This window comes from Corapipo altera, unplaced genomic scaffold (genome assembly GCF_003945725.1).
Source record: "Corapipo altera isolate COAL_440 unplaced genomic scaffold, ASM394572v1 51, whole genome shotgun sequence".
Classification (NCBI taxonomy): Eukaryota; Metazoa; Chordata; class Aves; order Passeriformes; family Pipridae; genus Corapipo; species Corapipo altera.
Window position 1 is genome coordinate 5,472,359 of NW_020884892.1, and position 269,650 is coordinate 5,742,008.

General features: G+C 40.2%; 2 protein-coding genes and 2 long non-coding RNA genes across 11 annotated transcripts in view; 2 read left to right on the plus strand and 2 right to left on the minus strand.

The window, feature by feature from the left end:
* Positions 1–94,812: 94,812 nt before the first annotated feature.
* LOC113948179 lies at positions 94,813–97,942 on the minus strand. The gene is made up of 2 exons (XR_003528031.1): positions 97,868–97,942; positions 94,813–95,249 (listed from the first exon to the last, which is right to left on the minus strand). It is a non-coding gene; the product is annotated as an uncharacterized LOC113948179 (long non-coding RNA).
* Positions 94,862–243,436, plus strand: ASAP1 (ArfGAP with SH3 domain, ankyrin repeat and PH domain 1). Of its 6 annotated transcripts, XM_027645560.1 has the most exons (31): positions 94,862–95,149; positions 113,708–113,794; positions 124,417–124,546; positions 170,701–170,773; positions 179,271–179,416; positions 183,540–183,614; positions 183,951–184,000; positions 186,223–186,352; positions 187,120–187,205; positions 187,973–188,048; positions 188,869–188,955; positions 194,526–194,534; positions 195,109–195,209; positions 195,625–195,694; positions 196,853–196,940; positions 198,029–198,077; positions 203,328–203,491; positions 205,063–205,196; positions 206,289–206,380; positions 206,935–207,121; positions 209,541–209,626; positions 211,165–211,280; positions 213,539–213,606; positions 215,721–215,828; positions 217,168–217,390; positions 227,055–227,216; positions 230,097–230,163; positions 232,409–232,467; positions 234,505–235,007; positions 238,748–238,870; positions 240,758–243,436. In XM_027645560.1, the coding sequence occupies exons 2-31, from the start codon at positions 113,736–113,738 to the stop codon at positions 240,830–240,832; spliced, it is 3,396 nt and encodes a 1,131-aa protein (XP_027501361.1). In that variant the 5' UTR covers positions 94,862–95,149; positions 113,708–113,735; the 3' UTR covers positions 240,833–243,436. The 6 variants fall into 6 exon arrangements, with proteins under 6 accessions (XP_027501361.1, XP_027501365.1, XP_027501363.1 ...); XM_027645564.1 differs by lacking the exon at positions 227,055–227,216; XM_027645562.1 differs by lacking the exon at positions 194,526–194,534.
* LOC113948178 lies at positions 106,113–123,498 on the minus strand. Of its 3 annotated transcripts, none has more exons than XR_003528030.1 (7): positions 123,402–123,498; positions 122,486–122,601; positions 113,651–113,783; positions 113,043–113,104; positions 112,177–112,315; positions 110,051–110,155; positions 106,113–106,228 (listed from the first exon to the last, which is right to left on the minus strand). It is a non-coding gene; the product is annotated as an uncharacterized LOC113948178 (long non-coding RNA). The 3 variants fall into 3 exon arrangements; XR_003528029.1 differs by having other exon boundaries at positions 112,177–112,239; positions 122,486–122,604; positions 123,402–123,487; XR_003528028.1 differs by having other exon boundaries at positions 122,486–122,604; positions 123,402–123,487.
* Positions 243,437–248,880: 5,444 nt separating the features above from the next.
* Positions 248,881–269,650, plus strand: part of FAM49B (family with sequence similarity 49 member B) — a 97,344-nt gene continuing 76,574 nt past the window's right edge. Inside the window, exon 1 of the mRNA XM_027645555.1 lies at positions 248,881–248,967. The gene's annotated coding sequence lies outside the window, so the exon portion shown is untranslated. The remainder of the gene's footprint in view (positions 248,968–269,650) is intronic.

The following is a 269,650-nucleotide window of genomic DNA, read 5'->3' on the forward strand; positions in this document are numbered from 1 at the left end:
TTGCTGAGACTGAGGTTTTTCAGCAGTTACTAACATGGATTTCCTTCCCAAAAAAACTTCCCTTAGGCTGAGACTTAGCCACAGCAGCAATGATTCAACTGCTACAAATTCCTAATTGGAAATAGGCCAATCATTAACCTGGTTTGGAGTCTTTGCAGAAAATGATGGGTAGAAACTGACTCTGCACTTGACTGTGGGACCCCCACAGGCTCCAGCCTTTCCTGTGTTAATGTTGGTCCAGACACCGTTGCAGGGAGCTACTGCGAGATTTCAGCTGCAAGAGTGATATGTTTTTCTACAAAAAGTTCTTGCAGTGAAGAATGATGTTGCAGCTCAGTCTTGTAAAGAAGTTAGTGCTAATAGTGTTAACTTGGATCCCTTTCCCATCTCCATAAGCTGCTGCTTCTGTTGGCTCACTTGGTATGTTAAATGCTGCCTTGGCTGCTGTCAGGGCTTCAGAGTAGATGTCTGCAGCTGAACTGTTTAGCCTGTCTCTATAGTCAGTGGAAAGAAACTGGAATTTCCAGAGGGCAGTTGATTCCATCTGGGAACAGGTGTCAAATCTGAAAAGTAAATCTGTCAGGACACAAGGACTAACCCAATGTTGATCTCTGTGTGGTGTAAGGTAGGTGTTACATTCATACTCAGATAACATGAACCCCAACCTTGCCTTCTCTTCAGTGACCTTTTGCAAAGCTTTTTACCTTCTCATGACCTTTCCTTGGTATGGAAGAGCACAAGGTTCTTCTCAGCCTCACAGCTCTACATACTCCTCTGGACTCACTTTATTGGCCCAAATTTAAACAAAGTGATAAAGTGTTGAAAAAAAAAATCTTTTAAAATCTCCATCCTACCAACACCTCCAAAACCTGTTGGTTTCTGTGGTAATGTTCCAAAATAGGAGTTGAGTTGTACAGTATTTATCCTATTTGAGCAGAAAAAGCCTATAGGGCCTACAGGTATCTGCAAGACCTTAACTTCTGCGTTTTGGGATGCCCCTGAAAACTTCTGAGAGAACAAGAAACTAATCTACCATAAGGTCCACCAGTGTGAGGGCTTTCTCAATGGCCAGGCCACGTCTCTGCATCCTGTGCTATCTGAGGTGGGCCAGATACCTGCTGTTTGCCAGGACCAGTATAAATGTCCTCACAGTATTCTCCTCAATGAGCAACAGCTCATTAAGATAATAACAGTAACTTAAGACTATAATTATCGCGCCAACAGGGAAAGAGAGAAGAAACTGTGGAAAAGCCATTGATTTGTTTCTTGCTCAGTGGAGTGTCCTAACACTACAGACTATGAAGAGTCCCATTTCCAGTGAATAGGAACCCATGTCACAAGAAGTCACGTTCAGGCCGTAGCAGAGAGGTCAATGAATTTGCATTGATTCAGGGCACCAGCTGGAAATGGCAGGGGGTCTTTCCACAGCACCATGTCTTGCTGTGACATTGCTTATCTTCCATATGCTATAGGAATAAATAAAATACTTTAGGCTCTAACAGCCCTGCAGCCACTAAATGACACACAGAATTATTTTTTTAATAACCATTTACACTTAATTTGCATCTGTTGAAATGGAAGAGAAGAGGAAGCAAATTAACCTGCATTTATAAATCTCATGATTTCCTGATGATTTTGTCAGATCTGTCCTCAGTTAGTCATGTGTTTTGCTGTCAAAGATGATGTTTTTCTCTGAAGAATTTCACCGGGTTAAGTACGTGTTTTGATTGAAATTCTTTGCTGTAGTTGTGCACTGAGGGGATAAAAAATCTGCAGTCAAGGAGAGTGAAACTCCTAAGGACTCAAGTCTCTGCTATCTTGTACTAAATTTGGCCATTCACAGTTGTTCTAAGCAGATGTAAAACTCACAACAGGAATAAGTACCCACTTTACAGTCACATAAGTGACCCTACAGGGTGCCAGGCTCAAAGAGTCGAGCCTTTGTAGTGAAGAATCTACCAATTATGGAATAAAATGGACTTTCAACATTTATGTATTTTAAGTAGCTCTGTGTGTATATGTGTGCATAAACAGAGAGAAAATAAGCATTTCAGACTAGCCATGCTCCATCCCTTCGAAGCTATGCCATCTGAGTCATCAAGATACTTGTTAAGAACATCATGGCACAAATGTTAACATGTTGTTTTCTGCTTCCAACACGTGGAAGAGGATTCATCTGTAATGGGTAGATGAGACATAATCGACAGAATCAATGTTGCCTGGGGTGCCTTTCATCCTATCCCATAGCAGACATCTCAGGTAACTGAGATGAATCGTGACTTTAGTTATGTAAAGACATTAGATACATAAAATTAGGATGAATCTTACCATTGAGGTTTCCATCTGAGTGAAAAATCTTCATAATCTCTGTAGAAAAGAAAATATCCTCAGGGATTTGCTATTTCTGTCCTACTAAGAGCAAAAATAATTTGTTTTGTCTCTTTCCGATAGACTAGAACACTTCAGAGACCAGAACTCCTGCAATCAGTAAAAGAGATTTCTGTGAGCATTGCTGAGTTTTTAATCAAGACTGCAAGAAGAGGCTGAGTCAGATCTTTACACCAAATACTTGCTTGAGTGAGGTTAGAGCAATGTCACACTTTTTTGCTTTGTTCTTCTGCCCCACAGGCTTACTGGTTGCCTCCAGCCACAAGGGCCCCATAAGTCTGCTTTGTCCCTTTTCCCACCTGCATTTGATCCCGACCTGTTGCTAGACTTCCTCAGCTTTATGAGAAGAACTGTCTGTGAAGATACAGTGGACCAAGCCCACTTTCATAGAAACAGGTTGGGCTATTATTCTAAAACCAGTTTAAGTTCCCCAGTGCAGTTCATCCCAAGAGGATGTGCAGACACATGTCAAGGGTAATGGAGCAGTGAGAGCAGAATGGAACAGATACACCTTGGGATGGCATTGTTGCTAGTGTTTCATCTTGAGCAACCAAAGCCTGAGGGTTTTGATCATGCAATAGGAGTCTCACATGTTTAATGGCCTGATCACCCCTGAGCTCTCACCCTGCTCTGAGTGCTCTTTGGTAGAGTAAAAGAGAGCTTTTGTTCCAAGTATCATATAATGAGAAACATCTATGGTGCTCCATGGTAATGTGAATCACTTCATCCAATGTTTAGCAACTTAAGCAGGTGCTAAGCAGTAGAGTTATTTGGGCATTTTTCAGAAACATAGTTTATCATTGGAAAATGCCAGTTTATTGAAATGAAGAATTCTTCTGGAAATACACCAGTTTTGATGAAATTTTCATAAGAAAGGTTTCCACGGTATGATAGGATTTCTGGTCAAAATGCCAAAGGGAAAGAGAGATGTTTTCCCTCCTCTAGGAAAACCAAGACACTATTGTTAGGGCACCTGCTGAGATCAGGACATCCAGTCCCAAATCCATACACAGAGCATATCTTTGGACCTGGCTTCCCAGTTATCTGGTTGACTACCTTAGCAGTCCAATTGCTATTCTCAGCTGACTGTCTTTCAGCAACCTCTATAAGAGTTATTCTGCATTCTCTGTATAATTATTGGTGTAGGAATATGAACCCTAGTCCAAACAACACGGCTTGAGACTCAGCCAAGCTCCTTCTCCTTTCCTGGACAAATATTATTTATTCATTAGGAATGTAGTCATTGGAACGAGTAGCTATTCCTCACTTGGCCTTGCTGTGTGCCCCCAAGTCTCATTAGTTGTGGCAACACTAAAGGTGATGCATATGTATCCATGTTTATACCCATGTCTAGGTTGCCTTCAACACACAGAGCAACACTGTGCTTACCCTGCAGCTTGTGTGTTGATTAAAACATCTAAGCATCAACATGTGAGCCAAAAAGTTACCTCCACAGTTCCACAATACTCTGGTGTCATATCCCAGCTCCACCTAAATCCAACAGAGCACCCTAGTGACGGTCCAGTGGTGAGTGTGGTCTGAGATGCAGACTAAGGGCCATCTCAATAAAAAAAGCAAATGCAGACGTTGATGTCAACAGGAGTTAAAGACATGGAACACAGTGGAAGACACCTGTGAGGGTTGTTTGGTTCCGCATACTTAAATAGATTAGTTGAAATTAGGAGAATTCTTATTTATTTTGATTCAGTGAGGGGTGCTAGATATCAGGTTTTGAGTTTGGCGCATCTCTAATATCTCCAGCTGAGTGAACTTCTGGCTTTTTTGCTGGTAAATTTCCACAGTTTTACATTCTTAAGGTAATCAGAGCAGACAAAGATGACAGATTTTTTTTTTTAACCAAGGACTATTTAATTATACCCAGAGCTACTGAAGTCACCACATTGTGGGCAGCAATCAGTGACAATTTTTTTAAGTTTTGTCCATGGAGCAAACATTGTTTGCAAGTACACGATCCATCGGGATTCTCTGAGGTATCATAGCAAAGAGCAGCATAAAGAGAATATTTTTTACCATGATCCCAGCAGGCTCTTTTCTTATCTACAGACTCAGTGCTTTGGATTTTGTAGGAAAGGGGGCATAGGAAGCTTACAGCATCTGAAACTTTTTTATTCTGTTTCCCACTGCTTCATGTGTTGAATCGAGGCAGAAAAAATATATTTATATACTCAGTTATGGGGACGGTTTTCACTGTTGCTGAGTCAGAAAGAGTAGGTTTAGCGGGGGAGGAAGGGGAAGTGTAAAGACTGGAACAGTTGTTTTGCCAGTCTAATTTCCAGTTACACCACTTGACATCCCCCCAGTCAGGAGATGACAGTACCAGACAGGAGCTGCACAGCGGCTGCTTCTGCCCCATCATAGCAGGTGTTTGCAAAGAGCTGAGCAGTGGGCAGAGCACTGGGGTTTGCTTAGACAAAGTGAAAGTTCTGGTAGCAAAGGGTACTGGTAAAAGTGGAGAAAGGGACAGAAAACAACCAACAGGAAAGTCTTTGTGGCAACACTACCAAACTACGCTTCCTTTACTAACAGCTGCCAGAGGTGCCCACAATGACCCTGCAGGTAAAGACAAATGAAGACACTGGTTATTGCCACTACCATTTCTCACTTTCACAGTGCCACTGCTATTTTGGTTTTTCCTTAAAGAGTGAATTCTATGTTCAATACATGGCACAACATACACTACGATGGAACTTGGCAGTTTTGAAATCTCAGATTCATACTCCCCTCACCATAAATACCCAGGCAAATATTCTTTTCCTCTTAATGCAACAACAGGGTTTTAAGGAGAGTAATAGATTATTGATTTTTTTTTTCCCATTGGTAAATTTAATAGAGGACAGACAGATAGAGCATTGAAGTAATGTTGTCAAAACAAAGAGATGGTAAAGATTTATCTAGCAAACACCTCTCTTTAAAGCACTAGTTTGGGGCAATCTGTGGAGTATAAGGTGAACATCTATCCTCTACATGCCATCAGTTTCTAGTCGACCTGTACTGAAATAAAAATTGACTGCAATTTCAACACCATGATGAATGTCTTCTATGGTATGAGCATATTAAATATTTATGGGTTTGATCATTATGGTACAGTCCCATGCTTTATTACATTTACATACACTTGCAAATAACTAATAAAATATACCCATAAAATAAATGAAAAGAATGATTAAAATCCCAGTCCTAGAGAAGTCTGGACGTTTGTTGTTTCCTTTAATCATTTTGAAGGAATTGTGACAAGAGTTACAAAGGACAGGGCTTCTGTTGCAGAGCTTAGAGACAATGTCTTATCAACAACAACCAAAAGATCTTAGACCCTGGTTTAGCAAAACATGTGATGAAATCCAGTCTTGATTAACAGAACATGTAAGGACATGCCTAAGTTGCACTTTTAACAGCAAAGAGTTAAACACGTCCTCAAGTCCCTTGTTGGTCGAGTAGCTGAGGCAGGTGAAGGGGCTCCAAGGCACTGCTGGCTGTCACATCCAGCCTGACCCACTGTCACTCTGCCATCTGGCTTGGTTGTAAAATGCAAGCAAAAGCATTTTCACCTCTTCCTAGCAGACTGCAGCCACACCTGGAGTCCCAGGATCCCAAGTGGGAATATGACAACTCAGTGGAAGGGCAACAGCCTAGATTATTGTCACTAAGCAGTACCAAATTCTACATGATGCTCTTCTTCAGAAAACTGAGTCTTTCTCCTTCTCTTTCTCTGAGAAGTCATAAAAAAAAGGAAAAAGTGTTTGTTTAGACAAATTGTGGACCTGTGTGGTCCAAGTGTTTGGAATTAAGGCAACATAGAATTTAAATTGTGGTTAATCACTTTGCACACTGTAGTAGAGCTCAAAGTTCATTGCAGATATTTCCAATATAATGAAAATGCAGACTCTAACTTAGGTCTAAATCAACTATTTCCTTTAAATCAGAAAAGGATCTTCAATATGCATATGAAGGGCCAGCAGTAAATTTTTATTTATTTATGAGCCTCTATCTTTACTAACTGCTGCGTTTGCAAGTATAATAGAAAATTAAATGCACTGTTTCTTTCCCTGCCTTCCTTCTTGATCACAGTAAGATCTGATGAAACAGTTAATTTCTGCGAAGATTGTATAACTAAATGCCTGGCTATTATTTCACAGGTATGCAAATAAATGAGGATTAATTTAATTGATTTCAAACATGGCTATAGAATTTACATGGGTGATATCAGTGCCAGACTTTATGTACACTACATTCAATTTCTATATAAGTTTAAGCTTTGGGAAATTTAGAGATTCAAAGCAGTATATTTGCCAGAATGTACAAATTCCACCAGAGATTCCAGCAGCAATTACAAACTCCACAAGTACTGAGCTATGAAAAAGTTTGTAAATACCACTAAGTCTTTAAGAAGTTCTCAGAGGTTCAAGTCTTTGCTGCAAATTGCATCAAAATTAATCAGTCAACCTACTGGGTAAATAAGCAAAGTTTTTAGGCAGGAATGAATTAAATATATATACGTATGTGTATATATATATTTAAATATATATATGTCTGTGTGTGTATGCACATGTGTACATAAAATATATAGTATATTTTGGCTGGTTTATGCCAATCCCGAGATCCACATTTTTAATTTTTTATTTTTCCCCTCCCTCTCCCAAAATCAAAAGAAGAATGAAAACCTCCAATTTCTCATAGTCCTGCCTCAAAACTGACTACTCTTATTTAGCTAAAACTTCCTGGAGAACAGACATTCTTCTTCCAAGAGGCCACGCACCAGAGAGCAGAGCAGGAACAGCTTGGAGGGCAGAGTGAACTTTAGCCAGAGATGATCGAAGAGGTCTGCTACTTTGTTTGTTTGTTTTGGTTTGTTTTTAATTGTTGAAAAAATATCATTTCATCAAAATATAAACTTAACAAGGAAGTCTACTGATTTTTTTCTGGAAAGACTTTGCCAGTTATATGGGCAAAAGTGGAACAAAAGTAGTTACTGCATTGCTCTGAGGCCTTAAATCTGGGACAATGGTTTGAAATAAGTGTGATAACCAATAAGTTCAGTCCTTCCTAATTTATGGAATAAAACCAAACCTTATTTCCCCTGCCTTGTTTATTTCATTAGTGAATTCTATAAAATAAAAACATTATCTATCTTTGCATATGGAGCAAACTAGGAGCGAGGTTTGGATTGCAGCGTCTGATCTGTGTTATTTTATAAACAATCATGTCCTTGTGCATTTATTTCTGACTGTTGCCAGTCTCTCTGGACACTGACCATGTTTTGCATGATGAGTTCAATGAAGAGACCCTGAGTGTCTCTGCTGCTGTGGGACCCACACAGGCAACAGGTAGAGTAGGGCTGGAAACATCATCCAACCAGATAAGGCTGCAGGGGCCATTTCATCACAAAGACTCACTGCAAGGAAAGACTAAGGATGTTACTTCACTGTTTGAAAGATAGAAATGAGGATTGGAGTTTACCCTAAGGAATCTACTCTTCTTAAGACACTGAGCACATAACATTAAAACTGGGTGTTGGCTGTGCTAGGATTACCATGGTAGTCCCTAGGTATTTAAATACCTAAAGCCCAGCCTGTTCCTAATTTTCTCTGTCTAGACACAGACTCTAGGACCTTTTATTGCAGAAAAATCTTATGCAGTGTTTTCTATCAACCTTCAAGCAGTGCATGCCAGGCCGAAAATCTTTCATTGAAAATACTTTGTCCGATAACTAACTTTACCCTTGCGTACAGCGGGGCAAACATAGGCAGAGGGGATCTGAGGACAGGTGCTGTTATCCTTGGATTCACAACTCACTTCTGCTACAGCTTTTAAAACTTGCCTTGCTTCCACTCCCCATCCTTCAGCTACTTTAGTACCAACCCAAAGTCACACAGTGACTTCAGCTCCCAGCTCCAAATTTAACTAGTTTCTATAACCAAACCAAGGGGTTTTGGCTCAACACGAACTTGCAGAATATGACACATACAGTAACCTAGCCAAGGAGGATTTGCATTTGTTTTCTCTCCTAAAAGGAAGCTGTAATCCATTCAAAGAATTACTAAGGTATTTTGGAATCAAGATAGATAATTTCTGAAGTTCACACTGAGGTAATGTGTTATTAACCTCAATTGTTCTGTTTTAATCCTCTCTGTCCTTATGAACAAAGTTTGGGTTTGGCTCTGACTTAATTAAGAAAATAATCATCTACCATCCTGACAAAACTCAGAAGTGAATGGAGCTGTGTGAAGGAGAGGATAACAAAGGGCACAGGGGTGCTATATTCTTCTGAGGCAAAAAAGAGAAGAATAGACACTATTTTTTCCAGACCATTTAATGCCATGACCTCATATATCATGGGCTTACTCGAGCGAGTGGAGGTTGCATCTCTCACAAAGAGTGCCTGATCACTTCCACCCTTGGTGCTGTGTGGTTAACCTTCCCTGGGGTGCTCCCAGTTTGGGAAGCAGAGTGGCAGTCCAGAGGGAGGGGAGGCTGCTCCGCTCAACACTTTTTCAGGGATTAACATAACAGGATGCCCTTGAGTTCTTCACAGATGCCACCCTCTAATCTCCTGCTTTATTCAAAGCACCAGGGAGCATGACAAACTAATAGTGACTGTGGCTAAAGAAGTTCTCCAGAAGCCACCAGTTGGCCCTTTTCAGCAGTATCTATAATCCAGGTTTACTGGCCAATTCCTTCTGAGCTGATTTTTTAGCCATGTAAAATGATTCTGCCTGTTCTGCTGTACTGATAGGCAGAAGCAAACAGGAGACAGAAAAAAAATGGGAAATTCCAGTTGGCACTGAGAGACGTGTTGTGCTTAGTGAAGAAATTATGGTGTTTCATGGCCTGCAGCATGGTCCAGGTCAGGCTACAGGATCTTAAAGGCCTTCCCATTTAGAAAATGCAGATGACTATTTTGCAATTCCTTTAAAAAACCCCAAACAAATTTTTAAAAAAATTATTTGTTTCTTTGTCCCAAATACATCAAAGCAAGTGTCACAATTCGGAAGTACTTTTACCAGTTCACCGTTCCTCCTTGCAGCAGGAAGGGTGGGTAGGGCAGATAGCTATAGGAAAACATCTGGCCCAACACCTGACAGAGCTACAAGGTGAGGATGTGGGTGGATCCATCTTCCTGAAGGGGGCCTCAGCTCTCAAAAGCCTGGAAAATAATTCTTGAGACTGTGCAAGAGTAGTTTGAAAATAACAGTGCATGTATTCTGTGTAGAGTCTCCACATAATTGCCCATATCTCTTCTCTCTTGGCAAAGAGATCCAGATGCTGATTTCACTGAAGTCAGCAGATTTCACACTCATATTTTGGTTTCCTGTGAAGTGGTTTCTGTCCTTGTCTTTCTCTCTCCTTAATTAATTCCGCGTCATCCAATGCCCCTTTTGGCATTCTTGATTTTTAATGTTCTTAGATTTATATGGTTTTCAATGATAATCCTTAAAACCAAAATGTATAGATATGTTTCTAATCCAGTTTTCTGCCTTCCTTCCTTTTCATCTGTGTAATATGATTCTCTCCCTCTTTTTTATCTGCAGGCTGACAATGCCAAAACAAAGCTAGTCCTATTACTCTGGTCATACATTTTTAATGAATTTTTGTTTCATGCTCACTATTCCATTTTGGTGAATAGATTTCTATCTTTCTTTCATGTATCATTTTTTATAACGCTTTCTCACAGGTCTCCCTGCTGAGATTCTCTGACAGTAAATCTCAGAGAAGCAGAAAGACTCACAGTAGCCAGCCAGAGACAAGCTGGATCCAGCACACAAATTAGCTGGTTCCATTGGGACTGTTGGGAGCCCAAGTGCTCAGTACTGCATCTTCACTCTGACTCAGCACAGCATGAAATAGAGCTCCACAGCTTCTTGCTGGAGGTAGCTCAGATGCAGCTGTCTCAGAAGAGAGTCAGAATGAGTGTCTGTGCCCACCACACAACTACATCCCATGGCATTCTTCTCAGACTCCTCTAGGAAGTGGCTGTCCTTGCAGCCATCTCCTTCAGGATTCCTGCTCCTAATCCTGAGGCTCTGTGTTGTCAGCAAAGATGGAAATCCCCACTGTCCTCTTACCCTTCACAGCTGTACAACCTCTGGAGCTGCTTTCAGGCTTCACTTTTTTCAAACAGCATTGCATAGACCATAACCATGTCCACTTTTCTGCCTCTTTAAAGTGTGGTTATTCCAAGAACAGGGTTTTTATGTTGCCCTTATACCTTCCATTCATGCCTAGTTTATGCTCATTTAGTATTTTATGTTTGAGCTTCTGGCTCCTTGGTTTACCCTTTCCCAAGTGCATTTGTCTTCAAAGTCCTCGGGAGGAGTCATTTCTCCATTATGATTCTGTGACCTTTCATTTCCACACTTGACTGTAATCAAGAAGTGCAAAGGCTTTGGATTCTGCTGTTCCTTCATTTCAGACAAAATGAGAAGCAGTCATTTCGGGTGAACAGAAGACTTCACTTTTCCCTACCGGAGAAGAACCTGATAAAAGTTTTTTTTTTTTAATTCTCTCTCTACCCCTTATGCACTGAAATATTCCATTGCACAGAGCTCAAATAACTTGGTCAGAAAACTTCAAATGTGTTGCCTTCTTCAAGACCTTTCTTTAGCAGCTAAGGCCAAAACCACTGGTATGTCACTCCTTTTCATTACTCCAACCCAGTGCTATCAAATCTAATTTTGAGGACCCTCCAAGAACCATGGTTAGCTTATATTACATATCTCTGTCTCCAAGGCCATTCTGTCTTTAGGTTCTATTCAGATGGAAGGACTTATTCAAGAATTCACACTGAATGGGCTGGCAAACCGGTCTATGGCTTCATGTTTCATCTCTATTGGACATGTTATTCAAAATATTATCGTTGTGAGCAACTGCTTTGCCTCAGAAGCAAATTTGAAATAACTGGATGCTGTCTAACAAGGAAAAAAAAAAAGAAAAGAGGTCCAGGGGTGTTCTGAAATGCTACACATGGAAAGCAAGATTCTTCAAATATACAAATGTACGTTATTTCACAGAAAATATTTAACTTATGATTTCTTAACTTCAAGTTTAATCTACCCAGGCTATCTTCTTGAGGTGCAATTATACAAAATCAGTAAATACATTTTATGTATGCAACCTGTTTCCTGGAAGCCAGGCAAAAATGTTAGAAGAAAAGAACATTCTCACAGCATTTTTAATATTTTTTAAAGAACACTAGAGCTTCTGGAAAATTCCACAAGTACATTGTAAATCTGGCTGTTTTGTTGGCTTCCTCTTCTACATTCCACAGTGATAGGGAGGACTTTGTACACAATAGCAGCTGATATTTGAATAGCTTGCAAGAGGTTTTGCTGTTAGCATCTCAGCCTCAAACACCCAGCAATATTTCCATTACCCCCCCCCAAAAAAAAAATGTTTAGAAGGAAAATAATTCAAAATTGAGTTGTCTGGCATTATTTTTGGCCTGAACTTGAATCACCTTTGGCATTAAACATGCCTTTCATTTTGGCACTTGAACTTTGCTCAAGGAGATGGGGAAGAGCACAGGCACATTGCCATGTTTCAGAACAAAATACCCATTTTACATTACATTCCCACTGCCTGTATCTAATTGCATGTGAATATCTTACAGGAAATGGAACAGGATACTCAGCATTCAATGCTTTTAGGAAACAGATAATCGGTAAATTGCTCTTTGCTATAGTTAAAGGAACAATTGTTTTAGTGGACTTACCAAAACCAAATTGCACCCGGGATGCTAAAGAATACTGACAGTCTGTACTCTACTGGGTGAAAATGGGATATTCTTTCTCCTTTTTTTCTTTTCAGTTTTTGCTGCATTTCTTTTCCTAGTCTGATAATCTCTTCTTGTACTTGTGTGACTGGTAAGAAAAAATAGTTTAACTTCAAATGCTATTAAGATAATTAGCTATCACATACAGATTTTGCTTATTATTGCCATAATAATGTCATTTTTAACAAATTATCATGGCAGTCCCTACATTACATAAATGAGATGTGTTCCTAATGATCATTCTCTGGCCTTTGAGACAGAAAATGGCTTTGCGCTTTTTGAGATCTTGAGACAGTGATCTATTTGAATAATGATAATCAAGAGGTTCAAAGACATGGGAAACCTTTTCTCTTCCCCCTCCTCCCCCATACTTCCCAGATAAAGAAATGAGGGGAAAGAATCCTTTTGAAAAAGATTTCCAAGCAGACACAATACTCGTAACCCTCACCTAATGGTAACTGTTAATGCTTTTCCTATGAAACTCTCTCCTAGTAATGTTTCTTCTAGACCATTCCAGTATGGTTGGTGATCCCATATGTGAGAACAAGGTTCCTTCTCATATAAGCACTTTCAACCATTGCTCAACTTGATGGGACCTAAAAGGTTGTGGTTTGTTGTTGGGTCCTCATAGGTCCATGATTGACCTGAATGATCTTTCCTTTATAATTTCACTAGAGATAATATTCCCACCTAGTTCAATAAATCACAGAAACAACTTAAGTGATTTTTTTTCTTGTCTTTGCTGGGGATCAAGAAGAAGAAGCACATCAACTATGTGGCAACTTTTCCTCTCTTTGTTACACAACATGATCTGCCAGTGACACAGATGTCATTGGAATGGACATGGTTTGTGTACCCACCATGTTCCCAGCCTAGGAAATGTAGTGCTATGTTCTCAGAGAGTCATCAAATTGTCATTTTGCCCAGTGTGGTTTTGTTAGCCTTCATGAAACTAAAATATAAAACACCTATTAAGAAGCAGAACTCTAATTGAATGATACAATGAGGTAGGTAAATTCAGAGATGAGCCCAGGGGGTAATTAGAGTAGTTTTTGCAATTCTAAACCATTTGCCTTATAATAAGAAAAGGAAACAGGGAAAGAGCATGAATATCTAACAAATATATATGACTATAAAAAAGGCTTGTGGGCAGCAATGTTATATTTTACTTTGTACATTCCTGAATAAGAGAAATAAAATATTTATATTAGAAAGCAAAGGTGCAATTTAGATTAAACCATTTGAAGACTGATGTGCCAGATGACAATGAATTTAATGACGCTTTATAGTTTTCGGCGTCTGTAACAGTAGGATAGTGAAGCGCTTCATTAAATTTTACAATGCCCCTGCCAGGTATTGCAATTAGAGACCGTTAAAAGGAAGGTGACTTGCCCAAGGTAGTACTACATTGAACTCATAACTCATAAACTTCAGAAGTCTGAGGTTGATTCTCTGACCTAACTATAAAACCTGAATTGTGTCAGCCTTACCCTTACTCTGGGGTCTGGCAGTGCTGGCAGACCTGCATATTACAGTGTCTGTGGGAGTGACTCCTGCAATCACACCTTGTCTCTGTTTCTGTCTTCAGCCAGCTTGGTGTGTCTGTTTGCTTCCTAAACACCATCTCAGCTGAAGATGAGCTCATTTTTGTGGATTTTGTATGGACAACATCAAGTTCAGCAATCCCCACCTGATACATGACTATATGGCAGCTGAGCGACAGTGTTGCTGCACAGAGTGAGAACATTGGGTTTTTCTAGCAGGAGCAGAAAACACAAGCAGCTCTGAAAAATGACACAGCTGTCAGCTTGCTTTTTAAAGACACATTAATCTTTCAGAAAAATGTTTCTGAAGTTGTATTTGGACTTGGCTTTCGTTAACGTCCCATATTGCTAATTGATTTTTGTGACCTTCCCAGCCCCTATGAAAACAGGGCGGCTGGGGCTGCTGAGGGGAAGCACTGTTTGCTACCACAAGAGCTGCATGGCTGGCAGCCAGCAGCACAATTACACCACGTGCCTGGAATGATAATTGAGCCATTGCTCCCCTCTTTACTTTTAACCTTATTATTAGCATTGATGCAGCTTCTGCTTGACAGATTGACAGACAAGATGGGCCACAAAGGCTTATTATGAAGACACCATATAGAAGGTCCTCAGAAGGCACCACAGTGAGTCCATTTGGGTTCACCCAAGCAGAAAATAAGATAAATCATTCTTATTTTTTATTATTAATGTTGTTACTACTGCTGTTACTGCTGCTGTTACTATTCTTGTCATTACCTGCCTTATCCAAGAAGGATCTGGGAGGTGTTAGAGATGGTATTTTCTACTATGCAGGGAGGATGGACAAGAACATCCCATCCCAGGAGGAAGATCTGCCATTTTCCACTTCTCCTATCCCCTTTGTACAGCTTTTACAGCCTCTCCCATGGCTCTGTTCCAGGTTTTTCCCTTCTTTCATTCCCATTTGCCTGTAGCCTGACCTCCACCCCTCATCAGTGGGGCTGCAAAACTCCCAGGAAGCCTGAGTATCGTTTTAGAAGTTGGATTTGCAACAAGGAATGAAGTCCCAAGCTGAAAACTGACATCAGAAGTGAGCCACCAGCAAAGAATTTGGCAAGAACTTTCCCTGGGAATGAGACCCTTTGGAGATCTGTGGTGCTCAAGTCTGTATAGCACATAATGAGACAGTCTCTTTCCTCAAAAAACATTACAGGCAATGTTCCAGAGGGGAGACCAAAGAATGGGAGATACATGCTTGGAAATAATGAAGAAGGACACAAAGTGAGATTCTCTGAGAGAGAGAAAACTTTGCTTTAAGATCAGAAATTAGGCAGAGGGGGTAAACAGTGGTAGGAGTGCAAAACATTTCATATAGATCCAGACTGAAATAGGACTTCACACTTTAGTATTACTAACATGTTTTTAGAACATGTTTTTCCTTGAGTTTTTGGGTTTAATTTGGTTTGTTGTTTTGGTTTATTTTCAGGGGCGGTTATTTGTTGGGGCTTTTTGGTTTTGGTTTTGTGTGTGTGCTCATTGGGTTTTGGGGTTTTTTTCTTTAGAAACCACAAATATGTTTCTTTTTAATTTTTATTTTCTTGGGCCAGGATATCTTGTCTTTTAGGTAATTATATTTTTTCCCCAGTAAATTCCCAAGGCTTTCTCTATCTTTAGGTTTAACATGTGTAAAAATTACTTCTACGTTACTTTAACATTTATATTTTCATTACTGGATCTTTTTTTATCAATATTTTGTATGTTTTAACGCACATCTCATGGGTACCAAGCCAGTAATTTTTAAGCCCAAATTTACCATAAGGAGTCAGTCCAAATTTAATAATAAAATAACTTAATAATGATAGACACAGTACCAGCTGAAAACAAAACCTCTGAGGCAACATGACTCATAACAATATAACAATCCATTACTTACTGTCCTTTGCTTTTTTTCCTCTTCTGCCTTCCACAATTAAATCCTAATGGTCATGAAGAGATTCTCTAAAGCTATTTCACAATGCAATTTTTCTCAAAAGCATCTCCAATTTCTTGTGTGCTATTGTTCAAAACATACAAATAAGCTGTACCATCCAATTTTTAAAAGTAGAATTTTACTGCCAGTTGGAGCAGGTTTAAATTGCTCTTTACCAATTACAGCTTGAGAGAGGCCAGGGAAGAGACGTTTAAAGAGAAATACTCCACTTTAGGGGTGAATGCAGACACAAACTTCATGGGGGTTGTGCAGCATCACTGCCTCTCCTGCCTGACTGAGCACTGCACTGACCACTGCTAGAGATTAAATCCCACTAAACTACTGTTTTACTGTATACTGTTTTCTTTTGTTTATTCTCCTTCCAACCGGAATTTAGCCTGCAGCAGGATAGGAATAAAGGTGAGCAGATCACATGTGAGAACAGCTATGGTTTGGCACTGGGAATCAGAACAGTTCCTGCTAGGACATGATCTCTTAGTGACATCCCAACTCCTTCTCTCATTTTCTCAGCCCTGCTCAGATTCAGAAGCTGTTAATTTCCACCCACAAGTGACACAGGAGCTGAGTGAGGATAGGTGATTTGGCCACTCTTGTTGGAAATAAAAGGAAAAGGTAAAAGGATATTAAAACCACATCTAATACATACGATGCAAATTTCAATTAATAAGGGGAAAGGAATAGCTTTCAGTTGTCCACATAAGGCAGCACTGGTTTAGTGACCACTTTTTCTTCTTTAAATAATCAAAAACTGTGTTGAGATTTCTGGATGGGATGTAAAAGAAAAATCATGAGCTTAAATACACAGAAAAAGAGAAAATTCAACATTCTTATGTACTCAGTCTGGCATAAGACATATAGCTCATCCTAGTATAATCACAAGAGTTCAAGTTCAGACCAACACTCTATGCTTTGTTCATCATTGTTGCTTTCACAGGACCACAGCCTGACATCTCTCCTGCAAGACTGCCAACCTCAAAGTTTTTTATTACATCTCACATTACTGCATTTTTTTCTTAAAGATCCTGCTCCTGAAAACATGCATTGCACAAGAATCTCAGCTTTCTCTTGGAGAAAATGAAGTTTCCAGACCTCAGTGTTGCAGGACAAAGCTTGGAAAGCATGAACCTTAGTCAAACCTAAAAGCCTCAGAAACTATAAGGAAATTCAGGAGCATACAACCATCTCTCTTTTCCTTTTTTTTTTTTTTTAACACCTCATTGCTTTTAAAGCTATTAAAGAGAAGGCAGAGATCTCTTCAGGATGTAAATCCAAGGACTTTCTGGAGATACTTCCATCATCTGTAGAGGAAGCCTTCTAATCTAGGCATATTAATAAAGTGCCTAAACTCAGGTTGGATGAATCCAGGCTGAATCCTCATGTCTTCAACAGCTGCCTCTTCCAAAAACAAGGGCTGCAGAGATCTTTACTGCAATCGTAGAGTGATCCTACAACTAAGAGACAGCTCTAAGGAGTGGACATCTGAGCTGACTCTCAGGAGAATGTAGATAATCCACTTCCCTTCATACATATCTTGTTTTTCAAAGTATTCCATATGGATTAAAGTATCTGCCACATTCATGCCTTGTGCCTGCATGAGATTTTGGTGTTATGCAAAAAAAAAATTCAGTAGAGTTCTTCAGATGTGCATTAACAGACACATGGTAAAATTTGGATACACAGCTTCATGCAGATGTGCCTTTAAAAAAAAAATCCCTTTAATGGGGTATTTCAAACCACAAGCTGTGGTGTTGGCTTAAGGGATATGCAGCACCTCTCACAGCAAGAAGCAGGGTCTTTGGCTCAGGGTTCACTAAGACAGGAAGAATATGCTTTCTACTGCTCTCCATGAAAATCTCTAAGACATCTCCTTTTGCACATGCTCCTCTCAGAGTTGCTGAATCAGCTGGATTCAGCAGTGGTTCCTTCCACACAGGCCATGCCCTGGGCAGCAGCACATGCAGGGGTCAACCAAACTATTCTCTCCAGTTCCACCCCATATATTTATGGCTCCAAAGACTGGAAACAAGAACCACAGATTTCTCCACATCCAAATATCTGGAAGGAGAAGATGTGGGAGTTGAGAGGAAAAGAGGTTGCAGAAGACATGGGGATGTGTAGGAGGAGGAGGGTGGTGTGATTACAGACAGAGGGAAGCACATAGATGCAAACAAACAAAACCCAAGAGGCTGAACAGAAGCAAAAGACTTCCCAAAGCCTGAAGTTTGGAAATAGCAGAACTAAAGTTGCCAGGGCAACTATAACTGGCCCCACTGCGTATAAGCTTTAATTAGATAACCACATACTAATTTTTCCATGTGGCCCAGAGATCATTTTCAGTGCATGGTAGGTGCAGTGCTGGGCACAAAGGCTGATGCCCCAGCAGTCCCACTCACATGTCAGGGAACAGCTGCAGGGACAGCGGGACAGAGCTGGGCAAGCAGCAGCTAAGATGCTTTCACAGTTGTGGAACACAGAACCACAAATCCAGCAAATCAGGGCTGGTCCCTCATGCTCTGACGCTATATAGGAAATCACTGATTCCTTTATTTTCACTGTGAGTCATTAGTTGGTGATTCATTTGGATATGTGGCTTAATAGAAGTGTTCAAGGCCAGGTTGGATGGGGTCTTGAACTATGGAGGGGCATTCCTGGCTGTGGCAGAAGGGCTGAAACTGGATGATTTTTAGGGTCTCTTCCAACACAAACCATTCTGCAATTTTATGATTAACACTCCCAGGTCTAGAGAGGAACATGTGCACTTGAAGCCAGTGGGTGCTACACCCTGGACTAACCTGACACATGAGTTAATCCTCCTCAAGTACCTGCTCTGTGTTACAGCAGGTTTGGACAATTATGTCCTTCTAGTAAACTCGTCTAAAAGCACCAGAGGAAAGTAGTATTTTTAAGTCACATGGAGGCTGGATGTGCACTGTACTGGGGTCACAAACTGCTCAGAGCAGAAAAAACAGCTGCTGGAGCTTGGCATAGAATCAGCACACACACAGAAGAAGCTACACAGCCATCTTTAACATCAACATCACCTCTCCTTGTGTGAGCACCACCCAGCAGTGGCCGTGTTCCTGTAATATTGCAGTCATGAATATTACATTAGCACTAAATACATACCAGTAGTGGGCCCCTGGCTACGTTGCAGTGCTCCTAGTGCTGCTGCTGCTGGGCTTAAAGGTGCCAAGAGTCACTGGGTGACCTTATGGAGGTCATTACCCTGAGCCTCTGCACCTTTTCACCTCATATTTTGTCTCTCATTTTTCTAGACTGGTGGCTTTTAAATCAGAACCTGTCCTCACTGCCTTTTCACACAATGAGATGTGATTTTAGTCTGGGTTTTTAAGCACTTTTCATAATCCAAAGAAAACTGTCTAAAGCACTCCCAGGTCTTCAGTATGTCACTGCTGTTACAATGGTATCAGTATCATCATTTCAATATTTCTTTCAAGCTCCCACACTGCAGGAGCATTCTGGGTGCACACACAAGCATTTGTGAAGCTGTTTTTGCTGACCCAAAGAGGAGCATGTTATTTTGGACCTTCCTTTTAAACATTAACACAAAGAAAAATGAAGGAGAACCAGAAAGGAAGCAAGTGGCTCACACAGTAAAATCGCTTTCGAGAAGAAATGACTCAGCCATTTTAGGCTTAAACACAAACACATACACAAAAATATCCCTGCCACATTATGCAGAAATCACCCTTATTTCAGCTGGAAAAATAAAGAACTGCTGAAGCATGATGAAAGCTGCTGGAGCCAGCCAGCTCCTGTGCCCAACGCCCCACACCACCTCCCCCTCCGCTCTGCTCTTCTGCGCCTCAAATCTGACCAAAAGAAAAGGGTTTTGAAAATCACAAGGGGAGGGGGATCATTCCTGGCCTGAAATCAGACTTTTGCTGCCAAGTTTCAGCCAGAAGCAATTTCTTACAGCTGAGTTATAAAACTCTGGGCAGAAAAAGGCTGGGAAACAGAGAAGGAAAGGAGACAGAGGGATTTTTAATGGAAAGGCAGGCATGACCGCTTCAGCAATGCTAGTGGGTGATGCTGGAGTCTTCCAGGGGCAGGGAGGTCTTGCATTAAACCAAAAAGATGAGACAACTTCCATCAGCAATAAGAAAATTTGAGATATTTTCTGTCTTCTTTCTTTTATTTTTTTTATTGTTTATTTATTTCATTTTCAGGCTGGTTTTGGTTATTTGAGTTGAACCATTAAGTCATATAATCAGATATTGTCATTTTAATGGTGACAGTGCTTCCTGAACTGTCTGGTTTTTGGTCTATGTTTTACCTTTGCAATTATTGAAGACACATCCAAAAGTTAAAAAAAGCCCAAGGCCACTAGGTATCAATTATAGTTTATCTGCATAAAAACTACTTCTTAAAAATCACTTTACATGTTTGCAAAGGTTCTCTGACTTCAGACCAGTGGCTCAAATACCAAGCATTAATCCTTTTGTCACTATTTAAACATGAGACTGTGCTTGTGAATCATTACTCCTCTGGTGCCCCAAGTATATGTACAAACACTGAAGAAAAATGACCACAGATATAGGGGAGTTGTGAAGTGACTTGTCAAATATCACACATAGGCTTTTGGCAGATGGAGAACCTGTGTGTCATTGCAGAATCCAGAGCTGTGCACTCTTTATCGCTACTCTGACCTCAGGACAGTGTTTCCCATCCTTGTTAATTAAAGAGTGTACTGTTCATCTGGAAACAAAATACAAAATTTACAAAGAAAAATATTCACAGAAAGTTTGTTGCAATGTTGTAGCATTATTTTTTTCTATTTTCAACTGAATAAAAAAATAGATGAAGCGTTAAACATTCATTTGTTACTTTTAATTTGCCCCTGTTTTGCTTGCTTGCATGTTTGAGGGTTTCTGTGTAGGAGGATTTTGGATGGGTGGGAATAGAGTTTTCAATATTTGTGGAAATGCCTCCAGAAACTCTGCACCAGTCAACCTTCTACATGAGTTTTTCCTCCAGCACCAACTGCCTCTTAGTGAGCTTGAGGTTGACCTATGGTGTCCATGCTGATACACCCTCACCCTGACCTACAGAAAACACCACAGCACAAGAAAATAGCAATTCTGTCTTCAAGCCATTTATGTCTTTGGTTTTGTGGCTTACACCACTGAGCATAACTGCATCTGTGATTTAGACAGAGCTTTACCAGAGATCAGCTACCATTGGTGATATCTGTGAGGCAGGATTGGATCTAGCTCAGAATGGAGATTTCCAGTGACTGATGATCTTGAAATGTTGATCAGTTGCATTGTATGAGCGTAGGACAGGGCCTTGTAGTTTGCATCTTATACACAGCTGCACTGGGGCTCTAGGCATCAAGAGTACCAATATTAAAGATAAATGGTGTCTGGGTTGGTTGAGCAGTTCATTCCTATTCTGTTTTGACAATGCTGTAAGGGGCTTTTTGTGACCCTGGGTCAGTTTGGGGAACTGCTTGCAAAAGGGAACTATTTATTCTTGGACTTTAAGGAAGCAGTGACTGTGCCACAGCCTACAGAGAGAGATCAGTTCAGCTGATGTTCAGGAGTCATCCTATTCATCCTCTGGTAGTTGTCCATGTTTGTGGTCATGTGAGAGTCACTGATTTAGGCCCTGAATAAAAAATGTGGAGGAAATGCTGAGATTACAAGTCATGAAAACATGTCTCCCTCCTCCAGACCTGACATATTTTTGTAAAAGACCTTTCAGTGCACTCTACTGTGCAGCAGCCATTGGTGTAGCTGATTTCTTTTATACTCTCTAAAAATGTTCATGGGTTTGTATCTTCTGGTCTTTATCAGAATCAGGAATGGGTCCAAACCATACCCAATTATCGAAGTTACCATTGATGCTAGAAAGTATGAAAAAATAAAATCCAAATTTATCCTTGGATTTCATTTTACGACAAAGTTTTACCAAGCCACATTTACATGGTTCACAATTTGAAAAAGAAATAGATTTTAAAAATTTGAAGAAGTTTCAGAACTGAAGTCCCATTTTTATATATTGCTTCAGCCAGACCTTTAAATGAAGAGATGTAACTCCCACTGAAGTCATTTGAAGGTAGTTCGGTTCTGGATGTCTTAGATATTTAAAAACTTTGAACTTCAGAGGTGCTAGATCTTACATCTTATGGAAAGTCAAAAACTGGGCTTGCAAGTGACTTGTCCTGCCTGAAACCATTTAATTAACATCATCCTGCTGGGAACCAGACTGGAGACTTATGTATCTCACACTTTTTCCATTGGAAAACTGAAAATAAAGCCCTTCTGATTGTTCTTATATCACAGCTGACGTAAGCTTGGTCTCAGTTCTGGACAGAGGTTCGAGGCTGGACACTTCAGTGAGTTCTAGAGACTTGTATGGTCACTGTTTGCAACTCCAAATCTCTGGGTTTCCTTCTTTTTGAGATTTGGTGCCAGTTTCACACACAAAATATCCAAACCAGGTGCTGTCAGCTCTGCAGAAAGTCAGCAATTGCAGGCTAAACCAAAACCAAAATGTAGTTAAAAGTGAAATGCAATGCAGAAGGCTAACGGAAATGCTTCTGTCTGCTCCTAGATTCTTCAGTCAAAAATCATTTTTAGGTTATCTGGCCACTTACCAGCCTTTCCTAAATGGAAAACTCGGTCTGCTTTAGTTCCACTACTTTTAGATGTTTGTCACTGAGTTGAAATGGACTGGAAAGATGCAGGACAAGGGACTGTCTGCCAGGAGGTAGGGTTTTCATCCCACTCCTACACATAAAGCTATAAATCATGTTCTGCCATCAGATCATTATTTTTCTTCTGTTTCTTATAAACACAGCAGCAGCATCAAATGAAATATGAACTATCCAAGGCTGTTGGATTTCCTTGTATGTACTGTAGAAGGCAACATTTGCAGACATATGGCATGCAGGCTACTCTTAGAGAAGCGTTTTGAAAACTGAACTTGGACATTTTTCAGTCCAATAATTGTAGGTGGTCTGGGTTACTGACCCTAAAACACTTCAGTGGTAACTATTTTTCTGAGTCCTACACATCAGTTTATATGACATTATAGGTTTTGAGAGGGTTTTATTATATTGAAATCTCAAATATAATCCCCTGAAATGAACTGAAAAATATTATCTTCTGAACGCATGGCCCTTTTTTTTATTACAGTTGCTTATTCAGTTACAACACCCAGGAGTATATGGGTCAATTATACACCACTCACAGTGCTTTGGTGTACAAGCTTTGGGCAAGCTGGATCTACCCCCATTCCTTCATCAATCTGTATTTCTTCCTGACTGTTGCCTCCCCTTTTGTCACAGAAGTATTGCTGGGATAATGACACAAAATTTTCAGGACTTCAGTTGTTATGGGAGAGGAAGGCCATGGAAGCACATCAACTATTTTGTTAGTTTTGCTCTTTTGACTTAAATTTACCTCCCTATCTACATACGCAGAGAGAGAGAAGTGGAGGTACATACACACATATATTCATATCCATAGATATATACACAGACTGTATAATTTGTAATTAATTATTTTTATGTGATTGACTACTGAGTTACACTCTTCTATATGGGAACTGGGCTGCATAGGCCTTTTTGGGAAGGGTGTATTTCAGGTACAGTTATGGAAAAGAGCAAAGGAACATCACCTATAATTTTCTTTGGTACAGGGATTGTATGGGTACAAGCCCAGAGAATAGAAAGGGTGATGTGGATGGTTGTGGCAGGCAAGCAAGTGTGAAAAGCTCTGTGAAAAGGCAAAGAGGAAGAACTATCCACATGAGACCTTGCATGCGAGGGCAGCAACATCACCCTGACAGCAAGCACATCCAAAAATCCTCCTATGAACTCTCATAAGCTTTGCTCCTCGCACGCTCTGCTCCTGGATGCTCCAGGACTGCTGTGAGCAGTCCAAGGTCTGGATCCAAGCCCAGAGGACCCTGCTTGCAGGTTTGGGGATTATGCACCGTAAACCACACCTATATCAGCATGTCACATGTTCCCAGAGTCGTTTCTTAGCTTTTGGAGACCAACACCGGTCTGCCCTGTAGAGCAGGGTGGCCACATTCAGGCTTCCTGTGAAGAAGGATGCTTGTCCCATGCTGTTCCCCAAACCATGTCCAGGAGAGGTTTAAGAGATAGTCGATTTCAGCCAAACCATAAGCGTGATGGGGCAGGGTATTTTCACAGCACAAATGATCAAGTTCCGGTTCCTAGAACAGTTCCCTGACACCATTTAAATTACTGGTGTGAATGCAGCCCTTCACCTTGCCCGCAGTCAGGAGCAGCTCACCCCAGCCAGGGACCCTCTCTATAATTCCCTGCCACAGTGTATGGCAGATGTGACCCATCTACTGTGAGACTGGTCCGAGGACATCTTTTGTGCTGAGCGTGCAGCGAATTTAATCACGCTGTGCAACCTTTAACATGATTGCATTCATATTTATTGCTGCACTGACACAGACAGTTTAGCTACACTGCTGATGGATACCCTGGAAAATCTCATACATTAGCTCAGTTAGAAAACCTGATTTCCTGCCTCTAAGTGAACTGGGAGATGCTTTAGACACTGATACAAATGTCTTGTAATCCAGCTATAACATACCATTAAGATAATTGTCCTGAGACCAGGTAGTGCCAGATTGATAGTCCCTGTTCCATTTGCCAGCAGCGCAGGTGCAGATGCTATTAACAAATGCATCCCGGCCTTTTTAAAACACTACTGAGTGCTTTGCTCCAAGGCTAACCTTCAGCAAGGAGTTCCTTGAGTTAATTATTCACTATGTCAGTACAGATAAAATCCCCAAATTAGAATTAATAAAACACTGAAATTTTAACCCTGAAGGGAATATCTCAGAGACGGATGCTACACTGACAAGGAGATTGAGTAGATGACCTAATAAGAAAAATTTAGTCCCTTTTCTAATTTCTGACTTTACCAGATGTGCTCAAATCCCAAGCATATTACATGCTTTGGAGAACTCATCCAGCCCAGGGTACCTCTTGGACTAATTTTTTCTCTGGATATAATAGTCCTCACTGTTGTCTCTTTGGCCTTGCTGCTGCTAACAAGACTGATATGTGCATTCCCACTGAATTCAACTAAATTAACACTTAACTGCTTGTGTGTGAGTGTTCATAGTGAAAGCTTTAAAGAACACTTTGGATAAAGCATGAAATCTGATTATTTGTTTGCATTTTTTTGTTCTCAGCCCACCTTTGCTTTTAGTTGTGTCTTCAGAATTATAAGTATTTAGAACTAATGAAGTAAAGAGCATAAACAGAAGAGGATAATCAAATAGGTCTTCTTCATGCTGAACTCTGAGATTTTAAATAGTGTTTAAAATTCAGACAGAGCTGCAACTGCATTTTCTTCTGCTCATTCAGTCCTTGATGGTGAATTGGAAGTATTCATTATTTATCCACATCTGTCATTCATAAACCTGTTTATTATGAAAGGGATTAGACACTTCCCCCTTACAAATCCCATTATTCCATAGGATTTATAGTCATACCATCCTTCTCTTTTGAAAATGATGTTCTCTGTCCTTTAGTAACATTGAGCAGTTGCTGTCATTTAGATAAACAGGATAAATTCCATATTGCAATGGTCCTTCTCAAAGTAGCTCCACTCAGTCACACTGCCGTGCATCTTTACTTGCACTGAGTAAAGCAGTAGTAAGACCATAAGAGTGCATAAGGAGCACCTGAGGGTCCTTCCTTCCTCCCCTACACGTGCTGTGGAAAATCAGACCCAGAGACCAGGAGAGTGGAGTTGTCCTGGACAACAGATATCCCACATTGACACAACTGGTGTCCCTCCCCTGACACCCACTGGGGCAAGTGGCACAAGACACAGTCCAGACTGTGTGGGAATCAAATACTGGCAGGAGAATGCTGTCTGTAGCAAGAGTGAGAAGATGACAAAGAAACAGCTGATCAAAACCATGGGAGACTTAGGAGTTGTTCTTAGAGAATGAACTAACAAACAGCTCTTTAAGGCAGTAAAAGCAGACAAACAACCCATGCCAGGTTTTTTCACCTAATAGGAGTCTTACGGTACATACCATTGCAAAGATAGATCTTTGAAAGGTAAGAATTAGAGCAAATATCCTTTTGAAATGTGAATTGTCTATGCAAATGTTCTCAGCCAGAGCATAGATCTGAGATATTATTATTATTATTATTATTATTATTGTTATTATTATTATTATTATTATTGTTATTGTTATTATTATTATTATTGTCATGTTACTCCTGGACTGAGTGGAATGGCAGCACATTGAGCAATAAGGAAAGACCTTTTAGTAGAAGTGCGAGGAAATGTGACCCTTCTGGAAACAGTCTTGTTTTCCTTCATTCCCTTGCCCCAGGATACTGCAGAAAACTATTGATTTATAGCCTGGGTTCAACCACTTCTAGGCACTACTGCAGGCACTCAAAAGCAGATCTGGTGGTGCTACTCCCTGTATTTCCAAGCACACTTCTGGCTCCGTGTCTGAGCTGGGCTCTGCTTCTCTGAGCAGCCAGCTCTGTGCAGCCAACACAGCTTTCCCCAGCAAGGAACCGGATGGCTCCTGGGACCAGAGTCATCTCTGGCAGGAGTCATTTGCTTTCACTGAGGTAGGACTGCAGCTACACTCATCCCAGGGGTCTGGACCTTGACTGCTCATCTGCATTGCCATATGCTCCACTATAATTGTAAGCTGTAAAGTAAAAAACAAATACTCAGCTTAAACAAGGCTGCTCTGTGTGGTGTTATTTCACTTAAGGATTAGGTGAATCAGCTTCACTGAAGAAGGCAATCTCTTGCCATATGCCCATACAGACCCCCGGCGGGACTCCTGCAGGGCAGGAGGGAGGTGCGTCCTGTAAACTGTGTGACAGCTCCGTGTCTTTCTGCTGTTAATGCCAGGCTATAACAAATGGTACTCAGAGAAACAGATCTCTATTTAAGCAAGGCCTCATTGGGTAAATACCTGAAATCTAGCAAGGACTATTCTGAGCTCTCAGAGAAGGAGTCTTGAACCTTTTTAACACTGACGTAAAAATTCCCGCTGTCATCAGTGAGCCTAGAGCATCACTTTCAGACTCCTCTGCTTCAACGCACCGATTCACAGCAATGAAATTTTAAAAATAGAATGATCTCAGCTCTTAATGTTTGCATCTCTGAGGCAGCACTTAGTTAACTAAAGCTCTCCTTTCAGCCAGAGGAGAAGCAATTAGCTTAAGGACTATCACCTACAGACAGAGTCAGGCATATATATATCACTGGGCACCAAGCTGTGACAACCAAAGTAATGGGGCACCAGAAGACAAATAGGCAAACACTGCATTTGCTCCTGAGACAGAAACATAGCAAAAAACTTTCAACCAACTTCAAACTAAAAAAAAACAAACCTTGTAATCAATGAGGAATAGTAGAAAATACCAAGGAAAAAATTATCATTAAGTCAGGTCTTAAAATTGTAATATATCTTGAGGAAGAAAAGGTAAACCTTGTATCTACCATCTTCAAGTACCACTTGAAGACAAGTGATACTCAAAGTTTCATGGGCAGAAGCTACATCCTTTATGAAAACAATCAATATCATGGGTAACAAGGAGGCAGACTGGTGGGAACACAACCTCCTTTCAGGTCTGTGAACTTCTGCAGTTGCCTTTCATGGACTCTACAAGCATACCTCAGACCTACAGATGAGTGTAGCTCTTACCCACCTCCTTTTGAGCTAACAGAGAGCATGGCCAGGCTTTGAGCTGTGTAAACTTCAAAATATTATCTGAAATACAACTGTAATTCCACCACTTTTATAGCTATGCAGAGTGAAGTCTTGGTGGGAAACTAGTCAGATAGTCCCTCCATGAGGCAAAAGGAAGAGCAGAATTCTGATTCTCTCTCCCTAAAATATTGTTCTGCAGAGTTACCAGGAAAAAACCAGTATTTATGTCACTAGCAGTGGCATATTTTATTCTGAATTCTTGAAGGAAACAGACCTCTAGAGTAATAAAAGGACAATAACAATAATAATTTGTTAGGAGGAGAGAGATGCCTTAAAATTCAAAAAAAGTACTGGGCATATTGCTCTTATAGGAACCATTTATCTTGCATCTGCTCCCTCAACTTTCTCTCGAGCTTCAATTAGGTACCAACACACCTGTGTGCAGGAAGGGTAAATATTCACATGAGTCCAATAGCCCAAGAATTAACTCAAGTTTTTCTTCCCTTCAATTTTGTATTTCACCCCTTCATTCAGCTCTACTTTCCTTATGGCCCTGACTTAAAAAACCCAGCTGGTGAAGGGATAGAAAGTCTTTCTGTAACTAGCACAATAATTCTTATTGTCTCAAAACATACCCCAAACACATCCAAAAACTTTCAGACAGAGAAGAGTTGTCTTAGCATTAAAGGAATTTAGTTCATTAAATCTAGAAAATAGAAAAATTTTTTCCCATCAGGTTCTACTTTGTTGATTTTATGATATTAATTGAATTATTTCACATAACAGTATCAGAAAGCCACAGTAAGTAAACAAATGGCACTGATTTTTGTCTCATTTACTTTAGTTTCATACCACTTCGGTTTCACTTTAGCAGTTTTTTAACTAAAATAAATCAGTAGGTTTCTACTACAACCAATAGCTCCAGAGAGATTTCATCAATTAAGATTTAGATATACTGAGTTCAGTGAACTGCTATTTGTGCCATGTAAATAAGTAAACAATCAGGTTCCATATTTTATATTTTATTTTACCTCTCCTTATGATAAATATTACTAAGTATATATGAGAAACTGTTTCACAGAGGTGGGAATAGATGAATGCAGCACATACACAGGATTTCCTAAGCCGGATGACAAATAAACCTCATTATGTACATTAATTATTATTAAAAACATTCTCAGCACTTCCATGGTACTGCTCACATGGCAGCTTGGTTACAGCTATTTTTTGTGTCTTGCTTTTTCCAATGTCCCAGACAGTTTGGGTTTGTTGTATAAAGATGAAAAAATTAATTTAGATTAAATGTGTCAACAGAGAGTAGTTCCATCAGTGAAGTGCAGTTGTCTCATCTTAGCCTCTACAAGATTTCCAGCAGAGATGTGCCCATTTACTCCCTTCCCTACTCACTCCATGGAGCTCTGTAGGGTAGAGATAATTTTCTCGTACCTCAGTATGGCTTTGATTCTGAAAGGGAGAGGCATGGATTAAGGAAACACCCCAGCTGAGCAGCTGTTATTTGTGAATCTATCCCTCAGGCTAATCATGTAGCTCAAGCTCTAATAAAGCAATGAAACAGGAGCCTCAGTGCTGGCAGGGCATTTTTTGGCATGAATTGCAACTTGTCTTAACCACAAAGGTAAAACAGTAAAAAAACTAAGAGGGTTACATTTAAAGCTGTAAGACATCGTTCTTAACAAACCAGATTGTGAACCTCTTACTCCCACTTTGATCAAAAAATAGAGGCAGGAGAACCCCTAACAGGCTGAAATTTCAGGTACTTTGGTGAACAGCCAGGAGAGATATTTTTATGTTAAGGTTTGAAGTAAATCCAGCAAGTCATTTCTAAAACAGCAGCAATAGCCTGAAAAGCATGTGTTCAGAAACAGTCCTTTTTTGAAAGGTCTCCTCCCCCTGTTCACGGACCAAACAACTTTCATGTGGAATTTCTGAACCTACCAGTAAATGTAAAAAAACTCCTCATGAAAAAAAACCCCACCCTATTAATTTATAAAGGGACTATATTTGATCTTATATAATCAGGAGTTCAAAATTGCCAACATCATCTTTCCAAACAGTGTTTTTTCATCTTCACATTAGGAAGCTGCAAATTTGTCTTGCCTTCCCCTGATACTTTCCCACCAATTAAAGCCAGGAGGCATATAAAGTATGAAATTTTTGAATTTGGGAACAAAACCTGGCAAGGCCCAATGAACTAATATGAAGCATGTACAGGTTTTCATTATTAAAAGAATAAATAAAATTATAGATTTCTATTTTGGCCTCTTTCCTAGGGGAAAAAAAAAAAAAAAATGGATACAATATGCTTTTAAAATGCCCCAAACAGGCACTACCACCTCTTTATTCAACAGTTGCAGAGTTCAGCCAGGAGGTAGAAGGTTGGGATTCAGTTCCCATGTCCGTTGCAGAGATCAGAACCTAGAGGAGGAGGTAACAGATGCACAGGGGAATATTCTGCTGGGAAATAATTTTTGTTTTGCTTTTTTTTTTCCCCCTGTTGATGTTGTTCCACTCTATATAGAATATTGAAATATTCATTAAGCTGGAGAGAACAGCTCTATATCATGGTGTTTAGGCTCTGCAGTGGAGAGGCAGGACATCACTCTCATGAATATTTCAATATTGTAAACAAAGTAGAACATACTCTCTCAGAGGTATTGAAAAAACAGCTCTCTCCCCATCCTTTATTGGGAGATACCGAACAGCCTGGTGATTAGGGACTGTTCCTGGGAGATGAGTGGGCTCAGATCTTCTCTGGCAGGTGAGGAAACTAAAGCCTTCTTTTTTGCATTTTGAATGAGTCCCTTGCCAGATGAACTATTGAAAGAAAGGAGACAGGTGGCTTTTTAAAATCAAGTAATCTATCTTTATGTATCTCTTTGTCTTTTCTCCCTCTCACCTTCAAATATGACAAGCTTATCTTGACTTCTGGAACAGTTCTAAGCCCACTGAAATGCCACTTTTGGGCAAAATACTTAACATCCAAAGCTTACTCAAGTCTTAACATATTTGATGATATTTATGTTTTTCACAGCTTTAGTTCAGCTCTAGCATTACACAAACCGTGTTTTGGCTTCTTTCTACACCTCCTCATGCTTGGACAATTTCTTACCCCGTATCTGGCTGTGCACTGCAAATGGGGTTAAAAAACTAATGGAATAAATGGTCCAGAAGGGGCCTCTGGTAGGTGGTAATTTCCATTTGGAGGTGGAAATCTCTGATTTGGTGAAGAAACAGATGGATGGGTTGGAAGGAATGAAAGAGGTGGAAGGAACCCAATTATGTCTCACTGTATTTAGACAGATCTATTAGAATTGACAGTTATGAAAATATATTGATCTGATTTCTATGATACAGGTGTACAGCTTAAAATTGAAACTCCACCAGAGACTGGAAGCTGTCGATGATGTATTAAAGTCTTAGGATTGGTAGCTAAAGTAAAATTCTAGTGAAGTACCTGGAAAAAGTCCTAATTACTATTACATTTCTGTCCTCAAAAAAAACCAAAACCAAACCAAACCAAACCAAAAAAAAACACCAAAAACAAAAGAAACAAAAAAACCCCAAACCAAAACACAAACAACAAAAAAACAAACAAAAAATCCCCAAAAAATAAAAAACCAACCAACCAAACAAACAAAAAAGACAGGGGGAAAAAAGCCCAAAACAATAAATAAAAAAAACCCCAACACTAAAACACAGAGAGCAGAACACAGAAAACAAAACCAAGATGCTCAGTTGAGCAAGCATTCCTGATTTATGTTTGTGTCCACTGGAGGCACAGCCTGGTATTTCTTCACAAGCTGTATGGAATGCAGCGCTCCTTTCCTACCTAAAAGTAGCAAGCCTGAGAGAAAAGAATTTAGGCCAACCATTTAATTTGATTGTGAAATTTGCTCTTATGCCTACACAGTATCACAGTATACATGGAGGCATGGATAAAGGCAGGGAAAAACTGGAACAGATGAGCCTTTGGATGTTCAAAGCTTTAACTTCCCAGGCTCTGAATGATAGGCATGCTTACATCAGAACAAAATTTCTTCCACTGTCTTCAGAGCTGAGAATATCCCTTTAGCTGGCTAAGAAAAATAATGTTTGGAAAATCTCTGTGTGATATTATATTATTTACACTATTTATTTTGCCTGAATTTGCTCTGTAGCAAGCATTCTGGAAGTAATGGAAGCAAAAAAACTCTTCAAGGAATGACATAAACGCAGTGAACTGTCATTGCGTATAGCTTCAAGAAACACTTTCCACATATATCCACCTACTTTTCTTCAGTGCAATTGTCACAGGAGAGTTTGCTAAGGATCCTAGGTGATAGAAATTCCAAACACATCTTCCTACTTCAATTTATTCACCAAAGAATCCCCAGGCTCCTGAGTACCAAGGGAATCACTGATGTTCTGGAAGACAGGCTGTCACATAGAGGTAATGTGGTTGCATGTGTGTATATGGTCCTTACAGACACAGATTCAGGCTGTACCTGCATTCACAATTGAAGTGGTGCAACAGAAGCACCAGATTATCCTACTGCAAGTTGCAACCACAAAAACCATTTGTGCCAAGCACTCAACAGCTACACCACAGGCCTCGTGTGGTTTTACTTCAGGACAGCTCTAATCTGGTCCTTCAGGACAGAGCTCCTGTCGACTGCTAGAGCACATTAGGTTCTTGGTTACCTGGAGCAAAACAGTTGGCTGAATCCAGCTCAGGTACTCTGAGACAAATGTGCAAATCAAAATTGGAGAGTGGGGGCAACCAGGAGAGTCAAAAGCACAAAGCTTGAAGCTAAAAGCTTGCATACTCCTGACTGCAAACACATCATTTCTACACTCTGTGCTTCATAGAAACCTTCAAGCCTCTTTCTCACAATGGCAAATAAAAGCAGAGACTTTTCCAAGCCACCAAAGGTAGGACCACAGAAGACATTACAGTCTGGGTGCAGCTCCCATGGTAGCTGTGAGCCATCCTGGATGCCTCTGTCATGTCAGTGTTATAAGTTCTACCAAAATAACACCAACTCTGCAGTCACTTTGTCACCCCAAAGAAGCAATTTGGATAATCTGCTAGGACTACACAGGTACATGGAGCTGGGGGCTCAACTGCCTCAGCTGGCCAGAGATTAACTTTCCTCATCAATTAGTGTCAGGATGAACCTCAAATCAAACCTATGTGTATTGAAAGAGAAGATACTAAAATTTAAGCTAAGCATATTGATCTGAGAGATGTCTTATGGCAGATAGGTAGTGCTAGAAGAAGTAATACTCTGATCTTTGATTATTTGGTGGTTGTGTGGAAGGACCCGGTTCCTACACTGGCAAACATCACACACCTTGCACCCTAAACTGAGGGACATGGAACAGTCACAGGCTTAGGACAATATCCATTTATGTGGCTAGCAAATCCTTAGGAAAATTTACATGGTTCTGGTAAAGCAAAATATCTCACCAACTTCACAGGAGGTTCAAAAGCATGTTCTTATACCCATATACAAAGATAAAACTCCATGATGCCCAAGTTTTCCATGCCAAAACAAAAATACATACACTTCTGTCTCTGCAGCTCTACTCCAGCCATGGGAAATGCCCTCAGTAACATCCTGAAAAGGTGTTATCAGAACCAGATTCTGTAATTGTCTGATTAGACATTTAAACTCATCTTTTAATGCCATGTCAAAAAGCTACAAAGGAAGACCTTTGCCTGAAATTCTCAGTTATAAAAGCAAATTGTCCTAAAAATGCACCTAAGTTTTGGAGATGGGGCCTACATCTTGACAGGCTCCATGGGGTTGTAGCACATTACAATAGTTCCTCAACATAAATAAAAATAATCTAGATAATTTTTGGTATCTGCACATGTCACACAGCAGGAATCAGACCCGGCCAGCCTCCTGATGACAGTGTCATATAAATATTAAATATTAATAGTACTGTTACTGTTAATTTGGCAAAATGTGATACTGTGTAAAGGGAACTTTGTCTCTTTTGGCTGTGCTGCAACAAGGAAAACACATGTTCTCAACATTTCTAGTTTGACAGCTTTCTTTTACAAATGTTTGCTTTTCTTAAATTAACATACATGAGTGGGCTGGGAAGGAGGGAGGAGGCTGTTGCCTTTACCTGAAGTCCTTCAACCCCCTCTTTTGTGAGCCACATTTACACCTACTGGAAATCTGGACTTTGATGATATTTGTCTCTAATTCAGAAACAGTCTCTTATTCATCAGATAAAAACTAGAAAAAGCTGTCTAAAACCATTCCTGTCTTTTACTTTTGTATGTTTTAATGCAGTGCCTGTCACAAATGTAGGTCAGAGACTGAAGGTGGTGGCTGGAGAAATTAAGTGCTCTACTTGACACAATTGAAAATCAAATAAAATACTCGAGAGTTTAACCATTATACATGCACATTTATACTTATGTTTTCTACATGCTAAAAAGAAGAAATATTTATTTTCATGCAATCTGGAGCCACAGTATCAACAGTGAGAAATGATCCTCATGAATATGGCTATCAGGATATTTGCGAGCATTCTCTTTTCTCTAGCATTACAAAAATCTTTCTACATCACCTCTTCATAAATGAACTTGAATCTTGGAAGATGAAGTACAGACAGGAGGAAGAAGTCTGGAGGACGTATCCCTAACACTCTCTAGGTACATGTTGCAGAGTATGAATTGAACTCTTAGATAGTTCTGCTACCAAGAGCTTGCAAACAAATCTCAGCAGGGGAAGCCTAAAAGTTGTTAGTTGCAATACAAAACAGAAAGATAAGGATTTTTGGCCATTTCATTTTGAACAGGGAGAAAATGAGAAATAAAGAGGAGAATACAGAGAAAACTGTGACCTCTAGGGAAAAATACAAAGGCATAATGAAGAAGCACAAGCATGAAAAGAGCAGAAGCTTGTAATGACTCTGTGTTCAGAGCTGACTGTCGAGTATTGGTGAGAAAAGTGTGGAAAACTTCATTATCTCATTGGGGAAAAGGTTAGAAACAACACAACACAGAAAAAAGTGTTTGTGAGATAGGTGCAGATTAATCAGATGAGAGAATGTTCTGGCACTTTGTAAACATGAATGAGACAGAAGTAATTACCCAAACTGGGTGCCCTATGAGACAGCCAAGAACAGCAGCTGGAGGCCAAGCAGATCATCCAGGGGTATCTCAGGTGGCCCCAGACACTTTTCTGATACTAAGAACCAATCTTATGTGCCTACATGTGGGGTAGGTGTATAAAGTCCTGTTTGTGGAGGTTGATGTGTCCAGTGTTATTTCAGGTTCTGTGGAGTGTGTGCCTTTTATTATCTTAGAGGTTTTTCCACCATAAATTATTATGATTCTTTGGCTCACTGGACTCTGTCATACTGTGACATGATATGGTTTAGTGGGCATGGTGGTATTCAAGCAAAGGTTGGACTTCGTGATCTTGAAAGTCTTTTCCAGCCTTAATGATTTTATTATTCTATACTGGCCTATCCACTGCAGAGGTCTCAGATATCCTAGGGGGTCTCAAACAGCACTAGTCTTGTTTTAAACAATGTTCCCTCCTTTGTCACAACAGGTAAGGTAAATTGAAAGGAGAGCTACTCAGCCATTCTGTCTCAAAGTAGGCACCCAAAATTGGCCAGATGAGATTTTTTAGCTCTCTGGACTGGACCTTAATTGATTATAATGCTACATTTGATATCTCATGCATATGTAAACTCCTCCAGGTAATGTACATTTAAGTATTTTACTCTTGAGATGAAGTCATCCTAAGAAAACAAAAGTTTGGAGAAATAAATCTAAATCTGGGGCAATTCTTGAAATACTGTGAGAGCTGCTGATCAGTTAAAGGGAGAGGACCAGACAGTAGAAGTCACGAGGTCAGCAAAGATAGGTTACAGTTAAAGCTGTTCGAGAAACACAGCACAACCTGGGTCAGTTCAATTGTCTGATGTGGCCTCATGCTGCCTGGAAAAGCAGGCTGCCAGCCACGCACCCAGTCCGCCCACCACAAGGCTGCAGGATCAACAACTGATTAATTTCCATGCAAACAGAAGAGGCAGCTGCAGAGCTCATCCCAGCGACAATAAACATCAGTGTAAGGCTGTGAAAATGTGGCTGTATGTCGGTGAGACGCAAAAAGCCACGAAGGCATGCTAAAACCATCAGGTGAATACAGACAGTAAGAAACTCTTGCAAAAAGCATTGCATGGGGCTTATAGGACCCAGCATCCTCTGATCTGGTAAAGCAGAGCCAGAGAATGTCCTCAGGGTGAGACAGCAGCCACTGCAGGTCAGAACTCTAATGGACAGGGGCACCAGAGGAGGAACTGAAGCTATAAATAATCTTCTCTGCAGCCAGTGAGACATGAGAAATGCACCATGTAGTCACTGAGGAAGGAAGTCACAAGCCTGCAAAGAAAATGGATTGTTACATCTTGGGAAACTAGCACAGACTGCCTCTAATAACACTGAAAGCCTGGCAGATACTTGGGTATCTGCACCGACCCAAAACCACTGAACAGTCACAACAAAAAAAAGTGTCACTGCTGATTACCAGTGAGTGAAACCAGAGCACTTGTGTCATTCAAGGCAAAACTGTCTGCTGGTGATTGCATCAAGATGAGCCTTTTGGGGAAGTGCTGTGGGTAATGAATTTCTCTGCGCTTGCACTTAGCATCAGCAAGCCACAGGAAGGGTTGAGTGAATGTTGAATCGCTAGTGGAAGCCTAACCAGCAGCATTTATATATTTTTTTCAGTGTGCAATCAAGCAGTTGCTGAATTAGAGGAACCTCTCTGAGCACCTTGTAACCTGGCAGTAATCTGATGGGGCAAACGTACAAACAACTGGCATTTGGGAACTACGTGGCTGATCGAATCACAGGAAGTAAACCCCCCTTGAATGCTCAGAAATATACAGAAAGAGTGAAGCATGCAAAAACAAAAGTATGCCAGCTTTCAAATCTCAGACAAGTTCTTGGAAATGATCAAAACAAATTTAAGAGGGGAATTGCATCATGAGAGAGAACTTTCCCAGCTTCTAGTAGGTGGATAATTTGGAAGCCATTCAGGCAAAACTCCAGTGGGGAAACAGAAAACACATTTTGCAAGATATGACATAATCAGGTCCCGCACTCAGACAATCGAGCACATGACACAGTAGCAGAGTTCAAGTGACTCAGCACTCCAGGAGAATTTTAATACAAAACCTCTTCCCCTGGGTACACACAAAGCAATAGAAAAACCAGATCAGCACTAAATAGCCTGAGCTAAACATCCATCTGGACAAAAGAACAATCATGCAGGCAAATCTGGCAGGCTTATATGAAATAGCAACAGGCTTGGGACAGCAGATGAAATGAAACCAGTAGCAATAGGAGAATAATGGCAGGGAGCTGGAGCCCCTGTAGAACTGAGGCCAAGGCCAGGAAAATCTGCAAGATGCCCAGCAATCAGGTGAGTCAGAGGAGATGGGAGCTATGAGAGGAGAAAACCCTAAGGAGAGATGCACAGAGTGGGAAACACATGCTGGTAGTGGCAGATTTCTTCTTCAGAGACCTGCACATGAGAAGGGCTACACAACTTAGTAGGTCACAGCAAATTGGCTGTGAAAGGAGTAACCATATACATGGAACTTCAAAAAGCAAATGCTTTAAAAAAGGAAATCATAAAAACAGAGTAGTTAGTGCAACAACTGTCATAAAACCAAAAGCAGAAGCACAGGTTGCAAGAGCATGGGTTTTAAAAGGGTCACTAGGGGAGACAGTCTGGGTGCATGAGAGTAGGGTACTGAGCCAGAGAGAGGAAGACAAAACCCTTTTAGGACCTCTGAGAAGGTCAAAAGGAAACACAAACCTGAAGCTCAGATCCCTATCTTTTCTTTCCTTTCCATATTTCCTCCTAGCTCTTGCAATATGTGCTGCCCCTCTGTGAGCACCCACAAACTCTGTGGGTCAGTATACCAAGGAGACATAACGTATTAAGCTGGGAATGCTGCAGTCTCTCTTCTGCTACTTAAAGCCTCAGCAATACATTCCTTTTTGCAGTTCTTCTGCTTCACACTGTGCAGGGACACATCAGCACAGTTCCTTTTAATCCCCTCTTGCTCAAACATCCCCTCTTGCTCAGGCACATTTAACTGCTTATTAGGCCACTGCTACCTTAAGGTCAATCATGACTATGTCGTTCAAAATTTCCGAGTGTTTCTTTCCTATTGACTAACCACATCATACAACAGACTAATTAACCCACCACGTTCTCATTAAGCAGTATTCCTTCACTCTCCTCCAGGACCACCAGCTGTGCTGCAGATTTCCTCTGAGTTTAGGAAAATAACAAGATTCATTATCAGAAATGGAATTTTTTTTCCTTTGGCATGTCACAAGGCCCATGGTCAGGTTTAAAATAGCAGCCCCCAGAGCCTGGGACTTGGGTCAGGTTTTAGATAGGCTCCTGCAGGAGACGGGGATGATGTCTCAACAATGCTGTGGGGAATGAAGGAAGGATCCCATCATGAGGAGAGCTGGATTCCTACCCATGTGCCCAGGATGGAGGAAAAATGTATCTTTTACTCTTTTACAGATCCTGATGAATTTAGGGCCACAACAGGTCTCCAGCCAATGTGTTCTCCTGCTCTTGGGAAACTCTTTGACCACTCCAGACTTATGTTCCCCAATTCCCTTGTTTTCCAGAGGAAAAACTGTAATATTGATTCCAAAACAGAGAATGGCATTGAGCCCAAAAGTGCCTCAATTGACCTACTCTTTTAGGTGTATAACAGCTTCAGACACTACCCAGGATGGAGCAATTCCTACATCTGGTTTGGGCACCCATCCTTCACATGGCAGCTGCCCTGTATCCTGGTGAGGGAGCATCTTTGACCTCTGTGGGAGCCCTGCCCAACCTGTGATTTCACACCCAGACTTCAGGCCTTGCAGCTCAAACCATCAGGACACCAAAGTCCTTTGTTCAGGCAGGCCAAAATGTTTGATCTTCATACTTATGTTTGTGGTGAACAAATTAGACACCAGCAAGAGGGCAGATGCCTCAGCAGTGAACAGCCTTTAAAATCTTAGAAAACCCAACCCTTAAAAATTGGCTTATTCAATGAATAATGGCCCATTTTATTGCCTCTCAACAACTTCCAAGTCAGTGTGGACAGTATTTCTGATATTCCTTGTAACCCGTTGAAGAGAGAAGGTTTCTCCATTTCTCAATCAATGGCTTTGATTTGGGAGATGCTAAGATTGTAAAGGGATACTCATTCACCATTTAAAATATAACTGATGTGTTTACGCAATTAAAATTTATGTTAATTTATATTAAGTGGAATAAGATGTCTATTACAAATAAAAATTTCTTTTGTCCTGCTGTAAGTAAAAGAAAGAACTTTTAAACTAAATTGGACATAGAAATGGGTACCCCATTTCATGACATTCAGCAGCAAGTTCCTATTTTGAAATGAGAGAAAAAAACAAGACTTCAAAAATTTTCACTAAAATACAGGTAAAAAATTGTTTTGTTTTGATGTTTCCCCTAATCCCAGTCACTTTGAAGTATTTGTTTAAAATTTAATATTGCTCAGCTTTTTATGAAAATCTATTATTTAAAAAATAAGTTGTTTTAACTAAAATAATTCATTTTCAGCATGTTTTCATTCAAGCTTTTTTCAGTGTGATTTTTTTTGAATGTGACACCTGTAAATTAATTATTATCTTTTTTTATTAAAACAGGAGGGGTTCTTTTTTTTTCCAGTTTGACCACTAGAAAATAAAGGTATACTGGAAGATTACAAGCCCACTTTTATTTCCAATAAAAGATTTTCCTTCCAGAGCAAATTTTAATTTTTAAAGTTTCTAATTTCTTAATGAAACTGTGCAAAAAGGAAATACAAGGGATAAAACATTCATAAGAAAGAAAATCAATATATAGCTAAAGGGCTATATATTGCATGAAGTACATTAGAGTATATTGATTTTATGAAGTTGTCTTTCAACTGCTAATTACAGATTCGTTACAAGATTATAAATCTTAATGAAGCAATTGAGTCAATATATTAGAAATAAGAAGCCCTTTCAAGTCTATGATTTGCAAGACTGTGGGTTTCCAGCATCATACCCAGGCAGGTCTGTCATGACAACAGGACTTGAAGCTGTGGAAGATCTTTGTATGAAGCCATGAACAGCCTGAAGGGGCTTCTCCCTGCCTATTCCTCATGGGTGGGATTTCTCCCCCTGCAGCCACAGAGATGGAGCTGGGAGTGTTTGAAGAAGGGTCAGGCTGCAGAGTGATACAGCTCACCAGGAACCTACAGACCTGAAGTAATGTGTGTAAGAGGAAACAGCTTCCCGAACACTGAAACTGTGACTAAAAAAGCTATTTTAACAGATACTTCAGGTTGCTTTGGAATATTTCCTGTTTTTCCAGAAGCCATAGACAATTAAAGCTCAGTCTTCTGTAAACCATATTGTGCAGTGTAAACTGTCAATTTTGAGACAGACTAATGCACAAATCCTAAGACTACATCCATATCCAAATTCCGCTTTTAAACTGGGTTTCCCCAAAATTATGGCATCATGTCCTATTTAGTGATAAACAGTCAAAATGAGAGCATTTGATCCTGCAAAAAATACCACTGGGAGCCATGGAAGTGCTGAGCACAAAGGACAAGATGGTTCCAGAAGTTTTAGCTGAGAATCTTCTTGCTCAGGTGACTCTGACCTGGGATCACTGTGCACAGGCAATGCAAGAAAATGTGGATTACATATAAATCATCCTGAAAGAGTAAGGACTACTTCAGTGAAGAACAAGCTATTCCTCTTAGATACCAGACCACTCATCCAGGGAAAGCTTAAAGCAATAGTTTCCTTATGTGTAAAGGACAGATTCACTTGTGTACCCGAAAAAGCCACATTTAACCCAACTGGTGAACCCTGCCCAGCCCTGATTTACAGCGTGTTCTGTTTTACAAAACCTACTTAGCCAACATATGGGAACAAGAAGGGAGGAGGAGACGCGAACATCTGCTTTCCTTGTCCTGGGCTTGCACTATTGCTGTGTACAGCTTTTTGCTCTGGAAGACTTTCAAGTCTGTAACAGTCACCCACCACTTGGATGCAACAGCGTACTCTGATGTTGCTGCTGTCTGTCTTCCTGCTATGACTAACTCGGGATTTTTCTGGTTTTGACAGAGTGATGACGTGCCTGGCAGTTTGCTTGCAATCCTTGTTGGCAGGGCCAGAGGCCAGGCTCTCCAGACTCCACGTCCACCATCCACCTCATGCTCATGGTCATCAATGTTACCAGAGAAAGAGCTGCTTCTTTTCAAAGATTTCCAGTAAGGTGATTCGGAAAATGACTCAGTTTGTCACAATCTATACAGCTGCCATCACTTGCTATGTGCCTTTCTGGGACGAGGCCAATATTTTCAAGAAAGACCAGCATTTCCATTTCAGAGGCTGCAGAGAGGGAGAGGAGACAGCCAGATGTGGCATTTGGCTTTGGAGCGCGCCAGGGCTCAGGTCCAGCAGACAGAGCAGAGGTATGAATCTGGTATGGTTGTGCTGTGCAGACTGGCTGGCTTCTGACAAAAATAAGATGTCTCCCCAAGAGGAAATTGGCACAAATCTTATGAAAGCCTGCCCCTCAAGCCTCTACTGCCCTGGGATAAAAGGGCTTGAAATGCTCTTTCTAGTCCTTGTGGTTACATCTATGACCTCTTATGCTCAACACCATAATTTGTTGTAAATGTGGCAGGAACTTCACCCTTCCCTTGGTAAAACTCTTCCCCCTAGCACATGCGAGTGGAGAAATTTCTGCTTGTCTGAAAAGCCTGACTACTCCTGCTCAGAATAATGTGTGATCAGCAATTGCACAGAAGCAATCCCTGTGCCCTTATTTCAGGAAGAGAGCTTTCCTCAGCCTCTCTGCACATACCACAGCTCTCCCACAAATATTCTTGCTCCCTGCTGAACTCCCAGCAGCACATAAAGCCTCGGAGCAGGGAGCAAGGGGACTGCTCCCTTTGCTTTATTACCACAATGATCAATTATGAAACCAGTGTCTCCCAAGGCACCATGGTAAGCACGCCATGATGTGTTAAATCACCATAAAGGTGGCCACGAGAGATGGGTTCAAAGATGCCAAGAGCACAGTTGACTTAAGGGAAAGAAAACAGAGACATCCTACTGTTCTCACAGGGCCAGATCCCACCACTCACACCTCTGGTTCTTTGAAGTCATAGCAGCTTTAAAGATTCAGTGTCTGATTTGGCTGGCTGGTAGGCGGCAAAGCTAGTCAGGGACAAAGAGGAACCTTGAGCAAGGGAGGTAATGCAGCACACGGCCAGAGGTTCACTCAGAAGCCATTTGCAGGCTGCACAACTGGGATGCTCCAAGAGACTCCCCAGCAAGGAGAACCAGCATGTGAACTGGAAAGGATTAGCCTGCTGTCCCATGCAAGCAAATCCCTTTCCAGTCCCATGTCCTCCAGGCAGCAAACCTGCTCCCCAAAGTAATGACCTGGGCCTCTGAGCACCACGGGAAAACAGGAGAATCATGAACTGGAAGATGGTCTAAGAGCATCTATGTGTGCCTCCCAAGGCACCCTCTGCTCCCAACCGGGTGAGCTCAGTCCCGTCTGCAGCTCAAAACTATCCAAAGTCACCACTAATGAGTATCTTCAAAATCACTGCTGTTTTTTTGTCTCCATTGTGTTTCTCTCTCTATTTTCAATCTTTCTGGGTCACACAATGCCAAAGGATGTAATTCTGTTTGTCATGCATGTTTTCTCTTAGTTCACCAGCTGAAAGGTTAACCCAGACATTGCCCTGCCTGTGGCTTTGTCATTTTTCTGGCAAGTTATTTTACAGGTGTATTCCTGTACTCTTCAAACCATTGAGCCAAAGGAGCACTTTGTCACCATTTTTCCAGTAAGTAGCAACTATGATTGCAGCTGTAGAGAAATTAATATTTCCCAGGCTTCCTCATCCCTCTCCCAACTTCAAATGGAAGTGTTTTTCAAAGTGCAAAGTACAGACCAGGTAGTGTCATTTTTGCATGATTCACATTTTTGTCACACCAACAGTGAAGCAAATGACAAGGCAGTTTGATGCAGGAGACCGCGTCGGGTCACACAGCTCTGTACTCCTGCCTCCCTCATTAAACACTGCCCTCCCTCCTGGTACCTTCTCTTTGCTCCCAAGTGTGGGCTCATACCCTTCTTTCACATTGTTGATATGCCATCAGCTTCTCCTCCCCCTGTTTGTTGGCTTTTGGAGCCCTCTGGACCTCAAGGAGAGAGCATTTTTAAAGTGGTAAAAGAGAGGATCTGGACCTGAACATCCAAATTGCACACACACAAAATTAACACAGACTGGTTTTGAAAAGTCAGTTAGTATCCAGCCTGCTTGTCTTCACATTGAGGCTGGTAATTCTGAGCAGCACTATGAACATCAGCTCTTTTCAAAGAATATTCTCAAATAATTGTTGAAAAAGCATGAAAGAAAGAAAAAAAATAAAGAAAAAGCAAAGCACTGATCCAATCTGCTCTACCCTGTGTGAGTGACAGAGGAAACTTGGTAGCTTCAAGGATTTGTCTGATGCAGAACACAACATGAAGATGTGTCCTGAGGAACATCTGCCAGTCTCAAAAATGTGTGCATGTGTCATTACAGTCGCTTTCTCTCACCTTCCCAGTACGATCTCAAGTTTCTGTGGATACTCTTACCTTGATTTTCTGTGATATCCTTCCTTCTGTGCTTCTTGTTGCCTGCACAGCCAGTAAGGAGACATCACAGTGGATGTCTTCTGGAGGTACAATGTGGATTTACAAAGTGGCTTACACATCTCTCCAGGGGAACACATTGTTCTGGACCATTGTCTGTGCCTCTACATCAGTGGGGGCCCACCACTGGCCTTCATAACTCAACGGCCATCCCTCGTGATGCTCTTTGGAAGCAAGGAGCCCCAAAGATTAATCCAGATTGTTAATGATGTGGTCTTTCTCAGCCTTGATGTTACCATGGTATCATCTGCTGAAATACCACAGTATTTTAGCCCCTTCAGGGAAACACAGAAGGTATGTGGGTTTCTGTTCACCTTCTCCTAGAGAATTTTCTTGTGAAAATGGAAAGGAAACACTGGTTTGAAGAAGAAAGGTTAAAAAAAATACAAAAAAAATATTCATCTGCTTTGTATAGATGCACAGAATGTCTAATAAAATATTGATATCTTCATTCTTTGATTCAATCCCATGCACATTAGGTAGAGAAGTCATCAGTGACTGGAGCGTACAACATAGACTTTGTCTTTTGGCATAAATATCTAAAGCTATTCTTGAAGGAGGAAAAGGCTGCAGTTTTTGTGACAGCACTAGTCAAAGGACAGACCATAGAAATTCGGAAACCCACGCAACCAAGAGAGACACGGAACAAAATCAAACCAGAGGAAAAGGCAAATGTTGTGATAAACGCACCAACTGTATTTAAGAAAAATTAGAAGCAATATTTTGCTTGTCTTTTTAAGTGACTTAATGACAGAAACATAGCAGAGGTAACCTTGCAATTGAAAACCTTCCATCTCACTATAGAAATTATCATCGTGGGCATAGATCCTCTTAACACAGCTTCTACCAAACATAATCCTGAACTAATCAGTTTGCCATGTCATTTCCCAAGCCACGTGAAGCTACTACAGGAAGAGCTACCAAGCTGCAATTGATTGTCTTTTACTTGGACCAGAGGTTTGCTCTGGCTTTCAGAGAAATCCAGAATTTCTGAACAAGGAAAAACTACAAATGACACTGAAATGACTGAAAGCCAGGCTTGACCATGCCATAAGTCCAGCCTTAGGACACCCAGTGTCAAATAAAGACCACTACAGCTTCATAATATAAAACACTTATCTGATAAAACCTTGTTCTGCCATCTCAAATTTGTTCAAGACCTGTGGGCAGGTTGACTTCACCCTGGTAGGCTTCAGGCTGGAAAAAGTTATCACTGGGTTCAGACCTCTGTCATTTCAAAGTCAAGCTTAAACCCAACAGGAAAACACAGAGCCAGCCTGAACTTCATGAGGAGTGCTCAGCTAATTCCATGGAAAAGTGGTTCTCAGACTTGTTTTCCTACACTTGGTCTTAACCAAAATGAGTGCTGCTGGGCAAAACGTTAATTCACAGTGCCTGGAGTGCCACTGCAGTCTCTGTGCTTTCCTGCCTCTATCTGTGGTTTGAAGGAGGTGAAATTATTGTTTTTCCAGTAAACGCTTTAGAAAGATAAAGTGCCAAAATAGCGGGCAATTGTCCCCAAAACATTAGCTCACTTTGCCTGGGATCTGTATTGCAGCAGGACGCCAGGTTGCTGTTGTCCCTCAGCAATTTGGATTTCTTGTCCTGAAAACTCAGGTATGAAACCCGGGTTGGTATCAGTTGGCAGTGTACCACCTCTCTGACACTGCATGGAGTGAAATCCCTGTCCCTGGCATCCAACTCACTGTGCCCCTGCAGCTGGGCAATGGGAACAACACAGCCAGAAGATCTGGAAGATCTCTCTTCACTCAAACAAACTTTTTAAATGGTTTGGCCTGCAATTTTCCTCCTTCTTGCCTCCCTGTGGTAAAGTAGCCCATTCTGTGAAACAAGATAATCTGAGACTCCACAGGCAATTACCCACCTCTCTGCTGAAGCCCATGGCTTTATTTGCAACCAATCTCTCTGCCCACAGCATCCAGCCAAACCCACCCCAATGTGTGAGGGAAACAGGAGTCCCTCACTGCCTTTAAAAATATTTTTCTTTTCCAGCCCTCTACATTCAACCTCTTAATGCTGGAAGTTGTTGATTTTTGTCTTGCTTTCCTTCTCAGAGAGCAGATCTGTTTCTGAGATAAAGCCCATGTGCTTGTGTGAGGCCATGCTGCATTTCAGCCCCACCTGCAAACAACATTTCACAGGTGAGTAAAGAGAATCATCAATTTAAAGATCACAATACCTATTTAATAGAGACCACCCTAGGGAGACACACACATGCATTTTTGTTAGCAAATGACACTGAAATGAGCTATTGAGCTCAGTGAGTTTTTCACATGATTTAACAGGCATTGTGAAAAGTGCCTGTGTACAACCACTGTGTAGCCATCCACAAATAAAGAAACCAGATATCTTCCACACTTCCCTTGGCTATTTCTTTTTACCCATCCTATAACATTTTTTTTTTATTCTTCAGCCATTGCTGGGAGCAACAATATATTTCTCTTCTTAAGTTGAGCTCTGTGTGTGCTGGCAAATCACAAAAAAAACACAATGGAAAAAGACAGTGATTATCTCCATGTTATGAATGGAGAAGGAGGAGGATTTTGGAGGAATATATCTTATTTGCAGTATATTCCATTGCACAGTTGTTCCATTTGTAATAACTGTTACAACTGATAAGAGAAAACTTTCACTCAAATATTTTCAGGAGCTCATGAAAATATACTGAACCAAGAAGAAGAGTGAAAATAATGAAAATACTTTTTGTTTGGGTTTGATCATATTTTAAATATTTGGAAATTTTCCATTTAATCTTTACCTTATTTTCCCTGATTTTTCTTTTTATATATTAGTGCTTATTCAAAAATAATCCATTAGTTCATATATTAATGTATCCATAAATTCCAGTAGCAAACCTCTCAGAAGTAGCTGTTACATATAAGGTTGTTTCTTTAGGTTTATGTAGGTTAATGTAGAAACAACAAAACAAAAAATTAATTCAGAGATTCAGGATCAGCAGAATGTATTGCTGCCATCATTAGCTAAACAGTTAGCCTTTTTCTGTTTCTCAACACCATGAATTTCCCTCAAACAATCCAACACACCTGGACACAGTTAAGAAGAAAAATAGAAAACACCTCCCAAGTATTGCAATTAGGTTTGTTCTGGCAAGTTCTGCATCTGTATTCTGGTGGCAATTGGCTTCTGGCATAAAGCATTGTGCCAAAAGTAATGTTTTCTTTTGCATAAAACATATGGAGCATTTTTGCTGAATTCCACAGTGCAGTGTGCTTCTGGTAATGTTGTTGTCCAATCTGGGAGTGGGACAGCCCAGCACCAACAGCTAGTTCATGATGAGTACTGAGATGTTAACAGGGCTACCAAAAGGAGGAAGTGGTATGCAAGTTGATGTGATGGTTTTTAGTTAGTCAAAGGTTAACCAGCAGTAAAAGGTTTCTAGCAGGAGGAATTTCTGATCTACCTGTGATGGTCATGAGCACCCTCAAACCCAGAAGACACAGACAGGGAGGTCATTCAGTGGAAATGTGAAATGAGGAAAACACTGAATTTGCAAAACTTTCCAGCCTGAGCCTGTACCTGCAAAGGGGAAACTTGTGCATGATGCTGAGTGTACCTGTATCTCTAGTTACAAAGTGTTGTTTTGTGTGACAAGTCTTTGGCCTCGAACACAAAACAGATTCTCTATGAAGAGCACTTACAGAGAACTTGATGGTATTATTTACAAAATATTTGCACTGTTTCATTTTCCTCTTAAAGTAGGATTAAAACTTTTCGGAGAATGGTTTCAGGCATCATCCATGTAGCCATATTACCAAGTTCAGCAACATGTATTTTGTTGGTGAAACTCTTTAGAAACTGAAAATAAATTGTACACTGAAACTAAAAAACCCAACCTCAGAGCCTCATTCTTTCCTAAACTTTCCAAAAACTGAGGGTAGTAAATGAGTGTGTCACTGCATCAACTCATCCTTGTTAGTGGTAGCATTGTCAAGCCCACTGAGCCCCCTCACCCTTTTTCTAGCTGCTGAGATTGGGCTCAGGCCAGAGGTGAGGTATCACATAACAGCAGGATCAAATATTGCAAGAGAAGCTTTGTTGTCCTTTCTCCTATGCCCACAAAACATCTGCTTTCTGGTTAGCATAATAGAAGTGTACTTCTGAGAGAGAACCTAATGCAGATCAGCACAGCCCTGGAGTAGCATCCTGAAAGTATGGGGAAAGTACTTGTGCAGAGAGACTTTGTCTTGGACCTGGATGGAGCTGGGAGGGAGGGTGTACCTGCTGAGGTCTAGTGAGAACTATCTACAGCTCAGGGTGTAGAAAGGCCTGAAGAAGAAATTAGGACTCTGGAAATTGTCTGGAGAAGAAACTGGATAATTAAAACTGCAGACTAAAACAGCTCTTTCATCTGCAGAAGCTGGACCAGCCACTCCCAATGACATGCTGTGAGCCAGGGAGGGGCTGCAAGGCAGTTTGAGGTGTTTGAGGGTTTTCAGGGAGTTTAGGGCCAGCAACAGCATATGCGAGCTAGATGTGGATGTAGGAGCATGGTAGAAACACCAGCAGAAAAACCTGTTCACCTTGGCTGGAGAGTGAGAAGGGTTCGCTTTTGCTACAGCATTTGCTACAGCTCTTAGGGAGAACTTGGGCAGAAGCTAACATGGGCTGAGGAGATGCTAAGCCACAATGTGACCTTCCTGTGTGTATGAAAGGCCCAGAAGCTGGCTTAAAATAAGGAATAAGAACAGGAAGGAGGACTTTGCCAGCTTTTACAAATAATTTCAGTGACTCCCCAACACTCCTAAAGCAGTGTCCTGTGTACGGCTTTTTTGCACATGGAGTTTTTCAGTGTGTGCAAGGCATTGATCACTGGAGAAACAGGGAGCTGTACTATTTCTGATCAATCTTGTCCTTTTCAGATCAACCAATCTGGCTTCCATGGGGCCTTGGTTCATGCTTCACCGTCTTTGGGCATATATGGTATCTTGAGCAATTTCCAAGGGCTAGATACCTGGGCAAAGTGAATACAGGTTGTGTCATGTGTCCCCAGCCTCACTCCTGGGAAGAGCAGAACTACCTTAGAAAATATTGATTTTTAAAGACTTTCAGCAAAAACTACTGTATTTTAAAAACAGAGACCTACAGTGGAAATGTTTGGTAACCTGAGCTACAGCATGGTCAGCGACAGCTGCACTGTGGGGATGGGAGAAGACTGTCTGTTTCATTCCTGACTCCTGTGAGTCCTGTGACTCCTATTCACAAACCAGGGATGGGATTCAGTGTCCCCAAACTTATCTTGGGCAAATCTGTGTCTTAAAATGACATTTTGGTTGTCATTGAGAACAAAGACACCAGAATATTAATGAATCTATCCTCAGAAAGAGATTGCTGAGATGTGAATGTTTGGCCTTCTTTTTTTTTTTTTTTTTTTTAATGCCTGAACTTTTCCTTAAACTCTTGGATTGGAAAAATAAGCCATAATGTTCACTTTTAAAAAAATAAGAAAATTGGCAGAGACAGAGGACAGGTTGAGAGTCTTAAAGTAGTACTTGGCCTCAACTCAGTTCCAGACCCAATATTCTCATCATTGATTGAGGCCCATTCTTCATGAGCTCTTAAAAAAAATAAATTAATTAAATTGTGTAGTTCAATCAATGTACAATCTTTAATTCAATATTCATCTCAATTGATTTTCACTTCCAAGTTTCACTTCAGTTTGAAGCACAGCATTGTGTTAAGGAAGTTGTGGGGGAGCTTGTAGGTTTTGGCAGCTGAGTGAGGGGAAACTGTGGTTTTTAGATTAGAGGAAGGTGTGGGAATCAATTCTTTAGCGAGCTGTTGGAGGAGCAGGGCTTGAGCACGTTGTTTGTATGCATTTTTGTTGTTGGCCTTCAGAACTTGTCACCAGGCAAAGGTGAGAAGGATAAGGAGGCACCAATGCACTCACACTCCAGCCTGGACCTTGCGCTGCCGCTGGCTCACTTCACAGCAGCAATGGCACTGTGCCATGCCCACATCCCTGACTTGCTCCCCAGATCTCCTCTGTCCCCCTAACAGACACATCATCCAATCCCCATGCCCACATTAGCTGCCTGGGGAAAAGAAATTCCCTTTCCCAGCTGGGGCATCTCCACTTACAGGGCTGCCAAACTCCTGAGGACTGCAGCTCTCCAGCAAACATATTTCCAGATATTTTCTGCGGCTGCACTATATATTCTGTGGTTCAGTCTCAGGAGATATGCAGGGCTTTCCATGGCAACCACAGAGATAGCTTTCTTCTTAAAGAAACAGCTAGTAAAAGAAAACGAGAAGTTTACAGGGATAAAAATCAACCTGCATAAGGACATCAGAAGTCAAAACAAACCCTGCTCCTAGGAATGCAGCTCTGTCCCCATAGGGAGCAGGGGTATGGAACCAGCATGTGACAGACAGTCACACTCTTGGATGCACTATGGAAAAAGGCAAAGAGAACAAGAGGAGCAAAGCAAAAACCTGTCCTGTTTATACCTCACTTGTCTCTGCACCTTCTCACCTCACTCAGCTGAGCCTGTCCTAGTTCCCTCACCAACACCCTGGGGCCAGATTTTTTCCCTCACACTGATTTCCACCAAACAAATAAACAAACAACACCAAAAACCAAAACAAAAAACCAAACATCCAAACAAACAGAGTAATTGGCCTGTGCTTCACCATGTCTGCCCAAACATCTATCCAGATTGGCATCTTGACCACAACCCCAGCTGGTCTCCATATTCCTTTTCCTCCTTTGGTCACTGATTTTCATTTCTCAGTATCTCCTTCAGAGGTTACTTTTTTCATGCAGCTCAGTGACCTCCTCTCATCCACATCAATAACTGTTAGTTAAGCTGCTGGACCATTCATAATGGTCTGTGCAGCACTTTGTGCTTTGCTACCTCCTGTTTTTGCTGGGAAACCCTTTGGGAAGGCATCTTTCCACTTTAGGTTTAGTGATAAAAGGAGGAAGCAACCAGTTCTGAATTATTCTGCTGGTTGATATATGGGCTAAGTATCATTAAAGCTGTAACAGAGAAAAGAAATATTGATAAATCAGAGGTAAGTTGCAGCAACACCTAGGGATCTAAAGGAGCTAACTTAGGATCACTAAAATCTCTAAATATCGTCCCAAAGTAAAGGTGTAGAAAAGGCCTCACTAAGTCCATAAGGCTGAAATGAGTACACATAGAGGAAAATACATGTTCAGGGTGAAGCCTGATGCAGAGGATGATATTAAGAATAAAAATCCTAAGAGAAACCTTATGCCTGGGCATGGTTCTCCATACCTGACCACGTGACACAAAAAGCTGGAGTACCTAAACCAAAGGCTGACACAGCTACCCTCCCTTGTGACCACAACTCTAAATGCATAATAACAGCCACCCATGACCCATGGATGCTGAGGATTTGGATCTAAAACAGTCTGGATTTTGCCCCTGATAATTAAACCTCAGACTCTTGAGGAAGCATCATTACCGGGATGAGAAACCAACATTTCCATAGGAGGCCAAATAATTACCCTCCCTGTATGTTTTGCCTTCGAAACGTGGATGTATTCATTTGGAGAAGTTTATATAAACACAGTGAAAATCATTTGTTTGATACCAGTCAGAGTATGCAGTCATGGAATGCTGTGACATGGTTCACCAAGTACTACAGAGCACTTTGGAAAGCAAGTTACATGATTTGCTTGGAGTCGCATGGAAACAGGACAGGACTGGCAACAGAGCTCCAAATCTGAGCTGTAACCACAAAACTCTCCTTCCCTCCTCCCACAGCTGCTCTTATGCAGCTTCACTTGAGGGATGGGGGGGTAGGTGTGGGGAGGAGGGAAAGCCATCAGTGCTCACTAACTGGAAAACTAACTCAGTAGCAAAAGCAGTCCTGTTTCCCAAATTTTAAGCTAGGAAGAATCAAGGGAGGGAAGGGGTAAATCTATAAAAACAGATAATCTACAGTGTTCTGCTAACTGGGATATATTGTAATATTTATAAGTGAACTATTTTCCAGCTAGAATATGTATCATCCTCACAAAATGTCTGGAGCAAGAACCACAATAAATTGTTGCAGCTCCTTTGAAGTCCGCCAAGCTTCTGCAAGCTGGGCAGGCTGAGGACCAGCTCTGGAAAACTTTCTCTTCATTTGAATATTAAGAGGACTAATAAAACAAAGAGGACATGGTAAGTTCTGGAGGTTTTTCTTTAGTTGCCAGGGGACAATTTGGATGTCAGTATGGTTTTTAATAGCCCTCTTCACTCTAGTCCTTTAGTTGTGCTTACAGAACCAGTTGCAAAGAGCATCTCCTGCTGCTTTGCAGATTAATTACCCAGTGCTGGGTGAAGTGCTGTGTCAGTGCTAAGTGTTATTGTTTCCAGCAGCACCACTCTGCAGTGAATGGAAACAGTCACTTTGCTTCTGCAATACCTCCATATTTCTCAGAACAGTGTCCTGTCCTCTGCTTCACCAAGTGACATTTCTCCAGAGTTGTAAACACTGGCTCCCTCCAGCAAGCACGAACATGAGCAGCAAACACCACGTGATGGGACAGCATTTCATGCACACTGACAGACCAAACAGGAGCCCTCAAAGGACAAATAATGGCTCAGTGCTAGCATACATCAAATCCTGCCTCACTACTCTTGTTACCCAGCTTAGCTGCCTAAAGTGCTTTTGTTCTTCCTCCTTCAATTTCCTGTGCAACTGGACCCTATATAATGATCCCCATGGAATTTCTACAGCCACAGTGCCTAGTGACACTAAAATGTTATGGTGATGGCTGTCCTATATTCATAGAAGAATGCATGGATTCTGCCATGGTGGTGGCTCCCTGCAGAGTGCTGGGCCATAGAAAGCAAGACTTCAGGGTCAACAGTACCTGCTTCACACTCGACCCAACAGTGGCTAATGAGACCCATAACACAGATCAATTGGTTTATTTTCCCACAGTCCTTGGGACAATGCTGTCTTGTATCCAGAAGTCCACATGTGTGCTTTTACAGTAGAAAGTAATAAAAAGCCTCTTCCTCTCCTTGCCTGCTTTACTCAAAAGCCAGCCATCATCACAGAATCACAGAACATGCTCACAAGGATTATCAGGTCCAACCCTTAGCCCTGCACAGGACCATCCCTGAGAGTCACACCATGTGCCTGAGAGTATCATCCAAATGCTTCCTGAACCCTATCAGGCTTGATGCTGTGACAACTTCCCTGAGGAGCCTGTTCCAGTGCCCAACTACTCTCTGGGGGAAGAACCTTTTTCTAATATTCAACTTGAACCTCCCCTGGCACAGCTTCAGGCCATTCCCTCGGGTTCTGTCACTGAGCACCACAAAGAAGAGATCAGTGCCTGCCACTCCTGTCCTACACTCAAGAGACATGATCTGTGTTTAGCTGGCATGTTCTCCTTACTCCAGCTACCTCAAACTCCTTTTTGCACTCATATCCTGGCAAGACCCTGGGAAGCTGTAGCTCCACTCCTCCCTTGTCAGGGCATTATTTAAAAGAACAGCCTTGGCAGTATTCCCTCCTACATATGCTATGAACCAGCCAATGCACATTCATCACTGTTTCCAGGACAAAGAGGAAGAAAGTACAGAGCAAATCAGAATCAGGCTTTGTTTTCTCACCACCTTTTTAGCAGAAGTCTGGGAGAAAAGAGGAAGCAGTTCTGAGAACTGAGGTTCCTCTTTATGTTACTATAGGAATTGCCTGTAAAATGGTGTATGCATTTTCCAAGGAAATGAGTTATTCACTCAACACTTGTGCTGAGAGAGTCCTGTGGGGAAGAGAGATGGGAAGGGAACACTCACAGAAAATATATCTATCCACAGGACACTTGTATTAATACAAGGTTATGGCTCATTGTGGAAGTACACATGGAAAAAGTTTCACATCACTTTTATACTGCTCACTGAATTATTATATTCCTAAAAGGAGCATTACAGAGAAGATGGAGCCAGACTTCTCAGGGATGTACTGCAAAGGGACAACAGGCAACCTGATCTAATTTTGAAGCTGATCCTGCTTTGAGAGACCTTCAGAGGTTTCTGACAATCCAAGTTACTCTATAGTTCTACAATAAAAAAAACCAAAATGTATGCTATGTAGAATGCCTATTAGGAGATAATCAATTTTTTAAAGATGCCTGATTTTTTCAGCACTAAGCTTTTATTTGAAATCATCGATATCTCCCTGAAATTCTCCCTGAAATTGTCTCCATTTAGCTGAAAATCTCCCTGGTTTTCTTCAGAAGTCAAAATGAATCAACTGTCTCTGCATAAGAACATAAGCTCACCAGAAATGCTCTGCTGTGTTAGATCCATCATCCATCTATTCCACCAGTGACAGACAGAGATGCTATGTAGAGAGAACACGCAAGCCCAGACACTATTTGTGGTTTATTTCCCACACGCTCCCCCAGCATCGACACTCATTGGAACGGGGATGTTCAAGTTCCCTCTGGAGGCTTCTCATGGCCAGTTTCACAGTATTCTGGAGCAGCAATGCCAGGAGTTCAGTACACCCCATGAAACCAATTCTTTCTTTTATGTGCTTGTAGTTCCAGCATTGTGGGAAGTGGTCAGTGACTGGTCTCCAGTCACACTGCCCAGCACCTCCTTGAGGCTGTCAATCCTGATCATATCCCCCCTTCAGTTTTCTTTTCAGCCAGAAGAGATCCAGCCTTTCCTAAGCAGCTTCTCCAATCCCTAAGTTATTTTGGTTGCTTTTCTCACCATTTCCCCTAACTCTCATGTCCTTGAGATGCAGAAACTCGGATCACACACCATTTTTGGGTGCACCAAAAATATAGCAGGAAAAGGACTCTTTGTCATGACTGCAACATCCTTCCTGATGAGCTCCAGCATTTTATTGATGTTCTTTGTTTCCACTTAAGTCAACAATTTCAGAGAGCTGTCAGTGAGGGCTCCAAGATCTCTTGCATGAGTTCTAACAGCATCTATTTTTTTTCTTTTTGCTATAAAAAGTCCATACAGATTGGTAATAGCAAGAAAGATCTGTGAGTAGGTGGTGTAAAATCAGAACCTAGAAACACTTAACTCATTTATAAATAGTGAGCTAATAATCTAGATAATTAAAAATAACTACCTTAGGACTGTAAGAAAAGTAAAACTTAGCTGCACATCCTTAACTCTGTCCAATGCCCGTAAGAGAGATGGCCTGGCCTTTAACTATAGTATTACATGCTGCCTCTCAAGCAATACATTTCTTCAAGTACTGGAGTTTGGTTTGTGGTTCTTTGCAGAGCTGCATTTCATTCTATGTACATTTTCCTTAGAAATGTTTTCAGGTTTTGCTTTCTTACACTCTTTAGAAGAAATTATGCATTTATGTACTTGCTGTAAAGATTTCTGAAATATTGACATTAGTGTGGCTTCTTACAGCAACATGCATGTTTTATTTGAAAAACAGTGAAATTCTTGCCATACTTTTCCATTTTGTGTGTACAGCACATAAGCATGATGGATCCATTTCTCCTACAGAATTTCCATAGGTTAAATATTTGTCAAGAATTATATCCAAAGATACAACATATTCTTGAAGTGTACAGATCCACTCCAAGACTGAACCAAAGATGGGTGGTTTTCTGGGTGAAAAATTCATAGAATCATAGAATACTTTGGGTTGGAAGGGACCTTAAAGATCATCTAGTTTCAACCCCTCTACCATAGGTAGGGACACCTTCCGCTCGACCAGATTGCACAAAGACCCATCCAACCTAGCTTTGAACACTTCTAGGAATGGGGCATCCACTACCTCTCTGGGCAACCTGTCTCAGTGCATCAACACCCTCACAGTAAAGAATTTCTTCCTAACATCTAATCTAAACCCGCTCTCCTTCAGTTTCAAGCTATTACCTGTTATCCTCTCACTACATGACCCTATAAAAAGTTTCTCTCCCTCTTTCTTGTAACCTCCCTTCAGGTATTGGAAGGCCATAGTTAGGTCAGTCCAAAGCCTTCTCTTTTCCAGGACAAAGAATCCTGGTTCTCTCAGCCTTTCCTCATAGGAGAGGTGCTCTATCCCTCTGATCATCTTCGTGGCCTTTTCTTAACTCACTCCAACAGATCAGTGCCTTCCTATGCTGGAGATCCCAGAGATGGATGCAGTACTCGAGGAGGGATCTCACCAGAGCAGAGCAGAGGGGCAGAATCCCCTCCCGTGACCTGCTGCCCACATTGCTTTTGATGCAGCCCAGAATATGTTTGGTTTTCTGGGCTGCAAGTGTACCTTGCTGGCTCATGCCCAGCCTCTCATCCACCAGCATCTGCAAGTCCTTCTCAGCAGGACTGCTCTCAATCTGATCATCCCCCAGCCTGCATTGATACCAGGAGTGCAGCACCTTGCACCTGGTTCTATTACACCTCATGAGATTCCCATGGGCTCACAAATTGATGAACAATAATCATAGACTCTGAAAACAATATCAGAAATGTATTGTGCCTTGAAGAGTAGTACATTTGTAAGAAAAATGTAGGTAAATAATCAGGTAATTAAGAATTATGACAGTGAAGATAGTGGAAAAAAAAACCACAAGGAAAAACTTTACCGAACAGTATCTGCAGCCAAACTAAATAGGTTTATGTTATCATTCAGTCCCAGCAGCCTGCTGCCAGTGTAGGAGACGTTTATTCCCAGTGTTTGGCAGCTGCTGAGTTCTGGGCTATGGTTTGTGCATTCTGAATTTTTTAGTGACTTTTATTTTGTCATGGCCTACAATTATGAAACATTTGCTCTGAAGAGCTCTTAAGAGCTTTTCACACTGCTGCCTCTTTTATTGCCATAAAATGGGAACATACACAACCTAAGGCTAAATGCTGCTCCTAGCTGGACAATGGGTAAGTTACCATGGAGAAAGCCATGTATGCAACTCATTTCAAAATCTTCCTCCAGGCCCTGAACACAATTTAAAATCTTCTTATACTGACTTCTCAGCTTGCAGAATAAAACTGAAGATAGGTAAAGAGCAGCATCCTGGAATTCAAGTACACCTCAAGGGAGTCCTGGTACAGCAAACCTGATGTTTGGACAGCCACACAATGACAAAGACACAGGCAACAATATGAAAATGGAAAACTCCATGGACTTCAGCACCAGAGAGAACAGTCAAATCTTTTATAAGCCAACCTTGTTCTGCCTTTGAGAAAGTCCCAGGTCACTCCTGCACTGACAATGTACTGGTATGGCAACATCATTTCCCTGGTGGTGTTACCTCTGATAACACAGCAGCATTTAAACCCCAGATGAGGAATCACTTGGTTCTAGCAGAGTCTGAACTCCCAATTTGAGGCCCCCCTGTGCCTCACCTGAACCAAATAGAACTGATGCTCTTGCCCAGAGGAGGGAAATCTCCCTTCAAAACTGCCATTTCTAAAGACCTTCTCTTCACTAAAAAAAAAAAATTCTCTTTTTTTATCCACTGAATGGCTTTCACAGACATATGCAGAATGCAAAGGTTGATCCTAGAAATTGAACTATGGAGAAGGCATGGAGAGGGAGAGGATCTAGGACCATGCTGGCTGCAATGAGGCCACCTGCAAGTAATTAGCTCCAGCCTGAACTAGGATGTCCTTTCCTCTGCCTTTAAAATTGCTATGTCCAGGCCTGCTTTTACTGTCCTCATGGTAACTAGCTTTAAAAAAGATTATAATAACCAGATTAGCATATTAGATCATAAACCCAGCTACATGTGAACTAAGTGTATCCATTCTCAAGCTGCGAAGTTATTTAATCGAAAGCACTGTGCCAGCAAGGAGAGGAAACATTTGGGGGTTTTATGACGTCAGGATCAAGACCTGCAGTGGCTGTGGTGAGTGCTGCTGCTGCCATAGCAGTCAGTGATTAAAAGAAGATTATGTTTATCCACAGCTAGCACTGAAACAAGCTGTTTAAAAGGGAAGTTTGTTTACAGCACAGTAGAACCTACACTTCCCCTAAACATATTCCCTCTTCCAGGACTCATCTGCTTTGTGATGTGCAGAACTGCTTTAAAGCAGCTCAACATGGGGGTCATATTGCTTGGGGGGGAGGAGCAGCCTGCTTGACCCTAACATCCTTCCTTTCCACTCCATTTAGCAAAATCCCAACATCAAACAGGAAAGAGAATGACTGTAGCTACATTTTCAGAGGTGATGTGTTACAAGAATATTTTTTTTTCTCTCCCAGCAAATGCCAGATGTCAGATGTTGCCAATGGATGGAGATGTCAAACAGCAGTAGGAAAAGTCACACAAAAGGAGTCGCACATCCACCCTTGGTGCTGGGAGAAAAATTTCACAAAATTGCACAGGAGATGCAACCTGTGCTTCAGGATGACTCACAGATGTCACACCCAGAGTCAAGGTAACCTTTGAAGTCTCCTACAGCTCAAGCAGAAAAAGCTTTAGAAACACTGTGGTACTTCAAGATCAAGGGACAGTCAGTGACACTACTAGAGTATGGTATTAACTGTTGTAGACATATCAGTGGTGTTTCCTGGCTCTTCTCTTGGTTTGAGGAAAGTTCTGATCAGCTCAGCTTCACACACCTTTCTGAGCCTCTGTACCTCCCTGGTTTGCATTGTACTCTATGTGTTGCTTAGTTTGAGGTGTTCTTACCTTTGCAAGGAGAACAGGACAGCAAACCTCTCCAGAACCACTACTGGATTGTCCACATTCAGCTTGTCTCTGTATCATCTGTCAGTATGATATGACAATAGTCATTATAAGAGAGACAGACCATCAGCCTTGTTTGCGTTTGCTGGGAGAAACACCTCTTGATCCATGGGCTGGCTACTGCTGTAGTAGAGTTAACAGAATAGCAAATAGCCTGTGCTCCATTCCCTTTCAGTTCATTCTGTCTCATGAGGAAAGCCCTTTGTGTCTTCTGTTTAACACCAGTCTGTGCCTTGCCATTCATGGGCATGCAAAAACAAGTGATGTTATTGCACAAGACCATATCATATTCAGCTGTGGACAGTGTTTTAGTTCATTTGGAAAAACATACACCACATCTGGCAACACTGGTATTCCTTTGATTAAAAACAATGAGCTGCATTTTGGTCTGACTCCTGTTTTGCTAAAGTTGTACAGCTGTCAAATATAATGCATGTGACTATTAAATAGTGCTTTCTCTGTGCTCATATGAGCACACGCATGTGGGAAATTGGCAAGTCTTCCTGCCTTAAAGGACAAAAGAAAGTATTTGAGCTTGGGACAACACAAGAAGAACTTGGACAACTGGATGACTTTGTGAGTGAGAAGGAAGTTCTCTCTGTTGTGCTGTGAAGAGTGGCCAGCTAGCCTTCAGCAGACTTGTCACACACTCAGAGGAAAAAACAATCCATCACTCTTTGCCTCAGTCATAATTTTCATCTGAAAAAATACCTTTCACCAAATAAAATAACTGTTGATGCTACTCTGTAACCAGGCGACAGAAACGAAGCCCTCAGAATCCATGTCTGACACCAGGTGCTGCATCAGATAAGCAAAACGCTGGTAGAAGATACCTCACATCTGCCTAAGAAACCTTGCAGCCCCACTGCAGCTCTTCCTGGCAGCAGTGAACTCCAAAATAAACCACACTGAACATGAGGAAAAATTCTCCAAAGTTGAGCAATACTCTGTGTCCATTGCAGTCACATTCAACATCTGTCAGTGTCCTCAGCAGGCTACTACAGTGCATCTTGCTGCAAGAGAAGCAGAGCTTGGGTTACCTCTACCCCAGGCCTGCTTTGCTGGTCAGGTCCTCTTAGACTGGCATCTCTACCAGCAAAGTGACTTTATGTTGATATAATAAAAGCAATCCCCTGGGGAAAACAATCTTTACCCTTAAAAAGACCAGAATTTTCCAGCAAGACCATTTATAACAGGGACCAGGAGAGCAGCATTTTTTCAGCTAAACCTCTGCTCCTAGCCCCAGTGTGACTAGGCAGCATCATGGATGTGCTTCAGGTGGGGTAAAACCACAGGGAAAATATTAGGGCTATATCATATCACTCTCAGGCCAGTGCGACTGAAAGGGTAACCAGATCAGTGCTGGGCTATTGAAATACAAATATGAGTTCCTATCCTCCCTGCAAGTAGAGGTCAGGCTGCCTCCACTGCTCTCCTCTTTGCAGGCAGCTACTTAATTTCTTTGCTTGAAATAAAGTCCAGGACAACAGGGTGGCAAAGTACTCCATTAAGATAGACCCTGCTGTCTTCATTGCTCTGCAGTTCCCAGGCTTAAGACATCATCAGAAAATACCAAATTGTGGACCTGAACTTCAGTAGCAAAGTATGACATTTTTAAAGAAACCAAGTTCCCAAGCCAAGCAGCTGAAAAAAAGAAAAAAAAATCACATTACACATATGAACTTTTTTCATTCAATAGTGCCCTGTATTCAGAAGGGATATTTTCTCCTCCTCTAATCTCACTGCAATCAATCCTTATATTACACTGGGTACCTTAATCACAACAGCTAACCTGAATGTCAATTCCGTTAATCTTTACTGTGTGGTCCAACTTCACAGACACCTCACAGTGGTTATTATTATCATGGGCATATTCCACACTACCCAATCGCTTCTCATTACATTCACACATCCAGAAATCTGTCTCCCCCGGATCTCTGCAATGTTGCCATGAGCCTGCGGTAAAAAAAAAATACTGAACCCAACAGAAGAGGAAAGCAAAATATTTAGGTCAGCTCAGAATAAATCAAATTGAAATAAGACTCTGTTTGGCAGCCACATTAAAAAAAATAATAATAATTCTAGGGAGGAAAAAAGAAAAACCCCTAATGTTTTAAATTCTGCTGAGTCTGTGATGTGCTGATTAGGTAAGTTGGTAACGCAGGTGTTTTGATGGAGAAACTAGGTCAAGTTTCTCTGAGATGTGGGCAAGGCAGCATAGGAGTCTGTGGCACTTCCAGACTCTGATGTGAGGAGAAGACACAAAGGTAAAGCTGTTTTCATGTGGGTACAATGGCAGACAGTGCTAGAGGCTGGGGAAAAGGTCTATAGACCTTTAATTTGCATGTCTCCCCTTCTCGTCCCTGGGAAATCAGCTGTTGAGAACTGAGGTGAAGTGTCCTCCTGAAAGAACTAATTTGCATCTAGTAGAGACCAATAGAAAAATGAAGGAGGCTTTCACCAGTTCTTTGTTTGGGTTTCATGTTTCACCTATTTAAGCCAAAAAGTAAGTGCAGCACGTAAAGCATCACAGAGCCCACAGTGAGATGAAATACAGCTTCTTCTACATGAATCCAGATATGTCAGACAGGGTACAGACCAGACAGGGTTACTTCCCCCATCAAAGGTATCTGCCTCTCCCCGAAGGCTAGCAGACCATCATGAGACCATCTGGGAACTGGGCCTGTCCTGCAAGGCCACAGGGCAGCACTGAGAATACATCTCTGCCATCTTTGGTCCACTCAGAAATCACCCCACAGCACCTTGAATGGGAGGGTGTGTCATGCTGAGAGTGGAAGAGGTCCTGGTGGTGTTTCCATCAGAATGCACACCCTGGCATGGCCAGAAAGAAAACACATTGGTTTCACACAAACACCTTCTTCTGCTTTTCTCAGCTGTAAGTGACAACAACCTACAGCATCCCAACCATCAGACCAGACCATGAAGAAGTGATGTGTCACATCATGGTATGGATGTTAAATGTGTCCACAACACGAGCTCACATTCTCAAGGGAATGTGAGCTAGAGGACCCCAAGTGTTGGGCTGTGACAATTAAAAGATGGAGAAGCAAACTGGCTGCCAGTCAAGCCAAAGACCCTTCATATTGTGTCACTGCTATGACCCCAGTGGTCTGCTGTTTCTAATCCATTTCAGGTGGCAATTGAAGGATCTGCTCTTGTTTTAGCAGCCTCTCCATTCACAACTCAGTGATACAGCTCTGCTGGTGACAAAACATTTCCAGACAAAAGCTTCTTCTTGACTCAACCCTCCTGACAGGAAAACAGAAGCAAGACCCTTCCCCGCATGCATGGCACATGACTCACCTTCACAGCTCTCTTTCCCAGAATAAGGAGAAGAAAAAAAAAAAAGAAAAAAGGAAGTACAGCAAGAAGAAAACAACAGAAACACAGAAACATATGAGAAAAACAAGCAAGCACTGAAGTCATAAAAAAAACCCTGTTACAGACAGATCTACAAATCTATAATATCATCACATGAGGTTATGATGAAGAAGCCTTGGAAATACAGACAGCAATTTGGTTTGGTGTGAGTTAGTGTTTGCAAGAGGACAGCAAATCCAGGACAGCTTCCAGGAAACTGCTGTTAGTGCAATATCTGCCAGGCCACATTCACACAGCCAACATCTTAGTGACCTGCAAAAAGCATTTGAGAGAGTGGGTAAATGAGTTTCCGAGCTTTGTGTCCCTGCAGCTTGTATCCTGCTAGTCACTAAGTCAAGCTCAGCTGAAGACCTCTGCCAAGCACCAGCTGCCTGTCTGCAGACCTCACGTGAGCAGCAGTCACGAAGAGTCACATCTCCCCAGCACTTTTTCTGGCAGTAAATTAAAATTTTGCCCCTGGTTTAGCCAGGCATTCATCTGGAAAGGAAGGGTGGGATTCATCCGAACAGACAAAGGTAAATAAAATACAGAAAAGTGCATCTCAGGCCATTGCTGAGTCTCCTCTAGCAATGAAATGAGAGGAGCTAGCACTTGGAGGCAATAATTCACCCACCCTAAAACAGGCAGCAGATCTAGGGAAGCTTGGAGGGCTGATATCTCCCTATTGGGGATGTAGGGAGGCCACCCGACAAGCTCAGGGGCAGATGTTAAAAAGGAGAAGATGATTTCCATTCCCACATGCTGGCATATGCTGCAATATAGCTGGTCCAGGAGACCGTTGACACCTAGGTCCAGGTTTGGTGATTCCCTGAATGAAGGCAACCACCAGATTTACGTTTAAAACCATTTAAATCAAAGGCACTAAAGAATTGGAGGAATTGAAACATGTTGCCCAACTGATCAGATTTGTTCTGTTTTCATGATTTCCTAATTCTTCTGACATATTATGCTTTTGTATTATTTTATGTCTTGAAGCAAGGGAGTTTCTCCCCTTTACCAGAGCTGGCATTCAAAATCTGACATGAAAACAACCTGGATGAAAAAAAAACAAACCATGGTTGAAAGAAAAACCTTTAAGAAAAACAGCCAAACAAAACCGCTTTGGCAGCCACGAACTTTTCACACTTGTGTTTGCAAAGATAAATTCCCTAGTCAGTTCTGGAATGCTCAGTACATGGGAAGGGTCCTATTTATCCCATACCAGAATTAAGTCCAAATAAATGCCAGCTGTCCCTTATGTGAGGTCCTCCCTCCTTACTCCTTCTCTGAGGAGTCCATACTAAACAAACTTGCCCCAGCTGTTCTCCCACTGTGATCCTTTGGGAACCCTAGTAAGGTGGAGAGAGAAGACTTCTGGTAGCATTAGAAAGTAGAATATGTTGCATTTATGTCCATGAGGAGAACTACTCACTAGGCACAGTCCCACTCCCCAAAAGAGGCAACTGTTTTTTTTCTTTTGCCACTCCCATCCGGTTTGTGCTGAAATCCCAAAGCCTCCTCCCCCAGCAGCTAAGCAGACAAACCACAGCCCAGCCACTTTCTGTCTCTGTGTTTCAGTTTTCCTCTTAGCAGAGGGGATAATAAAATTACCCAGCACTCAGGAATGCTGTGGTTTTAATTCATTAATATCTATAAGTAGCTTAGAGATCCTCAGCCCTAAAGCCCTCTGAAAACGCCAGCGGAAATGTTTTGCATCTTATTGCTGTGCTTCAACTTTCCAAATTTCCCAATTGCATCCACCGATTCCAACAATTTGAGTTCTGAATTTTCTGACTTGGCAAATTGGAATCAGCTTTTCTCAACAACTCAGTGAGTAAAAATGTGCTCTTTGTCAGAGAGTGGAAACGGGGAGCAGCACTAGGCTATCTGTATGCTGCGTGAGTCAGCCACAGTTTGTGCACCTGCTGTGACTTACAGTCTGAATGCACTGACTGCACTCCAAGATGCTGGTGTTGCAAACAGATGGATTTTGTAAATCCTGTTAATGTTTCTGTGTGTAAGAGCTACCCAGCAGAAAAGGATCATGTCCACGTGAGTACTGGATCCACTTACCCTTATAGATTTTAGAACAGTAGCTTCATTTTACTCAGGCTGGAGATATAAATAGATTCATCATAGAGTGAGCACCTGACGGTGTTTGTGAGAATGGCAACTTTCAGGAAATTAAATTTTAAATTAGCTGATTTTAGCTGTACAAAGAGAAGAAATGTGTGCCTTTGGACACAGACTGGCTCCGGAGGGCTCAGTTCTAACATTCTCCAGCAAAATACCCAACCTGGAGATAACACAGGGGGCTGCGTGCTCAAATGGCTTGTTCGGCTCTCTCTCAATCACAGGGTTGTATGCCAAAAAAGTTACTGGAATGTTTTGTTCTCATAAGGTTTAAGCAGCTTAGAGAGGGAAAAATGCATAACCCATTTTCTGTGTAAGCTTCAGACTTTGACATATACTCAACTCTTTTTCACTCCGTGCAAGGGCAGCCACCTTTTGCATGGGGTGGGACCAGAGAAGTAAACAAGGAAACCAAGCCTGATGAGAAGGGAAAAAGGGTCCTGGGAGTTGCTTCTGTGAATATAGCTGAAAGGGAAGGGGGGGCAGCAGGAGCACAACCTGTGTATCAGCAGTTTATACATGAAATGGCTGAAATCTTTTTACCCACCTAGGCAAGGAGGCTGCCACAGGGCATGGCACATGATGCCACACACGTGGCCATGCACACTGTCACCTTCCAAGTGCACTGGCTATTCTGGATTGACCAAAACTAGCAAAACAAGGCAAAAAAACCCCAAACAAAACAAAACAAAAAAAATTGTGGTGAAGGTTAGCATGCTTCAACAATCACAGCGGGATGCTCTTTGTCACCCCTGGAAGTGGCCTTTCTTGGCTGCCTTAGTGGTGGGTTTAAACATGGCTGTGTTTTGAGAAGAGGAGGTGGGAACTGCTAAAAATCTCGCCCTTCGTTTCTGAAGGTACCCTGGAAGTACTGAGGTGCAGGGAGGTTGCAGTATGACCACGACCCCACTGCCCGAGCTCAGAGGTGATTAGCAGAAGCTGCACTTAAAACCTGGTGTCCAAGAGGCTGAACCCTGGGTCTCAGGCCTGCCTCTGTTTAGGGAGATGTCGCGACACTGTACTTCCCTGCATTGCTGGCATCATCAGTTGTGGAATGCTAAAAACCCACTGCACACTGTAAAACCCTAGCTGCTGCTATCGGAATTTAATATGTGGGCAATTAACAAAGGCAACCCCATTGCCGCTGGTGGGATTTATCTGAGTAAATCTCACGTGTTATTCTTCTACAAAAACAAGTGATCAACTTTTTGGCTTGACCAAAGTTTCCAAAGATAAATGTCTCCCCTCATTTATTACTAATAATACACAGCTTGTGGCCATGTGGCGTGAGTATAAACAAGCTGAACAAATGTCTAGGATGGAAAGGAATAAAATGTTAAAGCAAAAAATTGATTCGGTGATCTCTTTGCAGGCAGTGAGATGGATATTGCATTGCCAGGCCTGACTATGTAATATAGTAACTCTGTGATTAGCACTTAACAACAGGAGTTTGTTTCTTTTCCTTCCTGGTCATTAAAGCCATGTTGATCTGATAACTTCTGAATATATAGGCAAGTAAATCAGAAACCACAACAGCCTGCTTAGGCTCTGTTTCTTTCTCTGCACTGACATGCAGCAGATCTTAGCAGACAGAGGTGTCTCCAACAGGGCAGGGCAGAGGACAAGGACAAGGGGATGGGGCAGCACCTGAGCTGTCAGCTCTCAGAAACACTGAGTCACAAGACCACAAGACCAGAGGAAGATGACTGGGGCAATGCTGCTGTTAAAGCTGGGGTTCAGCATCCCACACAGCTGCTGAGCACTTGTTGTGCAGCACACACAGCTCACACCCCTGAGCACAAATATTAGCTGCATGAGCCTGCCACAGCAAAACCCCACCTGAGCAAGATCCAAAACATTTCTCTGTCCATTCTTGGCCACAAAAGTCTTGTTTTCCGAGGTGCTTCCCTCCCCCATTACTTTCTGCAGCATTTCAGAGATTGCAACGCAAGGCTGCCCTTCATGCAGAGAGCCCGGTGTCTCTCTGCACCACGTGTTCATATGCCTTTTAACACAGTCAATGCTATTATTTTGCTTTTGATGGCGTCTGTAGCATTTCCCAGTCCTGAGAGTTCTGACCCTTCATCACCACTCAGGCTGCTACAAGTGGTGCTCAAAGCGGGGTTGTTGAGTACCATGGCTGGGATTTTCAAAGGTGTTTAAGGGGGTTCGGTGCCTACTTCCTGAACTTTTATGGGAAGAAAGAATAGCTAATTCCTTTAGCTATGACTACTTGTAAGAAAAGAGGCTCTCTGCCCACAGTGTTCAGCAAGTATGCTCTCATGCATGCTGTGAACTGACCTGTGTGAACATGTTTATGTCCCTGTCGCTTGGCCCAGGGTAAGATGTACATAGGCTTAGTGTCAAAATTACTGTAAAGATGCTTGTTTATGTTCTGTGGGAGGAAAATCCCCAAACAGAACAAGCTACACTTATGAATAAATATTCATCTGGCATTCAAGAGAAATGCATAGATGCATCTCGAGTTGGTTTCCATCTGTTAGTGATGATCCTGAGCTCCATTACTGGAAGCAGAACCCAACCAACTAATTTGGTCCTATTGCCTTACACCTTCAATATCAGAACAGAAAGCCCGTTCCCTATCCAGGTCTGTGTTACCAGGCAAACTGTCTGCCTGACTGATGGACTTTATTATGAGCAGGAACAGTGCTAGGGGTTTGACTCTGCAGGCACATGATGACCACAGCAAGTAGGAAGGTGTCATGGTCAAAGAGAACAGCAGCCCATCGCCCCGGGTGTCTCCTTGCTAAGGGTTGTTCCTGCTAATGTGCATGGATGGACAAGCCAGACTCTAGTGTATCAATTAGAAGCAGTGTTGTCACATAGTTTAGATGTAAAAAATCATGCTTGGGTCAAAGGAGAAGCCTGTATTGATAAATAAAACAAGTCAAGACACTTTTCCTCTTCTTCAGGGCAGTTTAAGGACAGCTTGCACTCATTGAACTCTGCACCCCCAGACAAGAACAGTTTCATCCACAGTGCCTGCTGGCCCCTGCTGTCCTCACCTCCAAACCAGAACTGCTTCATCCTCACTACCTGCTGGACCCTACTGTCCTCAAAGCTGTGCCACAGCATCTGTGGCAACAGTGGCTGGGACAGGCCAAAAGCCTTGAGGGATTAATAGTTAGCAAGGGGGGTCTCCAGCATGTTCCCTGGCCCTGTTTAGCTCACTAGCCTACGTGTAGCCAAAGGGTCTGACTCTGGAGTCAAGCCCTTTGGACTAGGGAATCCAAGGCTGACTTTTCTCAGTGCTGTGGGTTGTGCTGAGCCTTTGAGTCTAAACTCGGAGTTCCCAAAGGGACCTGAATTCCCCTGTAATTAATAAGGGAGCCTGGAGACCGCATACTGTCCCACTTACAGCCCATTTCCACTGGACAGGCAGTGGGCCCAGATGGTTGATTTTGATATAAAACATGTTTTCCCTACTTTTGTTGCTCCCTCCCTGCTGCTCACGCGTTTGCTTCACCCGTCTGTGGCTCCATCCTTGTTGCAGCCCAACTGTGGCTATGACTCCCGATGACTCACAGAACAGCCCTAAATGTGGGGCTTAATACCTGAGTGTAAGCCAACACACCCCCACAGAGCAGTACCACTCAGTAACAAAAAACTGGGTACACGGCAAAGGAAATGGATAGAAATCTCCCCAAATCCAACTTCAAAAAACTGAAAAATAACCTACTGAAGTAACTTTATTTCTGGGTTTCTATTTCCGATTGATACTACTGTAGGTGGACATGTAAAAAATTGTAGGTGTCCTGATAAATTAAATTTGGAGGCAACTGATGATGTCATGTTACATTATAAATAGTGTTCGCCTAAAGCAGTCGAATTCATTCTTACAATCCTTTTTTCCCCCCCCTTGAAATCCTGGTGCCAAGCCCAATAAATTGGTAGAAAAACTCCCACTCACTTCAGTAAATTTTGGATCAGATCCTGGAGGATCAGCCCACAGGAGCTTTACAGAACAAGGACTTGCAGGCAGCAGTAACAGATTGATGAGGCCATTTCTGCAACCAAGCATTTGCAGACAGGGGTTAAGTTTCCATGGCCAAGCACTAACAGACTTAAACCATCATCTTAATGGCCTGTGCATCCATTATATTGAAAGTGAAATGAACACATCTGGGTGCCTGGACATGAGAGTCATTAACAAAGGGGGAACAAAAAAGGCAGACAACTGAGTGGGTAAAGTGAAGAGTATGGGAGACTGTCGTTCAAAGAACCATGCTCAAATGTGGGAATCTGATGAGTGGCATGTGCTCTTTCACAAACATGCCATACTGACAAATGAGCCCAGTGCTTGATTTCCACCTGAGCTCTGCTGTCAGAGCTGTACTGCTGACACAGAAGTGCAGTTCCTGCTCGCTTTGGTAGGAGCTGCCCGTATGTGATGGAGAGCACAGCGTGAGCAGCAGGGCCCAAGTCAAAACTCTTAACATGAGGAAATTGGGAGTTAAGTCTAACAACTGACTGCATGCTCAAAGAGAGGGTTTAAATAAACATGCTTCAGTGAGGGGACAGGCGATGTGTTTGGAAATCTAGGCAGGCTCTTTCTGCCGTCTGTGTTTTGTTTCTGAATCCAATGCTATGATAATGAATAAGCTGTTTGCTCTTTCGACTGCACACCACATGACAGCTAGTTTCCATCCAAAAGCTTTGGCCCCTGCTTGTAAATTGATCCTGTAAAGTTAACTCCTTTGTTCAAGAGGTTAAGTATGTGATGTATCAATCGGGCTTTTTGTGTAAAAGCCACAGAGCAATACACTTACTGAGCCATATGTGTATTGCAGAATAATTTGAAGTAAAGGTATGTGGAGGAGCAAAGATGGATCATACAAAAAAAATGTAGGCTCCAGTTCAAGAAAGTATCCACTTAGAACAGAGCAGAATTGAAGCATATGCTTAACTCCCACTGAAATATGGTTTCTAATCACATGTTTCAGGTTAAGCATGTGGTTAATGCTCGACCCAATAGGGAAAGGTTTAGACATATGTTTAAAAGCTCTGAACTGGGGCAGGGGTTAGAAAAAGGCCTCTGGAGTCTGGACTGACCAGACTAGGAATCCAAACTTGTACCCAGTCTCTACCAAACGACCCAGAAGGGAAGAAAATGTCTGAAGAAAACAGCAAGATCACCTGGAGAGACTTTAGAAGGCTAGAAATACAAGCTTGGTTTGATCCCAGCCACAAAATAAGGCACTGACACCTCCCTGGGATGCAGCAGCACAGCCAGGAGCTGATGAAACATTGGGCTTCACCACTCTTACATGGAGACTCTGCTTAGAGGCAAGTGGATGCTAAGGACACCAGCCCTGGACTCACATGATTCTTTCACTGGTTTGATTCATTCTTTGGCACTACTATGGGCTACATTCCCACTGGAACACAGTGACTCTAGTATCTGTCCCAACCTCCCACGTGACAGTAGAGAACCAGGAAATGCTCTCAGACATGGGAGGCCACAGAAGACCCTTTTGTAGATGGAAAAGTACCTACATCTTATATCCTGGTTGTTGTCACTATAAAAACATTCCAGGGAGCAATAAGGGCTCCTGTAAAAGTAACTTTGCCAACATGGAGAATTCAGAGCAAACCACATGGGATAAAGGGTTCTTCCTTGCAGGAAACAGGGCCATCTTTGCATTATCTTCTTCAGTGAAATCAACACTGCCTAGGTAGAAGGACGTCTCCTCTGACATCTTAATCCCTGCTGCCTACCCTCCTGGTAGTGGAATCATATGCATCTTCAGCAATTGGCATTTTCAAAACATGTTAAATTCTTCCCTTCTGCTGCAGTGCATCTGGACATGGAACATACTGGTATCCTTGCTCAATGTTATCATTTTATTAGAAACCCTTGAAGGAGCGTATTTGTCTTATCCCTACAGCTTTTTGTTATTTCTCTCTGGTAGCAAGAACCAACAGCCAGTAAGGTACTTTCCAAAGAAAACAGAGGCATAGCCTCTGCCTTGCAGAGCCATCAATCCCTTTAAGATCCTCTGCCGTGTTGTGAAATAAGAGAATCAGAAACCTAACCCCACCGTTGTGAAAATGTAAAGGTACTTTTAATATTTCTCTTTTCTGTGTGCTTGTGTGTGTGTGAGTGTGTTTAACCTTCCTCTCTTTAATAAGGAGGTTTATTTTTCCATTGTAAATGGGTAGACTGGGAAAAGAAATGTTCTCCTTGATTTCCCTGCCTTAATCCAGTTTCTGCTCCAAGGTTAAGCATCCCATCAGCCGTGCTGTTAAGCGCCTAACATGCTCTTCCTCCTTGGGGACCCTGGAACAATCAATTCCTAAGGATGCCTCAGCAAATCCTGGAACAGCACTGGCTTCAAAAGGCTTGCAGGGATTTCAGGAGCACAGTCAGTCTCTTGTTTGATCTAAAGCAATGGAGCTCTGCTGCCTTCCTCAGAGCTCTGCCAGCTCATACCAGGTGGGGATCTGGCCCTCAGCCTTTATTAATTATCACATGCACTCAGAGATGAAAAATGCATTTATCACGAATCAGGGAGAAAGCCGTCAGCTGCATGAGCTGCCAAAAGGGAAGGTGTTTGCTCAGCTTGGCTCAAAGGGGCATTGCCTCAGTGGCACTGGGCACAGATCTGCCAGGAGCAGGGAAGCTCTCACTGATGGTAACCAGCAGCGACAGAGAGAGACCAGACAGTGCTTTGGTGTTCCTCCCTGCCCTATTTTTCTGATGTCTGTTATTTAACAATGAATCTGGTCTTCCCTGTCAGTAGAAACTATGCCAGGCAAGGCCAGGCAATGTCTTGCAGGAGCAGAGGGCTCAGTGGGCTGCGTGGCTCAGTTCAGACAGGATTTTGAGGACAAATTTGGGCTTCTGGGAATTGGAGCCACAGATGGGGATGACTGGGAGCTCCCGGTGGAGTAGGGCTACATGCAGTGATGGTAATGGGTGAGTTCAGAGCAGCTGACTTTCTCTGGACATTTATCTGCCTGGTTTGAGAGTTTCACAGGGATTAGGGAAGGATTTGTCAGGCTGCAGTGCCAAACCAGTGTTTATCCACAGAAGCCTTTTGATATTTTAATTGTGTGAGAGATGTCTAGCTGGCATCTCTATCCAAAACCTGGCCAGTTGGTGGAAATGGAAGATTTATGCCCAACCTTTGGTTTAGGGCTGAGGGTGAGCAAGGGGAGGGCTGAGGTTTCTTTTGTCTGACTTTAAAGAGATACTCCCTCCTCTTCAACTGCTTCCAGCTCATCCTCCTGGCTGGCAGACACTGAGACTCTCCTGCCAGGACTGGGGAGGGGTGGGAGAACCAACAATGGTTCCCTTGGTGTGAGAGAATCAGTAACAACACAACACCCCCTCATATGCACACGTGCCTTTTTGTTGACTGCTGTGGGAGTTGCCTGCATATTTTAGGAGACAATTAGGCTGATGCTGTGTACACTGCCTATTCACTCTTCATCTCCAACCCCAGAGAACAGGAGGAATGATTTATTAGGGAGACAGACTTAACATCTTCTGGCTTTGGTCAGCTGTGATGTGAAAATAGCCTCACTGAAGGCAATTAGTATCAAACCTAATTAAAAACAAAATCTCTCATTGGTTTGCTCACAGACAGCTACTGCACTGGAGCACAGTCTCACAGGGGGAGGACGAGGACAGTGGGAGAGGAGATGGAGAGTGGTGGGGAAAGAGCAGGAACACAGCACAGAGCACCCAGCGGTGTCTCATTTTCCCAAACTCCCACTCACACTGAGGGCAAGTGCAAGAACAACTTGGGAGCGTTCAGCCTCTCATAGAAGATTGCCCAGCAAGAGAAAAGTCTCTGTCTTGCTCTGCTGGGGCTGTGCAATGACCTGAAAGGCTCAAGAGAGATAGCTTGTGTTGGCTGGTGCATATCCAGACAGTTCAGGAGAGACTAGTGCCGCTCTCCATGACAAATCCTCACTAATCCTCCAAAAGCAGAAACAAAAACTAAACAAGTGATGCTGCCTGAGCTCGTAAACAGGCTCATGTGACATTGTTCAACCTTTGGTTCCTGCTCAAATGGGGCTGGATAAGCCCCAGCACTCCCATAGGGTTTGCACCAGCAGAAAGCCCTTCTTTCCATATCTGCCAGGGTGACCTGCTCACCCCTTTGCAGTGGCTTTTCCTGCCAGATTTTACGTCCTTGCTGCTGCCCTGCAGCACAGTGTGGAGCCCCACGTTAGCTCTCTCACTGAAAATGTGCTCATTCTGCTCTTGCACCTGGGCCTCTGTCAGGTTTGTTTAGTGACACTGATGGAAACCATTGCAGAGAGGGTGTTCTGTGCCTTTACACTGAAATGTGCCCTCTTTTGGTGTCCCACCCCAAGCCAACGGCTCCCGAGTGGGAGATCATGTGTGAGTGATGGCAAAGCCCTTGTGAGGCTGGATTATGTCCCCAGTCCCCGTTAGCCCTGTGGTGAGGGTGTTCCCCAGGCCCACCTGCAAGCAGTGCCTTGCCAGGGCTCCTCACTATGTATGGTTCAGGGGATACAGCAGCTGCATCTCTGATAGCAAATTAAATATGATTAGGACTCTTTCTCTGGCACTGTGGCCAAACAGTTTAGAATAGCCTTGGTTCTGGTAAGATTTTCATACAAAAAGGAGGTTTCCTCTCCTACTTTCATCTGGGATAGAGTTCACCTGAACTTCTAGGATTTTTTGCTCTCCAGAACAGTGTAACTTCTTCTAAGTTGCCTACTGGGAGAGATGTCTAAACCATGCTAGTTCCTGAACTGTGATGGGGACTTTTCTAACAATATAACAGTGCAGACAAGTTCCAGTGCTTTGGAAACCCCCTTAGCAATATTTAATTTATCAGTCAAAATAGAGATTAGATATCTTCAGTATATTCAAGTTCATGGAGGATTTCTGTGATTGAAGGAGCTATTCCAAAATGCCAGCGGTGTGGGAGAGCTTTGTAGGACTGCTGTTCTGGGAAAAGCAATCACTGCTTGACCTGAAGCCATTACTAATCCGAGCATGAGTCTATTCAGCAAGTTCACATCCGCCGCATCTGCTGCAGCCAGCGGCTGTGAGGCTCTCGCTGCATGCCCGCCCATCTGCTGAGCATCCCCTGCACCGCCCACCGCCCACCTCCCCGCCCCAGCCCGCTTCCTACACGCGAGGAAGGAGACAGAGGTGGGGACCGCAGGTGTTTCCAGCGCAGCCCTCTGGGATGTAGCGGTGCCTCGGACGCCCGCCAGTGATGTCAGAGAGGGGATGTGCCGACGGTCGTGCCGTCTCCTTCCTCACGTCCCGCTTGCTCTGCCTGCGCCACTGCCTTCACACTCGCCACACACAGGACCTGAGAACAGCCTCAACAGAAAGCCAAAGAAAAGCTGGTCCTCAAACATTACACATTGCATCTTATACTAGAAAACAGACTATTCCAAACACTAGGAAAAAATGGATCTGGAGTCTGCTCCTTGGGCTTATTTAGAGCTTTATTAGAATTAAATATATTTCAATTAAGTATCCATATGCCTCATCACAGCTTAATTAATTAGATGACACATTGCAGTCAGTTAAATCAGCCATGTTTCAGTAAGCAGCACTGTACAGAGTGTGGTTCTGTATGCAACAATGTGTACAGAGGTAAGAGAAACTCGCTGATGGGTCTGTACTAAACCATATGATCCTACTCTGTTCTGGTAAGATTTTCATAAAAAGAAGAAGTTTCCTCTCCCGGTTTCATCTGGGATAGAGTGCATTTTCTTCTCCATAGCTGGTGCAGTGCTGTGTTTCCGAGTCAGTATGAGAATAACTGACAATGCACTGGTGTTTTGATCTGTGCAAAGCTGTGCTTACCCTGAGTCAAGGACTTCTCAGTGTCCCATGTTCTGCCAGTGGGCAGGTGCACAGGAAGCCAGGAGGGAGCACAGCCAGGACAGCTGACCTGAACTGGCCAAAGGGATATTCCACACCATAGAATGTCATGTTCAGTGTAAAACTGGGAGGAGCTGGCTAGGAGGGGCCGATCACTGGCTCAGGGACAGGCTGGGCATTGACCTGTGGGTGGTCCGCAACTGTATTGTGTAACCCTTGTATTTCTTGGGGTTTATTCCTCTCTTTGTTGTCTCTCTTTTCATTACTATTATAATTTTAATTTTTTTACTTTATTTTGATATTAAACTGTATTTATCTTAACTGATGGGTTTTACCTTTCTCTAATTCTCCTCACAATCCCACTAGGGGTTGGGGGAGTGACTGAGTGGCTGTATGGCACTTAGTTGCAGTCTGGGGTTAAACCACGACACTTCCTTATCTGAGGTTTCAATGAAACTTGGGTTCCTGTTCCTAAAAGGAACTGATGTATGCCATAATCTGTCCAATTTATTCTGAGATGTTTTTCACCCCAGGTCCCCCTGCATCGCGATGAATCATTTCCCCAGAATTATGTGTAGATATTTAAAATGTATGCCCGATGTATTTTAAAAACAGAGCTAATTGTCAGTTTTATTCTCATTTTGCGCGGTCTACCAAGAAGATTTTAAAGATTAACTGTTTAATTAGATAGCCAGTATTAGATCTTCAGCTGCATAAACTGGGGCAGTCTCACAGCAAATCCCCATATATGATCCTTATCTCACTTGTGCACATGTCTTCACCCTTAAGCTACACTCGCTTCTTCTGTGTCCTGCAAGAAATCCAATGGGTGGAATAACATGTTATATATCCTACTGGGGGGGAGATGCTGTCATAGCACCTGCCTTGCAGCCCTTTGAAGGCAGTGAAAAGCTTCACTTTGATTTTAGGATCAGGCCTAAGCCTGGCACAGCAAGGCACTGCTTAAGCAAGTAATTTACTTCCACCACGTGCCTCATTTTCAGTAACTTCAACAGGACTCAGAAGTGAGATTTTCCAGAGACTGATTTGAGGCCATGAAGAACAGGTTGCTGAATCAGAGCCTGGCTGAGGTTGTTCCATTCGCAGAAGCTGGAACAGCGGTTGCACTGAGAGATGCTGCTACAGACCTTCCAGGGAGGATGCTCTCACTGCCACTCAGTCCATCACATGGCAGAGCCAAAGCATTCAGATGTTGCAGTTAACTTGCCACAGTCCCTACAGAAAAGTCCTTCGCAACTTAGTAGGAAATTCCAGACTTGCTAATGCCTATTTTCGGGCTTTTTAATAGTTTTAATTTTAACAGGAAATTACATATAAAATGTTGTAGAATAGACAGGAAATCTGCTCAATTTCAGGGGGTAGTTCTGATTTTTTCTACAGTTCCCCATACTTGAAGATCCTTATGATTCTGCAGGACTTTTCCACAGAGGAAATCTGTCATTTATTTTCTTTACAGTTCTGACTGAGCAAATACAGACAAAATAAAGTTTACTGTGGCACAAGGGAGACTTGAATTTGAAGTCACTTTTCAATTGCTTAACGTTACAGATACCTGGAGCTGAGACTGATATCTCATGCCCAACAGCTGAGTGTGTTGTTTTAAAAATCCTGTTGCATGAACAAATGAGAAGGGGGAAATATATTACTCAAAGACTTACACTTTTGCAGGGCTTTTTTTTTTAAGTTCTTCCTCTATCTGCCTTGATTTTAAGAGGGTGATTCACAAAAAGTGTGCTTTTAGTCAAGAGAGAGCTGTATTCCTAAAATTATCACATCTAATCCGAACTGGATCTTGATCCATGTGTTTCCTCCAAGCCCCAGACTGTTTGAGATTCAGGGCTGTGATTCAGGTACATCTTCCTAGTGAAGATTAATTACATCTGGGTTTTCCTGCAGAGACCTAAAAGGCTGCAGAGAGACCAGCAGAGCCAAATTTTTCAATGAAGGAAGACCCACTGGTGCACATACATCTTCATATACCCAGTTCATATATGCAAGAACGGGATGATTGAGTATTTGTGTATGTCTTTGTCTAATTGGGACACTAATTACCCAGGTACAGATTCATAAAAAGAATGGAGCAAGAGGGCTGAAAAGAGGTAGAATAGTGGATTATCAATTTCATCTTACTCAGTCTGTGCTCCCAAACACCTACACTGTCTCCTTCCCAGTGTTGGGCTCCATCCACTCCTGCTATTCAGGCACATTTTCATACATACACAGATGTTGCTTTAGAATCATAGAATCATTAAGGCTGGAAAAGGCCTTTAAGATCATCAAGTCCAATCATTAAGCTAGTACCACTACCATGTTCATAATTAAATTGTATCCTTAAGTGCCATATTCACATGTTTTTAAACACTTCCAGGGATGGTGACTCCACCACTTCCCTGTTCCATTGCTTTACAACTCTTCCTGTGAAAAGTTTTTTGCTAATATCTAGTCTAAACCTCCTTTGGTGTAATTTGAGGCCATTTCCTCTCATTCTTACATATCTGTGTTATACAAATCCAAACACCCGTGTGCTACCTGGATGCGTCCAGCATTGAAATTTGAGCCCTACTATCAAAGCTGATTGATAATGATAAATAACATAAAAATCAGAGTCAAGGGGAGATTTTATGTCTTGAGTTATCATGGCAGTGCAGGGAAACATCCACAGTTTTTGAGTGCTGTTGAAAAACACATGTTTTGACTCAGTGCTCTGGAAGTCTCAAGTCTGCAGCTAATATTTCTTTTCCAATTATTGTTCTGAATGGATACAATATATTTTAATATCTTTGTGCTAAGAGTCCTATCTAGAGAGAGAGAGGTATTTCCACTGCACTGCAAGACCATTACATTTATTTGCACAATTCACTTAACTCTGGTCCATGATATTGCCAGAAGCCCTTGATGGAATTATGGTTCCATAATTATAGCTTTATAAATTACAGTCCTTAATAGCTTTAGGACTGGATTCTCACTTGCAGTAAATCATCAGGGCTTCATTGATTTTACTGAAGTATATGGAGGTATGTCAACTTACACCAGCTGAAATCTGAGGTGAGATCTTCACCCTTTGAAGTCATTGGGAGTTCTGCCATTAGCTTAAAGGCAGACAGAAATTAACCCTTGCTCCTCATTTTTCATAGCCACTTTCCTACCACGAACTGCATTGAGATGATAAATTTTTGAAGCTAATGTTATCACAAACCAAGATGCTGCTGATAATTAAAATCTATTATTATCTCTCATACTCTAAAAGGTTGGGCACTAAGAGGTTTGATTCCCTACCACTCTGCACCTTGGATTCCCTTTGTATAGACCAAACACAGCAACCCACCCTCAACTCCTGCAATACTCTAATATATTTTTATGGATGTTCTTAAATATGCACACATAAATTTAAGGTTTCAGAGTATGTCACTGTGCACTCTCAGCTAATTTACTGTTCTTATATGAGCCTCAGTGAGAGGAACAGATAAATAACTAGAAGGCATACAGCATTTCAGATGGTCAGTAAACGGATGGACAAGTTCATTCAGGTTCCTCTAGTAACCCTGACAGCCTTCTGCCAAGAAGCCAGACAGTGGGAGAGGAGGTTAAAATACTGAGTGTGGGGAAAAGCATTGCACTGGGGGAAACAAATATAGTACTCGTATGTAAGTAAAGTCACTCACTGCCATGGGTCAGATTTGACCTAGTATTGATCACTTGGGAGGGATGCAACTATCAGTCACTTAAAGAATAAATATAATATGCTGTCAAGTCTTTCCCACTAAAATAACATTAAAATAACACTTATATAACATCAATGGATTTTAATGGCCATGATACTTTTGTAAGTAAATTTGGATATTTATGTTTTCAATAATAGAAACAGAGCTACTGAAAGTTTCAGTCCAAAACAGCCATTGATTTTTTTCGGCAACTAAAATGTGCATGTCTGTGCCTTCCCCAAAGTCAATTTTGGCAGGCACATCAGAGATCAGCAGTTCCTAAGTCTGAGCAGTGAACTTTTGATTACAGCTTATTGCCCTCCAAATGTAATTCCTTTAAAAATCAAAACAGGTCCTCCAGAGGAGGATTATTAGGGGTCTGTTAAGGATAGAACAGCACAGGCCCAAATTTACCAACAGATGAGGCGGCTGTGGCGTAGGCAAAAGAAGGCATAAAATGTTTATCCCTTTAAGCCACAGTGACTGATGAAGGGTAAGCTGGAGGGAATGCTCTCCAGAGACCTCTCCTGCACTGCACTGCTCCAGTTTTCCTTTCCTCTCTGCTTGTGGTTACAACTGTATTATTTGTCCCCCAACTAAGATAAACACAACTTTCCCACACTTGAGTCAGTTATGACAAATTTACTGGGTTCATTCAGGAAAACGCTATCTGTTGCTTCTTGATAGCTCCACCACAGAAAGATAAGGGCAGGCTGATGAAACATCGAGCTTCTCATAATGAGGGAATCCATGGCTAAGGGACAGGCAGGCAGTGAGGAAGCTCCTGCTCCAGGGTAGGCCGGGCTCTCCTCAGGAGCCCGTGACAGCTGGAGCACCCTTCCAGCTCTGACACATCAAAGGTGTCATTTGGGAAGAAGGCCAACTTTGACTTGTGTCAGGATCATGACAAACAAAAAGCAAAGCCAGAAAGTCAGGAAAATGGCAGAATGCTGGAGCCAAACCATTCCCAAGGAGTGGATAACTGAGAAGTTAAAAACACTTGGATACTTGCAAGTGGATGACTCAAATTAGAGGACGATGCACTGATGTCATGAGCTGCCCTGCAAGGGTAGAGTGGCTTCCTCACAACGGGCAGCTGGAGTCCCTTCAGGTCCACTGCAGCATGAAATGCAATGGCAGGGAGGAGCCCACTCCAGCACACACTCCTGAACCAACATGCTTTCATGTCGGCTAAGCCCTAAAAATAACATACTGTATCAAAAGTGATTTGATAAAGTCTATCCAGGGGCTTTTTTTTCCCTCTGCTGTTGCTTGAAGAATGTTGTGAGCAGTTTCATCTCGATATTTCAACACTAACAGATGCCTCTGCTCCTTGCATTGATGGAGGAGAGCAAAGTTTTCACATAGGGAACACAGTTACTCCAACCTACCTGCAAGGCAGTGATGAATACAGCCCCAGGGACCACATTTTTCTGGGTACAGCACATTGACAGAGCATTAACTGGGAGAACGTTAATTACACATTGTCGCTGCTGTTCACCGAAAAGGAATTCAGCCTGGCAAAACATTATCGTAAGAAAGAAGGCATTTGGAACAAATCAAAGTGTGTGTGATATATATAAATGCCATTTGCATCCTGCCTAGGAAGACTCCACAAGACTCATGGTTTGCATCTGGCTGCCAAGGTCTCCACAGCACCATCAAGCACACCCTGAGATGATGGTCCAGTGACTCCGCACTTCACTTAATGAGCACTGACAGGGAGATTAGAACAAAAACCAAAATACCCTCTGGTAACATTTCTAGATATAAAACCTCCTTTTCTAGTGAGTTTTGAGCTCTATTTTTCTCTTAATAATTCTGTTTTAAGACAGACTTCAACATTCCAGTGACCATGGGCCAAGACATCTGGGTCTCTGAGGTTAGAATGTGCTGTGAGGACATAGCTCCCTGATTCTCTGCCCAGTTTCATCCCCAGAGTCTCCCAATCTGCTCAAATCCTCACTGTCCCCAGAGCCCATGAGCCAGATGGGGACAAGCCAGCACAGCACACCCCAGGCACTCAGCTTGCACCCATCTACCGCTCAGGGAAGGAGACCAGAAGGTCCATTTTGCTATGTCTAGGTCTGCTGGACATGTCACAGTGTAGGGAAGACAGTCCCAAAGAGTCAAATCAGGTCCTGTCAGTTACAGAGAATTACATTTGGTTTCCATTCAGACCAGTTATTTAATGGAGTAGTGATCATCCATCTTCAGGGCACTCTGAATGAAAGTATACCTGTCACCACCACCATTACCAAGTCACTGTTCAGAAGAGCAAAGTGATCTGTATTTTAAAATCTATGCAAGAGCTACGTTCAACAGCTGGTTCTGTTACCAAATCGCTCTGCTGTTAATGTATGCACACACACGGGGCACAGCCTGGTGCGAGCGTGCGGCTGTGGGTGAAAGCCCCACTGCTTCATAAATTGTGAACAATCATCCATAATCCCTTCAAAATACAAAATACAGTTTGCTCTCTGTTGCCTGTTCTGCACAGCCCTTTCATTACAGAAACATCTGTTCGAAGTGCTTTAGCTAACGGCTCGTCAGAGTTTCCATTCTAAACCCCCATATTCAAGGGGTTACTGCAACTGAGCCATAAAAAGTTGCTCCAGGCTTAAACTTGGCATAAAAGGTCTCCAGTGGGAGAATTACTTTTTTTCTAAACCTAAAATGTTAAAATACATGCGGTTAAACAAAAGAAATTCACTTTCCCTTAGAGACTGCCTCTCCCGATTCTATATGTGTCAGACCTACTTACGCGTACTAACGTTGTGCATGAGCCTTTAAGAGAAAGCTATTGATTAATTCATTCATTAAGCTATTTGTTAAAATAAAGTCATTAACTTCACTGCCTTACTGACTCATTTAAAATATAAGTGACCAGGTGATTTCAGATAGAAAAGCAGCAACCACATAGAAAATAAATTATCCATCTATATAAAAAGCAAGGGAGAGGACAGCACTTTTAGGTCATATTTTCATTCCCAGCTTTTAACTTTCCTCTTGCAGACAATGGGTTTACCCTTGGGCTGGCAGTATGATCCAATGTCCAAAATGACTGAGGGCAAGTAGAGAGGATATTTCTTTTCAGAGGCAGCCTGCACCAGCAGGATGGTAGAGATTAGCAGAAGATGTTAAGTAGGAGGAAATATGCTTGTTTAGAGAAGATAAGCAGGGGCGGGTGTGTGTGTGTGTGTGTTTCACTGTACTGTACTGATCAAGGCAGTTAAGGTGATCTACTGATCCACAAGCAGTGGTAGACACAAAAATCCTCCATACAGTCTGGGGACAATGAAGAAGAGGCAGAAACCATGGGACAGTTCAATTTAGGAAAGTCTGGTTTGCAAGTAGAAGAAGATGAAGCAAAACTAAAACCCAGGAGACCTTTGAATTGAAAGAGGGCTCATTTTTCAGGCTTGAGGGTATGAGCAGTGTTGATGTTCAGCAAGGCAGCCCTTGGGTACAGAATGAGCAAAACTCTTGTTACACCATTAATTGTGCTGCCCCTGGCAGCTGCAGCAACAGACTTCACTGCTGATCCTGCAGGAATTTAAGCCCATGAGTAATCCCATTTAAATTAATGGGATTATGCTTCTGAAGTGTAGAGTTAAGCATATGTGTATTAGGTTGCTGGAGCTGGCCTGAGGTGACAAGCAGGCTTGAAGAGCACCCTGCCTGTGGTGCTGATGCTCTTTGTGCTGCCATCTTAGTGTCTCCTGTTCTTCCATCCATCCATTGGGGAGGAAGGCTGCTGAACGAGCAGTAAGGTCTCTAAGGAAAACCCCTAAACTGGGGGAAGTCACGCAGTCATTCACCATTGAATGAGTGCCACCATTGAGTGGCATCGTTTCCTCTGAGTCAGTCCTGAACAAAAGTCCCAGCACAGCTTTAGATGGGAAACTACTGCTGGATGTGCGCTTCCCTTGGAGGAGATGGAAAACAAACATCCTGCTGGTGACCACCACATAAGGTCTCAGAAGCTCTCTAGGAGAGTTCATTTTTTCACCCTGGTGTTTCTGGCCAAGATCCAACTGCCGTAATTCCAGTTTTCTGGTTCACCCCCCAGCATGGACTCCTGCTCTCTTGTGGCCTTGGTTGCATTTCTGAACACCAACAAGCAGCTGCTGAAGCTCTGATGGGTGAGGGACAATGTCTCTGTACAAACAGCAGATGACCCAGACATCCCCAGAGAATGAGCATGATGTGAAGAAACAACACTGCCTCCTTCACTTGCACTGAGTGCTTTGGTTTGTATTAAAATTAGGCATTGCTCAGCATGCTTGACTACAGCAAAGTGACTCCCCAGCCTTCACTGACAGTGGAACAACTAGAGATTTCACTACGTGCAAATGTTCCCTTTAATCCCCTCAAAAGCTTCAGCTCTAACAGTGAGCTCAGGGAAAAGCTGTATGGTATCTTATATGAGTAATGCACATGTTACGTCCTGCCTATGGATGTAAGAGAGGAAAATTTCTCCACTTCATCTTGCTATCAGCATGCAGCATGCTTGAGAGGCTCCTGATTCCTGGGTGTTGGCCAATCTCCTCCAGAGATCTGGAGTCAACACTGGCATCACCTGATGCCTTGTAGCACACCCTCTCTTGTGCGTTGGATGCTCCTAGAAAAAAAAAGATCAGATGAGGAATGTGTCACTTAAGTCATAGGTTATCTGAAGTGAAGGGTACCCATGGCTTCCTTCCTTTTTCCTGTTTTCTGCAACTTTCTCCTTAGGCAGTTGTCACCATATTTCTTAGATAAAGAACACTGTTACGACCCCTTCTCATATTATTAATTACTACTATTATAAAAAGGCAAAAATCCTCTCAATTAGAAAGAATATCACAAATATAAGACCTTTGACTGAATTGCTTCTCAGCAATTCAGTTTTCCACTTTTGTTTTATGTGAACCATGTGGATACATGCTTTGACTTGTTCAAAAACTCTTCTTGAAAACATAAAAAAATATTAAAAATCTGACAACAAAAGCTGACATTAAATAGCTGGAAAGCTGAGATTGACATCAGCTAATAGGAACTTCCTGCTACTACTATGAGTATTTCTACCATTAATGACTGTCATATTATTTGCTTATCCCTGATTGTTGTCCATGGCATGATATGAGCAGATATCAGACAGGTCCTTCTGGAATAGACCAGTCTTTAAGACAGTCTTTGCTATAAGGATCATAGAATCAGCCGGGATGGGAAAGACCTCCTAGATCTTCAAGTCCAACCCTTGATCCAACACCACCGTGGTTACTAGACCATGGCACTAAGCGCCACATCCAGTCTTATCTTAAAAACCCCCAGGGATGGAGAATTCACCACTTCCCTGGGCTGCCCATTCCAATGCCTGATTACCCTCTCTGTAAAGAATTTCTTCCTAATATCTAACCCAAACCTCCCCTGGCACAGCTTAAGACCATGCCCTCTTGTCTTACTGATAGCTGCCTGGGAAAAGAGACCAACCCCCACCTGGCTACAGCCTCCTTTCAGAGAGTTGTGGAGAGTGAGGAGGTCTCCCTTGAGCCTCCTCTTCTCCAGGCTAAACAACCCTGCTCCCTCAGCCTCTCCTTATAGGACTTGTGCTCAAGTCCCTTCACCAGCCTAGTTGCTCTCCTCTGGACTTGCTCCAGTACCTCAATATCCTTCCTGAACTGAGGGGCCCAGAACTGGACACAGTACTCCAGGTGTGGCCTCACCAGTGCTGAGTACAGGGGAAGAATCACTTCTCTGGTCCTGTTGGCCACACTGTTCCTGATCCAGGCCAGGATGCCATTGGCCTTCTTGGCCACCTGGGCACACTGCTGGCTCCTGTTCAGCTTCCTGTCAATCTAGATTCCCAGGTCCCTTTCTGCCTGGCTGCTCTCCAGCCACTCTGTGCCCAGCCTGTAGCGCTGCAGGGGGTTGTTGTGGCCAAAGTGCAGGACTCAGCACTTGGCCTTGTTGAACCTAATCCTGTTGGAATCAGCCCAACTCTCCAGCCTGTCCAGGTCCCTCTGCAGAGCCCTCCTGTCTTCTGGCTGATTGACACTCCCCCTCAGCTTGGTGTCATCTGCAAATTTGCTGATGATGGACTCAATCCCCTCATCTAAGTCATCAATAAAGATATTAAACAGGACTGGGCCCAACACTGATCCTTGGGGGACACCACTAGTGACCGGCCGCCAACTGGATGCAGCTCCGTTCACCACCACTCTCTGGGCCCGGCCCTCCAGCCAGTTCCTAACCCAGCACAGAGTGTATCCCCAGACGGCCTCCAACCACTGCATCTCCCACCAGCCCCTCTCTGTGAACAGAAGGTCTAGTGGGGCCCCACCACTGGTAGGCTCATTTACCAGCTGGAACAGGAAATTATCCTCTATATGCTCTAGGAATCTCCTAGACTGCCTCTTCTCTGCTGTGTGGGGTTCCCAGCAGACATCTGGCAGGTTAAAGTCACCCACAAGAACAAGGGCTGACGATTTTGAGACATCTGCCAGCTGCTTGTAGAATAATTCATCACCCTCATCACCCTCACCCTGTAACAGACTCCCACCAGGATATCAGCCTTGTTGGCCTTCCCCTTGATTCTGATCCACAGGCACTCAATGTTCACAAGAGTTATATATTCTATATATATATTCTAGGCATTAAAATACTTTTCCTGAGCAGTGACAGCTAATGTCCACTCGGTGTATCATTCCATTTTGAAATTTCAAACATGCTCATCTCTGCAAGCCCGAGAAAAAAAAAGTCCTTTTCTTTGGACATTCCTTACATGAAAGTGCTGAAAATCATGTATTTAAAATGAAGGGGGATTGATGTGAATATGTTACTTTAACAAGAAAAAAATCTAGTATTTCCATAAGCAATTAGACTATGTTAATAGTCTACAATCTATCATGCCATGAAATGACAGAAGCAAATTCTTAACTATATAAAGTGTCAGGCATTTTGCTAATGTTTCTACTTTAGAGAAAAGATAACTCACGTTTCCATCTGGACCCAACTCAGCTGTTGCGAAATAGCAGCATCAGCATCCAGAACAGCAGAAACAGCAGAGAGTCAGAGTTCAGGTCCCAGTGCCATCCTGTTTTTTCTGCAAGAACAAGGCAAATGACCCTGGAAAAATACAGCAAAATGCTTCAGGGAGTGGTGCTACCCTTGGCTGTAAAGCTCTCTCTGAAGTAATCGCTGGGGGTGTTGATTTGCCTTTCTTTTATTTTGCTTATTAAATATGATCTGTGATCCTGTGAGCACTTCGTATGTTACACTGAAACTTCACATTAGGACTGGGATGGAGATTCCTTAGCTGTGGTCCACGAAACACTGGTGAGCTCACTGTGCCTGCATTATGTTGGCTTTCATCCTGGTCTTCATCTGAGAGGAAAAGAGCCAAGGGAAGGAGAAGAGATGAGATAAACAGCAAAAGCAGAACCCATGGTCAACTTTTACAGGAAGGTCAATACCCATATTCCTCTAAAGACCTCTTAAAAAGAGGCACAAATACTTTTTCAGTATGGTTTTCTATGTAATGTAAATTGCCACAGGGATGTTACACAATGACTAGGAGGATAAGTGCCATGAGGCAATTTCTTTATTGGGATGTGGAGCTCATCACAGAAAAACTGGAAAACACCTGTAGATGTGGGAATAAGTTTCTACTCTTACTGGAATAAAATACACCCTGGTCGTTGTGCTGGCCTTTCAAGATACCCCAGCGTACAACATCTATTTCTGTCTGTCCTCCAAAGGATTACTTTTTTTTTCCTTCCCACAGATGAGATGATTTACCTTGCATTAGCAGAAGAAAAGCCATTAAACCATACAGTTAAGGTGGCCCATGATGAGCAGAAGCCAAGTGACATTGGCAAAAGGAGGAAATGAAGTGTGTGAAATGCAAGATTACGCCAATGCAGTGCTAGAATTGGCTTTCAATAGACCATATATGTTGTATTCCCAATGAATAGGTACAGCACTGAAGTCTGACCTGAAGACCACAGGAACTGAAGAAAAGTCTCCTGTTGACTCCAAGACCTTTGGATGACAAGTATTTACAGGAAGCACCGTCGATTATTGAAACTGCCCCAACTATATGAAACCCCTGAAAAATTAAGTTCACTAAGCTGTACCTCTTTCTGCCACTATTTCTACCTCAGCTGTCTGTCTCAGGCTGATCTATTTTAAATAATTATTTCTTTCTGGAAGTTTAAAAGCTTGAATCATCCGAGATGATGAAGTTGCATGGAAAGCTCCTTTTCCACCTCCTCTTCCCGCCCCCATGTCACAGAACTGTGGAGGCCTTGTTCATGAAACTCATTATAAGAACTTGAAATCTCACAGTGAAATGGTTTTTCAGACAGAGATGTGCCTTTCACATCTTTGAAAGTCACCATATATGCAGAAAAATCTAGGTTTCCATGACCAAAATTGCCCAAGACACCCTTGCTATGTAGGATATGCCAGCCCAGAGCTGACCAGGACTGATTGTACCACTCTGCTCTGCACTGGTGCAGCCTCACCTTGAATATTGTGTGCAGTTTTGATCACTGTAATATAAGAAAGAGATCAAACTATTAGAGAGCATCCAAGGGAGGGCAACAAAGATGGTGAAGGGCCTCGAGGGGAAGCCATATGAGGAGCAGCTGAGGTTACTTGATCTGTTCAGCCTGGAGAAGAGGAGACTGAGGGGAGACCTCATTGCAGTTACAACTTCCTCACGAGAGGAAGAGGAGGGGCAGGCACTGATCTCTTCTCTGTGGTGACTAGTGACAGGACCTGAGGGAATGGCCTGGAGTTGTGTCAGGGGAAGTTTAGGCTGGGTATTAGAAAGAAATTCTTCACCCAAACTGTGGTTGGGCACTGGAACAGGCTCCCCAGGGAAGTGGTCACAGCAGCAAGCCTGACGGAGTTCAAGAGGCATTTGGACAATACTCTCAGACACATGGTGTGACTCTTGAGGATGGTCCTGTGCAGGGTCAGAAGTTGGACTCAATGATCCATCCTTGTGGGTCTCTTCTAACTCGGCACATTCTGTGATTCTGTGATTCTGTGATTCTGTGATCTAGACTGCAAATGGATCAGTGCAGAGACATCTGAGAACTGCAAAACTTGCCCCTGCTAAGAAGAGAAGGAGGAAAAATCAGAGATGAATCAAGGAGTGAGAAACACATATTCATATATCCAGCAGGGATGGGAAGAAACAGTGGCCGGAGATGAGGAAGACGCAGCTTTGCTGCAGCTCTACCCACACAGCTTTACGTGACTGATCTACACTCCCTTACAGCACGGTTATGGTATATTTTACAGTATACATTGACTTTTAATTTTTCTGTGCAGGTTTTCACAGTCTTTCCTTCCTCCTGTGGCTTTTACTACCCAAGAAGGGAGAGAGGCAGAACGAAAAGCTGCAAACTGAAGGGAGTGTGGGTGTGAGGGGGTTTATGTGTGCTTTAGTTTTGAAGCTTTGGCCTGAAAAGAGATATTTTTGTTAACAGACTACAAAAGATGGATGATTTGCTGTGCTGAAAGAGTTAGAAACTCCTGCAACGTCAACACAGTTCATTGAAAGTTAAGAGGGGGCGTGTTATTTTTAGGTGCTAAGTAATTCACAACATTTTGTGTTTAAAATAAAATATTCATCCGTATCATTATGAGTCATCTTTGTTCAAATAGTTTACTAAAATATTCTCCTTATGTAATACTATCATCCAACATGCCTGAGTTGTCTATTTTATTTTAAAGTTGATGTACAACAGAAAGTCTACAGATACATTTGTGTTTTTAAGGTTAATGGCAAAGTGAAACAATATTTCATGTATAGTCACTATTAACAAGTTGTAAAATGTTGACTTCTCTTGCTGTATTTTTAAATATTCTGTGTCTTTTCTATTATTATTTTTCTTCTGCAGTTTATGTGCTGTACGCCTGCAGCCAGGAACATGTGTTTCCAATTATCCGAGCTTTCCATACCAGCTTTGCGTTCAATAGCGACTTTTTTTTTAAGGTACAGCTTCTCCTCCCACAGAAGTTAATATTCCTCTCCTTTTTCACACAGCTAACAGCAGTGGCTCTTGATTTCAGTCTTATTTTAGAAATCATTTGATTTGGAGCTCCCCCAGACAAAAACATTATTTTCTTCTAAACTTCTTGTACTTTTCATGAGAGAAAACCAAGCTTTCATACTGAATGCATATGAACTGCTGAAGCAAGAGAGGGAAAACTGATGTCATCCAGTCTGTCTTGAAGGACATATTCTCTAGTTTCTTATACAGTGAAGAATCCAATTTGACCACTAGAGCCATAATGGTAGAAATATTAGACTTTATCCCATCCTTAGAATTCATGCCTTACAAATGCTATCCCTGTAGCATCTGAGCAACCTGCATCCAAGTATTGTGTTGTAAGGTCATAAACTGTGATTATGACAATTTTTACATGGAGAATTGAAGCAGATAGATGTTTGTGCTGGCTTAGGACTAAAGCTTGCATTTGACTTTTCTGTGTGCAGTTCTGGAACCCACCATTTAAGAAGGATCTGACATGAAAATGGACCCCAATCTGAGGCATACTTTATCAAGGTAAGAGGTGTAACCAGAGAGAGCCAGGCTGTGTTTTTCCTAAGAAGGAGTGGGGCGGTGTATGACTTGGAGTAGGGTTGGTGCACATCCTTGCATCCTGCTTTAGGTTGGGATTAAACCAAAATAAAACTAGAGAGCAGTTTGAAAGTGCCCTGGGATTTGTCAGTTTAAATGAAGTTTGGGTGAGTTGACCAAGGCCAGCATAAAAGCTTGAACTCAGAATTATCCATGAATCTGCTTAATGAATCTTCATTAACAACTCAATTTTATTTGTAGGACTGGAGAGGGACCAGAAGGGGCAAGCCACTGGGGCAGAGGGTGGTTTGGGCCCCAGGCAGCAGAAAGGCTGGTCAGAAGGTGTTAAGGTGTTTGGAATAGGTTATAAACCCCTGTTCTTTAGTCACTGAGTAACCAAAGATTGAGCAGGAGGTCACTCATCTGACCTCCATGTGAGAAAAAGTCACGATCCCTCATTTGTGTGAGAAGGACCACATGAACACTGCTAAGCATCAGGACATGTGGGTACCTCCTTCTGAAGTACAAACCTAGTGAGGCAGTCTGTGCAGCAATTAAAAGGTAGGAAAGCAAGATGTTTAACCTAAGAAAAGTCACTCAGAAAGGGGATTAATTCATATTTGCTGTTGCATGATCTTCCTCCATGGACGTACTGTGTAGCCCTGAAACAGATGTGTGATCAGCGTAATGCTCTGTTTGAAACCTCTGATGATAATGTGGCAAAGCACAAATGAGGGATCCTGGCTGAGCCAGGATGAGTGCTTCCACTGGTGAACACTCACAGAGGGACTCACAGCAAGTGAGAGTGGGATGAAGGCAGACACCACCTCCCACAGAAGAACTGAAGGAACCTCTCCCAAGGAGCAGCCTAAAGCCAGAGTGTAAGCAGCCAGAACAGTGATGTGATGAAGAGAAATATGGAAATGAGACATCTGCAGAGCACGTTCCTCTTTCAGGGAAGTGCTACAGTCTCTCTGTGACAACGAGTCTCCTGTAATCACTGCTTCTCCCCAAGAACCTTTCTGATGATGGTCCCAGGCATACTGAGGGACAGTAGTGGAGGACAGGCACTGCAGGCCTTCTGAGCACAGGATACAGCACTTTCTGGCTCACTGGATCTAGCAGAGGCAACCCCACTACCCATGCTGTCCTAGTTTCACCCTGCAAAAGTCACATCTTTCTGCAGCAGTCCCAACCTTCTGCTGGACAATCTCCTGTTCATCTGAATACTTCAGGGCCACAACAGAGCAGGCTTATATTTTACCATTCTGCTTTGTTTCTCAGTCCTGTTTCCTCATCAGCATTTGAGGGTTTGGATTTTGACAACACACACATATGCATTTGCATAAAAATCAAATGGCCTAGTGAATTACAGTTGGGGGGAAAAAATTTGATTTGAGTTTATCTTCCTCTTTATAGACGTGTTGCCATGATGGCCATCACCTATTTCCAAAAGCTGTCAACAGAATTAGAAATAACATCTTTTTCCAAGTGGCCTTTTGCGGAGGTCGACGCTGGAATAAAGACCTCCACAACTTTTCTGGGTGCAGCTGGTAAGGTGATTTTATTATAAAAGTAGCAGGGCAACTGAACAGCTTCAAGGGAGGAACAAAAGGGCACAAAAGAGCCTCTACATAAAATGGCTTCAGCCTTAAATAACATGGGTAAGGAAGGCACTAGAACAAAAGGTGGGGTTTAGGTGGAGCATGCAAATCACAACCAATCATAAAAGATAGGGGCTGAACATAACCATATATGGTACCGTGTAAAATATCAAACAATGAACAGACAGAACATACATACAATATAATACAATACAAAAACTTATATGCAAAATCTACAATTCCCTTATCAATTCCACATTTTTATACTGCCACAGCCTTTCATTTTATGGACCCCTCTAAAGCTCCCTAGCCTAATAACGCTTGTACACAGCCTCTGCTGTATACAGATATACAGATATAAGCATATGAAGTTTGCAGTATTTATAACAGTGTTGACTCTCACATGTATATGACAAGTCTCATGGCACCCATCCATACTTTTAAATGCTCAGCTCCTTGTGATAAGGGATTGACAAGAAATGTAGCACTAATTTTTATGTATACATTTAGTGTTCATTTATAAAAAATGCTTAAAATAATTGGTCACATGACTTCCAAAGACTCAGATCATGAGAAGCTTTTCTTTTCTAAAAAATCCCATAGTAGCTAAACTGATCTGGTGATCAACTGATGTTTGTCATAGTGTTTATAAATCTCTGGAATTCATGAGTTCTGTTTGTCATTCAATTTTTCTGCAACAAACCAATGATAACAAATTGAGGAGGCATCTTTTTCAACTATTTTTATAAAGGAAACTGGGGAAAACTTTAGTGACAAAGGAAGAATGAGCCTGGTGAGATGTTCACAACATGTGCAAGGTGTCCTTCCAACTCAGCCCTTTCAGCACAACTAATGGCCTAGGAACCTATAGAGAATGATGCAGAGAGACTCAGAAATTCAGATTTCCCTACACAACAGCATTTTGTTGCTACCTGGGTCCATGGTGCATAACTCAACTCATAGTAGTCTCTCAATGTTGTCTGGAGTCTCCATATATCTCTGGCAAAGGATGAAGCCAGCAGCTATGCTCACACCATAGAGACATCTTTAGGTAGCATTTGTCTTCTTTAGTACCCTTAACTGTATATTTCTATACAGCATTTTTTGAGCAGAGCTCATTAAAAAATAATTGTTTGGACATGTCTTCAGTTTCCTCTTTTTACATGCCACATTGGTGAAAAAGAATAGAGGAGAAAAGGAGGTCTATGAAAATATTCCCCTTTTTTGCAATTGCAGCAAGGAACAGTGAATGAAAAGGAGAGGTAAAAAAAGGAAATGCTTTAATGTTTTGGTTTTTTTCCTATTTTAAAAAAGAAAACTTTAAAAACAGTTAGAAATGAAACATGCACAGCCTCCTGCGCATTGATGCAGCCTGTAGCTACCACCAAGGGTCAAGTGCTTCTTGTCAAGGCAATTTCTAATGCCCAGACCTTTTCGTAACGTCAAGAGGTGCTATTTGCTTAATAAATGTACAAACATGTCGTTAAACCTGTTAGAACACAGCTTCTGCTGTATCTCAGTGAATGAACAGTGGGGAAAGCGGCAATGTTTCTTGGGTAATGTAAGAGCACGGGGTTTGTTGCTGGAGGGAGGGGGCTTGGTGCTTTTCCTAGTGCAACATTGCCAGCAGGGATGCTGATCTCAAAAGTAAACCTTCTTGCCTGCTCATTTAGGAAGGAGCGGACTAGTAATAAAAATGGCAGGAATTTTCAAGCAAATGTTAAAATTGAAAGCCAGTGCACAAAGAGATATGTTTTGTAGCGCAGTAAGAATTCTCTAAACCAGTTAATTACAGAAGTTTTGCAAGAAAAATAGTGTTTATAGCTTATGGTAAGTTGTGTCAGTGTTTATGAAATCCTTTTGGATAGTGTTTTCTACTCATTTTCTCTAATGTTTGCTAAGTCTTAGCATATGTTGTTGTAAATCCAGATAGAGTCACAGTGTGATTGGGGAACTTTGTTTAGCGTGCCACAGTGTTTCTCTGGCATTCAGTTTCTGGTAGCTACTGAGAGAGAGGTCTGGAATGGCTGAGTGCACAGGGCTGGCCATGCTCTAAATGGAAAGTAAATTAGTTTCATGTGAATATATTAAGTCATTTTTTTTAAGAATGTAAAGCCTCCGGGTGACTGAAGGGTGCAGAATGACAAAACTGGGATCTGCGATTTCTGTCTCCAAATATTTTTATTATTCTGTTGAAGTCTTCTCAAATCCAGTAAGTAGGGCAGTGAAAATTAAAGAAGTGATCTTTATTTCAAATCTATACTGGAAAATAAAATCCTGACTATTATAATGATAAGGTTTGTCATTGAAACATGAAAAATAACAGAGCTTGGGGCCTCGTAGGTTAATGATAACTTTCTCAAGAGTTTTGTTCACAATCTCAATAATGATTTCATGTGCTTTATCTTTCACATACATAGATAAAGCCTTTTAATCTTTAATTAACTGATTTGTCTTAATTTCATAGCTGTAGAGTTCTTCGTGGAAGAAGTGAGAATTTCATTATCAGCTATAAGAATACACAAAGCTACATCCTGGGGTTATATAGTAAGTGATCAGAAAGCTCAGATGCTGCGGGTACATGAAGGGTGGATGCGGTAGAGGGATTTTTTTAAATTTAAAAGCAAGTATCTTGACATCGTACTGAGTAAGGCCACTGGCTTTTTTTTTTTCCTCAGGTGATGGGGGATTTTTTGCAGCTGCTGTGCCCTTTCAAGACTCTTTATCCACTTTTTAGCTTCCATAACTCTGCTGGCCTGAGTTTGAAGTCTTCTCTCTGCTTTGTTTCTGCTGAAATGTTTCTGTATGGTTTATTATTGTCAGCTTCATTATTTTGCCCACCATGCTGTTCCTGTTCTCCCTTTTAGCAAGACTGACAATAACAACTTTCTGTAGAGTTTTTCAGCAGAAATTTCTCATCAAATGAAACTTCTCTCAATAAGCACAACCTTTTTTCAACTTATTTTTTAACTAGAAACATGGAAAAAATATAATACTTTTTGTGGTTCTGCATGGAAGCTGTTGGAGACATTTTATAAACCGATAGTTTTCCATTGAATATACCAGTTAATATTTTTACCCCCTTTGAAATTTTTCTAGACAAACAAAACAGTTTTACAGCAAGCACTTGCTCTTCTGCTTACAACCTATTGAAGGTGCCTGGGGGACGCTGGTCTTTTTAATTATTGCTTTATCCTCTCTCACCTTGACCTAACTGTGCCCTGGTAGGGAATGTTTGCCTACCTCTAACTGATTTACAGCAGATGTTAGTGGTAATAAATTATATCCCACTTCCCCCAGCTCCCTTTTTTTTTCTGGAGCTGCTTGAATGTTTTCAAATGAAAAGTCTCTCAACCTTAAAAGGCTTTTGTTTTTTTCCAAAATGCATATTTTGAAGGTTTATGTTTATTTTCTCTTCCCCCTCACCCCCACCCCCAGTTACACTGAAAAGCAAAGGCTGCATTTTATCCCCTTTCTTTATTTTTGCTTTCCTTTTGCTACTGGAAAGAATGGCACTAAGGGGAAAATACAAGAAAAGGAAAGGTAAAAAATACCGTGACAACAGAAGAACTTCTTTGGAAAAAAGTGAATAACTGAAATAGCTCACTGGCAGAGCACATGGAACAAGAAAAAAAAGTTCAACCCTGACATGTTTTAATTTTTCCCTGTTTTTCCACCAGTTCCTTCTTGACATTACCAAGCAACCATTTGGTCCTTGTTTCATGAAGCACATGCTCGGCCAGGCAGATGACTTCATGCCTCTTAAGTCAAACATTTGTTCTACCAGCTCTCTGCACAGATGCAGCTGCCAGATCTCCAACCACAGGAACCAACCTCCATCACCAGCCTCATGCTTCCTAAGAAGTAGCAGGAGAATGACTGGGAACATGAGGGCCCAACTTGAAAGATATTTCCTGAGTCAGAATGAGGCTGGAGACCAGAGGAGAGTTCCTGAGGCAGGGATGCCCCCAAATCCAAATTTTCCACCCCAGTTCTGCTACCAGGCTCCCTGCAGTGTTGCCTGGCCATCACAACCTAACTCCACAGACTAGGTATAAGGTCCAAGCCTGGCCCCTTCCAGGGAATGCTGTAACCAGTGTTGGTTTGCCAGAGCTTCTGTCTGTGACATTATAAACAGAAACACCCTGTAGGTAGGTGTTTCAGCAGAAGGTGCTGAAGGAAGCCTTTTCCTATAGTGCTCCTATTTTGTTCCTAGCAGGGACCTTAATATAATGATACAGGTTAATATTGCATGTGGGACTTACACTAAGACTATTTCAGATGAGCTGATTGCCAATGTCTTAAGTGAGGGCACCAGTTGGTGGATATTATCTCTGTGTCTAATTATGTCCACTGCCAAATTGCAAAGTGAAATTCATGGTACTAATTTTATTTATTTATTTATTTCTATGAAATCCTAGAAGAACCAGAAAATCTGAAGACATGATGTTTTCTTTTTAACTTGCTTTAGGCAGAACTGTCCCAAAAAGTTAATTTTCAGGGAGAAGAAACATTTTTTGAAGTGCACCCTTTCCTTAGGAGTCTGTCACCGCTAAAAAGCAGAGAAGCCTGCAACTGTCTTCCTACAGAAAGGACAGTGAAGTCCCTCCCCATCCTGCAAACATGCAGGTCTTAATTGTGTGTGTGTGTGCGTGCTCATAATCCTATGAATTTAAATTTGGCAACTCTCATGTAAACTTCACTTTATTAATTACATCTGTGGGAGCAAAGGGTCAGCTCTGTGAAATATTATTGCTTCTGCTTACTTTTGTAACTAGCTAAGAGCTTTGCATTAATATTGTAACCAAGTTACACTATATAAAAGAAATAAATTAAGACGCAAGGCACAAAGAGCAAAGTCTATATTCTGAAAACAACCAACCAAACAGGCTTCATCTTAATTTTACCAGGAACTGAAGAGTTTGTTCCTCAGTTCATAGAATCATACAATGGTTTGGGTTGGAAGAGGCCTTAAAGATCTCTTTAGTTCCAGCCCCTCTGCCACGGGACCAAATTCCTTGACAAAATGGCATAAAGAGAGTTTCCAAACTCCCCCTGTTACTTTAAGTAGTCTCTCCCTATAATTTCTAAGGAGGGTATGCGTGTGTGCGTGTCCCCACTGCATCATCCCTGGAGTAAACCATTGCAGCCAGCCATACAAATCTTGTGTTACAGCAAAAGAGAGGTGGAAAAAAACCCAGGTAAAACTAATTCAAGACTACCAGGTAGCCACAGTCACTGGCACACAAGAATTCAGGCAGGTTGCCCTGCTGTTTCAGGGCCCAGGGTGCATCTCCTTCTCAGACGAGGAAAATCATTCACTTTTTAACTAACACATCACTGTGTAGAAATCAAGGGAGGAAAAAATCCTCGCCAGAGCGCTGAGAGAAGGAGAGGGCAGGGTTGATCGTAGGGCTGCTGCTCAGACTTCTGAGCACTCAGGCTTTGGAGCCCCCCGGGCAGCTTGTGTTTCCAGGCGTCTCACATCGCAGATCTGATTTCAGGCTCAGCCACGGGCAGGCAATGGGTTAACGGGGGACGCAGCACGTTAACTGTATCTGTGGAGATTATGGCATGTTTATCCAGTGTTCAGATTTCCTGTCTGAGTGTTTGGATTTCCTGAAATCCCTGCTATCAGCCCAAGTGCTGTCCACTGAGCAGATCGTTTTTTCTCTCTCTCTTTTTTTTTTCTCCCCCCCCCCCCTTTTTTTTTTAACTTTGCTCACATGGTAGGTTTTCCTTCCTGCTCTCTTTCCAGTTGTAGTGCCTGTGTCTCCTCACCGGTCAGGACATTTATGGATGCAGATCAACACTCTTAGACTCCAGAACTCTGAGGATTGCCGTACATTGGATTTCCTTTCTATTATTATTATTTTATTTCAGTTTATTTTATCATTTTGTGGCAAGAAAAGCTGAAGAAACATGCTCTTTTTCAGCTGCCCATGGGAAGATACGTTTTAATCTGAGATGGAATAATGGCCTTAGGCTTGAGGAGCAAATCTGGAATGGGAATTCAGACTGCACACGTCCTGGTGAGTTACAGAGCGTCGGGGCTGAGAGTGGCTGGTAAAGAGCAGCACAGAGACAGGGACAAAGGCTGAGCCCGTCCATTCAATGTGGCTGCGGAGCAAACTGCAAAAAGCAGATGGGTGAAAGCTGAAGACAAAACTTTTTCCAAAAGAAACAACTGAAGTCCATTTCTAGTTCCTAAAAATACACACTGCTCTACATCCCAGATAATGCCTAGGTAGCAAAATGCGTAAGGCCAGACTCTGGGAGTCCTTACTCATGTGAGTAACTTTTACTCTCATAAACAACCTCAGTGGTTCTAAAATGAGGTTGTGTAAGAAAGGAATTGCAGAATAGGGCCCACTTTGTAAATTGCAATGTCTCGCTCTCAGCAAAAATTAATCTGTAAAGTAAAATGAGCATTTTCTGAGTGCCTTTGCATGTTTCCTTGGCCTTTTATGTTTTATTGTTGATCTAGATTTACGTTTTAAGAAGAAACTATGTGCCAACTATTTGTCCTATTGTCTCTTAAATAAGTTTGCAGTGGGAGTGACAACTGTATTCTCATGCAGCAATTTTCCGGGAGGCCAGGAAGGGGCTTTCTGTTGTTGGAGGGGAAATGCTGAGTGCTATGCTGCTCTGAATGAACTGGAAAGCTGCATTCAGACATGGGGCTTGGCTTAGCTAAGGTTTTAGCTTCATTTTTGGATGTGAGAGTTCATGATGGCATTAGGTGGTTTCAGTTAACCACAGTCACAAATGCAATGAGTTGATCAGTCTCTAAATCACTGACTCAGAATTTGAAAAGAAAAAAAATCTTCTTTTCAGGCCTCTTTCAAGCAGATTTCATTGTTGGCACCCATGGAAGTGTTGCTGGAGTAAAATGTGGAAGATAAAGCATCATCACTGTTGCAACTTTTGTTCTGTCCCATAGCTAGAGGCTGTGGTTGTGCTGAACATTCCTGAGCTGCTCATTGGAGCCAGTCCAGGGATTTGATTCTCTAATTGTAAGGGAAAAGTTTGATTCAGACCTTGCTTAGATGTGTGAGGAAACATCTACAGGAAAACCAGCTTTCTACAGTAATTTTACTTTATCTCTGATTTTCCTTAGACTATTTCTTAAGTCCTGAATTCTAGTGTATAATACTGTAAATCGAACAAGAGACTTTAATATTTAAATTTTGGGAGTTTAGTAGGACAGAATACTTTCCTTTTTTTATATACCAATAATGGGAAAGAGCCATTTTCCAAATTCTTTGCAAAGTTTCCAGATCTGAAGTTTTAAACTAATTGCCTGATGTGCCATCTTTCCATACAACCCTTTGTGATCCTGCTGCTCATTTTCAAGGCTTACTTTGATATCAGAGGAAAGTTTACTAGAACGGCCAGACCAAACTCATGTCTTGTCTGCCTGGGAGCCTTCAGGAATTCATTTTAATCATTAACATGGGGCAACACTGAAACTGATGGCATTTTATGCATTGAAAGGTCAGTTCTTCCCATATGTGTGGGTTGTACTCTCACTGTAGTGGATCGACTGCCAGAAATGAAAGGAGGGCCAAGGAATGCCTCACTGAGTGGGACTGGTTTGGTTGCAATTTGGTGGTCTGTGATGCGACCAAACTGGCCGTAGCAGAAATGTGCCCCTCTCAAAGCTGGAAGAAGAGTCAAATGTCACCAATGATCCATGAAATGCAGAAAATACAGAGTACAGACAAGGAGTCAGGGGAGATATAAAGACTTATCTAGGTCTACCCAAATTTCCCATCTTTGAAAATTTTGTTGGCTTTCTGATGAGCAAGATGCTTGGGACTGGTTTGATTGTGAGGTTTTACCCCTTTTCTGCAGGGCTGTCAGAACTTTTCTGGTTTCAGCCAGGTTGGAAATGCTGTGGGAATAGTTTTTCTGGTGGTATTTTGGTATTTCCTCTTCTGCTCACACCCAGAGCAGGAAGTGCAGAAGCACAACCTTCAGCTCATTGTGTACGTGTTTCTTTTTATAAACCTGAATTCTCTGCCCGCCCCCCCCATTTTTTTCTTTTCCCCTGATAGCCCTCACATAGGATTAAGTTTCTGTTCGATTTAGACTGAGACTTTTTTGTCTTTTCACAAAACTATACCAAGCACTAAGTAGTTCCTTAATAATTCCTTAATAAGTGATTATCATATTAGTTTTTAATTATCTAAGTGCTATATTACCAATCAGCTACCCACAGCCAATAATGTTAATGTAACAATATCCCCCAGTAGGTGCTTCTGCTGAACCTTCAGCAGCATGAGGACTAACTGGTCATCAAGACCTACCTACTCAGTTGCCCATGAAAAAATTCTGCAAAAGGTCTTTTTTTTTTTTTTTGTAACCTACCACAAACCATTAAACTCTGTAAGATTAGACTCTTCATGCTTTAATGTTCCTTCCCTCACTCGTTTTCTTTTTCTGCATCAGTGAGGAGGTTCAGCTCATACGCCCTCACTCCATGTGTCCAACTCACTCACCATCACATCTGCCAGTGTTCCTGACTTTCTTGCTGTTGTTGGCAAGTATGGATAAACAATTTTGACAGGTACAGAGTCCTGCAGAGCTAACTTCATACACACAGTGATGTTTCACTGCTGAGATGATAAATGGACCAGAGGAACTAAACCACTTTCCCCAAAAATGTTCCCCACATCCAAAGCTTTTAACCCCTCCTTTTTATGCAGTTTTCCACAAACAGCAAAGGATTTAATTTTGTTTCATACCTGAGAAAGCAGATCACATTTAGATTGCAGCTTTTGCCTGAAGAATCTCTTAGCCACCTTGTATTGTCTTTAATCCGCCATTTTATAAACAAAAATAAAATTAAGATGGATCTTAAAGTTGGCTCGTGGCAAAATATTTATCTCTATTTCCACTTGGGTCCACTCTCAGGACCGCTACATGAACAGCTCTGCCCGTCGTGTTTGGCAACTGTCCCCATGTTGGATTCCGCTTGTAAGACAATTTGCTCTTCAGCATCATAGTCCTCAAAAATGCAAGGAAATGCAAGCAAAAAGAAGTTAATTTACTTCACTAAAACTCTCTGTAATTTAAGAAGATTTAAGTAGAGGCAATGGAATTACTGAGGGGATTTGAGTTCTGTGTTTGTTTTGGGGTGTTTCTTTTTTCATTGCTGTTGGCTCCAAGTCTCTCTCTTGGGCTTTGGGGAGTTGCAGTGCTCCAGGGAGAGGGCACAAGGAGAGGGAGGGAAACAACTATGTGGGCCATTATTTCAGAGACTGATTAGCAGCAGGGCTTCGCCTAGACCACACATTGCTCCTCCCATGTGGCACCCATGAGCCAAGCTCCATCCATGCTGAAGAGAGCAAGATGTGAAACTCCTTGCTCAGTCCCCCTGAACCCCAACGCTGTGTTCAGCCCCGTCACGTGATGCTTTTAGTGTATCCTCCTCTATCTTGACTGGAGTTAACATAATCCATCTGTCTTTGTGAGTCAGCAGAAAAGTATTCGTTTTTTATAAGAGTTAAGGGACATGGGATAGGGCAATGTCAAAGTGCAGAAGTCTTCCCCCAGCTAGGCTCTTGCACATCACACAGAGAGAGAAGGTTGCATTTTCAGTTCCTATTCACCAGACAAGCTGATTTACACTAGCACAGGACGTGGCCCATTGGGGTACGTGGCTACGGCTGCCGAACAAGACTCCTTTCATCAGCAAACAAAAGTGCAAATGGGCATCAACCAGCACACACCGTGATGCAGCAGCTGCTGGCAGTTTGGGAAAACCAAAAGAAAACTCTATTCTCATCAAAAGCAAAATGAGGAAGCCTCCCCTCTCCCCTTCCTCCCCCGACACTACCACCCTGGCTCAAGCGAGTTGATACGTAGGTATTTGTGTGGGGGTTTGTTCTCAGTGGTTAACCACATAACAATTTGAAGCATGTGGCTAAATCAAAAGAAACTGCCTTTAAACATTTGCAGACTGTAATTGTGTTGGAGAGAGTGGAACCCCGGCTGGGGGCTGCTGGCCACCCTGGGGGCTGCGGCAGGAAGCCTTGAACATCCCACAGCAAGGTCCCACGAAGAGGGGGAAAAAGCTGATTTTAAGTCTAAGAACTTCTTGACAATGCTCTGCAGCCAGGGCCAGATGTTCCCAACTCCTGTTTCACGTCTTTACTTTGTGTGCCAGGGCGAAATGCCTGACAGGAAACAAAACAGAGGGAAGAGAGGTGGCAAAAAGAGGGAGAGTGTTCTGTCACACCACTTTCATAAATAAAGCCAGAGGAAAAATAACAAACAAATTGGAGAAGTTTTGCTGTGAAGCCGAGCGTGCCTGAGACTTCTGTGTGATCCCTGGGGGAAGGAGTGAGAGGTGGGTGGTGTGTGTTGGAAAGCCAGGCTCTGGGGGGGAGGGCAAGGAACAACCATGTTTGGGGGTGGTAAAATGCCTCATTAGAGCTCCTCCATCCCTCAAACCTGAATTTGTTGAACAGGGAGGAAAGACTAGAGAGAGATGTGGGATCAAGATGAGCAGTTGTGCTTGTGTAGGCAAAGATTCCAGCACCTGCATGATGCCACATTCTCCCAGAACTGTGGAGCTAATGCTAACATCCAGTTTTAAAGCATTTTGGGCTTAAAGAAGACATAAAACTGAAGATTGCAACATTTCCCCATGGGAGAAGCTGTCCATGAGACATTCTGTAAGTGGTTTGTGACTCTCTAAGGTCATGGGCTTTTAACTGCCATTTGATCCAGTGCATCCTCGGTCCATGATTAGGAAAGCCTTAGTTACACATGGACACAATCCAAAGTGATCATTGCACAAACAAAAGAGGGAAATCAATCTTCTTCACCCAGCTGCAAACCTCACTTATAATTTAGTAGGTAAAAATACCACATCTGTACAATCACCAGAATGGTCCCTGATCTAGGAAAGTAAATGACTTTTGGAGTATGGCCTTAAGGTTGAAAACTCAACCTTATTTGGAGAAAAAGCAAATAAGGCCTTGCCAAATCCTCTATCCTGGTTACAGTGACTGAAGCTGTAGCCTTGTGAGACAGGGATTAGATGGGCTGGGATTGCAGTTAGAAATTTAGCTGTGCCCCAGGGTCCTAGAAGGACCTGCAACTCCAAGCATCCCTCATATCTGTTCTCCAGTCTGGAGAGAAAAGAAATCAACTTTTAGTTAGTGGCTGAACGACATCCCTGGGATTGCCACCTTCTAGCATGGAATTATGATGTAACCACAGGTAAATCACCGCAGGCACTACCTAGACCAGCAGCAGGAGCAGCGTGGCTGGCTCCCACTTACTTTTTGTTCATCTCTGCAGGAGCCAAAAGGGAGCAGGTACATGGGAAATGCAGGGTACATGGTTGATGTCCTCCTGAAAACTACGGTGGAAAGGAGAGGAGGGAGATGTGTCCTGCCACGGCTGGCACAGCTGCATGGCCTTTTTATAGCAGTTGGCCAAATGCCTAGAAAGCAATTTTGTCCTGGCTAGAACTGCCAGACAGAGAGACAGCAGGACATTTCAGGTGCTAGGACAAACCGTATGGTATCTAAATTCAGCATAACACCAAGCCCTTAGCATAATGCTATGATTCTATATAGGAACATAAAACCACCTGAGCCAACGCTTCAGGATCCTGTCTCCAGTAGTGGCTGACACATGTAGGATACAACAATTGAACAGGAAGAACATGTAGAGATATATCCCCAGATTATGGCCCTGGCTTTCCCGGATCTCATCTAGAGGATTTTCTGAGCCAGAGCTCATACTTAGGATGTGCTTGTCCTGCAGATACTGGCAACACGGAGTTGTAAGCTTTTTCCTACTCAAGATAATAGACATTTTAAGTATCAATTTAAAAGAAGGCTTTTATGGGTACACAAGATTGGTAGACAAAGATGGTTAAGCAAATTAATGGAAGGAATTTTGTCCTGAATTTACAGGTATTAAATCATTACTGACAGTGAGGGTACAATCCTAGTTTCCTAGCTGATTTATAGTAGTGTTACAAACAGAATTTTGTGGAAATATTTCAGTTTTATTTGTCAGTAAATAATATTATGCCAGCACTATGGAAATCTAACACTTACTGTATCTAATTTAGCATGGAACTATATTGCTACTTTCCTTATGCATTAAAATTCAAGCAGTTCAGTACTCACACAAATTAATATGCTTACTGATGTAATCATTTACATAATGGCATATTTGTCATAAAATGTGTAAGATTGCATTCTCTGCTCATGTAGGATAGTTGCTCCATCCATCTGATAAGAGGCAGGCTGTAGTTGCACATCCTTTAATAATTATTTCAGCAGGTGTCCTTTTATTCATGTTCGTAATTAGTAGCCAAATACTTAGCAAAGCTTGTCAGGATCAGAAATTCCTACAATTGAGTAGTTGTCTACATTCATGAACAAAGAGGACCTCTACCTTGGTAGAATAATTTCTGAAGATATTTTAAAATAATTAAGGTATTTAACACTAACAAGTACCATAATTCTACATTAAGTGTAGAGCTTTTGAATTATTATCAACCAGTGGGGTATAATTCCAATGTTACATTTGTCCTAAATTAATGTCACAATCTGATTCCAGATTTAATCAATGGTAAGATAGGTCTTAGCCAGAATCCTAGATCTCACAGGTCATTTAAACCTCATAATTTTTATTTCCTGTGTTTATGAATTTGGGGTTGAGAAGGAGCTATCATATTGCACCATTGACCAGGATGAGGTTAAAATCGACTGTCCAAGATGATCTATAACTGGTATTTGTTCTCACTACCTAGACAAATGGGATTTGGTTCAGTGGAAACATATTTCCTTACTTTTGAGAATATTAGACTTAAAGGGCCTCAGTAGCACAGGAACAAGGATAAAAAGGTGACTGTAAGTCATGTGCTGGAGCCATACAACTGCCTACCTGACACCTGGTCTGAATTACAGAAATCTCTAGATGGTTGAGATTTATGTTTTTCTTCACAGAGTTCCTTGGAAGCTCAGAACAGTAATTATGGTGTTTCCCCCATAGGGTGGTATATACATGTCTGCACAGGCTATATCACAAACTCCTACGCTTCATCCCTTCCATTGCCTTTGAGCACAGAGAACTGCCTGGCTGTAAGGCTCCTCTTCAGCCAGAAACATCCTTCCCCCAAGGATCATTTCTAACACTAATTCTGCCCTTTTTAAGGTTTCCCAAACAGACTAACCTCTAAGCATCTCCTTCTCAAGTTTGGGGTGTGCAATAGGCTCATGTCCTGTGAGTCACATCAACAGTGTCCTAAGCAAAGCCCTCCAATAGCTACAACTTGAGCAAGAGAGTTAGACTTAGAAGTAAATTCCTGACATAGATTTACACCATTAGATTAGGAACAAGAGGGAACATGACCCCAACCAGTAAGATCAGGTTTAGGCTGACCCTAAGGAAAAAAAGGAGCCTTAGACAACACTTTTCCATGATGTTGGTGCTGAAAAACACCTTTTAATTTGAGGGAACCTTATCTGCGTTGTGATTTACATCCTGGGAGAAAAAAGGTAGCTTATATCATGGAAATTCATACTATTTAAATGGAATTTAAATAATGTGTTATTGAGAACTCTGCAATATCTACATCCTGTCTCTCTGAGTGAGATTGAAGTAATTGCGCTCTGCGTGTGCATGTGTCCCCCTGAGACTTTGACACCCCCCCCAACCAAGACAGGTGGAGGAACAGAGGACTCAAGAGCTCCTACACACTTTGTAAAAACAGGTAGACTGCTAGAAGGAAAAAATAATGCTTGAAACCTCTAACTAACTCTTCCCCAAGGAAAAGCCACAACTACTGAGAGACAAAAAGAGAATTTCCACAGGAGTGCAGTGCTATGTTCACCACAACCCAGGAGAAAAACTTCCACAAGCATTTGCCCCTCCAGGCTGTCTACATGGGGCTTCAGAGTTCCCAAACCTTCTTGGTGTTCATGCAAACCTGGGTATGCCAGTGTGGCTTTAGGAGCAACAACATTTAGGTGAAATACACCTGTTGTTATTTATCTGAGTGCTTAAATTCTCTCTCCTTAGGAGAAACACCTTCTTACCATTAAACAGGCCATTAAACCACCATGTTAATGCAAAAAAGCATTTCCTGGGAATAATAATATCCTGACAGTAGTATTGCTTGCACACTAGTGCTGGTTGCTAGTACAGTGGCAACATTTTGCTTAAACAAGTGATACGAGGAAAGAATCCTTTTTGCTAAAGCTGGACATTGTAGGTAAAAGCTTAAATCAGTAACTTTCAAAAGCTGGTTGCCTAAAATTCAGAATGTTAGCTCATAACAAAGTCCTGGGTAGACTATTTCAATGTCTTTTTGAGAGTGAGGTCAGTTATTTCAGTTCACTAATTAGGGTTTTGGTAGACAAGAGTTTAGTGCTTCCTCTGGAGTTTCCCAGTGCAGGACAATGTAAATCCATCCTGAGCTGCAGAACATTTGTTTTTATAATTCAAGGCCTGTTCTAAATAGACATCATCAGCCGGGCCAGGCTGTTGAAGACAAGTCAATTTGCATCTTGCAGAAAAAGACTGGGCTCCCTTCAGAAAGTGAACATAGATGAGAAAGAAACTGATATACCCAGAAAAGACAGGTCAGTGCTTTCGCTCCTTAGCACCTCCAGTCACCTGCAACATAAATGAGTTTACCAGGTTAAGCAGGAGATGAGTGGTGGTCACAAACACTAGAACAGAGCAGTATCACCCAGCTCCTACTCCAGAGGCAAACTGCAGAGGGTTTTGCTCTGTTTCCTACAGATATAATGCAAGGAAGGAGGAAGGATTACAGTGACCAGGCAGCATCTGTGTGAACACTGACAACACCCTCCAGTCTCGACAGTAGTTATCATGAGAAAATATGTTTCTGCTTTTTCCTTTCTTGTGCATGATAGAAGCAAACAAAATATTTGTTTCCTGAAAAGGAAATAGGTTTATTCTGGAATGTGCTGGGCAGTTCAGGTTCTTCTAAGTACTGAAGGATATATATGTGGGATTTCAACATTTTTAACTCCTCCCAGGATATTTGTGCAATATTAGTTTTGACAGTTACTGCACGGTTTTTGCAGCAAACGGTAGACCTGATGTAAGGAAAGCTGGCCTCATTTGTGCTGTTAATGTAGTCTTTCTTAGAAGCAGAAGCTATTTGCAAGATCATAACTTCCCTCACAGACACTATTTTTAAGTGGATAAGAGTTCTCTCAGAGGAATAATAGTCTTACTTCTGTTCACATCTGCGCAGTATTCTCTTGATCAGGAGATCAAGAGAAAGAGGATCTGAACAACTGCTTCTCTAACTAATAATGAACAGAGAGCTGTGCAGTAAATCATAACGTGCAATGAAATAAAAAACAAAATTTGGCTGGAGATTAATGGCTGGAATGGGACTTATTGAATTAAATTGGATCAGATGTTCCCTGGAAAAAACTCTGAGATAGATTCACAATGCTCTATGGTATTGGTTTTGTTTTTCACAAAGGAAGATTTAACTCGAATGTTTTGTAACTACTAACAATTTCTAGGCTCTGCTGAGTGGTCTTAGGGGCTTGTGGGAGAGGACAGGCACTGGCTGGTTGGGAACTGTGGTCCCAACAGGCAGTGAAGGCGACTGAACACAGAGCCTCCCCAATACAGAGTGCCACAAACTTCTCAAGTGTTACAGGGGGCATTGCATTTTTACAGTATACGGAGGGCTGACTTCAGGTCCCACGTTCAGGGGCAGATTCATGATTACAGGTCTGCTACAGAGACAGACAACCCCAAGGCTGTGCTCACAGTCCAACTGCACCTCTTGTGTGTCCTGTTAGGTGGTTTAGGTGCCTCCTTCCTACTGTGTCTTCTCCCTTTAACCCACTTTTAAGTGTCCAGCCTTCCAGATGTTGTCTAATGAGACATATGGGCAGCTGACTCGGGCTTTTGAATTTTCCCAGGGATAAGGCACTCCAAACCTACCCTTGGCTTGGTATTTCAGTGCCAGATTTGCTTGTGACTCCAACTTAAGCAGCAAAACATTTGAACTTCAATCACTGCTCACTGAAGAAACCAACCTAAAACTGTAAACCAGTGATGGGGACTGACACCTCCCGTTGGTGCTGGTGGTTTTTCTAATCAGAGATGTCTCTTATCTTGTCAAGATCCAGGCTCAGGTCATTAATATAACAGAGGAAGGAAACCAAGGCTGCATAAATTGTCACTGATTGTGCTAGAGACACCAAAAGTCTTTCCTCTTTAATTAATTTGCTGAACTGCAAGTGAAACAGACCCACAATCCAACAGACCAAAAGGCCCACCTTGGTAGGTGTGATACTGAAGGGAATGCATGCACCTGCCCCTCACCTGCTCTCAGGCATCTGGCAGATCTGCAGTGCTGGGTTTTGTGACTTTGCCCTATTAACTCAGGTTCCTTATGCTTTTGTGAAAAACGGACTTAACAACAGTTGCCTAAAGCCAGAAAAAGAGGAGCAAGACTACGTTATTAAAACCCAGAATGCAATACCATTTTAAAATTCATCAAAGTGCTTAGAGGAAATTCTCTAGAGACTGGGGACTTAGTCATCCAGGTTTTTCCAGCTCATTTCGATAATTGCCCCTTGAAATAGTTGTCTTTCTTTTTTTTTTTTTTTCTCTTTTTCTAACACTACCACTTGGTAAGTATTCACTGAGCAGGCAGCTCAGCTCCACAGCTGCAGAAGGTCAAAAGAAACCTCAAGATTTGCACCATGCACATCTCTACTTTCTATAACATGAGCCAACCACATCCAAGTACATACAAAATATTCATCTCACTGTCACTTGTAGAGATATTAGCAACACTTTAGCTAGTTTAACTAATTAATGTACTGGTAAAATTAATTTATTTATTAAGTGATTTATTAAAAGAAAAGGTGGTGTTTAGAGACACTAATGTGTGAGTTATTCAGTATTTTTAACTACCTTCAGGCCTGAAGACACAGTCTCAATACTTTCTTACCTTCTTGAAAACTATATGATCTGATTGCTTCTGTCTCTGTATAAATTCATACTGTCACCAAGACAGGCAGCCTAAGTACTGTCACATGAACTTGAGTGGGAACCTGATACAACTGAAACTGAAAAAAGAAGTTATTTTTCAGCTGTGTCATTCCATTGGTAAAAACATAAAGCTTACATTACAACATATAGTTTTATTGTGGGGTTTCTGTGCAACTTCTACCCAAGAAAATCTAAAGATTAGCACAACTTCCCATTATATTGCCACTGGAAAATATGTCAGCATTCATAGTAGTGCACCAATAGGGACTTTTTCCTGGGCTTTTCCCTTAAAAGTTTTGGGATTTTTTTTTTTAAATTTGTTTTCTTCCTCCTAATATCTCTTACTGACTGTAGAATTAGAGGTACAGTCTAGTATCTGCCCATACAGCCTTATATCTGAACCTTCTGGTGGGGTTCAGGCAGAAATAAGAAGGCCCTGCTGCAATGAACTTAGATGCAGCATCTTTGGGGTAGGTGTCTGTCTCTGGGCTCAGCACTCTCTCTCTTTTAGTCAGCAAAATGAAAGAAGCAGTTTAGGCTGTGATTCATCTGACATTGTAGACATCTACTTTAGTACCTCTGTTTTAAACAGCTACTTCTGCAGGATGAGGTGAGCTGCACCCTATTTTCACTTGTCTGTATTTACTGTATCAACAGTAACAGTAAAAGGAGCCTGGAGTGAGCAGCCCAGGCAAAGATACTTTGTCAGATATACCCCACTTTTTACAGACTAAAAGTTGAGTGAGAACTCACTAGAGGTAAAGAATCCCATTTACAGGGACTGAGTTTGGATCAAGTTGTTAAAGCTCTGTTCTGTCACTTACTTTCAAGTTAATCTCATTTTTCCATGTAGACAGAAATCACAGAATCACAGAATAACCCATGTAGGAAGGGACACACGAGGATCATTGAGTCCAGCCCTTAGCCCTTCCTGGGACAATCTCAAGAGTCACACCATGTGCCCGAGAGTATCATCCCAACACTTCTTGAACTCTGCCAGGCTTGGTGCTGTGACCACTTCCCTGGGGAACCTGTTCCAGTGCCCAACCACCTTCTGGGTGAAGAACCTTTTTTTCTAGCATCCAGCCTAACCCCCCTTACACAACTTAAGGCCATTGATTTCAAAGAGAAAATGATCCATGTTCATGGATCTGGGCATGAGTCACTATATGGGTAGATAAAGACACAAAGCACAAAAGAAGAGAATACTTAGGAACATCTTTCTATGCCTGTATTGGGGTTGCTATGTGCCTTGTATTTGAGGAAATTCTGTACAGATGCTTTGATAGTTCTGCACTCAGCTGAAGGACAGGATGGTTAGAAGTATTATTGAGCCAAAATAAATGACATTTTCAGAGGGCTGCTGCTAAGTAGAAGACTGGTACTGCTTGGCAGAAGGGGAAGTCATGAAAAATACAACACTTTGAAGGGCAAAGCAGTACCAAGACAAGAGGGGTTGGCAGAAGGCACCGTGGTGCCATCCTTGTGATCAAAGGCTGGCCCTCTACTTGAGACATCAGACTGGACACAAGCAGAAGTCACAAACTGGAGCTTAACGGTCTTGTCTTCAGTCTGATGTAACCATCTTACAAATATATATGAAATATATTAATTTCTGTGAGGTCTTCAAACACAAGGACAGTGCATGACCTCATTAGTACCTGACTAATCAATGAAGGCTGGAAGCAGGAGGAATGCTCTTTACTTTGCTCGGGAGCTGCCGATGTAGCAGGAAGGAAGCACATGGAAAGTTCAGATGCATCTGACTTTTTGTGCAGACAGAAGTTGATCTTTAAACCTGGCTATACCAGGTTTAGTTTCTAATTTTAATACTTACTCTCTCCTAAAGTCACAGCCAGCAAATGGCTGATCTTGAATTCAGCCCAAAATCAGTGGCTATTGAGAATGAGTGGGGGCAGTGACAAGAGGGGTTGATGTTGCATTCAGATTATATTATTAATCTGTAATCTATATACCATGCACAGGGCAGTTTGCTATATACTATGTACTGAGTAAATAATTAAGCAGCAACTAACTGTACAGAGAAGGTGGGAAGTGCTCTTGTTTGTTATTAGCCCCTCACAGTCTTCAGAAATGGATTATAAGTTACTCAGAATCTTGGGCTATGGATGGCAACCTTGTCATCAAATATAAAAAAATACCCTTGATGAGATCAGTGAAAGCTCTCCAGAGGTCTGAAGCTGGGCAGCAGACACTCTGATTACCTGCTGCCTCCACAAAATACAAATTCTTCCCTGAGCCCAAGAAACAGCTGATGGATATAGTCGGAAGTGATAAAAAGGTCACTTAAGTGGATACAAGGAGATTTAACTCATAACACCATCATCCTGAAGCCCTTACACAAATAACAAAAGACAGGCTTCAAAAACTAGAGGGTCCTTCAGCCTAAAGACTTACACAAATCTTTGTCATATATCTGAGTCCTAAAGAAAATTCACCTCTGAATGAGACTGCAGAAATCTCCCAAACAAGCACCCTTAGGCCCTCTGGCCCTCTATAGCAACGTGCTGTCACATCGTGTGGTGGTGATATAGTACAAAACTGTGGAATTATTTTAGAATTATCATGTTTTGCAGCATGAATTCCTAAACCACACTGTCCAGTGCAACTATTCCATAGCTCTTGCACTGCCCATCCATGATTATTTCATAATCATGTGGCAATCATATCAGATGAGGATGGAGAATTAATTTCCATTCTAACAGTCCGTTTCCTAAAACTAGGTTCTTTTCTATGCAGTTGCTATTTCTAAAAACGCCATCCAAGCAAAGTTCTGAATTTTTCAGTTGATTTTCCATACATATTCTAACGTGGATATTTCAAGATGAATAGAAGAAATCTCCTACTTTGCCAATATATTTAAAAGTTCGGTGGAATGACCTCAGGATTAATAACCTGACATCAATCCAGTGTAAAACACTGGAATGGCTAATTCCAGGCACTATTAATAAAGAATCAGAGAAAAGTAATGCAATTCATGCCAATCAGGATGGAATTAAGTAAAATATATTTTATTTCAAGAAAGCTATCTTGATATTTTTTGAGGTTTTAAATTTTTCAGGGAAAAAATCTATACTACTGATGTAATACTTATAAACTTTTGTAGCACTCTTGGAACTAAACAAAAATTTGATTAAGAAACTAGAATTATCTAAAATCATCAATGTAATGATTGAATGGATTAAAATCTGAGCAATTTACATTCTTAAAAACCCTTATAAATAGGGACTCATCACCAAGAGGATGTCAGTCAGCTCTTCAGGGTCAATTCTGGGCTCTGTGCTGGGTTTGTACAAGTCAGTAATAAGTTTTCCATTATTGTTTTCTTTCAGGATTTAGCCCATGTTTATAAGCATGCTAATATTTTGATAGTGTATTTTTATGGAAGCACTGAAAACCCATACAGCTAATGTATGAGGTCAGGACAGAGCTTCTGTTGCTTGAGACGTACTAAAATCAAGACCACAGACAAACATCCTCAGATTTGCTTCACTGAAGTTTGTTAGACCACATTGTAATAGTGTTATCCAAATCATGGATTAGGACAAAGCCAAAGAACATATGTTTGTCACATCCTGTTTGGATGATACCAGCATAGACACAAACAGAACAAGCAGATTCTGGCACAAAATCAAAGACATTTTTTTTTAAACTCACAGTTGTTAAAGAACATGTCAATTATCACATGGACTGAGTAATTAAATTCTATATTTTGCCCATGAAAATATCTTTAATAGCCTTTGCAAAATGTCATTTTCAAAGACAATCTTTAAATTTGTAAGACCTGCTTTTCAGCAGAACATAGAGCAAAGATTTGATTCACAGCAGTTCAAATAACAGCTTATTTTTTTCATTTGTAGGAACTAAGTTTTTTCTACCTGCTTTATTTTAAAGCTTCTTGGGATATAAAAGCTTTCTGCTCAGTCATTGGCTGTAAATTGCAGAATGAAGCACTAACCTACAGCATTTCCAAATGAAGTAGTCTGTTTATACAGAAAGCACAAGAGCTATAATTACTACATGATCACATTTGTATATCAAGGTCAGATTTATGTGATTCACGCTATTGTTTGGACATAAAGGGAGTTGATTTTTAGCATGGTGGTGCACAACTACTATTATTGTTATATCACTGACAGTAGAAACAATATTAACTTTTGCTCATTTGAGTTTTTCTAGTTAGGTTAACTACAGCTCAGGCATGTTAGAAAACTGGTTGGTTAGTATTTGCTCTAAAATATTCACTATATTTGCAAAATATGTATTTATATTACTACTGTCCAGGTTGTATATTCTATTATGAAAGAAAAAAAAATAAACAAAACCTCCAAAATAAAAAACAAATTAAGTCATTAAATGATTTATGCATGAAATCACAGAGAGTTTAAGCAATATCTAATGCAGGTAATTAAATAGTGTACAAAATATTTCCTGATATTTTCTTCTCTGCAAAATCCCTGAATAAGATTTTCTTCTTGACTACTACCAAATATATTGGTAAATTTTATATTCTGTTACTGAGAATCCATTGTCTCTCCATACTACTTAACCAGTTCTAAAAGTTTAAAAATATAGGGATTCAATTCATTATACTTATTAGTTAAGCATTAGAATTAGTCAAGCACTTAGATTGTACCAATTAATTCAATATAATTGTATATATTTATAATCAGGCACAAGAAAAAATGCTTTCCTAATGGAATCAGCTATTGTATTATTGTACTGAATTAAATTGCCACCCAGCTGCCATTAGTGTCAACCTGTTCTTAGTTAGACCCCCTTCTTACTGAAACCCCAACTAGTCTTTCTCTTTTTAGGTGTAGGTGTCCCTGGGTAAAAGGCAATCATATTTCTCTGGTTTTCATTGTTCTCTGTCTCTTCTGGGCTTTTATATTTCATATTCACTCCTTGCTCCCACTTTCTCCCACTCACATACTGTCATAGGTAAGGATTTTACATAAACCTGATAGTATTATCTTCACATTGCAAAGTAGAGTTGGGAAGCATTGGTTTTCTTTTTTTGGAGGGTGAGAAATAGAGTCAAAATGCCATCTTGACGCAGCCTAAATTCTACTACTGTCTTTAGGTCAAGAGTTTCATAAAAGCTGTACTTAGCCTCAAAAGACAAATCACTCACTTGGGCATAAGGTTTGAGGAATTTGCCATTTGAATGGTGCCCTAATAAATTGTCCAAAGGTCACAGATTCAGTGTTGAACCCACATGAGCACATTCACCACCTTTTCTCTCTCTAGGAGAGCCGCATATGTTTCCTTCTCAGTGCTGTTTCTCACCAATCAATGATGATAAATTTATAAATATTTTTCTAGATTTCTTTGATATTTCATTTATTTGCTGGTTGCTGTTGTACCAAGAGGCCCAAAAATGAATAGGAGACGTAGAAAGGGAATACAGTCATCCTAAACCACTGAGATCTAACCAAAAATGTTGATAACTCTGCTTATAGCAAATGAAAAATTAAATAATATTCAGTAGATTCTTATAGCAGATGTAAGAGATTCTGTGACTTTTTAGACTTACGAAAAATAAATTGCCATCAATTCAAAATGTAAATCATAGTTACTCGTCAACTTAGGTCAGCGTCCAATTTAGAAAGCAGTGAGCCATTATATATATTTTATTTCTTGCTTTGATTTGAATAGTATAAACCTATGATGATGAAGGTGATTTTTTTGCCTAAGGAGATGGATAATATAATTAAAAGAAAGATGTGTGCTGTAAAATTAAACAATTTTAAGCGGACATGTCATCATGGGTTGAATCAGATCCAGGGTTGCCAGTGGCTATGGGTTTGCTGTAAGATGGTGGTACTCAGCTGTCTGTCAGGGGAGGCCCTTCCCAGTTCACAAAAAAAAACAGTGCCATGCCCAGGCCTTCTTCTAACAACTTTTCTCATGCATGTAACACAACATTCAGGCATAATGTTCTTGGTTTAAGGTAGATACTTCTCCTCTTGCATACTTGACTTCAAATCAAAGGACTCACCTCTTCCTTAGGAGCAGAGCCCATAACCATTTCTTCTCCTGTGCTGCCAAGCTGGTGGCATACCTGGTAGAATCTCAGATCCTTTCCAGCCAGTATGTAAAAATCTGAAATCTGCTGGTTAAAGAGCTGCCTAGCCTTCCTAATAACAAAAAAGCTCTTGACAACATCACTTGAAAGTATCATAAAGGCTCAGAAACGGAAAGGAAAAATGAGATAGTAACATCCCATCCAAAAGTCTTATGTTGCAATTTTTAATTGAATCTCATGTGTCTTAGAGACAGGGATTATTCTGTTATTCTTAATGTTGAGGATTGGCAAATCTCCAGACCCACATGACATATCTGGAAACACCAAACAAACAGGACAAAACCCATAAACAAACTACAGCAGTCTCTGGGGAAATAGGTCAACAGGCCTAACCAGCCTTCTCTTAGACAGAAGGTTAAAAAAAAAAAAGACTTACAGAGGAGGAAATGTGCTTTTCCTCATGGAATCAAGTAATCAAGTGATGTGCTCAAGTGAAAATGGGCAGACTGGTTAAGCAAAGGGTGTGATCTGGGAATGGCCTCCCACTCCCCCATGGCCTTAGCTCCTCTGTTTGATCCCAATCTCATCCTTATGGGTCCTTGTCACATCTCCCATTCTGCCGGCTTACCCAGTCCACATCTCTCTGTCTCATGTGGTTTGTCCCAGACTCCTTGCTTTATCAACTCATGGCAATGTCTTCTGTGTAGCATTCTCCTTCCCAGCACCAATATATGGCCCCCAAACCCTGTCAATGTTTCTTCTGCCTTGTCCTTTTGGACCAAACATGGAGATCAGCCCAGAAGGGCTCAAAGTGAAAGGTATGTGCCAGTTCTACCTACCTGTCTGAGGCTCCGCAGTATCTCTAACACCTTCCTTCCCCTAGAGCAACACAATGCTTAACCTGGAAAGAGTACACAATATAATAGCAGAGAAGTCTGATGAAAAACTGCAAAACCATTTTTCCATGGTGTGCTATGACTGTCCCCCCACACCCTCCTTCCCTCTCTTACACGCAGGATTGCTCCCCGTCAGAACACTTCTTGCTCCCAGTCTCTTTATCCTTCAAATCTTATCTCCATCTTCCAAAAAAGATCAGTCTGGTGCATACACCTGACATGGAAATTTTCAGCCTGAATGGTTAGACTGAAGTTATATCTGAAAACAGGGTCTTCTGAAGTGTCAGACAACTTGGGCAGATGATGTTACCAGCGCTGTACTCAGTGCAGCTGAGTGAGTAGTTGCCACATTGAGTTAGACAGAGAGTTTTCCCAGCCAGCTAAATGAAACTCTCCTGTAGCAATTTTTAATAAGGTGTTATTTTTCAGGGGATTTCTATTGGATCTCATTACCACAATGAAATTCAAAATATCAAATTCAGTGATCAAAAAATTGCCATCACTGAAGGATTAACAGACATTGTTTCATACTGACTGTTTGAGTAAGTGACCTTGTCAGTCCCGTAGTTTGGTCAGTTTTACTTCCTTGATCTTTTCTCCTCATCTAGGTAGGTTTCTGGTTGTGACAGATGAGACATGAGATCTTCAGCATCCAGGCTTTCAAGCTTTTCTTCAAGAGATTCACTATGGAATCGGTAAGAAAGACAAAAGACATAAACATAAATGACCAGATTAAAGAGTAAAAAGCAGACCACAGAATCTATGAAAAATAAGCCCAGAAGACACTGATTTTATCAATTGTAATACCTGCAAGTGGGATTTTTCTCTGCTTAATGCCACTTTGGACATTACTACAGTGCGTGTTTTTTAGAAAATGTCTAAATTACTGATCCTTCCAAGGATCAAAAATTCCAATAAAGCAGTAAATACTTACAAAACATTGATTACCTGAGCACGTACTGAAACAAACACATTTATTACATATTTTGCTTTGCTGTAATAGATTTCAAAGCTGGATAATGGGCACAGGAAATAAAAAGGACACTCCTTTCAGCTCATCTAGATCTAGTAACTGATGTTGTTTTAACATTGAAAACAAGAAATTTCTGAGATCAGCCTGAAAAATCTATGGCAAGATTTGTGCGGGGGCTTGAAAAGAGGAGGGACTCTCTTTGCATGATATAAAGTCCTGAATAGCACACAGTTGTCTAAATATGCTTTTGTTTATTCAGTCTCTGGATGGTGAGTGCTCTTGTTTTAAAGTTTCCACTGTGTTTCACTGAACCACTAAAAGCTACATTTGGATTGCCTAACTTGAACCACAGCACTGATGGTTAAGGCTGCAGTGTTCTTTGTACCTGGTGCACTGGCTGGAGCTGCCCTGGCACAGGTCACTGCTCCCCGTGTGACCATCACAACGCTGTGGGACTTTCATCTTTTCTTCCTCCCTGGGGGAATTAGTTGACCATATTGCACTCCAGACCAGCCAAGAGGGTGAATCACTGCTGCTGATCTTTCTAAAAACTGAATAAATCCTCCTTTGGTGCATTTGCTTTGTCACATGGCTACACATATTTTTCCTTTTTAAGTCCATGATGTCTTAAATAAGCAAAAGTTCAGAAGGCAAACAATCATCTTTGAAAAAGCATGAAGTTCTTAAGCTGGACATTCTTATTTGATTTTGAAATAGCACTTACATTTTTACGCTCCTAGATTTTCTTGGAGAAATAAAACACAACCACCACCAAGAAAATAAGTAGTGTTAAGTTCCCTGAAATCAATTAAACTCAGTTTCATTTCATACTTTTTGTCTTGACTGCCGCTCCTGAGGAGGTGCAAACCATCACTGAAACTTTTCCCATGGCTGGGACACTTAGAGGATCTTTCTCCCACACTGATCATCTTGATAAAGAACAAGATGATGGTGAGCCTTTCCTATCCTCAGAGGCAAGAAACAACTTCTTCGTCTGCTCATTTCTATTTCCCACAACACTTTTAGGAACCAAAGGATTCTGACATTTTTTCTACCCTCCTTTTAAATCTTATGGGATGAGCATTGCTTTAAAAAAAATCCTTAGAGGAAGGATAGATGAGCAGATGGTCACTCTCAACAAGAGAGCCAGTTAACTTAGGAAGATGGAAGCTCAAATTCAGTGGTTAAAAGTAGAAGCAAATGAGTAACCAGAGAAAGGGGCTGCTGTGGCGAACTTCTCGACTGAAATTCTGTACTTCTTTATTTCATTTAGCACCACGTAAACACTGACCCAACAGAGATTTGGTTCACACAGTAAGACTAGTTTCCAAAAGCTTCCATATGGTTATCTGACATCCTGAGTTTTAACAGAACCCCACAACTTCAACATTCAAACATCTACATTTAAAAAGCATGCAGACCATAATTTTAAATATTTAAAAATAAATATTTAAAAACTTTTCCTTGAGCATTAAAGCAGATATGCCTCTAATTATTTCAGGTCTTATGTATTGTTAAACATATCGATCCACCTAATAAAATGAACAAATAAACAAAAAAACCCAAACAAAATAAAATCTCACTAAAAAACAAAAGACATCGCTCCTGAATTGAAAATTTCCTGCGCTACATTCAAGTCCAGAGTACGGCTAAGTGATGCATCTTTGACAATAGTAGCTTATATGAGGGAAACATAGATGTGCCAGTAAGTTCAGGGGTTGCAAGGACCATTTTTATAACATCCAACATCTGCAGATTTATTTCAAGCATTTCTCTAACAAGATGCTATTTAGGAAATTAACAAATGAAGTATGCTCAGTCAACACTATAAGCCAGCATTTGAACTTCAACTCAGTATGTCCATATACATTCATGTCTGCAAACCGTGTCTTAGCAAAGCTGGTGCAAAGGCAGAAATTAATTCTGTGCCTCTGTTTAGGGTCTTAGTCCTTCTTCTTCAACAAAGTACTGCTTTTATGCTAATAAAATCATAATACAGAGGGGGAACTCCATCACAAAACCTGCATTATATTCTCACATCATGACCAACCAGTAGAAATAAACTTTTTCATTTACCTACCAAACATTTTGTCTATCCAATAAAATGCTGACAAAATTGTTTGGCCTGGGAGCCCTTCCCATCTTTCAGCTATTTTTTGAAACTCTTACAATAAAATGTATAGTAAAAATACTTAGTTCTGATATAGCAGTACTAAGCTGTAAAAGCCCAGTGTGCTTTCACCTAGAAAAATAAATGTAGTTGTCTGTATTCCACAGATAGAGAAACAATGTACACAGAGATCAAATGCCATGTCAGAGCCATGAGTGGCACCCCAAAGACATGATCCCAGGTGTACAGAGCCTTTATTTCATTTTCAAACTACTTCCCAGGTTCCTTTTGGTCTGAACCTCCATTTTCACTGTAGGCAAAACGCACGCTGCCATCAGCATGCATTTAGCTGCTTAGGTAGAATCAGAGATGTGCCTGGTAGTGACACAGCCAAATCATTTCCAGAGGGAAAGAGAAAATATTGAAATGTTTGCAATGTGGGTTGAGGCTTTATTTCATTCCCTTTTTATTTTGGAGAGCCTGTTATGCCAGCTGCCCTGCAACATGTTCATTTCTGCAGTATCGTTCTCCGATTTTAGTCATTGCTATTTCTCATATTAAAAAAAAAGGCATTCAGCTACTATGATTCCTGCTTTGGAAGGACTCTTATTTCTCATTTCAGTCAGAGTACCCTTTCACGATATATTGGCTTCATCTTGTCCTTTGCAATCTCATGGACATGGCCTGCTCTCATGCCAATTCCAACAGTGCCCTTCCAACAATCCTCCAAGGATTCGCTCAGGGGCAGGAATGCAAGGATAACCACTGACAGGTTTTCCTGTGCTGGTCCTCAACCTCACCAAAGCAGTGATGGTGGGAACTGCTGGGAGAGCAGCTCCCAGGGGTCAGCAGTTCTTACATGACTGTCTCTGTCAGTAAAGAGTAGGCTCCCATTCACACTGTGGGCAAGGGTTAAACTTTCCAGTGGCTCCACTGACAGTTTTCTTATCCATCAGCACTCATTAGAGTTTGATATCTTTGGGCTGTCCAAACTGCAGTCCTTATAGAAGAGTATGCTGCTGCTGCTTTTATATTCTGAAGATGTTGTAAGGGCTGTATTTTGAATCTGTTCTCTCCTGACACACAGAATCATAGAATATCCTGAGCTGGAAGAGATCCACAAGGATTATTGAAATCCAGCTCCTGGCCCTGCATAGGACAGTCCCAAGAATCACACCATGTGTCTGAGATCATTGTCCAAATGCCTCTTGAACTCTGGTAGGCTTGGTGCTGTGACCACTGCCCTGGCCCAGTGCCCGACCACCCTCTGGGGGAAGACCCTTTTCCTAATATCTAGTCTAAAACTCTCCTAACACAGCTTCATATCATTCCCTAGGGTCCTGTCACTGGTCACCAAACAGAAAAGATCACTGTCTGTCCTTCCTCTTCCCCTCGTGAGGATGTTGAAGACCACAATAAGGTCTCCCCTCAGTCTCCCGTTCTCCTGGCTGAACGAACCAAGTGACCTCAGCCACTCCTTGCATGGCTTCCCCTCAGGCCCCTCATATGCAGTATTACACTTCCTATGAACCGACATAAGGTTTCTCAAATGAGCAACTCTAACAAAACATTTCTGTAAAATAGAAATACCAAATTCAGTACACCTGTAATAAGCAAAGGAACACTCCTTCCCTGTCCTGAGGCTACTGCCTCTTGCCACAGGTGAGCATTTTCCTGTTTTCTCTTTGGAGGATGCAGAGGGTGCAGGAGAAAAGCCGATTACTTGTTGATGGTGTTATTATTGTTAGCCTGGAATGCCATTACGCATTTGTCTGCATGACTCTTGATCTTGCATGACAAAACCAAAAAACAAAGGCAAAACTGAATCAGCAGATTAGTCAGCTTAATCTTGTGTAACTCAATGCTGCACTTCATTTTCAGTGCTGTTATTTTCAGCTGCCCTTTGAGATCGGTCTTTGAGCTTACTTATCACTCAGCCAAGCTGCTCACTCAGGACATTCAAGTAAATAAGATGGAAAACATATCACTCAGCAGAATATTTATGATGTTTTGATTTAATCTTTTTCATTTGGTACACACAGTGTTAAAACTGCAAGATCTTAATGTTATCAGAATGTCATTTATAACAAGAACACAATGAGTTCTCTTTTTGCTATCATATTAATATTGAAAGAATGCAAAAAGAACCTCCTGTTTAGGCCACTATTGTTAGTGCTAAAAGGCTTTTAAACTAATACTGTAATTTCTGAGACAGTTGCTTATGTTTTCATATCTTATTTTAAATACCAAATGAAGACAACTGCTCGGAGATGCCAGTATTAAAATTGAAATCAGCTGATCCTTGTATTGAAAACAGTCACAGCAGCAACACAAATTGTTGATGCAGCTCATGTAGTCCATAAACCACATTGGTACATACTGTCACCTAAAACCACAGAATTGCAATCAGCATGTTTCCTGAACCTGGATTTTGGCTTTCTGCATGTACAGCAATATGATATAGACAAGAACAGTTTCCTTTGGCTGGAAAATTACCTGACTGTTCTATCCCAACAACACAATCATTTCAAAGATTTGTTTGCAAATGTCAAAGCCAACACCCTTCTTTCTCAAGCAGAAACACTCTGCAGTTACCATATAAGTTTCCTTCAAGCAAATTAGCACCCATCATGTGTGACGTAGGTTTCAATGTTTAAAACAGGCTTTGCCTTTTCTGGTGAGTACATCACCCACTTATGTGATATTAAATGTGTAAACACACTACAGGTTAAAATATGTAGTTGTTACATTTTCTACAAGGCTCAGTCAGCTGTTGGGACCATCCTCTGAGAGGACACAGTTCCTGGAGGTGAAATGCCTCCTGACTAAACATTTCCCACTGAAGTACAAAGTGATGCTGCTGTATGTCCTTACATAAATGGTGTGGTTTTGTTTTTCAAAACAAAACTATGAGAGTTCCATTAACAAAAAAAGTTTACTGAGTTTTAGCACATGAGACACTCCAAAACCAAAAGCAAAACTCAGCCTGCTGAGATTCTTGTTGATTTGAAGCTTCTTTTATCCTCTAAGCCCAACATTCAACTCAAACAGCGGATGTTCAGAAATATTTGTGGATATTCTAGTACTTATGGCCATAAATTTATATAAGCCTTTCCCATTAATTTTGTCAGAAGTTATCTGAAAATAATATTATAAAAATGTAGCAACAGCAATTTACCATAGAGACATTTTCTCGGGGAATCTCAAACCAGTTTTATTGAGTAACAAATACCACCACTGTCTTATGTCGTACAGTGATCTCATACAATGAGTTAGGATCAGGAGGAGGATGGGAAGTAATGCTGACTGTTGTGTTTAGCTGAAATGGATAAATCTAACACCAAACCACAAATGTATTCAGGACAGCAGTATAGTAGAGAGACATAGCCTAAGGATATTTTCCTGATGAGTTTTAACACACCACTAGCTCTGCTGCTATTTGCTGCTGAGCTGGTGACACTCTCCATGTTGGTGAAGATGTTAAGGAGCGTAAAAAGAACAACTACGTAGTTTACTAACAAAAGCACGTGAATTTCAATGATTTTATGTTTTAATTAAACACTAATGTCTAATCTACACCATTTTTATCAGCAGTAATAGCCAAGATAGGAACCTTGCAAGCAAAGAAATGAGTGTTGTTGTAAACCCGTATTTGCAAAGTGGAATTATCTTGTTCATACTTGACAATCAAAAAACCCCAAATTTGACATGTGAGATCCTGGCATGACTATGCCTGTACTAATCAAAAGGAGTCATCTGCACAGTAGCCCTGTGCACAGTGATTTCCTTCTCCAGCTAACAACTCACTTCAGCGCCACACTGACAGGCTGCAAATGGCCCCAGAGGCAGCTCATCTGAGCATGCTTGACGGCAGTGTTTGGTGTACAGCCAGGGACTTGGGTCAAGCTTGTTTACAAAACCAAGCAGCAACCACACCTTTGTGGTTTGTATCTGTGATCTTGCTTCCTATGCAGCAGGGAAATGTGACCTCAGGGTGGTCCTGGGGCTGCTCTCTGTGGGCAGCATAAGCATATCACACAGGAGATCCACCACCAGCTTCAGCCCAGATGAGGTGTTGATATCCTGAAGAGCTGACTTTGCATGACTAAAGCTAGAGAGCCACAGGCTTCTCTATCTGGCTCCTTATCTATAGTGGAAAGATAATCTTGTTCTCTACCTCACCACTGTGTGGTTTCAACAGTTAATTGCATTGATGATTTGAAGAGCTGTGCAAGTGCCATGTAGCTCTTCACCTCTAGCACATATTGGTCATGCTGCAAAGTTTGCAATGATGACAATAGTCATCATCACCTGATGACTCCTGCTCTCAGCTCTTGTGAATGAACTGATGATATCAATCTAAATATAAGCTGTCTAGAGGTCTATAAAATGAAAATACTACAGTTGCTATTCAGTTTATTGCACAACACCAGTGCTAGTAGTTTGTACTGTCATTGCTATGTTCCTTAGCCTCTCCCTAAACATGGTAACTATCACCAATATTGCAGAATTATTATCAATTTGCTGTAATTAACTCTCCTGTTGGCAATCACGGTACAAAAAGCCAGGGAATTAAATGGATTTGTAGACTGAAACACTGGGTGGGATGGCAAGACAGCACAGGTTCCTTGACTGCAAGGCATCAGCAGTAAGGTGTGTGCTTTCCCATGCTGTTTGCATGATCCTCACCAGCACTAGCTTGTCCCAGGATGGACACAGAGATGCATTTCACTTCAGAATACCAAGAGGAGTGAGATAAGCATAACTTCACTGGCAAGCCTTCTATGAGAAAAAGGCTGCAGCACAGCCTCCCCCAGGATCTAGCACAGACTAAGATAGCGTTAGAGCAGACACTGTGAAATATAACTTTCACACTCTGATGATTATTCTTTGACATTTGTGAAATGAAACAGTGACTTCAGTTAGTGACAATTTATAGAGAGGTGCATCCTACAAATTTAGAATTGAATCTCAGATACTGATCGCAATTCAAAACAGGAGACATGGTAAAATCTGAAATCCACTAAACGTTATATGACATACTTACATAATTTGACTAGTTTAAACCTAAGCACATTTTTAGAGGCAGCTTGTATAATTTACTTTTATTAACATCATATTAATTAACTAATCTTGCTTCCAGTGAGTTTAAGTGAAGATAATCCAAGCCTAAAGAGGTCATGCCCATAGGGCTATTTTCTTTACCAACATTTGTATAGGGGCAGGGAAATGCTGCTTCCATGCAGCAAAACAGAGCACCATGTTCCTTTAAAGAGAGTTAAAAATTTCAGAACTGTTTAAAAAAAAAAAAAAAGTCAATTATGATTGGTAATTACTGATCTTCCTTTTTCTTTAGGCCTTGTGCTGTTCTCTTTATTTACCAGTATTCTTCTGTATTCATTCTACTTTTTATATATTTAATATTTTATTTCAAAAGATAATTTGTTTTCTGATGAGGTAACACAGAAGCTCAGCTGCTGTTACTCTCTACTCATCTTTCACTTCTGTCACTCTTCACTGCTCCAGTTTCCCTGGCCTGCCTACTCCCCTTCTTAGTTGAACATGCTCTTCAGTTCTGCACTTTAAATTTTCTCAAAATAATATTGCAGAAATGACATCTTTAGCAGTATGTCCAGCTTCTGTCTGTACTCCCTCGGGTAGGATTTGTTTGGGATAGCACATAAGGTTATTTTACAGTCCAGAGACTAGTGCTCAAGCTCAATAACTTCAGCCTGAAGAGGAACAGTTCAACCTTAACAGCGAGAGTACCCAATTAATTAAACCAGTTAGCCCATCAGTGCAATGGATTTATCCTCACTTGATATCTGCTAGAGAGGGATCAGGACTTTTCCTAATGTGAACACCATGTCTGTCATGCAGACCACAGGCCTGGCCCAGGAACAGCTGTGTGACAGCCCATGATTGATGTTCTGCAGGAAATTACAAGGGATGACCACAGAGACCCTGTTTGGCCCTCAGGCCATATCCCAGTCCCTCACCCATCTAGTCTCCATGCAGGCTGGGCATGCTGAAGCAGCTCTTTTGGATGCTACCAACTGCTCTTCCCCGGCCCCAGCCAGTTCTTCACTCTCCATAATGCTTTTGATGCCACCAGACATTTTTATCTTCTTAATCTCTCTTCCTCCTCCACTGCTCTTGCGAACACGATCCTCAACTGATTTTCTTCCTATCCCTCCAGTCCCTTATTCAGTGCTTCAGTTTTGTTTTTTTCCCAAATCCATTTTTCAGTGCAACTCCCACACAGTTCTTTTCTTGGCTTCCTCCTCCTCTTGCCTACTCTACCTTGCAGAGTCTCATGATGTTTAACAATCATCTGTACGAGCTCCGAGCCTTTGTGCCAGAAAGCTGGATCACGTGAAGCAGCAGCAGCAGCAATCACATGGCCATATGGAGGGCTTCTGCTAAGGCAATGAAATCAAAGAAACATGTTCAGGCAGGACCATTTCTCAGCAGTATTGGTCATATTTTTTCTGGCAGAACATACAAATCATTTTTTATGGGTATACACAAATCCTTTTTATGCTTACTCAGGCATTGCAGCCTTTAGTTGATACTGTCAACTATTTTTGAGTTGTACAGTCATTTTATTAGAATTACATACAAAACTATGTAAAAGCCTAAATGCCTTGTAATGCAGTAGGTCCTTATACAGAGAATATAAAAACTTTTGAAATGGATATAGCCGTATAATATTGCTCACTTTCAGTTGTTCAGTCTTGAGTATATTTCCCATTCCTGAACGGCTGAGCTTATGTGAAGAGAATCACAAACACAAAGAATAGGTAATCACATAGTATGGCTAAATAAATCACACAGATACAGCAGATGACCATAATTACTTGAGCCTCCTGAGACTTAGCCTTCTTTAGAAAGGAACATATGGGTCCCAAAACCTAAGCTTAAAAAAATATCATTAGCGCTGTCTGTCAGTTCCCTGAGTTACGCGACGCAATAATGGAAAAAAGGATATGTTAACTTATTCAGAAATAGTGCTTTGGAGGGGACTCAGGGCTGCAACCCCCGCGGTTCAGTTTGGGGCAGCGCTGCTGCTGCTGCTGCTGCTGCGACCCGGCCATCGCAGCAGAGACAGAGCCCTCGCTCTGGGAAGGCTCAGGTAATACATAATCGGCGACAGCAGCTTCTCTGAGACATAGGACTTCTTAAAAATTAACGAAGTATGAGGAGGGTAAAAACCTACACAGCCAGGCTGCGGAATGGGATGGCTCTGTCAGCGGGGGCTGCTCAACATCCCCGGCTTTACATCACCGGCGGATGGGGCTCCGACCGGCTGTGACTGACCTAAGAAAGGGGAAAAAGAAACAGCCCCTCTGGCTCGCCCCAGGGGTTCCGTGGACTGCGGGGCGGGCACACCGTCCCTCCCTGCTGCCACACGGCACGGGAAGCCCATTCCCCGGCTGGTGACAGCGCTAGGCCCCAGCATTCGGCGACCTTGCCTGCTTTCACCTAAAAGCCCTTTTTTTAATCGTAAGAAAACGGAAAAAGGCACATCTCGCGGCCCCCCCCGCCCTCACCGCGGGGCCGGGGGAGGGGAACGACGGCCGCGCCTGCGCGGAGCCGCTTCCTCGTTGTCCCCCGGCCGCCGCGGCGGCGCGCGGCGCGTGCCCGCGAGCGTTGCCCGTCGGCGGAGCCGCGCCCGCCCCGGAGCCGCCCAGCCCGGCCCGGCCCCGCCTCTCCCCGGCCGGGGGGCGCAGCCCGAGCCCGCACAAGTCAGTGCTCCACTCGGGCGGGAGCTGCGGCCGAGGCCGGGGGGGGGCGTGGGGGAACTCGACGCGGGTGGGGAAAGGGGCTGAGCTCGGCGCGGTCGCCGCTCCCCTCTCCCGCCGCCCTCCCCGCAGCGCCGCGGCGGGGCCGGGCCGGGCTGGGCGCTGAGGGGCGGCGGGAGCGCTCCCCACCGGCGGGGCCGAGCGAGGGGCGCCGTGCGGGGGCGTCTCCCCCTTCACCTCCTGCCCGGAGGAGGAGGGGGCGGCCGGGGAGCGGCTGGATGCAGCGGGCGAAGCCTCAGCCTCCCTCTGCGGCTCCGCTGCTTTGATGCTGCGGGTCTCTGCTGGCTGTTAACATCTTCTTCCCTCTGCTTTTTTTTTTTTTTCGTTTTCTTCCCGCCCCCCACCCTCACCCCCCACCCCCCGAAACTTGGCTTCTCCTCGCTCCGGATCTGTGTGCTCGGCTCCTCCTGGGCTTTACCGGTGGGGCAGGATCATGCCGGACCAGATCACCGTGTCGGAGTTCATCGCCGAGACCACAGAGGATTACAACTCCCCGACCACCTCCAGCTTCACCACCCGGCTGCAGAACTGCAGGAACACGGTCACGCTGCTGGAAGAGGTAAATCAAACACACCTACACCCCACATCCCCTTTTTATTTTCCTTTTTCCTTTCTTTTTTTCTTCCCCCCCCTCTGTCTTTGAGAGAGCATCAGGGACGGGGCAGCACCACCCGCCCAAATCCACGGGAGCCAGAGGCGTTGGTATGCATGTAATCTGGTCTTTTAATTGTGGGACTTTGCTCTTGTGTTGAGCTAGTTACAGAAAGCTTTCCTGCCCTGGCGTCTCAAAGATTAGTGCGTAAAGCAGTTGTCTGAACTTAAATATTACTGTGGTACTACTTGGTGTTTTCAGTGTTGTCAGTTGTTGCAGTAGTAAAAAATGCATGAATGTTGGTATTTTTAGAGGGAAGATAAGGGATGAGTTTTGTTTGGGAGCGTTTTTAGAGGTTTTCCCCGGTCACTCGTTACATCAACTCAGCGCAGAACTCTGACTGCAGAAGTCTGCCAAGGGAGACTTGGTTTAAGAAATGAGGTAAGGATGAAGGGATGAATGTGGAGTGAGGGAAACAATATGAAAACAAAATTGGTGGAAGGAGAGGAGCAAAATAATGCAGAAGAAGTGATTACATAGTCTCAGCCTCTCAACCTTGAAGCCTCAGTGTTGGGGTTTTTTCATGCTTGTTATGAGCATTATTTAAACGTTCACTCTGCTTTGCTGTCAAGAAATAGGAGTGTGAAAATGGATAAACTTCCAGAGCTGGTTTCTAAGGGATATCAGTCTCCTGCTTCCTATTTGAGTCTTCAGTGTGATTTCCTATGGACTAGGTCAGCAGTTATGAGGAAATGTCTTCCCAATGACTTTAAAGAAGACAGTGCTCTTGCCCTGTGCTTGCTTGAAGGTACAAGCATAATGACACTGGAAGAAGTGTTTTTTGCTGTTATTGCATAGGTTGCAGTTAATTGTTTCTTTGAATTATACACTTAGTTCATCAAGTATTTGTCAATTCTTCAGAAGCCAGCATGTATCTAGGAGATGGATTTAACAAGTCTTAGTTTTGCTGAATGTGCTGGCATGAGCAAAACATTTGGTATGCAAGGAAAGAGTATTAATTATTTAATTATGGTGGTCCCCTGATAATCTTGGGTATAGAAAATATAGTTCCATAGGATTAAGATCAGTTAAAGTTGCCTTAGTAGAAAAAAATGTCTATGTTCAAAATTGTAACAGTGCTATTGTTTACATCAACTGACTAGAGTGATTGTAAATTCACATTTAAAATAATATATTTTATTTTTATTATGTAACCTAGATTAACTTCTGCAGCTTTTCCATAACTGTAGCTGTTTCGTTCTTCTTTTCCTCTTGTAACTAAGTCATGGTTGCTTATAGATTTGTCAGAAATCAACCTGTTAGGTTTGTGTTTGAAAGTATTGCTGCCCCCTGGTCTTAACTATGTGGAATAGGTATAGCCATTGATACGCTTATTAGTACAGTTGACAGAATGTGCAGAGTTAAGTAAAAATATATATTTTGTCATTACTGGTGACTCCCAGGGTAAGAATACAGCGTAATGCTTTCATGATTTCAGAGATACTTCGGAACAGGCTGAATGTGGTAATGCCTGTCCAAAGAAAACCAAAATACAGAAGATAAATACACAATGTTCTGCACTACTTGTGTGGATTGTGCGTATTTTCAAAGTTTTTATGTCTGATTTGACAGCAATAAATCAGAAGAATAAAGAATAGCGAGTGCTTCTGGTGCTTCCATGGCTATTTCTTTAATTTCTTTTGTTTGTATAACTGTTTTATATGCTCCGTTTAAGTTGTTTGCAGTTTAGACTGATTCTGGGCTTGTCTTCTGTAATTGTTTTTATTATCTGTAAATATAAAAAAGCTTTATTTGATGGGAAACAAGATATAAATAAGCTCTACTGTTATATGTGCAAAAAATCTGCAACTCTCTCTAAATTTGTGCTTATTAATTTGCATGGAGAAATACAGATGGTCAGGATGTGGCAGGCAAAGTGCTCCTTTAGAGCTTTTGTGTATGCAAGCTACAATTACAATGAAGACACAGTTTTACTGCTGCTGCTTTCAGGCTGGGCTGGTTTCTATACACCTGCTTACCTAAGGCAGTGCCTCCTGTGAAACAGGGGCTGGAAAATGAGTGGTTGAAGTGGGTGTTCTGTAGCTCCTGCTGCTGCTGCTGTTGTCCATGCATCATGGATGACTGACGAGCTCTTCAGCCAGCTCCTGAACTTCAATTCTGAGCGTTCTGTGCTAAGGCAAAGGGGATGATTCCACCCTTGCAGCTGTTTGATTTTTAACTGAGTGTTGCATCTGGGTTGGAGCTCTCACTGGGCTTTTGCAGGCAGTGTCAGGCTCTGTGCTGTTGTGGCGCTGCTGCCTGAAGTATCTTTGGTCATTATTTTAGAGCTAATTTAATTCAACACAACCTGCACCTACATCAGTGACTATAAGCTAGTTTGTGGATAAACTAATTAGTTTCTTTATTCTAAACAAGATTGCAAATGGGAACTAGTTTCTGAACAGAAATGGCAGGGGAATTAAACAGATTTAACAGAAATTAGATATGTTTTCCAACCTCTCAGTTTGGTGTGATTACTACCATAGCTCAGATCAATGGTTAGATCAGAACAACCTTTTCATGAACTACTTTGACATAAAAGAAATAGGTGGTTTTGTGTATGTATGTGCCTCTATCTAGTTCCCTGAAGTTATTACAAAATTGTGGACTTACTCTTCCTTAATCACAATTAACAAGTTTTCTGAAATAATAAAATAGGCGATGGACTCATTCACTGATTCTTCTCGCTTGCCCATCAGTAGAAGGGCAGTCTGTTTAGCTGCCTGAATTCCTGTATATTATCTCCTAGTTAGGATTTTTTTTTTCCTGTTATAATTAAAATTCTTTTCAGAGGAGATTTTGGATCCTGTTAGATGCAATTCTGGGACAAGTTTCAGCTGACAGGCTTACATGTTTTCAGCAGACATGTTTACTGATTCTGATGACTTTGTATTTGATCAGTTTTCAGTGGAAAGCACAACAAAATACAAAGGCTAACTTTATTTAAATCTATTGTAATAGTATCAAAGGTAGTAAGAACATGCTACTATGTAGCAGTTTATTGAATAGGAAGGTTTCATGCTACATTGTTTAAAATACTGAAACTTCCAAAAATTTGCAAGTTTTTTTCCTTTTAAGAGGCAAAGCTAAAGTTTTTGTGATCCAGTCACAGCAGATCAAAAAAAAAAAAAATACCCTACCATCTTTGTAGCCAGGCTTAGGCATCTTATATAGTAGTTACCTCAAACTGCAAGATTTTTTTTTTCATTATGATATTTTTATTTTTAAAGCAGGAGTGTTATGTGATTGCCTCAAGTAAACACAAATTTTAAGGTTCATTCTGTTGCTAAAATAATGAGACTGTTTTTCAAAGTCGTAGAGGAAGAAACAAACCATTACAATGTAGTCAAAGTCTGATTTGAGAGAATTGCAATCTCTATTTCTTTCTGTTGATTCCTTCCTCATAATGTTAAGTTCTTGCAAAAAAAAAAAAAAAAGACATTTTTAATATATTTCTACAAGCAATTGGGAAAAGTTTTATATGATGGAATACTTTTTCTCTTTAGAGAGGCTGAGAGAGTTGGAGTTGTTCAGGCTGGAGAAGAGAAGGCTCCAGGGAAACCTTAGAGCAGCCTCCCGGTGCCTTAAGGGGGTTACAAGAGAGCTGGAGAGGGACATTTTACAAGGGCATGGAGTGATAGGACAAGGGGGATTGACTTAAAACTGAATTAGATACAGGGAAGAAATTCTTTACTCTGAGAGGGATGATACAATGGAAAAGGTTGCCCAGAGAGGTTGTGGATGCCCATCCCTGGAAGTGTTCAAGGCCAAGTTGGATGGGGCCTTGAACAACCTGGTCTAGAGGAAGGTATCCCTACCCATGGCAGGGGGCCTGGAATAAGATGAACTTTAGGGTCTCTTCCAACCCAAACCATAATATGATTCTATAATATTGATATGAAGAGGGAATTATTGCATATGTAGATGAGTGGTTAATTACTTTTTTAAAGAAAAAGGTTGAAATTTTAAATATAGACAGATTAATGATACAGTCTTTTAAAATACAGCCTCTGCTTTGTTCATACCTGACATGCTTTTATATCCACATGCTTTTATATCCATGATTTTTCTTACTCAAGTAGGTTTTGAAGAGTTGATTTTAATTGTTGAGTTAATATTACTTTGTGAGCTAGTTGGAATTTTTAGGAAATGATGACATCTGTTCTGAGAATAAGTAGTGCACATGTGGGATCACCACAAGACTGTCTTGATTCTGTGTCCCAGCTCCAGCTGAAAGGACATCTTTGCACTCAAGGGATAACTCACTTATCGTGACCAGGCAGTTAGTAGCAGATGTTGCTCAGGGCTGTCTTGAGATACAGAGGTTAAGCTTAAATATTTAAATTCCCTTTAGGCAGGCTGGTAGATAAGAAGGGACAGTTAGAAGCTGATGACAAAGAATAGCTGCAGTTGTTTCTGATGCCGGTTTTACTGTTTGATGCCTGTTTTACTGTTGTACTTCTGTAATACTTGAATGGAGCACTTCCATTCTAAATCAATTTTTTGTTGGTATTATGCACAGACTTTGTTCATCAGCCTGGACTGTGAAAAGTGGTTGGATCTATTATTTATGTGTGTCTGAAGGGAAAGGAATTTTTCTATTATTTCCGTCACTTCATTTCTCTTGAATTTTCTCGCGAAGCATCACCTCTGTATAATTGCAACAAGTAAATTGTTACATGCTATTCTTTGTATTTCCTCATTTTTTAAATTAAAATATATTTTTATTTTTAGGGAGTGAATCCAGGCAACTCCAGCAGCACTAGACTTAAAATTAGCTTTTCCTAACCTTTTAGCCTGTTGCTTATGGCAGTAAGAAACAGCCTTGCATCATAGAGAGCTTTGTACTTAAGAGCTGGTTCTTATATAACAGACCACAAGCAATCTTCAGTTTTTGAAGAAATATGCTTTAGGTAGCAGATATCCTAAAAGTATCAGATAAGAAAATTATTTTGTTTAGTAAATAAAATTCAGGGTAATTGTTACTGTTTTTACACTGAATGGCAAATTGCACCAAAGATGTAAAAATGGGCATGTGAGTGTTCTGAAATGACAGCCCACGGGTGACTCCTGATCACAATACTGAAAACGTGATGCAGAAGGAGTTGACAGCAGTGTCCTGTATTTACAAAAGCTATCTTGCAAAAATGCAGCTGATGGTGCTTTTATGTTTACGTGCTACAGTATTTATTCATTTAGTGTGTAATCAGTTTTACCCTTCATTTGATAGTAGTCAAAGCATTCGGCTGTAATAAGCAGGCAATCTCCTTTTACTTAAATGTGACTGATGGAAGGGAAACCAAGAAACACTCACTGGCAGCTCAAAGTTTCAGTCATGGCAGAGGAATTAGCTTTGCCCTTTGAGAATTTGTGTTCATTTTAGGCACATTTTTGAATGTACTTACTGCTTTCAGTCGCTCGTATGTTTTTTTGAGAAGTACTGCTTCTTGTTTTGAATTCCCAGCAGGCTTCTTCATGTTTACTCATCAGTTAGGAAGCTGTGAAAGTGTTCTTTGGTGCTCTCTGCTCAGTATGCCACGCAGGTAAATCCTGATGGAGTGTGTACTGTGTAGTCATGGGAACTCGGCCCTGATGGAGGAGAGACGTTTAAAGTGACATGACTTAAAGTTGGGTTTAATGTTTAGGTTGGAGTCCTGTGGAGACACCTTGTGTAGTTAAAAAACAATGAAAAAGTACTTTGAACAAAACAGAAAGCAGGGGAAACAGCCCACAAACCTGAGTTTGTATTTCAGCACGGCGTCACTGAAAAACTGCACATGAATGATTCAGAACAGAATGAGATTATTTAATTTCCAATGAGTAAAACTCAATTTTCCTAACTATTGTTGTGATTTTTGACAATGTGACTGAAGATGGTTGTTAATAATTTTAAAAAGCAGATGTGAAACAAATTTACAGAGGATAATTGTAAGAGAGATCACATCTTATTTGAATAGAATAGTGCCTTGCAATAAAATCATTAGAGAGAATCAAGCCCAGAATGTTAATTATAAGTATTGTTTCAGGTGTAGAGGTAGGCCATATAAGCATGTTTTAAAAAAAGTGCCACGGTACTTCTCTTAGACACTGTTCCATCAGGTTTGACTGATACTGATCAAGAGGCCTAAAGTTTATTGGTGAGTGCAAAGGAAGGCTCCTGAGATAACAGCATGAGTTTCCTTTCCTGAAGGAGTGCAGCTGAAAGTGCACTCCCTGCTGAGAAATGCAACAAAGTTATTTTACATTCCTAAAGAGACTGTGTTATTTATCTATATATGTATGTATTGGGTTGTACATATCACTGGGCTAATGCTGAGGTTTTGTATAAGCATTGTGGCAAGTAAGATTTATGAGGATAGTGGGCTTGATTGTGGCAATTATAGAAAATATTTCCTTTAATGCTCCTGTGAAAAAACAACAAAATGCTGTAAGGATCCCATTTCCCCCTCTGTACACCTAGATGTGCGTGTGGGTGCACATGTGGCCTACTTGTCTCTTTTACTCACTGGTGAAAGGAAAGGCCTGAAGTTGTGTTGTTACTATGAATAAACCAGAGAGTATATGCTTTTTCTTTCTTTTTTAATAGCCATCTCTATCTTAACCTTACTTGTTTTATCCTTTTTGTTATGTTTCTTAACAGGAGAAATGTAGACTTCTTTCTGGTGCAGAAATAGAAACTTAGGATACCAATAGTCTTTTCACTTGCTGGTTTTCCCTTGGTTAAGAACTAAAAATCCTGTATAGTACTGGAGGTAACTTTCTGGAAAACAAAAGTCTAGGACTGTAAGACTTTGGACATGGTGTGCTCTGGCAGTCTTCTGTCCAGGCTAGTGAGAGATGGACCAGGTGGGACACTGACTGGGTTGCCAAGCCCAGAGGGTGGGGGTCAGTGGAGCAGAGTCCATCTGTGGAAGCAGGTTGCAAGCGGCATCCTTCCAGGATCAGTTTTGGGACCAGAACAATGTCTGGATGGTGGGCTTTAGTGTGATCTCAACAAGTGTATTTGGACAATACCAAGTTGTTCAATATGCTGGCAGGCAGAGCAGCTGTTCAGCAGGACCTGGAGAAGTGGCCTGACAGGAGGAGCCTTGTGTGGCCAGCTGAAGAGAAATGTGAAATCCTGCACCAGGGATGGAGTAGCCACGTGCAGCAGCACAGGCTGGCTAGACAACAGGTTTCTAAAGAAGGGCCTTGGACTCAGGTGGATGACAAGTGGAGTGTAGGTTGGCAGTGACAAAGGCCAGCCATGCACTGGGCTGTGTTACTATGAGTGCAGCCAGCAGCCAGAAAATAGTGGTTCTTCGCATCTATTCAGCAACTATGAGACCACATCTAAAGTACATGAAAGAAATTGTATACTACCACAGGTTCAGGTGAGAATCACCAAGATGATTAGGGGCCTAGAGCAGATCCCTTAAAGAGGGCAAACTGGACTTCTTCAGCCTTAGACAAGACATTAAGGGAAGGTCATATTGCTTTCTCCAATATGTAATGGGAGAAAACTGAGAAAACCAAAATTCTGATCAGATTTGAGGGGCTTTTGAGGGGGTGTGTTTGTGGTTATTTATTATTATTATTATTTTGGGATTTGGTTCGTTTGTTTTAAATCATGAGTCTGATGAACAAGTGCCCATAGAGGATGTGGAACCTCTTGTCCTCAGAGACATTCAAAACTCCACTTGACTGTAGAAGTAGGGCTTCTTAAAATTGTTTGGACTGCATGATTTAATCTTTAAAAAGATAAGCAGAGTAAAGTGGCTGTTTAGTTTCGTGAATGTGTTTTTGTGCTTTCAGGTAAAAGTTTATGCTTATTCTTGGAAAAACAGCACGTTTAAACCTAATAAAACTGATATAAGCAAAGTTGATGATTTTTTTCCTTCAAGGAAAGACTTCTTTAATAGGGGAAATGGGATACTACTCCTGCAAATATGTAGTTCAAAAAGTTTATCAAATTTGGGGGGTTTATGATTTTTAAGAATAATTTGAATAGTTACTGACTGTTTGACAATGATATAATTCTTTATAAATGATCAGCCTGCACTTCTGGAAAGTCAGCTATTTATTCTGTGAAGTTATGATTATATTACAGCTTAACTGTGTATCTGCTGGATTAACTTTCCTTTTATTATTAACTTTTCTTTTTAGGAAGATTATTTGAATTTTGAATTCTAGAGCTTCCCAATTTGAATTTAGTGCACTAATTTCCTTTCCTCTTATGTTATATTTTACTTTTCAGGTAAATTATTTCTTGAATTTTTTTGATTCTCAAATCAAGAATATGGGACTGAAGAGGGAAATATACCTGGAGAAGTGTTCTTAATACGAAACTTAGTCTTTTCCATAGCACTTCAGAAAAACTTCTTAAGGATGGAGGAGGCAAGAAAGAATAAAATATAGGAGATTTTTTTGTTGGAAGAGTTGTGACTTGTTGTAAAACCGCACTAGGATTTAGATATCCAACTTGGTTAGATTTTTAACACTTAATTTCATAAAATTGTGGAATAACTCAAGTCAGAAAGGACTCATAAGGATCATTGAGTCCAATTCCCTGCTCCTCGCAGGACTGCCTACAACTAAACCGTATGAGACAGTCCTTGAACTCTGGCAGGGTTGGTGCCATGACCACTTCCCTGGGAAGCCTGTTCCAGTGAACAGCCACCTCCTCAGTGAAGAACGTTTTCCCAGTGTCTAATCTGAGCCTCCCTGATGAGGCTTCCTTCCATTTCCTCGTGTCCTATCGCTGGTCACCAGAGAGAGGGGATCAGCACCTCCCCTTTGGCTGCCCTCCTGGAGGAAGGTGTAGACTGTGATGAGGGCACCCCCCAGCCTTCTCTCCTCCAAGCTGAACAAGCCAAGTCATCTCAGCTGCTCCTCGTGAGTCTCCCCTTTGAGGCTTTTCACCCCCTTGGTCGTCCTCCTGTGGACACACTCTGATAATTTGGTGTCCTCCTTACACTGAGACATCCACAGTACTCGAGGTGGGACCACTGTCCAGTGGGACAGTCACCTCCCTTGGCTGGCAATCCTGTGCTTGATGAACCACAGGGCATGGTTGGCCCTTTTGGCTGCCAGGGTACACTGCTGACTCACACTCAACTTGCCACTGTCCACCAGAATCCTCCAGGCTTTCTTGACAGTGCTGCTCTCAATCCATTCATTCCCAATATCTTGACACAGGGGTTTGTCCTGACTCTGGTGCAGGACTTTGCACTTGGCCTTGTTAAACTTCATGAGGTTCACATGGTCCCACTCCTCAAGCCTGTCCAGGTACCTCTGGATGGCATCTCTTCCCTCCAGTGTATCAACTGCACTACTCATTTTGGTGTCATTGGCAAACTTGCTGAGGGTGCTCTGAATCCCACTGTCCATGTCATTTATAAGGATATTGAACAGTACTGGTCCCAGTAGGGGCCCTTAAGGGACACAATTTATTACTGCTCTCTGTTTGAATCATTGATGTGGTCATGGAGCCAATTCCTTATCCATTGAATAGTTCATCCATCAAACACATATCTCTCCAGTGAGTGACAAAGATGTTATGTGTGACCATGTCAGAGGCCTTACAAAAGTTGAGGTTGATGACATAAAAGTACATGACAATGAAAGTTCATGAATACAATGCTCATGCAAAACAAACAAAACCATTTTAATTAATACTTCTCCTGTCAGTGTCATAATCTTGGAAGTACCACAGACATTGAGAGTAGTTGAACTGTTCTGTGCAGTGTGTAGCAAGGAAGACAACTGTTAGAAAAATCTAACAGTGATGTTAAAACAAACTTAGACCCTTTTGTTCAGTGATGACAGAGTGCCTGTTCACAACCCCCAAACACTATTTGTTGATTGGCAGTTTGTGAAGGTGTTGAATTTTAATATAGTTGAATGATGCTGGGATGGGCCTGAGAAATTCAAGTCCACTGACTTACTGAACAAACTCTTCTGTGATGAGGATGTAGTCAGGGAACCCAGGACAAGTGGTCTGTAAAGTACAACAGAATGCGCAAATTCGACCAGCCTGTGCCATATTGTGAGTGGGACAGTGATGGTCTGTTCCTGTGTTCTTAATAATGTAATATTCAGTGGTGATGGTGTTTCTGAAATCAGCAGCAATGGGTGACTTTTAACTAAGAATTTTTAAGGAGGTAGCTTAAATGGCATACTGACATTCTTCTTGGTTGTGTTTTGGTTTCATATTTTTCTTCCCTCAGTAAGTGTCAAAATTATCGGGAAAATTGTAAAATGAAGAGTGATGATGGTGTGACAGTGTAAGTGGCATATCCTGGCTATGTCTATTGTCTAATACAATCTCTTATCTTAGAAGAGTATTTATGCTATCTCTATTAGTCTTTAAGTTGAAACTAATTATAACACAGAATGAGTTGTAACTAAAGAGAAAGTTGAATGAAGCTGCCTTGGATGTTTTGATAAAGTTGTTGTTTTTTACTATAAGACAGGTCTTGCACATTGCATTTTCCTAACCTTATATATGACACTTTGATTTCTTTTGCAAATTATTCTTTGTATCAGGCCTTGCCAAAATTAGGCTTTTATGTTTTGATTTGAAAAAAGCTACTTGGGCAAAACAATTTTGATTCTTTCACAAGACAGAGGAATACATGCTATAGTTTTCTTGTATATTGTCATGGTTGCAGCACCTGCAATGATGTCATCTTTTGGGGGATGTTTTGTGGTGGAATTTTTCTTGTTTGTTTGTTGGTTGTGGGCTTTCTCCCCCACACCTTTACTGTCTTCTGGGATGAAAGAAGCCTGCAGAGGCTCTTTGATGTGAAGACCTACTTAAATTATTTTCAGTGTTAGGACACCAGAGCTGTCTGTGCACCATTTGGAAAAAAATGGTTGTGTTCTAAGCATAGACAGAAGTAAAATCTTTTGGGGTGAGTTCGATGGGCAGAAGCCTGAATGCCCAAAATATTATCTCCTCAATTGTACAGTTACAAGGAAAGAGATGCTAGTTCTCTCTAAAACCTCCCTTTTAAAAATGTTTATAGTCCTCTGGTGGCAGTTTTGTTGCCAAGTTAGTGTTGCTTTCACAGGAAATGCTTGGAAGGAAACCTTGTTTAAACTGGCAAAGAAAACATGAGAAGAAATGCAATTTTTTCTTTGCTGACACTTTGCAGGTTAGTAAAACTCTTTGGCATAGGTGCTCCTGACTTAAACCCTCATATTCACTGCCTGTGCTTCCTTGTCTCCCCATTTCATTTGAAATGCTCTGAATGCGTCTTTGCTTGCTTTTTTCCACTGTATCTAGAATAGGTCCTTCAAAAATGTTTTTGTCTGTGGTTAAAATAGCTGTAACAGTGTTGCTTTACTTCAGCAGAGCCTGGTCTGTCTGCTGAACTCATGTGTAGTTTAGTGTAGCTTCCTGTTTTTCTCATCCTTTTAATTGGGCAACAAGTTGCAGCAAAGCAGCTTCCTTTAAAATGAATCAGTGAATATTATGCGTATTGAAAATATGAAAGCAACTTATGTCTCTTTGAATCTTGCAAAATCTTAGATACTTTTCTATAGCTTTAATGTTTGTGTGGAAGGCCAAACCTGGTTGAAAACAAAGCAATTATCTGCCTTTCTGTGTATTCCTTTTCAATTTGTTTTGATTTGCATTTTTTTCTCTATCACTGTCTTTTGATGGTAACAATAAAGAACTGTCCTGCTTTATTTTTTTTCTGTCATAATCTCTATTGCTTTGTTCATATGACTTGTTCCTACAAGTAATGGTGCTACTTCATTGGGTCCAGATGTGTGTAGCTATCCTAACATAATTATACAATAAAATTGACAAGTACTTATTAAAACTATCTCATTTGTCTTGCGGTGAGCATTATATAGTATGATTATTTTTATAGCAATACAACTGTTTTTTTGAAACCCTGAAAAAAAGCAAATGTAGCTGGTGCAGAGCATAGTTCATATTATAAACTTGGGAAACAATGACTGACCTGGGAATTAGTCTGAAATCATTGATTGGTTCATCAGTCATATGATAATGGTAAACTACTGGATGAAGTGATGACATTTTGCTGTAGTTGTAGTGTGCTGAAAGCACATGTACAGTGTGCACAAAGATACTTGGGTGGATACCTCTTCTCTGATAGAGTGATTTTTGCCTGTTGTAAACATGCACCTGGACCTTTGTCCGTTTGCCAAAAGTTAAACCAGAAGGCTGTGGTTTAGACTTACTCAGCGGGGCATTCTGGAGTGTCTTTCTCATCAAGTTGCTCTATGAGTCTCTAATTCTGAAACAAACCTGTAATCTGTGGTAGAGGAAGAAAACCTGAACTCTGTTCCTCATAAAGCAGTGTGAAGTAGAGCTGGAGCTTGGCCTGAGGCTCTAAAAATAAGTAGAGAACTTGTGGAGAACCTGTTAGGTGCAAGAAACACACTGTGTGTTTGTGATTCCTGAGCATCAGCGACTGAAATGCAGTACTTGAAGGGCTTCCCAGCCATTATGGGCTGGGCTACGAATCTGCTGAATAATTCCACCACATGGAGAGTTTCTGGTGCTTCTGCTGGAAGAAATTACAGGGGAAGTTAAAGCTTGACCATGATTGACAATTTTTAAATGAAGGTTAGATCACTCTTAAAGCAACTCCAGATGAACTAAATGTAAAAAACCACTAGGGTTTGATAATGTGAATGCTTCACTATTGCTTATACAAGCTATAAGTATTTTTAGTGTATTTTAATATTTTAATTCATGTCTGTGAAGTGAGCATTTGCAGGAAAAAGAAAACAATATCTCTTGGTCAGTTGAATGTTAGAGAAGTGGATTTTGTCCCTGTCCAGTTAATGAATTTTTCTGAGGTATTAAAAAAATCATGTAGCATGTTTTCCAGGTGACCAGTGATTGGGATTTCTTAATTTTTGAGATTTGCCTTGAAGTCAAGTAGCCTAGTTGAAAGATCTCGACCTGAAGGCAATTGAATGTATTAATTGACCATAGAAAACTTTATAAATTGCTTGTGTACTGGACATTTAACGTTAATGGGAAATTTTAACCCTAATCTGTCATCTTAATGATGACTGGCTGTGGTTTCTGGCCCACTAAGCAAGACACATGTAGCGAAACAGTGATCTTTCTCCAGCAACACAGGCATTTAATTTGAATTAAACTGATACATAAAGAATAAGCATTGACCCCAGCATCTCACTTCTCTTCTGAAACTTAAAGATGGTCAACCAGTTTAGGGTGGTGTAGAATCCTAGAATGATTTAGGAAGGAACATCTTCAGCTAGTTCAGATTTATGAGCTTTGGTTTTAGTATCAAGCGGTAATCAGTGGTAATCAGTGATTTTATTTGTGTTGGGCTTTGATTTTGTGAATTAATCTTGACTGATTTTGAGCAAACTTAGGAAGTTTTCAACTGAGTCTGAAGAAGCCTTACTTAATACTTTGTTGCTAAAAGCAAACGTGGTCAAATGGGAGTCTTGTATGTAGTAGATGGCCTCTCTGCCCCATCAAGTGTTCAACCTTTGAAGCATTTTTTCTTTCTTTTTCTTTTAATAATAAAGTTGACAAAATGAAGTAGAATATGTTGGTTGAAAAGATAGTTTGTCTAGAAAAACAAAAATGCAGACAGAAGGATCACAGATCAAAGGCAGATGGCACGTGGATGGCACTAATTTATAGCCCATAGTAAACAATTTACTTACAGATACAAGATTTACTTGCAACATTTACTTGAGATTTAAGTTATTTGCTGCCAAATATAAAACTTAAATTCTTCCAAGGAGAAAAATTGTTTCTTTTGCTGACTCAGTTCTATATGTGTGTTCATACTTTCCACCCAGCTTTCCATCCTTCTGTTGTACCTTGTGTCCTTCTTCCTGAAGGGCCTGATGTTGACTGATACCAAGTCTGTGTGAAAGGTTCTTAAATGCAACTGTGCTTGAAGCAAGATCTCCAGAAGACTTAGCTAACAACCCTTTCTATAAAAACTGCTTTTATGTTGCAGAAATACAGTTTTTATTCACAGCTTGGTAGATTCTGTTTTGGTAGGTAGTTTGTTCTGAAAGACAACAAATGTGCCTCTATAAACTGTACTAGTTGTAACTTCTGTTATCATTTTTGTAGCTGCATTAACTTAAAGCTTCTCAGGCTCCCTGGCTTTTGTGAATATGGCCACGCCTACTAAGAAATGAGAAAAGTGAATTGATAGGAATTGAAACACACTGTGTGGGCTGAGAAGTGTAGTTGAATTGTGTGCTATGGTTGAAAGAGTAAAAAGTTTATTTGCTCAAGAGATTCTCAAAAGTTTTCTAGGTTGTCAAATTTTTCACCAGAAACTACCACCACCTTGACTCAAAACCACAGTTTCACCTAAGCCTGTGTCCTGCCCTTCAACAATCATTGATGAATAGCAGCTGTCTTAGGGAGAACATTTACAGGAAAATTTGCCATGATATGATTTCAACAATTTGCACCTCAGAAATTTCCTGAGCTGAAGGTGATAAACTATTAAACACAGAGATGTCTTGGATGTCGCTGTCATTAATTAGAATTTGTTAACGTTTATGGAAGACTAAATTTTGTGGCTTACCTATGTGGTGTTTAGGGTAAAAAGCAGACTTTTAAATGAAACTTGCATCCTGCTGATTTAATTTGATATTTTAGTAGTATGAGAAAATAATTAATCACTACCTGTTTATTTTCTTTGTTCCTTGTAGATTGTAGACCTCTCATGCTCTACATCAGTCATTTCTTTTGAAGTTGAAGAATATTAACCTACATATCTTTAATCCCACCCCCTCAGGAAATGTCTCCCTCGTTGAGGTCAACTTAGTTGCTTTCTTATAACCTCTTTTACCTTTCTGAGATATAAAGAACAAAATGCAGATGTACTATGAACTTCCATCTTAGTATGATGATGCTTTTTGAGCTACTCTTACTCCATCCTCAGTGGTTTGATATTCTGGTAGCTCCTGAATATTCAAGGGATAGTTCAAGAAAACATCTCTTAAAATTGCAGCATTTTTTTTGTCTACCCTGGTAATGGGGGATTCAGAGACTCACATAATATATGTAAATTTACAAAAGTGTTTATCCTATATACATTGCTTTATGCTTTTATATAAATGGGTTTTTTTTTCATCTCCTGTCTTAATGGGCAGTTAGTATTTGTGAAGTTACCCGACTTCTCCACATCTAGTTTTCATTTTTCTTACTTGAACAACTTCTATCATCAGTGACCTTTGTCACTTTGCCATTCATATCCTTTCTAGGTATGTATGAATGCACTGAACTGCACAATGACAGAACTGCTTCCTGATGCCCTTTCTTGAATGATAAAAGTGACAGTTTCTCCCTATTTCCTTTTTTCTAAACAATTGCTGCTCCAGAACAACGACTTCCCCTCAGCCCCGTTGTTTTTTTTTTTTTTTTTATCAAGAACCTTAATGTTGAACATGGGTAGATATTTTTTGGAAATTCGCGTAGACTGTGTCAAATAGGTTGCCAACAAATCTGTTTGCCCAGCTAAAAGTAGGCAAATTACTTGGATTTGAGGTATCTCTTTAAAAAAATCATGGTTTGGGTTATTTTTGTTCTCTCTCTCCCCGTGGTTTGAGAGTTTCTTTCTCGTTTTGAGGTCTGTGAATGAGAGAGGAGGTTCACAGCAGAATTAAGACCAGCTTTTTGCTTTGAATGTCTTTGAAAACTGTACTAGTTTGTATGCATTTTTCTAAATTGTTACTACAAATCTCCTGGTTTGCATTCTTTGCATTTAGTTTTCAGAGCGCTTCTGTGATTTCCTGATTTGCTCATGACTTCAGCTTGTTGGAGGATGTCTTCTTTTAGTAATCTCCCTTACTGTCTCTTTTGTCATTTTGGTTATTTTGAAGAGATCTGTTTCTGAAAAGACAGCTGTTTGCTTACTTAGGTACAGTCACTTAAAATATTATAATCAAAGATTTGAAGTTGTCTATCAGGGAGAATGGAAGAAGATTTCCTTCAATATATCTTGTTGAAACACTGTAATATTGAAAATTATATGTGAGTAATAATTTGGTGCAAATAAATATTTATAGTGTTTCAGCAGGAGACTATCTCATATTAAACTTAATTTTAATGTACTTTCAAAAAAATTTTGTTTTTTCGAATAAACTTGGGTCAGTAATGCCCATGTTTGTACATTTTCAAGAAAAAAGACCTTTTAACCAGCTGGCCTCTGCTAAAAACATGTGCCAGACTGGAAGGTTTATGGAAGAATTTTAACTTAGGACTATGCTGAAGACATCAACATCTAAATTCCTTTTACTATTTATTTGAAGATGTTCTGACACCCACTAGTAAATGGGATTGGTGAACATGCTTTCCATGCATTGTTACTGCCCATTGGGCTGATATTCAAAACATCAGTAAACTTCCTTCTTTCCCTGTGGAAAATTAGACAGCACTTCTGTGGGGAAACAAATATTTGAATATCCTGGTCTTAAGTTGTCATCTAAGAACTGGGCAGATGCTTACTTCAAAAAGAAATTAAGAGTACTCAAAACCAGGCTATAATTAATTTAGTACAATGACAGGTAAGGTTCACAGTGTTACAGTTTTTTCTCTTGCTTACTCGGATGAGTTAAATTAAAAATGAAACAAACCCCTTTATTCTTTACAATATCATCCATACGTCTTAACCAAGAAGATTTTGACCACTTTTTTTTTCTCATCTCCTCACCTCAGTGCATTACTGTGGGATGGAGCCTGTGCTCTGGTGCTGCTGGAGCTGCAGTAACCACATGAGTGCCTGCACAGGAAATGGAAACTTTCTTGCATGCTCTGCAAGAGAAGTGGTGTCATGGTTTTGCAGGTGGCATTGTAAAGTTCTGCCTCTCCTGAGGAAGAATGTACCTTCTCTGCCCCCCTCCGGAATGGGGTTGATCAGGGAGAAAGGTCGGATTACTAATCTTCATATGGATATGATCAATTAGAATGTGTAGCCAACTGTTATTAGTTACATTGTTGGGCACAGAAAAGGGTAACTTTGGTTTTTCATGTTGCCTTTGGGCTTGGTTTTCTCATGGCTTTCTCTTTATCACTTGTGTAGCAGACATGGAAACAGTAAAGGGTGTGAGTCCTCCGAGCTTAACTTGTTAACCAAGAAGTTTCTTTGTTCTTTATTTCAATACCCAGTCCTTATATCAAAGGGCAGGTGAGCCACCAGTGTTACACAATTCCCCTTTACCCCCATACTTGCCTGGGCAGCAGGAGTGGCTTTTGCTGCCACCCTTCTTCCCCAGCCTGCTTTTCTCGACAGGCTTGTGTTCCTGGAACAGGGAGCAGGCCAGCACTGGACTGTGCCATAGCAAGGGCTAGTTCTTGGCTCTTGCTGCTGAAGAATGAGATCGTCTGCCTCTTCTTGCTTTTATTCCTGTCAGTTGGGCATTTGTAGTTCTTTTTTAGGAGAATATGTTTCCTGAGCTGGATGTTTTGGCTGCCAGCTTTTAAGCGTGAAGAAAATACCAAAAAGGCATCAGCCCCACAAGAGGCATTGAGCTGGGAAGGCAAAATGATGCAGTTCTGGGAAAAGAAAAAGGGTTGAAAAGGGAGATGAAGTTCTTTAGGCATGGTGGGGGAATATTCTTCCATACTATCTTGAGAATATGGCTTTCTTCATCCTGTTTCTTTTCTTTACAGAGATATCAAAATGTATCATTAGATTTAACTAGGAATTTGTTGGAGGCCTGAAGGTATTCAGAGTATAGGGTTTTTTGGGACCTTTGATGTTCATTAGGGAGTAGTTCTGTTTCTGTGCCAGGCAATGTTTACTTTGCCTTTTTTGTTTCCTTTGCAAACTGCAGTCTTATGGTTTCATACTTTCTTCTGTAACTCTTAACATTTCTTTTTAGGTTTTCTTTCCCAGACAATCTCTTAGGCTTTCGAAAATTTGGTTATCTTACTTCTGTGGGATTAAATTTAATACAAGGGGAAACGGAGAAGTTGGGGTGGTTTTTTTGCAATAGTTTTTTTGTTGTTGGAGTTTTTTCTACAAATGACTACTTTTTTTAAGAGCATGTTAGTGTTGAAGTTGCATATGAATGGATAGGTTATCCACATGTGATCATTAAAGTCAGTGCTTAAAATATTACAGTGTTGATGTCATGCTCTGTGCTTGCTTTTATATTTTTCTTCTGATATACAGTAAACTGTACGCTAGTTTTATATCCTGTTTATGTTCTGAGTATTTTGGTGTTTGTCTTTCACATAATTTAAAATAAATGTTTGGGTTTTAAGTCTAATGGAAACACTTCACAGTTTTATGAGATGACTTCATAAAATTAGCAGAACTTTACATTTGGTGTCATATTTAAATTAAAATACTGTTTAGGAAGAAGGAGTAGTTATTCCCTGCAAGTCACCACTTACAGCAAATGGAAACTATTACTTTATTTTTAGCTTGCATAGATTTGTGTGGTACTTCCTTTTTGCTTTGTGTCCCCGGTCTCAATACGTTTAAACCTCTCCAGTCCTGACATTGTAAACTTCCGTCTCAGATCATGTGGGTGAGCTGGTGCTGCAGCCAGGTGTCACGCGTGCTTGTAATCAGATTAAAAGAAACTGAAATAGAGAAAGGAACTTGCACGGAAGGTCAGAGTATTGCAACAATATTAATGAAACATCTACGTGGTTTGTGTAGGAAATTACCTGGCTTCAGCTTAAGGGCAGAGGGGACACCTGCAGCAAGGTTACTCTGTGTGATTGATTGTGGAGGATTGCTGTTTGAAGGCTGATGAATAAGCTGGATTCCTATTTCTGTAATCATGTTATGACCCAGGCTGGCCTTTAACAGGTCACAGGGCACCACTGCAGCATCTGAACACTGTTGTTGCTTTTAACCAGTGATACCACTGAGATGTTGCAGGTTGTCTAAGAGAAGTCTGAGTAAATTCATTTATAAAAAAAAAATTACTCTTAAGATCAAAGACAAATCCCAGAGTCACTTATAACTAAAAAAAAGAAAAATGTTGCCAAGTATATTGGGTCCTCTGTGGAATTGGAGTTGGCTCTGTCCAACATGGAGGCAGCTTCTGGTGTCTTCTCACAGAAGGCACCTCTGCAGCCCCTCTCTATCCCCCTGCTCCCAACTGCCAAAACCTCACCACATGAACCGAATGCACCAAATAGGACAACTACCTAGCAGAAAAGTTATTTTAATGTTGAATTTGAAAATGTCCTTAGTCTTATTGTGGTAACAAAACTGTCAAATGTGGCTGTGGATTAGACAATAAAGTGGTGAAAGACTGACCAGAACATGCCTGACATGAGCAAACAGTGCTGATAGTGCAATACTTTGCATAAGACTCTAATGTGAAATTGCCTGAAAGTGTTTGTCAAGAACCAGTTTATCTGATGAGTGTACTTAAAGGACATTTAAATCAGCTTTCCAGAATCATTGCTTGTGTAGCAAGTTTGACAATTTTGGGGGAACTAGGTTTTCAGTAGAGTTGCTCTCGAAGTGTATAGCAAATGCAGTCCTTTTAGCAATTACTGCACGTGACTTGTAGGTTTTGCAGGATGGATATAACGATGCTGATGTCCAGATTCCTGAGCATATAGAGGAGTTTCTGATGCCCATGATGTGAGCTGGTACTAGTGCTGGGTCACAAAACCTCTGGGAATCCAGACAGCTGCAAAAAATCCTGAATTTGTATGGGCACAATTTCTGAGTTTCTTAGCCTGTCATACCACTTTACTTCTTGGACCACCGGGCTGAAATGGGAATTTGTCCTTCTGATAACCCCTTGAATAAAATTAAGGATGTAATAGGCAGCTGAGATTTTTGGTAGCACACCCCTCCTTGGTAATTTCTTTACCTTAAAATCACAGTCAACTCCAAACAGAGTAAAATAGAGGGCAAATTTAAGACATTCATCATGACTTTGTGAATGGTAACACAACTACAAATATTTCTAAATTATGTAGAAAAAAAAATGGGAGAATGTTACTTAATCAAGCTGCAACTTTGACTTCACTTTGGGCTTTTCTCCCCCCATCCCTGTCTTTTTCTGTCTCTCTCAAGTTAGCACACTGAGTCAGCTGGAGAACTGCCTGTCCTGGATTCTTTCTTTCATGGTACCTCCTGCTGCACCTGGTAGAAAGCACAGCAAGCCTTGATGCAGAGTGCTTGTGTGTATGACTAATCTATCTGATCCTTGAAGCCATGGGTGGAAAAGAGGGAGGGGTCTAGACTTAAAATCTTTATCCAATTTTTCTTTCCTTCCTGAAGATACAAATATGGGTCAAGGTGTCTTGCAAACTACCATATTGTGTTTGACAGGTTGATTAACAAGTGTATTTGCCCTGAGTGTAGTAAAATTTTCTGACCCTTTTTGTGACTGCTGCAAAGTATTTCTGATTTAGTTTGTTTGGGGGTTTTTTGCATGATACAGACTGTCACTTTGAACACCAATATCATGTTTTATGCATGATCATAAATGGGATAAATAAGTATTTATAATATTGCAGTCATTGAATTGTGTCTAGCCAAAACGAGGTCTAGAGTTTTTGTGGTAACTGACCAACTTTTTTCCTAAGCTTATGATAACAGTAGACAGCAACCCCATATGAACAGGGCTGTGGAATGAGTACATAAGCAAAACAATATAAAAAACCCCATTACTTTCATCCATAATTGTTTTTCTTTTGTCAAAATCAGGTGCATTCAATTTTTTTTAACACAACTGTAATAAAAGCATCATATTGGAAAAGAATAGCTCACTCAAGAATACTCTCTTATATTTTAAGGGTATTGTAATGTATCCTAAGTTATACAACTTAGAAGAAATAGTTATATATTTTATATAAATATATATATTATATATATAAATATTTTATTGCAAATATTTCCTCTTTGCTCTGATTTAGGTTGAATGAGTTTCAGCAAAACCTGTTAAAAAATTACTCCTTTGTGTTTACTGATGCCAGTGCTAAGTGAAAAATTTTTGCTCTTAGTTCAGTAGTACAGTAACTGCACCAGTGATGACTTACCTGGTGATAAGACCACACAGATGTGTTATTCTTCTTGAAAGCACTTGAGATGGCTCAGAGGATGGTATTTACAGGCAAAGCAAAATAGTGGACAGCTTGTTTTTCATTCCCTTCTACCAGCAGTTTAGATCGATTGGGCTGCAAGCTGACAATTATATTTCATCTTTGGAGGCCCTAAAAGATACCTTTAAGGTACATACATTTTAGTGTCTCTCGGTACTTTTTGAAAATAATGCTTCTCCTGACAAATGAGTTGTTTGGAAGCTGCTGGATGATTTGGAAAGTGTACTTCGTGGTCATAATGCCCCTTGGTAACGTGGAGATGCAGTGAAGGCCTGTAAATTAAGGACTTGCAATGATTGCATAGTGCTCTTAATGGAAGGTAACCTGTGAAAATGTGATCTAGGCTACTCTGTGTTTGTTCCAGGCTAGGAGCATGCACAGGGGCATCTGTTAATGGTTCTGTTTAATTTTACCTGTTAAGATGCTCTATGTCAGCTATATATCTTAAGAATTGAGGGGGAGGAGGAAAAAGAACCCAACTTACATTGTATGATCTGTGGACATCCGTACATTGGTAATAAGTTACTGATTTTCAAGACTTGCCTCTATTTTTATAAACTTGGGTAGAAAATAATTTCTGCAGGAGTTGTTTTGTTTCTTTATGTCACAAAAAAATCATTTAAAAACTGCTGCTTGTGCTAATAAACAGCAAAAAGCTTTATACTGACTCAAGGCATAAACAAAATAGAGGTTTCAACTGAGCATGCGACTGTTCAGGCATAACAAAATCAAAGCAGCTGGTTGAATAGCTTGGAGGTTTTTTTAGTGCCAACCTTGCCAAGACATCTGTGTTCTATAAGACATTAAGGAGAGAAGTTGATTTCAAATAGTTGTATGTTTTTGACAGACTGGCTTTTGAATAAGGGATTTGAATAAGTTTCCACAGTCAAAAAGGCAGGATAATATGTACTGTCCCTTCCACTGCAATCCTTCTAAAATTCAAAATGCTTTAATAAGACTGTGTTTTAATTTGAAGTGTCAATTTTATATCAGCTGTTCTCTTACCAAGCAGGGAGGTACTTTGGATTCATTGCAATAATCAAACCAGCACTGAGTTTTGCCTTGTAAAAACTGGGGGGAGAATCTTTGCTTTTGGGGTTTTAGATTAGCTGCTTTACCACACAACTGGGAAACTAAGAGGTGCACAATGCATTTGAGTTTTAGCTGTAAATTTATCACAGAATCACAGAATATGCTGGGTTGGGAGGGACCCACAACGGTCCCACATTGAGTCCCACCCTTAGCCCGGCACAGGACCATCCACAACATCACACCATGTGCCTGAGAGTATTGTCCAAATACCTCTTTATCAGTCTTGGTGCTGTGATCACTTCCCTGGGGAGCCTGTTCCAGTGACCAACCACCCTCTGGGTGAAGAACTTTTTTTCTAATATCCAACTTAAACATCCCTTGACACAACTCCAGGCCATTTTCTTGGGTCCTGTCACTGGTCACCACAGAGAAGAAGTCAGTGCCCTGTTCCGCCTCTTCTCCTCACGAGGAAGTGGTAGCTTCATGACTGCATCTTTGGAATATCCTTTTTATACTAGAAAACTGCTTTCACCTAGTTGGCTTGGAATGCTTCTTCTTGGTTTCATAAAGCTTAGAATGTAACTGACATTTTATTTTTCCCCCAAGATTCCCAAGACATCCAATGCACACTTTATAATCCCACACTCAACCTATCTCCAGGACTCTGTGATACCATACTTCATTTTAAATTACACTTGTAGGGATTGAAAAATGCTGCTGCATCATGAAAAGTGCTTGCTTGCTTATAAGACTGAGGATTCTCTGAATTGAGCTCAGTTAAGTCAGTGACATTTTGTTATAATAAAACACTTTATAAAGGAATAACACTTTGTTTTGACTAGGATATTTAATTTATAAAGTTATATACTACTACAAATGCAAGTCCAGGAAGCTTTAGTTCTTAAAGTTAGAAAACAATCAAGAAGAAGAGCAAAATTACTACTAATTGCTGTGGAATAGTGATGTTGCAGAGAAGGCTTCTTTTTAATTTTACAGTTCTTATATGTGAGAGCATGCACACAGTAGTTAGAGCAGGTAAACATGTGTTGTTACCCAAGTGACCATGTAGTTTTACCTTGTTGACATGTGAAGGCAGCTAAAGGTAGCTTAATGTAGCAAACAATCAGAAAGAATCTTTGGAATTTAAAGTTCTTACTTATTAAAACAAGTCTTCCTTAAGTACTAGCAGTATGAAACGTGTAAGTGCAAACTATTTGTTTGTGAAACTTGTAATTACAGGCCAAAACCCAAGTCATCACTTTTCAGAGTGACACAAAGTTTCTGTAGCATCTGTTCCTGCAGGGCCAGGCTCGGAGAGCAGCTGAAGGTGCTCTCTCTGCCTGAACCTGAGCCGTGCTGTCCTGCCTGTCCTCCAGCCCCAGGGAGCACATCCTGCTGTGCCAGGAGGGCACGTGGAAGGCACAGCAGCAGAGTAGATTTATGTTGTCTACTGGGAAACCATTCCTGGAATAAAATTTGAAAAATCAAAGAAGTCCTGCATTTTCCCCTTTAATTAGTAGTGCCTATAATAGCACCTTGGGGCCAATTGCCTTTTTTTTTTTTCAAACTGCATAGTTTTTGGGCATGTATTTTTTTATATTAATTTGTTCAAAAATTGTGGTCAGTTAATTTATGAATTCACTCAACAGTTTGGTTAGACTGTGAGAACGTGACATGTTCTTTGGCTGTTTTGCAGTTATCTTGAGAGTATGTTAAAATGTGTTAGTTGTCTGTTAGCTGTTTGGGTAGGTAGTGGAATTCGTGGGGTTTTTTGGAAAGATGTGAATTTTTCTTGAGCTCTCAGCCAGAACAGTTGCAGTCAAATGCATTTTGCAAGCTGTCTGCAAGGCACTGATAGATTGAGATAGAGAAAGAGAGAATGGGAATAATGGAGACTTGAGGAAAAAAGCCATCAAAGTCTCCAAGTGAAAGTGGGAGGAGGAAAAGACTAGATGGAAGAAAGGCATGGAGTGGGTGAGCTTAGACAAACACCATAAGGATTCAGAAAAAAGAGGAGCCCAGAGAACTTTAACAGCAGGCAGAAAGGACACAGTGTTACATGAGTTGGCTGTAGATTTTTCAGGTCAGTAAGTTAAAACAAATATAACCCAAAGGTGTTATATTTTTAACGGCAAGCAGCAAGGCAGACTGGGAAACCAGGGCACTTTCAGAGGTGCATGAAATGCAGCATCTTGAAGGCTTGTGGATCTTTCCTGAATTTGGTGAAAGTGAGAGTCTCTACTTTTGCAGGTTTTTTTATTTAGGGGTTTGGGTCTTTTTTTATTTATTTAATCCAGTCCTTGACAAATTCATTTGTCTCTGGGATAAATATGAAGAACATGTGTTATCTTGAACTGTTCTTATAAGAAAGGAGTGACTTGATTTCTTCTAAAATAACTATGTGGCTTGTTTATACACCTTCAGCTGTTTGTTTTTACTTTGAGGGGAGGAGTAACCTTATGGCTTTCCCCTTTTAACCTGTTGTCTCTTACTGTCTTCCACTTGCTGTACTTGGCGCTGGCCTTCTGTGCTCCTTTGCTTGTAAATTTAAGGGGAATTTCTTTGACTTCTGTGGTAGTTCTTATACTTGCTAGTGACTCTGTATGAGTGTGCTCAAATGTTACATATATCTCTTTCATGTTGTCAGTAGGAACTTGAAAAGGGTGCTGTCTGTCATGCTATCAAGTGCTGTCTTGTTGTGCTCCTCCTCCTCTGTGTAGGAGAGCTTTTTCATTTTCTTTCATGTGTTGCCTCTGTCAGATCAGAGACTTTGTTCAACACTTGCACAGTTCTTACCCCAGAGAAGTTTGGCTTGTGCTTGGGCACTTTGGCAATATAAGTAGGAATTCTTCAGCCTTTGCTATGATTTGACTTTTTTTTTTTTCTTTTTTTCTTTTTTAATTGTCAGACTATACCATCTGTGGGGAAGTTGTCATTAATTGGTCAAGGCAAGTCCTTATCATTGTTAAAAATAAATTTCCTCTCTTCATTTTTTAAGGGGATAGGGAATGGCATGTACAGACTAGTAAGTTTCTGATAATTTGCAGACTTTAAAATAAATCCTTATAAAACAATAACTTTTTTTTTTTTTGCATGGAATAAAATCATTAAGGTTGGAAAAGAATGCTAAGATCATCAAGTCCAGCTGTCAACCCAGCACCACCATCATGTTCACCACTAAACCATGTCCTGAAGTACCATATCTATACATTTTTTGAACACTTCCAGAGATCATGACTCCACCAATCCCCTGGACAGTATGTTCCAAATGACATCACTGTAATTCCTGAGTATTTGAGATACAAGGTGTACCATGGTGCAACCCTCTGTACTGTTAAGTAAGATGACAAATTAGGCTGTGTGATACAAGGCTCATCTCCAAAAACACAAAGGGACTCAGTGAAATGGTGGCAGGTGAGGAAATTTTAATAATCTGAGAAATAGAACACCCTGAACTGGCTCTTCTCAAGTCTGCCACAGGAAGGTGATCAGTTCTATGAGACTCATGAGATGGAGGGGAAGAGTATCCTTGAATTGTTCTGGATGTGTTATGGAATGTTTAGGAGAAGGACAAAAGGCAGGGGATGTGATTCTGTAAAGGAGGATTTGAAGTGATTTGGAGAGGAACAAGCATAGGAAAAGAGGATAGGGGAATAAAGGAGCTAATCTTGTATTGGTGGGTGAGGGAACTCTCTTCTCTATACATTTGTATATATGGAGCACTAAGTGCTGGTGTCAGCCCACAGGCCAGAGTGGAGTGGGACCACTGGGTCCTAGGGGCCCATACACCTTGGGGTGCCAGCAGCTGGAGCATGTACATCTTGTGTGGAGATGTCAGTGTGCAACAACAGCAGGACTGTTTGTAGGCTGGTGAGTAGGTCAGAGGTGTGGCTGGCAGGTAATGAAGCCAGGTAATAAATCTGGGAGAGACAGAGAACAGAAGATCTGCCAGTTGGCTGCTTGAGAGACTGACAGGTCCAAACCAACTTCTGCAGGCACAGTAAGGTCTCAGGCCTGGTTGAGGACCGTGTTTTGTGTGTGCATGAGCCATGTACACTGCAGTAGTATACTTTTGTCCACATCAGCCATAATGGAGACCTGCAGGAGGAGCCCTTTGAGCTCAGTGTGTCAGCTGGAAATACACCCTCAACCTTCGTACTGGACAGAAGCAGGAATGTGGAACCTCACCTTTATTGAGCTGCTGGAATCAGTGACATGTAACCCGTTTGGATGGAGTTTGTCTTTTTCCTCTGCTCTTTTGGGTGTAGTTAAAAATAGTACAAGGTAGATTCTGCATGTACCTAACATGGCAATGGAGATTTTCATAGATTTCAAAAGACATGTTTTTATCAAACTATATGTCAAGAGTTAGCAAATCTTTATTGAGATATAACAAGTATCACTTTTGACTTCAGATTTTTTTCTAATAGAAATCCAGTGATATCTACCCTTTTCTGCACAACCTGTAACCCACACTTCCTGCTCTCAAGGAGCAGTGAGTGGATAGAAATTTGTATAGAAATGACCATAAAATGACCTTGAATATCGTGTTCAGTTTTGGGTACCACAATGTAATAAAGATATTAAGCCATTAGAGAGTGTCCAAAGGAGAGCAACAAAGATGGTGAAGGGCCTTGAGGGGAAGCCGTATGAGGAGCAGCTGAGGGCATTTGGTCTGTTCAGCTGGAGAAGAGGAGACTGAGAGGAGACCTCATTGCAGTTACAACTTCCTCGTGAGGGGAAGAGGAGGGGTAAACACTGATCTCTTCTCTGTGGTGACCAGTGACAGGACCCGAGGGAAAGGCCTGGAGTTGTGTCAGGGAAGGTTTAGGTTGGATATTAGGAAAAGGTTCTTCACCCAGACTGTGGTTGGTCACTGGAACAGGCTCTCTGGGGAAGTGGTCACAGCACCAAGCCTGATGGAGTTCAAGAAGCATTTGGATGATACTCTCAGGCACTTGACGTGACTCTCAGGAATGGTCCTGTTCAGGCCCAGGAATTGGACTTGATGATCCTTGTGGGTCTCTTCGAACTCGACATATTCTATGATTCTGTGATTCTGTGAAATGCATCTTATGTGAATAAGGTATATATTGTTTTGCAGATCCTGTCCTAATATTGGACTTTACTTGTCACTATAGATATGTTTTATATTTCATGGAACAGCACAGATATGTAGGTTGTTTGTTTGCTTTTCCTCCTTTAAACAACACCAAAGCTTCATCTAGGAGGAGTTCCTTTCCCAGGCTCTCTAAGGGGCTTTGTTTTTTGTGCACCATCCTGGTGAGGGAGCTGCAAGTAATATATACCCCTTGAAAAGATTCTGGATTGTAAGTCTGCCTCATCTTTTCCTTATTGTGTGCATTAAAATGCTTTTTCACTGTGCTACTTCTTTTGCTTCTGTTTGTATTATTTCATTAACACTAATTTTTTTCCTCAGTGCCTATGACTTTGTCATTTGAATGTCTGTAAAATAATCCTTTGTTTACGGTCCTCAAGCTCTGCCTTTCATCTTTTTATAACTATTGTGAAATGTACCATACAATCACATCCACCATGGGAGGTGGTTATCCACAGTTGCCATCACCTACTGTATCATGTGTCTTTAACTATGGTTTCTATTTGTGTACATTATACAAACTGGATGTAACATTGGCATTAAATCTGTCTATTTCCAAATTGCGGAACTTTCCAATTTTGTGATTAACAAGTTTTGCCTTTTATGATTATTCAATATATAACTAGAGTTTGAACATGTTCCAAATCCAAATGCTTAGAAAAATAGTTCTTTACTGAACCTTCTATTTATATTCCTCATGTGAATGAGCTGGAGGTTTTCTTACTTTCTTCCTTGTATTCAGGCAGAATACAAATCAGCAATAGGACTTTTTTGCATCATTGCACACAGCTTCCTTTTCTACTGCTCCGTTCTATTTGTGTCCTGCCTTCAGCCCTGCTCGGATACAGCCTTTAACATTCTGTGCACTACTGGCTTCCAGGGAGGCAAACAATGCGACGTTCATGAAAGCTTTGAAAGACTGCAGTTGCCAGGTGTAGGATTTACTCTGTTCTAGCTGCCTACTGGTAACTTGTAATAAGCCAAGACAAAAATAGAATCCTACAATATTCTCTTGTGAATTCACAAGGAATGATTTATGGTCATGGGAATGTAAGTACCTTTGCTTGCTCAGCCCATAGCTGTCTCTAACCAAGGTGAGAAATGGATGCTTGTAGAAAGAGTGTAGAAACAGTTTGCAGTAATATTTTTCTTGGTATGCTGTTCCAACAGTTTATGAATAGGGATATTTTGAGCTGGAGTTCCATAAAAACTGTAGCAATTAAACCAACATTTTCTGTCTTAAAGGAAGCATCCCTACGCTGTCTTTTACTGTTTCTGTTTTCCCTGCCCTCAATCCAAACCTGTGATGATATAAACTGAAATTTTGTTGTGGTTTCCCTGGTAGAGGTGCATCAATAAATTTTTCTTTTGTTTGTTTGTCAAAATATTCTGGGTCAGGGTAGACACTTCTCAAATGCAGCATAACTTGTTCTCATTGGTAAGGAGGTCTGTAAAGGGCTGAACTCAGAATGGTAGATTTCTCCAGTGTCCAGTGCACCAAGATTCTTTCAAAAAAACTATATGTATATAAAAAAAAAATATGAAAAATGTTAATCTTAAAAGGCTGGCAACTAGCTTCATATCAGTACATTCATTTTCCTGTAAAGGATTATGAATTTTCTTAAAACAAAATGGCTTTCTGAAAATACTTTCTACTCCTAGTGTTTCAATTAGATGCATTAGTTCAGTAACTTTCCATTCAGTGCATAAAGACTGGATGTTCTGGAATAATATAAAGAAGTTAATTGACTTTTACTCCTGGTGGGCACAGGGCAAAAGACACAATATCAGACAGCTGTCCTTGTAAAGACTGGCAATAAATCACAGCTTTTCTTTTTCTATGACTGAAAAAACAAACGTTCACCAATCTCTACATAAAACAATCAGCTTCTGTTCTCTTTTTAATTTAAGACCTACTGTGAAATATACAACAGAAATTTGAACAAAATGTTTATTTTGGTTTGAATTTAATAATTTGATTTTGCTAGAGTGCATCATTACATGGGAAATTTGACTAATGTCTAAGGGCTATGTACATTTAAAAGCCAAAATGTATGAAACATTTCACTGATCTGGTGAACATAATCATGCAGTTAATACCTTGCTATGTAATTATTGCTAAATCTTTCAGAAAATCTTCCTCATTCTATATGTAAATAACTTTCAGGGGACTTGCAATGGTAGCTAGTTCTCATATCTGAAGAGGGAAAATTGTCATAGTTTGCTACAGGGCTTTTTGTTTTTTTTTTTAGTTTTTTTACTGAGGTTTGTCTGTGCTTGGTATTGTGCATATATGGTTATCTAGTGATGAATTCCTTCTTGTTTCAGCTTACATAACAGGAATGCCATTAATGAGGGGAAGTACAGCTGTGCTGGGATAGTCCAGAAGTTGATAAAAGCCTAGAAGCTTTTCTGGCATCACCAGCAGTAAAGGATAAGACAAGAGTGTAGGAAAAGGGCAGAGATACAGAAATACGTTCTCCAACATGACCTCCTCATCTCCAGTAACTTGTAGCTCAGAGTATGGCAGAACAAAGGTGTTAAATTTATATGTAAAGACCATCCTGAATTTTGAATTTTTCTTCAGTGACTTTATCCTTTGTCTTTTATTTTTCAAAATATGTAAAATTTTTGGATTCACAAGTTGTTTCACAGCCTGCCTTATGTGGTGCAAAGCACTATATTTTTCCATTTTTCATTATTTTGAATTTGCTACCTGCTGGTTTGTTTAAAGTCCTTTGCCCTTTACATTGAAACAGACTGTCTTCAGCAGTTGGATATCCACCCCTCTTTGCCAATTGGGATTTTGTTAGGCCTGTGAGGCCAGGCAGGGTACTTGGCCTCTGTCGTGCCACGTGCTCATCTGCAGAGATGCAGCTTGTGCCTGCTGTGGCTGCTCTGCAGAGATCTGAAGGGCTGTACTTGCTGTCTTACTGTACCTGCTGGGTAAGAAGGAGGAATAGGTGGGACTTTTGAAGGGGTTGCTCTTTGAAAGGAAATTCAAGGTTAAATATTTCTAGAAAAGCTACTGTCAATGTCCTACAACTTCTGTTGTACCACTTAGTGCTTTCTTTCTGTTTAGTGCTCTATCAAGGCCAGCATCTGGCCTTTAGAACTAAATTCCCCTTTACTAAACACTGCCTTTCTCTGAGCGAGAAGTGTGCTGAGAGGAGGGGCCATCAGCTTGGAATGATGTCTGGTGCAGAGGATAAGTGGTCTTATAAGAGTAGCAGGAGATATTTAGGTTACTAGAGAGTTAATAATACAGCACACTGGAAGTTACATAAAGTGCTTTGCAGATTTTGCTTCGTTGGTGTTGTCAAGTGCAGTAATTCTGTGTAGCTGCAAATGTGAAACTTCAGTCCATCCTTCAGCAAAGGTTTGCGTGCTTGTGAAGATCATGAGAGGCGGCATAAAGAACACCAGTTAGTTACTGTAGTTTAAATAGTTGACTGATTTTCTGAAGGATTTTAAAATCAAGAGAAAGAATGTGAGATTTAAAAAGGAAATCTGTAGCTTGAGTCACCCCCGCTGGTAAAGGAGGAGATTGAATTTAGCTCCTGGATACATGGATATTGCTGCCTTCTGATGGAGTTGGTTTCTAAGCATCCAAGTTTTACAGTCACAAGGTGTATCTTCACAGATCAAAAGTAGGTGGATTGCAAGGCATGCAGCTCAAATGGAATGGATCTTAATGTAGTTGAAATATGAAATATAATCTGTCTTCTCAGGTTATGGTCATATGGCAATTTTCATGGCAACACAGAATGGGTCAGGTTGGAAGGGGCCACAGTAGGTCATTTGGTCCAACCTCCCTGCTCAACCAGAGTCATCCCAGAGCACATGGCATGGAGCTGCATCCAGACAGTTCTTGAATATCTCCACTGAGGGAGGCTCCACAACCTCTCTGGACAATCTGTTCTAGTGCTCTGTCACCTGCACAGTAAAGAAGTTCTTACTCATGTTCAGGTGGAACATCCTGTGCATCAGTTTCTGCCCAATGCCTCTTGTCCCATTGCTGGGCACCACCGAGCAGAACCTGGTCCATCCTCCTGACACCCTCCCTTCAGATACGACAGACATTGATGAGGTCCCCTCTCAGTTGTCATTTCTCGAGGCTGAACAGGCCCAGCTCCCTCAACCTTTCCTCATATGAAAGATACTCCAGTCCCTTCATCATCTTTGTTGCTCTTCTCTGAACCTGCTCCAGGATACCATTGACCTTCTTGACCGCACGGGCACTAATCTGTGTGTGCAAGTCTGTGCATCCATTGAAAGGGTTAGAGCCACCCTGTGTGTAGCTGTGCATCCTCCATTGTGATGGCCATAACCCACCAAAAAAGGCAATTTGCATCTGATCTAGCTACTTCACTTTGTGGTTTTCTGATGGCTGGTGTGCTGGCACAAAGGAGGTAGTGGGAATGGGTGGTTGGCAGAGGTAAACAGGAAAACCATATTTTTCAGGTCCTGTGGAGCAATTGACCACTCCAGCTTTCCACAAAAGCCTGCGGGGATGACTGTCCTGTTGACTCTGGTCACAAAATATAAGCTGCAATGTGGAATGCTATTGATTTTAACCTTCATTTGCTTAAGGATTTCATCTTTCCTGTCCAAATTTTCATTATATTACTCAACATTTTTTTATATGTTCATTCTGCATTTCAAAGAGAATCTTTAAACCATATGTATATATATGGTATATATTGTATTTTTTAACAGTGAAACAGTTGTTATTTCCTAAGGAAAAGGAGAAAAATCCATTTTCATTCATATACCTCCGCTGAATTAAATTGCATTTGGATGTCTTAAATTTTTATTAAAAAATACTATGAGGAAGGTGCAGAAATGTAGAAATGAAGAAAATGTCTTTCTGTGTCAGTAAAAGTGTTCATGAAAAGGTACTACATTTATTGGTGATAACACCTTGTCATGTCCCATAGCATCAAAGTCTGAGGGTGTTTGTCAAGAGAGTACACTGTTGCATAAATTCAGAAGTTTCTTTTCTGTTCACAGCTTCGTTGCAGCTTTGTGAGAGCTACTGTGCCATTATTTAATTTTAAAATACTGCAACCTATTACTCTATTATTGTTCTGGTATCTTAGTCTGTCTAGTTAATATGTAAAATTATTCCTTGATTGTGGAAACTTCTTAAGTGTCTTTAAAACTGATGTTGATGTGTTAATTTTATTTAAGCACCAGCTGCATCCATTAGATGTAGCTAATATAATATTTAGAGTGGGCTGAAATGAATAAAGTATTTTTGAGAACCAAGGTAACTATAAGATAAATGCTATAAATTAATGATTTTTGGTATTAGTGTTAATTTTGTGCTTTGGGGGGATCGTGTAGTTAAAAGAAAAAATCATTAGACTAAAATATTAATAACTTGGATTCTGATTAAATATACTTCTTTATGTAATTACTACTCTTTTGAAAGTGTTTTAAATTATGGCATTGCTTTGTCCTATGCTTAAGTGTAACCCATATGTTCCAGTTGCATATTATACAAGAACGAAAAGCTACATGGAAATAATCAGTGTTATCCAGTGTTATCCAGTTATGCACACTTGGTACCCTGTGGTAGCAGTCTTTGTTTCCATTAGCTTTCCCAAATTCCCTTCTTCATTCTGAAACATAAATTACATTCCTTATTTTAGAGAAGAATATTGCCAGCCTGTGTTCTTTTGAAGTGATATATATCCTCTTCATAGTTCGGATTGGAAGGGACTTTGAAGATCATCTTGTTCCAACCCCCCTGCCATGGGCAGAGACACCTTCCACTAGACCAGGTTGTTCAAAGCCCCATCCAGCCTGGCCTTGAACATTTCCAGGGATGGGGCATCCACAGCCTCTCTGGGCAACCTGTTTCAGCGCCTCACCACCCTCAGAGTAAAGAATTTATTCCTAACATCCAATCTAAATTTACCCTCCTTCAGTTCAGAGCCATTCCCCCTTGTCCTATCATTTCATGCCCTTGTGAAAAGGCCCTCTCCAGCTCTTTTGTAACCCCTTTAGGTACTGGAAGGTACTTTAAGGTCTCCCTAGAGCCGCCTCTTCTCCAGGCTGAACGCCCCAGCTCTCTCAGCCTTCATCTCTTAGACTGCTGTTTTGAAACAGCAAACCAAAATGAACATGGCAGAGTTTGTTGCACAGTTATTTGATATTCGTTATGGGTGTCCAGCACAAGTGTTAGCAAAAGTGTTTTAAGCCCTAACTTGAAAAAGAGAAGGATGACTTTGCATGGTGGTCTATATCTTCACTGAATTTGAACCTTCTCCTTTAGGTGCTGCTAATATGGGAGGGTTGTTTTCTGTCTAACATTTGCTTTTGAATCTGTGGAATATGAATGCTTTTTATATAAGTATTTTAAAGAAAGTTGTTGCTATTTTAATTTAGGTATGCTTAGGATCTTGCCTATTAATTATGTCTGAAGATTTATATTATTAAGAAAATTTATAAAATATTCTCTAAGGGCATCTAGACTCTAGTACAGTCTTAAAAGAGAAATAGATAGGACTTTCTACAAAACACAATACTAGGTTAAAAAAATGCTGTGAAGTAAGTAGCAGTTTGCTTGCAAAACACTCATAATATTTCCCAAAATGCTGAAAATTACTGCCAAATTCTTCTAAGTTTCACTGTGATTTGAATACAATACCTTTAAAATCATCACTGTGTTTTAAGTGTTCTTTCTATAGAAGGGGAAGTTGTAGCTTTGGTGTTGTCCCAATGACTTTATTGGGTCATATACACAGTTCAGACAATTTCAGATTGTCTTTACACTGTAAGATTTCAGTGGTGTTTGAATATTCTCTTCTTGCACCCTTGATTGATTGCTATTGCTTATGCATTTGTACGTGAGTCAGAAATTCCTTTCCAGGTGTAACCAGTTTGCAAACGGTCATAATGTGTGGCAGCACCCCCAAAATAAACCCTAGAGAGTCTATTTAAAGCACAGATGTTTGCTTTAGGTTGGATGTCCCTTCTCATTTCACCATATTTCACCTGTATATTGAGAAAAGAGATCTCACTCTGGTCTTAAGTCGTACATAGAATTATTCTGCTAATTAAACAAATATATCATTACATCATATGTATTAAACACAAATCTATGCCTTGGGTTTTTTGGCCTATATTGCTTTTAGAGGTCAATTGGTTTTCTGTACCACAGTGAAGATATGTACATTTATGCTATTTTTGCATATTGGTTGAAAGACAGTGTAGGAGAAAATAGAAGCTTTTAGATGAGGCTCTTATTAAAATACTGAAAGTGACTATTCTTATTATTGTGTTTCCTTTTCTATAATTTCCCCACTAAATTAAATATGTCCAGAGAATATGTTTAAGAACATGACATTGAAACTAAAAAATGGATTCTAATGCTTCACATTTAAATTATGTTCTTGTGATTTTATTTTCCTTTTTTAAGGTGGGACTCAACCCTCACATTTTTGCATTTTGTAAATAATCTCTAGTCACAGTTTAATTATAATAGTTAGAAACACAACTCCTATTGTATATTGTAAAACTTCTCACTTCCATTTCTAACTTTTGTGTTGCATTCAATTTTTTTTTGTTGTTGTTTCTGTGCTGATTTTCTAGAATGTTTCCAGATGTGTTGTTGTTCTTCATCCTGCTATTATCCCATAGGGTCAGTCTATGTTATACCCTGTAATGAGGATTGATTGTAGGACTCTCTTAGCTGGTTACGTGAATGTAGCTCTGAATTTCATAATAAGTGGTGGTGGTTGCAGGTTTAACATAATGTAAGATGAAATCTTCTTGAGTCTGTCATCATTGCACTCTCCAATGAGGAATGAAACTGAGCTGTAACAGTGTCCCAGAATGCTGTAATAGTCTTCAAGGCCTTTGTAGTACTAGAAATCCCTTTTTTTTTTTTTTTTCCTAAACCTAATGAAACTCTTTGAAATCTGCAGCTTGGAACAAATAGACACAATTAATTATTTATTTTTTTTTACATAAAACAATTTTAGTGAATTAATATTCTTACCTTTTTCTTTGAATGGAATAATTCTGAAATGGGATGTTGCAGTCATGCATCACTGAATGCATTTAAATATTTCTTCACGCATTAGGAGGAGAAGGACCATGGGTTGTTTCTCTTGTCAAGTAAGAAATCATGTCTGCCTCCCCCCCACCACCACCAAGGCAATTTTAAAAATCATTAAAAAAAAGATTTAAATAGTAGTAATAGTGTTTTGAAATGCTTTGGTTTACCATGATTTGTTTCTGATGTCCTTCCTATGTGCTGCTGGCTGATACAAGATCCCAACAATGCCAGTGGCGACTGGAGCCAGGAGGTGTGAGGGCATTGTGTGACTGAACACCACCGAGAGCCTGGAGAGGGCTGAGAGAGGGAGTGCTGCATTCTTGAGGTTTTGTAGCATTCACAGAAGCTGTGCACAATATTTGAGGAGTTTACTGTCAGAAAAGGTGGTAATAACTCACAAGTCCTGATCTAATGTACCTTCCCTCCTTGAGTAGATGACGCCTGAGTTACTGGGATAAGAGATTAAATGCAGAGTCTGCTGCAAAATATTTGGTGGTTTCAGAAGAGAAGAGTTAGCAGGGGATAAAAATATTTAGTGGTATTTAGCTCTGATGCTGCAACAGAAGAACTCTCCTGTTAGGGCAATTTACAGTCCAATATGGTGGGAGAAGCAATTCTCCAGAGACTTCTGTGTTTTTTTCTATTTCAAGAATGTTTTTTTCCATTTCATTTCATGCTAAGAATCGCATTTCTTTCTAATAATGCTGTCTGCTAGCACGTCTGTTGAGTGTGCTTGTGTTTATGCTGTTTGCATGTCATCCTCTCACTTTGCTTCCTTTTGAAAAACCTTACTTCAGCTATTTGCTGTCACCTGATATATTTGTTTTTTGATTTCTCTAGAAAGTAAATAATCTTGTTCTGTTTTGAGCTATTTTGAATTGTGTTTAAGTATGTCTTTTGTATATAAGCTTTTCAAGTTAGATTTTTATTAAATGAAAATGGGACTTTATACTGTGTTGGGTTTTTCAAATGACAAGAATCTTCAATGAATTATGCTGGAAAAAAAAAAATTTAGAGTAGTATTCATTAGCAAATACTCATATGCAAAGCAATGTATTTTCACTGGCCTTTGAAAAATGTGTAAGGAGAGGTTTACCAGAGCACAGGGAGAGAATGGACTTTTATTTCTTAGTTTAGGATCATTCCTTTTGTACCTGTTAATGTGGACAAGAATTATCAACTTGGAGTAAAGAAGACTGACAATATGACTTGCTGAAAAGTCAAGTGCAACAGCACTAGTTATTTTTAAACACAAGCATTTGTAATGTAGGAAGACTGTTCTGTTAGTGTTCTGTGCAACCATTTGCTAGTGTTATACAGCTTTAATGCTGGCAAAAGTTGTGTTTGAAACCTGAGACTCCTCTACAGTGGCATCTTCAGGAGCTGTGAGCCTGCCTATGGGTATGCTGGTTTCTGAACTTTAGCCATATTTTACTCCAGTAATCAGCTACTGGAGTAAGAAAGAGGCAAAATTGTGCCATGTGTGCCATGTAAACTGGTAAGTTTTCTTCACTGGTTTTGCTATCTTAGCATTCTGTACTATTCAGCTTTGCTGCTACTAAAGAAGTGAGTTTGTGTATAGTGGATGATAACTGTTCTACAGTTGTAGCTAGTCCAAGGTATGTTGTTGCCAGTGTAAAAATAAGAATATTGGCACTAAGTAGCTGTGGATGCCCCATTGTACTCAGAGAAGTGGTGGAGGCCCCATCTCTGCAAGTGTTCAAGGTCAGGTTGTGTGGGGCTTTGAGCAACATGGTCTAGTGGAACATGTCCCTGCCCATGGCAGAGGGGTGGAGGGTGTAACTCGATGATCTTTAAGGTCCCTTCCAAGTCAAAACATTCTGTGATTCTTTGATATTTACCACCAAGGATCTGTGATATTTATGACTGAGATTCTACCCAGTGGAAGCTGTTTTAGAGCCTGTGCCTGTGTGGGAAATTTTATATCTGTCACTGGAAGTTTTCAAGTGTTGTCACTCGTTATGGGGTTTTCAGCATCTCCTACACAATGGAAGTTAAAAAATAAATCTCATCTGTGTCATCAATGTATCTAGAAACAAGTCTCTTAGTTTATTCTTTACATATGTCTAACTGTACCTTGTGCACAAAATGCGTTAAATCAGAAATATTTATGTAATTTATCTGAGATCTTAAAGGAACTGCCCAAACTATTGTTAAATATTCCCAGGTATTTGATTGTGCCAAGATCCAATATCAACTCCATACTCATTAGAAAGAAATGTGATGCTCACTTCATTTTATCATAGAAGCAATCATAGGCAGTGATTAGTGCCTATGTTCTTGCTCTTGCAGAAAAGGCTGCTGGGTAGGAGGCTGGGGGGTCCAATTGTTAAAACAAATTACAGTTAGCAGTACTGTACTTTTAGAAGCAATATCTACTGGGCTTCCATTTGAGTAATACTTGAAGAATAATTTAGTGGCTATTATTTTTGCAACTCTCTTTAAAGCCTACACAAATGAGTTTGCTCATCTAGTGTGACCTTTACAGCACTGGAGGCTGGTGATTTTTATCACGTCAGCACTGGAGGCTGGTGATTTTTATCACGTATGCTGAGTTTAGAGAGAGGCTGTTGCATTGCATCAGATCCTGTTACTAACAGCAGATGTGAGGAAAGTTCAGCTGATGGGATATCTGTTAAGTTTTGGCTTTACCTGAAAAAAATATTTTTTCAGAAATTGTATTTACTAAATTCGGTCACTGATGCCCTTTTCATTAGTTTACCATTAAAATACTGGAAAAAAATTGCAATTTTTAAGGAAAAGACAAGTTTTTAAAAATTCTACTATCTTTTAATTTGTCTTCTTTTGGGAGCAGTGGAGCAGCTGGTAAATGATGGTTTATGAAGTGATATTGGCAGCAGTTATTACAGTGATAAGTGCTTGTTGATGTATTGTTTTGGTTTGCTCCCTCTCATTGTGTCCCTTTGTTTTTTTAAGTAATTCAGGATAAGTTCAAACTAGACCCTTCTCTATCCATCTTTTACACAAAGAAATTGTCCCTAGAAAATTCTTAACCACTCCCCTATTTTTGTCATGTAGACAAGTGCTGAGACCAATTGGAAACAGGCTTCCCACTGGTGACTGGCAGAGCCAGTACAAACCAAGCAGAGAGGGAAGGACAGGAAGGGTGGTTTGAGACACTCCTCCATGTACAGAACTAAGTAGGTTTGGTAATTTGCTTATTCCTGAATGAGTGAGATACAGGAGACCAACACTTGATGCTCATCTTCTCTTTTGGTTTTATTTCACTGTGGAAATTTACAGGGGTTTGCCTTGTTGACACTTCAGTGGCATACAATAACTTACCAGCTGTCTAGTCTGTGTTTATTATGTACCCAATAAAGTTTGGATTTTATTGTGAGGAAAGCTGATAGTGCTGCTGAACAGCCATAACCTTGCAAGGTGCCATTGCTTTACTTAATTCCAAGGGTGCTGTAACTGGGACTTGAGCAGAGGGCGAACATATTTTATAGTACAGACAGTAGTAATTGTCAGTCACTTCTGTGCCAGGGTTAGAGAAGTGTGTATATTGGTCAGTGAAAAATTTACTGCTTTTGTCCCTTGAAACAGATAAATCATCCATGTATTTCCTTTGAAATAATTAATCTTGTATCTGAAAATACATGCATGTAACTACCATTCATTACAATTATCCATTTGTGTGTATAACCTTGAATATTTTGTATTTCACATGGATTTTTTTCCTTTTTCTTTTTTTTTTAAATATAAGAAAATAGTTTCTTAAAGTACCTGAAGGGAGGGGGTTTTGTCATGAGTACATAGATGGTGCATGCTGTAATTGCCTTCAAGCTTCTGTCATGGATTTGTCTTGTGCAAAATATTGTAATGATTTAAAACATTTCTATTCTGGTATATTATTTTTGTGGATGGGTTCTGGTGGTACTATGATATGGAATTTTTTAGGGCAAACCTCCTACAAATGGTGTGAAATTCTAAACTTACTCTAATATGAAGATGAGCGGTTTGTTCCAGTTGAAAAATGCATCTCCTTTGGATAATACCTGAAGGGATTAGTAACATAATCAATAATATATGCTGACATATTAATGTGATTGTCAGTGTCTCGAGCCACTCTTGTCTTTTATTATTATAAAGGCTTCCAAGGTACACAAAATGTGTTTGATACTTTAGTTGCTCTAGTGAGCTGAAGGGGCAGTAGCATCCTCTGTTCAAATGCATCCATACATAATGTGCACCTGGGATTATGCTGACTTCCAGAAGGCCTAAATTTAACATGCATACAAAACACTTCTGTGATTGGTTTCTGGACAGTAGTTTTATGTCAATCAAGAAAGGAAGGTTTTTGTGTTGCTCAAACTATGCTTTTCATGTTTATTAGCAATAAGCAACTCAAATATTCATAAGTATGATTCTAGTGTATAGACTTTTATGTACACACATGTGCATCCAAGTATACAATCATAGAATGGTTTGGGTTGGAAGGGATCTTAAAGATCATCTAGTTCCAACCAGCCTGCTGTGGGCAGGGGCACTTGCTAATACATTTTAATATATTTATTAATATCTACACATGCACACAAACATATACATATCTCTACAGAACACAAAGACATGAGGTTCTAAAGAAACAGTAGTGGTCTATCTAAATGTGAACTTGCCAGTTTCTACTACCTCACAGATGAACGGCAAAGCAGAATCTACCACTTTCCACACTGCACTGTGGTATAATTTCTGGTTTAAAATTTAGAAACTATTAAAACAGAGCATGGCTCCAAAATAGACATTCCTTTCACTGAGAAGACATCATACTCTAGAGGGTTGAAGAGAGGCAAAATCAGTGTCTGTCTGGGTGAACAGCAGTGCACAACTCTGCCTCGTCTGGCAGAGAGGAATGGTGTGGGTTAGAGGATGTCATCATACATCTTTTCTGACCTGGTCCATGTGCTGTGTTAGGCTGGTGAAAGTGTATGTGCAGCTACCCAGTGATCTGCATCAATGAAGTGATCTGCTGGGAGGACTCACCTCCTCTTCACTCCAAAATTAATTTGATTTTGTATCTTCATGTGGACAGGTTTTCCAGTTTTCATACTGGTCTGGATGGCTATATCAGTAAATGTACATCTTAAGAGGGAAGGTGCTGCAAGAAGTGTCTTCTCTGAATGTGAAGTGCTAGTGTAAGTATGAATGTCTGTCAGAGTGCTCTGTGCTGATGGAAGGTGAGCTAAATCCACAGTGCTCAAAAGGAGCCCCTGGTTTTCATGGAACTGTTATCACCACAGCAGCTCCTGGATCACAGTGCAGTCAACATGAGTCCTCTGGAATAAGGGAGAAGAGGTGCTGCTTTCTTTAGTAGCACAGATTTGAACTAGGATGGCGGTTTGAAATTGTGGGCTATGTTCAAAGTAGCTGTATTTTAGCAGAAAGGAGAAATTATATCTAGAGTGACTAGGGGGGTCCATGCTCATTAGTTAGAAGAACTGTTGTGTGATCAGGAGATTTTCTTCTTGAGAATAAACTTCAATGTAAGGGAATGCAGCAACATAAAACCTTGACAGGGCATATGTCAGAGATCACGCATAGCAAATCTGCTCAGTATGAGGAACAAGAAGCTTTCCTTGCTTAATTTTATTTAATCAGATTGAATATGGTGGGGAGGTGTGCTCTTTTTTTTGTCCCCTTCATTTCTTCACTAATGTGTCTCAGGGTATTTTTTTACATTGATTTTGCATTATTTTGAATACAGTGGAGCTTGTCTCCAAGATGAGCATTTTCAAGACCAAAACTTTGTTCAGCCAAGAAGGTAGCAAAGCAGGTACCTTTAGTAAATTATTTGTCTTTCCCAAATGCATAAGATGATAAGAAAATGCTCTTCCATGGAACTTAAAAAGGCCTTCTGGGAGATGGTGTCACAGAAACAAAGAAGCCAGGAATGGGTGATGATGAAGAAGAATTTAGGAGGTAGAAAGGTAGGAAAAAGGGCATCTGAATACTTCAACACTGTCACAGAGACTCCTTGCTACTCCAAGGCATAGTAATTTTCAATAATATAAGTCTATGTCACTTCTAATGGGAGATCAGATTTTGTGTATTTTAAGACAGGCAACTAAAATGTTTAGTATTCTAAATGCTAGAAAATAAAATTAATGCATACTGCAAAAACATATTTTCACTAAACAGGGAAAGCAAGACTATCCCTGTCTAGTTTAATGTGCTTAGAAGATCATATTAGTCTGCAATATTAATTGAATTGAACATTGAGTGCAGCTTAATTCTTCACAGCAGAGTGCAGCTAAAAATTATCTGCAGAAGACATCCAAGAGGAAACTAATATGTTTGGAGACAAACTATCTACCGTTATATAAAACAAACAAACCAAAAACAAACAGCAAAAAAACCCCAACACCCAAAAGCACACAAACAACCCTAGATATGTTTTTGTGTACCCTGGTATATAACTGTGCATAGATTTGTTTTATTTAGAGTCTTGGACTAGGAAGAACTAGTTCACATAAAGACTGTATTTGCAAATATAAAAATACAAAATTGACCTGTGATGTCATTCTGACTTAGATCACTGGCTCCTTCAGGCTGTGGATGTCATCTTTGTATATTGCTTTGCTCAGTGATTCCTCTTTTAAAATAATGAATGTTCCTTCTCTCCTGCTCTCACATTAGTGACTAAATTTAATTCAATGGCAAATCCAATTTAGATTTTCCAGTCTATTTGTCTAGATTGATAACTTTAGGAACAATTTTCTTGGAGTTTTTGTATTTTTTTTCTTCCTCTCGGGTGTCCAATTTGCTTCAATGCTAGACCTTAGTACAAACTTTTGTCTCTGAATCTCATCAATGTTAACCACTGTCTTTCTTTCAAAATACTGGTTTCAAATTCTTATCCAGTGTTCAAACTCTCAGTAGACAAGTGAATCATTATTTTTTTCTGGTCATTGAAGATGGAGAGAACTTCAGTAGAAATGTAGGAGAACAAATGTCTGGCGTAGCAGGCAGGCAGAGGCAGAAGCTTTTGACAGTTTTTACAGAGGAATCAAAGGAGAAGCACTTGCTGTGCACTGTCTTGAAAAGGAACAGAGAGTTCACTATATTTTATTAAATTTAAAAATGGTAACTTTTCCTGGCAAGATATAAGTCAAGTAAAACCCACTATTTCACTGAGGAGCAAAAAAAATAATGATGTTTGCAGTTCTTAATGTTTGAATCCATTGTTCTGCTGCAAATGAAAAAAAAAATCGGAGATAAATACCATCAGAAAGTATTTATGTAAGTTTGGGGGGTCCAAGCTTTCTAGTTTTAGCTGCCACAGGAGTGGTTGTGTAATTTGAGATGGTTGTTTTCAGTTAAGAAACAGAAACACTTTGTTATAGATTTTCATGTATTGTTCAACTATAACATTTTGCATAGTTAAAGCTGGGCCACTCCAAAATAGACTATTCTGTATTAATTGGTTCTCTTGGTGTGGATTCCTACTGCAAGTGTTCACACACCGAAATACTCAGTGTTTGGAACTTACCTGAGAGCAGTACCCTCATGTTGGACTATCTCCACTGCTTAATACTCTAGTTGACCTGGAGCTCCTGCTGCATTCTTTTTTTTTTTTTTTTTTTTTTTTTTGAACTTCTTAATGTCCATTGCAATTTACTTCAACCATGGAATCATAGAATGGCTTGGGTTGGAAGGGACCTTAAACATCATCTAGTTCCAACCCCCCCGTTGTGGGCAGGGACACCTTCCACAAGACCAGGTTGATCAAAGCCCCATCCAGCTTGGCCTTGAACAATTCCAGGGATGGGGCATCCACAGCCTCTCTGGGCAACCTGTGCCAGTGCCTCACCACCCTCACAGGAAAGAATTTCTTCCTAAAATCTAATCTTAACCTACTCTCAGTTAAAAGCCATTCCTCCTCAACCTATCACTCCATGCCCTTTAAAAAAGTCCTTCTCCAGCTCTCTTGTAGACCCCCATATTTAGATACTGGAAGGTGATGGGAGGTTTTCTAAGGCTTTCACTGCCAAAACCATCTTGGTTTTGACAGTGAAAGCTCTGCTTAAGTTTTCACTCAGTGTTGGTGGAGATGGGCCTCTCTGAGAGGGTACACAGTGCTTTGGGAGTAGCTGCTATTCTGCCTTAATCTGTGTAGTGGTTTGAACCTTGTTTTCCCCCAGAGGCTGAAAAGTGGTAACCCCCAGGGGTGGAAGCCCCTGGAAGTTTTGAAGTTCTGTCCAATGAGCACTCCTGCAGAAATGTAAACATATCACAAGCACCGGACGAGAAGAGTTGTAGTTGAGTTGGTAGAAGAGTAGCCATGTTGTAGGAGCTTCGAGGAAAGGGGCCCGGAGCCCCTCGGGGCCTCTGGGCCCCCCCAGCCCCAGCTGGGGGCTACAGGGACCTGGAACAGCATAAAGCTGGGCTAGGTACCTGTAGTTGTGAGCTGGGAGATGTTTTCTCCAAACTGGGCAGCGGCCGGAGAAAAGCAGCAGCCGAGCTGGCACTGACCGGAGAAGCGGTGGCAGAGAGCCAGAAGAGATAAGACAGAGCAACAGAGACATGCAGCACTGCAGAGAAGACTCCTGGAAGGAGAGTTGAGGAGAAGAGAGCCCGCAGCAGAGCTACGGAGTTCTGGGGGTAGGAACTGATACCAGACCCCCCAAACCTGCTTTGAGACCTCCTGGAAAGGAGGAAGATGATGGACTCTTACTTGAAAGAGCCTTGAAGTGCAACATGCACTGCAGAGAGGAGCTGAGAAGCTCAGTCGTCCTGAGAGCTCAGCCAGGACGGTGTGGGAGGTTGGCCTTGGGGGCCCTCCCTTGCTGCAAGCTACAAAGAAGCTCACAGCCTGAGACAGGGCACAGAGGCCCTGCAAAGAGCTTGAATCTCCTGGAGATACCAGACTGTCACGAAGACCCCCTGCGTCTCGTGATATGACGTGGTGAAACGACCTTTGTCTGGGGTTACGAAGCCCACGGAAGACCCCTTCGGTTGATTGACGACGGGGCCGAGGAGGCTTGGATACCTCCCTCATGAGTGCTGGCAGAGATCCAGCTATCAGCTGCTGCATGCATGAGATGAGGAGAACCTGCTGCCTTAGAAGAAGCTGCTGCCCTGAGAGACTGGAAGGGGATCTGTCCTTCTTTCCCTCCTGGACTTTTATTTGGAGGGGAGAAGAGATCTGATCCATTGTAAATACTATATGTCATGGTAGAGATAGTTGTGATCGTGTGTATAATGTGTTATAGTATTTATTTGTACAGTCATTGTAATATATTCCCTTTCCCCATTCTGAGTCTGGTTGTGTTTTGTCTGGAAAAACCCATCTCACATTAGGTTGAGATGTGGGAGGGGGGATGGAGCTAGAGAATTGGATTTTGGGGCTATCTCAAACCATGACAATCTGCCAGTCTTCAGACCCATGGGTGCTCCAGATTTAAGGCTTTTTGGATAATATGGCTGTGAGGGTCTCTGCAATGTGAGTGTTGGGGTCTCCAACTGCACGCTCAGTTGGGCTGCTAACCTGACAGTAGTTCTGAGTACAAGTTCCCCACTCTTCAGTGCTTTGAAAGTGACTATAATATGGCAAACACTTTATTAAAACTTGAGATTGTTGATGTAACATTACTTATGTGATGGGAAATTGCCTGTGATATAAATGGGGAAAAAACCCAGGAAATTATTTAAACATTTCTGTACATGTTCTCCATGGATAGCAGGGATGCTTTCACGTGACTATGCAGAACATCCCAAACTCACACTTGCGTGACATTGACTGGATCACTGTGCACAGTACCAGTATGTGGCTTTTAAATTTCTTATTTCTCCATGGGTATAGACTAATGTTTACTTTAGTTTTATTTTTTGCTTTATCAAAATACTTTTTTCTCATGTTAATTTGATTTCCAGGTAGACAGTGGACAGGGAGACGTTATGCAGCTTAAAAAAGAAAGTAGCTAGAAATCTAATCCTTAATTCATCGTTACTTAATAAGTTTTTATACGACCCTGAAATTAGCTCAGTTGTTAAAACTTGGTGCTAATAATGCCAAGGTCACAGGTTCAATCCTTTGTATGGGCTATTCACTTAAGAGTTGGACTCGATGATCCTTTCCTGGGTTCCTTCCAGCTCTGAATATTCTGTGATTCTGTGATACTGGATTTTGGAACTATTGCAGAAAATTTGAAATTCTTAAAAATGTAATCCTGAAAATGCATATAGAGTATTATTATTACAATATTCCTTTCAGTCACATTACATTGCACAAAATCAGATCTTAGTCCTTTCTTCTGATTTCTACTTTTCATCTTCTGTATTTTTAGATTTTTGTTGTGGAATTTGGTGCAAGAGGTTAGCGTGATAATCTGTGTCTATAGTTGGAAGATTATTACTGTGGGAAAACCATAGGCATTAACAATTTAGTTGTAGTAGAAACTATAGGGCTAGAGTAGAGGCATCTACTATTTCTTGTTGGTTATCTTTTTTTTTAATTCAAAATAGAATACAATTTGAATAAATACTTTGTCCCTTGCAAAGCTAAAGTAGTGTTTTTCTTCTAGCACTGTCATTACAGCTCTACTCTACTGTCAGAGTGTTTTCAGTTCTGTTCTTTAATTCATCTTGAAGGGGTTGAATAACCTCAGACCTTCCCACAGGCTGAATAAGTCATACCTACAGTTTTGTCCAGCCTGTGAAACTACTTTGTGGGTTTTAATTGTTAAAGGAATCAATTCAGTAAGTATTTCAAGTTTGTTTATTTCTTGCTATTGTAGGCATTGGATCAAGACAGAACTGCACTACAGAAGGTGAAAAAATCTGTGAAAGCAATATACAGTTCGGGGCAAGGTAAGATGTTTTCAGTTTTACATGCGAACCTATGCATTTGATTTCAGGTTTGAGATGTGTCTTGCAGTTTATCCTGTTGAAGTGTATAGTATAAGAGATGCTTATCTGTTTAGGATTGTTTAGAGTTAAAATTTTTCCTTTTTTTCCTTCTGATTATACATCAGATTAATGTGCTTTCTAGTTCTTTTACCCTCACATTCCTTCTCAAAAGTCTCTAGGAGAATTCCCATAGGTAAATTTTCCTATTGTCATAATATTTCAAGCAGTTGCCTACAACTAGAAGTGTGACAAGAATGTCCTCGACTGAGTTTACAGAGAGCACTTCAAAGTGAAATAAGAATTAGAACTTCTTAGAAGATTTAAAAAATAAATAAATAATTAAAAAGAACTATCTACTGCTGGATGTTTTTATTTCATTCACATGTGCGCTCCCCTCATAACTTGTACAATCAAAATTATATATTTCCTTTCTTATCTGAAATAGTGGAGATTTATCATTATTTCACTTGTTTGAAGACATGGTTGATGTTTTTTTGGAGCTATAGTAGTTACTCAGATGAGTGGTTACGTGGCTGGAATGTGAGTTTGCGTGGACTAATAAATGATAATCAAACACAGGTCAATATACAAATTCAGTTTTTAAAAGGTTATAGAATATACCTGACTTCTATCTCTGTTTCTCTTAAGTTCCAAAAACTGTGCGAAAAACAGATAGGGTAGCAGTGCTGCACACCTTCCCACAACCACCTGGCTGAAAATACAGGATTTTAGAAAATCCCAGTTTCAATTCCCTAACAATAATAATCAGTTTAGCAGATATTTTCCTTATACAGAGCTACTTCTGAGTGCTCCTACTTTCTGTGTTGTCCCATTAGCTTGTGTTTATGGAAGTGTATAGGACTTTTAAAGTCTTGTAGAGTCTTAACTTTTCTGCCAATCATTGATGTTGGTTTGCTAGCACCATGCTTTAATTAGCTTTTCTGTAATTTCAGTTGATGATGGATATTTTCCCAATAGACTGTGAAGCCTAATACAAAGTGAGAATAGTAGTTGGTTCATGTGTATTTAGCTTTATGCTTTTAGAAGTATTCAGATGCTCCAAGCAGCTTTTCTGTTTGAAAGTGTTAACTGCCAAATAGAATTTCAAAAACTGAGTTTCAAAACTGATGAAAACTGTAGAGCACATGAGTTCTGCCTGTTTTGAAATACATAAATGGTAGTAGAGATTTTAGCTATCATTTGGTTTGAGTCTTGTGATAAAAGTGATATTGTTGTCAAGGCCTGTAAGTAGGGCAATACTATATGACGAACTAGTTGCATTGAGTAAAAGCAATAGAAAGTTGGTTAATAGTTTTGATTGGCTGCTCTGCACAAAAAAGAAGCAGAGATAGTTTTTGTTTCTTTTTTTAACAAGTCTTGTTTCAAAGGTACAAGTTGGTAGGAATTCTTTTGGCTAAGGAAAGCACCAAACATAATCCTCTGGCTCCCTCTTCAGAATGCTTCTGTGATAGGCTCTGTTACAAAGAAAAGGTGTGCACAGGAGGGTTTTCCTGCAGTAACTGATAAACAAAAACTGGGGTTAGGAAGAGCAAGACAAAAGACACGTGCTATACATGTTAAACTTTATAAAAATAATTGTAGATATAAGACGACTAAAACTCAGACTCATTTTGCCTCCTTGTACAAAGAGTATTGCTGAGCCAGCTGTTTTCTTATGCTTCAGTGATGAAAGTAAATTTTCTTGATGTTTAAGTAAAACATACCAGAAACAGCTATAAAATGAATTGTTATTTATCAGTTCGAGAAAGAATTGTGTGACTATTTTTGTATTTCAAAAGAAAGCCTCTAAGTACATTTCGAGAACTCAAAATTGGAATTTTTTTTACTAATTGAATTGTTTGTTAGGAGGTAAGACCATATTTAAACTACTAGAGTAGAAAAAGATTTTTAAAACTCCCGTGCTCCATAATTTCCTTTGAGAACTCTTGCTGAACCGATGAGAAAAGGTTATTCAGGGACAATAGAAATAATTTTCTCTTCAGTTCAGTAATCCAATTCATAACTAACAAAAGTCATAGCTAGGATTTTTTGGGTTGTATTGGTTTGGGTTTTTTTTGTTTTGGTTTTACCTGAAGTAACACTTGAAGAGTGACATTGACATAATGCAATGTCTCATACAGAATTCTTCATGAAGGCCGAGCCCTCTGGTGTGTTGGTTTGTTCCTCTCCAATGCTGAATTATAAACCACAAGGGACTCTGTTCAGTTATAAAGAGCTTAAACATCACCCAAATACTTTCTGCTTTTCACGCACATCCCTCACCCATTTGTCATATTTACATTTAGATCGACTGCTGTGGAAATGAAAACATACCAGCACAGAAATATGGAAATCCCTTAGAAAGGTCCCTTCCCTCTTTACATTCCTGAAAGTACTGTTTGGTAAAGAGCTGTTTATGAAATCCAGTGAGACATACAGATGGATACCTCCTTGACACCATTTCCTCCTTGTCTGGCTTGCTGTTTACTTCTGGCATGATGAATTGCATCTGTACTAGGAACCCATCTTATGTCAATGGTGCTTGAACTTAATGGAGAATCTATTCCGAATTGCTTTCCTGTAATATTTGGATTGAGTTGTCATAGCAGTAGATTGCACAATTACTTTTGTAGATTTTTCAATAGCTCTTTTTCATTACTTTCCTGGTATAAGTCCCAAATAATATCAGAAGAGTTTACACAGTGGAGAAATAAAAACATAAAATCCATGCAAGACCAAAGGTACTGAGCAGGACCAGCAGTCCCCATGGTCTCCCACAGTGACCAGCAGCAGCTGTTCACGGAAGTAGAAAAATGGTGCAAAGATGGAGTGATTTTAAAAGTTTTTTGTTTAACACTTTCTTAGCTCACAATGATATGAAGACCAAGAGTTACTTTGAGTCAGAACTGGTACCATGATGTTTAGTACTTCTAAATTGACTTTGCCAATTTGTCTGAGATTTGAATTCATGTAAATCTTGATCATTCATAGTCTTGAATCAATCATTAGATGCTCCCATGCAAAGTTACCCTGTGCTTGTTCTTCAGGCTTTAGGTCACCCAAGGAGGAAACTGTCCCTGTCTCAAAGCATTGGCCTCAAGCCCACCAAAATGACTTATTTGATGTGAAATTGAGGGAGCTTTGCATGTTCTGGAGCATGAGAGTTTGTAGGAGGCTTTGAAGTACCAAAGCTTGCTAGGGTAGAGTTGGAGGACTTTTTGGTGGATGAATCCAAACTTGATTCAGTGTCAACCATTCTGTCTCTTGAAATAGGTTTCTGGATGGAGTTGTTTCTTCCATCACTCACAGTATCTCTCTTCTGATCTCAGCAGCCCTAGGGGCTTTTGAGGGTTTTTTTGTTCTTTGTTTTTTACAGAAACTGTCACATTTAATTATCCTTACGCTCTTTCTCCAAAATGGCAGCATAGACTTTCTTTTCTAGAACAGGAGAGAGGAGGAATGAATTCTGGACAACAGGGACGGGAACTGTGCACAGTAGTAAGGCTTTAAGCACACTGTGGGAATATTTTGGAATTGCTCTGTTGCATATTGTGTTTCTTAGTAATTTCTGATATTAAGCTCTGATTTGCTTGGTACTGAATGTCAGGGTGATATAACTCCAGAACCCTTGTAACGTCTAGTTGAGAGTGTGCTGCCTAATGCACACTTCCATGCATTGGGCATTCAACATGGGATTCCTCATCTAACTTGGGAGCTACCCATGTGTGAGCCTTTTGCTGTAGACTCTTCTATGGTGAGGTAAGTCTGACTTACTGTGCATTTACATGAGAATGAGCTGAGCTGTAACTTTTTTCATGCTGAATGTAAGGGGAAGGGTAGACCCCAAGCTCCAATCCTTGTTCCTTTTAGTGTTTTGATGAAAGATAGAACTTCTCAGAAATCCAGTCATTTCATATGGATTTCCTCTCCCCATCTGCTTGTTGATCCCTGTGGAGGCAGGAGTTTCTTGAAGTAAAAACAGGTTTTTTTATAAAACCTGTGTTTCTTGTTCTGCATTTTTTATTTATCTACGTGTCCACCAATTCTGTTCTGCACTGTAGTTTCTACAAATTGCCTGAGGAATATATAAGCTATACCGCTGGTGGTGCATACTTGAATTCTCAGTTCTCTCCGGAGCTTACTAAAAATAGCTAATATATTTGCTTTTCATTCTTGCTATAGTGTTGAGGCTGTTATAAATAACAGCTATACAGCTATATAGTTTTCCTATTTTATTCTTTTGTACATGGGTCTAAGTGACTTGCCATCTCTTATTTTATCAGATTTTAAAAATTCTACTGTTAGATTTGGTATAAATCCTCTGAAGCAGAGTTGAAAGCAAATTATTCCATGAGAACCTCTTCAAGCATACCAGTGATGAAAAGAGATGCAAAAAGAAATAATCTGCTTTTCTGGGCTGGCTTCTCTCTCATTGCTCTTACACTGTGGTGATCTAGAGAACAGTCTCACTGAGATACTCCTTGCTCTGGAAATATTTGAAAGGGACTTTCATTCCTTTTCCCTTGAACGATCTTAGTCCAGAAGGCATTATTGTTATCAAGTCCAGATAAGTGTATGGTGGTCAAATAATTTTTTCTTTTCTATTACTTTTTCATTAGATTTCAGCTTTGTGAAAGATGAAAGGAGAAAGGATGCTTTCTTATTTAAAATAACTTCTGCCATCCTTTTTAACCTTGCCAGCTTTCTTGCTATTTCTAAAGCCTTTCTAGTCATCTTTCATTCATAAATGCAGCTTGGCTCTGACCTTGGTTATTTTTCCTCTGGCTACCCATGGAACAAAGCTGTTTTATAAGTGCAACATAAAAATAGTTTAAAGTTCATCAAAATTCTGAAACATTTTTTTTAACTTAACCAGATATGCAGAAATAATTCTCAGTAATTTAGACATTCTTTGGGTGTAATTAAAATATAATCAGTGACAGAAGAGAATAGTGTTTTTGCCTTTTTTTTCTGTAAACTATTTAACTTTTTGTTTGTGTGTGTGTTTTTTTCAGTGTTTGCAGGGTAATATATCTGAACAAAACTGTTGTAGAGCATGGAAATGTTAAAGCTTTAATTTTAGTGATGTGTTTTCTAGCTTCCAGCATATAAAGGCTGTTCTTTAACCTCTCTTCACAGTATTTGTGCTTCTGTTTCCTTACTTAATATGCACAAGTAGACAGGAATTTCACTTGGTTCAGAAACATATGCTAAAAATTCTGGCATCTTCTGAGTGGGAAATAAACTTAGTACTTAATGAATGCTGTTGATTTCAGGGAAAGAGAACAAATTCTTTTTATATCTTGGGAATCTGATTGAAGTCTTCTATGTTTATCATGGGAAAAGTTTACCACAAAGTGACTTTAGGCATAGGCAACTTCAGGTACTGCCTGGGAATGCAGAGCAAGGTGGGATTCAGCCCTGGGAATCCTTCAGCTTGTGCCTCTGCAGCACTCAGGGATCAGAGCACATGTGTTCCCTGCTTCTGGAAAGTACTGCTGTTCAACAAAGTGCTACTGTAAAGCTGCCGTGGCTGCCATTCTTTCCTTAGTTGCTTGGATCCACATCTTCAGATGTGTTCCTGTTATTTCCTCTTAACACATGATCCTAATATACATGTTAGAGCACAAACTAAGAGATGCCTCAACATTGTTGTGCACTGGGGCCTACCAGAGCTTTCTCAAAACAAAGGTAGATTCTGTGCTGAGTGTTTCTGTGAGTTGGATATGTGGATTGTGCAGAAGAGGAGATGCACAGCTTTCAGCTCAGAAGATACCACTGCTGTGTCCAGTCCAGTATGTTGCTTTACAGTGCATCTGCCATGCTGTAGTGAGGTCCTCAGCCCAGGCTCAGGTGGTTGGGGCCTTGCCAGATCCCATTGGGAGGGGAGTGATTAGTGAGGCCCCTTGGAAGGGAGCTGCCTTCGTTGGTGGGTGCAGGGCCCATCTCAGTTGTCTGTGATTTTGGCATGTCTCAGGGAGATGCTGAAAGAGCAGGATGTCTGTCTGAGGAGGCTGTTCTATTTTCACCACAGTCCTGAGTTGTGCTACAATATCGAGAAGACACGAGCCAGTTCTGGAAGGCAAACATTACCCCTTGTATGTACTGCTGTCAGGGATTGTGTGTCGCTCTCAGGGTTATTAAAGTCTTATAGGAGGACTTGTATCTAAGGAAGTAAATATTGTCATGCCCATTATAGCTTTCCTTATGCAAAGGAAATTCTATTAGGACACTAGGAAATCATTTCTGAGTTTACATGAGGCACCTACAGTGAGACTAAAGGAAGCTGTTTGTTATAGACATGTCGGATTTGATTTGTTGTATTTTATTGTAGGCTACATTGCAGATTTAATTTTTCAGCTATGTGCATTTAAGGTCAAGTAGAGAACTTCCTTACTTCTTCAATAGAAAATATTTCACCTCCTTTACAAGATTTGCATTGATACTCATGTAGAAATTGAAAATTTCTTATTCTTGCAGAACACTTGCATTTTGTGTGTGCATGTATGGTAATTACAGAAATATTCCTTTTACATCACAATCAAAGCTTCGCTTCTAGATTTAGGTGATTTGCAATCTGAGATTTTTGAGAACTTCCTATATATTGTTCTAGGACAATGATCTGCTTCCTGCTTCCTCTTTCTGGCTGGGAATTTATTTTGCTTTCCACAGATAGAGGAAACAGACTTCTTCATCTCTTTTTTTAGTCTCTTGACAAAATTATTTTTGAAAATGCCCTATGAAACAACATAGTGCTTAAAATCAAAATGCTAGGAAATACTGTGGGGTTAGAAGCACTTCACAGGCAACAATAAGGGTTCCATGATCTAGCAGAATTCTTTCTGACCTTCCATTGTCCTTCTTCCTTCAGCTCAGCTGGGTACACTTGAGCTTTACTCACTTAGGACTGCATAAGCTAAAGCTTCTTCACAGATAAGTCCTTTATGTATATTTATGCAACAGCTTTTACATCAAAACAAAATGCATATTTTGTTGTTATGTAGTGGTTTCCTTGGGTTCACTGCTAAGCTATTTGATTAAAACCGTATGGTTTTGGAATAGCTTTCTTAAAAACATACTGTTTGAATTACAACTTCGTATTAACATATGATTAAATATTTGACCTTCTGAAAACCTTGATATTAATGTCTGATTTTTAGAATGTGACTTGTCTGATGTGTGGGGTTTGGGGCTTGGTATTGGTAAATGAGGATTGTACTTTTTTTTTTTTTCCTTTAATGGGTTTTCACATATTTTTGTTGGAAGTTTAGTGCACTGCTTTTTGAATATCCCCAATAACTTAGGAGTGTTATTGTTTAACTCTTCATCTGCTGTTTGTTAATGTCAAAATAGATTTGTGCATTGTGGGACATTATTCATGAGCCTTGTTTGAACCTTATGTCTTTTTCTCTTTTATTCCTTCTTTTGAGTCATAACTTGTAATTCAGATGCTCCCAGGCAATATGACAAAATTTGCAGGTCTTTTGGGAATAAATGTGATACCTACTGGTAATTATTCTCTTTCTCTCCCCCCCTTTCATTGCACAGAACTAGTTGGAATAGCTCTGTGGTTTTGTGTTTATGGCTTGCAGAAAGAAACCACATAGTAAGACTAGGAAACTCATTAAAGTGAAATATTGATTTAATTAATACCAATATCCTCTAAGAGAGATGAGAGTGATAAAATCTGTCCCAAAGGGCTGTAGAGGTAAATTTTCTATTTAAAGATGCTAAAATGAAAGTAACAAAAGTTATGCAAACACATACCACAAAGGTAAATAAATAGAAGTAGGAAAGACATTTCAGATACAACAGTCCCTAATTCATCCTTGAGTCAAGGATTTTCCTCCCTCTCACTGGCTTCAATTTTGTCTTCTCGGTTCTGACCTCTCTGTATGTGCAGTTTGCTGTTAAATACATTGAAACGAGTCTTTGGCTGTGCACCAGTACACATTCCATTATCTGGGATAACTCAATTTTGCAAAGCAGGGGAAAAGGGAATCTTTGTCTATAAAAGACTTTTCTTCTTTTAAACTTGCAGTCATATTCAGACTTGGTCTCTTTACTTTTATATCTGATACTATTGACTTTTTTGTTCTGTGACAGTGTCCTACATTACAAAGAAATGTTTGTGTTACAGTAGGCAGTTATAAATTCTGATATTGTTTGTGCTTATATTGTTTCACTGATGTATTTTTGATCTTATTACTTTATTAATTACAGAGCTTTCTTCATTGCTGTATTACAAATTCAAGTTGCTGATTTAAAAGAAGCATATATATGCCTATTACTTAATAGTTCTTTTTAATTTTATTATATTTACTGAAAATTAAAATAGTTTTAACTTGTGGCTTTTTTCAAAGTACTGTTTGTTGGTTTGTTACTAAGTTGCAATAAGCTTAAAATTATAATTGACTGGCTACAAAAAATCTTTCTGACTTTTAATTTTTCTTTGCAGATCATGTTCAAAATGAGGAAAACTATGCACAAGTACTAGATAAATTTGGAAGTAATTTTTTAAGTCGGGATAATCCAGATCTTGGCACAGCTTTTGTAAAATTTTCCACGCTTACTAAAGAATTATCAACGCTGTTGAAGAACCTGGTGAGGAGTTTCAAACTTTCTTAGCTTTTAAGTTGTTTCAAAATAAAGTACAATAACTGCATGATTTTGATGTCTAACGATAATTTTTGAGATGCTTTCAGTTTTTTTCAAAACCCAACACAGTAATTTCTGCAGAGATTCTCTCTAAGGGATATTATTACACACTCTCTGTGTTTGGTTGTTAATTGGCAGTTAAGAAGAAAAATATAAATGTTGAGACATCACTTGAGTCATCATTCTGAAATGATTGACAGTGTTATATATCTCACGGACCTTAATTTTAAATCCTTCCCTTGAAGACTTGAAGTCTTTTCAGTTAAAAATACAGTGTTGTTAGTTATGGCTGTCTTGTTTTACCACAAAAAGAGAAACATTCACTTTATGGAAGAAAAATAACAATTTGAGGAACAATGCTTAAAAGGTGTTAACAGTCCAGTCTCCCTGTGGTGTATAAAGCATCCATTGCTTAAATATTAGGTTTTTGAAGGTGATTTAAAGGTTTATCTCATTTAAAATTTGTCTTAGGCCTTTTATTTCTGAAAGCTGGATAATAAAACTGTAGTCATAGCAAATATCTTTGATCGCTGAAAGTAATGAAGCCACATTTCTTGCAAAATCATGTTTCATGGGCTTGATAGTTGTTATATTCAGAAAATAATAACTTCAGTTTTACATTTTCCTTACAGTTGGCCTTATTTCCAAGCTTTTTTGGGGTGTGAAGTATAAGTGATATTACAGACTTTCTTTCCTAGAGTCCCTAATACGACCATAACTGCTGTAGGTCACATCAAAGGCCTGTGTAGCACAGTTCCCTGGCTTTGACAGTTGCCCAGGAGTGAGTCTTTAGGGAAGAGGGTAGGAGCAAAAATGGGGATAACTTCTATACCATGGTCATGCAAACAGTCTCCAGCTCAGAGATGTTGGAGCTGGAGACAATCTTTTGCTTTTAGTCCTCGTTAGTATTACCTCCATAAATTTGACTAAGGATTTCTTGAATGTATATTAGGCTTGGCTCATAAGGTGGAGGATTCCTCCAGAGTGCTAAAATGAATTACTCTCTGAAATGTTGTTTCTGTTTCTTTTGAATCTGATCCTTTCATTTATTGTTCCCTGATTCTTACATCTTACATGAAATGTAAGAAATCCCTTCTTTTTCTCAGGAATTTACAGATAACTATAGTTCTTTCTTTCCCTTCCTCTGTTACTTTTCTAGCTGAGTCTTAGTTATTCCATAACTTGGATTGGTCTTGCTCACCCTTTGTGTATCTTCTCTGAGAACTATTGTACCCTTTTCTGAAATGAGTGGACAAACATGAAGATGGTTCCATTTCTTACCCCCTTTTCTGAAGGCTGATAGCATTATGATTACTGAGCATTTAGGCTGATGTTTTCTATACTGTAACTTCCAGGTATTTTTTTCCTTGAGACATTTTCCTTAATGACTGCTATTTCATAAGCATGACTCTGTATCAGTTTCTTCTCCTTACGTATCACTTTATATTTTTCAGAGTAGATTTCAGTCTTTAGTTTCGTTCTCTCAGCAGTTTTACAAGGCTCTTGTGCAACTCTTTGTATCTGGCTTTTGCTTTACTACTCAGAATAGCTCAGTATCAGCAGACATTCTCACCTGAGTCTCTGCACTTCTTCAAGACTCCCTTCTAAACATCTCAGGCTGCTCAGGCCCCATCAGCACTAAACCAGGGTGTCATTTCTGGCCTCTCATGCTGGTATTTACTTTGCTTTCTGAGTCTTGCTTCTTCATCATCACCTCCTTACTCACCTGAGACTGATCACTCACCCTGATTAACTTGCTTTGGAAGCTTTGCTTGGGCCTATTACCTTGATCATCCTTTGTTTCAATGTGGACAGTTTTAAAGACCAGTAGATATGCAAGGGACCTGCTTTCCTCCATAAAGGCTTCTGTCATTCTGGATTATTTTGACCTTTTTTAATCTAAATTTAGCACACAATTAAAAGTGAGTATTTTAAAATGTGAATTAAAGTGCAGTTTAAGGAGAGTTTGGGACTAGAACTCAAGTTTCTTGGAACATTTGTGGATCCTGCAGGGCATCCACATAAAATTTTAACTTCTTTCAATTGGAAACCAAGAAGTGGTGGATTATTCACTTATTTAAAGTAGTGCTGATCAAGAGGAAAAAGATCTTTTAATTTAAGAAACCACACTTATTGAAAAGAACATTATCTTATGTCAGCTAGATTATGAAACATTATCTATTTAAATTCTTGTTGACAGCTTTTAAAATAGGCTATTCCTAATTTACCTCATTCAGCAGTCTCACATAGACAACAAACTTATTTGACAACTGTCTTGGCATTTTAAAACCACTTGTTTTTCACCTTGATTCACCCTGAGATAGAAAATTCTGCTTTGTTGTTCTTAAACATCATTCAGTTTAATATGATTACACTGAAAGAAAAAAGATGTTTATAATATCAAAATAGCAGTTGAGGTGCACTGAAAAAGCAGTTGAGAGGAGGACTCTGTAATGTCACTGATAAAGCCCCACAGTAGGTGCTAGGGCTTATGTTAATAAAATCAATTGGAAAAATGGTAGAAAGTATTAAGATGAATGGCAGGCTAATAGGCTTTTTTTTTTTTTTTTTTTACCTAAAGCAGGTTGTTGCTGCCTTATTTAATAAAGGTACAATAAATAATGAGTTGTCTTTAAAGACAGATGAATAAGGAACAGAGCTACAGAGTAGGCAACAAAAAATGCTTAAAAATTTTGATCCTTTTTGTTAAATCTGTTGAACTTCAATTATGATTCATTAAAATTTTCCTATGAATTATGATATTATGGACATTTCATGGGAAGGCAAGTATGGAATAACTTATTTTCTTCTTTGTGAAAGAGTGAGAGAGCGATCACTTTCAGAGTGATATTCACTTACTACCATCAGTTACTCTGAAGTAAAAACAGCAACTTGTGTTACGTACACAACTTTGGAGAGCATCGTTTTGAAATGATTGCTCAGCACACAAGGGCAAGAATAGCAATGTGTCCATTAATTATTGTAATAAAAGCAAATAAGTTGCTACACAAGTTTTACTATAACATGTTGATGTTATCATTAAAAATAAGGTCTGAAACTTCAAATCTATAAATATAGTATTTGTTAAGTTGTTAAATAGTTGTCGTAAAGACTATAAGAATGACACACAATGACCACTTCTTTAGTATTTTCTAAAGGTAATACATTGGTATTGGCCATTGCTGACTCTGTTTTCAGAAAACTCTGAATGTCTTACCAGTACCAGAATCAGTTCCTCTGTTTTTTTTTTTTTACTTCTACCTCCTTTCCTGTTCCAAGTTTCATTCTTTATGCAATAATTCATTATAATAGTGCATTAAGCCATATGAAGACCTACATATATGAAACTGAGTGTGTCAGTATCTTTAAATTGATCTAGATGAAGTTTTGGAATAACATTTATTGCACTTGCGAATTACCTCTTTTGAAAATTTGCATGGTGCTTACCTCTTTCCAGGTGTTCAAAGCCTCTTTTTCCCCACCTCCCTTTCCTGTAAATGTCCTCAACATATCTTTGCAGGCAAATTATCTGTTGTTCACAACCCTCACAAAATTATCATACACTTCCCTCTGTTAAAAGGTTTTTTTTTCCTTTATTTTGCTATATATGTGAGGTTGTTTTGCTTTATTGGATGTGCTTCCAGTTCATTTGGGCTACTGTTTTATTAAGTCTTCAACAATGTAATAGATGATTCCAAACCTTTGCCATATTGGAGTAATACACTGATATTTAGCTTAGTTTTTCCCCCCCAGCTGACATTCTAGTTGGCTACTGTACAGTAATTTCAAGCCAAGTATTAATGGCTTGAATTGGTTATCCTTAACAGATTCACTTGGAAAAATGAGAAAAGCTACAGTGTCTTTTGAATATATGAGGAGTCTGAGTGGAGTGTTAGACCTGTAGAACCTTGTTTTGATTTTTCATCAGTGTGGATCATTGTTACACAAAAGTCCCTTAAAAATTAGTTTTATGGACTACAGTGTGCTCAGAGGAGACTTGTAGGCAGTCGTTTGATAGGGTCATAATAAATAATTATGAATTATAACAGTATAATGTTTTTCTTTTTAGCTCCAGGGTTTAAGCCACAATGTTATTTTCACTTTGGATTCTCTCTTAAAAGGAGACTTAAAAGGTGTTAAAGGGGTAAGTGTTGAAGTTTTTATTTCAGCTTCATCTGTTTTGTGACTCTTTTCCTTTCATTCATGAGATTATTTCTTATATTGGCATTCATTAATATTTTGTATGTAGTCCAAAGAACAAAATTGGCATGACTGCAATGCCAGAGAATTTCATTGTAAATTCCTGTGTTGACATGCACAGGAAGACAATGCTTTACAAGATTCAAACCCAAGTATTTTTTCCAACTGCTGTATGAAAAATTTTAAAAGAAAACAGTACTTTTTGTTGCTATTTATAACTTGATAACTACTTTTAGTTAAATTTTTAAAAATGTTCTAAGGAAATTTTCTATTTCCTAAGGACCTCAAAAAGCCTTTTGACAAAGCCTGGAAGGATTATGAAACCAAATTGTAAGTATTTTTCTCCCACTTTTTAATTTATTTTTTTCTATTTTTATTTTTCCCTGATAGTCCCAAACTCTGTACTGTATCTGTGGATGTAGATGTGGCTGCAAGGCACTTCTTCTGTGGATCTCTCTTTTGCACTACTGGAAAGAAAATATTTTTATGTGCTCTGTGAAGTAGTTAAATGACTGCCTGATGTTTCTTTACTGTAAAGAAGACACTTCATGCACTTAATACTTAGATACTGAACATTGTAAAATGGAGGTTTCAGATGGCACTTGCACATTCTTGTAGTCACATACATAATATCTGTCAATAATAAAAATTATTTAGATAAGATTTAGATGTTTAGAGATTTAGATGTTTTCTGTGTTTCAGAACTGTATATTTTTGAGAAACAAGAATTTTGGTGCAATTGACGTGACTTCAAAACTATCTGATTTTAAAAATATTTTCTTTCTCTGATTCCTATTTTCTGTGGGCAAACAATGATTTATAAAAATAGAAGGTTGGAAAAAAGTAGTATCGTAGTTGCAGAACTGCTGGTGAAATGCTTCAGAATGCTCTCAGGGATGTGATGGGCAGCTGTTTTATCAGAATTCAAGAGCCCTCAGGAGTTAGTTAATATTTTGTATCCTTTCTTTTATTCCCCTTTTAATCCTATCATTAGTGTTGTTTCATTTATGTCTAACCAGGAGAGGGAAAAAGCAATCAGAGAAAAACTCCGACCACTAAGAACTGCTGAAATATTTATTGACTTAATTTTCTTACCTAAATATAGTAACTTTTGTTTTCAGAATTCATTACAGTGGAAATCCTTGTGAACAACTGAACTGGAAATTACTTTATTATTAATCTAAGGCAAAAAGGAGATTCCTACTCCAAAACTGTGTCATTGTATTCAGTTGAGCATTCAGATTTACATGTAGAATTGATTCTTTTTTATTCCTTTTTAGTTCTTTAGTTCTCACAGATATTGCATATTTTGCAGATATTGAAGGGTTTTCTATAGACAACAAAATAAAAATATTTCTACCTCTCTCATTTCTATATATGAAATTAGGGATATCTTTGAAAGCCTATTTATGTCAAATCCCAATAAACAGAAGTTCGGAGATGAAGTATCTCGTATAGGCCTAATATGTGGAATCATCTGTAGATTCTGTTCTGAATTTGGAAGGTTTGGGGAAAGATGCTTGTTGTTTTGTTCCTATTTTTTTTTTTTTTTTGGTGAGCAAATTTCACTTGGGTTTATTAAGACCAAGAAGGAAATGTTCCTTATAGTTCTCCAATAATGTTGCTTCCTAGAATTCATTCAAGACCAAATATTGAGTCCAGTTTAGAGGTGCAGTGCTGAAAAGTTTTTTTTCCTATGTAAAAACATGATGCTTTTCTTAGTTACAGAAAAGCAGAGATGAAAAACAAATAGATTAATTGTTTTTATTGTTTTTCCACTGGCAAGAAGTGCCAGTGTAATAAGCACACAGTGCTTTGTCACCTGTTTTACAGAAGTACAGGTCCAGTGTTGATTTTTCTCCAAAAAAGTGCTAGAAAATAAAGATTTTATTTTATTTTTAAAGAAACAAGGAAACTGTTTGTTTTTCCACTCCATCTTGGAAATCTACATTTGCTTACAAGTGAAGCATCCCATTAGTCTGCAGAGTAGACATGTAAGGACAGCCACACTGTCAAGCTCTAGTTAAGGTCTTAAGATGGCCTTAGTTCCATATTTACATTTCACTGTTTCAGAATTTCAGTGTTGGCTTTCTCTGAAAACATAGTAACTGGGAGTTGTGTCATTTCGGGCAGGTGCTAAACTTCGATTGCTGCCTTATTGTTTTTCTTAATTCCTACCATGCTGCATGAACTTAAGTTATTCTGCCATTTTCCTGCCAAGTCAGTAGTTTCTTAGATGTATGTTTTACACTGCAGTGTATACAGGTGGAAACTGTGGAGCCTATCATAGAGAATAAATGATATAATAATTTTTTTTTTCACCAAGTAACACAGAAACTAGAAAAAAGAGTTGTAGGATGAAAGGAAGAAAGGACAGTTTCATGGCTCAATTACTTCTGAAGACTTAAACCACATAGGATTTGGTATCCTAGAGGAACTAATCTTCAGAATGGCTTCTTTAATGCTTCTTAATTATCATTTTTCCCTAAATAATACTAGATCATATTGTAGTAGAAAAAATTCTCTAAAATGTTTTCTAATTAAAATTTCAGTACAAAGATTGAAAAGGAAAAAAGAGAACATGCCAAACAGCATGGGATGATAAGAACTGAAATAACGGGAGCTGAGATAGCAGAGGAAATGGAGAAGGAAAGGCGGCTGTTTCAGCTACAGATGTGTGAAGTAAGAAACAAGTTTCAGTTTTTAATTACAACACCATAGCCATAATTTAAGTCCCTCATGGGCCTTACTTGAAGGTCCTGAAATGTGCTTTGTCATTTAATGGGGATGGAGGGAGGAAATTATTTTCATGTCACTTATTACAGCAATATAAAGATAAATATTTTAGCAACTCTGCTTGCAACTTTGCTTCCTTTTGTTTTATTCCCTTTTCTTTATTTTTAGATTATTATGGGAAGGTTCCTGGGCTGAAAATATACTATGAAAATATTTATTTTATCAGGATTATGGTTGAGCAGTTCAGGAAGCATTTAATATCTTTCTTCCAGCACACTTTCAGAAGACTTCTAAAATTTCTAATGAAGTGACAAATGACAGTGATGCATTAGTTCCATAAAACTGGTTCTTTTTATATTCATACTTCTTTTTATTACATGTTAGTGGTGATTACTTTAAATTACACAGTGTTTATATTTTTAGAATATTCCAGTAATTATTGCAGTAGTATTGGAAAAGGGAAAACCTTAGACAATTTTAAAAGATGAAGCTTTTTCCTGAATTTGTTTTACGTTTTTGGATTGTTTGAATTTTTAAGGAATGGCCAAATAAACTGTTGTCTTTTGCTTATTTTACTTAGTGGTAGACTGGTGGCTTATGAGTCAACACCCAGGTTAAACACAGAAACATTTAATTCATTGAACAAATTATGCTTGAAAAATGTTGAAGGTTTTGAGACATGATTGTCAATATGCTTTTCTTTGTTTATACAGTATCTTATCAAGGTTAATGAAATAAAGACAAAAAAGGGTGTGGACCTTCTGCAGAACCTTATTAAGTATTATCATGCACAATGCAAGTAAGTACACTTCAAGCTTTAGTTAGAATTTTCTTTTTTACGCAAGTGTTTTTTTCCCTTTGTTTGAACTTGTCAGGATATTTGTCATAGTTGTGATGTACCAGGTGTCTGCCTCTGCATCTTATGAGGCTGCAGACTTTTGGTAGAGAGTGTGAGAGTGAGTGAGTGGGGCAGAGGAGTCATGGAGAAAGTGGCCAAGGGAAAACCTTGCATGTTGCCTACAAAATTAATTTTAGTTCCTGAGGAATAGATCTAGAACTTAATTTTACAAATATTTTGTTTACTCTCTTTAATATTTTTTAGTCTTATATGTAAATTTAAAAACCATTGTGAAAGCCAGCAATTTCTTTGACTTTCTCTGGGGTGAAACTATCCAGATACGACCTCCTCATCAGTAGAACCACAACGGCAAATGCACAGGAACTTTTATTTAGTTTAAAAACAGGAAAACGATTTTAGAAATTACTGAGAAACACGTTGGCTAATAAAAATAAGTGATAAAAATAAGCTAAGCTATATTCTCTCTAATTTTATATATGGAAAAGTCACAGTGGCATGTCTCCACTGCTGAAAGATATTGTACTTTAAAAATTTAAGGAAAGGCTTTTCTTTTGGGGTTTTTGGTTGTCTCATTAGTTTGTTTAGTTTTGAACATGGAAGGAGCTGGATATATTTTACTGGTTTTACTGTCTTTCTCCACAAGACAATCTACTTTGTGTTATGAATTAGACGTATTCCTGATAAATCACAGGTTTTTTTCATTCTAGTTTCTTCCAAGATGGCTTGAAAACAGCTGATAAACTTAAACAATATATTGAAAAGTTGGCTGCGGACTTATATAACGTAAGTTTACTTACAAGTAGCTTTATGTCTGAAAATTAAAATATTTTGTATGTAGAAGTACAATTTAAATATTATTACAGGGGTCTGTATTTCATTTGCATCTTATAAATGAAAAGTGTTATTTGAAACTGAACATAGCTAGACAAGACAAAAACACCTTGACTATGTAAACTTTGTATTTGGTTTTTACAGCTATTAGGAAAAGTAGCTTTTGTTCACTACTAATTCAATTGATGCATTAATATAAAACTGCTTTACAGTGTGAATACTTGAATCAACTTATATTATTAGCATCAATTTTAATTACCATTTTCACGTTTTGAAACCAAATTGCTTAATGATAGCATCAAGGTTTTAAAATGAATTAACTTGTGATGTTCCTTAAAGACAAACAATAATATGGAATCAAAACCCACTTGTCACCCAAGTGCTTCTGTATTCCATAATCAGAATTACAATAATCCTATTTGCTATTGTCATTTGTTGCTAAATTAAACTTTTTTTTCATTCTGTAAGTCATCTGTCAAGTTTATTGGAATTATTTAATTAATATTTCAGTAGCTAATTTAGTTGCATTAGATATAGTGAGCCATTAAAGTGTAACAGAACAAACGGTGCATGTGGAGTTGCACATTCATTTTAATTTGATTTTCAAGTCGTACGTTCATAGAAGATGAATACATAAGAATGGAGTAGTTCATGAAAATAAATTCAACCATTACAGAAACACAGAGTAGTTGAGCTGGTTGTTCAGGACATCTGAAATTATATTTTGAAATAAAAAGTTAAAGTTGCATCTAATAGCAGTCTCTTTCTGTAGATAAAGCAGACACAAGATGAAGAAAAGAAACAACTCACTGCTCTTCGTGATTTGATAAAATCTTCTCTGCAGCTTGATCAGAAGGAGGTAAATAATTTAGACATGTTATGCTCTGAGATAATTTAAATTTGTGAATTTTGTATTCAGAAATTGGTTTAATGTTCAATATATGTAGTTATTGGTTCAAAAGTGTTGGACTTTGAACATGATGACAAAACTAATACTTAGAATGTTCACATATCAACAAACAATATTTTTACATTAATTTTCTGTTTCCATATTATGTATGAAAAGAAATTATTTTTTTATGTACTTTTTTAATGTACTGTAAGAACAGTTATAATGGATCAGATAAATACTTCCTCTAGTCCAGTATCCTGCATTTGACAGTGATAAACAATTATTGTTCAGGAAAAAAAATTAATTAATGGGATGCACACTTCTTTCTTCTGCCATCCACCAGCCAGTGTTCAGGATTTTCCTGGCCTGGTGATCCTGAACAAGACAGAACAAGAACTAGAGACTTGCCTTTAGCTATGGTTTATGTATTACTGTTCATCTGATAACTAATAGCACATTTTGTGCTATTTTTCTCCTTCACAAAACCCCTTTTACTAGAACCATCTGGTAAGGAAGAAAATTTATTTGTTAATCAGACAGCAGTGGCTGAAACAGGGCAGTTAAAAAGTAAAATACATTATTGATTGCACTGGTATCAAAAGTGAAGAGTGGGACATTCAATGTCCTTTGCAAGTGTTCTGGAATACTTCTTGAACTAGAAGATAGCATAATAGCATACATCACAGCTTTTACCTGACATAACATTGTGGCTGCCAAATTATGGTACCTGAAATACTGAATATCCCATGGTGAAACTGTGTTGGGGGGTTTCTCTTCTAGGAAAAGTTTGTTTACCCTCTGTTCAGTTTTCTTGTAGGTAAATAAGACATTCATATTTGCCAGGTGTCTATTATTAAATATGAATTATAACTAAACATTAGACAGGTACCATTTTGCTGAAACATAGGATCATCCACGTGTATTATTGGGCAGTATTGCTATTATCAAATATACGTAAGAACATAATTTACAACCATATTACTGAGTCAGCCAAGTTTCTGATGCCAATCAGTAATGGATGTTGGGAGTAAAATGAAGGCAAATAAACACTGATGCTTCCCCAGAATACCCTCCTATTAGTAGTTTGACTGTTGGAAGTCTCTCCACCATCCTATGGCTTTCCTCTCTTTGAATTTGTGCAGTTGTTTTTTGAAGAAGCATAAGTCATCAGCTTATGTTACAGCTGTGTTTTTCCCCCCATGGCTGCATGTTGTGTGAAAAATCTTTCTCCTTTTATTTGTTTTGAACTTTTAGATATGTATACCCTACTCAGGATATGAGTGCATGTGAATTTACGATATAATCAGTGGATCATTTCTTTTTCTTTCATACATATCCTAACATTGTCTTGCTTTTTGACCAGTGCTTAGTGCAGAGGAACTAAGTTTAATCACCTGTAAAGCTGTAAGCATGTAATCCTGTTTTTGAATCTTCATACTCAGCTCACAGTATCTTATTCTCTCCCTCTGCATCACTTGGCTTTTTTTATGCTGGTCTTCACCTGTCATTTGTTACCCAGTTACTCACTATCATGAGGTTCTTGAGAAATTCTTCAATCAGTCTTTCTTGGGTATTCTAAATAATTTAATACCATCTAACAAACTTTTGACAGTTTGCTGTTCACCCTTTTCCGGATTTTTTGTGTTAGACACAACATGTGCTATCACAGCTTTCTGTGAAACTCACTTGGCTCTTTCCTGCTTTAAACTTATCTCATCTGAGGACTTTTCCTCTTGTCCTGTAGCAATGTAATTCTTTCCCTTTCATAAGGAACAGGGGATGCCCATTTAAAGACCAGATACACTGCATCAGTCATCATTTGCTTCCTTCAGAGAACTGATTCCTTCAGAGTACTCCAGGAAATTTTAGAGACATAACCTCTCTGCACAAAAGTTGCACTGATTTAACAGTACATATAATAATAAATATACTTTTAAAAGTAGTTTTCATTAATCTCCCTTGTATGGTGTAAAGTTTACTAATCTTTACTTTCCTGGAATTCTTCTGGAATTTCTTAAAATATAAGACTTGAGTAACTGAGGTGAGTATTTTAATGGACTTTCATATAATTTGGTAGGTAACACATTGTGATTAGGGCCACTGTGTGTAGTTACATGACTTGGAGTTAGTAAATTATTTCAGGTGGAATCACAGTTAATAAGGAATGATGGATGAGTAATTCCTTACAGTAGTGAGTTTTTTTCTTTTGAATACTTGCCTATATGTCCTTATATTACTTAGGTATACATTTTATAGCGGCTAAACTTTGGCCAGGAGAATATTCCTCATAGTTCTGAAGGACGACACAATCTTACGACACACTCTACGTGGTTTTAGAATTTCTTTAACGTTACAAATGCTGAACAGGAGCACTACAGAGCACCTTTGAACAGATCCCAATGTACTGTAAGATCTGCAAACTCTTTCTAGTACTCAGTTTTCCCTTATCTCATACTTTACAGTCTTTCCTAATGCTGTGTTCGCTATTTTTTTTCTCTCCATCTCCAATGTGCACATGGACCTACTAGATCTCTTCCACAACTCTTACAGAACTTCCCATACAAGCATTACATTTGTAATCTCTCTACTATCTAAATCATTCTGAACGCAACTCCTGCTCCTTCTTCATCCTTATCCCAAAAAATTGAACAGAGAACATTAGATTTCAAAATCTATTTGGAAATAACTTTAAATCCTAATTTTATTTTTTTTATGATTCAATTCCCAACACACAGAGGAACAGGACTTGCTCTTTTCTCATGTATATTTTCTTCACAAGCTGATTATCTGGAAAGCAAAGAAAAATATCTCCTTCTCTCCTGGATGCTGTGTGTGTTGTTAAGTTCAACCTTTTGGGTATTCAGCCAGTTCTTGGAAATTAAGTAGGACAAATGAGTGGTTGTTCTTCAGTACTGTGTGCTGTACATCATGGCTGCAATGGTACAAGTCAGGTTACAGAAGTTCCTCATAAGAGTATAATGAGGTACAACAAATGAAATATAACGATTGGGGGTTTTGTTACCTATTTCCTGGATATGTAGTAAAAATTATTTTGTTTCAGTGGAAAGTAACCTCATCTAAAATATAAAAAATTAAACAAGTCAAATTCTGAAACTGAAATACATGTTGTAATAAAGTAGCTTCACAGGCAAACCAAAATAACCTGTGCAACTTTTCTAACTGGAATTACAGTGTAGACAAAGTCTAGGACTCCTGAAAAACTGTATGTGTATTATATGTGTGAGATCTGTATATAAATTTATAAATATATAAATAAAGTGTTTCACTTGAAGAGAATTGAAATTTTGTCTTAGAAGGAAAAGGAGCAATCTTGTGATTCTCAGATATCCAGGAAAATTATAGGAGAGCCAATGTGAGGACTTTCACTCGTGATTCTGCTGCATGACGAGTCAGAGTGTAATGATACTGGCAGATATTGAGAAGCTTAATAAAACATTGTGTGATTTAGGTATTCAGTATTTAATCCTGAAGCAGCATGTCAGCATTCATTACTCCTTAGTTAAGAGACAACAAAGCTTGAAGACACGTGGCCTGAGTTTCACCAGGCAGGTCTCCATCATTGTGTATATCCAAATCTTCAAGTACATAAAGTTGGGCTTTATTATTGTAGCAGATGGCCTTTGTGATTAAGAATACATTTTCCCTGTTGCATTAGTGAATTATAATCTCACCACTGGAAAATTTATGGATTAATGGAATTACTGAAGAACATGCAATGAATGGGATTTTCTCCAGCAGATTTGTAAAAATTTAGAAGTACTCTTATCAAACATTACTTTGGCTGGGAAACATTTTGAAATAATAAAATTGAGGCTTTGGTTGTGTGTAGTGTTAAGTTTCTTTGACCCTTTGTGTAAGAGAAGGAAGTTGAAACTAGTCATTCCTGTCCAAATTGTAAATTTGTCCACCTTTAACCTCTTTGGAGTTGCCACTAGAGAAGTGAGATGTCCCAACATTTTTGAGATCTCATAATGTGACTCCTGTGTCTGTGTTGCACGGATCCAAGGTATTTATTTAGCATGATGGACATCTGTAATGCCCTTACACATTTTACTGGCATTCCTGTCCTTTGATCAGTGAAAAAAAATATTACTGTAATCACTGGAATTGCCTAGTAAAGTATATCTTGACCATCTTTGAATCCTGGGCTTTGCAGAAGTGCCAGTGCCGTAGCTTCACTGAGGGAAGTACCATTTTACATTGGCTCTGGTACATACAGTGTCTCTTGTGGCCACTGCTGTGCTGCCCTGGTATCAAGTTAGGGCAGATTCTGTTACTTTGTGCAAGAATTATCTGATTTTTGAAAATGACTGTGGTTTAAGGCTTTTGGAAAAAATATTTTAATGGGTATTAGTATAATTTTAATTGTGTAAAGTATTTCATCTTTTGTGTTTAAAAATGCTTATATCTTAAGAAGTTTAACTTTTTAAAAGAAAACAGGCCTTTAATACAAGCTTCTGTTGCCTATTTTTGTATAATAATTATTGCTACCAATGTAACTTAACAGCTTTAAGTTAAATATAGCTAATCTCTAGAATCATGCTTTCTGTCTGTTTTGTCAACTGTTTCTTTGGATTTTGATTTATTTCCCCAAATCTCCATCTGATATGCTCTTTGCAACAAGAACCATATCTCATTATATTCTTTCCTATGCTAATACTAATAGGACTCTAATTCCAATGGGGATTTGAAATTTGCTTATAACAAATGAGCTACTTGTTTGATGGTGTGAACAGTATTGGCAGCACATGGCACAGAGCATCCTTGGTGCTGCTTCCAACCACAGCTGCCAGTTTTAACTAAGCACTTCTCTTTAAACTTCTGTGGCAAACTTGTTACAAAATGAAACACAATTGTAAGGATACTGAATAAAACAAGAAGGAGTAACCTTCAATGTATATTGGTTATGGTAATAGTGAGAAACTGCTTTAAAGAGGAAAGGTTATTGCTGAGGGAGTAACTGAACTTCCCATTCTTTTGATTCTTTTTTTGTTTGTTTGTTTTGGTGGGATATTATCAGATGTTTTGCAGATTATTTTTTCACAGCTACATTTAAAACCATATTAATGTCCTTAATTATACCTTTTTATATACATTTGTAAAAATTAACAGTTAACTTTGGACCTGATCTTTTTCAATAGAAATTCAGAATTAGTTCGAGTTTGGAGGATAAATACGGTATCATTTTAGACAATTTAAAGGTCTGGAAGATATAATAAAATTTGATCCTGTAGTCATCTTAGTTCTTGTGTGAAGCCAGTGTCATATATGCCAGGTTGCACAACATTTTGTTGTGATGTTTTGGGTTTTATGAGAAAAAACACAAATGTACCTTAAAAAGTAGTTCTTGCCTTCTTTCTAGTTGTACCATTAGAAAGGGGAAACATTATTTTAACAGATATTCAGGCTATAAAATTTATTTTCAAGGAACATGTTTTTTTTAAATAAATAGTAATTCTCGTTTTAAATTATTTGCTTTCTCTTTCCTCTATTGCTTTTGCCTTTCGTGATCGAAGTCTAGGAGAGTAAGTCAATGTTTTAATGAACTTTTGGGGATTTTTTTTTTTTCTGATGTACTTATAACAAGTTAATACATTTCACTTAATTGTTTTACTAGATCAGGCCAAAAGTTATTTCAGCTGACTTCATTTGCTAAAACTCATGAATTATGTATGTATTTTTAAATTGAGAAAAAAATAGTGATTATTAGCATTTGTCTTTGTTTATATATGTGTTCCTATATATGCATGCTGGATTCTGTTGCTTTCCTTCTGAAACGTCATCTTAGACTTTTAGTTTTTGATTATAAGATTATACAATATTAAATATCTACATTTTAAAAGTGTAGTGAGATGTATATTTGCATCCATACTATACTTCAAATGCCTAAGGAATTAATTGAATCTTGAACAGTTAGTTCAAGATCACGTAATGTAAAAGCAAGCTCTCTTATGACTGTAAAACATACAGTAGGAGTCTTCTCTCCTTTTTTAATCTTTATTAATTTCTGAAGTTGTAGAGAAGAACACAGGCTTAAAAGTTAGGTAAGCTTACTGTGCACATCAGGAAAATGTTAATGGTGTTTTTGCCTTTTTTTAGGATTCACAGAGCAGGCAAGGAGGATATAGTATGCATCAGCTTCAGGGGAATAAGGAATATGGCAGTGAGAAGAAAGGTTATCTTTTAAAGAAGAGTGATGGGTATGTTCTGGGAGCACATAATAGTGAAAACTGTAGCTATGTTCCTGCACTAATTTTAATTGTTTTCTACTGTGGTTGCTTAAGGCACATTCTCCTAATGCATGTGCCACAAACACTCGAGAGTTTTGCAGTTCAAGTCTGAACACTGAACTGAATTTAATACAGAAAATGTATAAAGCATGAGAAACAAACATAAAATAATAAAGTCATAATTAAAAGAAAACTATTGTCTTTGTAAGTCTCTAAAAGGTGATTAAGACCTGTCACAAATTTCCCAAGTTATTTTTGATGAGGCATTTAGTAAAATTTTGACTGCATCCACTTGTTTCTTAAGGCTAATCTTCTCAAAATGTTAATAGGATTAACATGTGTTTTGAAGTCATGTCTAGTTACTGAACTTGCTGTTCTTATGTAGGTTAAGGAAAGTATGGCAAAGAAGGAAGTGTACTGTTAAAAATGGAATTCTTACCATATCACATGCAACGGTAAGTTATTTTTATACCTTTATATGAAAATAGGAAATTACATTATCTGTTCCTGGTGAATCTGCTAATTTGCTATTGCAAAAAGGATGTCACTTCAGCTTCTGACTGTTGAAGTTCTGTGGAACTGTAGTTTATGACAGCTGATTTAATACTTAAATGAATGTATCAGTAGTTTAATAAGAAAATGGCAAATATATTGAACAGACTTCTCAATTAATATTTCAACTGGTTTTGCTTATAGGGATTGTCATGGTATATCTGTGTATCACGAAATTTAGAAACTTGGGAAGTTGATGTTAGGTATTATTGGCACAGTCTGACAGATGAGTGAATGTGTTAATATTTTGAATGCTTTCAGCTAAAAGTGTGAAAGTTTGGGAAGTTTTGATCACAGTGAGTTCTGGGAATCTGAACTGTCTTCCTGGGAATGCTAAATCATGAGGTAGCAACAACATGGTCATGGTGGAGGCAGTCCTAAAAGTGCTTTGTGGCAGTATAACACAAACTTGTCTGAAACAAGAGAACAGGAGTTACTCTTATAAAAGGACATGGTCCCAATTCCTCACCCTTTTTCCTTCTTCATCCCAAATTCCAGTGATGACCATCAGTGTTGAATGTTTACTACCTGTGTAAACCCAATATACTTTAAAGATACATTTAGTTACAATGTCTTAGATGACCTCATTACAGCACAGAATATTAGTATATGTATTTATCCCAAATTCTGAAACTCCAGATCTCCAGCTTCCCACTTCCCTTTTAAAGTTTTAGAATTATATCTTTGATTTATTTAAAATGGGAGGAAACTTGGACTATGGGCATTCTGTAATGAAAAACTACATTATCGTTTTACCATTGTTTATGAAATGCAATAAAAACTCTGTAATATTAGCATATTGTACATTAAGGTTTGTTCCTTTAATCCCCTTCAAATAGTCAGAAGGAGTGGCCACGAGGATTTTAATTTTGTTTAGATTTAGCAGTGTGTCCATTCTGACAGACCAAGTCAGACAAAGGGATGCTTGTCTCCACCATTTTGTGGATGTAAATGTGTGGATGTCCATGCTATAAATTAATATCATGCATGACCACTCCCCAGAAAGGGAAAATAATCCTAAATCAATACATTTTTTAAAGTAAAATAAATTTTCTTTTTAGTCCAACAGGCAACCAGCTAAATTGAATTTATTGACCTGCCAGGTGAAGCCAAATGCTGAAGATAAGAAGTCTTTTGATCTAATATCACGTATGTAGCATCTTCAGTACCATCTTGCATTATATGAGACTTCTGAAAATGTCATTGCAAAAGGCTTTGAGTAAACATGAGGGCTAGAGCTCAAAGTTCAGGTCTGTATCCAGACACGTGCAGTGCCTCATGAGTGTTCAGAGCCTCTAGTTTTGAGGATGGGTTGAATGGACAAATGAATATAGAACCTGTTCTGTGTGTATGTAAGAGAAATGCTGTTCATCTGTGACAAGCCATGAAATACAGCATATGTGCTGCTCTCCTAGGTTCAGAGGGATGGTTCACAGCTTAGTGCAATGTGCTATGTTCACCAGGAAATGGCAAAGACCTTCAGCTTCATCTTGTTTTTCCTTCACTGTCTGTTCTGCTTTTTGAGTGCTTTTTGATGGATGAGGAAGGCAAGGAGAACCAATTTATCTTGTTCTCTTATCCCACTTTAGAAATATGCTTCTGTTTGTCTAAAATTGGGAGTGACTTGTCTTCTCATGATTACAGCTCCTGTGATTTCCCTTCTTCCACTTTTGGTCTTGTACAGCAGGCATTTGTATCCAGTCTGGTTTTAAAAACACTTTTAAAGTTGATGAGTCGACTTAGTGTTTTCGCTCATTACATACGTACTATTAATCAACATTCTAGATTTACAAGGACAGTTTATGAAACCTTTGAATGTGGGAGATAGCAGGCAGTTCATGTCTCATCCTTTCTTTAGTAAAAAGATGTTTCTTCACCCAACGGGAGGGAAAACTTTACTGTAGGAACAAATTAATTTTACCCTTTTCTCCTACTTATGTTTCAGATTTGACTTCTGAAAGGGCAAAATTTGATCCATATGCTTATTTTTCTTTAATATTTCTAAACATAAGACTCTTGAAATTCATACATTTGGTGCAAATCAAAATTCAGAATTTCATCTTTCTCAGTTTTTTTAAAAAATTCTTTTCCATAGCTATGACTAGGGTATTAATGTTATTGGTTAAGAGCAATTGCTCTTAAAGGCTTTAGTTGCCTAATAGGTTTCAGTACCAAGTATGTGGATATTTTAAAATTTATCATGTGCCAAATGAAAAAGATGTATTTATTTATTTCAGATAACAGAACATACCACTTCCAAGCAGAAGATGAACAGGAATACGTGGCGTAAGAATGTTTACATTTTTCAAGTTTATTTTGCCAATAGAGGTGTATAAAACAATGGCAATAGTTTTCTCAGGTACTGCACAAGTAGTGCCTACTGTCTCTTTTTTTCTGCTGTTGTGAATCTACAAATGTGAACTATCTTGTGTCACACTACAGAGCTCTTTTAAAACCTTGTAATGTTAAAACCAAAACCCAAACCAAACTAACCAAAAACCCACTTAGATTGTGTATCCTGTCAGCACATGGGTTTTGTGCAGTTGCTTGTCATGATATAGTATATCAGGTTATTACGATTCAAATGATATATTTTTAAATACTTCCTAAGTCTTCTCTGTCAACCTTGTTTTGCAGTTACTTCTTTTACTCCTGATTCTGCCTTTTCTTTTAAATTAAAAATAATAAATAGGTAAAAGAACTCCATATAACACATAGGAAATATGTACAGGCAGTGCATCTTTTCTACTGTTGGCCTAGAAATAAACAGCAAAGCACATCTCTGATATTTGTGTACTTCAGAATCCAGGAACTTGCTTCATTGATACATGTTTCCAACTAGATTGTTTCCTTTAAAACAATCTTTCTGCCTGCTGCATCAGAACTACTTCCTGAGAGCCACGTACCACTATTTTTTTCCTCCTGAACATTGCTTTGTGTGTCACCAAACGTGTTGTGTGTGTTGTCTAATGCTCATCACCCAACAGTTCAAGGAATAAAGTTACCAGTGAAGAGGACAGCAAGCCTGAGCCTGCAAGTCTGCCTCATTCTTTTGTTAAATATCCGTATTCTAATGGCAGATTTTGTTGCTCCATGTGTATTTTAAAGGTACAGGGAATGTTTGTAGGGTATTTCACTTGTTTGGTGGTGTTGGGAGGCAGTGGCATTGACAGCTCAGCCTTGGGAGGTATGGGTGAAATGAGAGGGCTGGAGAATTCTTTGTGCACCTATTTCCTTCCAGTCTTCCACAGCTTTATGTTGGCTCTGAGAGTACGAAGCTGACTTGCTCGTCATGTTTGCTGCATTCATCCTGAAACTTAATTATTCCAGTAATTTTCTCAGTCAAGAAGAAAGTACTGTTATTTCTGATGAGCCGTAAGTTTTTGGGACTCTGCCCTGCATTAACTTTTACTATATTAGTTGTTTTAAGAAGTGATTTGTTTGGGGGGTTTTTGTCTTAACACGAGTAAGGTAGGCGGAGAATGCATTAGTTATATCCTTCTGGTTGGCAGTTCAATAAATTCGGTTTAGTGGGCTGCCTCTTGGACTGTTTTGTAATTCCAGGCTGGTTTTACTTCCCATTAGAAGCACTGAAGTCTCATTTATCACTCTAAAGTCCAGTGGCTGAGAAAATTACTTGTACTGGAATACAGAATCCTAGAATATCCCAAGTTGGAAGGGACCCTTAAGATCACTCAATCCATATCCCTGCTCCTTGCAGGACTGCTACAACTAAACCATGTGGCTAAAAATGTTTTCCAGATGCTCCTTAAACACCACCAGGCTTGATGCCCTGGCCACTTCCCTGGGGAAGCCTGTTCTAGTGACCAACCACCCATTCAGTGAAGAACCTTCTCCCATTTGAACTTCCCCTGATGCAGCTTCATTCCATTTCCTCATGTCCTACCAGTGGTCACAAGAGAGAGGAGATCAGCACTTCCCCTTCTGCTTTAGTTTTAGTGCTGCCTCTCTTCTGTCTTTTTTACTTCATACACCAATTGAAAAAGAAATGCATAAATAGATTTTTAAATAATTTTCCTTACAGACTCACATCTACATAGAGAGAAAAGCAAGATGCATTTCTTTATATTTTAGTTCAACTGACCCTGCATACATTTTCTTAGTGATCATTTTACAGTTTCTATAAATAGCTCCTCAAACTACTTAAAAATAAAAATAATTAATATTAATTAAAAAAAGCAGATGGTTTAAAATAAAAGCCACTGAAGCCTACATTCTTATAGGTTTATTAATGCTTCCCCTTAAACACTTCTTTCAGTCCAGTGTACTTCTTGATTTTTATCCAGGCAGCTGTCTGAATAGATTGACAGTCCTTAAATTCCCAGTGGATTATTGGTTTATCTAGTAGATAAAATACAGTGTATTTGGGAGAGGGGGTGCGTGGGTAGTCTGTTTATGTATGTGCATATATAATATATTTTTATGTGTAGATTATAAGAAACATAACCAGATTTATTTTTTTTAACTTAGAGAATAATAGTTGCTTTCTATTTTTTTTTAACTGTGGATAGGGACAAACATAATCCAGACATGACCTTTTCTATCCTCTTTTTGAAGGTCAATAGTATATCCATATCTACAGGAAACACCTGGATTATAAACAAAGCTAGATTCAGAAATTTTTCTATGAAGAAACACACATCTAACTTCAGTCTAGGTTTTAGCAACAGTCCTCAGGCATTTTTTACTTTGGAAAGATTGAATTGGGAGGTCTTGATACTATCTGTTGCTTCTTCCATACGAAAAGGGTTTTTTCTGAATATTTGAAGGATACTATTCTTGTTCTGTTTATGTGTTTACCTGGAAAAAACAATGTTGCAATAGTGCTTGTCAGAAGAGACAGATGAACTTTTGTTGCAGACTGAAAAACCCAGTGGGTGCTGTTCTTGGGGGAAGGATTTTTATTGGCTTGAAAATACTGAAGAAAAATAAGAGGAATCTGAGTGACAGTCTGGTCCATCCAAGACAACACATTCCTTCTGTTTTCTGAAGGCACCCATGATGCCAGATTTTTGTTTATCATTGCGAGTTTCTTCCATACCAGGAATCTCCAGCAAACAAAATGCCTTAAAGGATCATAAGAAACTTCTGAGATTCAGAAAAACAAGTTTAATTGACAATTGGACAACCTCTTTAATTGACAATTGGACAACCTCTTTAATTGACAATTGGACAACCTCTTTTATTGTCTTAGATAGAATAGAATCGTAGAATCGTTTAGGTTGGAAAAAAACTTTAATATCATTGAGTCTAACCATTAATCAAGCACTGCCACAACCACAACTAAAACATGTCCCCAGGTGCCACGTATGCACACCTTTTAAATATCTCCAGGGATGCTGGCCCAACCACTTTCTTGGGCAGCCTGTTCCAGTACTTGGCAACCCGTTTTGAGAAGAAATTTTTCCTAATATCCAATTTTAACCTCCCCTGGCACAACTTGAGGCCTTTTCCTCTTGTCCTAAAACAAGAAGACAAAGAAATTTAAGACTTTTAAAATTATTTGAGAGAACAGTACAAAGTATTACCAGAAACTTTTTGACTGTTAGTTTGGCACTGGCAGTATTGTGAGATAAAGCAAACACATTTTCTTTATAAAGGAAGAAAAAAAAGACTAATACAGATAAGATAAAGAGGAAGAAGAGCAGTCAGAAGGCAGTTTTATAAACTATTGACATTGAATTAACATCCTGTATTTACTGATTTGATTTGTTTATTTTTGAGTGCACAGCCTGGCAGGAAGGCCTGGTGACCAACTGGGCACTTCTTGTATAAGTAGCACCATCATTGAGAGTGTGCCTGTCCTTGTGCTGGTGCTGCCTGGGCTCTGTCTGGGGAGAGCTGACACTGCAGTGCCCCTTGCTCTGACCCACAGGTGACACCAGTGGCAGGCAGCCTTGAAGAGCAGGTTCTTTCTACCTGAGCAAATGCAACCAAAATAAATCATTCCTCTGACAGTTTAGATACTCATAATAAGGAAATCTATATCAAACTAACAGCTGGCTCAGTTGTGTTGTATTTATTATAATTGCATCTAATAATTTTTTAATGGTTACTGCATAGCTGAGTTTTGTTTAAATTCTGCCTTTTTAACAAACTAATCAAATTGTAGCCCTGAAAGAAATTGTCAACAAATGTCAGAATAAATGTTGTCTGTCTGAGTTTAATTATTATTTTACTCTGTGTGTTTAACCAAACATTGCTATAATAACAGACAAGCAAGACACTGCTACCTCTTTTTTAATAGCATTGGATTTCATCTGAAAAATTGCAGAAGTATGCCATCTAGTGTAGGCTCCTCTCATGTAACGAGATGTAAATTTAATTGTTTTCAACATGAAAACTATGGAGCAAATTTGTGTTCAAGACTTTAAATTTCTCTTTTGTTTCTGAGGTTGATTTTTCAATATTTTTAAAGTATTTTCTTTTAAGTACAAGTTCCCAGATTATTTTGTGTGCATAAAAATTTAAAAGAAATAGGTACATGAAGTGTATGATGTACAGCCATTTTAGCACATTTCAGAACACTGATGATTTCAGACAATCTGGATATTGTAAATATGAAATGCATTGAGGACTCTGCCAATTTAAAATATTTATGTGTAAAAAAGGATATTTGCAGTGGATCTAAAAACATCTAAAATCACTACACTGGGGAGGATTTCTTTTTAACAAGTTTTTTTTCTAAATTAGCAACACTGCATCTGCAATGTGCTTGTTCTTAATGTAACTGCTTTCCCTCTTTATTCCCACCTGTAGCACCGCAGCCACTGAAAAGGGGATGTGTTTGGTTTTAATTAAAACATTGTTGTGTAAACAAAAACTGTAAACAAGTGGTTGGGAGGGGCAGGGGAACTGGTGCCTGAAACATCATTAAAGAGTCTTGATTTGTTGCAGTCAAGAGCTGCTCCTAAAATTTTGTGTTGGTTATTGATATGGTTACTCTCCTGTGGTCCTCTCTGCCTTACTCCATTGGTTGCCATGGCAATTAATTTGGGCATTACAGTCTGACTCTGATTAGTGCACAGGGACCTGCATTTTAAAAGGCAACTGGGCATCAACATATTCACAGGGGTGCTTGCTGTTACCTCTGTGAGGAGAAAGATGCACAGTGGAGAAAGTAGGGGTTATAATTTTCTCTTTTAATAACAGGATAGACTTCAGAAAGATTTTGGGCACCTTTTAAAGTGGTTAAGTTTACAGGAGCTTTAATTGCCCCTTTTCTCTTCCACAGCTTCTGCCTACTTGAGAAACTTGAACTGTACTACTTTGGCTTTAAAATTGTTCACCAAAGGGATGTTATAATTAAGACTATTTGTCTCTTCTCATTCTTACTTAACTTTTCTCAAATCTTTCCTTTTTGTCTCTCACTTTTTCCCCTCTTCAGTCTCTCCCACAATAGAGTCTTTCCCTATATTCCCATTAATATTTTGTTCCTGGCAACCTTTCTACAGTTTATAGATTAACTTGTATTTGCAAATGCAGATCTTCATTAAGGTCTTTATCTTGTGCTAGATGGATATCAGTATTGACTAACAGCAAAGAAGAAGCATTAAATATGGCATTCCGTGGAGAGCAGAGCACAGGGGAAAACAGTTTAGAGGATCTGACAAAAGCCATTATTGATGACATACAGAGATTACCCGGAAATGAAGTCTGTTGTGATTGTGGCTCACCAGGTATCTCAATTTGTTCATGTCATCACCATCTTGTTGGGACCTAAATAATTTCTTTAAAGAAGTGTTTGTTGAGTGCAAACTAATTTTCTAAGTGATGTGTTTCTCAGTCTTCAGCCTGTTTTTAAAAGAAGAAATATGACTTTCCTACATTAGTTCTGTTTAATTCACTAAAATATTTTTGTGTGTTGTCTGTGCTTACTTCCAGCAGTTCAAGCCCCTCTGGAGTTTGAACTGTTCTTGTTGCACTGTGTCTAGATGCTTGTTGCACTTGAATGGAAGTTGCTTGGCATCACTGATCCTGTGCATGCTACTAAGTAGAAGTGAGTAATATTTAGACAATGATTGTGGAAAAATTGATCCTAGCCAGGATCTTACTCTGAGGTTTTATCTTGGCATGAGACTACTGGCATTGCAGTATCAGAACTATTCAGAGCTGGAATAAGTAGTCTTGTACAAAGAATGGAACCCAGAGTTGAAATCCTCCAAGATAATATCTTCAGAAGTACAGAGTTACAGGTCAGTTAAGTGTTGTTTAGAGCTTGAGTGGAGGCAGCTTGACCCAGCACAACTGAATTGGTTTGGTAGCTGGCAGCTGTTGCAGCTTTCTCATCTAAAGAGACACTTCAAGAAGGTGATGCTTATTTGGAACTGAGTAGATAGTATGTATCTTGCAGATGCTTGCTCATCCAAATAAGAAATAACAAGATAAAAATACAAACTGGGATATAACTATGTCAAATCCTGGAATCAGTTCATTCAATTATTTCATTATGTAAAGCTACAGAAACTTCAGACTACAGTTCTCATTCATCTTTTAATTTATAGTGAAGTTTTAAGCTTCACTCCTGCACCCCAGCTTGCTGCTTTAAAACTCTTGACCTAATGCTTCAGCGCTTACTATTTAAGGTCAAGGAAGAGATTAATTTGAAGACATGTATGTGTACAAAGTGTGTCTGGAGCTTTTCCTTTTCCTTAAAAACTGGTCATGCTTCTTATGTAGCATTCATAGTATAAGATCTATTCTAATATTTCATGCAGATCTCTTCCATGACAGCAATTTTTATTTATTTATTTATTTATTTATTTTTGTTCCTGGACTAGCTAGCATTCCTTAAATTTTCTACAACATACTGCTGTTTTACATACTGAAAAATTATATGGTCAATCTTTTATAAAGGACTGTTTAAAGTTTAAGAAGTAAATTTCAAAACTTCAGAGGTTGTCAAATTTAGGAGATCTGTTCCTTTCAAAAACAGGAATTAAAAGCCTTATGTTATTTGTACAGGGAATAAATCCTAAATGTATTGAAATATATTCATTAAGTATGAATTTATAAGTCTAAATTCAGTGCCTTTGGGACTGTCTTTAAATCTGAAAAACTTAAGTCTGTTGGTAGCAATTTGTGGTTAAATTTGCACTACAGTTTGGAGAAAAAAACTAAGAATATTCCATACATTTCCATTCTTTAAAACATTAAATGAGGAATCATTTCAGAATACATTGGGATTTCTTACCACCACTGAAAACCTTTTCTTGTACTTTGATTAAATATGTTGTTTTTCATTCTTCAGATCCAACATGGCTATCAACTAATTTGGGCATTTTAACCTGCATTGAGTGTTCTGGAATACACAGAGAAATGGGTGTCCATATTTCTCGAATCCAGTCTTTGGAATTAGACAAATTAGGAACATCTGAACTCTTGGTAAGTTTCTTTAATTTGGATGATTTTTGGTGATTTATTTTTTTTTTTAGACAACTGATGACATATGTATAGGAAGCATTGAGATATATAATTTACAGTTAATTTTTTTCAAGAATGTGTTTTTGTAGAACACCTCCTTCATATTTTGTATGTATTTGATAGGAGCATAATTCTATATTCCATAATATTATTTATTATTGATAGTTTTGGTGATTTCTCACTTCTCTTGTTCATTTCCTGGAGTTTTGCAGAATGAGTATTGATATCTGTTGTGATTAGTGCCATCAGAATTTTGTCTCTCAATAGCTGACCTTGACCCTAAATCAAGGGAGTCTAAAATCTCATGCAATTAAAACAAAGGAAAGCTAATTTAACTTGGCAATTGAGAATGACTATTGCTAATTTTGACAGGAAAATGTTGGATGAATCTTTTAATTTGGTGAAAGAAACCCTATAATATTAAAGTTATGAAAGGAATTTGATGCGAGACTACTAAAAAAAAAAAAATGGAGAAAGAAAAAATAAACAATTGTAGCAGGTTTATCTCTCCCCAACTGTGTTTGGCCTGAGAGAAGATACTTGTTATAGAAATTTTGATCGGGAAAATTGAGAGAAGATAGAAGGCAGTTCTGGATTTGGGTATAGATTCAACATTAGCACTAGCTCTCTCTTTGAAATACTGAGTTGTTTGGAAAGTTACTATTAATATAAATCAAATTTTGCTAAGCCTGACCTTCAATAGGTCTGAGCTTCTTTCTAAAAGTAGCTTCCTGATCAGTGTACCAGCACCATTTCAATGTTCATGCTGCTGATTCCTCATTCTCATTTTGGCTTTTGCATTGGAGGCAGATTGACTTGAAATGCAATCAGCTGTGACTGTGAAGTCTATCATACAAGTTCTGAGATGAATTTACACTTAAAATTTTATTTAATTGCTCTATATTTACATACAATCATTGTGCTTTCATTTTGCAGTCCTGCGTGTTCCATCTCTTATTAGTAGTGTGGAAAAGGCACATTAATAGTCCATTGTTTAGATTTCTGTTAGACCCCAAAAGCCCTCACTGTCATTTATTCTTTTTCTGATTTCAGCTGGCCAAGAATGTAGGAAATACTAGTTTTAATGATATTATGGAAGGGAATTTACCTAGTCCTTCACCTAAACCCAGTCCATCAAGTGATATGTAAGTCTTTAATCTCTAAAAGCTTTAACATTAAGTTTACTGTGGAATATATATTTGATGTAAAGTGTCTTAAACAGTAACCAAGCTAGAGGAAGGCTAGAATGGCAGAATAGTGGGGATTTTTACTCCAACTGTGGAGTTTCTTAGAAGTTATGTAGCCACATTTTAGCTACCTCAGCTTCTCAATGTAGAAATATTTTGAGTTTGGGTTTCAAGGTTCATTATTTGAATCCTGAATGGTTTTGAGTTTTATAGAATCCCTTCAGATAATAAACACAGTTGGACTAAATGATACCAGCTCTGTTTTTACTTTGGTCTTAGTCCCCAGAGTCAGAGTGATTTTCATATGTAACAAGAAGAGAGGATAAACTTGACAATGTACTTACTGTCTTTTGTGCTTGTTTGCAAGCATAACAATAAATAACACACTTTTTATCAGATAGTTTTCCTCTTCCCTTCTTATCTCCTGAGTTAGACAAGGTGATTGTAAATTAAAATCGTTGACCCATTTTTCTAAAAATTTCTAAAGCAAGCTCTATTTTCACACCCCACAGGACTGCACGTAAAGAATTTATCACTGCTAAATATGTAGATCATAAGTTCTCTAGGAAGACTTGTGCATCTGCAGCAGCTAAACTGAGTGAATTACTTGAGGCTGTCAAATCCAGGGATTTACTTGCACTAATTCAAGTCTATGCAGAGGGGGTAGAGCTAATGGAGCCACTGTTGGAGCCTGGACAGGTAAGCTTATCAGGTAAACAAAGAGTATTTTAAATAATGTGTATTTGTAAAGTGCCCAGGACCTGGGTCTGCTACCTTTGATGCTAAAACAAGCAAAATAACAGATGAAAATGGTGGGGCTTTATTTCTTTTCCTTAGTGTGACATCCTTGTGCAGAGGGAAAAGAATACTATCTGTTGTCATCAGTTGGTCTAAAGGAGTGTGAAATGCAATAGTGATATCCTGTGCTGTTCTTGCTGCAACTTTAATATGTTGAAAAGCACCTGTTCTGCAATGTGTCTCTTTTAGGAAAAGGACCAGAGAAAGGAGACTTGACTTGATAGTGCAGGGTCCCTTGACATCAAAGACAGTATCATACCTGCTTTTAAAATAGTTGCGGAAGTAAAACATTATTGACTGTCTACAAGTCTCTGTTTACTGTCGATGAGGAAAGAATAAATCTGATACCCTCACAACTTCTGATGAAACATTTACAGAAGTACAGTCTTTCAACTAGGAGAAGATTTTTATTTTTTATTTTTTTTAATAAAGTTCTGAATACTTGATCTTCCTTCTGAAGTCAGTAACAGGTTTTTGGGTTTTTTTGAAAAATCAGTCCTAGTTCATCTCAATTATCCTTGGAGAAATGTTGCTTATGAGCAAAATAACATGGTTTTATAGATAATCAATGCTGTAACCACTTGCTCAGCAATGTTTTCTCCCACTTTTAAACCCAACTTGGAGAGATGTCACAGAATGTTTTCAACGAGTTGTGTGAAAATAGCTAAAATGGCAAAGGAACCAATATGAAGTGTCTGTATGAAGTGAAGGGGATAAGTTCAATATAGTCTCAGCACTTGAGTTATCACAGAGTGCTTATCATGGAAACACATGACAAATTCTCTAACTGCAGGGTAAGCTTTCTGTATTTGTCATCCACGGCAGTTAGCACAGAATTAGCTCCTTAGTGCTTCTCAGCTATTACAGGCAGTGATACTTAGAAAGGTATGAACACCAAGTGAAATGTGGTCTGCGGTTAGGACATTAACAGCAGCATTCTCCACTGTAAATTCTCTGATGTTTAATAAAGTAATATCTTTTTTCTAAATTGGACTTTAATTCTAAGTATATATACTGTAATATGCTTTTTTTAAATGTCCTTTATGATCAATAGGAGTTAAAGAAATCTGGATCTAGATTAACTTCTTTTGCAACTTTTAAATGGAATTAAACAGCTTTTCTATCTAAATGCATTAATGCATATGATATATATAGAAAATAAAGTATGACTCAGTTCAAGTCCAACAAGGAGACCCTGCATCTGGGGGAAACCACGCATGCACCAATATATACTGGGACCCACCTAGCTTGGTCTCTAATGACCTGGGGGTCCTGGTGGACACCAGGCTGAGCATGAGCCAGCAGTGGTATTTATTCTAGGTAGCACTGAAACATTGCCAGCAGGTCGAGGGCAGTGATCCTTCCCTTTACTCAGCACTGAGGAGGCCACACCCGGAATGCTGTATCCAGCTCTGGGATCCCCAGAACAGGAGAGACTTGGACATACTGGAGAGAGTGCAATGAAGGGCCACAAACGTGAGAGTTTGGAGCACCCCCTCACCTGAGGAAAGGCTGAGGGGAGGGTTCAGCTCAGAGAAGGCTCAGGGGGATCTCAGCATTGTGTGTAAATACCTGAAGGGAGGGTGCAAAGAAGGCAGCTCCAGTCCGTCCAGTGACGGGACCAGAGCCAATGGGCACAGACTGGAGCACAGGAGGTTCCCTCTGAACATCAGGAAACATTTTTTATTGTGAAAATGACCAAGCACTAGCATGGGTTGCCCAGGGAGTTTATGGACTCTCTGTTCCTGGAGATATTCGAAAGCCGTCTGGACATGGTCCTGGGAAACTGGTCCTAGGTGGCCTTGCTTAGGAGGGAGGTTGCAATAGATGATCTTCACAGGTCCTTTCCAATTTCAACTGTTCTACAAGTCTGTAAGAAATTTAATGTATGTGGGACTGATTTTTGTGGTGTTTTTTCCCCTGGTTTTGTAGGAAATAGTATTGTGGCTGTGCTTGGTGCTCACCAGGGTGTCATAAAGCAACAAGTACTGTAAACTCACTCAGTTCCTGACAGGATCCCTTTTAGTTACTAGTAGCTAAAATGGTTAAAGGCTTCTCAGGGTCGTTCCATCCAGCAGGGAAAAGGAAAAACTGGGTTTGAGAAAGCTGTGATCTCAGAAAGTAGGATGGCATTTCCTTTGAAGCACATGGTGTCTTTTAGAGATAAGAAAGGCAATAACCATTTTCACCGTAATTTCCTAATAGTATTTTTCTGTTGAAAGATTTGTAAAAGAGTGAATGACATGTATCTTGTTAGGTCTGATATTACAAACTTTTCAGAAGTAAGACAGAAATCTAACTTCTGTTTACATGTGTTTAGGAGCCAGGTGAAACAGCACTTCATTTAGCAGTCCGGACTGCTGACCAAACCTCTCTCCATCTGGTTGACTTCCTTGTACAAAACTGGTATGGATTGCTCATTTATCATTAAATTGTGCATGAAAAATGTAAATGTACAGAGCTATCCTGGCAGTGCCTTGGATGGTGTTTGCTCATCACTTGTAATCTCTCTCCTTAGATATGTTCCAAAAGAGCATAATTTAGCACCTTCAAGTTGACCTTTGTGCTCCTAATGAGGAGAGAGAAAGGCATATAGATTAAAAACATGGAAAGCAGTTACATAAAAATAGGATGAAAGGAAAAACTCTGCAGAGCACAAGAAAGCATTGATTTAGAGCACATGACAATATGAAGCAATGCAAACAAATAGTTCAGGCAGAGAAAGGATGGCTAGTAAATGTGCCAAATACAGGACACATGAAAAGAAATTGTAAGAGTAGAAAACAAGGATCTTTATCAGAAAATTATGAACAGACTATAGATAGACTTTGAAAAAGGTGTTCCAGTATTTAATAAACTGTATTAAAGCTATTGAGAGCATTAACTTCTTAATTAGTAATTTTCAACATCTAGTTTATTGACTGAGGTATTCTTTGTTGAGAAGGGATGTGTTCATAGAAGTAAAAAAACCTTAATGAAAAGTGTGAGTGCTGATTATAGTAGAGTGTTATTGAAGTAACAAATAAAAAATAAACTCCTAATATTTGCAAACTGTTTGAGACTGTAATTTTAGAAATGTTTTAGAAGCCTAAATTATTATTTTGAGCATTATTAAAGGATTTTTTATTTTGGATGATTACTTAGAATTATTTTGTTTAGTTATGAAGCTTCATAGTTTCTTCAGACAACTGTAGTCTTGTATGTGTTTCTGTCTGCTGTCTGTATTTTTGTCTCAGTCTCTAAGAGCACCTTTACAACCCTGTGGGCTCTGCACTTACTGTTCAGTATGGGTAACACTGGGAAAAGCTGTCATCTCCTGAGCTTTGCTTTGCTGTTTTATAAATGTATTATATTGATCCCATAATGGCAGTGACATTTTTGGAGAAACCTGGTTTTAGAACTTGAAAACTGAAGGAAGTACAGTTTTTAAAAAGCCCTGTGAACATCTTTTCACAACTGGTTTTTCCCTAACTCAGTGTATATCCTAATATTGTTCATTCTCACAACCACCTTTTTCATATTTCCTTGATTGCATAGGACTTATTGACCTATTTTAACTGTATCAGGATGATTTTTCAGGTATTTTTATTGGGCTAATTTAGCATGTTTGAAAAAAGAAATTCCAATAAAGTGTTGGGTGGAAAACAACTGGAATGGCCTTACAGAGGATTAGGCTGGAATATTTGAGTTTCACTTCATTAATTTTTTAAATTAACATTTGTAGATTCACAGTTCTTTTCAATCACAGCTCAGGTATTTCCAGTGTCCTTGGAACTATTTTTCATAGTCTTTGAAAGTTATGTTTAATTTAAAAATACTTCTTTCTCCTACTTCATATTTGTGCTGTAAAGATTCTAATAATTTATTGTTTACAGGTATGCTAAATCTGAAGTGAATAGCACAGCTACTATACTTGTCTTGATTGTTTTTTCTTTTGTGTTTAGTGGAAACCTGGACAAACAAACAGCATTGGGTAATACAGTTCTACACTACTGCAGTATGTATAACAAGCCAGAGTGTTTGAAATTGCTTTTGAGGGGAAAGCCAACTATTGATTTAGGTAAGTTCATTATTTAAAACTAGGAAATAAAAATTTCCTAAAATTTCTTTCCATTACTTTAACCACCTTTATTTATGTCCCTGTGGTAAGTAAGCTTTTAAAACAAAACTGTGTCAAAAGGATGAGGACCTTGTCACCAACAAGCCTAAAAGAAACATTCAGTTAAGAAATGGAACTTAAATTCTTACAATATAATAGTGAGAAAGGTTTCTAATACAAAATGCTAATGGTAAACTCTAATTTTTCTGCAGAGCTCTATTTCTGATCCATTGTAAATTGCCTGGAATTTAGGTTTATTGTTTGTATTGTAAAATTAAACTAGAACTTGTATGTTATAATGCTTCAAGTTGCTGCTCATGTTAATTCCACTCATATATGTGTGGGTTTTGTTTATACAACAGTTAATTCTTCTGTTAGCATCAATGACAGCTGGCACTGTGGTTTCACCCAGCACGTCCCAACCACCACTGTCGCTGTTTAGGGAAGGGATCAGCTTTCTTAGCTACCTTTCTGCTTCTCTTTGCATCTGCATTTGTGAGACAGATAAAACACTTGTTGTACCTGTATTAGTCCATTTTTCATCGTGGCTTACCAAAAGTTTAATTAGGAAAAGAATCTCTATTTGCTCACACCTAGGATAATCTGTTTTCTACTTGCTCTCCTTTCCCTACGATGTTTTGTGAGTTAGGAAGGCATTCCATGAATCCAGCTTGTTAGGCTCAGGATTTAAGTGTCATCAGCATGTCTATAAAAGATTTGCATTCAGTCAGTTAATGGTATAGAAGAAAAGTTTTTTCAACAGTTGATGTAAACTGGGGAGTATGAAATTTGATTTCTCCCTTTTTCTTCATCGTCATCATTTTTCTCCACTTCCTGGTAAAAAACTGTTGCGTAGTTTAGTGTCAGAAATCATTGGTTTCCTTGGCCTTCTTATACAACCTTAGAATGTGTTTCAATATTATCATAAGCCAAAGAATATAATGTGGCCTTTTTTTGGTAGTTATAATGAGAAAGGTACATGAACAAGTCAAAGGAAGTTTATTGGTCCTTCCATTGAACGCTCTCCTACGTAGGTGCCAGAAGAATGTTCACACCTTTCTGGTGCTTTGTTTTTTGGGGGGAGAGAGGGGGGAGAGGGTGTTGTGTTCTTTGTGTTGTTTTTTTGAACTGTATATTGTCTTTAGACCTTAAAACATCAGGTTTATACTCAAGAGCTGAATGTTTGGAATTTATGTAGTCACTTAAGCTGTCTGTATGTTAACTTTACTCAGGAAGTACTGGATTTTCATTCCTTTTCATATAAAACCCATGAACTACCTCAGAGAGATCTTTCCGTAAGGAAATCCTTCTTCTAAGGATCTTAATTCTTTCAGTCATAGGCCTTTCTAGATGACTGCTTTGTATTTTCTAGGATTCGTGACTAGAATTCTCTGTGTAATATTTCACATAGACATATGTGCTTATGAGACCTCAGTCTGACCATTTGCAGTTCCTGATCACAGAAATGCTTTACAGTCTGCATGTGCTGTAGACCACTCTCTGTTCCAGCTCCATGGCATTTGCTGATGGACATTTTACCTAAGTTTATCCACGTAAGATTCAAACATGGGGTTTACTTTTGATTCTTGAGACTTCCTAGCATCTAGCATGGATTCCATTAGATACTGTGCCAGAGGACCTTCCAGAGGGCTCAGATATTGCTTTTTTTCTGATCAGATGTTATTTTAAATTGTAAACCATTTTATAGCCTTTATAAAGACAAATAAGCTAGAAAGTTTTAAATTTATTCTTGTTCAAATGTCTTCAAATTAAGGCTTCAAACCTCTAAATATTAATCAAAGTAAAATGTGCTTGGATCAACATTTACTTTTTTTTTTTTTTTAAATCTTAGAATAGTTGGGGTTTTTTTAGCCATTTTACCCTCTGTACTTGCTTTTCCTGATTTTTCATGTAAGAGTTTTATTGGCAAAGGTCTTAAATGGAGGTTGAAATGACCAAATTTCTTTATATTTTCTGCTAGGATGGTTAGGAGGGATCTGGGAACTGTCCCAGCAGATGCTGCTGTTCAGAAAGAACCTGATGATACATGAAATGCATGAGCACTTAGAGTGGAATCTTAAAGAGCTGCAGCTGCTATAGAGTAAATAGATATTTTTGATCACTTTTAGAAGTTACTGTGCTACAAGTAGTGAAACTTAATGAATTGTTTCTTTAGACATCTCAAATAATTGCTCTTTTTTGTGTTGTTAATTTTGTAGTAAACCAAGCTGGAGAGACAGCTCTGGACACAGCAAAAAGAGCGAAAGCTGTCCAGTGTGAGGAACTGGTAAGAACGGAGCTGTGGGGGGAAAGACAAGGGAAATGTTTACTGCTTTAAAAATGTCATCTACTTAATATATCATTACCACTGTATCTCAGATGTGGTATTGCTGCCAGCTGGCTATGTGCTGATCTGAAGGCCCTACCATATTTTCTGACTTAAAACACAACAGTAATTAAGTCTGCTTAATGGAGAAAGAAGCAAAAGTGTAATGTCTGCAAGTTAGTATATCAAAAAATGTAGAGCACCAGCTTCTATAGGACTTTGTCCTTCTACTGAACATGATCACAGCAAAAACCTTCTGGAATTCTGAGAACATATGAGGGATGTTAACAGATGCCACTAGAGAAAATCATCAGTGTTCAAGAAATAAATGTGTTAAGAATTTTCCCATGTACTCCTCTGAAGCAGTTAGCCAGGAATAAGGACTCTACATCAAACCAGCAAGCTTGTTTGTTCGTGGCTCTCTGAGGTGCCACCAGCACGCATTAAGTAGGCAAGTGAATTTAATTACTACCAAGGTATTAAAAAGTCTGAGTAGTGTGGCAGTTACACATGCTAGACAAAACCAGGAGAATTTACAAAACAGTTGTCACTTGCTACTTAATTCTATTTCCTTTATTTCCTCATTTTGATGATCCAAGGATATCTACTTTTGCTCCATAGCTGGTAATTTTAATACCTTTCCTTTGACGACTGAAAGTTCCTGTCATGAATTAATCATTGCACAATCAAGACATCTTGTCCTTCAGAAATCAAAATAATTTTCCGTGTTTCTGGGGATACAAGTCAACATTTTGCTATGGCTGATAAGGTGGTACTGTCACTGACTTCTCAGTTGGTGCCACGTCTGCTGTGTAAGTGCCGTTTCCAGTAGTTTGTGTATTCTGTCAACTGAAAAACAGATCGGCTTTACAGCACACAATTGGGATGAATTGCTTTTTTCTTTAGAGTATCACTTCAGTAAAGTGACATCTACCCTTAATGTGGACCAACTGATCCGTGTTATAGAACAAATAAAAAAAAGGGGATGTTATCAGTGAGCTTATCTAGCAGTTAAGTGTTTGTTGTTGTAATCCAAATTCCATAAATAACCTCACTGATTATTTCAGCTAACTCTCACAGAGCATTTATGCCTTTTCTCTTTTTTTTTTTTTTTTTTTTTTTATTTTTGAAGAGGAAAATGATTTCTGCATTTTTTTTTTTAAAGTGGCAATGAGATATGGTTAAGAGTGAAAAAAAACCATGAATGAGCATATTGTTTATCACCAACAATAACAAAGTACAAGATAAATAGCTATGTGTTTGCATCTACTAAGCTAATTTCTGTTGCATAACTGGAGTCTTAACTGTGTAATTAAATTCAGTTTCAACTCAAGTAGGTTCATGAATACTTACATAACAGATTGGAAATACTTTCTTTATTACATTTTTTATTTCAGGAAGATGGTTAAAGGCTCTCCTGAATCAACTAGTAGACTACACTTCAAAGGATGTGAAGGAATAAATAATGGTGGAAAATCTAGGCCTTAGAAAGGAGGATTTATCTCCTCAGAATAACCATGAACTGCTCTTTAGTTTTTTTGCTGATCATTGAAGTAATAGTTTTTTAGATGTTATTTGGACTGGCAAAGTAGAGGAATTTTGTCTTTAACATCCCTGGATGTTGGCCTCATCCAGGGAGAGAGAGGCAAAATATTTAAATAAAGGTTAAATATCTTTTCTTTTGATTTGAGTACAAAGACTGTGATTTTGGAGGGGCAGTAGTTGTATATAGTAGAATTTATAAATAGGTTTTGCCTTTCCTGTTTTTAAAGGAGGGCTCCAGATGCATTCTTCTTTTGTGCGTATACCTTGATGTCATCTATTCAAATGCTTGTCAAACACGGCAATGTCTGCCATTTCCAAAAAAATCTTTTCTTTTTGTCTTTTAACTGTTTCTCTATACCACAAATAAATGAAGGATGTTTGTGTGAATGCCTTGAAATTGTGTGGGTTTTTTAATCTGGAAAAGTTATAAACCTCTAAATATTTCAGTTTTTTTCTTGCCATGACAAAGCTAAGTTTGTTAACACCAAAATAACAGCAAGCATTTTAACAAGAATTTTTATTTCTTTCAGCTTTCTCAAGCCAAGGCAGGAAAGCTAAACCCACATGTCCATGTGGAGTATGAATGGAATCTTCGGCAGGACGAAATCGATGAAAGTGATGATGATTTAGATGACAAGGTCAGTGTGAATCACTGGGAGGGCTTTGCACACAAACTCTCAACATTTCAGATCCGTGGTAGTAAATGGAATTAGAGACTTGCTTTAACCTTTTTTTTTCTTATAGATATTTTTTTTTTGGGGGGGGGAATAGTTTTGAGGCCTGTATTGAAGACTGACAAAGTGCTGTTTGAATATACACTGTCAGCCTGGTTGTTATGGACTTGAGTTTCAAAAGTTTTGCTTTGACAAGACATACGGTATAATATAAATCAGTAAATCTAGATTACTTTGTTATCATTTTATCCTCTTCTGAATTCCAGACTGTTAAATTTTAGCTGGAAGAAATCCAAAGCTTACATACTTATTTTTTCCATAAATTAATTAAAAACCTAGTTGTTGAATAAATAACTCTATTTTTCACAAACTGTGCTGTGCTATATATTCCTGGTTTTAAAGACGGAAGTAATGGAAAGACAAAACTTGAGGGCATAGGATAATTGCCATCCTAGAATAAGTGAAGCTTAGGCTCAGTGTCCTACTTAAGCAAGTCAGTTAATTACTGTGTGCTCTGTTTCTGTAATAAATGCCAATACACCTCTCCTATTTTATATGAGCGCTGCAGAAAGAAATGTGGACGACTTCTCATTTTCTGTGACACTTGAGACTGAAAGATTCAGGAACTGAAATAATTTACATGTCCTCAAGGACAGTAGAGAACAAAATGATCATCTGTGCAAGGAGCCTTGGGAGGATGAGTGATGCCGTGCTGCAGATAATAGCCTGAACCAGAGCTGCAGGGAAACAGATCGTGCTCCATATGCAGCCATTAACGTACAGCAGGCAAAAACTGATGTGTGAAATTTCTTCAAAGAGCAATTATACACATTTAAAAAAAGCTGTATCATGGAATATATTGCTAGTTCAGGCACCAAATACATCTGATCTGTCAGAACTGTTTGTCTATTTTTAATGGGAATCAGTGGGGTAATAAACTTGACACTTGAGGATAATCATCTGGTCTGAGTAAAGGGCTATATGTACTGAAAATTACTCTTGTGTTCTAAAAATGTTATTAGTCTGATACTGGTATATTATTAGTTTGTATCTCCTGCTTAAGATTAAATCTAGCTTTGTATACATGATGATTTTTTGATACTACAATCTTAATTTTCAGTTAGAAGAAAGCACCTTTCAGGTTGAATTGCTAAAAAAGGGAGGAACGGGGGCTTATTTGTCCAATAAAGACAAAAATTAGGCTCATGTTCATTAAATATGTTCTAGTATATTATTTTCCAAACATATTAACTATATTTAGTGTTTAGACAGCTGCATAATGTATTTGTTTTTCTATTCACAGCCCAGTCCTATAAAAAAGGAAAGATCTCCAAGACCCCAAAGTTTTTGTCACTCTTCAAGCATTTCTCCACAAGACAAACTGACTCACCCTTCATTTAGCACTCCCAGAGACAAGCAAAGACTCTCCTATGGAGCTTTTACCAACCAGATCTTTGCAAGCACAGACTCACCCACCTCTCCAACTGCCGATGCTCCTCCTCTTCCTCCTAGAAATGCTGGCAAAGGTAGGTCTGTCTCCAACCTACACTTGCAAGCAGTGATTTTTCCCAGAGTTATCCTTCCTTTAATGAGGTACATTGCAGTGTTTCAAGATGTAGCATGTTTTTCTTGTTGCATTGATGCAGTAATATGGTACAGTGGATGTTCTAAACTTAAAAAAGGGGGGAGATATTTAGTAATGGACTCATCTATAATCCTGCACATGAATGGGTGAAAGATAAACTAATATTCTGCTAAATTAAAGTTGTTTCATTTTAAGAGACTTAGTCATGCAGCTCTAGTGGATCGTGTTGATTTGACCTAGATATCTGTAGTCTTCAAGTTTAGAGGATATATTTATGGAGCAGAACATGTTGCTGTATTATATTTTGTGCAGATCTACTTTTTAGGACAAAGAAGCCCCTTATCTTGTCCCCCTTTTTACATATTCAGTTTGGAAACAGACAAATTGTGTTTTTACAGTAGACTTGTTAGAGAAATCTTCAGTTGCAATCAAGGCTACAGTATTGTCTAATGCTTCAGCGTTATCCTGATGCTCCCTTTTGTGAGCACTGTTGTATCTTTATATTTCATTTCTTGACTGGTAATTAACTTCATTTAAAAAAGATACAGAGATGGCCCCATCAAAATATGAAAGAATAAAAGGGACAGGACACAGTGTGTTGGCATCACGTCTTTGTTTTCACATGGTTCAGATGCTGTGCTTAAGCACTACTGTTCCACCATCAAACTTTACCATGTACTGGCAGCTTTCAAATGGATCCCTTGGTTCTCTTTTAAACGGGTTTGTTTCCCCTTACAAGGCAAAGTGATTTTGCCAGGGTTTGCATTTTTCACATGAGGTTTTTTATATCAGTTTCATTGGGGACTCAGTTGTATTCCTTGTAACTTTGCTATGTTAACCTCTTTGTTGGCATTTCAAGATTCTAACCTTTTCCTTCCTCTCCCCCATCCCTTTAACATGCTCTGTGTCACAGTCTGCTATGGATTGTCCATTGCAGACACAGTGTAGTGGCTTAGATGTTCCTTCAGTCTGACATAGGGTAACTTTTTCTTGCTGTAAAGTTGCAAGACTTGGAAACTAATCATGAATCTCATTTCCTGAAGGTGATTAAGGATCTTGTCTGGTGTCTGTCTGTAAACACTGCTTAGTATGTTGTCAGCTTTCGATGGATTATAACCAACATTACTTCTTTGTCATTATATAGTGAAGGTCTCATACATACTTAGAAAATTGTCTTTTTCTTCAGGAAGGGGAATATTGATGTGCACATTTCATTCTGAGTATGTATTCTAGTTTGAGAAATGTTAGGCATTTTCCTAGGTGTTCCTGCAAGTTCCTGGGTGTTCCTAGACAAGCACTGAAGCTACTCAGAAAGAATCGAGGCATTGAGTTCTTCCATGTTTTCATATCAAAGATTACACAAAAGAAATTCTTACTTCTAGTACAGCAAAGTCATATATTATCACAAAATACAGAGAAGTATTGCCTTCTAATGTAACATTAACTGCTTCATCAGAGTGGAAAATGCCAGATTCACAGGGTATGTCTGAGAGAGGGATTTAATAGAACTGTTGTTACAATAAAGTCACTGTGCTTCTCTGTTTCAAACATGCCAAAATTCTACAGTCTGTGAGTAATACTGAGTTTTTGGTTGGTATCCATTCAACAATACTGTAAAGTATTTAGTCAGTTTTAGGGGTTTACATTAAATACATGCCTGTGTTACAGGAATAATTGAAGACTCAAAAGGATGGGGAACATGCATAGGAAAACTCATTAGTGTGGAAAGGTTACTCTAGATGCATCATTACGGATGCACTTATGCTTCATTATAAACTGTGCCTCACCTTTGTCTCCCTCTTTCCAACTCCCAAATAGATTGTTTAAAAGAAAAAGAAGCAGAGATTTTCTGCTACCATAGACACTTGTGACACTTCTGAATTTTGAAACAGTCAGATTTAATTTCATTTCTGTAGGAAAAAATAATCCTCTAGAATTTATCTGCTCTTTTGAGATTAGCAATAATAGATTATATCCCTTACATCACAGTTTAACAGACAAGCTTGCTTATCAAATCTTTTTTGTTGTTGTAAAAGTTCATTTTAATATTTGAGTTAAGAGTATATGAAAACAGTGTTACATTTTGCATTAAGTTCCCTAAATAGCAAGAGTAAGAAAAGCATTGAACCTGTAATTAAATTTAAACTTACCTTCTGTCCCAAATGTAATCTGATCTTTGTCCCTGTGCTGCTGTGAGGCCTTGACAGATACCATGGGACCCTGCTGGCACATGGAGTCTGTAGGGAATGGGCAGCTGAGGTCTGTATTTTAGAAGGAGGCACAGAAGATTTTAAAGTTTCATGGTTTTTATCCTTTGGGACATACAGATAAAACTGTCTTTCCAGAACCTGTTCTATATTTAAACAAAACCTCCTCCCTGTATCCCTCTGTTAGCTGGCTTCATTGGCCAGTGAAGTTCCTGGGTAGGAAGGTTCCATGGTGTTCCTGAGGTGCCACAGGGGACAGGAAGCCATCCAGTGAACTTGTGTTGGGGAAAGAAGGTAAGTTTAAAGCAATTTACATAAGGCACACCACTCTTGCTCATGTTTTGCAGTGGACATGCTGGTTGAAAATAATTGTAATTGTTGGAAGAGGTGATATTGGGATGTTTTAAGTTTTTCCATACATCATTATAATGCATGTCCAGACTTTCCAGTTTTATAACTTTTGAAAATACTCCTAAAAATGCTGGAATGATCATATATTTTACTTTGAACTGTGTCATTTGTGGATACATCCTACTCTCTGGTATCTCTGCTACAGGTTTAGTTTATCCTAATGAAATGAAAAGTACAGAATGAGTGCAGTAGCTGCCTGAACCAACCACTGTGTACCTTTTGTAATAGTTTATCTAAGCTTATTCAGATTCAACTTACTTGTGTTGTCAGTCAAGTCTTTAGTCTCTAACATTCTGCAAATAATTTTTTTTATTGCTCTCTCCAGCTTACACACCTGCATTATGGCTCCCGACATCTAGCAGGTCATCTGCCTGTTGTTTTACAAAAAGCTTTCAAAAAAAAGAATCAATATTTAAGTAGTTGCATGACTCGCCACATTGCACAACTTTCATTGCAAATCCAATGGGAGGGTGATGTTGCTAACTAGTTATGGAGGAATATTAGGCAATCTAAGCCAGGTTTCCTTCATTTTAGCCTAAAACTAATTGATTTTTTTATGGTTCTGCCTATTTCTCTCATATTGGAAAAACATGGAGGTCAGGGATCAATTCTGTGTCATGATGTTAAGTTTGGATATTCAATACCTATGAGTTTTCATGTTTTGCACTTTGTCTCAGCTCTAACATTAGGTACCTAGACCCAAAGGCTCTTCTTTTGTGGTTCCATTCCACTGCTGCTGCAGACACTGTGATATTGTCTGCTCCTTCACTAGATCAGACTCAATTTCTAGCCAAATTACCTTATTTGAATTTAATAACTTAAGAACTTCTAGAAGTTGTCTGACTGCATTGCTCACAGGATTAGGAATCTTCCTAAGTCCACTAAATTACCTTGTGCATGTACCAACATTGTTGTTTGGCTTTGGTGATTTTTCAGTCACTGGTGACCATATCAGGGCACTGCCTGGAGGGCAACCGAACAGGTCTTCATTTCTGGTTTCTTAGACTGAACAAACCAAGATTATTTCACCTTATCTGATCGAAGAGTATTTTCATTTTCCTATGATTTAAATTATCCTTTCATCACATTAGCTCTTATCCATACCTTTGCTGAAATACAAGTGGCTGGAAGTGTCGGGACAGCAGTAAAATTTGCTCTTTCTACTGGAAATACCACATCAAAACATCCTTCTTATTTTTTTCATGATTGTATCATACTGTGGCATAGCAGGCATTACACAGTCACTACTACCATTTTCAACTGAAGTCCTTAATTTATTCCACAAATGTAGTTAATCTCATTTCCATTACCTCAGCCTTTAAGGTCATCTGGTTTCTTCTGTTTCTTCTGAATGCTTTTAGGATTTATATACTTCTCTTAAGTATAGTTAATGACTTAGGTTTTTAAATATTCTTATAAATTTGTTGCACATTTTGATTAAATAATACTAGTTGTCCCACTCAAACTCTGTATTTTTTAATATCGTAGTAGGAATGGAAGGCTGGCTGACCACTGTTGCTTTCATGGGCTGTTCTATTTCTGAATCAACACAAAATACAACATTCTTTAATGAATTTTGTCTTTTTTTTTTTTTTTTAACAGGACTTTTTTTAACATTAATTATAAAATGTAGTTCCAGCGCTAATGTTGCATCAATGTATATTCTTACCTTTCTTATTCACAGAATGATCACAATAATTTTTTCTTTCATTATGGTCCTATTTTCAATACTGAAAACATATGATCTGAAGTAAGACAAACTGAAGAAGTTTTTTAGTAATATTTGTGCAAAAAGTCACTCATGAGAAATTTAAAAATTATAATAACAACACTTGTAAATGAAAATACTATTTTTAATATAAATTGCTTTCCTTTTCAGTGCCTGTTCTACCATTAACTGGAATTTTGGTTCTTCCCTCTGTCTCATTAAGTGGTAAAAAAAAATTACATAAGTGGGGGGTTTACAGTCTAAACCCACCATTTCTTAATTGGATGGCAACAGCTTTGCATGGTTTCACAAGCACACAAATTAATCATTACTATACTAACTGCACAAACACTGAAGGGCAATGCACTATTAATTGCAGACCTTATCCAGTTATTCACCTTCATACAATAACTTTGAGATTATTTAATCTATTTACACATGAAAACCTGATCCTTGTAACATGAAAAAGGGATAAAGTATAACAACAGTCAGTATTGAAAGCAATTGCTGAGGAAAAGAAAGCCCAATAGAAGCAAAATAAAAAAGAAATAGGTCAAAGTGGGTGTTTTTGTTGGTTTTGCTTGTGTTAGGAAAATATCCTTTATGAAATGTGAATACCTCAATTATGTGAGAAATCATGATTAAGATGTCTGTGGAGGAGAAATAGATGGCTTCATTGCTGCTTGGTTAAATATCACAAAATATCTTTGATCTAGAAAAATAACTGCTCTAATTGCTTAGAGATATCTTGAATCATTAAAAATGTCATGTAACAATTGTTTCAAGGTTTTGTTTTTACACACACACATATATACATATATGTGCATATATATATGCGTGTATATATATATGCATATATGCGTGTATATATATATACATATGTGTGTATATATATATACATATATGTGTGTGTATATAAATATATATGTATATATCTATATATATACACACACAAACACAGTTGCTGAGGCAACAGCTCTGGGCATGTCCCACACAGGCCCAGGAGTGTTTCCTTAACCAGGGAACCTCGGGGGAGTGGGAAAGCTGGAAGGAGCCCATAGCTCATGCCACAGCAGCTGAGGGGACTTGAGCAGGGCCAGGAGCAAAGGTGACCAAGCTTAGATGTGTATAAAGAAACTCCTGTGTAGCACCAGGAACAGTGCGAGTGAACAGGGCATGGTGCAGCACTTTGCATGGCAGTTTGCATAGAATGCCATGCAGGAAGGGACTGTAACTCTGCCAGCCTGGCCAGGGAGCAATGGTACCTGCCACTGAGTGATTAGTGCTCATTGGAAGAGATTTAACCTAGATTTGAAATGGATAAAACCAGGCACACTAGAGACATTCCTGGGGGCAGCGCACCAGTGTTTAAGGGAGTGTGTTAGTGAAGTCCTTTGGTCTGCTGTCCCAGTGGAGGAGGGGAATGGAGAGCCATGTGGCAGCAAAGAAACAAAGCACAGATATGCCTCAAAACAGTCACATAGGAATTAGGGCTTCTTCCCCCAGAGAGGTGGTGGGATCAATATCCCAACTGAAGTGCACCTACACCAATGCACTTGGCATGGACAACCAACAGGAGGAGCTGGAAGCTGTTATGCTGTGGGAAAACTATGACATGGCTGTCATCATGGAAACAGGCTGGGATGAGTCACACAACTGGAGTGCTGCAGTGGTCGGCTATAAACTCTTCAGAAGGGACAGGCAAGAAAGGAGAGGCAGTGGGGTAGCCCTGTAGGTTAGAGAGTGTTTTGAGTGTGTGAGCTGAGTGATGGTGACAGTAGAGTCAAATGTTTATAGGTAAGAATAAGGGGGAGGTCAGCAGGCAGATATCCTGGTGGGAGTCTGTTACAGATCACTCAACCAGGATGAAGAAGCAGACGAGGTATTCTACAAGCAACTGGGAGAAGTCTCACAATCGCTGGCCCTTGTTCTCACAGGGGAATTCAGCTTACCAGATGTCTCTCTAGGATGTTCCTGGAGTGAACTTCCTGGTGGTGGAACCTGCTAGGGAATGCACCCACTGGACCTGCTGTCTGTGAACAGAGAAGGACTCATGGGTGATGGTGACCATGTTGGGCACAGGGATCACGGATTCTTGGAAAAGTAAGGAGGAGGATCAGCAGAACTGCCACCTTGGACCTCCAGGGGACAGACTTTGACCTTTTTAGGAACCTTGTAGACAGAGTCCCCTGGGAATCCGTCCTGAAGGGCAAAGAAATCCAGGAAGGCTGGATATTCCTCAGGAACAAAACCTCAGAGGTGCAGGAGCAGAGACACAGTTTAGTGGTGGACCTGGCAATGTCCAACTTAATGATCTTAAAGGTCTTTTCCAACCTGAGTGAGTCTATGATACCTTGTATTTCATAACAATTTTACAGACAGTTCATACATCATCAGATCTTTGTGTTATTTCACCAGCTGTTCCCATAAACTGATTTAGATTCAAGAACTTTTCCCTTGTTTTCTTTATTCAAAGCATGAAGTTACTTTATACCTCTTTCTGAAAAGATGTTTTGAAGTTTTCCTTTATTTTTTGTCTATTTGATAGTAAGTTATTTTGTATTTTAGCCATGTAATCATTAATGTATGACTTCTATATTCATACTTATTCCTTCTGTGAGTCTAATATAGGAACAAATGCTAGGAGTCTGAAAGGATGCACAATTTTTAATACTTTAACACCTTTTCCCTGCTTTTGTATGCCACGTGAACCTTTGAAAGTTATGAAGTGATGTTTTTCAACTCATCTGTGATGTCTGGATATATATGTGTCAGGTGAAATATGCCCATGTAACATAATGTTAAGGGTTTTTTTTAATTCTACTAAATTTTATTTTTGTAGATAAGGCTTTTTCATTTTATTGGCAACTAGAAGTACAACTTTTACTTCATGCCTGAAGTTTTATTTTTGCAGTAAGCGCTCGGTACTGTTTCAGTGCATTTCCTGGCCTCTTTTCCCTTCAAGCCCGGTGTGGGTGACCCGTGACCGTGTGGGTGCAGTGCGGGCAGGCGGGCGCCAGGGGGCGGTCGGACATTCCCACTTGGAGGCATTTTGGCTGCGTGAAACTCTCCAGTGCCGCGTGTCAGGGCAGGAGACAAACACTGCTCTGATGTGCCCTGTATGTTCTCGACGTGCTTTAAGAATAATGTCGCTGTTAACAGTGGATATTGACTATTACTTTTCCCCTCGTCATTCCTAGATACGTTCTGAGCTATGTAATGGGTTATAGAACAACTTTTGGTTTGTATTTCTTTAAGAGAAGAAAGAATTGATAACTTGCAGAAGTCTAAGGGGTCATCAGTCCAAACGTAACATGAGAAATGCTGATTTTGCTTTCAGAAACATCTCAATGCACAGTTTAAATTATCTTGCTTCCTTAAGCTCGAGGAAGAAATTAAAGTGAGAAAGGATAAGGATGCAAACTGGGGAACAATCATTAAATTGCACTGGCATTTGACTTCTTGTCAGTTAATGGGTTTGTGAACTTGAAAGTCAATTGAGAGGAACAATCACAAAATATATAATTTGATTTACCAAAGTAGCCAATTAATTAAGCCAGGCCCAAAATACCTGCTGGGCTTGTGCTTGAGGTATTCTCCTGCACAGCAGAAGGCCTTCCAGGCTTGAATCTGGAAGAGAGTAGATTGAATTATTAACTCATTATGGGCAGTTCTATTAATTTTTTCTTTGCAGTTTAGAAGAAAGAGGGAGGTCACCCACTGAAAATATCTGGCAAACAGACCTATGCTTATGTGATCATTGAAGTTATTTTGTCAGTGTTTAATGCTTCATCTAGGGAATTTTAATAAATATTATTCTTCACTGATTTTAATACTTCTATGCTATATAATAATTTTGGAAGGAGTGCAAGCTTTGATAATTTTCAGTTTACCTATAGTCAACTGTCACAAATATTTTTAAAGAGGCAGCTCTCGTCCTGTGCACAGGGTAGGGTATATGTCAAGTAACTGAATGAAGAGTTTTGTCTCAAATACTGTTCAAATAAATTAGATTTTCAAAAATAGGCTATTTGGTTCTACAGTGCTACAAAATCTGTGACAATAGAGTTGAAGTTTCAGGTATAAATAGACTTTGCTTTTAAATTTTTATGTTGATTTTCTGCCTTTTTCCAGACTGTGATGGCAAAGCTCTCTGATGTGCAAAACTTATTGCAAGGTCATGTCTGCAATAGTGTTAGTTGTTGGTTAGATTAAAAGAGTTAAAAAAAAAAGGCAAAACAAAACAGTGACCTAGCAGAAAAAAGAAAACAAGCCCAACAACAAAACCCTTAGAGCTGTTCTAACCTAATGTAGAACTAATTTAGATAAGTGTTACAAGTAATTTCTTTGGGCAGTAATGGCAGTTGACTTGAGCAGTTGTCCCCTCACTATGTTTTGTGCCCTGCTCTGCCTGATTCCTTGAGCTTCTTATTAGAGACATTTTTGAAGGTCAGTGGTGAAGCTGATTAGGGAAAACTCTTGTCTTTCCTCTGGGTTATTTTGTCTTTCAATCTGTATCTGTTCCCATATCCTGTGAAACAACATTGTGTTGAATAATACTTCTGCCAACATTAATGCAAGGGGAAATAAAAGTGTTTAAGAGTAGGAATGACTGCATAAGCTCTTATAAGTGCTGCTACCATTAAATATCTAATCTCAGTCTCAGAAAGGACTTCTCTGATGTTTAATTTATACCGTGTACAGCAATTTGCATTGCTCTTAGAATGCATAATTTGATTTATTTAAGCCACAGAAAAAAAGGAAAATAATTACAGAAAAGCTTCTCGAGCTTACAGTCATATTTGAAAGTGCAAGGAAAATTTGTAGATAGATTTCTATTTCCTTCCTTCCCCCCAGTTTATTAGCAGAGTTTGTATGGGATGCTCTGGAAGAGAAAAAACTCACATAGTAGAATATCTAGAAAGCTTTTTTGTTCTGGTATAAATTAAAAGGAATTTTAATCCCATGTGCTAAATATTACTTAATTTTCAGGGCTTTTTTTTTTTTAAACAATACCTAAAATTAGAAATCCTGGTGTGATTGTATTTTTTAAACATAAGTACACGTGTCATTCTATTGTCAAGTTTCTTATATTCCCACAGCTGAGATGGTCAAAAATGTGGTGAACATGTCGTTTAATCTGAACCGTGTTTTGGCATGGCTTGTCTTTTTATTTTAGTCTTTTCTGCACTTCGCTGTGGGTCTGACTGTGAATTTTTCAGTGCTGCTTTGACGTTTATGCACATGTATTTGTAAGAAGGTTGTTTGTTATTTTGCAGGCCCACCTTCAACCCTCCCTCTAAGCACTCAAACCTCTAGTGGCAGCTCCACTCTTTCCAAGAAGAGACCACCTCCCCCACCCCCAGGACACAAAAGAACCCTCTCTGACCCACCAAGCCCACTACCTCATGGACCCCAGAATAAGGGCCCAATTCCTTGGGGTGAGTTTTGAAATGCAAAACAAAAGGGCAAGGGAAAACCTTTATGATGGATGATATATGATCTTTGGTTTCTTTTTACCTGGTGCTTGCTTTCCAATGATTTCAGCTTGATGTAACGTCAGCTCAGATAAATCAAGAGTTCTGTCCTCTGTCACTCTGGCTCCCAGGCTGCTGCAGCCAAGTCTCACTTGAGAAAGCTGAAAATATTCCACGCTCCCCTGGGGCCCAATCCAACCTCCTCCACTGCTTCCCTCTCTCTGCCTTAGCTGCCCAGGCTGCCCTCACCCCGGCCCCCTCAGCTGCTGCTCTGCTCTGCCTCTGCCTCCTCACCCCTGATGCTGCTCTGACGAGCTCATTGATCCAGGTCGATGTAGATTTGGGACAGACAGACCTCAGTGAGTCTGTGCAGGTCTCACAACTGCCAGAGGGCTTTGTGCCACATCTCTCCCATGAAATGTTCACACCTCACTGGTGGGAATGTGTTGTCTTGATATGTATTTGGCTTTTGTGATGTTGTCTGTACCTACACAGAGACTGATAGGTTTGCAGCCTTCTATCTGCAGAAGTTACACAGAAACAGCACTTTAAAAATGATTTTTTATAGCAGGATACCTTTCTGACAGATGCTTTTTAGACACTATTTTCCAGACTGCTCAGATTCTTCCTCTTTTCAATAAAAATTACTCTATGCAGTCAGCTTCTTTCTGTAGCTATAAATCTCAGGCCCATGTAATTTTCTATAATTTTAGTTTTTGTGGCAGGATTTTCATGAATCTGTAAATTTTCAAGCTGGAATCCAATGCTTGCATAAGGGCGTCATCCATACACTACTTATATCTTAGGAGTACCCTCTCTCTGTTCTGTGTGTATAAACACACAATTACTAGCCTAAAAATAAAAATGCTAAGCCAAAACCACCATTTTTACAGCAAATTGAGTTAAATGTGGTCAATCATGGAGTATTCATGTGTGATTGAATCTAGGATTCAATATGGAGAAAAGTACAGAGTCCAAGGAAAAGCAAAGATTTTTTTCTCAAGGAATACAAATAATGTCAATCTTTTCAGTTCCCTACTTCTTAGAGGACTGGGATATGGAAAAAAAATGTGTCCTGTGTTCTGAAGTCCAATAGTCCTGTGCTATTTCAGAGGTAGTAAAGACATTTTGAAGGGCTTGGACTCTAAAAATGTAAAAAATCCCAAATATTTAAGTCCAAAACAGCACCTAAAGTACCATGTACTAGAATACTATATAATGTAACGCTATTAGAATGAAGGTATGGTAGGATAAGATGCTAAGCCAGTGCCAACTTTTCTTTAAAATCTTTAGACAACAGAGGAAGGAAAAGGAAAATATGGGAAAGGTGCGGGTGTGCAGTTGAAGATGAAGAAGCCTGTAGCAGTAGAAGAGACCTTGTCAGAGCAGGGCTGGGGAAGAACATGGCTTTTTCTGTCTCTTTGCTGCGCTTCAGTGCAGGCTAAACTTCAGTGGATGGAAGGGAGACCTCTTCTCCCCATGTTTCTTATCTGAGATCTGTACAAAAGCTTTTTTGAAAGTCCTTTTCGATTTTTAAGCAAGTATTAAATTTTACGTTTATAAGAGGGAGTTTCTTGTATCTGCCTTCATGTTTTTGGCTTAAGAATATTGTCAGATGTTCACTGCTTTTCCTTTCAGAAGCTTTTTTCTGTGTCGTTATATTTTTTGCTATGTTGAATTTCAGCACTTGTTTTCTAATCTGTGCATTAATTGAAGTTTCAAGCAGAGCAATCCTTAGCTTATGTCTAAGCAAACTGAGTTACTATTCAAAGATGTTCTAAAAATGTCATGTAGATTATTTTGGATTTCCATAGTAACCATGAGATATTTTTCCTTGCTTTATCCATAGGATCTACATGTGACGGGTTTGCTGTTTCTTTTACCTTTGTTACTTTTTTCCCCACTTTTAAATACAAACATATTTTTAGCAAGGCTCAGTATGAGCCTTTTCTGCTGTTTCATTTAGACTTCAATGCACTAAGAATGGTATTTAGGCAAACGTGTCCTTCTTTTGTATAAGAAGCATTTTGTGTTCTTGGCTCATTAAATGTCACTTTGCATCTATTTCAATGACAAAATTTACTAATGGTTGTTGAAGTTGGTTCTAAGATTGCTAAGACATGCTGTAATAGGAGAGGCAAGGGGGAATGGCAAAGGCACTAAACCAAAGGAGTTAATATCATTATAACTTGCAATGGTGATGGCTAATGGAAGAGAAGCCTTCTGCTGAAGGAGTCCAGAGCACTTGGGTTTCCATTTTGCTGCCTTTTCGCAGAATTCAGTATACCCAGGATCTTTTCCTTACCAGTGGTCAATGTGCAGGTAATGGGAACATACAGACTTAGTCATTAAATCAGTATAAGGCTGTTCTTTACGCAGGACAAAATACCAATCCTTAGAAATTTAATGTTTTGTGAATAAAATCAAATTCATGGTGGTTTTAAAAAGACATGCCTCATAGCAAAAAATGTAAACATCTGTGATAAATTTGTCTGATACTGGCCTGCAGTATCTCCTTCTATTCAAGGAAAATTGAAACACTATTTCAAAACAAATGCCCTACAGCAATGTCATTCAATCTTCCCTTGCCAGAAGATGTGAGCTACCAGTGGCTTGTTTTAAAATGTGTTACATGAAAGGTCACGTTGTATTATTATGGTCCCTGCTGCTTTTTCAGCTACAAAGTTATTAATGAAGAATGAAATTTTACATGATCTTTTAGACATCTTGGATAGAAGAGACTTAGAGGAATATGTGTTTCTCTTTAAGTTGCACCCTCTGTTGATTATATTTCAGTTATCCTAATTATTTAGGGTTTTTTAATGGTCCTTTTTTTCACCTCAGGTAATGATTTGGGCCCACCTTCAACTAAGGCTGCAAACAAGTTTGAGGGGATGTCTCAGCAATCAAGGTAAAATCTCCACATATGAAGGCAAAGATGAAAATTTAAGTAAACATAACTAATTTGTAAATTAGAGGGGGAAAAAAGCCTTTCAGAGGACATAAAATCCTAACTGTGTTTCTTCATTAGTTTTCTGCATGCCTTAGTAGCATACAAATACTGTGGCTTCATTGAGCCTCCTACGCTTTGTTCCTTGCTGTCCATACACAATCCATCCTTTGAGCGGGATGGACAGAACGACTTGTACCCGAATCTCTGCCGCTCCTACAGCAGTGCTCTCTGAGCTGGGGAATGCTGCCTCAGACTGCAGTCCAGCAGCACAAAAGTTTTATTTTCATGTCTCCTGGCATTTCATTTTGTCTGTTTCAGTGTGAGGTCTCATGCCCGTAGCTGCAGTAGTGTCACTCTGGGTACAAGGTGGCATCATCTATAAGAGAGAGAATTCATCTCAGTCTTCCAGCTTAACTGTTTTCCAGCCTGTCAAGCTTATGTGTTGCCACACGGTCTGCAATAACACAAACTGCTTTTAGCTCGTAGTTCATCAGGTCTGTCCATTACAAGTGTCTTTTTCAATAGCTGGAGAAGTAAGGACAGCCATACATTCCTGTCACTTAGTGTTTGCTACTCCTCTGTCTGCGCTGTGATTCCAAAGTCCTGTGGTTCAGAGCGCGGTGGTTCTAACAAACACCTGCCTCAGGCACACGACCTTGCATGACCACAAGTGCGCGGGATCAGGCCGTGACTGGAGAGAGATGTGTAACGTCAAACAGGTCACAGCAGGAGATGTGCAGGTAGAATTCCTGGACACCCCCCAGTCTGTGATCTGCCTTGTCAGGACAGGTAGATGAGCTGTTACTGGCAGCACAGCTGACTTGCCATGTTTACTGAATCCATCCAGGTGGCACTGGCCATTCAGGGAAAAAGAAAGTGGTGATGCTCCATAGCACCAAGAACTGGGCCTGTGCTCAACACTTGCCAGACAAGGGTAAAAGTGTGGTATTTGTACTCCATGGCATTAGATAAAGGCCAAGGTAGGAGCTGGACTTCGATCATCTTTGTGGGTCCCTTCCAACCCAGGATATTCTGTGAATCTATGGTATATTGAATCAAGAGTGAGCTTGGCTGTTCTTTCAGTTTCATGTCATGGTATATTTTTGCCATTTAAAAAACAGGTAGGAAAATAAGTGTTTCATTGTGCTCATTTTGAAATGGTGGCTGCAGAGAAAAATAATAGCAGAATCAAGGCTGGTGATGCAGAAGACTCTCTGCTCTGCTGAACATACTCTGGCAACTTTCTCGGACATTTTTCTTTCCTCTTGTTTTTTTGAGTCATTATTTTAAGTTAATACTGATTTTTATTTATTGTTTGATTTTTATGCCTTAAATCAACTTACTTTCTTTTCTTCCACAGTTCTTTTCTATAAAAGTGACCTATGTGTGGTTTTAAAGGAAAAAATTTGGTGGAATTTGTTGAAACTTGTTGTGCTTACCTACCATGTTTGCAAATTTGAGCCAGCCTGATGTTAATTCCAGGGAAAAAATGGGCTACAACAAAAAGCATAGATGGAAAACTTTGACAATATGCAACTATCTTAAATTTTTATGCTATTAATGTAATTAACTAATTAATTAAATTACTTACAACTGTCCTGCTTGTCTCGTTGCTCACCGCTCCAAGTAGCTAACTCAGGTGCAACACGGGTTGACAGAGTAAAGCATGTTGTTTTACCACAGTCATCAGTATTTCCTTGGAGTATCACAGTCTTTGTTTCCTACTGCAGCAGCAGTGTGTGTGTAATACAGAATCAGTGGGCTACAAGGCATAGGCTCAGTCCTGGCAAACTTCAAACCACTGACATAAAGGACAGATTATATTTTGAATGCTTCAGTATAATTATTTTAAAGTTCAGGATTTGCCCATGGAGCTGCTTTTTCAGCTTCACCTGTTTTCAGAATACATTTTGCACATACCATAGTTTGTAGAATATATCTGCCCTATGGCATTGAAGCTCTGTGGGGTTTGTATGCCTTTTTCTTGGAAAAAAAAAAAAACAAACAGTTAATTCTTAACAGTGCTTTGTGTTTTGGGATTGATTCACAGACAAGATGATTATATGAAAGAAGCAAAATAGGTGTGGATTTTGGTTGTTTGGTTTGGGTTTTTTTTAATTATGGATGTGTAAAGGGGAAAAATGAGAAATAAACGTATTTTATAACAGTTGTAAGCATTAATAATTCACATCTGTTGATTTAGCACTGGGACTGCAAAGACTGCACTTGGCCCTAGAGTTCTTCCCAAACTACCTCAGAAAGGTAAGAGTTCTCTTTGTGGCTATTCTTATACTGACTGTCTTTTAAATGTGGGTGAGAGTAGATATTTGTTTTAAATATATGGTCTTTTCAGCAAAAGTTTTATTTCTAAAATGCTGCAAACCGTGAAAGCTTTAGAAAACTAAAAGGATTTTGGAAGGTTGGGAAGGTTTTTATTAAACTGGAAAAAGTAGTTAGACCTATTGAGGAAAGAAAAAAAATCATTAACTAATTGAAGCCGGAAGAGACATCAGGAGGTCTTGTGGTCCAGTCCACAACTCCGAGCAGGGCCAAATTTTTGCCATGAGGGCTGGTTGCTCAAGGCCCTGTCCAGTCACATCTTGAGTATCTCCATGGATAACCTCTCTGGGCTTCCATTTCTATCTTTGACTGCTCTTGTTGGTAATGTCTTTTTTCTTCCTAATATCTCTAAGTCCGATTTCTTGATACCCTTGGAGCAACCTGTATCCATGCCATGTTCTGGCCATCAGGGTTGTTTTCCCAATAACTACTTTGGAAAGAGTCAGGTGCTGTTACATGCTCATTTCTATATCAGTGACAAACTTGCCGAGATCATCATTCCAGGGAATACCTTCTGGCCTTTTCTTTTAGAGATGTTTTTTTCTAGCCTCTCTTTAAACTCATACAGCAAGTTTTTTTTAGGGTTTTTTTGAGTTATTGCAGCAGTTGACTACAAAGTTGGAAGTAGACCTACTTTGTAGCTCTGTCTGATATAGAATCTGTCAAATATATGTTACATCTGTATGAGTGGATGATCACTTGAAGCTCAGGAAATGCTACTTGTCCAGACTTCTGAAGCTAGATGTCTGAAATTCAGAGTGCAAATCATTTTAACAGAAAATGCAAATGTGAAATTTCAACTTAAATTACAATTATTATGACATGGTATGATCTTTTGAGGGAGACACCAATGACATGCTAAGGTGACATTGCAAGGGAAGTCAACACTTCCTTGACTGAAATTATATAGGTGAGAATTTAAGATGGGCCAACTCAAAGCACTATCAGGGCTACTATCAGGGTTTTTCATGTAATTTACTTACATCTCAAACCTGTGGGGATGATCAGTGTGTGTACGTTTGCTACTACATAAGTCTAAGAGACAGAGCCATATACAGGTATCAACACAGACATTTTTAAAATGAGGCATCTGATAGTAACTATACAATTTCTTGGAAACCATGCAAAATTTTCTTTTTTTCCTTCTTTATTTTTTTTTCTTCTTTTTTTTCTTCTTTTTTTTTCTTCTTTTTTTCTTCTTTTTTTTCTTTTTTTTCTTCTTTTTTTTTCTTCTTTTTTTTCTTCTTTTTTTTTCTTCTTTTTTTTTTTATATACATAGACATTAATATAGCATGGAAGTGTTGTTGCAGTGGGTGATATCCGAAGAGAGTGTTGTTGCTTTCATAGTCAAATGTCAGGCCACCTTTTTGGCTGATAGAGTATGATACCAAAGCAATACTGAATACGATAGGAAATTGTTCCTTCTGGTCAAAATGTGTTGTTTTCATCATGGGTTGTAACTTTTTTCTCTCCTGACCTCCTTCATCTGTTTTAATATTAGGTACTAATCCTGAAACTCAGGGGTTTTTTTAGTATGGAATTCAACTGTATTCCTGAAAAATTGTCATTAAAAAGAAGTTTTGTTATAGTCACATGCAAGAGTCTATATGTTGTTTTATAAAATATGTCTTTTATTTCATTTAATATTTTTTGGTTTGGGTCCAAAAAGTGATTACTTTATTTCCTTTTAAGTAGATAATCTATAAATTGACACCTAGTAGTAGTTGTTGGAATAAACACTGCTAACCTCCAGGAGGAGCAATTAAGTGAGACCTCAGTGAATGAGGGTTATATAAAGTTGTATTGTCTTGCTTTTATCATAGACTGGGAGGATTTATGGGCAGTTATGGGGCTCAGTGACCATGTGATCATTTACATAGTTGCAGTTTTGATATGTGCCTAACTTCTTTAACATTAAAATGAGATGATGAAAAACATTGTTTTGCTCTTTTGTTTTAGTGGCACTAAGAAAAATAGAAACCAGTCATCATCTTTCAATAGATAAATCACATCAGCACATGGAAATGTTTCAGAAGCCCTCACTGTCCATCGATATACCACAGAAACCACAGCCTGGAGACCTGCCCCCAAAGCCTCTGCCTCTGGAATTAACTCAGAAACCTCAAGTAGGAGATTTACCCCCAAAGCCTGGAGAACTGCCCCCAAAGCCTCAGCTAGGAGACTTACCACCAAAACCACAGCTTGGAGACTTACCTCCAAAGCCACAGATGAAGGACCTTCCTCCAAAGCCTCAGCTAGGAGAGCTGTTGGCTAAAACTCAAGGTGGAGAAGCAGCACCGAAGCCTCAGCCCTCAGAGGCGAATCAGAAATCTCACTCCATAGATCTTTCTCCAAATGTACAGTCCAGAGACACCGTCCAAAGGCAAGCATCTGAGGAGTCTAATGACATCACACATACCCTGCCAGAAACCCCTGTGCCACTTCCCAGGAAAATAAACATGGTAGGTATTACTGCAGCTAGTTGGAAGTATCCTTGGAAGGCTTTGAAGTTACTGTAAGGACTTTCTGTGCACCCTTGAGATATGCACACAAAACAACATAACATTATGGGTTGAGATAGGGAATGAGCAGTTCTTTTTGCACCCCCAAGCAGCTTCAGCAAATGCTGAGGGTTTACAAGGCCTCCTGCATGCTGAAACAAATACCTGTAACATAAAACAATAACCTTGGGAGCATTACAGTGTATTTGGATTTACTGGAGACTTTGAACATTTTATCTGTGCCAGTCATAACTCTGAATGAATTGGTGTTTTTTTCTGTTGCCTTTGCTCACAGCTCTGTATGCCTTAGATTGCTAGAATATTTATATATTTGATTTTTGTAAGCTTTAAGAAGGGATGTTAGCACCTATTGTCAGTAGATGCAAAGTTTAAAGTCAACTGTGACAAAGTAGTAAATGTTTCTGCTGTGAGTATTTAATGTTGATGTACTTAAGTGGTTAACAAAGGTTCAGATATATTGCTGAAGTGGCAAAATTGACATTGCTGGATGCTGTGTAGTAACAGAGCTGGTTCCTTAACTCGATTAGAACTCCCAATTCATCTTGCTGTTTATCTTGCTAACCAGTACAATTTCCAACAGAGGATTCTTCATGCATATGCACATTGAAATAACTTTATGAAACTCCAGAGCTCTCTTAAGATTTTCATCATGAAGAATACATCAAAAAGGGGATAGTTTGTTTGTCAGGTTTGCTATGCAAAGCACTTATGTAAAAGGAAATAAGGCTTCCGTTCTTGCAGTGAAAGCAGAGGGTGAGTTTCTGTCTTGTGCTTGTCTGAGGAAGAACACGCTGGAGCCATCGCTCTGCTTGGCTTCTGGCATGGACTTGCCTGTAAGCTCCTGTCTCAACTGAGACTGACAGGGTTGTTGCTTGGGCTTCCTGCGTGTTCTGGAGATTAAATATTACTGGTATCTGATCAAAAGGTGCCTGCAAGTACAGTTTGTTTACTTACTTTTAAATATAAGCAGGCAAATGACGCTGGACATTCCCAGCTATTTGTCACTTTATTAGAGAAGAAAAAAAAGCAAATAGTAGACGGTTTGGTTTTTGGTTTTTTGTTTGTTTGTTTTAAAACTCTTTGCCTACCTTACACAGAAAAACTCCGAGGAAAGATTCAGTGTTCTCCAAACTCAGCTATTTTCACATGTGCAGAAAATTATATAGTTCCACTGTTGTGCAGTGATCAAAACTATTATATCTTCAGAGGTTTTTTTACATCATTGCATGCACACTTCTTGTTCAGTGCAGTCTTTTCTGCTTAAGTGTTAATGTGCAAGAACTCCTCTTAAAAGTATCTTGCCTTGTTTTCATCCTCTGGCTGTATCCTCTCTGCACAAGCTGGGGAAATGCTCCCTCCCAGAGTAGCAGTGAGACCTGCAACAGCAGCCACCAGTGTTTGTGGGTACTTCACTCCTGGGTTTGACTATTTAGCCACTAAATAGAGGAGCTTACATTTTTTTATTGAAAGTTTTAGAAAATTAATCATTCAGAAATATAATTTTGGAATTCCAATGCTGATAATATATAAGGATTTGAAAGGATATTTTTAGAGAATTGAAACTTGCTCTGAGTGCTTCTGAAATCACACTAAGCACTTGAGTGTTTTTTTCTCTGTGTGTGTGGTGGTTTCTATAAAGGAGACAAAACACTTATTTTTTAAAGAAAAAGAAGTGTTGAATGTAAATAAGAGCATGGAGGGATTATTAATGATCATAGCAACTTGTTTTATTCAGTGTTGAGCATAAAATCTCTTCTTAATAAATACTAGTGTTGGATTCAGGGAGTTGGTGGGGGGTAGTGGTATTTGTTTTATAGTCACAGATTACATTTCCTGAAATTGCTTGCATTTCTTTACCCACCAGTGCCCCAAACTGTGTTCTGCAACATATGTGCTCTCTTCAGATCCATCCTTTTTTAAACCTTCCCATGATTAAATACAACTTGGGCTTGAATTCTGCTTGTTGCTGCTCTCTATGAAAGGAACATAATGTTAAAATCTCATCTGTGGCACTAATCTGATGGAACCAGGAGCAATTCTCATAATTTTTCTTGCAAGCTGAGTCGCATACAGTTCTCTAAGTTTAGAGGAATGTAAATTTCTTTATTCTCTTTTTATTGAATAAGTTAATTTTTCCCTGGCAAAAGTAGTTGCTTCCCTTCATCACCGGAGGATTGATTGGAAGTGCTCCTAGTTTGTAAAAAGGTTCTTTGCAGTTGAAAGCTGAGACTTTGAGCTGATGGCCCCAAATACCCCTTCCCACTGAATTCCAGTTCCTACTGATAGTTGAGATTTTTGCTCAAATTATATGAATATATATGAATATGAAGAGAGGAAACATTCTTTGAAGTGACTTCTTGTTGCAACAAACCTTTGCTGTAAAAAAACTCTTGATCTCATATGAACTTCAAGTATTTCTGTTCATTTGTCTGGAGCATGGGTTTTTTTAGTCTTATGTTGTGTTAACTGCTTTCTTCCTTAGATCCCCCTATGATTGTTGTTTTCCTGTACCTTGAGTTTAGTGTGAGTGCCTTTTGGTGTGTGTCTGTTCTGCTGTTGAGCTACAGGGATATTTTTTTTTTTTTGTCAAAACATGGAGGAATTTCAAGTGGGTAGGTAACAGCAAAGAGAAAACTCCCTAGGAAATTTCCTCTGTGAAGTTACTTCTGGCTCAAATTCCTCTAAACCTGCTGACTTTTTCCTTCATAGCCCTTCTGCTTCTCTTCTCCTTCTGCTCTTCTTGGGTATTTGTGCTCTTACTGTCTGGCTACTTCTGTTCAAAGAAGGAACTGTAGCTTTTGAAGAAGTGTGGGTATGAAAATACAGGAATATAAAGTAGCAGGAGTGTTTTGCTGTGCATATTGCTTACTTACTCTACTTAGAAATAATTTAAGTCCTTTTCCCTGCTGTGAGAACCATATGTTTGGGGAGGAGTCCATGGCTGAGGCTTTTTCATATGAATTAGCACTATGCAGCAAAGGATGACCTAGAAAATACTTGGACTCAGAATGGTAGAGCTGTGAGAGTATCGAGTGTGAATTGTCATCAAAAAATAGTACTGCCATCTGAAATTAAGGTACTTTTAGTAAGAAGATGCTAACATTTGGATGGAAAAATCACTCAAAAAATAATTCTCAGTCCTGTAAGCAGATCTGAAATCAAAGAATACTGTATTTTTGCACTAGATTCAAACCAAAACTGTAAGGAATACTGGGATTTCAATGCAGCATTTTCCTCAGCCCTTACCTCTCTTGTAACGTTCAGAGGAGACTGGATTTCATTTTCTATTCATAGTGTCTTTTTGATGAAGTATGTATTAAAGGGGAAAGAGTGTGTTAGGAGACTGGAACATCATTTAAACTTTCTTCACTGGAGGAAGCAAACGTTGCTTAAGCCCTCTTAAGCCCTACGTGTTAAGCACTACACATGAAATTCTGTAGGGAGTTTTGAATCATGAGAAAAAGAAAACCTACACCTGTGTAGGTAACTTTTCATTTTATTTTTTTAATATCCTTGTTGAAGCAGAGGTTTTGTATTTTTATGTTCCCAGTTGCAGGGAAAGCAATCTATAGTTTTCACCTTCTTGTAAAATAAAACACAACTTAAAGTCAAAATTCATATTATATATATTTTTTCTCTCCTCCTCATGTCCTTCATCTAAAACTTCATTCTATTTTTAGGGGAAAAACAAAGTTAGGCGAGTGAAGACCATTTATGACTGTCAGGCAGATAATGATGATGAGCTCACATTTGTTGAAGGAGAAGTAATTATTGTAACTGGTGAAGAGGACCAAGAGTGGTGGGTATGTATCTTTCCCTTTCACAGTTCCACATAACTTCTTTATGACTTTTATAGGAAAGCCTTTTTTTCCAAATGTGAAGGGTTTGCTGCTATTTTGTTTTGGTTTTTTGTTTTGTTTTTCCTGAGCTAACATCCAGCGCTTACCTTAAACTCATATGAGCAAAGACCCCGTTTCTCTGGCAGGGAGAGTCTGCTAGAATCTTCCCCACTGGGTTTGGCTTTGTTGCTGGCTCATAGCAGCACATATTTACACATGTCCCTCCCTGTAATGCACACTAGCCTTTCATTAAATGAAGAAGTGGTGATTTTTACTCTATCTAAAATGCTTTCACCCTTCATGAAAAATGAGACATGTAATGATCTTCAGTTCACTCGAAATGTTAAGTTATACCTACAGAAGTTGCTGGAATTCTGAAAAATATCTTGTAATTAATTCTATAAGCTGATAGTTTTCCTCCTTAAATGAAAGGCAGATAACATCTTCTTTGCCTTCTTCCTTCCCATGCCACTGGTTTATACCATACTCCCCCTGTTCTGGACTGCATATTGTTTGAGTGCTAACACCAGGTTTTTCTCAACCCCACATGGAGGCTCCAGTCCTCCCTTGACACTCCACCTCATGTCCCTAAAGCCCTGATGCATTGTACTTCCCTGCTGAAGAATTGTTACTGAGGAAAATGAGACAGATGTCATCTGATAAAAACAAAATCTAATTGCAATGTTGCCTGTGATTTCCTAATCTAAGTGCAGCATAACCTTTGGTGTTTTGTTCCCAACTACACATTTTCCTCTCACTCATCATTTAAGTATGGAAGATTTTCAGCTGAAAAGCTGGTATCAAAAGCTGCAATTATCCATGTCATCCAGCCCCTGATTACCGTTGCATTAGTTGCTGAATCTGTTTTAGGACCCTTGGGTACAGGCCTGACAAGTTCCATGAGGCACTCCAGTCTGAGTGTTTCTGAGAAGGGAAACGAGGCCTGTTGACTCATATGCTTCAAAAATTTGGCTCTCCAAGAGGAAATGGCCAGCCCTGCATGTTTCCCCTTCCCATTTTGTTAAACTTGTGGAAGAGGAAGGAGGTACACCATTATTCTGAAAGCAGTGAGCAGCACTGTAGCAGGGTGAGAAGAGGGTTATGTGGTCAGTCAGAACTGCTGCTCCAGTGTTATCAGTTTGAAAGTTGTTTGTGATTATGCACTTCAAACATAGAAAGTTCTTATAAAAGCATGTCATTATTTTTTTATTTCTTTAAATAAGTTTCTTAGCTATTTCTTTATAAATTATCATTATGCAAAACATGTAAGAAATTGTACATGAAGGATACTTAATCAGACAGTACTGTGATTTATTATGAAAACTAGTATGCACCTAAATCATTAGGTGTCATGCTAATTCAATAAGAAAATAGCTGGGATTTTATCACCTGAAGTAAGGGAAACATGCAGATTATCATAACTAACTTCACAACTGTAGCAGACATTTCCCATCAGTAAGATGTTCAGGATTTATTCAGTTAACTAAGATAAATGTTTTCAGAGATGTGACTGAAACTCAGCCTATCAGACAAAAGAAAATCAGGCTTCTGTTTTGGTGAGATTCTTTAAGTTCTCTGAGTTTGTGTGTAAGTTTCCAAAAATAAAAGATGGAGTTCTGTTCTCTTTAGATTTAATTGGCTTAATTTGTCTTATGTATATATATACTTGTGCAGTTTCATTTTGTTCCTTTACACAAATTCAAATGTTAACTAAGGTCTGCTTCAAACTGTCCAAGAGCTTGCAAAGGCTCTGTGAGCAGTTCTGCTGCTTTGAATGAAGTAAATGCAATCTATGAAGTCTGTGTGTTCACATGCACATCTACATTTGTACATTCTTCTCCTGTGTTGCAGATTGGCCACATCGAAGGACAACCAGAGAGGAAAGGGGTCTTTCCAGTGTCCTTTGTGCACATTCTGTCAGACTAGTAAAAACAAACAAATCCTAAACTTGAGCATTGCACATTCTTCATGCAAGACGGGCTTTTTAGCAAAAGCGAACGCTGCTGCCTCCCTGTAATCCTGTGCACAGTTGTATATATAGCTGCTGTTACAAATTAAGAATTCATTTAAGTTTCACCTCATGAGGTTGAATTATATGTATTGTAAATATACTGTGTTATTCTGCCTTTGCCAGTATTATGGTAGCCTTGGAACCTGGCACGCCTTATTGGGTTTGTTGAAGCCATCCTCGGCATCCAGCACTTCCATCCCTGTCCGTGCTGTCCCACTCGTATGGACTGCCAGCTTTCCAACATAGGTGGTCTCCGTCAACCTTGTAACTGTACAGAAATGACTGTTCCTAATAACTTGGTATTCTCAACATACAGTTTAGCAGAAAAGTTAGGATGAGTGAATGGTTTTGGACAATTTAAAAATCAGTCTGTAGTTCATAAGTGTATGCAGTTTACAGCTATGAAACCCACTTCGATATTTATTTAATATAGTGCTCAGTTAAGTGTAATTATGAAGACAAATATTCACTGACTTTACAGATAACAGTAATGTTTTACAGTGTGCATACAGCATTTCATGTTTATATTATGTGAACCTATGCCAAACTGTGATTGCAGTTCCCCTGTGATATTACCTCACTATAAAAAGTTACAAATTTATTTCATCTGAAAACTTATTTTAATGAAAATTAGTCATATTGTTCTTTAGTAGATATATGTGAAATTTGCTGGTTTTTTTCACTCAATTCTTAGTAACCAAGGACTTCTAGCAAATGTTAACTGTTGACATTGTGCATGCATTTAGACGCTTACTTGAAACCTGCCTTTGTACAAAAGTAGTACTGCAGTCATATAGCTACATTTGAGGAAAAGAACATTTTAACTTAATTGCTATTCAGATTAATGTGAGCTTGCAACAGTATTTGTTTATAGCTAAATTGGCTCTTTGAAAAATGATTTTGTGGGGTTTTTTTCCTCTGTCTTCAACCTTGCTAAAAGTTAGTTACCTAAAATAAATTTTTTAAGTGGTGATATAAGTATAAATTTAAATTATTTTTAATACTCTCAAAAGCGGAAGCTAAGATGACCTCTCATGCATTTGATCAGGCTGTTAATGATAGAGCTCAGATCACAAGTATCAGGCTGGTTTTCATAGAGTTCACTAAACTGTGACAGTGATAGTTGTAACTCAAAGCACCAAGTAACAGACATGCTGTTATAAAGCTAATTTCTAACGAAATCTTTGGAAGGCTGCATTTGACCTGAAGTTTCTTGAAAGCTGGTATAAAGTTGCATTGCCAGAAAACACTTCAACATATTACTGGAAACTTTAATTTCCTGTGTCACTTTCAACATCATTTTTCATCTTTTGAAACATCATGTGGTTGTGTTTTTCCCATGGTTTGTCTGTAGCAGGTTCCATGACTTTCATATGTAGTTTTGTATTACTTGCTTTAAATGTTATTTTGGCTTCAGTACCTCGTGCTGCTATTTCAAAGCAGATTGCCTTGGCTGCATGGAAAGATTTTCATTTCATAAAAGCACATCTCAGACTTCCTGAGAGCTTTCATTTCTAATACAGTTTTACAAGACTGTAGTCAGTGAATATTTAATTCTGTTTGTGGTTAATTTAGAAACAAATATCAGTCTAAATCCCACATGGAAAAAAAATGCAAATCATCTATCAACTGTTAATGGTTTTATCATTTATAAAAAAAATTATTTCAAAAAAAAAAATATGCAATGAGTGAGCGAGCCTGCTGGCATCTAATCTTCAGTATTACCAGCTCCAGTATTTCAGACTTTATTCTGTTTTTTATGGAAAGAAAGTCAGGTTTAGCATTTATTTAGCATTCCATTTTATCCATTACTACAATGTTTTAAGTTGCATTAAAGAACAAAACCTATTCACTTTTGTGGTCAATTGTATTTTTAAGTGATCTTGAAATAAACTGATAAATGCAAATCATATAAAGAAAACCTAGGCATGTAAAATTATGTAGAGTCAAATGTCTATTCTTTTCTACGCTCTTTAAAATAGTATACATATGCATTTTATAAAATTAAATGAGTTCCATCGGGAACAATAGTTCTGTTTATTCTGGCTTATTGTGGGTCATAAGAAATCTGAAAATGTATGATATTGATTGAGTTTAAGTACAGTATTATATTTGAACTCAATGAGCCACTGTTTGCAATTTTGTATATGACATAGTATTTGGAAAGTCTAAATCTTTATGGAAAATTAGCTGATAAAGGGTTGGGGGGAGGGGCAGGGGAAGGTGCCCCCAGAGGGGGAAGTTTGCTCTGCAGATGATGTCTTATTTACTGTTGAACAACAGTTGCTATTTATTTTTTTATTACATAGTACATCAACATGTACAGAAATCAGATCTGGTCATGCCACTAGTTAAAATCTTGACTTCTCATTGAATGTTAAGGTAAAACATCAGTACACATGTCTATTCACATGTATTTAATGTGACAGTTTTTGAGTACTGTATGTGTTAATTTCTACTTTTTTAATATTTAAAATTGCTTTTAAATAAATGTATTCAGTTGATCCCAGATATCTGAACGAGGCCCTTTTTGTCAACTGGAATATCTTCTAGGGAGAAAGTCTGAATTCCAAACAGGTAGAACTAAGACACTTGAAATGTTTTCACTTGAATATAAAGCACTCCTTATATAATGCAATTAAATGTGTATCTCTTTAACAGCTGTTAAGTATGGATGCAATTGCCTTTATCTGGAAAACTTCACTTACTAAAGTTAGCATCAAACCACTTGTTTTGTCCATGAGTTTCGATTGCTTTCTCTCTGGCTTAGCAGGCTCTGCAGGAAGCCAGTCCACTCTGTTTTGTTTTCCACAGCTGGCCCATGGGGTTGAAAGGAACTGCTCAGCATGGCCCATTCTGCCTAACAGCAGCTCTCACACCAGCTAGAGCACTGCTAACCTTTCCTGGATGGAGTGACCTTGTTGCCTAGAATTTCGGTTCCAACCCAGCTTGCAGAGGTTATTTTTTCTCCCATCCCTGACTCAGTTCTTGCATGTTTCTCATGTAAAACCCATTCTTGTCAAAGCTGCTCTAAAAAGAACAAGTCACTTGAAATTGCTAGAAAGCAACAAGAACATCCTTTAGCCAGAGGAAAAGCTGGAGTGTGGAGCTATCAGATCTGGTTTGTATCAAGAACAGTAACTGCCACAACGCAGGGCTCAGGAGACTGCTGTGGAAAGAGCTTCTGCAGCACTGAATTGTAGTGCTGGAGTGATGACCCACCATCACAGAATATTCTGCTTGGTTAGTTTGGGGCCTTCAATTTTACATAAGGATGAAGTATGGATGTGGGACAAGGGAAGAAGTCTTGGTAAATATTCTGCTCTTGCTCAGTTTCTACCATGTGACAATATTTCAGATAACAGCATTCAGAGAGCCATTGATTCCAACACCCTCAGTTCTCTGTCCTACTTGTATTACATGTTCTTCAGTGACATGTATTGATTTCCTTTCCTAAGTTAAAATTGAGGTGGATATCTCATATACTGTTTGGAGCAGAGAGAACAAGACAAACGCATGCCCAGAGAACTCCCTTGTTTAAAGTTTCTGACTCTTTGCCCTTCTGCTGGCAAACCTAAAGCTCATAGTTAAACAGAAAATAGGTAATCTATACCAGTGAAAGTGGTGCAAATCTTAAGTACCAAGGAATGAAACTCAGAAATAGCTCCCTGCTGCACAACCAAAACAGTCCAACCCTATAAAGATGATTTGTTTTCAGATGCTTCCCCCTCCCCAGGGGGGGAGTCCAGACTGTCTAGTTCTGTGTGACAGTTCACCTGACCATGCTCCACACCGTTTCATGCCACTCACACCCTAGACTGTGAACGCTCCTATGCCATGAAACCAGAATACGACAGAGGAGCAAACATCCATAAGCAAATGAAGTTCAGCTTCAGACCTTAAGTTCTTACAGATAACTTCTCAACTTGAGAGTTTAAAGCTCTTGGGGATGCTTTTAATAGACCCTTTAGCCCTTCTGAAACACAACTGGGGGCTTTTCAAGTGGATACAAAATGCGCACACATTGTAAGATGTTTTCATCTATACAGCTGCAAGCCAAAATTTTTCTTATCTAATACAAACTAACTATTTCAAGTTGTCTTGAGGATACTTCTAGGGCTATACATAACATGATTTACAGCTCTGTCATCTGCCCAGGGAGTGCTCAAGTTTCTTTTCGAGATAAGCTAAGTGCTGTTTGTCAACTCGTGCACAAAACCTGCGCGTCTCGGCTGGTTCTGGTCAGCTGCTGTTGGGGTAACAGTAAAAACGATAGTGTGTCACAGCACAGGCTTTGCCTTGTTCCTCTAATTTACAGAACAGATCCTGCCGTCTGCATGAGGCGGATGTCTGCTCCAGTCTTTTTATAATAGTGGGGGCAGGGGAGGAACAGTTTGTGACAGCTGTCACATCTGCCGAGCATGTCAGAGAGGAGGAGAAGCTGATCAGCCGCTTGCTGCAGCACCTGAAGAATGTTTCAGACCAGCTTTAAGCTTACCTGGAACTTCAAATCCAGTGTTAATTCTATTAATGCTGTTCCTACCATTTTGGCCTTGGTTCTTGCAGTGCCTCATCAGAAACATCCCTTCCCCTTGTGCTTGTTGCTTTTTGTTGAAAGGCTGTGTGGGTCCAATCCCTCATGAGGATTTCTTTTCCCCAAGGCTCGAAGATGGGTTTGTGCTTCAGTTACTGCCAGAAATTTAGGAATCTGATTTCTCTTTCACAGTCCCATTGTGTAGATAAATCACCCCTGAACAGTCAAACTCAGCTACTCTAGAATGGCTGTTAGAGGTTGTTTTATTGTCTTTATCTTTGTTCACTTAAAAGCAGTAACATTACACTTGATTTTTTGGTAACTAATTAATTTCCCTAGTCTTTTCCCCAGGGAATGCTCCAGGAATAATTTACTTACCACTGCCAGTAAACTTACAACCTTAAGTTTGAATCTGCTCTTAAACCTAGTTTAATATATTAATGTTTTCATCTTTCCCTGCTCTCACATCTCTGCTACAATAAGTGTCAACAGTGCCTCTGAGCTGGAGTTCTTAGTGTTTAAAATTCAAAAACTTACATATCTGAAAGGACTGAAATGTGTTCCTGAACTTCAGACTGAAGTAAAGACAAGCTGCCTTGAGCTGAACCTGCACAGGGGAGGTCAGCAGCTGTTTGGTGGTTAAGCAGGGGTTTTGCAGTGATTTTCTGTTGGAGTCTGCAGCCTTCTTTGGTGAGCTGGTGACACCTGTGGCTACACGATGCTTGAGACACCTCAAAGCAGACATTTTTTCAAATTAGTAAAGACTCTACTGCCTGTAATCACCTGTCCATACTGCAGGCTATCCCATCCATGGCTCCAGTCCTACATATCCATCTGCCCTAGCCTTCCCTGTCACTGTAGGTTTTGAATTCAGAGCTGTCGCCCTACTTTAGCAACTCTAGGCAGGAAAGCAAGAGCCCCAGGTAGCTGAGCAGTAAGTGAGCTGCAGCCAGCCCTATGCTTTTATTTCAGCTGAGACTTATTATTGTGTGGAAACCCATCCAGGAGCTGGAAAAAAGCCTTGCGGAGCAACTCCATGACCATTGCAGCAGTTCTGACTTCTGTGGATAGAATCATGAGGATGAAAGGCAGATCTGTGATCCAGGATATTCCTGAGTCTCTGTCCTCCCTACAGAAACTGGGGCAACCTCTGCAGAAAGAAACAAGAGAAGAAATGCTAAACCTGCCTTGATAGGTTGCACAGAGCCTGCCTGAAAGGGAAGTTTAGCATCTTGGACAGCTGGAGAACAAGAAACACTGAGCTTCATCTGAAGTGAACTGACACCAACTGATGCCGGAAGACAGGGACTCCTGAGTCTTTTGCAGGGTGTAGGAATAAACATCAGCTCTACATGTGCTACAAGGTGGAGGTGGGAGAAGAGCAGGGGATGAGGACCATCACAAACCACAACTTGGACACCCTTGAAAGAGTAAAAACAACTCCATCATTGATCAATCATAAGGAATCAGCAGCTCTTCTTTGAGCACTGCCTATAGATGGGCCATATATTTCCCTCAGACCTCAAGGTAATGCAGACACTCAAGTGAAGTGAAGGTCTCTTGTCCAGAAGAAGCAGCAAGATCTTAGCAAACAATAATTGGAGGGGGAAGGCAGCAGGGCAGTGAGACCATCTGGTCAGCATTATGCAAGTAGCTGCTGTAGTAGCTGGGCCCTGCGAAGGAGCAGAAGGCACCAGATGTGCCCAAAATCCTGTGAACAGGAGCATTTAACTGTAAGCATGGAGGTACTGCTGTCCTGCCAGAGCAAACCCTGGCAGCAGCCCCATTCAGGACCTAGGTCCACCTTAGATGTGGTTGTGGCACCCCCACCACCTCCTTGGAGAAGGTCTGAAATGGTTACCATGCTTAGGGACAGATTTTGCACAGGATTGTCCTTTAACTCAGCACCTGTGTTCCCAGGCGGGTCTGTCTGGATGAGATGCTGCTGGGTCCAGCGGAAAAGCTCCTTCTGTTACCCCTTCCCTGCCAGGATGCACAGAAATTTGAGATAAAAAAAAAATAAAAAATTTGGAGTTGGAAAACTCCTCTCTACTTTGAAACCCTTGAGAGCAAGACTTCACTCCTCTCACTTGCCCATGGCACCGTTCTGCCTCAATATTTTTAATGGAAAATGCAGCCCCAGTAGTGTTTATTTAGATGGGTGGCTGCCAGGGGTCATCGCCTCCCTCTCTCTCTAGCAGGTACCTGCTCTGCCCATGATCCATAGCTTTGGCTGCTTGCCCAATGGACTGTTAAAGAAGGCACTGATTGTAGTACTTCTGCATAGAGGTCCTGTTACCTGTGAGACTTCTCAGCACCTCAGTGGGCCTCACTGCTGCCCACATCTCCAACTGCTTTGGGCCAAAGACGGGACTTGTCGCTGTTTTGGCCATTGCAGCAAGACCTGTGCCATGACATGGGGCCGCGGGGGCAGCAGAGTGAGCTGAAGCATCACAGCCCCCTGTCAGCGACTGACAGTAAAACCAGTCAGCAAAATGCCATTTAGAGAAATTACCTTAAGACCTGTTACCCCCCATCTAATCCGTGTCCCTTCCTGAAAGGGATTGATGGTGCAGGAGAACAACAGCATCTGTTGCTGGAGGGAGAGCTTCCTGAGGAGCAGATGGGGCCGACGCGTCCTGGGGGGACCCTCACTCCTCCTGCAACCAAGATGTCATCAGTTATCAACAGGATGGAGAAGATGGAGATGGAGAAGAAATGGAGCAAGGTGCCTCAGAGATGTCAAAACTTCTCCAGGCTCTGAGTGCAGCTCTGGAGTTTGAAGGAGCTCTTGGGGTTTGAAAGAAAAATTTGGCCTTCGTGAGTTTTTTCTTTAGCTTGGGATGGTCTCACAGGCAACGTCTCACTGAGAGTGATTTGGCTGCCAGGCCAGATAACCAGGCCCTGACCACAGCAGGGACCAACACCTGCATTTGGAGTTGCCAATAGCCCTGTCCCCAGGACGGTCACTGAGGTGCCTTCTCTGGGCACAAACCCACAGCCCCAGGTACCTCCCGAGCCAGGGTAGCTCCAACAGAGATGGTGGAGATGGTTGGGTTTGGTGTACACACACTTGGAGTCTGCAAGGTGCTCTGGCATGTGGCTGGACCCTTCCCATGGCAGCAGAGCCTCGCCCGCGCTCTGCTGTGTCCTGTGTGTGCCCCCAGAGGGCAGGGCCATGTCTGACTCCTCACGAAGGGTCCCTCCTCACCCCCCGGATGGATGCGGGGCCTGAGGCGAGGGCTCTGACCTGAGCCCCATCCTTTACCCCCGGCCCGGCGGGGTAAACACCCCCCGAGTGCCGCTGCCCGGGGGGAGCCGCAGCCGCTGTTCCCGGGGCGGTGGGGAGGGCGGCTGGGGGGGATCGGGGCCGGGCGCGGCGAAGGTGCCAGGGCCGCCTCTCCCTCCCCCCGCGCCGCTTCCTTTTATATCGATGCGGCACCGCCGCCCGCAGCCACAACCTGCGGCCGTGACGCCGCCGACAGCCGGAGGGACGAGGCTTCGCCCCGTGCCCAGGTAGGGGCTGCCCGCGACCCGCGGGCGGGTGGAGCGGGGAGGGAGCGACAGGGAGATGGGGATCGCCCGAGGGAGCCGGGAGGAGCCTGAGCGGAGCCGTGGGGTGGGCACCCGTGGGGAGCCGCGGGGTGGGGAGGACCCGGGGAGCCCCCGCCCCGCTGTTCCCCGGCCGGAGGGCGCGGATCGGCGGGGCCAGCGGAGGATGCTCAGAATTCCCGGACAGCGCCTTCCCGCCGCCTTCCATGGGGCCGAGAGGTCTGTGGGGCCGCGGGCAGAGCCGCGGCGGCACAAGGGCGGCCGAAGGGAGCCCTGGCCGGGCTCTGCTTCCCTCGGTGCACCGGGACTGTGAGGCCGCCCGGGTCAGCAGCGGCCGGGGGGGAATCTGCTCGTGTCTGCGAGGGGGTGACAGGCCAGGGGCGGGAGGGTCCTCTGTGCCAGCGGTGTGGCATTCACCCGCACCATCTTCAGCCACTGCCGGGTTGACGCCGAATAGCAGCGCCCTGGGCTGGTTGGCCTCAAGAGGAAACCACGGTTTGGTTCTGTGAACAAGGCGTGCTGCTCATGGCCGTCTGGGCTGGGAGCAGCAGTGACCATCTTTGGCTGGAGGCTTCTTGTGCTGCCGTCTGATGCTCAGACAGGTACCAGGCTGGAAACTTAACAGTCGTCGTCGTTCATGCAAATCTTGTACCCCGAAGTTCAGCCCAGCAGCCAGAAAAGCGCTGGTCTGGCTGGTGAGGAGGCGATCACTTCTGCTTTGGGCATGTGGTACTTCCTCGTCTGGGCAGGGATGGTGGTGTGGTTGAGATCATGACTGTGTGTGAAAATTACCCCTCTCTTGAGCAAGCCATAGCGTTTCAAAAGGGTTAGTGGTGAAACAGAGGAAATAAGAGAGAGCAGCCCCTAAACCGTAAAGATTACCTGGCTGTATGGTTTAGAGCAGAGTTACCCTTGTGCCATTTAAAAATGAACTGTTATCCCTAATACACATGACCCCAAAAGTCTTGACGAGTATGTTTATTCAGTGTTTTGTTGGGTGTGCGATTAAAAGAGTAGAAAGGCCCTTTTTTCATTCAAACAAAGAAAACCCCACATCTGCACCTCAAACTGAGAAGTGCTTTGAAGAGATGTGGGATTTTGGTGGAAGTGCAATATCCTCTTTGTTTCAGTGCTTGACTGAAATCAAGCCTGGCAATGGCTGCTGCCTGTTCTATGTCAAGGAGGCCAGAACTGATGCTGCAGGGAGAGTGGGGAATGTTCACTCTGAGGGACCCTCCTGGGTACACACAGGCACTCCAGGTCATTTTGGTGCTTCATGCTGCATGGAAGAGCTGCTCAGGGTCATCTTGCCTTAGCGAGAGGCAGCACTTCGCTGCATGGCTCCTCCTGTGCTCCTGCTCAGCAAGGACTGGGAGCTGGTGCCTATCCAGGCAGTGGGATGCTCTCCAGCTGCTGTTGCAGGCAGCAGTCCCTACCTGCTGCTTTGAGCACTGCTCGGACCAGAGGCCTTGTCATTCTGTTCTCGGACAGTTGCCACCACTTGCTTCTCCCAGGATCAGTGATGTGGTTCCCTCCACGGCTCAGCAGGAGGAGCCCCCCTGGCATGAAGGAGTTTCTGAGCAGGTCTGAGGCAGTGCTCTGCAGGGAGACTAGGAAGCACTCAGCATCCAGCAGGAACAGTCATGCCAACAGGACTTTTAAAGACAATTCCAATAAAGTCCAGAGCATCCATTTCTCTGACTGAGATCGATAGTTCAGACTGCTCAGCAAGGTGCACGTGCAATGGATTTTCAATAATCTGCAAGGCACAGCTCAGGCTTGAGGAAAAAATTATTAGGCCTCGTTCTGTGCCTCTAAATATGAGTATGTCCAGCAAGGGCAGTGGAGAAGGGAGAAGCTGATGCGCTGGAGGTAGTTAAAAGCTCAATTCCACCTCTCAGTGTGGGAGGGCACAGCCACTCGCAACTGCTATTTCTTAGTACTCAAAGGTATCAGAGGATAAATTGTGGCTAACAAAAATAAAGACTGGTGTTTGAGATACTTCCTGTGCTTGCTGGTGGAGAACAAGGCAGAGTATTTTGAAAGTAAAAGCATATTTCCTGTGAAAAACTGCTGAAGTGACGTGTGAGATCCTTTCAGAGCTGGAGGCACAGCCACAGTGACTCAGGCCAGCAGTGCTGGCACCTGGAGATGGGGCTGGCTGGCTTGCTGTGAGGCAGAGTGGAGGTCACTGAGCACCAGCGTGTCTAAACTTGCAGATAGGGAACAGGCACAGCATCATGTGCTCCTCTTGCTGCCCTGGGAACAGGAAGAGAGGCTGTGTCCTCTGCCTGCCGACAGCCTTGAGAGCTTGACTAGAGACTACAGGTTGGTTTGCCAGCAGGTATAAGCAGAACTGCCCTAATTGACTAAGTACATGCTCTAGAGGCTCAGTAGAGACCCAGTGTGGGTCTCCAGGCTGCTCAAGTACAGATGTGATCCCTTCGTGGGTCTCAGGACTGTTTCTGTAAGCTGAAAGTCATTCCCGCAGTGCTTTCTCAACCCTGACTTAGAAAGGCTTGTCTCCGAGTTAGCTCAGTCCAAGACCTCTCCCCATAAACTGCCTGGGTTAGGTTTTCCTTCAGTGCCTACCATGGCTGTGGGCTTGCTTATCAGCTGAATCGCTGCCCCCACACAGACCTGCATGTTTCCACTGGGAGCTGAATCCAGCTCACTGGCTTCCAGGTGCCTTCTCTCCTCTCCAGCAGCTCAGCTCCAAGGGAGGAGGTGGCTGGGAGCAGAGCTCAGCCCTGGCAGTCTGCTGGAACCCAGCTGCTGGAGCAGGATTTCAAATCTGCAGCCGGGCTGTATCTCACAGTGGGTAGGAAGCACTTTGCACGGTGTCTGCAGTTACTCAGCTGTTGGAAACCTTTGTTCTGTGCTGCTCTGTGTGGAGCTTGATATAGCTCGGATTTTTTTTGGTGCCTGAGTTCTATTACTGTCCTTGCTGGGTATATTTTAAAACTCTTCCACCCAGTGTTTTTTTTTCTTTTTTTTCTTGGTTGGTTTTTGAACACTGCACATATGAATTTATTCCCTTAAGATCTTCCTAAACCAGAGATGCTCAAACTGAGTGTACACGTGACCTTATGGCAATAAGTGGGATAAGTCTAATAGGTAGCTTTGGTTTTCATTCCCAGCAGTTTTTCACAAGGTGCAAGCTGCTTTTCTATCATCAAAAATGCAGTTTGTATAAAATGCTGGTTTTACTATCTCTTTTGCAACAATGCTGTAAGATCTACTCCAGGATATCTAGTGGATAAACTCATTATTTCTCAAAGGCTTGCTGTATAGAAAAGGAAAAATATCAAATCTTCTGATGACAGCAGAAAACTAGGCATTTTATCTGAGTTTCACTAAGATATTCTTTGTCTCAGCCAGAAATAGGGCCTCCCCCGCCCCCCACATCTGCCTTGTTCCCAATCTCGAGGTCAAACCTCCTGGCCACAACCCTCTCTATTTAACAAAAGATATAGACACAAGTTGTAATCTGTGCTATGAAAATCTAATCTGTGACCTAATTTGTTGTGATACCATGAAGAACCTGTCAGTAGTGATCACTGTAACCCGTGGCACGGATGCACTGCCGGCTTTCCAAGAGCGCTCACTTGCCGTAGCCCCAGAGGGAGCAGTGTCATGCCGAGTGTGCATGTTTGGGCTCCTCCACTGACAAATTTGGGGAATAATATACAGACAACTCTCAGATCACTTTTTTATCCTCTTAAAATGAAAGTGGTATAGGCAGTCTTCCTATGTGTGGAAGTGAACCTCCTCTTCTGCAGGCAATCCCTATGGAACAGGCTGGTTTGAAACGTGTGGGAAGGAAAATGAGATGCAATGAAAACTGGACAGTTTTTTCTGTGCACACCATAATAGCTGTTACCTGTTCATTGCTCATTCCCCATGACCATGGCAGCAACTTGGATGCAACCCACTCACTGGGTGAGTGGTTAGAGGAGTGACTTGTCTGAATAATTTCTCACTAGTGGTAGCTGAGGTTGCATGGGCTGATTCTCAGAGGTCAAAACTGGCTGGTTTCTGGTACAGCCCCTTGAGTCAAGTTTGTTGTCCTTTAAGGAGAAAAACAAAGATCTTCTGTGGTATGTTACTGAAACTTATAGCACCACCAATCTTGCTCTGCAAGGCTAGAGAGGGAAGGAAAAGTTTACAGGTCAGGAATACACAAGTAATAGTCTGAAAAGCTTGGAATTGTATTCCTAAGTCTATGCACTGCTACATCTGTCAGGGAGAAAACGTAACTGAGGAACTACTGCTCTATGAGAAACAACAGTAGAGCTGGGCTTCCATTTTGATTGTTCTAGAAATAAGACTTCCTTTTTAATTTTTTTTTAATATTATCTTTAAAGTACTTTACTTGAAAGTACTAAATTAAAATGTGCAGGGGCATGAAGTCTATTAATAACTGCTAAAATCTGTGTCTGTGTTTAGTGAGACACCTTCAGTCCACTTGGATTTTGAGATTTAGTAACCTAGATCAGTAAGATGCATATGCATGGTCTGATGCCTTCCCTGCTCACCCTCATGGGAGCTACCTGTGCTGCTGTTCAGGCATTTGCTCTCAAGACTTTTCATTTTGAGCCTCCTCTTTGTTTTCAGTACTTTGTTCCCTAGCATACATTTGGTGTATGTTACCATAGAATACTTGCATTCCCATAGTAATTTCTGTGTTCTTTTTTTGTATTTCAGTTCCTTTTATCCACCCTGGGCACTCAGAGCTCAAGTTTCAATGTGTTATTTGTTGATTTTTTGTTCACTCCAGGCTTTTCCCTCCACCCACTCACTTCCTCTCACAAACGTTTCCTCACTTCACCACTTTTTCACACCCGTTTCTAGCACAGGGTTGCCTCCCGCTGCGGGCAGGCTCAGCACTTCATGTACTGTTCACCTTTTCAGGACATGGGGGGCAGATTCATGTGCCAGAGGAGGAGCAGAGGCAGGAGAAGGTGCTTGCACGTGTGGGAGGAAAGGCACGGGGGCAGGGAGAAGGGGTCTGAGTGCAGGTGTAGTTTGGAGCAGGAGAAGCAAGGGCTTGTAAGCAAGGTGGGTGTATGGGTGGACAGAGTGAAGGTAGAGAGGGCAGATGGTTTTATTTGTGCTCATGATGGAGCACAGCACATCCTCTGTGTGTGCACAGCTGAGAGATGGCAGGGATGGGACGTCTGAGGATTGAGGAAGGTGCGTCTCCAGACCACAAGGCAGCTGAGGCTCTGCTCCCTCCCTCAGCCCAGCACAGGCAGGCTGCTCTGCCACCAAGACTTGCTCTTGGAGCTTAGTAGTTCCAAGTTTGAATGTGCAATTTTGTTCTTATTTTTAACAAAAAGGTTTCTCACCTCCCTTTGGACAGCACCAATTTCTTAACCACACGGAGTGCATCTGGCAGCCTACAACCTGTTAAAAAGAGGAAAAAAAAGCCCACCATGAAAATAGCATGTCTGTAGTTTTAAATTAGGCAAGAGCTAAAATTAGTAGGAACAGGCATGTCTGTGGCTGTACAAACCAGCAGAGAATTAACATTCATCTGATACTGAGCAAGACAAGTAGAGGTTTGCAGCTCACACTTCCCTCGCCTTGTCCCACTCCTGTCCTTGCAGCTTCGCTTCCCTGAAGGGCTCAGTCAGCAGTTAGCAGAGAGCTGTGCAGATGCCACTAACCTTGTGCCAATACCAGTGCTACTTTCAGCACTGTGAAGTGCTAGCAACAGCCAGAGCATTTTTTACCACACTCCTTTAATTTCTTTGCTCAGCTGCTGTGAATGCAGCTTTGGAAGCATCGTGCTAAGGTCACTTGCTGTCAGAGCCCTGGATGTGGCCTGAGTCCCACGCTGGGGACCGGATCCACCCACTGTTTCCTCGGTGAGATAGGAGCCCCCAAGACACTTGTTTCCTCTCCCCAGCTGTGGTTTATTTTCCTCCACTGTAATTGTGTTGCTGTTAACGGGGCTGCAGTAAAAACCAGTCACTGAATTATTCACCTCACTAGAATAACTCTCGGGTGGTTTGGTTCTTTGCAGACTATTTTTCATTTTATGTCCTGCTGTTGTTTTCATTTGCAGCATGACCTATGCAAACAGGTTTATTGGTGCAAGTTAAAATGTGCAATATACTGGGTGGGAAACAGTGGAAATTTGCTGGCAGAAGGGAAAATGATATGAAAAAGGGATCTTGAGTTGCTGGGGAAGGGAGTTGCAGGAGGGATGGTTGAGTTATTTGGCTCTGCTGGTGGAGGTGATACATGGCTGCTCCTATTTGGGGGTGGGGGCGATGTGCTTGAGGGAGGGGAGAACAACAAGAGCCTTCACCTCTCTCCCCCTTTCCCTGGGAACTGCCTTGCTAGGCCCTGTGCCCACTGCCAGAGTTGAACTCCTGGGAGTGAATGTTCTTCCACCCCTAGCATATCCAGAGGAATTGGAGGTCACTTGGAAATCAAAATTAAACAATGCCTTAGTGAAGCTTTGAAAAGTTTACTCAAAGGACTGGCGTTGCTCCAGTGCTGTTAAACTGATGACCTCCCTCCAGTAAAATAGTGCAAGAGAGGGCTTTGGTTTGGCTGTCAGCAGCCAGCAGTGGCTGCAGAGCTTCATCCTGGGTGGCAGGGCTGGATTCACGCTCCTCACAGCATCCTCCCACCGGAGCAGCGAGAGCTGGACTGCATCACGCATGTTGCTGCCCAGAAGCCTCCGGCAGATTGCACTGGAAGCTTGTGAAGTGCCTGGGCTGTTTCAGGCAAGGGGCAGGGATCACCCCAAAATGGGAATGGCCGGGTGGTTGTTCTCTGGAGGACCACAGCAGCCCACAGAGAACCTGGAGGTGGCTTATTTCCCTGGGTCTCATCTCTTCTGCACTGCCCTATGGAGGGACAACTGGAGCCTGTCTCTGTGGGCCTCATCCAGCAGCGTGCTCCTGGAAGTGGACAGCTGCTGCCATCAGGACAGAGTTACACGATGGATGATTTATGTTCCCTCCAACTCAGTGTTTCACCAGAGACACAGAGACACAAGGTAGTGTCAATGGGAGTATCTCTGTGGTCTGCAAACTCCAGGGACGATTTGGGTTGTCATGGTGGTGGGTCTGGACCAGTCAACAAAACTCAAAGGGAAAAAATAGGAGCCTTATTCCCAAGACTGTTCTGGCAGTTCCAGAACAGAGCAGGGCAGATGCTCCTGCCTGTGAATCCTAACTCCGGCTGAAGGACTTGCTGAAGACCAAATACAATCTTCTGTGCATTAGTGGGTCTGTCTGGCATCTTGCTTACGTTGAGAAATATTAAGAAATATTTACTGTATGTTAGTGTTCTCATGTTAGTGCTCTCTGAGTATCACAGATATCCACTGGCAATGGCCTACAGCAATCCATCAAACGAGAATGAAGAAGCCACTCCCATCTCTATGTAAGGGCTGGAACCAAGTTTCTTTTCCAGGATTACTGCCTTGAAAGGAGATGCTTTTAGGAGTGGCTCAAAGTTGCAAATCTTATACTAGGACTTCTTGTGCTCAGAATCCACAGCTGATATATCCTGGTTACTGGTATTACTATAACTGCATTTAGGAGCAAAACTTGCTTTAGATCCACTTGTACCTGTTCCAGGCCTGCTGCCCCATTGTGTGCCTGGACATAACATGATTCACAACATCTCTACAATACATTTATGTATTGAGGTATGAATGTACCCGGGACCTTTAGCTGCTGTTCATACAAAAAAAATGGTCTTTTAAAGTTGTTGAGGTTCTGTTTGGTCTGTCATCTTTTTCTTAAAAAATGAACTACCTGTTGTGAGAAGCAGTCAGTGGATGCACTCAGAACTCTTGTTCTGTGAGAAAACACCACCTGAGTGGTGACTCTTCCCTCTCTCGTGCCTTTGCACGGGGCTTACAAGAGATCATGTAGCTGGTACAGGACCAGTAAATTCATCCCCCTGCAGACTCCTGCAGCGTGTCAATCAGTTTGAGGAAGCAAGAGAGGAGAGCAGGGGCCCAGAAGGAGAATACTGTGCTTGAGTGAGCATGTAGAAAAGGACTGATCCTGATAACCCTGTGTGCTTGCTGATCCAACTGGCAGGCCAGAGCACTTTCCAGAGCACTTGGAGAGGTCCATCTGATTCAAGGCCACCAGAAAGATCGTGGCTTATCAGCACTTTGCCCAATGCTGCACAGAGTTGTTCCTGGGCAGTTGTTTTCATAGAGCTGGATACAGTCATTTGTATACTGCACAGCATTTGGGCTTTTCCTCTTAACTCTGTTGGGCACTCTCATACATGTGTCTTCGAGGGAAGTTGTGTTCTCAGTCAGCACCAAATTGGTGTAACTTCCCCTGGGCAGCAGCTCCCAGAAATGTAACCCCTTCTGCACCAGCCCTACTGAGGAAGAGGAAGGGCAGAGGCTGCTCTGCAGGGGGATTTGGCAAGGAACTTGCCCTGTGTTTTTTCTTCTCCCCTAGTTCCTCATGCATGAGATGATCCGAGTCCTCATGCTCCCCCTGTCATGTGACATTCACCAGCTGGGGTGTCTGCAACAGGGAATGCTCATGTCCACTCAAGAGGAGACATGGGCTTCCTGTGAATTCCCCCTGTGAAGTAATAGCACACACCCCTTCCGCATTACTACCCATGTGTCCAGCATGCCCCAGCCTCTCATCAGCCCTGCTGCTAGGAGACTTTGAGAGGCAGTCAGAGGTGTCCTTGCTGCTGGGGGAAACCAGAGCCAGCCTCTGCAGGCCCTGCCTGCCAGTCCCCTCTGTTGGGAGATGCTCAAGTACAGGGGGACGGGAGGCAGGTGAGCCATGTTTCTGCCTCCAGTGCCCTGTCTGCAACCATGGCAGTGACCCCCAGGCCTTGGTCCAAGGGCAGGTGCTGGTAGTTCACACCCAGCTGAGACCCAGCAACTTGCCAAGTGATCCATCCCCAAAGTTGCTCCATATCTGCCTTACCCTCTTCTGCAGGATAGAGCTCAGACCAACACTCAGGCTTTGCTGGATTTCACTAAGGCTTGACCTACGAGGAACTCATTATCTGTCAGGCAGCTGTGGATGTGTTCTAAATGTTTGTTTAGATCATCTTTCTCATAGTGTGCTGAATAATTTCTGAGCTGGAAGAGTGGCCAGAGCATTGACCTGGGAACAAATTAAGCAACCCTCCCTTGGTGTGTTTTTTGTTTTGTTTTGTTTCTTGCACTGTTGAGCTCCAGTCCTACCATGAATTTCACTGACATGAGTAAAACACTGACAACTCCCCCAGGTGGAGCTCAGCAGAATCAGAGCTTTTCAGAGATGGAAGCATATTCGATAGTGCAAAAGACATATTTTCAGAGGTTACTGAAACTCTGTTCCTTATCCTAAAGCCTCCTTTTGCCCTAGACACTATTATTGCAAGTGCAATAGGTGAATTTAGGTTCCAGACCCATAAGAGGATGTACTAGTTAATACAGAAAACTAGAAATTGTCCTTCCTCTCTCTGATGTCACTTTTATCCCTTGAGTGTACAGAGATTAAAAGATAGTTGATGAGCATACTAAACATTCATTGCACATTGCTCTTCCAGTATCCAGCTGACCTCAAATCTAGAATGAAATGAATTTGCATTTGTTTCTAAAAGTGTCTCATTTTGTGAATCAAAATGTCAACACATTTGAAAATGGTCCCACATGAGACATCTGTATCTCTTGGATTTTAAATTGCTGGATCAATGTCTCATTAGTACTAAGGGTGTTTAAAGGACAAATTCTCTGCCTACTGCAGAGAAAATTTACCCCGAGGTATGACATTTCACCTGCCTCTGAGTATAAGATTGTTGAATATAATGGACCAGAATAGCAAGATTTGCACATGCGAGTAACAAAAGCGGATGAGCAGCGGATCCCATTACAGAAAACCTTTCCTCTTTTTTCTCTCTCCTCATTTTTCAGCCATTAAAACTTGCCTGCTCTTTGTAATTTATACTACTGCACTATTCAGAAGCCTATGGCAGAATTTGGGCACAGTTTAGTCGTGTACCATATGAGTGGATAAAGAGAGCCCTGAAGAGCTTCCACTCAAAAGGGCATGAGGAAATGAGAGCACCAGGGTACATCCAAGGTCTTGTAGCACAAAGCTCCAGCTTCACCAGTTCCTGCACTGGACCACAGACCTACGAGCCCCATCACATGCCCTTCTGGTGGCAGCTCTGCTGAGGGACAGGGCTGTGCCACAGCTTGTCTCTGCCCCTCGGCATGGCTCTGTCCTGAGGGAGTAGGAGGACAGTTGGCAAGTCTCGACCCCCTCCTCCTCAAATGAAAAACAGAGGCAACTGGGCCGAGCTATCAGCAAAATAAAGCACTGCAAATAATCTGAACCCAGGGGCACGGTGAACCTGAGCCTGTGCTGAGACATGTTTACCCGAGGAGGTGCCAACATAACCTAGGAGAACATACCATAAAATTGCACCATGCCGTCCCTCCCTTGCGCTATCACGGAAACCAGATGCCAGGATGGAAAAGCACCAGAAGATGAATAAAAAAAGCTTCAAGTGTCAGAGAGCCCTCCTCAGCCCTACCTTCTGCTGCAGGCCATCTATGCTTCCCAGCATTCCCTGGTCTCCTGCCAATTCCCATCAACAGCTGTGGTTTGTGGTTGTAATGCTCAGCATTTGTCCCTCTTTTCTCCTAGCAGACTTGCACCAAAGCTGGATGTGCAGCATGCAGCTGTTTGGGAGTCCCAGGACCCCTAGAACTGTCCTCCAAGCATGAAATCAAATCCTTCTTTACTCTTTTATCTTCCCCAAGGTCTGAGACATTGTAAATGTGGGTTTGTAAGGTTTCTGGGCCCTTCGATGGAGGTTGTGAAGAAAGGTTATGTAACACGGTGCTTTGCAATATATCATTTTCTTTCTTTGAAAGAATAGGAAAGTGCCAGCGGTAAATCTAAAGCTGGATTGCCAGCCCAGAAGCCTGCTTACTGCATTTTGCAGATGTGTTCTTCACTCCACCATGCTTATTCCAGTTTCTGTTTCTATGTATTGCTGTTGAGACTGCAAGTTTGGGTAGGAGCGGCTCCAAGATGTAAGCAAGTGTCTGTTAGGAATCTCACTCCCTGTTTCAGGAGGCCCCAGAAGTTCATTAGATGTTTAATAGCTTCCAGTCACTGCTGTGCTGGATGGACTTGAACTGGTGACCTAGGGGGAAAGGTTCTCTCACACATTTACTAACCCTGAGGCATCTGTTCCCCAGACATGAATTTGTCTAATTCCCCTAAACCACTGATGATCTGCCCTGAAATGATACTCCCATTCCCTTAGGAAATCCCTTGGGTTGATATCAAGTAGATAGTTATTTTTGGATTCTTTCCCAGAGAGAGTGCGCTGTATTGCTCTGAACCCCACACACCAAACAAATATATTGTCCTACTGTAGTAAAAGTCCAAAAAGTTTTATTGAAGGGGAAACAGATTATTAATAATTAAGAGTAGTTCACTGTATTGGTTTTGAGCCAAGTAAAGCTAGTAGAGCTTTTGTTTTATAACAGAGATAGAAGTGTAGAATATGAGACTGAATTCATTGCAACATTTAATGTAAAATCAATTAATGAATTGCAAGGGTTAACTCTGTGTTAAAGTGAAACAGGCAGCTCACAAGAAATGTATTAAGCATTTTTAAAGATCACTAAAAGCAAACAAAAACAAACAAACAAAAAAACCCCTTACTGACTAGTAAATGCCTTGTATTCTTTTTCCTGAGAGAAACTCATATGACCATATTTTTATTCTTTTATCCTAAAGCTCTGGATGCACATGTGTATGTACGTGCTTTTCCCTTAGCACCTTTCAGAATTAAATAAATCCTTTATAAGAAGTTGATAAGTGATTAATTCTAACAAAATTCTCCCAGGGCTGCCTGTGATACCTTGTGGCAGGGATGGACTATAGTGAAGAGAGACCAGGCTTCAACAAATGTTTTCATAAGAAAGGCCATAAACAAGGAGAGTTCCAAACTGCTACATGTTTGGATCACCCCATGTTGTTTATTGCCTACTTAATTACAGTTTCTTAATTTAAAAGTATATTTTCTATTTCTCTGCAATAACAGAAGAATATAGCATTGAAAAGAGAAAACAGAGTCATTGGGCGAATAGCTGTACTTGTGGAGGATGAGGAAGGTTTTAAAATGTTCTTCATTGAACAAATTTAAGGCTTATTGTAGAATAAACATGCAGCCATTCCTTCTCACTGACAGGCATTATGTTGTAATGTCACCCCATTGCAACCTTTCCCAAAACATCCATTTCTTCTGAAACCTTTGTCCAAGCCTCAGCATGACATGAGTTTTTTTTTCTGCACCATGGTCTTCTACTTATTTCTTGGTAGCCCTTCAGTCTTCCACTGGGGACCCATGCCCCCTTCGCCATCTGGCCACATTCAAGTCCTGAGTGCAGCCCCCTCTGCACTAAACCCAAGCTTGTCACACTCAGCTGCAAAACCTTTCAGAAGCTCAGGGGCAGAGTCTGTCATCCGAGCAGCAGCGTATTGTGCCTTAGGACAGGAGTGACCCCATTAAAACCATTTAGAAGCAAGCACACTTATGAATGTCTCGGTGCACTTACGCTGCTCCCTGCTTTCACATGGTTCCCCAGGCCCTCTCACATCCCTGTTTAAGCTGGTCTTCTTTGAGCAAACCACAGAAATGTTATATTCTCTATATCTGCCCTTACCAGCCTTTTAAAGTAAAATTCAATGGATAAACAATTAAGATTAAAATAAGAATGGGAACATAATGGGAGCAGGAAGAAGCAGGTACCACTTGTCCTTTCTTGGAAGAGGAGAAAAAATAATTGAAACATAAAAAGTCCTGTGAACAGCGTAACTAATGAATGGTAATTTTCTCCTGATATGGGTTTTGTGTGCCCTACATTTCCCACTGGAGCTTTCTCAATGCAAAATTTCCAGGTTCCTCCATTTCCACCTCTCCTCTTCCCTGCAATGTTCCCAGTGCCTTTGCTAGCAGCTCCTCCAGTCTCTCTCTTACATCTTGCCAGCTGGGCAAGAGATGACATGTGCAGGTTGACCTGGCAGTATACACGTGCTGCTGAGTGTCCAGCATCATAAACCAGATTTCCAGAGCAGTGCAGGCTGTATGCCCTGGAACAAGGAGAATGGCTACAGCCTAATACCTCACAAGAGAAGACTATTTTGGTTCTTTCCACTTTTTAGCTTATTCACTGCCTGAGATGGGACTTATTTAGATTCAGGAGAATATGACCCTGTATTTAAAAAATCCTGCTGGTTTGTGATGGAATCCTGCAGAGGTGGCGTGGTCATGGGAAAAAGCTTCTTGTTCTAGTCTGATCATTAACTTAATAGGCACCTAAGCTCTGACTCCAGGAACCCAGATGTCTCAGATGGGACTGTATCTAGATTGCTATAAACAGGCACAGAATGTTTCCCAGCTCATGCGTGGGGTTTATCAGCTGGACATAAAAAATATTATCTTTTAATCAATTGGGAAAACTCAGAATAAGTTTAAGCAATTGCAATGTGCAATATCAGCTTTACTCTCTTTTCTTGCTAACTGAATATTAAACAGCTGTATTTGGTGCTCAGTTTAGCCCTAAGTGCCATATTCATGCTCAGGAAAAAGGAAGAGACAGACGTCTGGTGTGCAGTGTTACAGTTGCTCAGCAAAGGAAGTGTTTAAGCGCAGTCTAAACGCTTTGTTTCATGGCAGCTTTCATCTGCACCCAGTCTGTCCCTCACAGATTACAGCACAGGGGAAGTCCTGGCTTTCCACTTCCTCTGCTAGCAAACTCTTCCTTGCACTTGGACAGTGAGCAGTAAGGGCTCTATTTCTATCAAGGCTTCTTAAAACAATCACTCTCAAAGACTTCACTTTGTAACCCAAACACACCTACCATGAGGGTGATGGATGACTGGGAATTTCTCATCCACAGAAAGAGTAACCACTTCATACGAGGTCACAGGAAAGCCTACAAGAAAATGTGTGTACTGATGGGAAAAAGGTTTCTTCAAAGTTTTTTACATTCAGACATTGGGTACACTAATATGATTTTAATGTCTGCTGCTCTTTGGAGCATATTGATGAAATTGCATGAAGGTAGCAGTATAATGGGATACAGCAGATGACTGCATCATAACAGTGTTATTTTAATGAGGTAGATGAAGTTGGTGAGCTAATAACAAAATCATAATCTTTTTTTCTCTCATTATTCAGTAGCCTTGTCCTCAATATCGCTTAGATCACACACAAAGATAAATTTGGTTTATAGTAGTTCAAGTGAATGTTGCAAAACCAGTTCAGGTTTTGAATTTTACTTTTCAGATGGGACTAAACAGCCAGGTCCTTTCAAAGCAAATTAGTGGTGGAAGGGAAGAACAGTGGCAACAGTGACACTGCAGTCCTGTGGGGTGCTGAGCACCCCAAGCTTGTGGTCATGTCACTGGAGGTCAAGGAACACATCCTATTGGATGCAGCCTGAGATGCTTGTCCTTGCTTAAGTCTTGCCCAGCAGTACCTAACACTGTTATTTTGTGAAGTCCCTGTTCACTGAATTTTGAAATTGTCCCCCAAGATTGATGGTCTCCAGAGCCCTTCCCTGAGGTGCTTTAGTTAGGTTACCTACTTCCCCAACAGAAGATTGCAACTTCCACTGCGATGTGAAGAGGAAACTAAGTACAGCTCCAGCAAAAGGAACAGCTGAGGCAAAGTGAAATGGTCTCTTCACAATGTCCCTTGGTAACACCTAGAGACAGCCCAAAAATCACTCTATGAGCCAAAAGTTATTCTGAAGGCTTCTAATAAGAAATGAATTAAGCACTTTGGAGGGGTGAGGGGGGGGAACCCCCAAAAAATCAAACAACAACCAATAAACAAAACCCCTACAATGATTACATCACTACAAAGGATGTGATCAAAGTAAAATACCAGTCTTATGCTCCTGAGGTAGACAGAAATCTTACTGAATCAATGAATATTTGTTTCCATCAGGGCATCACAATTGTGTTTGGTCAAAAAACCCCAAACCAAATCAAAACAAAACCCTGGGTTCTCTTCTAGAGAGTAATGAGACAGTCTAGCCCTCTTAGATATTGCCTTCCCTGTTCTCTAAAACATTGATTCTGTCCATTAACTGGAATACTGTAATGCTGCTGATTGATCTGAAACATTTTGTGGGGAAGAGAAAAAAAGAAAATTTGTTTATGAGAAAGTTCCAGTTCAGATATATGGCTTACTTCCTCCTGTGGTCCTGGTGGTTTACTTTGTTAAATAAACTGGCTTGACTGGGGCTAATGGGAGGTCAAGTGAAACTCTGCCACTCTACATCACCCCTGATTCACAGCCTCCTGTGACCTGGTGAAGCCTTTACTTAAAGTCACTGACTGCTACCCAGAGTGAATAAATCCAGTGACATTTAGGAGCTTTGCTGGAGAAAGGTGCCTTTCATATGAGCAAAGGTGATTGTAGCTTTTCCACTTCTGCAGAAGAATGGGTGCACCTTGGATTTTTCCTCCACTTGAGTGCCATAAATTTGGAAGCACAGCCTGTGGCCATGCTCCTAAACTTGGTAGGGCTGGGTTATCTCAGTTACTTAGCAGGCCTCTTCTCTTGCCTGTTTGCTACTGGTGTAGGTTCACCACTGTAACTACTCAAAGTACTTGGCAGTGTAATGGTGTCCGTGCAATGAACACTGAAGAAATTCTGTATTTCACAAACTGTTATAAGCAGCTTAAAGATCTTGGTGTCTAATACTGTGTTCTGCTCTGTTCTGTAACAGTCTACTACTCTAATTCATCTATTTTCCAGTAGAGATAAAACATGATTAAAATAGCTACAGTTCCTCTTTCCATCTTCCCCTGTGCTTACTGGTCTGCAGTCTTCTTACAGTGCAGGCTTAACACCTTACATTTTCTCTTTATTCCTCTTTTTGCTTCTCTGTTTAGTACAGGTAAACTGTACTTTTGAGGAAAGGCAGCAAAATGTGCAAACAAAAGAGCTTTATATTGTACAATCCCCATTATTCTTGATCTCAGTCCCACACTGAACTCTCTCGTGTCATCTGACTTAAAGAAGTGTTCATTGATTGAGTGTGTGCTGTATATGTTAGCTGAGGCTGTGCTAATCATTTGTAGGGAGCCACTACATCACCAGATGAGTGATCTTGGAAATAATTTCAGACTTTGTAATGGCAGAAGAAGAGATATGACTGATGTAATTAGTCATGTGAAGAGACTGGGGCACAGCAAGCGGAGAAGACAGGCTTTTCACCAGGTCTGTCAGGGTAAAAAGACTGAACTCCTCTGTTTCCCCGCTTGCCACCTAAAAATCAAAATGACCTTTTTTTGAGGGGGGAAAGGCATTCTGAGATTGGACTTGCCTGTCTCCATGAAAGTATAAAACATTGTAATTGTTTGGTATTACAGTATCTGGAAGCACTTCAGGGATCCTTGTGAGCATCCAGTGATTTGACCTTGGCTTTTTGTTTTGTCTGCGCTTTTCAAAATTTATGTAGATTGTTCCTGTTTTGTTGCAACTGTTTATATTCCTGAGAAGCGACATTTATATCAGAGGATTTGTACTATCCAAAATGAAAGCCCTAAAGGACTCTGCAGTGTGAATGTGACTGCTTCTGCCTTCTCTCGTCTACTGGCAGGGCTCTTGAGAAGGTGGGAAAACCTGATGTTAGCTTTATCCAAACTGAAAGGTGCTTTGAACCACAGCGGTGTAAGAAAGGAGCTCTGCAAAGCTGCCTTTCTTCCATTCTTGATGTTTTCTGAAAGAAATTTCATCTCTTCATTTTTTTAAAAAAGAATAATCTTTAGCAATAGGATGCTTACTTTCTATTTCTATATTCATCCATGTAATGGAAAAGTTGTTGGTGTCCAACCCCCCAAGACAAACAAGGCTGCTGTCAGTGGCCAGAGCACTCTATTGTCCTGCTGAGTGCACAGGGCAGAGGGTGGCTGTGACTTCCTTTTCCCTTTGGACTCTCTCCCCTGGGCTACCATTAGGCTGAAAAGCAGCCCAAGTATCCAAACAGTGCACAGCACCTAAGGGCAGGTTTGCTCCTTTGGTTTTATTTACGCATTTGGCCATCCATTTATAAAATAAAGTCATCTTTTGTCACTGGCATGTACACACATATAAACAATACATATACATCCAATTGTATATTTGGAGCTTATTTATCTTTTCTTGATGAAAACGCTCTGACCTCTTTTCTTTCCAGTCAGCCATACCAACATTCCTACTAACAACACAATCCTCAGGTATTTAGCAGCATAGGAGCAGTTATGTTTTGTTACCAGTCTTTTATTTTATGATACTAGTTGGCAAATATAATCTTTAATTTTGTTGTGGATTTTTTTAAAATATTTATTGCAGTAATAGCCTGGTAAAATAATTTTGTATTCAGAAGAAGCAATTAAGAAATTAAAAGTGAGGGCAGAACCAATAGAAAATTACTGGGTTGTTTAGTCATGCAGCATTTTCCACAGTGTTCAATAATTTTTTATGCTTCAATTATTATGTGGGATGTGGATGTCTTAGTGTGCAGCTGCTGTTAAAGCATCAGTGATGCTCAGGGTGTGGGCATTCTTGCACTTTTGCAAGATGTGAGATCCAAATCACAGAATCATGGAATCACAGAACCATTTAGGTTGGAAAAGACCTCTGAGATCATTGAGTCCAACCTGTGATCCAACACCACCATGTCAACTAGACCATGGCACTAAGTGCCACATCCAGTCTTTTCTTAAAAACCTCCAGGGATGGTGACTCCACCACCTCCCTGGGCAGCCAATTCCAATGCCCAATCACCCTTTCTGTGAAGAACTTCTTCCTAATGTCCAACCTAAACCTCTCCTGGTGCAGCTTAAGACTGTGTCCTCTTATCCTATTGCTAGTTGCCTGGTAGAATAAAGAAAAAAATAAAATCAAAGGTAAAATCAAAGGTATCATACAACTTTAGAGAGCCCCAAGGAGTAAATATAATTATAAACCTGCTCATGGTTTCAGTAGGAAATTTTCCTTATCTAACCCCACCCTACCAAGCCCCGAGTGGTTTATAATGTTACAAGGAACAAAAATCATCCATCTCTGAGGCTGGTTATGTGGTTTCTTTAGCTCTGTGTAGCAGGACAAAGTTCTGTAACGTGAAAGATAAGACCCCGGTTTTCTATTAAGCCCACATGGTAACAAGTCCAACATTAATTCAGAGCTCAGTTCTGCTTCCCTTCAATTCAATTCACTGGGACCTGAATTGCTTGCTGCCTGGCACGTGGACTTTCAAAGGTCAGTGGGATTTAGAGAAGATGAGGATGTGGTAGTGACTTCCCATAATCTCAGGAAGGAGAGGGCATTGATCTACACCTCAAAATTTGTATCCACTCGTTGCAAAAAAATTCTTTCTGTAGCAGAAGTGAAAAGTCACGTCAAGCACTAAGTTCAGCCACTTACACAAATCACACAAGCAGAACTGGGACTTCTGTCACTCTGCTCAAGGTGCTTCTGTGAAAATCTTCTTTCATTTCTTCTTGGACATCTCTTCTGTTTACTCCAGTCTGTACAAACTTCTCAGAGACTCCAGGGCTTGCCTGAATACTCCCTTTTCCCTGCTTAGGTGAAGGCAGCAGGCAGGTATGTGGTGCACCAGCCTTGATCTTTCTTGCCTGACTGTTCCCCAAGGCCCAAAACTCAAGTGTGGTGATTTCCTTTGAGTTCACCAAGCAGGTTTTGCAGCTGAACTACACTCACAAATGGCTTCCTTTACATCCCAGGATACTCTTTTAGCTAGAATACTTTAAAGTTATTAGTACAGCAAATCCATATATCTTGAATCCTAACAAGTTACAAGAGGAACTAAGTTTATCAGTTTAAGGCAATCTATATGTAAGTATGAAGATAAAAAGAGAAATACACTGACATATAATACAATCTCAGAGACACTTTCAATTTTTTTTCTTTCTCAAAGTGGGTTGGGGGGTACCTGGCATTCATTAATATTTGGTAGTTAACAAACTGCTATCAGGCTTCTGAAAAAAAAGTAGCAGAAGTGGTTAGACTTTGAGGTGGATGGATTGCCTCTTTCAGATTGAATAATCACATCTGATTATTGCTCTACTGATAATACTTTACTCTTTGAGGCTGCAAGTTTTGTCTTGGCAGTATCTGTATGCTACTGCCTGGCTGTCCCACTCGGTCTCTGAACTGCTCCCAGTGCAGCCTCACACAGTGTGAGCTTCCCTTGGCATCAGAACAACTCACCAGGAAGATCAGGTGAGACTTCACGGCAAAATTTTGAAAAGCATTGTCTCGATTCCAGGTTACTTTAAGAAAAAACAAACAAACAATAAGAATTTTTTCTTTCTCAGTACGTCTATGTGTAGTTTTACTAAAACAGCAAGTCCCACAACAAGGTATTTGTGCCATCCCTCTGCTTTGGCAATTTACCCATGGCAGAAGTAGAAGCAGTTCAGGGTCTGCATTGTCCCAGTGTAAAGACACCAAAATCCAGGTTGTGATATGGGCAAAGAAAAGGTGAAACCTTCATAAATGGGATGCATACACAGAGAGGAAAACATTTAAGTCCATGAAATGTCCTTAATGTGTTTTTGTGTTAGAGTAATTTAGAATCATGTATGTTCAAAAAGACCTTTCAGATCCCTGAGCCCATCTGTAAACTTACCGCCAAATCCACCACTAAACCATGATCCTCAGTGCCACATCTGCTCATCTGTTAAACAATTCCAGGCGTGGTGATTCCACCACTTCCCTGGGCAGCTTGTTCCAGTGCTTGGCAACCCCTTCTGTGAAGAATTTTTCCCTAAATCCAATCTAAACCTCCCCTGGTGCAACTTGAGGCCATTTCCTCTCATCCTGACACTTGTCCTTTCAGGGAGTAGTAGAGAGCGATAAGGTCTCCCCTGAGCCTCCTCTTCTCCAGGCAGAACACCCCCATAACCCCATGTGGTTTTTAACCCATTTTTGCATATTTTAGCGTTTTCGGGGAGATAGGGATGGAGAACAGTGCAGGATGAGCCGTGAGGGCAGTGGGACAGGGCTTTGGCAGCGCTTACCGAAAGACGGAACTTTTTTTTTTTTTTCTTTTTACTTTGATCTCACAACACGATCCACCTGGGCAGACCTTCATGCACGGCTTCCAGCCCCGCTTTTCGCAGAGGAGGAGCACCTCACCTCCCTTCCCAACCTGGCTTTGCCAACTACAAACATTTAAAGCCCCTTAAAAAAACGAACAAACAAAAAAAAAAACCAGCAAACCCTCACAACCGGCTAAAGCAACGATCGGTCACGTTTGAGTGGCGTTAATCACGGGGGCTGCGGGAAGATGGCGGCCCCTTTAAGGGGGCTGCCCCGCTCTCCGCCTCGCCCGCCCGCCCGCCTCTCTTTGGCTCTCCCGGCCCTGCCCGAGACACTGGGAGTCGAAGCAAACGCACGCGCAATGCGCCGGCCGGCCCGGCGCGCCTGCGCACTCACCTGCTGCTGGCCGCCCCCCCGCCCCCCCGGTACATCCGGGTCAGCGCACGCCCGCCCGCACGGCCGGTGCCCGCGGTGCTGCGCGGCCGCTCCCCCCCCCTCCCCCCGCTCCCCCCTCCCCGCGCGCGCTCCCGCCGCCCGCCCGCGCGCGCTCCCGGCG

What these genes read in the sequence shown, in the direction of transcription:
- ASAP1 (XM_027645560.1), top strand. Translation starts at nt 113,736, where the DNA reads ATGAGATCTTCAGCATCCAGGCTTTCAAGCTTTTCTTCAAGAGATTCA. An exon ending in GACTTCCTTGTACAAAACTG is followed by an intron (nt 209,627 to 211,164) that starts GTATGGATTGCT and finishes TTTTGTGTTTAG; the next exon opens with TGGAAACCTGGACAAACAAA. An exon ending in TTCCCAGGAAAATAAACATG is followed by an intron (nt 235,008 to 238,747) that starts GTAGGTATTACT and finishes TTCTATTTTTAG; the next exon opens with GGGAAAAACAAAGTTAGGCG.